This window comes from Rosa chinensis, unplaced genomic scaffold (assembly GCF_002994745.2).
Source record: "Rosa chinensis cultivar Old Blush unplaced genomic scaffold, RchiOBHm-V2 RchiOBHmChr0c13, whole genome shotgun sequence".
Lineage (NCBI taxonomy): Eukaryota > Viridiplantae > Streptophyta > Magnoliopsida > Rosales > Rosaceae > Rosa > Rosa chinensis.
In genome coordinates, this window is record NW_020126827.1 from 42 (window position 1) to 253,797 (window position 253,756).

A 253,756-nucleotide genomic window follows, 5' to 3' on the forward strand; every position below is an offset into this window, starting at 1 on the left:
CTTGGGCCTCGTTGCTTCATCTTCAAGCCTTCTCATTTTCCAACGCAAAACACATATTTTTCCATTTCTTTTTCATGGTTGCGTTGGAAACTTGCTAGGGAAGCCTTCCTCCATTTTGTAGGATTTCCTGGTTGGACTAGGAAAGCTTGTTTCTTCATTTCTGCTCAAATGTGTGGGCCATTTTCTCTCATGTTCGTTCGTCTTGATGTTCGCAAGCTCCTCTTTCCATTCGTGCGTTCATTTCCACTTTCTAGCTCGGAGGTCCTGAAAATAGAAACTATACTTAAAATAGAAACTTTCTAAAAAATGAAAATAGAAACTTACTAAAAATGAAAAATAGAAACTTTCCAGAAATGAGAAATGAAAAATGAGAAATGAGAAATGAGAAATGAAAAATGAAGACAAAAATGGAAACTTTCTACAATAAGGAACTTTCCCAATCAAAGAATGGAAACTTTCCCAAACAGGGATTTTTCAAGGAAATGGCGCAGAAAAGTGTAGGGAAATGCAGTTAAAACGTCGCATTAAAATGCTCCTATCAAATTCCCCCACACTTAGCTTTTGCTAGTCCCTTAGCAAAATCAAACTAAGACACACACTAAGACTCAACGAAAATTTAAAGACTTGACAAAAACAATGACTCTATTGCCCTTCAAACTATTTGTCTCAGCAATCTCTTACTTTCATAACACCAAGATTAGCACTTAACCAAAATTCAATGTTAGGCATTCGAGAGTTAATTAAAACACATAACTTACATATACACAAGTAGGACTTGGTTGAAACAATGGTGATGGTTTCTGTTAGCATGCTTCAAACAAGTATGATTCAAATCCTCACAAGTTATATCCACTCTTTCTTCTCTCAGATCATGGCAATGCTTAAAAGCTTATACACTCAAGTATATGTGAAAGATAGCAAGTATATCACATAATTCAAGAAACGAAGCACATGTATAATTTTCTTTAAAGATCTCATGAAGGATACCAACTACTTGCACAGATGGACCCAAGCCATAGGTTCAACTCTTGTAACTCATCTCCACATCAAGGGCTGTCCCATCTTAAGGATCAAGAAGGTCTTCTTAAAGGTTGTAATGGGGCCAAGGCTCAAGGTTTTAAGAAATGAAGGGTAAGGATTTATCAAAGTGTCTAAAACCTAGCAGAGCACATGTAAATGTAGAGACCACAAGAAATCCACCAAGGCATTGCAAAAACGTCACTTTCCCTAGAGGTAACATAAAAGGGGCCTAATGTCTTCATGTTGGGCCCAATCTTCATTGTAAACTTCCCTTGAACTATAGTGAATGGACAAGGCCAAATTTTTCTGTAGTGGGCCTTCAGTTCAACGTAAACTCCAAATCACCAAGTATGGGGGACTAAAAATCCATAAACATTTTTCTTTCTTTCTTTTTTAGCCGTATACATTTTTTCTTTTTTTTTTTTTTTTTTCGGCTTTTTCATATATTTTTCTTTTATGGACAAGTCTACCCCCACACTTTAACTTTCACTCTTCTCAATTTTCATCCTTAGCACAAACCACGAAGTATGTCTCAAAGATAGCTCCACTAAGTTCTTAGAACAAGGGTAGGGTTTAACTATACTAAGCTTCATGGTTAAGGTTTTAAGGGTGATGAATGAAAAGGCTCAATGTAGGCTCAATGGGGCTTATCTAGGGAGTCCCAGACGGGCACAATGGGACACAAGTTTATATGGCAATGGTGGTAATTCCTAGGATGCCTCTATCCCTTCCAGAATCAGGGCCATGTATTGACAAACGTCTCAACAAGCACAAGAGTGAATCTAGCATTCTCTAGTCCATCAAACTTAATCTATGGCAAGCAGTCAATCAAATGAAAGAATAATGAGATCATCAAAACATCGCCAGAAATTAAGAATATATATTTCATTTTTACTCCAAGAAAAAGGGACATGGCTCAATTATCTCACATGGGCTTATATGAATCAAACTCATCCTAACATGCTCATATTCTGTACCAAAGTTTTCGAATCCATATCCACTACAAGGCACACATTTTTCATATATCTCAATTAACCAAAGAATACCATGTTTAAAATCATCCAATCTTGTGATCCTCTTTTAGTCATGATTTTAGAGATATAGAATCATCCTAGACAGTTGAAAGGGCATCCTAAGACTCAAAACAAAAACAAAAGCAACGAAAATTTTTAAATTTTTGACATTTTTCAATTTTTTTTGTATTTTTCAATATGTGACTCAAGATAAAAGTGTAAATCCCTTCCCCACACTTAAATATTGCATTGTCCTCAATGTAATCAATAAAAAGCATGCAATGAAACACTTAAGCATATAGGGATGAAATTTACGAAAATGACTACCAACATAAAGAAAAATTGGAGGAGTAAAAGGGAGAGAGAAAACAAATCTGCGTTGATGATTCCTCCACAGCTACTTCAGAATTGGGTTGCCTCCCAAGCAGCGCTTAATGTTTATAGTCTTTCAGCCTAGACTTGTACCTCCATTTAATCCTCAGGGTTTGGAACGTTTTGGAGGGGTACATCCTCCACTTCATGTTCCACAAATGCCTCATAGTAAGGCTTCAAGCGATGGCCATTCACTTTGAACTCGTTGCTTGTATGTTCACTCTTTATCTGCACAGCTCCATGAGGAAACACATGAGTGATAACAAAAGGCCCAATCCAACGAGAACGAAGCTTACCTGGGAAGAGTTTGAGACGAGAATGGAAGAGAAGAACTTTTTGACCCACAACAAAAGTCTTTCTTCGAATCATTTTGTCATGGAATGCCTTAGTCTTATCCTTGTAAATTTTAGCACTTTCAAAGGCATCATTCCTTATCTCCTCTAACTCTTGCAATTGCAACTTCCTATGAAGCCCAGCTGCATCCATATCCATGTTGAACTGCTTCACAGCCCACCAAGCTTTGTGCTCCAACTCCACAGGTAAATGGCATGGTTTGCCATAGACAATTCGATATGGTGACATACCTATGGGAGTTTTGTATGCAGTTCTGTAGGCCCACAAAGCATCCTCTAGACGCAAGGACCAGTCCTTCCTGTTGGGGTTCACAGTCTTCTCCAATATCCCCTTAATCTGACGATTAGAGACCTCAGCCTGCCCACTAGTTTGTGGGTGATAAGGTGTAGAAACCTTATGTGTGACATCATATCTCTTCAAGAGAGCCTCAATCGTCCGATTGCAAAAATGGGATCCTCCATCACTAATGAGAACTCTAGGCATTCCAAACCTGCTAAAGATGTTAGACTTGATAAAATCTGCAACAACCTTAGAGTCATTAGTTCTAGTGGCCTTTGCTTCCACCCATTTGGAAACATAGTCCACTGCAAGTAAGATATAGAGAAACCCAAAAGATGAAGGGAAAGGTCCCATGAAATCTATACCCCAGACATCAAATATTTCAACAGTTACTATATTGGACAATGGCATTTGATCTCTAGGACCTAGATTTCCTGTTCTTTGGCACTTATCACAAGTTAAACAATAGGCATGTGCATCCCTAAATAATGTTGGCCAATAGAACCCAGACTCTAGCACCTTAAACGCAGTCTTCTTAGACCCAAAGTGTCCCCCACATGCTTTAGAGTGGCAAAAAGAAAGTATAGCATTATGTTCATGTTCAGGCACACATCTCCTAATCAATTGATCAGAGCAATACTTCCACAAATAAGGTTCATCCCAAACATATTGCTTAACAGTTTTCTTAAGCCTATCCCTATGAGCACGTGACATGGTATCAGGAATCTTCTAGACACAATATAATTCACAATGTCTGCATACCATGGTTCACTTACCTGAAGTCCAAAGAGTTGCTCGTCTGGAAATGTCTCCACCAGAGGGAGATAATCTTCTGCATGCACTAAGCGACTCAAGTGGTCAGCTACCACGTTCTCACTACCCTTCTTGTCCTTGATTTCCACGTCGAATTCTTGCAAGAGTAGGATCCATCTGATGAGCCTTGGTTTCGCCTCCTTCTTGGTCATCAAGTATTTCAAAGCTGCATGGTCAGTAAAGATAGTAACTTTGGTACCAAGTAAATAGGAGCGAAACTTCTCAAGGGCAAAGACAACTGCAAGGAGCTCTTTCTCTGTGGTGGAGTAGTTCATTTGTGCATCATTGAGAGTCCTTGAGGCGTAGTAGATGGCATAGGGCAGCTTTTCCTTCCTTTGTCCCAAAACGGCTCCAACTGCGTAGTCAGAGGCATCACACATTAATTCAAAGGGCAAGGACCAGTCTGGAGGTAACATGATGGGGGCAGATGTCAACAACTCCTTAAGCTTGTCAAAAGCTTCTTGACACTCCTTGTCAAAGTGGAAGGGCACATCCTTCTGGAGTAGTTGACATAAGGGTCTCGAAATTTTGGAGAAGTCCTTGATGAACCTCCTGTAAAAACCTGCATGACCAAGGAAAGAACGAATCTCTCTCACAGAAGTGGGAGAGGGTAAGTGACGCACAATATCAACCTTGGCTTTATCAACCTCTATACCCCTAGCAGAGACAATATGTCCTAGAACTATTCCTTGTTTAACCATAAAATGGCATTTTCCCAGTTTAAGACAAGGTTAGTTTCCATGCAACGTTTCAGAATTATCTCCAGATTATTAAGACAATCATCAAAATTCTTTCCAAAAACTGAAAAGTCATCCATGAATACCTCTATGATTTTCTCAATATAATCTGAAAAGATACTTACCATACACCTCTGAAAGGTACCTGGAGCGTTGCAAAGTCCGAAAGGCATACGTCTATAGGCAAACGTTCCAAAGGGGCAAGTGAAGGTTGTCTTCTCTTGATCTTCATTTGCAATTGCAATCTGGTTGTAACCAGAGTATCCATCCAGGAAGCAGTAGTAGTCATGTCCAGCTAGGCGCTCAAGCATCTGGTCAATGAATGGCAGAGGAAAGTGGTCTTTCCTTGTGGTTGCGTTGAGCCTCCTATAGTCAATGCATACTCTGTGGCCTGTTACTGTCCTTTGGGGCACCAGTTCGTTATCAGCATTCTTTACCACAGTGATCCCAGACTTCTTGGGCACGACCTGAACTGGAGAGACCCACTTGGAGTCAGAAATAGGGTAGATTACCCCACAATCAAGGAGTTTGATAACCTCCTTCTTCACTACTTCCATCATTGGAGGGTTGAGACGACGTTGAGCCTCTCTAGTGGGTTTAGACCCCTCCTCTAGAAGTATCCTGTGGACGCAAGTTGTAGGGCTGATTCCCTTGATATCCGCCAATGTCCATCCTATGGCGGTCTTGTGTTGCTTCAACATTTCCACCAACTTCTCTTCTTGTGGAGTTGTTAGTGCAGAGGACACAATCACTGGCAAGGTTTCCTTGTCCCCTAAGTAGACATACTTCAAATGGTCTGGAAGAGGTTTTAGCTCAAGTTCTGGGGCCTGGACCACTGAAGGTAAAGTCTTGTTAGTGGATAACTGAATGGACAATGGAGAAACAGACTTACCTATAAAGGGTGATGCCTCAAGGAAGGAGACGTTTTCAATGATTTTATCCTCACAAGTGTCTTTCAACTTGTCCTCTGAGATGGTGACGCCTTCCTTTGTATAGCCTACCCCACTCTCAAGGGTAGTGACTAGGGTATCCTCATGCATAACATCAAACATTTTCTGCGCAAGTTCATCCAAAATGTCAGCAGAAAAACAATCATTAACCTCTAGGGGATACCTCATGGCTTCAAAGATGTTAAAGCCAATAATGTCACCATCGAACTCCATTGTAAGAGAGCCTTCATACACATCAATCTTCGTCCTAGCTGTCCTTAAGAAAGGACGTCCCAAAAGCAATGGAGTGGAACTTACAGGGGAGTCCTCCATTTCCAATACATAAAAATCAGCTGGGAAGATAAGATGGTTAACCTGTACAAGCACATCCTCCAACAAACCTCTAGGGTATGCATTGGATCTGTCAGCTAACTGAATGATAACATTGTCAGATTTGAGTTCCCCTAGACCTAGGGTTTCATAAACAGAATAGGGCATAACATTAACAGATGCACCTAGGTCTAGCATGGCATTCTTAAATCTAGAGTTACCAATAGTACACGGAATAGTAAAGCTTCCAGGATCCTTACACTTTGGAGGAATCTTCCTCTGAATTAGGGCAGAGACATTCTCACTTACCTTTACCACCTCCTTTTCACGGTTTACTCTCCTAGTAGTGCAAAGCTCTTTGAGGAACTTGGCATACTTAGGGACTTGCTTGATGGCCTCTAGGAGGGGTAGGTTTACTTGCACCTTCTTGAAAGTTTCCAAGATGGCCTGGTCACTTTCATCCTTCTTAGATTGGGCAAACCTGCGTGGGAAGGGCATGCAAGAAGAAGAAGGGTTAGCAATAACCGAATTTGATAAGTTAGAATTATTACCTTTGATTTCCGGTTTTGCCTTTAAAGATGAGGATGCCTTGGTCTCTTCCTTTGACGTTGCAGGGTCCTTCTCAATACCCAACTTGGTGGGTTCTTGGTCTTCCTCAATTTCTATGCTCATTTGGACCTTCTTGGGTTGCTTGGGTGGATCCACAAATGGTCTCCCACTCCTCGTAGTCACAACTGATGCATTCTCCACATTACCCTTAGGGTTAGGTATTGTGCCACTAGGAAGCTTCCCAGTCTCATGAATCTTGCTTATGAAGTCCACGACTTGGCCCATCTGTTTCTTAAGATCTGCAATATCCTTAGTGTGGGTCTGTTGTCCTTGAATCAAAGCTTGAGTAGAGTTTGTCAAGGCCTGGGTGGAACTAGTCAAGGCTTCCAACGTTTTGTCATAGTGAGACATTGAAGGTCCTGAGTTCTGTTGAGGAGGGGGCATGTAGGGCCTTTGAAAAGATGATCCTTGGAATGAAGGCCCTTGAGGACGTTGGAAGTTCCCACCAAGAGGATTCTGAACGTTATCATTGTTAGTCCACTTGAAGTTGGGATGGTCCCTCCATCCTGGGTTGTACGTATTGGAGTAAGGGTCATGTCTAGGACGTTGAGGTCCTCCTTGGTATCCTCCTTGATATCCTCCAATAGCATTTGCAGATTCCCATCCTCCATTCTCATTAAGTTGAGGGCACTGATCTGTAACATGCCCTTGCATAGAGCATACCCCACAAGCTATTGTTGCACTTGGTCCTTTGGAACTTACCACTTGATTCATGAGTAGAGTAAGCTTATTCAGTTGGTCCTCAATTGCAGTATTCTTGCTCATCTCATGCACCCTACGAGTAGAGTGTCCTACTCCCTCATATTGTTGGGAGTTCAAAGCACGATTAGCTATAAGCTCCTTCCCAACTGTAGGGGACTTATCCACAAAAGCTCCTCCAGCTGCAGCATCCAACATTTGCCTTTCCAAGGGTAAGAGTCCTTCATAGAAACATGTGAGTAGGGTCTCATCCTTCATCTGATGTTGAGGACATTGTGCAAGTAGGGAATTGAACCTCTCATAGTAGGCAGCATAGGACTCATCATGGGCTTGCTCTATTCCACTGAGCTTCTTCCTGAGTGTGATGACCTTAGAAGCTGGGAAGTATTTCTCCAAGAAGGCCTTTCTCATTGTTTCCCATGAGGTGATACGTCCTGCAGGGAGTTCATATAGCCAATCCTTGGCTCTATCAGCTAGAGAGAATGGAAATGCTCTCATCTTAAGAAGGTTCTCATCTGCCCCTTGTGGTTGCATGTTTGCACAAACAGATTGAAATTCTCGAACATGCTTGTTAGCGTCCTCCATATTAAGTCCATGGAAGATAGGGAGCTTGTGCAACAAACCACTCTTTAGCTCAAACTCTGCTTGTCTTCCAGCTGCAGGGGGAGGGTATACTATGCCTGTAGGGGGTCCTCCTTCAACAGTTGCAGTGGAAAGTTCCCTAATAGATGCCATTCTCTCTTTTTCGACTTCTTCAGGTGGTGGTGAAGGTGGTGGTGTAGAGTTGGACGAAATCACAGGTGAAGGTGAACGTGAAGGAGGAGATGGACTTGGTGTAGGTGATGTAGACTCCTCAGAACAGTAGGTCCTCTTCCCTTGTTCGTTAAAGATGTACCCTCTGTGTGTCGAAGGGGAAGGGCTTGTCTGCTCAAGAAGTGAAGGACCCTTCAAGCGAGCGAGCCTTGCTTCAATTTCCTTTAGTGTAGAGGATCTAAAAGGCTCGGTCATTCATAGGAATCCTGAACATCATCAAAATTCAAAGAAGTTAGCAAAGTATAAAGTGAGTTAATTACAAATTAGTGATTTATACATCAACCTTACTATTCACGAGTCACTATTCACAAGTTACTATTCACGACTTTACTATTTATGATTTATACAAGTATAAAGAGAAGTATAAATTACAAACTATCCACAATCTTTTCACAAATAAACCACGTAAGAAGTTTATACAAGTATAAAATGTACAAAACAACACAATTTACAAGTGGAGGTTATGTTCAAGTATCTTATTATCTTTACAAAATAAAGTTAATATCTCAATTGATTACAAGTTGTAAGTCGAGCCCAATAGAAACCACTACTATTGGTGAGATACGATCTAGGGATAGTCGCCTAGACATAAGTCACTTCCCTTTGTTTCAGAAGGCTAGATGGCCAGATTAAGAGGTAAGTGAGAGGGAGGACTCATTTTGGTGACACTACGGAGGCTACTCCCTCATTGAGGTTTAGGCCCCTATTGGCTACTCCCACATTGTGGTTTACGCACGGTCTATAGTATCTCTGAGATCCAATTTGAACCCATCACCCAGGGTCTCAACCTAAGACACCACCTATATGCCCCTTACTCAGCTTGGAAAGGACTCATGTGTTAGACAGTTCTCCAAATGCTAATAAAAGCCGCCCTCAACCTCATAAGACCTTAGAAGGGCACTAATGAAGGGTTAAGGCCAATATTAACAAAAGGGCCCTTATCTACTCATACGATTTTACACACTTATAACAATCAAGAATTTAACAATATTTGCAATTAATTCTTTAAACTTCTTTTGTTTACAAGATTAGACACCATTTACACAAAACTTTCACACAAACAAACAAAACGTCACTATTCACATCTAATTATTATTATTATTATTTTTTTCTTTTCTTTTCTTTTTTTTTTTTTTTTTTTTTTTTTTTTTTTTTTTTTTTTTTTTACGAAATTAAGTAAAATTACTTCTATTCTTTCCTTTTCTTTACAATTATTTTCAACACTTAGGTACGGGAACAGGGAGTCTCGATGTGCAATGGGACTGAAACAGCAACCCTTTTCAAGACTATGTTTAATCCAATATACCTTAGGTGCATCACAACATTTTCTTTTGTTATAAATACCATTGATTTCGAATTAAATTCCAAGCGGTAAATCAAGTGGACGTGCGGCCCAAGTATAATCGTCAAGACACTAAGTCTCTCCTACATCCTTTGGGCAACCTTACTGAAATGGCCAGGTAGGGGAGGGCGACCACGAGAGGTAGAATCCATTTTGGCATGAGCTACTCCCACATTGTGGTTTAGGCTCATTTGCACGCACTTCTGGATTCAAGAACCAGTCATGAGCGTTGTCCCCTTCCTAGACACCATCCCACATAGGCTATACTTACTTGGATATAAAAGGTCCTAAGTGTGAAGACAGTTCAATGAATGTTAATAAAGGCCGCCCTCAACCTTAAGGGACCTGGACTAGGTACCAATAAGGGGTTTAGGCCAATATTAATAAACACGACTTCACCTATTCCTTCTTTAATTTACAACTCACAATTAAAATTCATATTCAACAATAAAAATAACAACCTAAGTAAGTAATTAACTAAATTTCGACAATTACAAAATAAACAAGTAAAATTTTTTTTTTTTTTTTCGGTCACAATATAAACAAAACACATATTCACAAAATGGCAAATGATTTTTCAATCCCCGGCAACGGCGCCAAAAATTGATGTCGCTTTTATCGAGCGACCAATTTAACCCTGAAATGTCATTAGTAGTATAAAGTAAATAGGGATCGTTCTATTCCGGGGATTGAGGGTACACCTGTCATTATCAAACAATTAAACAATTAAAATTAAAACAAAGTATAATATTTACAAAAATAAAACAAAATATATACATATTTACGAAAAAGGGGGGATTTTTGATTTTGGTTTTCTATTTTCGAAAATAAAAGCTAACTAAATAATTAAAAATGCAAAAACATAAAAATATAAATGGAATGTAAGAACAAAGATCAAAGTCGAAACTCATGATTAAAATTGATTCAAGTTCATCATAAAATTTCAGAAAACAATACTTGTTCATACATATGTGTCAACTAAGGCAAAACCAACGAAAATACAAAGCAAAGGTACAAGGAGAATCGGATTACACCGTGATGAAGATGAGATGAATGAAGTGATGATGTGGTCTCTTGAATTTCGAAAGCAATCTTCAAGGTGGAGGGTGGATGGTGTGCACGGCTTGTCTTCTTCTTCCTTGGCCTTGCTTGCACTTCGTGGTTGCCCTAGAGGATGGAGAAGAACACGGCTAGGCTAGAGAGATTTCTGAATTATTTTCTCAAAGTATAAACGCAAAAGTGTGGAATTCGGAACCTTTGACGTTGAGAAAGTGTAGGAATATATAGGGGACGGCCCCTAGGTGTCCAAGCCGTCCAAAACCCTAGAGATGTTCACGGCATGTGCTTGCTTCCTCCACATAATTTCCTCCAATGAATTCTTGCCACATAAGCCCTATGAGGTGGTGCAACCAATCACAAAATTCCAATATTAATTCCCTAAATAATTCTTGCCGAAATAAAGAGATAATTTCTGATTTTATGCTTCCAAATTCGGCCAAAACTCTTTAGGGAATGTAGGAATGTATCTAGACTTCTTTTGATCTTTCCTTGGTCTCCACCTTTTTCTCTTTCCTTAAAAATCTCTAGGGAATATCTTTGCCGTCCAAAACCCTAGGGTTTTGGCGTCCTCCCTTGTTTATCTCTTCCTTTTTCACGGCAAAACTTCTAGGGAATATCTCCAAGTATTTTCTTTCCATAAAAATAGCCCTAGAGAATCTCCCTAGAAAATCTCCACACATAATTCTGATTTTCACGCCACTTTCCTTGTTTTTCTCTTGCTTTGAACGGCAACACTCCCCTAGGGTTTATTCATGCGTCATAAACCCTAAATATATGGGCTTTGATGGGCCTTTATCCAATTTGCCGAAAATCCAAAGAGTTCTTGGGCCTCGTTGCTTCATCTTTAAGCCTTCTCATTTTCCAACGCAAAACACAATATTTTTCCATTTCTTTTTCATGGTTGCGTTGGAAACTTGCTAGGGAAGCCTTCCTCCATTTTGTAGGATTTCCTGGTTGGACTAGGAAAGCTTGTTTCTTCATTTCTGCTCAAATGTGTGGGCCATTTTCTCTCATGTTCGTTCGTCTTGATGTTCGCAAGCTCCTCTTTCCATTCGTGCGTTCATTTCCACTTTCTAGCTCGGAGGTCCTGAAAATAGAAACTATACTTAAAATAGAAACTTTCTAAAAAATGAAAATAGAAACTTACTAAAAATGAAAAATAGAAACTTTCCAGAAATGAGAAATGAAAAATGAGAAATGAGAAATGAGAAATGAAAAATGAAGACAAAAATGGAAACTTTCTACAATAAGGAACTTTCCCAATCAAAGAATGGAAACTTTCCCAAACAGGGATTTCTCAAGGAAATGGCGCAGAAAAGTGTAGGGAAATGCAGTTAAAACGTCGCATTAAAATGCTCCTATCAGTTTTTAGGACACTTTGATAAATCCTTACCTTTCATTTCCTTAAACCTTAAGCCCTAGCCCCATTACAACCTTTGAGAAGACCTTCTTGATCCTTAAGATGGGACAGCCCTTGATGTGGAGATGAGTTACAAGAGTTGAACCTATGGCTTGGGTCCATCTGTGCAAGTAGTTGGTATCCTTCATGAGATCTCTAAAGAAAATTATACATGTGCTTTCGTTTCTTACATGATGTGATATACTTGTTATCTTTCACATATACTTGAGTGTATAAGCTTTTAAGCATTGCCATGATCTGAGAGAAGAAAGAGGGATATAACTTGTGAGATTTGAATCAAACTTGTTTGAAACATGCTTAACAGAAACCATCACCATTGTTTCAACCAAGTCCTACTTGTGTATATGTGAGTTATGTGTTTTAATTAACTCTCGAATGCCTAACATTGAATTTTGGTTAAGTGCTAATCTTGGTGTTATGAAAGTAAGAGATTGCTGAGACAAATAGTTGAAGGGCAATAGAGTCATTGTTTTTGTCAAGTCTTTAAATTTTCGTTGAGTCTTAGTGTGTGTCTTAGTTTGATTTTGCTAAGGGACTAGCAAAAGCTAAGTGTGGGGGAATTTGATAGGAGCATTTTAATGCGACGTTTTAACTGCATTTCCCTACACTTTTCTGCGCCATTTCCTTGAAAAATCCCTGTTTGGGAAAGTTTCCATTCTTTGATTGGGAAAGTTCCTTATTGTAGAAAGTTTCCATTTTTGTCTTCATTTTTTCATTTCTCATTTCTCATTTCTCATTTTTCATTTCTCATTTCTGGAAAGTTTCTATTTTTCATTTTTAGTAAGTTTCTATTTTCATTTTTTAGAAAGTTTCTATTTTAAGTATAGTTTCTATTTTCAGGACCTCCGAGCTAGAAAGTGGAAATGAACGCACGAATGGAAAGAGGAGCTTGCGAACATCAAGACGAACGAACATGAGAGAAAATGGCCCACACATTTGAGCAGAAATGAAGAAACAAGCTTTCCTAGTCCAACCAGGAAATCCTACAAAATGGAGGAAGGCTTCCCTAGCAAGTTTCCAACGCAACCATGAAAAAGAAATGGAAAAATATTGTGTTTTGCGTTGGAAAATGAGAAGGCTTGAAGATGAAGCAACGAGGCCCAAGAACTCTTTGGATTTTCGGCAAATTGGATAAAGGCCCATCAAAGCCCATGACATTAGGGTTTGTGACGCAAACCCTAACCCTTAAGATTGTTGTTGCCGTGAATTTGTAAGAGAGAAACAAGGAGGTGGCGTCCAAGAAAATCAGAAATTAAAAGGAGATTTTCTAGGGTTATTTTTATGGAAATAAATCAAGAGATAAAACCCTAGAAGACCTAGCCGTCCAAGCCAAGAGGAAAACAAGGGGATGCCGTGCAAACCCTAGGGAATTCGGCAAAAGATAAGGAAGAGAAAAACTAGGGTTTTGCCGTGAGGAAAAATCAGAAAAAATAAAGAGATTTCGTGGAGATTTCTTAGGGAGCTTTTAAAGGAAAGAGAATATGTGTTGAACACAAAAAGCTCTCAAAGGAGTCTAGGTTCGTCCCCCTTTATTCTCTAAGTATATTGTTGCCGAAATTGGTGAAGGAAATCAGAAAATATCTATATATATTTCGGCAAGATTATTTAGGGAATTTATATTGGAATTTTGTGATTGGTTGCACCACCTCATAGGGCTTATGTGGCACGAAATCATTGGAGAAAATTATGTGGAGGAAGCAAGAGATTGCCGTGAGCTTTGCTAGGGTTGTGGACGGATTGAAGACCTAGAAGCCGTCCCCTATATATTCCTCTCTTCTCTCAACGTCAAGGGTTCCGAAAATTCCACACTTTTGCGTTTATACTTTGAGAAAATAATTCAGAAATCTCTCTAGCCTAGCCGTGTTCTTCTCCATCCTCTAGGGCAACCACGAAGTTCAAGCAAGGCCAAGGAAGAAGAAGACAAGCCGTGCACACCATCCACCCTCCACCTTGAAGATTGCTTTCGAAATTCAAGAGACCACATCATTACTTCATTCATCTCATCTTCATCACGGTGTAATCCGATTCTCCTTGTACCTTTGCTTTGTATTTTCGTTGGTTTTGCCTTAGTTGACACATATGTATGAACAAGTATTGTTTTCTGAAATTTTATGATGAATTGTTAATTTTCAGATTCATATATTGCGATTTATGGTTGCTTTTGTGTGAGTGTTTGATTAAATTTGCATGATAGAAATCTTTTGTATGATTATCTTGAATGGTTCGAAACATTTAGGGTTTTTATGTGAATGTTGCTACGAATTTGAGAACATGAATCAACTTTTTGGTTTTGTGTTCTTGAATCGATAAGTAGTAAAGGTTTTGTACAAAAACCGAATTTAATCAAAGAAGATTGCAATTAGGTGGACTTTTTCATACTAAGTTGCACATTTGAGTTGATAGCCTTTCTAGGTGTTTATTGCGTTAAACATGACATGATTGACTAGCTTTCTAGGGCTTGATTGCATGTTTGATAGAATTAATCTAGGTGCTTTCGCTTAGGTTAATTAGCATTGAAAGTAAAATATGGGAAATTGTTTGCTTTTGAACGTTTCACATGATCAACTCCTCTTGCATGACTATGATGAACAATGATGAACTTGAATTAATTTTAATCATGAGTTTCGACTTTGATCTTTGTTCTTGCATTCTATTTGTATTTTTATGTTTTTGCATTTTAATTATTTAGGTAACTTAGATTTTATTTTCGGAAATTAAAACCAAAAACCAAAAACTCCCCCCTTTTCGTAAATATGTCTATATTTTGTAAATATTATACTTTGTTTTAATTTTAATTGTTTAATTGTTTGACAATGACAGGTGTACCCTCAATCTCCGGAATAGAACGATCCCTATTTACTTTATACTACTAATGACATTTCAGGGTTAAATTGGTCGCTTCCCAAAAGCGATATCAAGGGATCACCCCAACTTCAAGTGGACAAACAATGAGAACACTCAGAATCCCCTTGGAGGTAGCTTTCAACGTCCTCAAGGGCCACCCTTTCAAGGACCACCATTTCAAAGGCCTTATATGCAGAACCAACATGTGATACGCTTAAAGCAAGTGCATAATTTAACCCTGAAATGTCATCGTTAGTATAGAATAAGTAGGGATCGTTCTAACCAGGGATTGAGGGTACACCTGTAATTGCAAAAACAACTAAAGAATTAAAACATGTACAAAGTATTATTTACAAAAATAAAACAAAGAAAGAAATATATACAAATAAACACAATTAGGGGGGTTTAGGATTATTAAATTAAACATTAAATAAATAAAATAAAGAAAATGTAAAAACATATATACAAGGGTGGAATGAGAGAACAAAGATCAAAACCGAAACTATGATCAAATTCGATTAAACCCTAATATTGTTCATCTAAGTCATGAGAAAGGAGTTGATCATGTGAAATATTCGAAAGCAAATAATTTCCCATTTTTTACTTTGCAATGCTAATTAACCTAAGTGAAAGCACAAAGATTAATCCTATCAAACATGTAATCAAGCCCTAGAAAGCTAGTCAATCATGACATGTTTAACGGATAAAACACATAGAAAGGCTATCAACTCAAGTGTGCAACTTAGTATGAAAAAGTCCACCTAATTGCAATCCTCTTTAATTAAATTCGGTTTTTGTCCAAAACCTTTACTACTTCGATTCAAGTTACACAAAACAAAAAGTTGATTTCATGTTCTTAAATCTAGCACCATTCATATCAAAACCCTAAGTGTTTCGAACCACATAAGATTAAAATACAAAAGATATCTATAAAGCAAATTTAATTAAACAAACTCACATAAGCAACTCTCGAATTACAATATAAGAGTCGAAATTCTCATTTAATCATAAAAATTCCAGAAATAATAATTTTGTTCAATCATGAATGTCAACTAAAACAAAACGAACCAAATTCAAAGCAAAGGTTACAAAGTAGAGGTCGAATTACACCGTGGATGGAAGATGAGGATGGGTGATTGACGTTGCGATCCTTGAAGCTTGAAAGCAAGTCTTCAATGGTGGATGGTGGAGGAAAAGGTCACGGCTCATTCTTCTCCCTTCGGCCTTGCTTGAACTCCGTGGCTTGCTTTAGAGGATGGAGAGAATTTTTCTGATGTTTATTTTCTAATGGAGAGAGGTGTGTTGTGGTGTGATGGTGTTGTTGTGTGATGGTCTGTTGGTGTTGCTCCTATTTATAGGAGGATGGCAACTTAGTCTCCAAGTCTTCAAGATTGATCCACACAGCATTAGCCAATCAGAGAACGCCACGTCAGCTATGTTGAGTCATCCAGCCAATCAAAAGCCTCCAATTTAACACCTTGATTTAGGGAGATTATTTTTGAATTAATTGCATGATTATTTTCTGATTTATCTCCTCAAATAACTATCCAATCATGCCACACAGCTTCGACCAATCACAGAATGCCATGTCAGCTCTGCCATGTCACTCAACCAATCAAAAAGCTCCAAAATCAATCCCTAATATTTTGTTGCTGATTTTCCCAAGATTTTATCTGATTTTTCTCTTAATTTTCGGCCAAAATACTCTTGAGTGAAAATAGGAATGAATCTGGACTTGTTTTGGACCTTTTCTCCCTTAAATCTCTCCATGGCATCATTATCCTTGATCATCTCTTGATTTTTGACATTAACTCCATGATTTTCACATTGTCTCCATGATTTCCCATGCAAAAATCAGATTTAATCTCCCACGTCATCATGTGGTCTCCTAATGCCTTCAGGTTTCCTAGCCTCATCAGGATTCCTGCGTTGACTGGGATTCCTAGTCGGACCAGGAAAACTCCATTTCTTCATGTCAGCTCATTTCTTCTCCATTTATTCCAATGTACCTAGAAAATAAAAATTATATTAAAATTTATTTATTTAAGGAAATAACTAAGTAAAATATGAGGAAATAATTATTAAAATGTCGCATTAAAATGCTCCTATCAAATTCCCCCACACTTAGCTTTTGCTAGTCCCTTAGCAAAATCCAAGCAAATAAACTAAAAACAAAGACTCAGACTCAACAAAATTGAAAGAAAGAAAGACTCAAACACACCAAACGAAAAAAATCTATTGCCCTTCAACTTTTTGTCTCAGAAATCTCTTACTTTCATAACATCAAAATTAGCTCTCAACTAAGAATCAATATTTAGATATTCGAGAGTTAATTTAAACACATAATCCACACATACACAAGTAGGACTTGGTTGTAACAATGGTGATGGGGTGGAGCTCAGCATGTTTCAGACAAGTATGATTCAAATCCTCACAAGGTATATCCACTCTTTCTTCTCTCAGAATTCAAGGCAATGCTTAAAAGCTTATAATCACTCAATTATATGTGAGAGAACATATTTTAAGGCAATCATATAGCTCACATATATAAGAAACGAAAAGCACTTTGTGAATATAATTTTTTCAAAAGATCTCATGAAAGATATCAACTACTTGCACGGATGGACCCAAGCCATAGGTTCAACTCTTGTAACTCATCTCCACAGATCAAAGGCTGTCCCATCTTAAGGATCAAGAAGGTCCTCTCAAAGGTTGTAATGGGGCCAAGGCTCAAGGTTTCAAGAAACGAAAGGGTAAGGAATTTAACAAAGTGTCCTAAAAACCTAGCAGAGCTCATGTTGATGTAGATAGACTTCTAGAAATCCACCAGGATATATCAAAACGTCACATCCCATAGAGGCAAACTAAAAGGGCTAAATATCTTCATGTTTGGCCTGAACTTCACTCTAAACTTCCCTTGAACTAGTGAATTGGACAAAGACCAAATTTTCCAATAGTGGGCCTTCAATTCAAAGTAAACTCTAAATCCACCAAGTATGGGGGACTAAAATCCATAAACATTTTTCTTTTTTCTTCTTCATTTTTTCAATCTTCTTCTTTTTTTTTTTTTTTTTTACAACTTTCACACAATTTTTTTTCATGGACAAGTCTACCCCCACACTTGAACTTTCACCTCTTCTCAATCTTCATCCTTAATGCCAAACCCATGTAAAGTCTCAAAATTAGCTCCACTAAGTTTCTAGAACAAAGGGTAAGATTGTAACTATACTAAGGTTCAGGGTTAAGGATTTTAAGGGTGATGAAAGAAAAGGCTTAATGTAGGCTCAAAGGGGTTTATCTAGGGGAGTCCCACGACGGGCACAAATAGGGTAACAGGCTTATATGACAATGGTGGTAATTCCTAGAGTGCCTCTATCCTTTCCAGAATCAGGGTCATGTATTGATAAAACGTCTCAACAAGCACAAGAGTGAATTCTAGCATTCTCTAGTCCATCAAACTTAATCTATGGCAAGCAATTGATACGTGCAAAGCATCGCCAATTTAAACCCTGAAAAATATCATCATTAGTATAGAGCAAATAGGGTATCGAACAAACCGGGGATTGAGGGTGCTAACATGTGAGAAACAAATTAAAGAATAGAATATACAATTCTACGAAAATTACAAATTTACAAGTACAAACATGCATAAATTTCGAACAACAAAAGAAACAACAAAGAGTTAGAGAGCAATCTTACATTCACACGAATTAGAAAACAAAGAATGAGAGAATACAAAAATATACAAGTATATATATAGGCATGGACGAAAATAAGAGAGAAAATAAGTTAGAAAAGGTTTAGAAATCCTACTCCTATTTATACACAATTTACAAGTCCATATCACATTGGGAATCCATATACAACAAGGATTTAGATTACTTAATTATTAAGAAAACAAATTATTTACCAAGTCAAACACAAAATACTAAGTCAAAACTAACTCTAACTACTTTCCCTAAAATTTAGGAGCTAATCCCTAAAAAATAGGAGCACATAACAAACACATAACAGACTCCTAAAAAAAACACTAAAACTAAAAACAAACACATATTTACTATTCACGGAGACACTATTCACGAAATTAAAAACATTTATTTTATTTTTTTTACTTATTATTTATATGAACATGCTACCTTAAAAATTCTAAGTTAATTTTAATTATTTACACAAACAAGAAAACATAAAGATGGGGGGTTTTTGAAGATTGAAATATAAATTTTCAGAAAACAATTAAAGAACAAAAACGTTTTATTTACAAAGGTGGGAAAAGAAGGATTTTTGGAAAACAATTCATCAAGAACAATTCAAGAACAACATATTCATGCATCCCTTAATCTTGTTAATTACCATGGAAAGATATCAACCAAGAAACAAAGTTACAAGCGCCCAATGTCCCTTATATGACTTCCCTTTACACAATTGATCGACGAAGCGCCAAACCAACATATTCCAAATGCAAGTATCACACAATCGAAGCGACTCATAATCTCATGCATTCAAATCATTAAGAGCAAGTGAAAGTTTAGTCAATAAACATGCAAATTCAAGTACTCGAAGCGAATCTTTTCATTACATGCATAATCTGATCTCGACCTTTGTCCAAAGCCTTTACTACTATATTGAATCAGGGTCACGAAGCGTTTAACCTAATTACTAGCTCCAATTACATGCAATCATCCTAAGTTGCGCACCAAAGAACAAGAACACATAAAAGTTATCTATAAAACAAAACCAGATTATCAATCCATATTTCGGCAATTAATCAAGATCAAGAACACACAAACACATCAATCATAGAAAAGAACATCCAAATCGCATCCAAAAATTAGAAAGTTATCTCATGGTTTCGGTTTTACACATAAGGAAATCAAAACAGAAAATACAAATACAAAAACACTAAACCGTGAAGAAAACATAGGGAAGATGGTATGAACAACCCTTGACTACGTCCCAAGGTCCAAAACAGATTCAAGGCAGCAACACAAGGTAGAATTCACGGTTAGGATGGAGGATGGCACGGCTAGGAACTTGTAGATGCAAAAACCTGAAACTCAAGAGCAAACCGGTGAGAAACGAAATTGTGGAGAATCTTCTGAACCTTGAAACGTCTAATACACAAGGTATATATAGTAGAACGTCTCAAGGCACTCCCAATTCGTTTCTACTTGGTTTCTCTTAGTTCGTGTTGATTTAGGACTTCTTTCTCACAAAACAGATTTCCGGCAGGATTGACCTTAGTCCACTAAAACGGCCATAACTTCCTCTATAAAATAGCTATTGACAAGCTGTAAAAATTTCTGGAAACTAGACATCTGTAGCTTTCCAACCATATAAAGATCATAATTTTCTGAGCTCTAAGCGATTTATGACACTCCGTTGAAGTTGACTGATCTGCACAGGCAGATTTCCGAATCTGTAATGGATTTGACTTTTAATGCACAAGTTGAGTCCAATTCGGTTTTCCCTTGCATCACATGCCTCTCACATGCCTTCCACGCCTATTCTGAAGTAGAAACGTCAAGAACTCCTTAGAACCTTCAAGAATCTCACGGCAATTCAATCCTTACTCAACAAGAAGTCCAAATTCCATATTGCTTTGTAATTCGAATTCTTTGAGACTTCCTCTTCCATGTGCATGGCATATGACCTTCTTGAGACTTCTAGATGCTTCATGAACGTTCCATAGCTCTCCTAGTATGAGTAGAACTCCATATGCAAGTAGGTTTCCTAGTTGAATACAAACTTCTTTTCTGCGATTCTTCTACACTCTTCCGGAACCTTCTTGAGTAATCCTTATCCAACAGGGACTCCTTATCACACTAGGATTCCTTATCTGAGTAGAATTGGGTTTCCCTGTCCAAGTAGAACTTCTAATTTCCGCGACTTAAGAGTTTGAATCCAAGTCAGCTTCTGATTCCTACTCCAACTAGGATTCCTTTTCCTAGTCGAACTGGGAGAACTTCCATTTCTTCATTTCTCTTCTCATTCCTGCGCCACTTGTGCCTTCCTTAGCCACTTTTGGACTTTGAGACTCCATTTACACCTGCAAAACACTAACTAAGTTAAATTGATCAAGATAAAGGAAATAACTTAGCAAAATATAGGGTTTAAACATTATAAACGTCGCATTTTATGCTCCTATCAAATTCCCCCACACTTAGCTTTTGCTAGTCCCTTAGCAAAATCAACATAACAAACCAAAAAGACTACAAAACAAAGCAAAGAAACTACGAAAATAAACTAAGTAAGGAAGACGAAAACGCTAAGACTCAAAGACTCAAAAACGTAAAATACAAAGAAGACTCAAAACGAAAACCAAAACCAAAAACAAAGACCAAGACGTTGACAAACACAATGACCTCTAAGCCCTTTAACATATTGTCTCAGAAATCTCATACTTTCAAGTCACCAAGATTAACACTTAACCAAGCATCACACCTTCAAGATATTCAAGAGCTAATTACAACATATAATCTACATATAAGCATGTAAGACTTGGGAGTAAACAATGGTGGTGGGTTCTTTAACATATTTCAAACAAGTCATGGTTCAAACCTCACATGGATAAATCACTCTTTCTTCTCTCAGATTCAAGGCTCATGCTTAAAAAGCTTATCACTCGAGTATATGTGAAAGAATAGCAAGTAAATCACATACATATAAGAAACGAAAGCACATTATATTATTTTTCAAAAGATCTCATGAAAGATATCAACTACCTGCACAGATGAACCCAAGCCATAATTTCAACAGTTATAACTCATCTCCACAGATCAAAGGCTGTCCCATCTTAAGGATCAAAGAGGTCTTACAATTAAGGTTGTAATGGGGCCAAGGCTAAAGGTTAAAAGAAACGAAGGGATAGGAAAATCACAAAGCATCCTAAAAACCTAGTAGAGCACTTGTAGATGTAGAGAGACCATATTTCGAATCCACCAAGCATAGCAAACGTCATGTCCTCCAAAGCTTTATAAAAGGGCCAAGTGCCATCATGTTGGGCCCATACTTCATTCTAACCTTCTTTCGAACAAGTGAATTGGACAAAGACCAAATTTTTCAACAATGGGCCTTCAATTCCAAGCAAACTCCAAATTCACCAAGTATAGGGGACTAAAATCCATAAATATATACAATACTTCATATTTTTTCTTTAAAATTGCCGAAATTTTCTTTTCTTTTTTTTTTACGATTTCATTCTTTTTTTTCTTTTTTTCTTTCGGCAATACATACAATATTTCTCTTATGGACAAGTCTACCCCCACACTTGAACTTCTTCATGTCTTCAAAAATCATCCTTGACGCCAAAACTCCAAGCAAAGTCTCAAAAATATGCTCCACTAAGTCTTTAGAACAAAGGGTAAGGATATAACTATACTAGGGTTAAGGTTTAAGGAATTTTGTAGGGTGATGAAAGAAAATGCTCAATGTAGGCTCAAAATGGTTAAACTAGGGGAGTCCCACGACAGGCACAATTATGGACACAAGCTTTATTTGGCTATGGTGGTAAAATCCTAAGTAAGTACCTTTATCCTTTCCAGAATCAGGGCCATATATTGATCATAAACGTCTCAATAAGCATAACAGTGAATTCTAGCATTCTCTAGTCCATCAAACTTAATCTATGGCAAGTAATCAATCAAGATGAAAGAATAATGAGATCAACAAAATCATCGCCAAGAAAATAAGAGTATAATCATTTTTCCATTAATCACTCAACAAAGAAAGGGCACAATGGCTCAAATTCTCACAAGGGTTTATCATAAATCATAACTTATCTTCCACATGTTCATATTCTGTTCCAAAGTTACGCATGCACCATATCTACTACACCTTCATATGCTTTTCATAAATCATAATTAACCAAAGAATATCATCAAACATTATCTCAATCTTGTGATCCTCTTTTAGCGTTAATTTTAGAGATATAAGTTCATCCTAGACAGTTAAAAGGGCATCCTAAGACTCGATCACAAAACAAAACAAAAACAAACACAAAATTTACGCAACAAACAAGCAAAAACGTTTTGGACTTAGGGTTATTTCCCTTCTCCTTTCGGTAACTCCTTTGGAACATGACCAGGTGAAGAGAGGAACGATTTTGGCGGAGCTCAGCTCACTTGATTGACAGGGGACGAGACCCTTTGTCAGCACTTCTCATATCCAAACTAGATCTTAGACATCATATCCCATTGGATGCGCCTACGATGAAGAAGATATTTACCCAAAATTCATTTTGACTCTAAAAATAAACAAACAAACAAAACATATAAGTATAAAACCAAAACATATAACACAAAACCTAAAACAAAAGTTAACGCAAATTTTTTTTTTATTTTCTGATTTTTTCGATTTTTTATTTTGTTTTCTTTTTATAACCACACAACTAGCTCCTAAAAACAAAGTGAAACGTTATACCCTTCCCCCACACTTAAATCATGCATTGTCCTCAATGTATAAACAAGTTTAAAGCATACAAAACATCAATCAAGCATGGCATAAGAGTTAACGCAGAGAAACTTAAAACAAAGACAAAGTTCTCGAAAATAAAAGAGAAGGGAAGAGTTCAAGAATGCAAATCTGCGTTGATGGCTCCTCCACAGCTACGGATGAAATGGGTTGCCTCTCATGCAGCGCTTAATGTTTAAAGTCTTTCAGCCTAGACTTGCACCTTCATTTAGTCCTCAGTTGGTGGCGCCTCCTGGAGGGGTACATCCTCCACATTGTGCTCCACAAATGCCTCATAATAAGGCTTAAGACGATGGCCATTTACCTTGAACTCACTTCCAGTTGCAGGGCTCCTTATCTGTATAGCACCATGAGAAAAAACGTTAGTAACTATAAAAGGACCAAACCATCTAGAACGTAATTTACCAGGAAAAAGCTTTAATCGAGAATGAAATAAAAGAACTTTTTGACCAACTACAAAAGCCTTTCCACGAATCATTTTATCATGAAAAGCCTTTGTCTTTTCCTTGTAAATCCATGCACTATCATAGGCATCATTCCGAATTTCCTCAAGCTCATTGAGTTGCAACTTCCTATGAAGTCCAGCTTCATCCAAGTCCATGTTGAACGTCCTAACTGCCCACCATGCTCTATGCTCCAATTCCACAGGTAAGTGGCACGCTTTTCCATACACCAACCGAAATGGAGACATCCCTATTGGCGTCTTAAAGGCTGTCCTATACGCCCACAATGCATCCTCCAAGCGTTGGCTCCAATCCTTCCTTGAAGGTCCCACGGTTTTCTCAAGTATCCGCTTTATCTCCCTATTTGAAACTTCTGCTTGTCCACTCGTTTGAGGATGATAAGGCGTGGAAACCTTATGAGTGACGTTGTACTTCCTGAGCAAAGCCTCAATGGTCTTGTTGCAAAAGTGAGAACCTCCGTCACTAATGATTGCTCTAGGCATGCCAAACCTACTAAAAATTGATGTCGCTTTTTGGGAAGCGACCAATTTAACCCTGAAATGTCATTAGTAGTATAAAGTAAATAGGGATCGTTCTATTCCGGGGATTGAGGGTACACCTGTCATTTTCAAACAATTAAACAATTAAAATTAAAACAAAGTATAATATTTACAAAAATATAACAAAATATATACATATTTACGAAAAAGGGGGGATTTTTGGTTTTTGATTTTGGTTTTCGAAAATTAAACTAAGTTAAGAAAATAATTAAAATGCAAAAACATAACAAATACAAATGGGATGTGAGAACAAAGATCAAAGTCGAAACTCATGATTAAAATTGATTCAAGTTCATCATTGTTCATCATAGTCATGCAAGAGGAGTTGATCATGTGAAACGTTCATAAGCAAACAATTTCCCATATTTTACTTTCAATGCTAATTAACCTAAGCGAAAGCACCTAGATTAATTCTATCAAACATGCAATCAAACCCTAGAAAGCTAGTCAATCATGTCATGTTTAATGCATTAAGCACCTAGAAAGGCTATCAACTCAAATGTGCAACTTAGTATGGAAAAGTCCACCTAATTGCAATCTTCTTTGATTAAATTCGGTTTTTGTACAAAACCTTTACTACTTATCGATTCAAGAACACAAAACCAAAAAGTTGATCCATGTTCTCAAATTCGTAGCAACATTCACATAAAAACCCTAAATGTTTCGAACCATTCAAGATTATCATACAAAAGATTTCTATCATGCAAATTTAATCAAACACTCACACAAAAGCAACCATAAATCGCAATATATGAATCTGAAAATTAACAATTAATCATAAAATTTCAGAAAACAATATTTGTTCAAACAATTGTGTCAACTAAGGCATAACCAACGAAAATTACAAAGCAAAGGTTACAAGGAGAATCGGATTACACCGTGATGAAGATGAGATGAATGAAGTGATGAATGGTCTCTTGAATTTCGAAAGCAATCTTCAAGGATGGTGATGGATGATGTGCACGGCTTGTCCTCTTCTTCCTTGGCCTTGCTTGAATTTCGTGGTTGCCCTAGAGGATGGAGATGAACACGGCTAGGCTAGGGAGAGTTTCTGATTTTTTTTCTCAAAGTGTAAACGCAAAAGTGTGGAACTCATTGACGTTGAGAAGAGGAGAGATTATATAGGGGACGGCCAACTTGGTCTCCAAGCCGTGTATTTCTTCTTTATTTTCCATGGAATTATTCTGAAAATGCCACATAGTTTCCTCCAATGATAGCTTGCCACATAAGCCCTATGAGGTGGTCCAACCAATCACAAAATTCCATTTAATTCCCTAACAATTTTGGCCGAAATTCCCTTGATAATATTCTGATTTTATACTTTAAATTCAGCCAAAATTCCTTTAGGGAATATAGGAATGTATCTAGACTTCTTTTGAGCTTTTCTTGGTCTCCACCTTTTTCTCTTTCCTTTTATTTCTCCCTTGAATATCTCCTTGCCGAATTCTCTAGGGTTTCTTCTTTAATTCACGGCAATTCCTTCTTTTCCTCTTGGAATTCCACGGCAATAATATCTCTAGGGTTTATCTCCAAGTATTTTCTTTCCATAAAAATAGCCCTAGAAAATCTCCCTAGAAAATCTCTTCTTATTTTCTGATTTTTAACGCCAACTTCCTTGTTTCTCTCTTGCTTTGGACGGCAAATTCTCCCCTAGGGTTTATTCATGTGTCATAAACCCTAAATGTATGGGCTTCATGGGCCTTTAATTCAATTTGCCGAAAATCCAATGAGTCTTGAGAGTTCATGGGCCTTGTTGCTTCAACTTCAAGCCTTGTCACCTTCCAACGTCATAACACTTCATTTTTCCATTTCTTTTTCATGATAACGTTGGAAACTTCATAGGTAAGCTTTCCTCCTTTTTGCAGGGTTTCCTGGTTGGACCAGGAAAACTTCTTTTCTTCATTTCTGCTCATTTCTGTGGCTCATTGTTCTTCATCTTTGCTCCCCTTGACTTTCGCAAGCTCCTCTTTCCATTTGTGAGTTCATTTCCACTTTTTAGCTCGGAGGTCTTGAAAATAGAAACTAATAAGAAAAATAGAAACTTTCCTAAACTGAAAATGGGAAACTTTCTAAAAAAAATGAAAAATAGAAACTACCGAAAATGGAAACTTACTAAAAATGATAAATAGAAACTACAAAAATAGAAACTTTCTACAAATAGGAACTTTCCCAATCAAAGAATGGAAACTTTCCTAAACAGGGATTTATTAAGGAAATAACGCAGAAAATGCAGGGAAAAACAAGTAAAACGTCGCATTAAAATGCTCCTATCAAATTCCCCCACACTTAGCTTTTGCTAGTCCCTTAGCAAAATCACACTAAGACTCAACAGAAATTAAAGACTCTAAACATACAAAGACTCTATAGCCCTTCAACTTTTTGTCTCAGCAATCTCTTACTTTCACAACACCAAGATTAGCACTTCACCAAGAATAAATGTTTAGGCATTCAAGAGTTAATTAAAACACATAAGTTACATATACACAAGTAGGACTTGGTTGGCACAATGGTGATGGTTTCTGTTAAGCATGCTTCAAACAAGTATGATTCAAATCCTCACAAGTTATATCCACTCTTTCTTCTCTCAGATCATGGCAATGCTTAAAAGCTTATACACTCAAGTATATGTGAAAGATAGCAAGTATATCACATAATTCAAGAAACAAAAGCACATGTATAATTTTCTTTTAAAGATCTCATGAAGGATACCAACTACTTGCACAGATGGACCCAAGCCATAGGTTCAACTCTTGTAACTCATCTCCACATCAAGGGCTGTCCCATCTTAAGGATCAAGAAGGTCTTCTCAAAGGTTGTAATGGGGTTAGGGTTCAAGGTTTAAAGAAATGAAAGGTAATGATTTATCAAAGTGTCCTAAAAACCTAGCAGAGCATATGTAGATGTAGAGACCTCAAGAAATCCACCAAGGCATTGCAAAAACGTCACTTTCCCTAGAGGTAACATAAAAGGGGGCCTAATGTCTTCATGTTGGACCCAATCTTCATTGTAAACTTCCCCTGAACTATAGTGAATGGACAAAGGCCAAATTTTTCTTTAGTGGGCCTTCGTTTCAAAGTAAACTCCAAAATCACTAAGTATGGGGGACTAAAATCCATAAATATTTCTTTCTTTTCTTTTCTTTTTATGCCGTACACTATTTTCTTTTCATTTTTCACGGCTTTCACATATTTTTTTCTTTATGGACAAGTCTACCCCCACACTTGAACTTTCACCTCTTCTCAATTTTCATCCTTAGCACCAAACCCATGTAGTATGTCTCAAAAGATAGCTCCACTAAGTTCTTAGAACAAAGGGTAGGGTTGTAACTATACTAAGCTTCATGGTTAAGGATTTTAAGGGTGATGAATGAACAGGCTTAGTGTAGGCTCAAAGGGGCTTATCTAGGGGAGTCCCACGACGGGCACATTTGGGGACACAAGTTTATATGGCAATGGTGGTAATTCATAGGGTGCCTCTATCCCTTCCAGAATCAGGGCCATGTATTGATATACGTCTCAACAAGCACAAGAGCGAATTCTAGCATTCTCTAGTCCATCAAACTTAATCTATGGCAAGTAATCAATCAAATGAAAGAATAATGAGATCATCAAAACATCGCCAAGAAAATAAGAATATATCTTTCATTTCACTCCAAGAAAAAGGGACATGGCTCAATTATCTCACATGGGCTTGTATGAATCAAAACTTATCTTAACATGCTCATATTTTCTGTACCAAAGTTTCGAAATCCATATCCACTACACATGCATATATTTTTCATATATCTCAATTAACCAAAGAATACCGTGTTTAAATCATCTCAATTTTGTGATCCTCTTTTAGTCATGATTTTAGAGATATAGAATCATCCTAGACAGTTGAAAGGGCATCCTAAGACTCAAAACAAAAGCAACGAAAATTTTTTTAAATTTTTGACATTTTTCGATTTTTTTTTTTTTTGTATTTTTCAATATATATGACTCAAGATAAAAGTATAAATCCCTTCCCCCACACTTAAATATTGCATTGTCCTCAATGTAATCAAGAAAAAGCATGCAATGAAATACTTAAGCATTTAGGGATGGAATTTACGAAAATAACTATAAAACAAAGAAGAATTTGAGAAGTAAAAGGGAAAGAGAAAGCAAATCTGCGTTGACGACTCCTCCACAGCTACTTCAGAATTGGGTTGCCTCCCAAGCAGCGCTTAATATTTATAGTCTTTCAGCCTAGACTTGTACCTCCATTTAATCCTCAGGGTTTGGAACGTTTTGGAGGGGTACATCCTCCACTTCATGTTCCACAAAGGCCTCATAGTAAGGCTTCAAGCGATGGCCATTCACTTTGAACTCGTTGCCTGTTTGTTCACTCTTTATCTGCACAGCTCCATGGGAGAACACATTAGTGATAACAAAAGGCCCAATCCAACGAGAACGAAGCTTACCTGGGAAGAGTTTGAGACGAGAATGGAAGAGAAGAACTTTTTGGCCCACAACAAAAGTCTTTCTTCGAATCATTTTATCATGGAATGCCTTAGTTTTATCCTTGTAAATCTTAGCACTTTCGAAGGCATCATTCCTAATCTCTTCTAACTCTTGCAGTTGCAATTTCCTATGAAGCCCAGCTTCATCAATATCCATGTTGAACTGCTTCACAGCCCACCAAGCTCTATGTTCCAACTCCACAGGTAAATGGCAAGGTTTGCCATAGACTATTCGATATGGGGACATACCTATGGGAGTTTTGTATGCAGTTCTGTAGGCCCACAAAGCATCCTCTAGACGCAAGGACCAGTCCTTCCTGTTGGGGTTCACAGTCTTCTCCAATATCCCCTTGATCTGACGATTAGAGACCTCAGCCTGCCCACTAGTTTGGGGGTGATAAGGTGTAGAAACCTTATGTGTCACATCATATCTCTTCAAAAGAGCCTCAATCGTCCGATTGCAAAAATGGGATCCACCATCACTAATGAGAACTCTAGGCATTCCAAACCTGCTAAAGATGTTAGACTTGATAAAATCTGCAACAACCTTAGAGTCATTAGTTCTAGTGGCCTTTGCTTCCACCCATTTGGAAACATAGTCCACTGCAAGTAAGATATATATAAACCCAAAAGATGATGGGAAAGGTCCCATGAAATCTATACCCCAAACATCAAAGATTTCAACAGTTATGATATTAGTCAAGGGCATTTGATCTCTAGAACCTAGGTTTCCTGTTCTTTGGCACTTATCACAAGTTAAACAATAGGCATGTGCATCCCTAAACAATGTTGGCCAATAGAACCCAGACTCTAACACTTTTAATGCAGTTTTCTTTGACCCAAAGTGACCCCCACATGCTTTAGAGTGGCAAAACGAAAGTATAGCATTATGTTCATGTTCAGGCACACATCTTCTAATCAGTTGATCAGAACAATATTTCCATAGATAAGGTTCATCCCAAACATATTGCTTAACAGTTTTCTTAAGCCTATCTCTATGAGCACGTGACATGGTATCAGGAATCTTCCTAGAAACAATGTAATTCACAATATCTGCATACCATGGTTCACTTACCTGAAGTCCAAAAAGTTGCTCATCTGGAAATGTCTCCACCAGAGGGAGATGATCTTCTGCATGCACCAAGCGACTCAAGTGGTCAGCTACCACGTTTTCACTACCCTTCTTGTCCTTGATTTCCACGTCAAATTCTTGCAAGAGTAGGATCCATCTGATGAGCCTTGGTTTCGCCTCCTTCTTGGTCATCAAGTATTTCAAAGCTGCATGGTCAGTAAAGATAGTAACTTTGGTACCAAGTAAGTAAGAGCGAAACTTCTCAAGGGCAAAGACAACTGCAAGGAGCTCTTTCTCCGTGGTTGAATAGTTCATCTGCGCATCATTGAGAGTCCTTGAGGCGTAGTAGATGGCATAGGGTAGCTTGTCCTTCCTTTGCCCCAAAACAGCTCCAACTGCATAGTCAGAGGCATCACACATCAACTCAAAGGGCAAGGACCAGTCTGGAGGTAACATGATGGGGGCAGATGTCAACAACTCCTTAAGCTTGTCAAAAGCTTCTTGACACTCCTTGTCAAAGTGAAATGGCACATCCTTCTGGAGTAGTTGACATAAGGGTCTCGAAATTTTGGAGAAGTCCTTGATGAACCTCCTGTAAAAACCTGCATGGCCAAGGAAAGAACGAATCTCTCTCACAGAAGTGGGAAAGGGTAAGTGACGCACAATATCAACCTTGGCTTTATCAACCTCTATACCCCTAGCAGAGACAATATGTCCTAGAACTATCCCTTGTTGAACCATAAAATGGCATTTTTCCCAATTAAGTACAAGGTTAGTTTCCATGCAACGTTTCAAAATTATCTCCAGATTATTAAGACAATCATCAAAATTCTTTCCAAAAACTGAAAAGTCATCCATGAATACCTCTATGATTTTCTCAATATAATCTGAAAAGATACTTACCATACATCTCTGAAAAGTACCTGGAGCGTTGCAAAGTCCGAAGGGCATACGTCTGTAGGCAAACGTTCCAAAGGGGCAAGTGAAGGTTGTCTTCTCTTGATCTTCATTTGCAATTGCAATCTGGTTGTAACCAGAGTATCCATCCAGAAAGCAGTAGTAGTCATGTCCAGCTAGGCGCTCAAGCATCTGATCAATGAATGGCAAAGGAAAGTGATCTTTCCTTGTAGTTGCGTTGAGCCTTCTATAGTCAATGCACACTCTGTGGCCTGTGACTGTCCTTTGAGGCACCAGTTCGTTATCAGCATTCTTCACTACAGTGATCCCAGACTTCTTGGGCACGACCTGAACTGGGGAGACCCACTTGGAGTCAGAAATAGGGTAGATTACCCCACAATCAAGGAGTTTGATAACCTCCTTCTTCACTACTTCCATCATTGGAGGGTTGAGACGACGTTGAGCCTCTCTAGTAGGCTTGGACCCCTCCTCCAGAAGTATCCTATGGACGCAAGTTGTAGGGCTGATTCCCTTGATGTCCGCCAATGTCCATCCTATGGCGGTCTTGTGTTGCTTCAACATTTCCACCAACTTCTCTTCTTGTGGAGTCGTCAGTGCAGAGGACACAATCACTGGTAAGGTCTCCTTGTCCCCTAAGTAGACATACTTCAAATGGTCTGGAAGAGGTTTTAGCTCAAGTTCTGGGGCCTGGACCACTGAAGGTAAAGTCTTGTTAGCAGATAACTGAATGGACAAAGGAGAGATAGACTTACCTATATAGGGTGATGCCTCAAGGAAAGAGACGTTTTCAATGATTTGCTCCTCACAAGTGTCTTTCAACTTGTCCTCTGAAATGGTGATTCCTTCCTTTGTATAGCCTGCCCCACTCTCAAGGGTAGTGACTAAGGTATCCTCATGCATAATGTCAAACATTTTCTGCGCAAGTTCATCCAAAATATCAGTAGAAAAACAATCATGAACCTCTAGGGGATACCTCATGGCTTCAAAAATGTTAAAGCCAATAATGTCACCATCGAACTCCATTGTAAGAGAACCTTCATACACATCAATCTTCGTCCTAGCTGTCCTTAAGAAAGGACGTCCCAAAAGCAATGGAGTTGAACTTACAGGGGAGTCCTCCATTTCCAACACATAGAAATCAGCTGGGAAGATAAGATGGTTAACCTGTACAAGCACATCCTCCAACAAACCTCTAGGGTATGCATTGGATCTGTCAGCTAATTGAATGATAACATTGTCAGATTTAAGTTCCCCTAGACCTAGGGTTTCATAAACAGAGTAGGGCATAACATTAACAGATGCACCTAGGTCTAGCATGGCATTCTTAAACCTGGAGTTACCAATAGTACAAGGAATAGTAAAGCTTCCAGGATCCTTACACTTGGGAGGAATCTTCCTCTGAATCAAGGCAGAGACGTTCTCACTTACCTTTGCCACCTCCTTTTCACGGTTTTCTCTCCTAGTAGTGCAAAGCTCTTTGAGAAACTTGGCATACTTAGGGACTTGCTTGATAGCCTCTAGGAGGGGTAAGTTGACTTGCACCTTCTTGAAAGTTTCCAAGATAGCTTGGTCACTTTCATCTTTCTTAGATTGGGCGAACCTGCGTGGGAAGGGCATGCAAGAAGAAGAAGGGTTAGCAATAACCGAATTTGATAAGTTAGAGTTACTACCTTGAATTTCCGGTTTTGCCTTTGATGGTGAGGACGCCTTGGTCTCTTCCTTGGACGTTGCAGGATCCTTCTCAAGACCCAACTTGGTGGGATCTTGGTCCTTCTCAATTTCTATGTTCACTTGGGCCTTCTTGGGTTGCTTTGGTTGATCCACAAATGGTCTTCCACTCCTTGTAGTCACAACTGATGCATTCTCCACATTAGGGTTAGGTATTGTATTACTAGGGAGCTTGCCAGTTTCGTGGATCTTGCTCATGAAATCCACAACTTGACCCATTTGCTTCTTGAGCTCTGCAATGTCCTTGGTGTGGGTCTGTTGTCCTTGAATCAAAGCCTGTGTAGAGTTTGTCAAGGCTTGGGTAGAACTAGTCAAGGCCTCCAACGTTTTGTCATAGTGAGCCATTGAGGGTCCTGAATTCTGTGGAGGAGGCATGTAAGGCCTTTGAAAAGATGACCCTTGGAATGAAGGCCCTTGTGGACGTTGGAAATTCCCTCCAAGAGGATTCTGAACGTTATCATTGTTGGTCCACTTGAAGTTGGGATGGTCCCTCCATCCTGGGTTGTAAGTATTGGAGTAAGGGTCATGTCTTGGACGTTGAGGTCCTCCTTGATATCCTCCTTGGTATCCTCCAATAGCATTAGCAGATTCCCATCCTCCATTTTCATTAAGTTGGGGGCACTGATCTGTAACATGCCCTTGCATAGAGCATACCCCACAAGCTATTGTTGCACTTGGTCCCTTGGAACTTACCACTTGGTTCATGAGGAGGGTCAGCTTATTCAGTTGATCTTCAATGGCAGTATTCTTGCTCATCTCATGCACCCTACGAGTAGAGTGTCCTACCCCCTCATATTGTTGAGAGTTTAGGGCACAATTAGCTATAAGTTCCTTCCCAACCGCAGGTGACTTATCCACAAAAGCTCCACCAGCTGCAGCATCCAACATTTGCCTTTCCAAGGGTAAGAGTCCTTCATAGAAACATGTAAGTAGGGTCTCATCCTTCATCTGATGTTGAGGACACTGTGCAAGTAGGGAGTTGAACCTCTCATAGTAGGCAGCATAGGACTCATCATGGGCTTGCTCTATTCCACTAAGCTTCTTCCTAAGTGTGATGACCTTTGAAGCTGGGAAGTATTTATCCAAGAAGGCCTTTCTCATTGTTTCCCAAGATGTGATACGTCCTGCAGGAAGTTCATATAGCCAATCCTTGGCTCTATCAGCTAGTGAGAATGGGAATGCTCTCATCTTAAGAAGGTTTTCATCCGCCCCTTGTGGTTGCATGTTTGCACAAACAGATTGGAATTCTCGTACGTGCTTGTTAGCATCCTCCATATTAAGTCCATGGAAGATAGGGAGCTTGTGCAACAATCCACTCTTAAGCTCGAACTCTGCCTGTCTTCCAGCTGCAGGGGCAGGGTATACTATGCCTGTAGGGGGTCCTCCTTCAACAGTTGCGGTGGAGAGTTCCCTAATAGATGCCATTCTCTCTTCTTCGACTTCTTCAGGTGGTGGTGAAGGTGGTGTAGAGTTGGACGAAACCACGGGTGAAGGTGAACGTGAAGGAGGAGATGGACTTGGTGTAGGTGATGTAGACTCCTCAGAAAAGTAAATCCGCTTCCCTTGCTCGTTAAATGTGTACTCTTTGTATGTTGAAGGAGAAGGGCTTGTGAACTCAAGGAGTGAAGGACCCTTCAAACGAGCGAGCCTTGCTTCAATTTCCTTTATTGTAGATGGTCTAAAAGGCTCGGTCATTCATAGGAATCCTGAACATCATCAAAATTCAAAGAAGTTAGCAAAGTATAAAGTAAACTAATTACAAATTAGTGATTTATACATCAACGTTACTATTCACGAGTCACTATTCACAAGTTACTATTCACGACTTTACTATTAATGATTTATACAAGTATAAAAAGAGTATAAATTACAAACTATCCACAATCTTTTCACAAATAAACCACGTTAGAAGTTTACACAAGTATAAAAAGTACAAAACACATAATTTACAAGTGGAGGTTATGTTCAAGTATCTTATTATCTTTACAGGATAAAGTTAATATCTCAATTGATTACAAGTTGTAAGTCGAGCCCAATAGAAACCACTACTATTGGTGAGATACGATCTAGGGATAGTCGCCTAGACATAAGTCGCTTTCCTTTGTTTCAGAAGGCTAGATGGCCAGATTAAGAGGTAAGTGAGAGGGAGGACTCATTTTGGTGACACTACGGAGGCTACTCCCTCATTGAGGTTTAGGCCCCTATTGGCTACTCCCACATTGTGGTTTACGCACAGTCTATAGTATCTCTGAGATCCAATTTGAACCCATCACCCAGGGTCTCAACCTAAGACACCACCTATATGCCCCTTACTCAGCTTGAAAAGAACTCATGTGTTAGACAGTTCTCCAAATACTAATAAAAGCCGCCCTCAACTTCAAAAGACCTTAGAAAGGCACTAATGAAGGGTTAAGGCCAATATTAACAAAAGGGCCCTTATCTACTCATACGATTTTACACACTTAAAATAATCAAGAATTTAACGATATATACAATTAATTCTCTGTTTTTTTTTTCTTTTGTTTAACAAGATTAGACACAATTTACACAAAACTTTCACACAAGACAACAAACGTCACACAAATTTTTTTTTCTTTTTCTTTTCTCTCTTTTTTTTTTTTTTTTTTTTTTTTTACGAAAATACTTACAAAATTTCTATTCTTTCCTTTTCTTTTACAATTATTTTCAATACTTAGGTACGGGAACAGGGAGTCTCGATGTGCAATGGGACTGAAACAGCTACCCTTTTCAAGACTATGTTTAATCCAATATACCTTAGTGAATCACAATATTTTCATTTGTTATATATATCATTGATTTCAAATTCAATTCCAAGCGGTAAATCAAGAGGACGTGCGGCCCAAGTATATTCGTCTAGACACAAAGTCCCTCCTACATCCTTTGGGCAACCTTACTGAAATGGCCAGGTAGGGGAGGGCGACCACGAGAGGTAGAATCCATTTTGGCATAAGCTACTCCCACATTGTGGTTTAGGCCCATTTGTAAGCACTTCTGGATTCAAGAACCTGTCATGAGCGTTGTCCCCTTCCTAGACACCATCCCACATAGGCTATACTTACTTGGATGAAAAAGGTCCTAAGTGTGAAGACAGTTCAATGAATGTTAATAAAGGCCGCCCTCAACCTTAAGGGACCTGGACTAGGTACCAATAAGGGGTTTAGGCCAATATTAATAAACACGACTTCACCTATTCCTTCTTTAATTTACAACTCACAATTAATCGTGACAATACAAATAACAACCTAACTAACAAATTTTCGACAATTACAAAATAATTAACAAGTAATTTATTTTTTTTTTTTTTTTCGGTCACAAAATAAACAAAACACAAATTATTCACAAAGTGACAAATGATTTTTCAATCCCCGGCAACGGCGCCAAAAATTGATGTCGCTTTTTGGGAAGCGACCAATTTAACCCTGAAATGTCATTAGTAGTATAAAGTAAATAGGGATCGTTCTATTCCGGGGATTGAGGGTACACCTGTCATTTTCAAACAATTAAACAATTAAAATTAAAACAAAGTATAATATTTACAAAAATATAACAAAATATATACATATTTACGAAAAAGGGGGGGATTTTTGGTTTTTGATTTTGGTTTTCGAAAATTAAACTAAGTTAAGAAAATAATTAAAATGCAAAAACATAACAAATACAAATGGGATGTGAGAACAAAGATCAAAGTCGAAACTCATGATTAAAATTGATTCAAGTTCATCATTGTTCATCATAGTCATGCAAGAGGAGTTGATCATGTGAAACGTTCATAAGCAAACAATTTCCCATATTTTACTTTCAATGCTAATTAACCTAAGCGAAAGCACCTAGATTAATTCTATCAAACATGCAATCAAACCCTAGAAAGCTAGTCAATCATGTCATGTTTAATGCATTAAGCACCTAGAAAGGCTATCAACTCAAATGTGCAACTTAGTATGGAAAAGTCCACCTAATTGCAATCTTCTTTGATTAAATTCGGTTTTTGTACAAAACCTTTACTACTTATCGATTCAAGAACACAAAACCAAAAAGTTGATCCATGTTCTCAAATTCGTAGCAACATTCACATAAAAACCCTAAATGTTTCGAACCATTCAAGATTATCATACAAAAGATTTCTATCATGCAAATTTAATCAAACACTCACACAAAAGCAACCATAAATCGCAATATATGAATCTGAAAATTAACAATTAATCATAAAATTTCAGAAAACAATATTTGTTCAAACAATTGTGTCAACTAAGGCATAACCAACGAAAATTACAAAGCAAAGGTTACAAGGAGAATCGGATTACACCGTGATGAAGATGAGATGAATGAAGTGATGAATGGTCTCTTGAATTTCGAAAGCAATCTTCAAGGATGGTGATGGATGATGTGCACGGCTTGTCCTCTTCTTCCTTGGCCTTGCTTGAATTTCGTGGTTGCCCTAGAGGATGGAGATGAACACGGCTAGGCTAGGGAGAGTTTCTGATTTTTTTTCTCAAAGTGTAAACGCAAAAGTGTGGAACTCATTGACGTTGAGAAGAGGAGAGATTATATAGGGGACGGCCAACTTGGTCTCCAAGCCGTGTATTTCTTCTTTATTTTCCATGGAATTATTCTGAAAATGCCACATAGTTTCCTCCAATGATAGCTTGCCACATAAGCCCTATGAGGTGGTCCAACCAATCACAAAATTCCATTTAATTCCCTAACAATTTTGGCCGAAATTCCCTTGATAATATTCTGATTTTATACTTTAAATTCAGCCAAAATTCCTTTAGGGAATATAGGAATGTATCTAGACTTCTTTTGAGCTTTTCTTGGTCTCCACCTTTTTCTCTTTCCTTTTATTTCTCCCTTGAATATCTCCTTGCCGAATTCTCTAGGGTTTCTTCTTTAATTCACGGCAATTCCTTCTTTTCCTCTTGGAATTCCACGGCAATAATATCTCTAGGGTTTATCTCCAAGTATTTTCTTTCCATAAAAATAGCCCTAGAAAATCTCCCTAGAAAATCTCTTCTTATTTTCTGATTTTTAACGCCAACTTCCTTGTTTCTCTCTTGCTTTGGACGGCAAATTCTCCCCTAGGGTTTATTCATGTGTCATAAACCCTAAATGTATGGGCTTCATGGACCTTTAATTCAATTTGCCGAAAATCCAATGAGTCTTGAGAGTTCATGGGCCTTGTTGCTTCAACTTCAAGCCTTGTCACCTTCCAACGTCATAACACTTCATTTTTCCATTTCTTTTTCATGATAACGTTGGAAACTTCATAGGTAAGCTTTCCTCCTTTTTGCAGGGTTTCCTGGTTGGACCAGGAAAACTTCTTTTCTTCATTTCTGCTCATTTCTGTGGCTCATTGTTCTTCATCTTTGCTCCCCTTGACTTTCGCAAGCTCCTCTTTCCATTTGTGAGTTCATTTCCACTTTTAGCTCGGAGGTCCTGAAAATAGAAACTAATAAGAAAAATAGAAACTTTCCTAAACTGAAAATGGGAAACTTTCTAAAAAAATGAAAAATAGAAACTACCGAAAATGGAAACTTACTAAAAATGATAAATAGAAACTACAAAAATAGAAACTTTCTACAAATAGGAACTTTCCCAATCAAAGAATGGAAACTTTCCTAAACAGGGTTTTATTAAGGAAATAACGCAGAAAATGCAGGGAAAAGCAAGTAAAACGTCGCATTAAAATGCTCCTATCAAAAATGTTAGACTTTATAAACTCTGCAACAACCTTAGAATCATTAGTTCTGGTGGCTTTCGCTTCCACCCATTTAGAAACATAATCAACAGCTAAGAGGATAAAGAGAAAGCCATTAGATGAAGGAAAAGGTCCCATAAAATCAATACCCCAAACATCAAAGATTTCGACAATTATCACAGGTTTTAAAGGCATTTGATCTTTAGGGCCTAAATTACCGGTTCTTTGGCATCTATCACATGTCATACAAAAATTATATGCATCTTTAAACAAAGTAGGCCAATAAAAACCACATTCCAACACCTTCCTAGTAGTTCTATCAGAGCCAAAGTGACCACCACATTGCTTAGCATGACTAAACTCAAGTATAGCTTTCTGTTCATTATTAGGCACACATCTCCTTATCAATTTATCAGGACAATATTTCCACAAGTAAGGATCATCCCAAACATATTGTCTAGCTAAAAACTTAAGTCTATCACGTTGAGCACTTTGCATATGACTAGGAAACGTTTTAGACACCAAATAATTAACAATATCTGCATACCAAGGCTCACTTACCTGGATTCCGAAGAGTTGTTCATCCGGAAACATCTCCACTAAGGGTATGGCGTCCTCCTCACTCACTAGCCTACTCAAGTGGTCTGCCACAACGTTGTCAGAGCCCTTCTTATCCTTGATCTCGACATCAAACTCTTGAAGCAAGAGTATCCAACGAATTAGCCTAGGTTTTGCCTCCTTCTTTGACATTAGGTACCTTAAAGCTGCATGATCAGAATAAATAATAACTTTAGTACCTAATAAATAAGATCGAAATTTTTCTAAGGCAAAAACAACAGCTAAGAGTTCTTTTTCAGTTGTAGAATAATTGAGTTGAGCATCATTGAGGGTTCTTGACGCATAGTATATGGCATAAGGCTTCTTGTCCTTCCTTTGGCCTAGCACGGCCCCAATGGCATAATCTGAGGCGTCACACATGATCTCAAAGGGAAGAGACCAATCTGGAGGAAGCATGATAGGAGCAGACGTCAGAAGCTCCTTTAAAGCATTGAATGCATCCTTGCAATCCTCCTTGAACTCAAACGCCACTTCCTTTTGAAGTAGACGACATAGGGGCCTAGAAATCTTGGAAAAGTCCTTGATAAAGCGCCTGTAGAAACCTGCATGTCCAAGAAAAGAACGGACCTCCCTCACACTTGTGGGGTATGGTAAGTATCTAACAAGATCTACTTTAGCTTTGTCTACTTCAATTCCACGTTTAGAGATAATATGCCCTAAAACTATTCCTTGTTTAACCATAAAGTGACATTTTTCCCAATTTAAAACAAGGTTAGTTTCTTCACAACGTTCAAGTATCAATTCTAAATTACTTAAGCAATTTTCGAAATCTTTACCAAAGACAGAAAAGTCATCCATAAAAACTTCAATAATTTTCTCAATAAAATCAGAGAAGATACTTACCATGCACCTTTGAAACGTACCTGGGGCGTTACATAGTCCGAATGGCATTCTTCTGTAGGCAAACGTTCCAAAAGGACAAGTGAAGGTCGTTTTCTCTTGATCCTCATGAGCAATGGCGATTTGATTGTAACCAGAATATCCATCCAAGAAGCAATAGAACTCGTGACCTGCTAACCTCTCAAGCATCTGATCAATGAATGGCAAAAGGAAGTGATCCTTCCTAGTAGTGGCGTTGAGCTTCCTATAGTCTATGCAAACTCGATGTCCAGTCACCGTTCTCTGAGGCACTAACTCATTCTCTGCATTCTTCACAACAGTTATCCCAGACTTCTTTGGCACAACCTGAACTGGTGAAACCCACTTAGAGTCCGAGATAGGGTATATGACGCCACAATCAAGGAGTTTGATAATCTCCTTCTTCACAACCTCCATCATGGGTGGATTCAAACGTCTTTGAGCCTCCCTTGTTGGCTTGGCTCCCTCCTCAAGCAAAATCCGATGCACACAAGTAGTAGGGCTAATTCCCCTGATATCCGCTAAGGTCCAACCAATCGCAGTCTTGTGTTTCTTAAGCATCTCCACAAGTCTATCCTCTTGAGTAGACGTCAATGATGAGGATATGATCACAGGTAACGTCTCTTTATCTCCCAAGTAAACATACTTCAAATGATCTGGCAATGGCTTAAGTTCTAGGGTAGGTGCCTGAATCACTGAAGGTAGAGGTTTATTAGTAGAGATGGGAAGTGAAAAAGAAGGATTTGACTTACCTACAAAGGACGTTGCCTCAAGAGAAGCAACGTTTTCTAGGTGGATGGATTCATAAGAATCCGTGAGGTCTTCCTTAGGTATGGTGGCACCATCTTCCATGAAACCAACACCACTTGCAATGGTTGAGACATGGTATCTCTCCATTATTTCATGAATTTGCGCAATATCAGTATATCATGATTGAAAGTCACTTAATGGATACCTCATGGCTTCGAAAATGTTGAAGCCAACAACTTCTCCATCAAATTCCATTGACAAGGTGCCAGAATACACATCAATTTTGGTCCTAGCCGTCCTCATGAATGGACGACCTAGCAAAAGTGGCGTTGACTTGGGAGAGGGTTCCTCCATCTCTAGGACGTAAAAATCAGCTGGGAATATTAGCTCACCCACCTGCACAAGTACATCTTCAACTAACCCCTTAGGGTATGTATTAGATCGATCTGCCAATTGAATAATAACATTATCATGTTTAAGTTCACCTAGACCTAGAGATGCATAAATAGAATATGGCATAACATTTATAGAAGCACCTAAGTCTAGCATGGCATTTTCGAATCTAGTGGTTCCAATAACACAAGGGATAGAAAAACTCCCTGGATCCTTACACTTTTCAGGCATTTTGCGTTGAAGCACAGCTGAGACATTCTCACTTACCTTCACCACTTCTTTCTCACGGTTCTGTCTCCTTGTGGTGCAAAGTTCCTTCAAAAATTTGGCATACTTAGGAATTTGCTTAATGGCCTCAAGGAGAGGAATGTTGATTTGCACTTTCTTAAAAGTTTCCAAGATGGCCTTTTCGGCCTCATCCTTCTTGGACTTAGCATATCTGCTTGGGAAAGGCAAAGGAGAAGAAGATGGATTAGTAATAACCGAATTGAAAGAGTTAGAAACTTGTCCTTTAGGTTTCGGTTCTGCAGTAGGAGGTGTCACATGAGCCTTAGACGTTGCAGGGTCATCCTCCTCCTCTAAAATGGACGTTGAGATCTTTTTGGGAGGCGTTGGAGGATCTACAAGGGTCTTACCACTCCTTGTAGTGACGACTTTGGCTTGCTCAAAGTGAGGATTTGGGATGGTACCACTTGGTAGCTTACCTTGCTCATGAAACTTACCCATAAACTCCACAACTTGACTCATTTGCTTCTTCATCTCATTCACATCCGTAGATATAGCATTGATTTGATTCCCATGATGAGTTTGACCTGCAATTAAAGCTTGAGTAGACTTAGTTAGAGTTCGGATTAATTCATCATTAGAAGAAGAAGAAGAAGCATTTGAATTAAAATTCGAATTGAAAGGAGTAGGGTTAGGAGGTTGAGGCTTTTGATAAAAGCCTTGAGGACGTGGTTGGAAGCCTTGAGGTGCACTTTGAACGTTCTCATTGTCCTTCCAACGAAAATTAGGGTGATCCCTCCATCCAGGATTGTAAGTATTCGAATATGGATCATTCCTAGGACGTTGGTACCCTTGTTCGAAACCTATGGCGTTGACACCTTCTTGTCCTCCTTCCTCCATGAGTTGAGGGCATTGGTTAGACACATGCCCTTGCATAGAACAAACTCCACACACCATGACTTGTCCATGTGATCCCTGGGACACAAGAGAAGTAAGTTTGTTAATTTTATCCTCCAGTTGAGCTAAAGTACTTACCTCATGGACCCTTTCACGTGTGGTGGTGGATTTGGGCCTAGAGCTTTCATATTGTTGTTGATTCAAGGCCCTATTTTCAATAAGGATCATTCCAGCCGCAGGCTCCTTGTCAACAAACGATCCACCAGAAGCTGCATCTAGCATGTCTCTTTCCAAGTTGGTGAGTCCATCATAAAAACAAGTGAGCAAGGTCTCATCCTTCATGCCATGTTGAGGGCATTGAGTGGTGAGAGACTTGAACCTTTCATAGTAATCTGCGTAGGACTCATCTTGCCCTTGTTGGATTCCACTTATCTTCTTCCTAAGCATGATGATGCGAGATGTAGGGAAATACTTCTCAAGAAACGCCTTCATCATATCAGCCCAAGATGTAATCCGTCCACTTGGCAACTCATAAAGCCATTGCTTTGCCTTGTCAGCCAACGAAAATGGGAAAGCCTTCAACTTCAAAATATGCTCATCAGCTCCTTGAGGCTTCATGCTAGTGCAGATGAACTGAAATTCCATCAAGTGGTTGTTGGGATCTTCCATAGAGAGTCCATGGAATGTAGGAAGACGATGAAGTAGCCCAGACTTCAATTCAAAATCAGCTGTTGCCCCCTCAGCTGCAGCAGGGTAGGTTATACAAGTTGGAACGCCACCAGGTGGGATCACAGATGTAGAGAGTTGCCTGATGGTGAGAGCCATTGGTGGTGGTGGTGGTTGAATGACTAAGAGTGCACGAGGTGATTGAGGTGGCGTTTGGTGAGGTGATGGAACAACTGAAGTGTCAGAAGCTTCTGATCCTCCCTCTACTCTATTCCCTTCACTATCTAATTGAAGCTCACGAAATTGAAGTGGAGTGGTAACTTGGATGTCAAAGAGATCCGAGTTTTTCTTAAGCTTTTCAATTCGTGCTTGAATGACGTGGAGGGGCGTTTTGGTGTACTTGGGTGGTTCAGACGATCCAGACATTCATTGATCTGTAGTAGAACAAAAGAATAATGTTAGTAAGGTATAAACATGACGTGGACCAAGGTACACACATTAAAACGTCACATATATGCAAATATACACATGGCCAACGAAAATTATATAGTGGTTAGTTACAATTTCTTACAACTTTCGAAATAATCAATTTTAATAAGAGAATTGTAAGTCAAAGTTTAGACGTGCGGCCCAGAGATTCTAATGTTAATACAAGTCTCCCCCCCTCTATCTTTTGGTAACTCTTTTCACACAGAGCCAAGTAGTAGAGGAACGATTTTGGCGGAGCTACTCCCACATAGTGGTTTTGGCCCTCTTGTAAGCACTTCTCGTATCCAATCAACCTAGACACCCTGTGTTACTAAGGTGCGCCGCAGAGATAAAAGGAGTTGCTTGACAAGTATTAATAAAAGAACTCTCACCTATTCCGTTATGACTCACATCCTTCTTACCAAAACCAATTCTTTCGAAAATTGTCTAAGTGTATGACTTCAATAAGACATAATGAACCATTGTTTTGGACGTGCGGCCCAAGTCCTTGCCTCTACACATATTTCTTCTCAAATCCTTTGGGCAACCTTACTGAAATGGCCAGTGCGGGGGAGGACGAACACGAGAGGTAGAAACCATTTTGGCACAAGCTACTCCCACATAGTGGTTTAGGCTCGTTTGATTGCACTTCTGGATTCAAAACCCATCATGGACGTTGTCCCCTTCCTAGTCACCATTTCACATAGGCTATACTTACTTAGATAAGAAAAGGCCTAAGTGCAAGACATTTTTCAAGTGTTAATAAAAGCCGCCCTCAACCTTAAAAGACCTGAATCAGGTGCTAAATAAGGGGTTAAGTGATGCAGCTAAAAGCAAGCGCACAATTTAACCCTGAAATGTCATTAGTAGTAAAAGTAAGTAGGGATCGTTCTATTCCGGGGATTGAGGGTACACCTGTCATTGTCAAACAATTAAACAATTAAAATTAAAACAAAGTATAATATTTACAAAGATATAACAAAATATATACATATTTACGAAAAGGGGGGATTTTGTTTTTGGTTTTTCGAAAATAAAACTAAGTTAACAAAACAATTAAAATGCAAAAACATAAAAATACAAATGGAATGAGAGAACAAAGATCAAAACCGAAACATATGATTAAAATTGACTCAAACCCTAATATTGTTCATCTAAGTCATGAGAAAGGAGTTGATCATGTGAAACATTCGAAAGCAAATGAATTCCCATTTTTTACTTTTCAATGCTAATTAACCTAAGCGAAAGCACCTAGATTAATCCTATCAAACATGCAATCAAACCCTAGAAAGCTAGTCAATCATGTCATGTTTAACGCATTACACAGAGAGAAAGGCTATCAACTCAAGTGTACAACTTAGTATGGAAAAGTCCACCTAATTGCAATCCTCGTTAATTAAATTCGATCTTTGTACAAAACCTTTACTACTTTGATTCAAGTTTACACAAAACGAAAAGTCGATTTCATGTTCTTAAACCTAGCACCAATTATATCGAAACCCTAAGTGTTTGCAACCACATAAGATTAAAATACAAAAGTTATCTATAACGCAAATTTAATTAAACAAACCCACATAAGCAACTCTCGAATCACAATAATATGAATCTGAAAATTCTCAATTAATCATAAAAATTCCAGAAATTAATATTTGTTCAAACACATATGTCAACTAGTTCATAACCAACGAAATTCAAAGCAAAGGTTACAAAGGAGAATCGGATTACACCGTGAGATGGGGATGGTGATGAACGATTGATGTGGTGGTCTCTTGAATCTCGAAAGCAATCTTCAAGGTTGGAGATGGATGATGGATGCTCACGGCTATGCTTCTTCTCCCTTGGCCTTGCTTGAACTCGTGGAGATGACTAGAGGATGGAGAAACTCACGGCTATGCTAAGAAGATTTTCTGATTTTTTTCTAAAGTGTAAATTGTATGGGGGAGAGGAACACTTGACGTTGAGAAAAGGGGAGAATATATAGGGGTACGGCTAGGGTTCTCCAGCAATCAGAATTTTCCACATAGCTTCAACCAATGATAATTCGCCAAGTAAGCTTGTGATGTGGTCCAACCAATCATAGAATGCCAAGTAAGCCTTGTGATGTGTTCCAACCAATAAGAAACCTCCAATTTAACACCTTGATTTAGGGAGATTATTTTTGAATTAATTGCATGATTATTTTCTGATTTATCTCCTCAAATAACTATCCAATCATGCCACACAGCTTCGACCAATCACAGAATGCCATGTCAGCTCTGTTGAGTCATCCAGCCAATCAGAAGCCTCCAAAATAAATCCCATAATCTTTCCAAATATATTATTGCTGATTTTCCCAAGATTTAATCTGATTTTTCTCTTAATTTTCGGCCAAAATACTCTTGAGTGAAAATAGGAATGAATCTGGACTTGTTTTGGACTTTTTCTCCCTTAAATCTCTCCATGGCATCATTATCCTTGATCCTCTCTTGATTTTTGACATTAACTCCATAATTTCCCATGGCAAAATCAGCTTTAATTCCCCATAATATCTCCCACGTCATCATGTGGTCTCCTAATGCCTTCAGGTTTCCTAGTCTCATCAGGATTCCTGCGTTGACTGGGATTCCTAGTCGGACCAGGAAAACTCCATTTCTTCATTTCAGCTCCATTTATTCCAAGGTACCTAGAAAATAAAAATTATATTAAAATTTAATTATTTAAGGAAATAACTAAGTAAAATATGAGGAAATAATTATTAAAATGTTGCATAAAAAGGCTCCTATCAAATTCCCCCACACTTAGCTTTTGCTAGTCCCTTAGCAAAATCACACAAAGACTCAACTAAGACTCAACAAAAATTTAAAGACTCTACACAAACAATGACTCTATTGCCTTTCAACATTTTGTCTCAGAAATCTCTTACTTTCACAACATCAAGATTAGCACTCAACCAAGAATCAATGTTTAAGCATTCGAGAGTTAATTAAAACATATAATCCACACATACACAAGTAGGACTTGGTTGTAACAATGGTGATGGGGTGGAGCTCAGCATGCTTCAGACAAGTATGATTCATATCCTCACAAGGTATATCCACTCTTTCTTCTCTCAGAATTCAAGGCAATGCTTAAAAGCTTATAATCACTCAATTATATGTGAGAGAAAATATTTTGAGGCAATCAAATAGCTCACATATATAAGAAACGAAAAGCACTTTATGAATATAATAATTTTTTTTTCAAAAGATCTCATGAAAGATATCAACTACTTGCACAGATAGACCCAAGCCATATGTTCAACTCTTGTAACTCATCTCCACATCAAAGGCTGTCCCATCTTAAGGATCAAGAAGGTCTTCTCAAAGGTTGTAATGGGGCTAAGGCTAAAGGTTTTAAGAAATGAAAGGTAAGGATTTTAACAAAGTGTCCTAAAAACCTAGCAGAGCTCATGTAACTGTAGAGACTTCTAGAAATCCACCAAGATATATCAAAACGTCCCATCCCATAGAGGTAATGTAAAGAGGCCAAATGTCTTCATTTTGGGCCCTAACTTCACTCTAAACTTCCTTTGAACTCTAGTGAATTGGACAAAGGCCAAATTTTTCTGTAATGGGCCTTCAGTTCAAAGTAAACTCCAAAATCACTAAGTATGGAGGACTAAAATCCATAAACATTTTTCTTTCTTTTAGCCGTACACATTTTTTCTTTTTCACTTTCTTTTCCTCGGCTTTTTCACACATTTTTTTTTTCTTTATGGATAAGTCTACCCCCACACTTGAACTTTCACCTCTTCTCAATTTTCATCCTTAGCACCAAACCCACGTAGTATGTCTCAAAAGATAGCTCCACTAAGTTCTTAGAAAAAAGGGTAGGGTTGTAACTATACTAAGCTTCATGGTTAAGGATTTTCAAGGTGATGAAAGAAAAGGCTTAATGTAGGCTCAAAGGGGTTTATCTAGGGGGTCCCACGACGGGCACAATTAAGGACACAGGTTTATTTGGCAATGATGGTAATTCTTAGGGTGCCTCTATCCTTTCCAGAATCAGGGCCATGTATTGATATAACGTTTCAACAAGCACAAGAGTGAATTCTAGCATTCTCTAGTCCATCAAACTTAATCTATGGCAAGTAGTCAATCAAGATGAAAGAATAATGAGATCATCAAAACATCGCCAAGAAAATAAGAATATATATTTTCGATTCACTCCAAGAAAAAGGGACATGGGCTCAATTATCTCACATGGGTTTATATGAATCAAAACTCATCTTAACATGCTCATATTCTGTACCAAAGTCACGAAATCCATATCCACTACACATGCATACATTTTTCATATATCTCAATTAACCAAAGAATACCATTTTAGAAATCATCTCAATTTTGTGATCCTCTTTTAATCATGATTTCAGAGATATAGAATCATCCTAGACAGTTGAAAGGGCATCCTAAGACTCAAAACAAAAACAAAAGCAACGAAAATTTTTAAATTTTTGACATTTTTCACTTTTTTTGTATTTTTCAATATATGACTCAAGATAAAAGTGTAAATCCCTTCCCCCACACTTAAATATTGCATTGTCCTCAATGTAATCAATCATAAGCATGCAATGAAACAATTAAGCATATGGGAATGGAATTTACGAAAAGACTACAAAAATAAAGGAGAAAATTATAAAGTAAAAGAAATAGCGAAAGAGAAAGCAAATCTGTGTTATTGAAGACTCCTTCACAGCTGCTTCTGAATTGGGTTGCCTCCCAAGCAGCGCTTGAATTTAACGTCTTTCAGCCAGATGGTACCTCCATTAAATAAAGTTAGTGACTATAATTAACAAAGAAATACAAAAAAAAATTATATATATATAAACAAGTATAACAAGTTAGTGAATTACAAACTACATGTAATATTAACAAGTTAAGTACACAAGTTAACAAGTCAGTACATAAGACACAAGTTAAGTACACAAGTGAGTAAAAAAAAAAAAACACGAAAAATATTTACACAAGTGTTTTTTTTTTTTTTTCTTTTCTTTCTTTGTACGAAAATACTTACAAATATTTACATTCTTTCCTTTCCTTTACAATTATTTTCAACACTTAGGTACGGGAACAGGGAGTCTCGATGTGCAATGGGACTGAAACAGCTACCCTTTTCAAGACTATGTTTAATCCAATATACCTTAGTGAATCACAATATTTTCGTTTGTTATATATATCATTGATATCAAATTAAATTCCAAGCGGTAAATCAAGAGGACGTGCGGCCCAAGTATAGTCGTCTAGACACCAAGTCTCTCCTACATCCTTTGGGCAACCTTACTGAAATGGCCAGGTAGGGGAGGGCGACCACGAGAGGTAGAATCCATTTTGGCATGAGCTACTCCCACATTGTGGTTTAGGCCCATTTGTAAGCACTTCTGGATTCAAGAACCAGTCATGAGCGTTGTCCCCTTCCTAGACACCATCCCACATAGGCTATACTTACTTGGATGAAAAAGATCCTAAGTGTGAAGACAGTTCAATGAATGTTAATAAAGGCCGCCCTCAACCTTAAGGGACCTGGACTAGGTACTAATAAGGGGTTTAGGCCAATATTAATAAACACGACTTCACCTATTCCTTCTTTAATTTACAACTCACAATTAAAATTCGTATTCAATAATATAAATAACAACCTAAGTAATTAATTCACTAATTAACTAATTAACTAACAAATTAGAGAATTACAAACAATTAACAAGAGATTTTTTTTTCTTTTTTTTTTTTTTTTTTTTTTCGAAGACAACATATAAACAAAACAAATATTCACATATTTAACAAGTGATTTTTCAATCCCCGGCAACGGCGCCAAAAATTGATGCGCCTGAAACCAAGCGCATAATTTAACCCTAAAAATATCATAGTAGTATAAGCAAGTAGGGATCGTTCTATTCCGGGGATTGAGGGTACACCTGTCATTGTCAAACAATTAAACAATTAAAATTAAAACAAAGTATAATATTTACAAAGATATAACAAAATATATACATATTTACGAAAAGGGGGGATTTTGTTTTTGGTTTTTCGAAAATAAAACTAAGTTAACAAAACAATTAAAATGCAAAAACATAAAAATACAAATGGAATGAGAGAACAAAGATCAAAACCGAAACATATGATTAAAATTGACTCAAACCCTAATATTGTTCATCTAAGTCATGAGAAAGGAGTTGATCATGTGAAACATTCGAAAGCAAATGAATTCCCATTTTTTACTTTTCAATGCTAATTAACCTAAGCGAAAGCACCTAGATTAATCCTATCAAACATGCAATCAAACCCTAGAAAGCTAGTCAATCATGTCATGTTTAACGCATTACACAGAGAGAAAGGCTATCAACTCAAGTGTACAACTTAGTATGGAAAAGTCCACCTAATTGCAATCCTCGTTAATTAAATTCGATCTTTGTACAAAACCTTTACTACTTTGATTCAAGTTTACACAAAACGAAAAGTCGATTTCATGTTCTTAAACCTAGCACCAATTATATCGAAACCCTAAGTGTTTGCAACCACATAAGATTAAAATACAAAAGTTATCTATAACGCAAATTTAATTAAACAAACCCACATAAGCAACTCTCGAATCACAATAATATGAATCTGAAAATTCTCAATTAATCATAAAAATTCCAGAAATTAATATTTGTTCAAACACATATGTCAACTAGTTCATAACCAACGAAATTCAAAGCAAAGGTTACAAAGGAGAATCGGATTACACCGTGAGATGGGGATGGTGATGAACGATTGATGTGGTGGTCTCTTGAATCTCGAAAGCAATCTTCAAGGTTGGAGATGGATGATGGATGCTCACGGCTATGCTTCTTCTCCCTTGGCCTTGCTTGAACTCGTGGAGATGACTAGAGGATGGAGAAACTCACGGCTATGCTAAGAAGATTTTCTGATTTTTTTCTAAAGTGTAAATTGTATGGGGGAGAGGAACACTTGACGTTGAGAAAAGGGGAGAATATATAGGGGTACGGCTAGGGTTCTCCAGCAATCAGAATTTTCCACATAGCTTCAACCAATGATAATTCGCCAAGTAAGCTTGTGATGTGGTCCAACCAATCATAGAATGCCAAGTAAGCCTTGTGATGTGTTCCAACCAATAAGAAACCTCCAATTTAACACCTTGATTTAGGGAGATTATTTTTGAATTAATTGCATGATTATTTTCTGATTTATCTCCTCAAATAACTATCCAATCATGCCACACAGCTTCGACCAATCACAGAATGCCATGTCAGCTCTGTTGAGTCATCCAGCCAATCAGAAGCCTCCAAAATAAATCCCATAATCTTTCCAAATATATTATTGCTGATTTTCCCAAGATTTAATCTGATTTTTCTCTTAATTTTCGGCCAAAATACTCTTGAGTGAAAATAGGAATGAATCTGGACTTGTTTTGGACTTTTTCTCCCTTAAATCTCTCCATGGCATCATTATCCTTGATCCTCTCTTGATTTTTGACATTAACTCCATAATTTCCCATGGCAAAATCAGCTTTAATTCCCCATAATATCTCCCACGTCATCATGTGGTCTCCTAATGCCTTCAGGTTTCCTAGTCTCATCAGGATTCCTGCGTTGACTGGGATTCCTAGTCGGACCAGGAAAACTCCATTTCTTCATTTCAGCTCCATTTATTCCAAGGTACCTAGAAAATAAAAATTATATTAAAATTTAATTATTTAAGGAAATAACTAAGTAAAATATGAGGAAATAATTATTAAAATGTTGCATAAAAAGGCTCCTATCATTAAGGCTAGTATCAACAAACGAGACTTCACCTATTCCATAATAGTTCAAAATCCCTTACCAAAATCATACCTTAGTGGCGTTTTTCATCACATGAAGACTTTTCAATCCCCGGCAACGGCGCCAAAAATTGATACGTGCAAAGCATCGCCAATTTAAACCCTGAAAAATATCATCATTAGTATAGAGCAAATAGGGTATCGAACAAACCGGGGATTGAGGGTGCTAACATGTGAGAAACAAATTAAAGAATAGAATATACAATTCTACGAAAATTACAAATTTACAAGTACAAACATGCATAAATTTCGAACAACAAAAGAAACAACAAAGAGTTAGAGAGCAATCTTACATTCACACGAATTAGAAAACAAAGAATGAGAGAATACAAAAATATACAAGTATATATATAGGCATGGACGAAAATAAGAGAGAAAATAAGTTAGAAAAGGTTTAGAAATCCTACTCCTATTTATACACAATTTACAAGTCCATATCACATTGGGAATCCATATACAACAAGGATTTAGATTACTTAATTATTAAGAAAACAAATTATTTACCCAGTCAAACACAAAATACTAAGTCAAAACTAACTCTAACTACTTTCCCTAAAATTTAGGAGCTAATCCCTAAAAAATAGGAGCACATAACAAACACATAACAAACTCCTAAAAAAAACACTAAAACTAAAAACAAACACATATTTACTATTCACGGAGACACTATTCACGAAATTAAAAACATTTATTTTTTTTTTATTTATTATTTATATGAACATGCTACCTTAAAAATTCTAAGTTAATTTTAATTATTTACACAAACAAGAAAACATAAAGATGGGGGGTTTTTGAAGATTGAAATATAAATTTTCAGAAAACAATTAAAGAACAAAAACGTTTTATTTACAAAGGTGGGAAAAGAAGGATTTTTGGAAAACAATTCATCAAGAACAATTCAAGAACAACATATTCATGCATCCCTTAATCTTGTTAATTACCATGGAAAGATATCAACCAAGAAACAAAGTTACAAGCGCCCAATGTCCCTTATATGACTTCCCTTTACACAATTGATCGACGAAGCGCCAAACCAACATATTCCAAATGCAAGTATCACACAATCGAAGCGACTCATAATCTCATGCATTCAAATCATTAAGAGCAAGTGAAAGTTTAGTCAATAAACATGCAAATTCAAGTACTCGAAGCGAATCTTTTCATTACATGCATAATCTGATCTCGACCTTTGTCCAAAGCCTTTACTACTATATTGAATCAGGGTCACGAAGCGTTTAACCTAATTACTAGCTCCAATTACATGCAATCATCCTAAGTTGCTCACCAAAGAACAAGAACACATAAAAGTTATCTATAAAACAAAACCAGATTATCAATCCATATTTCGGCAATTAATCAAGATCAAGAACACACAAACACATCAATCATAGAAAAGAACATCCAAATCGCATCCAAAAATCAGAAAGTTATCTCATGGTTTCGGTTTTACACATAAGGAAATCAAAACAGAAAATACAAATACAAAAACACTAAACCGTGAAGAAAACATAGGGAAGATGGTATGAACAACCCTTGACTACGTCCCAAGGTCCAAAACAGATCCAAGGCAGCAACACAAGGTAGAATTCACGGTTAGGATGGAGGATGGCACGGCTAGGAACTTGTAGATGCAAAAACCTGAAACTCAAGAGCAAACCGGTGAGAAACGAAATTGTGGAGAATCTTCTGAACCTTGAAACGCCTAATACACAAGGTATATATAGTAGAACGTCTCAAGGCACTCCCAATTCGTTTCTACTTGGTTTCTCTTAGTTCGTGTTGATTTAGGACTTCTTTCTCACAAAACAGATTTCCGGCAGGATTGACCTTAGTCCACTAAAACGGCCATAACTTCCTCTAGAAAATAGCTATTGACAAGCTGTAAAAAGTTCTGGAAACTAGACATCTGTAGCTTTCCAACCATATAAAGATCATAATTTTCTGAGCTCTGAGAGATTTATGACACTCCGTTGAAGTTGACTGATCTGCACAGGCAGATTTCCGAATCTGTAATGGATTTGACTTTTAATGCACAAGTTGAGTCCAATTCGGTTTTCCCTTGCATCACATGCCTCTCACATGCCTTCCACGCCTATTCTGAAGTAGAAACGTCAAGAACTCCTTAGAACCTTCAAGAATCTCACGGCAATTCAATCCTTACTCAACAAGAAGTCCAAATTCCATATTGCTTTGTAATTCGAATTCTTTGAGACTTCCTCTTCCATGTGCACGGCATATGACCTTCTTGAGACTTCTAGATGCTTCATGAACGTTCCATAGCTCTCCTAGTATGAGTAGAACTCCATATGCAAGTAGGTTTCCTAGTTGAATACAAACTTCTTTTCTGCGATTCTTCTACACTCTTCCGGAACCTTCTTGAGTAATCCTTATCCAACAGGGACTCCTTATCACACTAGGATTCCTTATCTGAGTAGAATTGGGTTTCCCTGTCCAAGTAGAACTTCTAATTTCCGCGACTTAAGAGTTTGAATCCAAGTCAGCTTCTGATTCCTACTCCAACTAGGATTCCTTTTCCTAGTCGAACTGGGAGAACTTCCATTTCTTCATTTCTCTTCTCATTCCTGCGCCACTTGTGCCTTCCTTAGCCACTTTTGGACTTTGAGACTCCATTTACACCTGCAAAACACTAACTAAGTTAAATTGATCAAGATAAAGGAAATAACTTAGCAAAATATAGGGTTTAAACATTATAAACGTCGCATTTTATGCTCCTATCAGCAATCAATCAAATGAAAGAATAATGAGATCATCAAAACATCGCCAAGAAAGTAGGAATATATTTTTCATTTATCACTCCAAGAAAAAGGGACATGGGCTCAAATATCTCACATGGGCTTTTATGAATCAACACTCATCCTAACATGCTCATATTCTGTACCAAGGTCACGAGATCCATATCCACTACACATGCATACATTTTTCATATATCCCAATTAACCAAAGAATACCATTTAAAATCATCTCAATCTTGTGATCCTCTTTTAGCTATAATTTCAGAGATATAGAATCATCCTAGACAGTTGAAAGGGCATCCTATGACTTAAGAACTCCAAGGAGGCTCAAGTGGTTATTGAAGTTGAGGAAGAACAAGAAGCGTCCAAATTGAACCTTGAGAAGGACCCTGCAACGTCCAAAGAAGAAGCAAGGACGTCCTCACCTCCTAAAGCAAATCCGAAACCTAGAGGTAACAACTCTAACTTGTCAAATTCGGTTATTGCTAATCCTTCTTCTTCTTGTATGCCTTTTCCACGCAGATTTGCTAAATCTAAGAAGGATGAGAGTGACCAAGCTATCTTGGAAACTTTCAAGAAGGTGCAAGTGAACCTACCCCTCCTTGAGGCCATCAAGCAAGTGCCTAGATATGCTAAGTTCTTGAAAGAGCTTTGTACCACAAGGAGGATTAATCGTGAGAAAGAGGTGGTGAAGGTAAGTGAGAATGTATCTGCCTTGATTCAGAGGAAACTACCTCACAAATGCAAGGATCGTGGAAGTTTCACTATTCCATGCACTGTTGGTAACTCTAGGTTTAAGAATGCCATGTTAGACTTAGGGGCATCTGTGAACGTCATGCCCTATTCTGTCTATGAAACCCTAGTCTAGGTGAACTTAAATCTGATAATGTTATCATTCAGTTATCTGACAGGTCCAATGCATACCCTAGAGGTTTGTTGGAAGATGTTCTTATGCAGGTTAATCATCTTTTCTTTCTAGCTGACTTCTATGTGTTGGAGATGGAGGACTCTCCAGTGAGTTCAACACCATTACTATTGGGTCGCCCTTTCTTAAGGACGGCTAGAACAAAGATTGATGTGTATGCTGGCTCTCTCACCATGGAATTCGATGGTGATGTTATTGGCTTCAACATATTTGAAGCCATGAGGTATCCTCTTGATGTTCATGACTGTTTTTCTATTGATATTCTGGACAATCTTGCGTAGAAAATGTTTGATATTATGAATGAGGATACTTTGGTTACCACACTCGAGCAAGGAGTGGGCTACACCAAAGATGGCGTCACAATCCAAGAAGATGTGCTCAAGGAAACTTGTGAGGACAAAATCATTGCAAATGTGTCCTTCCTTGAGGCATCACCCTTCGTAGGTAAGTCTACTCCACCCTTGTCCATTCAATTATCTGCTAACAAAACTCTACCTTCAGTGGTCCAGGCACCAGAACTTGAACTTAAACCCCTCCCAAACCCATTGAAGTATGTCTACTTAGGGGACAAGGAGACCTTACCAGTGATTGTGTCTTTCTCACTTACGTCTTCACAAGAGGAGAAATTGGTGGAGATGCTAAAGCAACACAAGACCGCCAGAGGATGGACATTGGCGGATATCAAGGGAATAAGCCCTACTACTTGCGTCCATAGGATACTTCTTGAGGATGGGACAAAACCTACTAGAGAGGCTCAACGTCGTGTCAACCCTCCAATGATGGAAGTTGTGAAGAAGGAGGTTATCAAATGATAGGAGCCAAAAAAGTGTGACGATATTATTGAATATGTACTTCATTTTAGCCATATTTCTCCCTTAGTTTAGTGTTTTGAGTCATTAAGTCATTTTGAGAGTCTTGTTGAGTGTTCGGAGTGAAATAGGCGGAAAAAGTAAAATTCATGAAAAATCCTAGCTGGATCAGGATTCCTCACTATCGACTGTTTTTGCGGTCTTTACATTTTAATTCCCTTTATTTTCTCTAGAAAATTATGATATTCTCCTGCTTGTTGTAGGAAACCTTGCCTGGTGGAACTCTTGAAAACAGCAATGATGGAGTCATAAAATAAAGCATTTAAGATATTTGACCAAGCAATGAAGAAGGGAAATAAAGGAGAAAGGCGTTTTCAGTTGAGGAATAAAAGAGAAAGATGTTTCAACTGGAAAATAAATAAGAGAAAGATGTTTCAGCTTGGAAATTAAAGGAATTGCCCATTATGAGAGGAGTTAAGGCTTTAAATGAGATGTTTCAGTTGGAAAATTAAAGGAATTATGATGCAATCTCATCCATCCAATGATGAAGGGTATGATCGACAAAAGCCAACCAATGCTCCCCTATAAATAGGCAACGTCCAGAACAGAATTAGCATCACTTCCCAGCCAAGATAATTCATTGCCTATCACTTCCCAGCCAAGATCACTTCCTGGCCAAAAACGTTTCCGAGACTCTGCCCAATTCACTCCTTAAACTTCCATCACCTACAAGACCGTGACACCAAACATCCATCAATCTACAAAGCTCTAAGGCGCTGAGTCAAGGACGCTCCACCACCATAGCAGAGACGAGTTCATCACCTTGTTGCCAAGCCGCTGAGGAAAGCTTCAAAGTGTAACTATGACTCTACATATAATTTTTATTCGGTTTTGTGTGTTTCAATTTGTGAGTTGTGTAATTGGAGACATGAAATTTTCAGAATATTTTTATTAATATTTTTGAGATTTTCAGTTTATTATTGAGTTGATTTCGAGAATTCTTTTATGATGCATGTTACAATCTTGTGCCCTTTTACGTGTTTAGGTAATTTTTAGAGTTAGGTTCATAAGTTTGCATGCTAGAATAACGGTGAGAGTTCTTGTGTGTTTGCTTAAATTGCCAAGAGTAATTATTATTTGTTAAGGCGCTGAGTTAAACAAGTAGCAATTAGTTCTAAAAAGTGGTAAAAACTATGTTCAATGGTTAAACGATTATGGAAATTACGTGTTAAATTCTATGTCTAATGGTTAATTTGCACGTGTGAGTTGATTCGAGGGTTAGATAATACTACTAGTTAAGATAACTACGCTGAGTGTTTTCAAAAATTAGTAGTATTAGGCTTGGTAAGGACTTTTCCGATCTAAGCCTACATTAGAATGAATCAGATAAATAGATTGATCTGCTGAGGCTTTTCATTTGGGCTCTTACCTAGGCATTTAAGATGGGCATATTTTTGTAGCATGTTGAAATGAATTTTCTGTTTTTACACTTAGTAATTTCCGAGTGATATTGGTCTAGGTTAGGGAAGTTGATCACTGTATATAGTTTTATTTGTTTTGTTTTTATTTTAGGGTTATTATCATAAATGGTACCTGAACTTATCCTCTATTTTATCGATGGTACCTGAACTTTAATTTTGATCACAACCAGTACCTGAACTTTTCGATTTCATTTTAAATGGTACCTAAGGCCACCTTCGATCACTATTCTGGCCAAAGAAGCCAAATCTAAAAAAAAACAAAAAACAAAAAAACAAGTTCAAGGCAAGTCTATTACCAAAAAATCATCACTATATATGATCGCAACCCTCGAAATCATCAAAAATCATCACTATGATCGCCTCCCATGCCGTTTTTAGTCCGAATAGTGATCGGATGTGGCTCTAGGTACCATTTAAAATGAAATTGAAAAGTTCGGGTACTGGTTGTGATCAAAATTGAAGTTCAGGTACCATCGATAAGATTGAGGTAAAGTGTCATCGATTTTGTTGTATATAGAATGCATGCTAAGTTTTGTTCTACACTTGTGGAATGGTGACGAATTGCAATTTTTGTTAGGCCAAGCTTTAATTGTGATTTAGTTTAAGTTTTATGAGTGTTACGAAATTAAGCATGTCTTTTATCATTGTTGTACAATTTGTAGAAGTTGTTTTTTTAACCATATTGTAAATAGAATGTGTTTCACTTAGATTTTTTTTCCAGCATGTTGTAAATTGTATATTGTAAATTGTAGAATGAGTTTTTTTTTTTTTAGCATGTTGTAAATTGTTTGTGTTTCACTTAGATTAATATACTTAGGTTATGAATTTAGCTAAATACTTAATTTTTGTAAGTGTGTAAAATCGTATGAGTAGACAAGGGTACTTTTGTTAATATTGGCCTAAACCCTTCATTAGTGCCTTGCTCAGGTCTCTTGAGGTTGAGGGCGGCCTTTATTAGCACTTGGAGAACAGTCTAACACATAAGTTAATTTCCCAGCTGAGTAAGGGGCATATGAATGGTGTCTCAGATTGGGACTCTAGGTGATGGGTTCAATTGGATCTCAGAGATACTATAGAATGAGCCTAAACCACTATGTGGGAGTAGCCGATAGGGGCCTAAACCTCAATGAGGGAGTAGCCTCCGTAGTATCACTAAAATGAGTCCTCCCTCTCACTTACCTCTTAATCTGGCCATTCAGCCTTCTGAAACAAAGGAAAGAGACTTATGTCTGGGCGACTATCCCTCTATCGTATCTCACCAATAGTAGTGGTTTCTATTGGGCTCGACTTACAACTCGGAATCAATTGAGATATTAACTATGTTGATAAAAAAAAAAATTTGATCTGTGACCTGCTTAAGGTATATTGGATTAAACATGACTTTGTCGAGGGTAGCTGTTCTATAGTCCCATTGCCAACCGAGGTCCTCTGTTCCAGTACCTAAGTATGTAATTGTAAAAGTAACTCAGAATGTTAAGGAAAGACACACTGTTTGTATCCAAACCTTGTATATGTTACTAACACTTGACCCAAGGAATGAGCATGTGTGAACAAGGAGAAGAGTCTAGGCTGCAGGACTATAAATATTAAGCGCTGCATGGGAAGCAACCCATTTCAACCGAAGCTGTGGAGGAGCCATCAACGAGAGTTTGACATTTCTATCCCTTCACTTGCTTAGGTTGAATTGTACTTGTGTCTTTGTTTGTTTATTTTACCCTTCTCTTATTTTCGTAGCCCCCCATATTTAGAGTCTATATACCATATTTTTTTGCCTACATTAAGGACAATGTAGATTCTAAGTGTGGGGTGGGTTTACACCTTTATTTTTAGAATTTTTTCAGTTTAAAAAAAGAAAATTGTTGGTTTTAGAGTCTTTTTGTTTGTTTGAGTCTTAGGATGCTCCTAACGTCTAGGATGAACATGTCTCTAAATTCATGGTTGAAGGTTTTCACGATCGAAATAGTACTTATTTGAATTCTGTGGTTAATCGACGTTGTGATACTTGTATGAAGATTTGAGATAGGATTGTAACTTGGTTCATTAAGCATGCTAGGATTAAGTCTAATTCATTTGACCCTAAGTGAGCTGTTGAGCTAAAATACTTTCTTTTCTAGTGCTTATTGATAAATTCATAATTTCATGGCTGTATTTGCAAAACCTCATCATTCTTTGAAAATCCAATGATCATGTGCCATAGATTTTAATGGACTAGAGAGTACTAGAACTCGACTGTTGTGACTGTCAAAACTTGTATGCCATAATATGCCCTGATCCTGGATAGGATAGAAGGCACCATAGCCAAACAAGCATGTGTCCCCAATTGTGCCCGTCGTGGGACTCCTTAGAATGAACCCCTTTGAGCCTACGTTTAAAACCTTTGTTTCATCACCCTCACTACCCTACCATGAGCTTAGTACAGGATATCTCTACCCTTGTCTTAGGGACTTAGTAGAGTATGACATAGTGTGTAGGGGTGACGATTGATAGGAGCATAAAATGCGACGTTTATAATGTTTAAACCCTATATTTTGCTAAGTTATTTCCTTTATCTTGATCAATTTAACTTAGTTAGTGTTTTTCAGGTGAAAATGGAGTTTTAAGGTCCGAAAATGGCTAAGGAAGCATAAGTGGCGCATAAATGGAAAGAAATGAAGAAATGGAAGTTCTCCCAGTTTGACTAGGAAAAGGAATCCTAGTTGGAGTAGGAATCAGAAGCTGACTTGGATTCAAACTCTTAAGTCGCGGAAATTAGAAGTTCTACTTGAACAGGGAAACCCAATTCTACTCAGATAAGGAATCCTAGTGTGATAAGGAGTCCCTGTTGGATAAGGATTACTCAAGAAGGTTCCGGAAGAGTGTGGAAGCATCTCAGAAAAGGAAGCAGTATTCAACTAGGAAACCTCCTTGCATATGGAGTTCTACTCATACTAGGAGAGCTTGGGAACGTTCATGAAGTATCTAGAAGTCTCAAGAAGATCATATGCCGTGCACATGGAAGAGGAAGCAACAAGGAATTCGAATTACAAAGCAATATGGAATTTGGACTTCTTGTTGAGTAAGGATTGGAATTGCCGTGAGATTCTTGAAGGTTCTAGGGAGTTCTTGACGTTTCTACTTCATAATAGGCGTGGAAGACATGTGGGAGGCATGTGATGCAAAGGGAAATCGAATTGGACTCAACTTGTGCATTAAAAGTCAAATCCATTACAGATTCGGAAATCTGCCTGTGCAGATCAGTCAACTTCAACGGAGTGTCAAAAATCGCTCAGAGCTCAGAAAATTATGATCTTTATATGGTTGGAAAGCTACAGATGTCTAGTTTCCAGAGATTTTTACAGCTCATCAATAGCTATTTTCTAGAGGAAGTTATGGCCGTTTTAGTGGACTGAGGTCAATCCTGCCGGAAATCTGTTTCGTGAGAAAGAAGTCCTAAATCAACATAAACTAAGAGAAACCAAGTAGAAACGAATTGGGAGTGCCTTGAGACGTTCTCCTATATATACCTTGTGTATTAGACGTTTCAAGGTTCAGAATTTTCTCCACAATTTCGTATTCTCACTTGTTCTCTCTAGTTTTCAGGTTTTCGCAATCTTCAAGGAGCAAGGCCGTAACCATCCATCTTCCTAGCCGTGATCATCACTTGTGCATCATCTTGGATCTGCTTTGGACCTTGGGACGTGATCAAGGGTTGTCCACACCATCATCTTTTCATGTATTTTTACGGTTTTGGCTTTCTTGTAGTTAGAATTTCTGCTTTGGAATTTCTGTTGTTTAAACCGAAACTATGATGTGACAAACTGATTTTTTGATGCAATTTAGATGGTTCTTTTCATGATTGATGTGTTTATGTGTTCTTGATCTTGCTTAGTTGCCGAATTGAAAGAATAATAATCTGGTTTTATGCTTCATTACATGTTAACGATTCTCTAAGTCTGACAAACAATTAGGATGACTTGCATGTAACTTGCTAGTAATTAGGGTTGATGCTTTGTGAACCTTAATTCGAAATAAGTAGTAAAGGCTTGCTTTGAGTCGAAATCAGATTATGCATGTGATGATAAGTTTTGACTTGCTTTGAGTGCTTGGATTTGTATGTTCATCAATTCTTTCTTGAACTTAATGATTTGAAAACGAATTTTCAACGTATGTGTGTATTCGGGTTTTCAAAATAAATTGACTTAGTGCTTTGCTATTTCGATTCACATAAGAAAGAAAGTTTAAAGGGACATTGGTTGCTTTGATCTTTGTGTCTTGATTGATGGTGTTCTTGGCAATTAATAAAGATTAAGGGATGCATGAATATGTTGTTCTTGATTGTTCTTGATGAATTGTTTTCCAAAAATCCTTCTTTTCCCACCTTTGTAAATAAAATGTTTTTGTTCTTTAATTGTTTTCTGAAAATTTATATTTCAATCTTCAAAAACCCCCCTATCTTTACTTTTTCTTGTTTGTGTAAATAATTAAAATTAACTTAGAATTTTTAGGTAGCATGTTCATATAAATAATAAATATTAAATAAAAAAATAAATGTTTTTAAATTCGTGAATAGTGAGTCCGTGAATAGTAAATATGTGTTAGTGTTTTCTAGGAATTATTTTGGTGGTTTTTAGGGATTTGTTTTGTGTTTTTTTAGGAGTTCCTAAATTTTAGGGATTCTTGATAGGAGCATTTTAATGCGACGTTTTAACTGCATTTCCCTACACTTTTCTGCGCCATTTCCTTGAAAAATCCCTGTTTGGGAAAGTTTCCATTCTTTGATTGGGAAAGTTCCTTATTGTAGAAAGTTTCCATTTTTGTCTTCATTTCTCATTTCTCATTTCTCATTTTTCATTTCTCATTTCTGGAAAGTTTCTATTTTTCATTTTTAGTAAGTTTCTATTTTCATTTTTTAGAAAGTTTCTATTTTAAGTATAGTTTCTATTTTCAGGACCTCCGAGCTAGAAAGTGGAAATGAACGCACGAATGGAAAGAGGAGCTTGCGAACATCAAGACGAACGAACATGAGAGAAAATGGCCCACACATTTGAGCAGAAATGAAGAAATAAGCTTTCCTAGTCCAACCAGGAAATCCTACGAAATGGAGGAAGGCTTCCCTAGCAAGTTTCCAACGCAACCATGAAAAAGAAATGGAAAAATAATGTGTTTTGCGTTGGAAAATGAGAAGGCTTGAAGATGAAGCAACGAGGCCCAAGAACTCTTTGGATTTTCGGCAAATTGGATAATGGCCCATCAAAGCCCATGACACTAGGGTTTGTGACGCAAACCCTAGCCCTAAAGATATGTTTGCCGTGAAATTGCATGAGAGAAACAAGGAAGAGGCGTCCAAAAATCAGAAAATAAAGAAGATTTTCTATGGAGATTTTCTAGGGCTATTTTTATGGAAATAAATCAAAAGATAAACCCTAGAAGACTCCTAGCCGTCCAAGCCAAGAGGAAAAGAAGGAATGAGCCGTGCAAAGTAAAGATAAACCCTAGAGAATTCGGCAAAGATATTATCTAGAGAGTTTTAAGGAAAGAAAATATGTGTGGAGACCAAGAAAAGCTCAAAAGAAGTCTAGATACATTCCTATATTCCCTAAAGAGTTTTGGCCGAAATAAAAGAGAAAAATCAGAATATTATTAAGGGAATTTCGGCAAGAATTATTTAGGGAATTAAATGGAATTTTGTGATTGGTTGCACCACCTCATAGGGCTTATGTGGCAAGCTATCATTGGAGGAAACTATGTGGCATTTTCAGATTAATTCCATGGGAAATAAAGAAGAAATTCACGGCATGGAGACCTAGGAGGACGTCCCCTATATAATCTCCCCTCTTCTCAACGTTTTGGAGTTCGAAGTTCCATTCTTTACGTTTACACTTTGAGAAAATAATTCAGAAAACTCTTTAGACTAGCCGTGCTCCTCTCCATCCTCTAGGGCAACCACGAAGTGCAAGCAAGGCCAAGGAAGAAGAAGACAAGCCGTGCACACCATCCACCCTCCACCTTGAAGATTGCTTTCGAAATTCAAGAGACCACATCATCACTTCATTCATCTCATCTTCATCACGGTGTAATCCGATTCTCCTTGTACCTTTGCTTTGTATTTTCGTTGGTTTTGCCTTAGTTGACACATATGTATGAACAAGTATTGTTTTCTGAAATTTTATGATGAATTGTTAATTTTCAGATTCATATATTGCGAATTATGGTTGCTTTTGTGTGAGTGTTTGATCAAATTTGCATGATAGAAATCTTTTGTATGATTATCTTGAATGGTTCGAAACATTTAGGGTTCTTATGTGATTGTTGCTACGAATTTGAGAACATGAATCAACTTTTTGGTTTTGTGTTCTTGAATCGATAAGTAGTAAAGGTTTTGTACAAAAATCGAATTTAATCAAAGAAGATTGCAATTAGGTGGACTTTTTCATACTAAGTTGCACATTTGAGTTGATAGCCTTTCTAGGTGTTTATTGCGTTAAACATGACATGATTGACTAGCTTTCTAGGGCTTGATTGCATGTTTGATAGAATTAATCTAGGTGCTTTCACTTAGGTTAATTAGCATTGAAAGTAAAATATGGGAAATTGTTTGCTTTTGAACGTTTCACATGATCAACTCCTCTTGCATGACTATGATGAACAATGATGAACTTGAATTAATTTTAATCATGAGTTTCGACTTTGATCTTTGTTCTTGCATTCCATTTGTATTTTTATGTTTTTCGCATTTTAATTATTTAGGTAACTTAGATTTTATTTTCGGAAATTAAAACCAAAAACCAAAAACTCCCCTTTTTTTTCATAAACATGTCTATATTTTGTAAATATTATACTTTGTTTTAATTTTAATTGTTTAATTGTTTGACAATGACAGGTGTACCCTCAATCCCCGGAATAGAACGATCCCTATTTACTTTATACTACTAATGACATTTCAGGGTTAAATTGGTCGCTCGATAAAAGCGACACCAATTTTTGGCGCCGTTGCCGGGGATTGAAAAATCATTTGCCATATTGTGAATATTTGTTTTGTATATTTTGACCGAAAAAAAAAAAAAAAAAAAAAAAATTTCTTGTTAATTATTTGTAATTGTCGAAAATTAGTTAATTTATTACTTAGGTTGTTATTTATATTGTTGAATACGAATTTTTATTGTAAGTTGTAAATTAAAGAAGGAATAGGTGAAGTCGTGTTTATTAATATTGGCCTAAACCCCTTATTGGTACCTAGTCCAGGTCCCTTAAGGTTGAGGGCGGCCTTTATTAACATTCATTGAACTGTCTTCACACTTAGGACCTTTTATATCCAAGTAAGTATAGCCTATGTGGGATGGTGTCTAGGAAGGGGACAACGCTCATGACTGGTTCTTGAATCCAGAAGTGCGTGCAAATGAGCCTAAACCACAATGTGGGAGTAGCTCATGCCAAAATGGATTCTACCTCTCGTGGTCGCCCTCCCCTACCTGGCCATTTCAGTAAGGTTGCCCAAAGGATGTAGGAGAGACTTAGTGTCTTGACGATTATACTTGGGCCGCACGTCCTCTTGATTTACCGCTTAGAATTGAATTTGAAATCAATGATGTATATAACAAATGAAAATATTGTGATTCACTAAGGTATATTGGATTAAACATAGTCTTGAAAAGGGTAGCTGTTTCAGTCCCATTGCACATCGAGACTCCCTGTTCCCGTACCTAAGTGTTGAAAATAATTGTAAAGAAAAGGAAAGAATAGAAGTAATTTTACTTAATTTCATAAAAAAAAAAAAAAAAAGAAAAAAAAAAAAAAAAAAAAAAAGAAAAAAAGAAGAAGATAATTAGATGTGAATAGTGACGTTTTGTTTGTTTGTGTGAAAGTTTTGTGTAAATGGTGTCTAATCTTGTTAAACAAAGGAAATGTAAAGAATTAATTATAAATATTGTTAAATTCTTGATTTATTATAAGTGTGTAAAATCGTATGAGTAGATAAGGGCCCTTTTGTTAATATTGGCCTTAACCCTTCATTAGTGCCTTTCTAAGGTCTTATGAAGTTGAGGGCGGCTTTTATTAACATTTGGAGGACTGTCTAACACATGAGTTCTTTTCAAGCTGAGTAAGGGGCATATAGGTGGTGTCTTAGGTTGAGACCCTGGGTGATGGGTTCAATTGGATCTCAGAGATACTATAGACTGTGCGTAAACCACAATGTGGGAGTAGCCAATAGGGGCCTAAACCTCAATGAGGGAGTAGCCTCCGTAGTGTCACCAAAATGAGTCCTCCCTCTCACTTATCTCTTAATCTGGCCATCTAGCCTTCTGAAACAAAGGAAAGTGACTTATGTCTAGGCGACTATCCCTAGATCGTAGCTCACCAATAGTAGTGGTTTCTATTGGGCTCGACTTACAACTTGTAATCAATTGAGATATTAACTTTATTTTGTAAAGATAATAAGATACTTGAACATAACCTCTACTTGTAAATTGTGTTGTTTTGGACATTTTATACTTGTATAAACTTCTTACGTGGTTTATTTGTGAAAAGATTGTGGATAGTTTTTAATTTATATTTCTCTTTATACGTGTATAAATCATAAATAGTAAAGTCGTGAATAGTAACTTGTGAATAGTGAATCGTGAATAGTAAGGTTGATGTATAAATCACTAATTTGTAATTAACTCACTTTATACTTTGCTAACTTCTTTGAATTTTGATGATGTTCAGGATTCCTATGAATGACCGAGCCTTTTAGATCCTCTACACTAAAGGAAATTGAAGCAAGGCTCGCTCGCTTGAAGGGTCCTTCACTTCTTGAGCAGACAAGCCCTTCCCCTTCGACACACAGAGGGTACATCTTTAACGAACAAGGGAAGAGGACCTACTGTTCTGAGGAGTCTACATCACCTACACCAAGTCCATCTCCTCCTTCACGTTCACCTTCACCTGTGATTTCGTCCAACTCTACACCACCACCTTCACCACCACCTGAAGAAGTCGAAGAAGAGAGAATGGCATCTATTAGGGAACTTTCCACTGCAACTGTTGAAGGAGGACCCCCTACAGGCATAGTATACCCTCCCCCTGCAGCTGGAAGGCAAGCAGAGTTTGAGCTAAAGAGTGGTTTGTTGCACAAGCTCCCTATCTTCCATGGACTTAATATGGAGGACGCTAACAAGCATGTTCGAGAATTTCAATCTGTTTGTGCAAACATGCAACCACAAGGGGCAGATGAGAACCTTCTTAAGATGAGAGCATTTCCATTCTCCTTAGCTGACAGAGCCAAAGATTGGCTATATGAGCTTCCTGCAGGACGTATCACCTCATGGGAAACAATGCGAAAGGCCTTCTTGGAAAAATACTTCCCAGCTTCTAAGGTCATCACACTTAGAAAGAAGCTCAGTGGAATAGAGCAAGCCCATGATGAGTCCTATGCTGCTTACTATGAGAGGTTCAATTCCTTACTTGCACAATGTCCTCAACATCAGATGAAGGATGAGACCCTACTCACATGTTTCTATGAAGGACTCTTACCCTTGGAAAGGCAAATGTTGGATGCTGCAGCTGGAGGAGCTTTTGTGGATAAGTCCCCTACAGTTGGGAAGGAGCTGATAGCTAATCGTGCCTTGAACTCTCAACAATATGAGGGGGTAGGACACTCTACTCGTAGGGTGCATGAGATGAGCAAGAATACTGCAATTGAGGACCAACTGAATAAGCTTACTCTACTCATGAATCAAGTGGTAAGTTCCAAGGGACCAAGTGCAACAATAGCTTGTGGGGTATGCTCTATGCAAGGGCATGTTACAGATCAGTGCCCTCAACTTAATGAGAATGGAGGATGGGAATCTGCAAATGCTATTGGAGGATATCAAGGAGGATACCAAGGAGGACCTCAACGTCCTAGACATGATCCTTACTCCAATACGTACAACCCAGGATGGAGGGACCATCCCAACTTCAAGTGGACCAACAATGATAACGTTCAGAATCCTCTTGGTGGGAACTTCCAACGTCCTCAAGGGCCTTCATTCCAAGGATCATCTTTTCAAAGGCCCTACATGCCTCCGCCTCAACAGAACTCAGGACCTTCAATGTCTCACTATGACAAAACGTTGGAAGCCTTGACTAGTTCCACCCAGGCCTTGACAAACTCTACTCAAGCTTTGATTCAAGGACAACAGACCCACACTAAGGATATTGCAGATCTTAAGAAACAGATGGGCCAAGTTGTGGACTTCATGAGCAAGATTCATGAGACTGGGAAGCTTCCTAGTGGCACAATACCTAACCCTAAGGGTAATGTGGAGAATGCATCAGTTGTGACTACGAGGAGTGGGAGACCATTTGTGGATCCACCCAAGCAACCCAAGAAGGTCCAAATGAGCATAGAAATTGAGGAAGACCAAGAACCCACCAAGTTGGGTATTGAGAAGGACCCTGCAACGTCAAAGGAAGAGACCAAGGCATCCTCATCTTTAAAGGCAAAACCGGAAATCAAAGGTAATAATTCTAACTTATCAAATTCGGTTATTGCTAACCCTTCTTCTTCTTGCATGCCCTTCCCACGCAGGTTTGCCCAATCTAAGAAGGATGAAAGTGACCAAGCTATCTTGGAAACTTTCAAGAAGGTGCAAGTAAACCTACCCCTCCTAGAGGCCATCAAGCAAGTCCCTAAGTATGCCAAGTTCCTCAAAGAGCTTTGCACTACTAGGAGAGTAAACCGTGAAAAGGAGGTGGTAAAGGTAAGTGAGAATGTCTCTGCCCTAATTCAGAGGAAGATCCCTCCAAAGTGTAAGGATCCTGGAAGCTTTACCATTCCTTGTACTATTGGTAACTCTAGATTTAAGAATGCCATGCTAGACCTAGGTGCATCTGTTAATGTTATGCCCTACTCTGTTTATGAAACCCTAGGTCTAGGGGAACTTAAATCTGACAATGTTATCATTCAATTAGCTGACAGATCCAATGCATACCCTAGAGGTTTGTTGGAGGATGTGCTCGTACAGGTTAACCATCTTATCTTCCCAGCTGATTTTTATGTATTGGAAATGGAGGACTCCCCTGTAAGTTCCACTCCATTGCTTTTGGGACGTCCTTTCTTAAGGACAGCTAGGACGAAGATTGATGTGTATGAAGGCTCTCTTACAATGGAGTTCGATGGTGACATTATTGGCTTTAACATCTTTGAAGCCATGAGGTATCCCCTAGAGGTTAATGATTGTTTTTCTGCTGACATTTTAGATGAACTTGCGCAGAAAATGTTTGATGTTATGCATGAGGATACCCTAGTCACTACCCTTGAGAGTGGGGTAGGCTATACAAAGGAAGGCGTCACCATCTCAGAGGACAAGTTGAAAGACACTTGTGAGGATAAAATCATTGAAAACGTCTCCTTCCTTGAGGCATCACCCTTTATAGGTAAGTCTGTTTCTCCTTTGTCCATTCAGTTATCCACTAACAAGACATTACCTTCAGTGGTCCAGGCCCCAGAACTTGAGCTAAAACCTCTTCCAGACCATTTGAAGTATGTCTACTTAGGGGACAAGGAAACCTTGCCAGTGATTGTGTCCTCTGCACTAACAACTCCACAAGAAGAGAAGTTGGTGGAAATGTTGAAGCAACACAAGACCGCCATAGGATGGACATTGGCGGAAATCAAGGGAATCAGCCCTACAACTTGCGTCCACAGGATACTTCTAGAGGAGGGGTCTAAACCCACTAGAGAGGCTCAACGTCGTCTCAACCCTCCAATGATGGAAGTAGTGAAGAAGGAGGTTATCAAACTCCTTGATTGTGGGGTAATCTACCCTATTTCTGACTCAAAGTGGGTCTCTCCAGTTCAGGTCGTACCCAAGAAGTCTGGGATCACTGTGGTAAAGAATGCTGATAACGAACTGGTGCCCCAAAGGACAGTAACAGGCCACAGAGTATGCATTGACTATAGGAGGCTCAACGCAACCACAAGGAAAGACCACTTTCCTCTGCCATTCATTGACCAGATGCTTGAGCGCCTAGCTGGACATGACTATTACTGCTTCCTGGATGGATACTCTGGTTACAACCAGATTGCAATTGCAAATGAAGATCAAGAGAAGACAACCTTCACTTGCCCCTTTGGAACGTTTGCCTATAGACGTATGCCTTTCGGACTTTGCAACGCTCCAGGTACCTTTCAGAGGTGTATGGTAAGTATCTTTTCAGATTATATTGAGAAAATCATAGAGGTATTCATGGATGACTTTTCAGTTTTTGGAAAGAATTTTGATGATTGTCTTAATAATCTGGAGATAATTCTGAAACGTTGCATGGAAACTAACCTTGTCTTAAACTGGGAAAAATGCCATTTTATGGTTAAACAAGGAATAGTTCTAGGACATATTGTCTCTGCTAGGGGTATAGAGGTTGATAAAGCCAAGGTTGATATTGTGCGTCACTTACCCTCTCCCACTTCTGTGAGAGAGATTCGTTCTTTCCTTGGCCATGCAGGTTTTTATAGGAGGTTCATCAAGGACTTCTCCAAAATTTCGAGACCCTTATGTCAACTACTCCAGAAGGATGTGCCATTTCACTTTGACAAGGAGTGTCAAGAAGCTTTTGACAAGCTTAAGGAGTTGTTGACATCTGCCCCTATCATGTTACCTCCAGACTGGTCCTTGCCCTTTGAGTTGATGTGTGATGCCTCTGACTATGCAGTTGGAGCTGTTTTAGGGCAAAGGAAGGACAAGCTACCCTATGCCATCTACTATGCCTCAAGGACTCTCAATGATGCACAAATGAACTACTCCACCACAGAGAAAGAGCTCCTTGCAGTTGTCTTTGCCCTTGAGAAGTTTCGCTCTTATTTACTGGGTACCAAAGTTACTATCTTTACTGACCATGCAGCTTTGAAATACTTGATGACCAAGAAGGAGGCGAAACCAAGGCTCATCAGATGGATCCTACTCTTGCAAGAATTCGACGTGGAAATCAAGGACAAGAAGGGTAGTGAGAACGTGGTAGCTGACCACTTGAGTCGCTTAGTGCATGCAGAAGATTATCTCCCTCTGGTGGAGACGTTTCCAGATGAACAACTCTTTGGAATCCAGGTAAGTGAACCATGGTATGCAGACATTGTGAATTATATTGTGTCTAGAAAGATTCCTGATACCATGTCACGTGCTCATAGGGATAGGCTTAAGAAAACTGTTAAGCAATATGTTTGGGATGAACCTTATTTGTGGAAGTATTGCTCTGATCAATTGATTAGGAGATGTGTGCCTGAACATGAACATAATGCTATACTTTCTTTTTGCCACTCTAAAGCATGTGGGGGACACTTTGGGTCTAAGAAGACTGCGTTTAAGGTGCTAGAGTCTGGGTTCTATTGGCCAACATTATTTAGGGATGCACATGCCTATTGTTTAACTTGTGATAAGTGCCAAAGAACAGGAAATCTAGGTCCTAGAGATCAAATGCCATTGTCCAATATAATAACTGTTGAAATATTTGATGTCTGGGGTATAGATTTCATGGGACCTTTCCCTTCATCTTTTGGGTTTCTCTATATCTTACTTGCAGTGGACTATGTTTCCAAATGGGTGGAAGCAAAGGCCACTAGAACTAATGACTCTAAGGTTGTTGCAGATTTTATCAAGTCTAACATCTTTAGCAGGTTTGGAATGCCTAGAGTTCTCATTAGTGATGGAGGATCCCATTTTTGCAATCGGACGATTGAGGCTCTCTTGAAGAGATATGATGTCACACATAAGGTTTCTACACCTTATCACCCACAAACTAGTGGGCAGGCTGAGGTCTCTAATCGTCAGATTAAGGGGATATTGGAGAAGACTGTGAACCCCAACAGGAAGGACTGGTCTTTGCGTCTAGAGGATGCTTTGTGGGCCTACAGAACTGCATACAAAACTCCCATAGGTATGTCACCATATCGAATTGTCTATGGCAAACCATGCCATTTACCTGTGGAATTGGAGCACAAAGCTTGGTGGGCTGTGAAGCAGTTCAACATGGATATGGATGCAGCTGGGCTTCATAGGAAGTTGCAATTGCAAGAGTTAGAGGAGATAAGGAATGATGCCTTTGAAAGTGCTAAAATTTACAAGGATAAGACTAAGGCATTCCATGACAAAATGATTCGAAGAAAGACTTTTGTTGTGGGTCAAAAAGTTCTTCTCTTCCATTCTCGTCTCAAACTCTTCCCAGGTAAGCTTCGTTCTCGTTGGATTGGGCCTTTTGTTATCACTCATGTATTTTCTCATGGAGCTGTGCAGATAAAGAGTGAACAAACAGGTAATGAGTTCAAAGTGAATGGGCATCGCTTGAAGCCTTACTATGAGGCATTTGTGGAACATGAAGTGGAGGATGTACCCCTCCAAAACGTTCCCAACCCTGAGGATTAAATGGAGGTACAAGTCTAGGCTGAAAGACTATAAACATTAAGCGCTGCTTGGGAGGCAACCCAATTCTGAAGTAGCTGTGGAGGAGTCATCAACGCAGATTTGTTTTATCTCTCCCTTTTACTTCTCCAATTTTTCTTTATGTTGGTAGTCATTTTCGTAAATTTCATCCCTATATGCTTAAGTGTTCCATTGCATGCTTTTTATTGATTACATTGAGGACAATGCAATATTTAAGTGTGGGGGAAGGGATTTACACTTTTATCTTGAGTCATATATTGAAAAATACAAAAAAAAAAAATTGAAAAATGTCAAAAATTTAAAAATTTTCGTTGCTTTTGTTTTTGTTTTGAGTCTTAGGATGCCCTTTCAACTGTCTAGGATGATTCTATATCTCTAAAATCATGACTAAAAGAGGATCACAAGATTGAGATGATTTTTAAACATGGTATTCTTTGGTTAATTGAGATATATGAAAAATGTGTGCCTTGTAGTGGATATGGATTCGAAAACTTTGGTACAGAATATGAGCATGTTAGGATGAGTTTTGATTCATATAAGCCCATGTGAGATAATTGAGCCATGTCCCTTTTTCTTGGAGTGAAAGGAAAAATATATTCTTAATTTCTTGGCGATATTTTGATGATCTCATTATTCTTTCATTTGATTGACTACTTGCCATAGATTAAGTTTGATGGACTAGAGAATGCTAGAATTCACTCTTGTGCTTGTTGAAACGTATATCAATACATGGCCCTGATTCTGGAAGGGATAGAGGCACCCTAGGAATTTCCACCATTGCCATATAAACTTGTGTCCCCATTTGTGCCCGTCGTGGGACTCCCCTAGATAAGCCCCTTTGAGCCTACATTAAGCCTTTTCGTTCATCACCCTAAAATCCTTAACCATGAAGCTTAGTATAGTAACAACCCTACCCTTTGTTCTAAGAACTTAGTGGAGCTATCTTTTGAGACATACTACATGGGTTTGGTGCTAAGGATGGAAATTGAGAAGAGGTTAAAGTTCAAGTGTGGGGGTAGACTTGTCCATAAAGAAAAAAATATGTGAAAGCCGTGAAAAATGAAAAGAAAAGAAAAAAAATGTATGGCTAGAAAAGAAAAGAAAGAAATATTTATGGATTTTAGTCCCCATACTTAGTGATTTTGGAGTTTACTTTGAAATGAAGGCCTATTAAAGAAAAATTTGACCTTTGTCCATTCACTATAGTTCAGGGGAAGTTTACAATGAAGATTGGGCCCAACATGAAGACATTAGGCCCCTTTTATGTTACCTCTAGGGAAAGTGACGTTTTTGCAATGCCTTGGTGGATTTCTTATGGTCTCTACATTTACATGTGCTCTGCTAGGTTTTTAGGACACTTTGATAAATCCTTACCCTTCATTTCTTAAAACCTTGAGCCTTGGCCCCATTACAACCTTTAAGAAGACCTTCTTGATCCTTAAGATGGGACAGCCCTTGATGTGGAGATGAGTTACAAGAGTTGAACCTATGGCTTGGGTCCATCTGTGCAAGTAGTTGGTATCCTTCATGAGATCTCTAAAGAAAATTATACATGTGCTTTCGTTTCTTGAATTATGTGATATACTTGCTATCTTTCACATATACTTGAGTGTATAAGCTTTTAATCATTGCCATGATCTGAGAGAAGAAAGAGTGGATATAACTTGTGAGGAGTTGAATCATACTTGTTTGAAACATGCTTAACAGAAACCATCACCATTGTTTCAACCAAGTCCTACTTGTGTATATGTAAGTTATGTGTTTTAATTAACTCTCGAATGCCTAACATTGAATTTTGGTTAAGTGCTAATCTTGGTGTTATGAAAGTAAGAGATTGCTGAGACAAATAGTTGAAGGGCAATAGAGTCATTGTTTTTGTCAAGTCTTTAAATTTTCGTTGAGTCTTAGTGTGTGTCTTAGTTTGATTTTGCTAAGGGACTAGCAAAAGCTAAGTGTGGGGGAATTTGATAGGAGCATTTTAATGCGACGTTTTAACTGCATTTCCCTACACTTTTCTGCGCCATTTCCTTGAAAAATCCCTGTTTGGGAAAGTTTCCATTCTTTGATTGGGAAAGTTCCTTATTGTAGAAAGTTTCCATTTTTGTCTTCATTTCTCATTTCTCATTTCTCATTTTTCATTTCTCATTTCTGGAAAGTTTCTATTTTTCATTTTTAGTAAGTTTCTATTTTCATTTTTAGAAAGTTTCTATTTTAAGTATAGTTTCTATTTTCAGGACCTCCGAGCTAGAAAGTGGAAATGAACGCACGAATGGAAAGAGGAGCTTGCGAACATCAAGACGAACGAACATGAGAGAAAATGGCCCACACATTTGAGCAGAAATGAAGAAATAAGCTTTCCTAGTCCAACCAGGAAATCCTACGAAATGGAGGAAGGCTTCCCTAGCAAGTTTCCAACGCAACCATGAAAAAGAAATGGAAAAATAATGTGTTTTGCGTTGGAAAATGAGAAGGCTTGAAGATGAAGCAACGAGGCCCAAGAACTCTTTGGATTTTCGGCAAATTGGATAATGGCCCATCAAAGCCCATGACACTAGGGTTTGTGACGCAAACCCTAGCCCTAAAGATATGTTTGCCGTGAAATTGCATGAGAGAAACAAGGAAGAGGCGTCCAAAAATCAGAAAATAAAGAAGATTTTCTATGGAGATTTTCTAGGGCTATTTTTATGGAAATAAATCAAAAGATAAACCCTAGAAGACTCCTAGCCGTCCAAGCCAAGAGGAAAAGAAGGAATGAGCCGTGCAAAGTAAAGATAAACCCTAGAGAATTCGGCAAAGATATTATCTAGAGAGTTTTAAGGAAAGAAAATATGTGTGGAGACCAAGAAAAGCTCAAAAGAAGTCTAGATACATTCCTATATTCCCTAAAGAGTTTTGGCCGAAATAAAGAGAAAAATCAGAATATTATTAAGGGAATTTCGGCAAGAATTATTTAGGGAATTAAATGGAATTTTGTGATTGGTTGCACCACCTCATAGGGCTTATGTGGCAAGCTATCATTGGAGGAAACTATGTGGCATTTTCAGATTAATTCCATGGGAAATAAAGAAGAAATTCACGGCATGGAGACCTAGGAGGACGTCCCCTATATAATCTCCCCTCTTCTCAACGTTTTGGAGTTCGAAGTTCCATTCTTTACGTTTACACTTTGAGAAAATAATTCAGAAAACTCTTTAGACTAGCCGTGCTCCTCTCCATCCTCTAGGGCAACCACGAAGTGCAAGCAAGGCCAAGGAAGAAGAAGACAAGCCGTGCACACCATCCACCCTCCACCTTGAAGATTGCTTTCGAAATTCAAGAGACCACATCATCACTTCATTCATCTCATCTTCATCACGGTGTAATCCGATTCTCCTTGTACCTTTGCTTTGTATTTTCGTTGGTTTTGCCTTAGTTGACACATATGTATGAACAAGTATTGTTTTCTGAAATTTTATGATGAATTGTTAATTTTCAGATTCATATATTGCGAATTATGGTTGCTTTTGTGTGAGTGTTTGATCAAATTTGCATGATAGAAATCTTTTGTATGATTATCTTGAATGGTTCGAAACATTTAGGGTTCTTATGTGATTGTTGCTACGAATTTGAGAACATGAATCAACTTTTTGGTTTTGTGTTCTTGAATCGATAAGTAGTGGTGCGGCTGAAATAGCCTCACAATTTAACCCTGCAAAATGTAGTTGTCAGTATAGGATAAGCAGGGATCGTTCAGTCCGGGGATTGTAGGGTACACCTACACAAAAAGGTCAATTAACAAATAAAAGAATAAAATGGGGGTTTTGGAATTTGGTTTCTAATCTACTAAAAATAAAAACAAAGCAAATAAAACTATATACAATGATCGACTTCCCTAACCTAGACCAATACCACTCGGAAATTACTAAGTGTAAAAACAGAAAATTCATTTCAACATGCTACAAAAATGTGCCCACCTTAAATGCCTAGATAAGAGCCAAAATGAAAAGCCTCAGCGGATCAATCCATTTATCTGATTCGTTCTAATGTAGGTTTGGATCGGAAAAGTCCTTACCAAGCCTAATACTACTAAATTTCGAAAACACTCGGCATAATTCTCTTAACTAGTAGTATTATCTAACCCTCGAATCAACTCACACGTGCAAATTAACCATTACACATAGAATTTAACACGTAATTTCCAGAATCATTTAATCATTAAAGCATGATTTTTACCACTTTTTAGAACTAATTGCTACTTGTTTAACTCAGCGTCTTAACAAATAACAATTACTCTTGGCAAATTAAGCAAACACACAAAAACTCTTACCGTTATTCTAGCATGCAAACTTATGAACCTAACTCTGAAAATTACCAAAACACATAAAAGGGCACAAGATTGTAACATGCATCATAAAAGAATTCTCAAAATTAACTCAATAATAAACTGAAAATCTCAAAAATATTAATAAAAATATTCTGAAAATTTCATGTCTCCAATTACACAACTCACAAATTGAAACACACAAAACCGAAACAAAAATTATAAGTAGAGTCATAGTTACACTTTGAAGCTTTCCTCAGCGGCTTAGCAACACGGTGATGAACTCGTCTCTGCGATGGTGGTGGAGCGTCCTTGACTCAGCGCCTTAGAGCTTTGTAGATTGATGGATGGATGGTGTCACGGTCTTGTAGGTGATGGAAGTTTAAGGAGTGAATTGGGCAGTCTTGGAATGGTTTTTGGCCAGGAAGTGATAGGCAATGAATTATCTTGGCTGGGAAGTGATCTTGGCTGGGAAGTGATGCCAATTCAGTTCTGGACGTTGCCTATTTATAGGGGAGCATTGGTTGGCTTTCCCAACTGAAACGTCTTCTTTATGGCCTTAACTCCTCTCATAATGGGGCAATTCCTTTAATTTCCAAGCTGAAACGTCTTTCTCTTATTTATTTTTCCAGCTGAAACATCTTTTTCTTTTATTCCTCAACTGAAAACATCTTTTCTCCTTTATTCCCCAACTGAAAACGTCTTTCTCTTATTTATTTTCCAGCTGAAACGTCTTTCTCTTTTATTCCTCAACTGAAAACATCTTTTCTCCTTTATTTCCCTTCTTCATTGCTTGGTCAAATATCTTAATGCTTTATTTTATGACTCCATCATTGCTGTTTCCAAGAGTTCAACCAGGCAACGTTTCCTACAACAAGCAAGAGAATATCAGAATTTTCTAGAGAAAATAAAGGGAAATTAAAATGTAAAGACCGCAAAAATAGTTGACAGTTAGGAATCCTGATCCAGCTAGGATTTTTCATGAATTTTACTTTTTCCGCCTATTTCACTCCAAACACTCAACAAGACTTTCAAAATGACTTAATGACTCAAAACACTAAACTAAGGGAGAAATAAGGCTAAAATGAGGCACATAATTAATAATATTGTCACACTTTTTTGCTCCTATCAACTACCCCACACTTAGCTTTTGCTAGTCCCTTAGCAAAACAAAAATACAAAACAAAACAACGACTCAACAAAAAAAACAAGTAAATGACTCTACTTCCCCTAACTGTTGTCTCAGAGACTCCAAACTCATGGCTTTCACGTTAAACACTTAATCAAAATTGCATTGATAATTCCATGGTTAATAAACCTGTGACATTCATATGACTAAGCAAGATATGGAGAACTTAAGTTATACAGTGAATGATAGCATGTTTCGAACAAGTCCAATCCAAACTCACAAGGCATACTCTCGATTTTTCTCTCAGAAATGGCTATGCTTAAAAGCTTCACTCTCAAGTATATGCAAGAGAATAAATTGTAAGGCAACAAACAGCTTGCATATTTCATCAATAAACGCATTTTGTGAAGAATTTTTAAAGACCTCATGAAATGACTAAGTGCACAAATGGACCTAAACCATAAGCTCGACTGCGTACCTAACTCCACTAACCAAAGACTGCCCATCTCAAGGATCAAGTCAGCACTTAAAACAGGTTGTAATGGGGCTAAGCTAGGGTTTTCGAAATGAATATTAAGGATACAAAAATCCTAAGGACCTAGCAGAGCATATAAGGACCACCTTATGTCATCATTTTTGTTGACCAAATATCATTGTTTTGGGCCAAACCTTCACTCTAACCAACATGGGAATGGACAAAGGCCTAATTTTCAACTTTGAGCCTTCTACAAATTTGAAAGTCCAAAACCACACTTCAACAATTTCCCAAGAGTTTTCTTTTCAATTTTTCTTCTATTTTGCCGCTTTTCTTTCTTTCTTTTTCATTTTCATTTTCTTTCATTTTTTTTTTACGGCAAATTTTTTTTTCTCTTCTTTTTTTCTTGGATTTTCCCCATCCCACACTTGTCTTTCATCGTCACCCCTACATACTATGTCATGCTCTACTAAGTCCCTAAGACAAGGGTAGAGATATCCTATACTAAGCACATGGTAGGGTAGTGAGGGTGATGAAACAAAGGTTTTCAACGTAGGCTCAAAGGGGTTCATTCTAAGGAGTCCCACGACGGGCACAGTTGGGGACACATGCTTGTTTGGCTATGGTGGTTACCCTAATGCCTTCTATCCTATCCAGGATCAGTGCATATTATGGCATACAAGTTTTGACAGTCACAACAGCCGAGTTCTAGTACTCTCTAGTCCATTAAAATCTATGGCACATGATCATTGGATTTTCAAAGAATGATGAGGTTTTGCAAATACAGCCATGAAATTTTGAATTTATCAATAAGCACTCGAAAAGAAAGTATTTTAGCTCAACAGCTCACTTAGGGTAAAATGAATCAGACTTAATCCTAGCATGCTTAATGAACCAAGTTACAATCCTATCTTAAATCTTCATACAAGCATTACAATGTCGATTAACCACAGAATTCAATTAAGTCCTATTTCGATTGTGAAAACCTTCAGCCATGAATTCAGAGACATGTTCATCCTAGACGTTAGGGGCATCCTAAGACTCAAACACACAAAAAGACTCTAAAACCAATTTTTTTTTTTTCTAAACTAAAATAAACTACACTAAAATAAAGGTGTAAACCCACCCCACACTTAGAATCTACATGGTTCTCAATGTAGGCAAAAAATATGGTATATAGACCCTAAATATGGGGGGCTACGAAAATAAGGGAAATGTAAAATAAACAAACAAACAAAGACACAAGTACAATTCAACCTAAGCAAGTGAAGGGATAGAAATGTCAAACTCTCGTTGATGGCTCCTCCACAGCTTCGGTTGAAATGGGTTGCCTCCCATGTAGCGCTTAATATTTATAGTCCTTCAGCCTGGACTCTTCTCCTTGTTCACACGTTCTCATTCCTCGAGTGCCTCCTGGAGGGGTATCTCTTCCAATGTGTGCCCCACCAAGGACTCATAGTAGGGCTTGAGACGATGCCCATTTACCTTGAACTCCTTCCCCGTCTTCTCACTCTTGATCTCTACAGCACCATGAGCAAACACATTTGTAACTATAAATGGGCCAACCCAACGAGAATGAAGTTTACCTGGGAATAGCTTAAGTCTGGAATGGAATAACAGAACTTTCTGGCCCACTTGGAAGCTTTTTCCGCGAATCATTTTGTCATGGTAGGCCTTTGTCTTCTCCTTGTAGATCCATGAAGCATCGTAGGCCTCATTCCTTATCTCCTCAAGCTCATTTAGCTGTAGCTTCCTATGTAGGCCCGCTTCATCATAATCCATGTTGAACTTCTGGACAGCCCACCAAGCCTTGTGCTCTAGCTCCACTGGAAGGTGGCATGCCTTTCCGTAGGCCAACCTAAAGGGAGACATCCCAATAGGCGTCTTGTAGGCCGTTCTGTAGGCCCACAACGCATCATCCAATCTCTGGCTCCAATCCTTCCTTGTCAGGCCCACTGCCTTCTCGAGTATCCTCTTGATCTCCCTGTTGGATACCTCTGCTTGGCCACTGGTCTGAGGGTGGTAGGGCGTGGACACCTTATGGGTTACCCCATACTTCTTCAGCAAAGCCTCGATTGTACGGTTGCAAAAGTGAGAACCTCCATCACTGATTAGCACACGTGGCACTCCAAACCTGGAAAATATGTTAGTTTTCAAGAAACCTGCAACCACTTTTGAATCGTTAGTCCTGGTGGCTTTTGCTTCCACCCACTTTGATACATAGTCCACAGCCAATAGTATATATAAACAACCATTAGACGAGGGAAATGGGCCCATAAAGTCAATGCCCCAAACATCAAAAATTTCTACATTTATTATTGGGCTCATGGGCATTTGATCTTTTGGGCCAAGATTACCAGTCCGTTGGCACCTATCACAAGAAATACAAAACAAGTTTGCATCCTTGAAGATAGTGGGCCAATAAAATCCACAATCTAAGACCTTCAAGGCTGTTCTACGAGGCCCAAAGTGGCCTCCACAAGCCTCACTATGGCAAAATGACAGAATTGACCTATGCTCAGACTCTGGGACACATCTCCTAATGACTTGGTCACTACAATGTTTCCATAAATAGGGCTCATCCCAAATAAAGTGCCTAGCCATTTTCTTCAATTTATCCTTACTAGCTTTGGAAAGTGTGTCAGGAAATGTCCTAGTGACTAAATAGTTAACTATATCCGCATACCAGGGCACACTAACCTCTATCCCAAAGAGCTGCTCATCTGGGAAAGTTTCATGTAGGGGCTGGACGTCCTCCTCATGTATTATCCTGCTCAAATGGTCCGCCACCACATTCTCGCTGCCCTTCTTGTCCTTGATCTCTAGGTCAAATTCCTGAAGCAACAGGATCCATCGAATCAATCTGGGCTTGGCCTCCTTCTTGATCATCAGATATCTCAAGGCTGGTGCATTGCATAAGCCGAAGGGCATGCGCCTATAAGCAAAGGTCCCAAAGGGGCATGTGAAGGTCGTCTTCTCCTGATCCTCGTGGGCTATGCAGATCTGGTTGTACCCACTATATCCGTCCAAGAAGCAATAGTAGGAATGGCCCGCTAAGCGCTCCAACATCTGGTCAATAAAAGGCAAGGGCATATGATCCTTCCTCGTTGTGGCATTCAGCTTCCGGTAGTCGATACATACCCTATGACCAGTGACTAATCTCTGGGGCACTAGCTCATTATCCTCGTTCTTCACCACTGTTACCCCAGACTTCTTGGGCACCACTTGCACTGGAGAGACCCACTTACTATCAGAAATGGGGTAGATCACCCCACAATCTAGCAACTTGATCACCTCGTCTTGGACCACCTTCATCATGGGCGGATGTAGACGTCTTTGGGCTTCTCTTGTGGGCTTGGCGCCATCTTCTAACAGGATCCGGTGGACACACGTGGTTGGGCTGATCCCCTTGATATCTGCTAGAGTCCAACCAATGGCAGTCTTGTGCTTCTTCAACACGTCCACCAACTTTCTTTCTTGCTCTACCTCCAGCGTTGATGATATGATCACTGGGAGGGTCTCCTTTTCTCCTAGGTACGTGTACTTCAAATGCTCAGGGAGTGCCTTCAATTCCAACTTGGGTGCCTGAACAATAGAGGGTTGCATTTTATTAGTAGAAACCGGAATTGACAAATAGGAAATTGACCTCTTTATAGGCTGAGCCTCCAGTGAGGCCATAGTCTTGATCACTCTAGGCTCCTCAACGTCCCACTCAACCTTGGGGATAGGTTCCCCATTTGCATCATATCCGACCCCGTCCTCTAGGATCAGAGCCAATTCATCCTCAACCATTGCTTCAGAGAAAACCTGCGCGAGTGAATCAACTACATCAATAGCAAAGCAAGGTTTCAAATCAGAAACAGGGTACCTCATGGCTTCAAGAATGTTGAAGCGTATAACATCACCATCAAACTCCATGGTGAGAGTCCCTTTGTACACGTCGATTTTAGTTCTTGCAGTCCTCATAAAGGGACGCCCTAAAAGTAATGGAGTGGTATTTAGGGGTGATTCCTCCATGTCCAATACGTAGAAATCCGCAGGGAATATCAGATGGTTTACCTGCACAAGAACATCCTCAACATACCCTTGAGGGTATTTGTTAGACCTATCAGCAAGTTGAATAACAACATTATCCCTCTTAAGAGGGCCTAGACCTAGGGACACATACAAATTATAAGGCATAACATTTATGGATGCCCCTAAGTCTAACATCACATTTTCAAACCTGGTGTCACCAATGATACAGGGAACAGAAAAACTCCCTGGGTCCTTCAACTTTGGGGGTAGCTTCCTCTGGATAACGGCTGATACTGTCTCGCTCATTTTCACCACCTCCTTCTCTCTTGTCTGCCTCCTTGTGGTGCATAGCTCCTTCAAGAACTTGGCGTATTTAGGCACCTGTTTGATGCACTCGATCAAGGGCATGTTCACTTGAACCTTCTTGAAGATTTCCAAGATCTCTTGATCAGATTTATCTTTCTTCGTCTTGGCAAACCTGCTTGGGAAAGGTATAGAAACAACTGGGTTAGTCTTAACTAAACCACTAGAGTTAGGAATTGTACCTTTGGGTGCCTCAGCTTGGGGAAAGTCAACTTCCACCCTTGATGTAGCTGGGTCCTTCTCAACATCCTTCTTAGACACCTCCACAACGTCTTCTTCTTCATTATGGGCCGCTTGGGCCTTCTTGTGGGCTCTGGGAGGGTCAACTAGTACGCGCCCACTCCTAGTGATGATGGCTTGGGCGTGCTCATTCCTTGGGTTAGGCACTGTGTTGCTTGGAAGTTTCCCTGTTTCAGCAATCCGGCCCATGAAATCCACCACTTGGCCCATTTGATTCTTGAGCTCTGCAATATACTTTGAATGGGTCGCCTGTCCTACAACCAAAGCTTGAGTAGCCGTGTTAAGTTGTTGTTGCCCCGCAGCAAGGGACTTCAACAGTTCATCATAATTAGGGGCACTCAAAGTATTAGAACTAGGAGGTGGAGGGACAAAATTGGGAATACCAAAAGTTTGAGGTACCTGAGGCCTCAAAAACAAACCTGGTGGGCGCTGAGAATTCTGACCTGGGCCTTGAGGTGGTCTCAAGGTGTTATCATTGTTGGCCCAACGAAAGTTGGGGTGGTCTCTGAGCCCAGGATTGTAAGTATTGGAGTAAGGGTTGTACCTCGGGCCTCCTTGACCTCCTTGATACCCTAGGGCATTAACAGATTCCCATCCTTCTGGAGAGGCAAGCTGGGGACATTTATCTGTGGGGTGCCCTTGAGTCGAGCACATCCCACACACTTGAGTCATTGCTCCTCCTCCATTAACGTTTAAGACTTGAGACAGCAGAGTAGACATCTTGTTGACCTTGTCTTCAAGAGCAGAGTTAGTGGACACCTCATGTACCCTCCGTTGAGAGGAAAGCACCCCCTCATATTGTTGATAGTTTAGTGCACGATTAGTAAGTAGCACCTTGGCATCAGCAGGTGTCTTATCCATAAAAGATCCTCCAGCAGCAGCATCTAACAGACCACGCTCATTAGCGGTGATTCCTTCATAAAAATAGGTTAGGAGGGACCCCTCACTCATTCCATGGTTAGGGCATGATGCTACAAGGCTCTTAAATCTATCCCAATAATTGCAGAAATTCTCCTCATGTCCTTGCGTGATTCCACTAATCTGCTTCCTCAAAACAGTGACCTTTGAGGCAGGAAAGTACTTCGTAAGGAACTCGCCCTTCATCCTATCCCAAGTGTTGATAGTCCCAGCAGGCAGCTCAAATAGCCAAGTCTTGGCCTTGTCCTCCAAAGTAAAGGGAAATGCCTTCATCTTCAAGATATTGATATCAGCTCCTTTAGGGCACATACTCCCACAGACAAACTCGAACTCCTTGAGATGCTTGTTGGTGTCTTCACTACTCATCCCATGAAACTTGGGTAGGTGATGCAGAAACCCACTCTTTAACTCAAAATCATCATTAAGCCCCTCTCCTGGTTCTGGATAGGCAATGCATAAGGGCGCAGCACCCCCACCTGTAGGATTGGATAGTTGCCTAATAGTCTCAGCCATTGGTGCCTGTACTTGCTCAACACGGGCGTGCTCTTCCGCTTCTTCCTCTTCTGTGTCTGCAACGTCCTCTTCTTCCTCTTCCAAGACTTGTTCTTCTCCTTCTTCAGAATGGTCAGGTTTGTTGACCTCCTCGGTTGATCTAGTTGAGGAGTTATAACCTGAATAGCTAGAGTCCTGAGAATCCCTCCTTTCTAGAGGAGGGCGGTCTGAAAAAGTGAGTTCTGCCCTTTGCTTAGCACGTTCCAATTTTTCGAACAGCTCCTTAGTCTTATCTGAGATAGTGGACATTCATGGACCTTTAAGACCAAATCAAGTGTTAGTAACATATACAAGGTTCGAAATACAAACATTATGTCTTTCCTTAACTTTCTAAGTTACTTTTACATTTACATACTTAGGTACTGGAACAGAGGACCTCGTTTGTGCAATGGGACTATAGAACAGCTACCCTCGACAAAGTCATGTTTAATCCAATATACCTTAAGCAGGTCACACATCAATTTTTTTTATTTTTTTTATTTTTTTTTTTATAAACATAGTTAATATCTCAATTGATTCCAAGTTGTAAGTCGAGCCCAACAGAAACCACTACTATTGGTGAGATACGATATAGGGATAGTCGCCTAGACATAAGTCTCTTTCCTTTGTTTCAGAAGGCCGGATGGCCAGATTACGAGTTAAGTGAGAGGGAGGACTCATTTTGGTGATACTACGGAGGCTACTCCCTCATTGAGGTTTAGGCCCCTATCGGCTACTCCCACATAGTGGTTTAGGCTCATTCTATAGTATCTCTGAGATCCAATTGAACCCATCACCCAGGGTCTCAACCTAAGACACCATCCGTATGCGCCCCTTACTCAGCTGGGAAATTAACTAATGTGTTAGACCGTTCTCCAAGTGCTAATAAAGGCCGCCCTCAACCTCAAGAGACCTGAGTAAGGTACTAATGAAGGGTTTAGGCCTATATTAACAAAAGGGCCCTTGTCTACTCATACGATTTTACACACTTACAACAATTAAGTATTTAGCTAAATTCATAACCTAAGTATATTAATCTAAGTGAAACACATACAATTTACAACATGCTAAAAAAAACTCATTCTACAATTTTACAATATACAATTTACAACATGCTGAAAAAAAAAAATCTAAGTGAAACACATACAATTTACAATATGCTTCAAAAAAAAAAAAAACATCTACAAATTGTACAACAATTATAAAAGACTCATTTAAAACAATTTAAAACTCGTAACACTCATAAAACTTAAACTAAATCACAATTAAAGCTTGGCCTAACAAAAATTTGTCACCATTCCACAAGTGTAGTACAAAAAATTAGCAGGCATTCTATTTACAACAAAATCTATGACACTTTAAGTGCAAGAGATTTTAACAATCCCCGGCAACGGCGCCAAAAATTGGTGCGGCTGAAATAGCCTCACAATTTAACCCTGCAAAATGTAGTTGTCAGTATAGGATAAGCAGGGATCGTTCAGTCCGGGGATTGTAGGGTACACCTACACAAAAAGGTCAATTAACAAATAAAAGAATAAAATGGGGGTTTTGGAATTTGGTTTCTAATCTACTAAAATAAAAACAAAGCAAATAAAACTATATACAATGATCGACTTCCCTAACCTAGACCAATACCACTCGGAAATTACTAAGTGTAAAAACAGAAAATTCATTTCAACATGCTACAAAAATGTGCCCACCTTAAATGCCTAGATAAGAGCCAAAATGAAAAGCCTCAGCGGATCAATCCATTTATCTGATTCGTTCTAATGTAGGTTTGGATTGGAAAAGTCCTTACCAAGCCTAATACTACTAAATTTCGAAAACACTCGGCATAATTCTCTTAACTAGTAGTATTATCTAACCCTCGAATCAACTCACACGTGCAAATTAACCATTACACATAGAATTTAACACGTAATTTCCAGAATCATTTAATCATTAAAGCATGATTTTTACCACTTTTTAGAACTAATTGCTACTTGTTTAACTCAGCGTCTTAACAAATAACAATTACTCTTGGCAAATTAAGCAAACACACAAAAACTCTTACCGTTATTCTAGCATGCAAACTTATGAACCTAACTCTGAAAATTACCAAAACACATAAAAGGGCACAAGATTGTAACATGCATCATAAAAGAATTCTCAAAATTAACTCAATAATAAACTGAAAATCTCAAAATATTAATAAAAATATTCTGAAAATTTCATGTCTCCAATTACACAACTCACAAATTGAAACACACAAAACCGAAACAAAAATTATAAGTAGAGTCATAGTTACACTTTGAAGCTTTCCTCAGCGGCTTAGCAACACGGTGATGAACTCGTCTCTGCGATGGTGGTGGAGCGTCCTTGACTCAGCGCCTTAGAGCTTTGTAGATTGATGGATGGATGGTGTCACGGTCTTGTAGGTGATGGAAGTTTAAGGAGTGAATTGGGCAGTCTTGGAATGGTTTTTGGCCAGGAAGTGATAGGCAATGAATTATCTTGGCTGGGAAGTGATCTTGGCTGGGAAGTGATGCCAATTCAGTTCTGGACGTTGCCTATTTATAGGGGAGCATTGGTTGGCTTTCCCAACTGAAACGTCTTCTTTATGGCCTTAACTCCTTGCATAATGGGGCAATAACGGTAAGAGTTTTTGTGTGTTTGCTTAATTTGCCAAGAGTAATTGTTATGGGAAGACGTCTTCTCTCTTGTTCATTGCCCCATTATGAGAGGAGTTAAGGCCATAAAGAAGACGTTTCAGTTGGGAAAGCCAACCAATGCTCCCCTATAAATAGGCAACGTCCAGAACTGAATTTGCATCACTTCCCAGCCAAGATCACTTCCCAGCCAAGATAATTCATTGCCTATCACTTCCTGGCCAAAAACTTTTCCGAGACTCTGCCCAATTCACTTCTTAAACCTCCATATCTTACAAGACCGTGACCACCATCCATCCATCAATCTACAAAGCTCTAAGGCGCTGAGTCAAGGACGCTCCACCACCATAGTAGAGACAAGTTCATCACCTTGTTGCTAAGCCGCTGAGGAAAGCTTCAAAGTGTAACTATGACTCTACTTATATTTTTTGTTTCGGTTTTGTGCGTTTCAATTTGCAAGTTGTGTAATTGGAGACATGAGATTTTCAGAATATTTTTATTAATATTTTTGAGATTTTCAGTTTATTATTGAGTTAAATTCGAGAATTCTTTTATGATGCATGTTATAATCTTGTGCCCTTTTATGTGTTTAGGTCATTTTCAGAGTTAGGTTCATAAGTTTGCATGCTAGAATAACGGTGAGAGTTCTTGTGTGTTTGCTTTATTTGCCAAGAGCAATTGTTATTTGTTAAGACGCTGAGTTAAACAAGTAGTAATTGGTTCTAACGGGTGGTAAAAATCATGCTTTAATGATTAAATGATTCTGGAAATTACGTGTTAAATTCTATGTGTAATGGTTAATTTGCACGTGTGAGTTGATTCGAGGGTTAGATAATACTACTAGTTAAGAGAATTACGCTGAGTGTTTTCGAAAATTAGTAGTATTAGGCTTGGTAAGGACTTTTCCGATCCATGCCTACATTAGAACGAATCAGATAAATGGATTGATCCGCTGAGGCTTTTCATTTGAGCTCTTATCTAGGCATTTAAGATGGGCACATTTTTGTTGCATGTTGAAATGAATTTTCTGTTTTTACACTTAGTAATTTCTGAGTGGTATTGGTCTAGGTTAGGGAAGTCGATCATTGTATATAGTTTTATTTGTTTTGTTTTTATTTTAAGTAGAATAGGAATCAAATTTGAAAACCCCCCATTTTATTCTTTTATTTGTTAATTGACCTTTTTGTGTAGGTGTACCCTACAATCCCCGGACTGAACGATCCCTGCTTATCCTATACTAACAACTACATTTTGCAGGGTTAAATTGTGAGGCTATTTCAGCCGCATCAATTTTTGGCGCCGTTGCCGGGGATTGTTAAAATCCCTTGCACTTAAAGTGTCATCGATTTTGTTGTATATAGAATGCATGCTAATTTTTGTACTACACTTGTGGAATGGTGACAAATTGCAATTTCGGTTAGGCCAAGCTTTAATTGTGATTTAGTTTAAGTTTTATGGGTGTTGCGAAATTAAGCATGTCTTTTCTAATTGTTGTACAATTTGTAGAAGTTTTTTTTTTTTAGCATGTTATAAATTGTATGTGTTTCACTTAGATTAATATACTTAGGATATGAATTTAGCTAAATACTTAATTGTTGTAAGTGTGTAAAATCGTATGAGTAGACAAGGGCCCTTTTGTTAATATTGGCCTAAACCCTTCATTAGTACCTTGCTTAGGTCTCTTGAGGTTGAGGGCGGCCTTTATTAACACTTGGAGAACTGTCTAACACATAAGTTAATTTCCCAGCTGAGTAAGGGGCGCATACGGATGGTGTCTTAGGTTGAGACCCTGGGTGATGGGTTCAATTGGATCTCAGAGATACTATAGAATGAGCCTAAACCACTATGTGGGAGTAGCCGATAGGGGCCTAAACCTCAATGAGGGAGTAGCCTCCGTAGTATCACTAAAATGAGTCCTCCCTCTCACTTACCTCTTAATCTGGCCATTCGGCCTTCTGAAACAAAGGAAAGAGACTTATGTCTAGGCGACTATCCCTATATCGTATCTCACCAATAGTAGTGGTTTCTATTGGGCTCGACTTACAACTTGGAATCAATTGAGATATTAACTATGTTTATAATAATAAAAAATAATAAGAAAAAAAAAGAAAAAAAAAATGATGTGTGACCTGCTTAAGGTATATTGGATTAAACATGACTTTATCGAGGGTAGCTGTTCTATAGTCCCTTTGCACACCGAGGTCCTCTGTTCCAGTACCTAAGTATGTAAATGTAAAGGTAACTTAGAAAGTAGGAAAGGCATACTGTTTGTATCCGGACCTTGTATATGTTACTAACACTTGACCGAGGAATGAGCACGTGTGAACAAGGAGAAAAGTCCAGGCTGAAGGACTATAAATATTAAGCGCTGCATGGGAGGCAACCCATTTCAACCGAAGCTGTGAAGGAGCCATCAACGAGAGTTTGAAATTTCTATCCCTTCACTTGCTTAGGTTGAATTGTACTTGTGTCTTTGTTTATTGTTTGTTTATTTTACCCTTCCCTAAAAAAAAAAAAAAAAAAAAAAAAAAAATTCTATGTTTTTTTTAGTGTCTTTTTTTTTGTTTTGTTTGCTTGAGTCTTAGGATGCCCCTAACGTCTAGGATGAACATGTCTCTGAATTCATGGCTGAAGGTTTTCACAATCGAAATAGGACTTAATTGAATTCTGTGGTTAATCGACATTGTAATGCTTGTATGAAGATTTAAGATAGGATTGTAACTTGGTTCATTAAGCATGCTAGGATTAAGTCTGATTCATTTTACCCTAAGTGAGCTGTTGAGCTAAAATACTTTCTTTTCGAGTGCTTATTGATAAATTCAAAATTTCATGGCTGTATTTGCAAAACCTCATCATTCTTTGAAAATCCAATGATCATGTGCCATAGATTTTAATGGACTAGAGAGTACTAGAACTCGGCTGTTGTGACTGTCAAAACTTGTATGCCATAATATGCACTGATCCTGGATAGGATAGAAGGCATTAGGGTAACCACCATAGCCAAACAAGCATGTGTCCCCAACTGTGCCCGTCGTGGGACTCCTTAGAATGAACCCCTTTGAGCCTACGTTGAAAACCTTTGTTTCATCACCCTCACTACCCTACCATGTGCTTAGTATAGGATATCTCTACCCTTGTCTTAGGGACTTAGTAGAGCATGACATAGTATGTAGGGGTGACGATGAAAGACAAGTGTGGGATGGGGAAAATCCAAGAAAAAAAGAAGAGAAAAAAAAATTTGCCGTAAAAAAAAATGAAAGAAAATGAAAATGAAAAAGAAAGAAAGAAAAGCGGCAAAATAGAAGAAAAATTGAAAAGAAAACTCTTGGGAAATTGTTGAAGTGTGGTTTTGGACTTTCAAATTTGTAGAAGGCTCAAAGTTGAAAATTAGGCCTTTGTCCATTCCCATGTTGGTTAGAGTGAAGGTTTGGCCCAAAACAATGATATTTGGTCAACAAAAATGATGACATAAGGTGGTCCTTATATGCTCTGCTAGGTCCTTAGGATTTTTGTATCCTTAATATTCATTTCGAAAACCCTAGCTTAGCCCCATTACAACCAGTTTTAAGTGCTTACTTGATCCTTGAGATGGGCAGTCTTTGGTTAGTGGAGTCAGGTACGCAGTCGAGCTTATGGTTTAGGTCCATTTGTGCACTTAGTCATTTCATGAGGTCTTTAAAAATTCTTCACAAAATGCGTTTATTGATGAAATATGCAAGCTGTTTGTTGCCTTACAATTTATTCTCTTGCATATACTTGAGAGTGAAGCTTTTAAGCATAGCCATTTCTGAGAGAAAAATCGAGAGTATGCCCTGTGAGTTTGGATTGGACTTGTTCGAAACATGCTATCATTCACTGTATAACTTAAGTTCTCCATATCTTGCTTAGTCATATGAATGTCACAGGTTTATTAACCATGGAATTATCTATGCAATTTTGATTAAGTGTTTAACGTGAAAGCCATGAGTTTGGAGTCTCTGAGACAACAGTTAGGGGAAGTAGAGTCATTTACTTGTTTTTTTTTTGTTGAGTCGTTGTTTTGTTTTGTATTTTTGTTTTGCTAAGGGACTAGCAAAAGCTAAGTGTGGGGTAGTTGATAGGAGCAAAAAAATGTGACGATATTATTAATTATGTGCCTCATTTGAGCCTTGTTTCTCCCTTAAGTTTTGTGTTTTTAGTCATTAAGTCATTTTGAAAGTCTTGTTGAGTGTTTGGAGTGAAATAGGCGGAAAAAGTAAAATTCATGAAAAATCCTAGCTGGATCAGGATTCCTCATAAGTTTGCATGCTAGAATAACGGTAAGAGTTTTTGTGTGTTTGCTTAATTTGCCAAGAGTAATTGTTATTTGTTAAGACGCTGAGTTAAACAAGTAGCAATTAGTTCTAAAAAGTGGTAAAAATCATGCTTTAATGATTAAATGATTCTGGAAATTACGTGTTAAATTCTATGTCTAATGGTTAATTTGCACGTGTGAGTTGATTCGAGGGTTAGATAATACTACTAGTTAAGAGAATAACGCTGAGTGTTTTCGAAATTTAGTAGTATTAGGCTTGGTAAGGACTTTTCCGATCCAAACCTACATTAGAACGAATCAGATAAATGGATTGATCCGCTGAGGCTTTTCATTTTGGCTCTTATCTAGGCATTTAAGGTGGGCACATTTTTGTAGCATGTTGAAATGAATTTTCTGTTTTTACACTTAGTAATTTCCGAGTGGTATTGGTCTAGGTTAGGGAAGTCGATCATTGTATATAGTTTTATTTGTTTTGTTTTTATTTTAAGTAGATTAGGAACCAAATTTCAAAACCCCCCATTTTATTCTTTTATTTGTTAATTGACCTTTTTGTGTAGGTGTACCCTACAATCCCCGGACTGAACGATCCCTGCTTATCCTATACTGACAACTACATTTTGCAGGGTTAAATTGTGAGGCTATTTCAGCCGCATCAATTTTTGGCGCCGTTGCCGGGGATTGTTAAAATCTCTTGCACTTAAAGTGTCATCGATTTTGTTGTATATAGAATGCATGCTAATTTTTGTACTGCACTTGTGGAATGGTGACAAATTGCTATTTATGTTCGGCCAACATATAATTGTGATTTAGTTTAAGTTTTATGAGTGTTACGAAATTAAGCATGTCTTTTATCATTGTTGTACAATTTGTAGAAGTTTTTTTTTTTTTAACCATATTGTAAATTGAATGTGTTTCACTTAAATTTTTTTTTTTTTTCAGCATGTTGTAAATTGTATATTGTAAATTGTAGAATGAGTTTCTTTTTAGCATGTTGTAAATTGTTTGTGTTTTACTTAGATTAATATTCTGAGGTTATGAATTTAGCTAAATACTTAATTGTTGTAAGTGTGTAAAATCGTATGAGTAGACAAGGGCCCTTTTGTTAATATTGGCCTAAACCCTTCATTAGTACCGTGCTCAGGTCTCTTGAGGTTGAGGGCGGCCTTTATTAGCACTTGGAGAACGGTCTAACACATAAGTTAATTTCCCAGCTGAGTAAGGGGCGCATACGGATGGTGTCTTAGGTTGAGACCCTGGGTGATGGGTTCAATTGGATCTCAGAGATACTATAGAATGAGCCTAAACCACTATGTGGGAGTAGCCGATAGGGGCCTAAACCTCAATGAGGGAGTAGCCTCCGTAGTATCACCAAAATGAGTCCTCCCTCTCACTTACCTCTTAATCTGGCCATCCGGCCTTCTGAAACAAAGGAAAGAGACTTATGTCTGGGCGACTATCCCTATATCGTATCTCACCAATAGTAGTGGTTTCTATTGGGCTCGACTTACAACTTGGAATCAATTGAGATTGAGATATTAACTATGTTTATAAAAAAAAAAAAAAAAAAAATTGATGTGTGACCTGCTTAAGGTATATTGGATTAAACATGACTTTGTCGAGGGTAGCTGTTCTATAGTCCCATTGCACAAACGAGGTCCTCTGTTCCAGTACCTAAGTATGTAAATGTAAAAGTAACTTAGAAAGTTAAGGAAAGACATAATGTTTGTATTTCGAACCTTGTACATGTTATTAACACTTGATTTGGTCTTAAAGGTCCATGAATGTCCACTGTCTCTGATAAGACTAAGGAGCTGTTTGAAAAATTGGAACGTGCTAAGCAAAGGGCAGAACTCACTTTTTCAGACCGCCCTCCTCTAGAAAGGAGGTATTCTCAGGACTCTAGCTATTCAGGTTATAACTCCTCAACTAGATCAACCGAGGAGATCAACAAACCTGACCATTCTGAAGAAGGAGAAGAACAAGTCTTGGAAGAGGAAGAAGAGGAGGTCACTGAAGAGGAAGAAGAGGAAGAGCACGCCCGTGTTGAGCAAGTACAGGCACCAATGGCTGAGACTATTAGGCAACTGTCTAATCCTACAGGTGGGGGTGCTGCGCCCTTATGCATTGCCTATCCAGAACCAGGAGAGGGGCTTAATGATGATTTTCAGTTAAAGAGTGGGTTTCTGCATCACCTACCCAAGTTTCACGGGATGAGTAGTGAAGACACCAACAAGCATCTCAAGGAGTTCGAGTTTGTCTGTGGGAGTATGTGCCCTAAAGGAGCTGATATCAATATCTTGAAGATGAAGGCATTTCCCTTTACTTTGGAGGACAAGGCCAAGACTTGGCTATTTGAGCTGCCTGCTGGCACTATCAACACTTGGGATAGGATGAAGGGCGAGTTCCTTACGAAGTACTTTCCTGCCTCAAAGGTCACTGTTTTGAGGAAGCAGATTAGTGGAATTACGCAAGGACATGAGGAGAATTTCTGCAATTATTGGGACAGGTTTAAGAGCCTTGTAGCATCATGCCCTAACCATGGGATGAGTGAGGGGTCCCTCCTTACCTATTTTTATGAAGGACTCACCGCTAATGAGCGTGGTCTGTTAGATGCTGCTGCTGGAGGATCCTTTATGGATAAGACACCTGCTGATGCCAAGGTGCTACTTACTAATCGTGCACTAAACTATCAACAATATGAGGGGGTGCTTTCCTCTCAACGGAGGGTACATGAGGTGTCCACTAACTCTGCTCTTGAAGACAAGGTCAACAAGATGTCTACTTTGCTGTCTCAAGTCTTAAACGTTAATGGAGGAGGAGCAATGGCTCAAGTGTGTGGGATGTGCTCGACTCAAGGGCACCCCACAGATAAATGTCCCCAACTTGCCTCTCCAGAAGAATGGGAATCTGTTAACGCCCTAGGGTATCAAGGAGGTCAAGGAGGCCCGAGGTACAACCCTTACTCAAATACTTACAATCCGGGGCTCAGAGACCACCCCAACTTTCGTTGGGCCAACAATGATAACACCTTGCGACCACCTCAAGGCCCAGGTCAGAATTCTCAGCGCCCACCAGGTTTGTTTTTGAGGCCTCAGGTACCTCAAGCTTTTGGTATTCCCAATTCTGTCCCTCCACCTCCTGTTTCTAATACTTTGAATGCCCCTAATTATGATGAACTGTTGAAGTCCCTTGCTACGGGGCAACAACAACTTAACACGGCTACTCAAGCTTTGGTTGTAGGACAGGCAACCCATTCAAAGGATATTGCAGAGCTCAAGAATCAAATGGGCCAAGTGGTGGATTTCATGGGCCGGATTGCTGAAACAGGGAAACTTCCAAGCAACACAGTGCCTAACCCAAGGAATGAGCACGCCCAAGCCATCATCACTAGGAGTGGGCGCGTACTAGTTGACCCTCCCAAATCCCACAAGAAGGCCCAAGCGGCCCATAATGAAGAAGAAGACGTTGTGGAGGTGTCTAAGAAGGATGTTGAGAAGGACCCAGCTACAACAAGGGTGGAAGTTGACTTGCCCCAAGCTGAGGCACCCAAAGGTACAATTCCTAACTCTAGTGGTTTAGTTAAGACTAACCCAGTTGTTTCTATACCTTTCCCAAGCAGGTTTTCCAAGACGAAGAAAGATAAATCTGATCAAGAGATCTTGGAAATCTTCAAGAAGGTTCAAGTGAACATGCCCTTGATTGAGTGCATCAAACAGGTGCCTAAATACGCCAAGTTCTTGAAGGAGCTATGCACCACAAGGAGGCAGACAAGAGAGAAGGAGGTGGTGAAAATGAGCGAAACAGTATCAGCCGTTATCCAGAGGAAGCTACCCCCAAAGTTGAAGGACCCAGGGAGTTTTTCTGTTCCCTGTATCATTGGTGACACCAGGTTTGAAAATGTGATGTTAGACTTAGGGGCATCCATAAATGTTATGCCTTATAATTTGTATGTGTCCTTAGGTCTAGGCCCTCTTAAGAGGGATAATGTTGTCATTCAACTTGCTGATAGGTCTAACAAATACCCTCAAGGGTATGTTGAGGATGTTCTTGTGCAGGTAAACCATCTGATATTCCCTGCGGATTTCTACGTATTGGACATGGAGGAATCGCCCCTAAATACCACTCCATTACTTTTAGGGCGTCCCTTTATGAGGACTGCAAGAACTAAAATCGACGTGTACAAAGGGACTCTCACCATGGAGTTTGATGGTGATGTTATACGCTTCAACATTCTTGAAGCCATGAGGTACCCTGTTTCTGATTTGAAACCTTGCTTTGCTATTGATGTAGTTGATTCACTCGCGCAGGTTTTCTCTGAAGCAATGGTTGAGGATGAATTGGCTCTGACCCTAGAGGAGGGGGTCAGATATGATGAAAATGGGGAACCTATCCCCAAGGTTGAGTGGGATGTTGAGGAGCCTAGAGTGATCAAGACTGTGGCCTCACTGGAGGCTCAACCTATAAAGAGGTCAATTTCCTATTTGTCAATTCCGGTTTCTACTAATAAAATGCTACCCTCTATTGTTCAGGCACCCAAGTTGGAATTGAAGGTACTCCCTGAGCATTTGAAATACGCGTACCTAGGAGAAAATGAGACCCTCCCAGTGATCATATCATCAACGCTGGAGGTAGAGCAAGAAAGAAAGTTGGTGGACGTGTTGAAGAAGCACAAGACTGCCATTGGGTGGACTCTGGCAGATATCAAGGGGATCAGCCCAACCACGTGTGTCCACCGGATCCTATTAGAAGATGGTGCCAAGCCCACAAGAGAAGCCCAAAGACGTCTACATCCGCCCATGATGAAGGTGGTTCAAGACGAGGTGATCAAGTTGCTAGATTGTGGGGTGATCTACCCCATTTCTGATAGTAAGTGGGTCTCTCCTGTGCAAGTGGTGCCCAAGAAGTCTGGGGTGATAGTGGTGAAGAACGAGGAGAATGAGCTAGTGCCCCAGAGATTAGTCACTGGTCACAGGGTATGTATCGACTACCGGAAGCTGAATGCCACAACAAGGAAGGATCATATGCCCTTGCCTTTTATTGACCAGATGTTGGAGCGCTTAGCGGGCCATTCCTACTATTGCTTCTTGGACGGATATAGTGGGTACAACCAGATCTGCATAGCCCACGAGGATCAGGAGAAGACGACCTTCACATGCCCCTTTGGGACCTTTGCTTATAGGCGCATGCCCTTCGGCTTATGCAACGCACCAGGTACTTTCCAAAGATGTATGCTTTCCATTTTCTCAGAATACATTGAAAATATTATTGAAGTCTTTATGGACGACTTTAGTGTCTTTGGTAAAGATTTTGATACTTGTTTAGAGAATCTAGGATTGATACTTGAGAGGTGTGTAGAAACTAACCTTGTGCTGAATTGGGAGAAGTGTCACTTCATGGTGACACAAGGAATAGTGTTAGGACACATAATATCTAATAGGGGCATTGAGGTAGATAAGGCTAAGGTTGATCTTGTACGTCACTTACCCTCCCCCACAACTGTGAGGGAGGTACGCTCTTTTCTTGGCCATGCAGGATTTTATAGGCGGTTCATCAAAGACTTCTCCAAGGTGGCGAGACCTATGTGTGCCCTATTGCAAAAGGACGTGCCCTTTGTGTTCAATGAGGATTGCAAGAAGGCGTTTGAAAAGCTCAAGGAGTTGTTGACCACGGCCCCCATCATATGCCCTCCGGATTGGAGTCTACCCTTCGAGCTTATGTGTGATGCATCAGACTATGCTGTTGGAGCTGTGTTGGGCCAGAGGAAGGATAAAAAGCCCTATGCTATTTACTATGCTTCTCGGACCCTCAACGACGCCCAGCTCAACTACTCCACCACTGAAAAAGAACTCTTGGCTGTAGTCTTTGCTTTAGATAAGTTTCGTTCTTATTTATTGCACTCTAAAGTAATTGTTTACTCTGACCATGCAGCCTTGAGATATCTGATGATCAAGAAGGAGGCCAAGCCCAGATTAATTCGATGGATCCTGTTGCTTCAGGAATTTGACTTAGAGATCAAGGACAAGAAGGGCAGCGAGAATGTGGTGGCGGACCATTTGAGCAGGATAGTACACGAGGAGGACGTCCAGCCCCTACAGGAAACTTTCCCAGATGAGCAGCTCTTTGGGATAGAGGTTAGTGTGCCCTGGTATGCGGATATAGTTAACTATTTAGTCACTAGGACATTTCCTGACACACTTTCCAAAGCTAGTAAGGATAAATTGAAGAAAATGGCTAGGCACTTTATTTGGGATGAGCCCTATTTATGGAAACATTGTAGTGACCAAGTCATTAGGAGATGTGTCCCAGAGTCTGAGCATAGGTCAATTCTATCATTTTGCCATAGTGAGGCTTGTGGAGGCCACTTTGGGCCTCGTAGAACAGCCTTGAAGGTCTTAGATTGTGGATTTTATTGGCCCACTATCTTCAAGGATGCAAACTTGTTTTGTATTTCTTGTGATAGGTGCCAACGGACTGGTAATCTTGGCCCAAAAGATCAAATGCCCATGAGCCCAATAATAAATGTAGAAATTTTTGATGTTTGGGGCATTGACTTTATGGGCCCATTTCCCTCGTCTAATGGTTGTTTATATATACTATTGGCTGTGGACTATGTATCAAAGTGGGTGGAAGCAAAAGCCACCAGGACTAACGATTCAAAAGTGGTTGCAGGTTTCTTGAAAACTAACATATTTTCCAGGTTTGGAGTGCCACGTGTGCTAATCAGTGATGGAGGTTCTCACTTTTGTAACCGTACAATCGAGGCTTTGCTGAAGAAGTATGGGGTAACCCATAAGGTGTCCACGCCCTACCACCCTCAGACCAGTGGCCAAGCAGAGGTATCCAACAGGGAGATCAAGAGGATACTTGAGAAGACAGTGGGCCCGACAAGGAAGGATTGGAGCCAGAGATTGGATGATGCGTTGTGGGCCTACAGAACGGCCTACAAGACGCCTATTGGGATGTCTCCCTTTAGGTTGGCCTACGGAAAGGCATGCCACCTTCCAGTGGAGCTAGAGCACAAGGCTTGGTGGGCTGTCCAGAAGTTCAACATGGATTATGATGAAGCGGGCCTACATAGGAAGCTACAGCTAAATGAGCTTGAGGAGATAAGGAATGAGGCCTACGATGCTTCATGGATCTACAAGGAGAAGACAAAGGCCTACCATGACAAAATGATTCGCGGAAAAAGCTTCCAAGTGGGCCAGAAAGTTCTGTTATTCCATTCCAGACTTAAGCTATTCCCGGGTAAACTTCGTTCTCGTTGGGTTGGTCCATTTATAGTTACAAATGTGTTTACTCATGGTGCTGTAGAGATCAAGAGTGAGAAGACGGGGAAGGAGTTCAAGGTAAATGGGCATCGTCTCAAGCCCTACTATGAGTCCTTGGTGGGGCACACATTGGAAGAGATACCCCTCCAGGAGGCACCCCATGACGTGTGAACAAGGAGAAGAGTCCAGGCTGAAGGACTATAAATATTAAGCGCTACATGGGAGGCAACCCATTTCAATCGAAGCTGTGGAGGAGCCATCAACGAGAGTTTGAAATTTCTATCCCTTCACTTGCTTCGGTTGAATTGTACTTGTGTCTTTATTTGTTTGTTTATTTTACCCTTCTCTTATTTTCGTAGCCCCCCATATTTAGGTGATGCGGCTGAAATAGCCTCACAATTTAACCCTGCAAAATGTAGTTGTCAGTATAGGATAAGCAGGGATCGTTCAGTCCGGGGATTGTAGGGTACACCTACACAAAAAGGTCAATTAACAAATAAAAGAATAAAATGGGGGGTTTTGAAATTTGGTTCCTAATCTACTTAAAATAAAAACAAAACAAATAAAACTATATACAATGATCGACTTCCCTAACCTAGACCAATACCACTCGGAAATTACTAAGTGTAAAAACAGAAAATTCATTTCAACATGCTACAAAAATGTGCCCACCTTAAATGCCTAGATAAGAGCCAAAATGAAAAGCCTCAGCGGATCAATCCATTTATCTGATTCGTTCTAATGTAGGTTTGGATCGGAAAAGTCCTTACCAAGCCTAATACTACTAAATTTCGAAAACACTCAGCGTTATTCTCTTAACTAGTAGTATTATCTAACCCTCGAATCAACTCACACGTGCAAATTAACCATTAGACATAGAATTTAACACGTAATTTCCAGAATCGTTTAACCATTGAACATAGTTTTTACCACTTTTTAGAACTAATTGCTACTTGTTTAACTCAGCGCCTTAACAAATAACAATTACTCTTGGCAAATTAAGAAAACACACAAGAACTCTCACCATTATTCTAGCATGCAAACTTATTAACCTAACTCTGAAAATTACCTAAACACGTAAAAGGGCACAAGATTGTAACATGCATCATAAAAGAATTCTCGAAATTAACTCAATAATAAACTGAAAATCTCAAAAATATTAATAAAAATATTCTGAAAATTTCATGTCTCCAATTACACAACTCACAAATTGAAACACACAAAACCGAAACAAAAATTATAAGTAGAGTCATAGTTACACTTTGAAGCTTTCCTCAGCGGCTTAGCAACAAGGTGATGAACTTGTCTCTGCTTTGGTGGTGGAGCGTCCTTGACTCAGCGCCTAAGAGCTTTGTAGATTGATGGATGGATGGTGTCACGGTCTTGTAGGATATGGAGGTTTGAGGAGTGAATTGGGTAGTCTTGGAATGATCTTGGCTGGGAAGTGATCTTGGCTGGGAAGTGATCTTTGGTTGGGAAGTGATCTTTGGTTGGGAAGTGATGCAAATTCAGTTCTGGACGTTGCCTATTTATAGGGGAGCATTGGTTGGCTTTCCCAACTGAAACGTCTTCTTTATGGCCTTAACTCCTCTCATAATGGGGCAATTCCTTTAATTTCCAAGCTGAAACATCTTTCTCTTATTTATTTTTCCAGCTGAAACATCTTTTTCTTTTATTCCTCAACTGAAAACGTCTTTTCTCCTTTATTCCCCAACTGAAAACGTTTTTCTCTTATTTATTTTCCAGCGGAAACATCTTTTCTTTTATTCCTCAACTGAAAACATCTTTTCTCCTTTATTTCCCTTCTTCATTGCTTGGTCAAATATCTTAATGCTTTATTTTATGACTCCATCATTGCTGTTTCCAAGAGTTCAACCAGGCAACGTTTCCTACAACAAGCAGGAGAATATCAGAATTTTCTAGAGAAAATAAAGGGAAATTAAAATGTAAAGACCGCAAAAATAGTTGACAGTTAGGAATCCTGATCCAGCTAGGATTTTTCATGAATTTTACTTTTTTCGCCTATTTCACTCCAAACACTCAACAAGACTTTCAAAATGACTTAATGACTCAAAACACTAAACTAAGGGAGAAATAAGGCTAAAATGAGGCACATAATTAATAATATCGTCACACTTTTTTGCTCCTATCATTAGGGTCTATATACCATATTTTTTGCTGTTTTCAGTTGAGGAATAAAAGAAAAAGATGTTTCAGCTGGAAAAATAAATAAGAGAAAGATGTTTCAGCTTGGAAATTAAAGGAATTGCCCCATTATGAGAGGAGTTAAGGCCATAAAGAAGACGTTTCAGTTGGGAAAGCCAACCAATGCTCCCCTATAAATAGGCAACGTCCAGAACTGAATTTGCATCACTTCCCAACCAAAGATCACTTCCCAACCAAAGATCACTTCCCAGCCAAGATCACTTCCCAGCCAAGATCATTCCAAGACTACCCAATTCACTCCTCAAACCTCCATATCCTACAAGACCGTGACACCATCCATCCATCAATCTACAAAGCTCTTAGGCGCTGAGTCAAGGACGCTCCACCACCAAAGCAGAGACAAGTTCATCACCTTGTTGCTAAGCCGCTGAGGAAAGCTTCAAAGTGTAACTATGACTCTACTTATAATTTTTGTTTCGGTTTTGTGTGTTTCAATTTGTGAGTTGTGTAATTGGAGACATGAAATTTTCAGAATATTTTTATTAATATTTTTGAGATTTTCAGTTTATTATTGAGTTAATTTCGAGAATTCTTTTATGATGCATGTTACAATCTTGTGCCCTTTTACGTGTTTAGGTAATTTTCAGAGTTAGGTTAATAAGTTTGCATGCTAGAATAACATGCATCAAACAGGTGCCTAAATAAACGTCTTCTCTCTTGTTCTTTTATTTGCACGTGTGTGTTTGCTTTTTATTCTTTTAAATGAATTCTCAAAATTAACTCAATATTAAACTGAAAATCTCAAAAATATTAATAAAAATATTCTGAAAATTTCATGTCTCCAATTACACAACTCTCAAATTGAAACACACAAAACCGAAACAAAAATTATAAGTAGAGTCATAGTTACACTTTGAAGCTTTCCTCAGCGGCTTAGCAACACGGTGATGAACTCGTCTCTGCGATGGTGGTGGAGCGTCCTTGACTCAGCGCCTTAGAGCTTTGTAGATTGATGGATGGATGGTGTCACGGTCTTGTAGGTGATGGAAGTTTAAGGAGTGAATTGGGCAGTCTTGGAATGGTTTTTGGCCAGGAAGTGATAGGCAATGAATTATCTTGGCTGGGAAGTGATCTTGGCTGGGAAGTGATGCCAATTCAGTTCTGGACGTTGCCTATTTATAGGGGAGCATTGGTTGGCTTTCCCAACTGAAACGTCTTCTTTATGGCCTTAACTCCTCTCATAATGGGGCAATTCCTTTAATTTCCAAGCTGAAACGTCTTTCTCTTATTTATTTTTCCAGCTGAAACATCTTTTTCTTTTATTCCTCAACTGAAAACATCTTTTCTCCTTTATTCCCCAACTGAAAACGTCTTTCTCTTATTTATTTTCTAGCTGAAACGTCTTTCTCTTTTATTCCTCAACTGAAAACATCTTTTCTCCTTTATTTCCCTTCTTCATTGCTTGGTCAAATATCTTAATGCTTTATTTTATGACTCCATCATTGCTGTTTCCAAGAGTTCAACCAGGCAACGTTTCCTACAACAAGCAAGAGAATATCAGAATTTTCTAGAGAAAATAAAGGGAAATTAAAATGTAAAGACCGCAAAAATAGTTGACAGTTAGGAATCCTGATCCAGCTAGGATTTTTCATGAATTTTACTTTTTCCGCCTATTTCACTCCAAACACTCAACAAGACTTTCAAAATGACTTAATGACTCAAAACACTAAACTAAGGGAGAAATAAGGCTAAAATGAGGCACATAATTAATAATATTGTCACACTTTTTTGCTCCTATCAAGTAGTAAAGGTTTTGTACAAAAATCGAATTTAATCAAAGAAGATTGCAATTAGGTGGACTTTTTCATACTAAGTTGCACATTTGAGTTGATAGCCTTTCTAGGTGTTTATTGCGTTAAACATGACATGATTGACTAGCTTTCTAGGGCTTGATTGCATGTTTGATAGAATTAATCTAGGTGCTTTCACTTAGGTTAATTAGCATTGAAAGTAAAATATGGGAAATTGTTTGCTTTTGAACGTTTCACATGATCAACTCCTCTTGCATGACTATGATGAACAATGATGAACTTGAATTAATTTTAATCATGAGTTTCGACTTTGATCTTTGTTCTTGCATTCCATTTGTATTTTTATGTTTTTCGCATTTTAATTATTTAGGTAACTTAGATTTTATTTTCGGAAATTAAAACCAAAAACCAAAAACTCCCCTTTTTTTTCATAAACATGTCTATATTTTGTAAATATTATACTTTGTTTTAATTTTAATTGTTTAATTGTTTGACAATGACAGGTGTACCCTCAATCCCCGGAATAGAACGATCCCTATTTACTTTATACTACTAATGACATTTCAGGGTTAAATTGGTCGCTCGATAAAAGCGACACCAATTCTTTGGTGTTTTTTTAGGGAAAGTAGTTAGAGTTAGTTTTGACTTAGTATTTTATATTTGACTTGGTCAATAATTTGTTTTCTTAGTAATTAAGTAATCCTAATTAGTATATAACTAGGAATCCTTGTTGTATATGGTTTTCTAATGTGATATGGATTTGTAAATTGTGTATAAATAGGAGTAGGATTCCCAAAACCTTTTCTAACTCAAATTCTCTCTTTCTTTCGAAATCTATGTCTATATATACTTGTATATTTTGTTATTCTCTCATTCCTTACTCTCTAATTCGTGACACATGTATGTGTGCTCTCTAATTCTTTGTTGTTCCTTTGTTGTTTCGAAAATCTATGCATGCTTGTACTTGTAAAAATTCTAATTTTCGTGAAACTTGTAAATTTGTATATTCTTGTCTTTAATTTGTTTCTCACATGTTAGCACCCTCAATCCCCGGCTTGAACGATCCCTGCTTATTCTATACTAACAACTACATTTTTCAGGGTTTAAATTGGCGATGCTTTGCACGTATCAACGATGAACGACAAGTGTGGGGTGGGGAAAAACCAAGAAAAAGAAAGAAGATTGCCGTGAAAAATGAATGAAAGAAAATGAAAAAAAAAAGAAAAAAAAAAACGAAAGAAAGAAAAACGGCAAAAGAGGAGACAAATTGAAAAGAAAACTCTTGGGAAATTGTTGAAGTGTGGTTTTGGACTTTCAAATTTGTAGAAGGCTCAAATATGAAAATTATGCCTTTGTCCATTCCCATGTTGGTTAGAGTGAAGGTTCGGCCCAAAACAATGATATTTGGCGTACAGAAATGATGACATAAGGTGGTCCTTATATGCTCTGCTAGGTCCTTAGGATTTTTGTATCCTTAATCTTCATTTTGAAAACCCTAGCTTAGCCCCATTACAACCTGTTTTAAGTGCTTACTTGATCCTTGAGATGGGCAGCCTTTGGTTAGTGGAGTCAGTTACGCAGTCGAGCTTATGGTTTTGGTCCATTTGTGCACTTAGTCATTTCATGAGGTCTTTAAAAATTCTTCACAAAATGCGTTTATTGATGAAATATGCAAGCTATTTGTTGCCTTACAATTTGTTCTCTTGCATATACTTGAGTGTGAAGCTTTTAAGCATAGCCATTTCTGAGAGAAAAATCGAGAGTATGCCCTGTGAGTGATACGCTCAAAGCAAGCATATAATTTAACCCTAGAAATATCATTAGTAGTATAAGCAAGTAGGGATCGTTCTATTCCGGGGATTGAGGGTACACCTGTCAATGTAAGACAATTTAAACAATTAAAATAAAAACAAAGTATACTATTCACATATAAACACTATTCACGAATTTAGGGGGGTTTTAGGTTTTTGGTTTTTCGAAAATTAAAAACAAGAATTAAAACTAAGTATAAACAAAAACACAAATACAAGAATGAAATGTAAGAAACAAAGATTAAAACCAAGTTCATGATTAAATTCGAATTAACCTTACATTGTTCTTCCAAGTCATGTGAAAGGAGTTGATCATGTGAAACATTAGAAAGCAAACGATTTCCCATATTTTACTTTCAACGCTAATTAATCTAAGTGAAAGCACAAAGACTAATCCTATCAAACATGTAATCAAGCCCTAGAAAGCTAGTCAATCATACACATTCAACGCAAGAAACACAAAGAAAGGCTATCAACTCAAGTGCACAACTTAGTATGAATAAGTTCACCTAATTGCAATTTTTTTCAATTGAATTCGATTTTTGTCCAAAACCTTTACTACTTTCGATTTAAGTTACACAAAACAAAAAGTTGATTTCATGTGCTTAAATCTAGCACCATTCATATCAAAACCCTAAGTGTTTCGAACCACATAAGATTAAAATACTAAAGAAATCTATAAAGCAAATTCAATCGAACAATCACACATAAGCAACTTTAGAATCACAACATAGAATTCGAAATCCTTTATTCAATCATAAAATTTCAGATTATAAACCTTGTTCAAACATAAACGTTAACTAGAACAACTTCCAACGAAATCAAACAAGAAGAATCAAAAGTGATTACAAGAAAGAAGGTTGAATTACACCGTGAATGGAGATATGGACGAATAACTTGAATGATGAACGAATGAAACTTGAAAGCAAGCTTCAAAGTGCACGGCTTCAAGGTGGAATGGTGGAGATGCTCACGGCCTAGTCCTTGCTTCTTCCTTCCTTGCTTGAAAACGCCAAAGGTTGAACTAGAGAATGGAGAGAGCTTTCGCGTGTAGAGAGAATTTTCTGAATTGTAAAAGTGATTCTTTGAGACGTCTAGGGTGTAGTGTATATATAGGGGACGGCATGTCTTGGTCTCCAAGCCGTGTGTTTTCTGATTTATTTTCCAAGGAATTAAATTAATAATTCCACATGCCTTTGATAGGAGCATTTTAATGCGACGTTTTAACTGTTATTTCCCTATATTTTCTGCGTTATTTCCTTAATAAAACTCTGTTTAGGAAAGTTTCCATTCTTCGAATGGGAAAGTTCCTAATTGTAGAAAGTTTCTGTTTTGTAATTTCTATTTTCCATTTTTAGAAAGTTTCCATTTTAGTTTAAGAAAGTTTCCATTTCTTATTTTAGAAAGCTTCTATTTTCAGGTTTTTGGAATAAATAAGCTGAATTGAGTTCATAAATGGAACGAGAAGCTTCATGAAGATGACATGGTAAGGAGAGAATCAAGGAAGAGTTTTTTTTTTTAAAAAGGAAAATATATTTTCCTTGGGGATTAAATTTGCCGTGTAATACTTAAGGAAAAACAAGGTGACAACGTGGGAATTAAAGATGATTGATTGAGGATTCAAAGGAGATATTTTTGGGAGACTTTTAAGGAAGAAATATTGTTGGAGGAATAATTTGGTGTGATTGCCAACGTGAAAAATCAGAAATAATCAAGAAGGTGACGCCAAGAGAGATTCAAGGGAAATTCTTAAGGAAAGAAAATATGTGTGCAGCAAGAAAAGGTCTCAAAGGCGTCTAGATTCATCCCTAAATTCCCTAAAGGAATGTTAGCCGAAATTCATGAAGAAAATCAGAATAATTTCAAGGAAATTCGGCAATTAAATATTAGGGAGGTATTTTAGAGAATTTTGATTGGTTGGAACACATCACAAGGCTTACTTGGCATTCTATGATTGGTTGGACCACATCACAAGCTTACTTGGCGAATTCTCATTGGTGGAAGCTATGTAGAAATTTCTGATTGCTTTGTGAACCCTAGCCGTGCTCCTATATATACTCCCCTCTTTGATGTTGAGAGGGGTTCCACACACCTTAGAAAAATTCAGAAAAATTATATTGTTGCCGTGAGCTTCTCCCATCTTCTCTCCATCCTCTAAAGCAAGCCACGGAGTTCAAGCAAGGCCGAAGGGAGAAGAAGGAGCCGTGACCTATTCCTCCACCATCCACCATTGAAGACTTGCTTTCAAGCTTCAAGGATCACAACAAAAATCATCCATCCTCATCTTCTATCCACGGTGTAATTCAACCTCTACTTTGTAACCTTTGTTTGAATTTCGTTGGTTTTGTTTTAGTTGACATTCATGATTGAACAAAGTTATTATTTCTGGAATTTTTATGATTAAATGAGAATTTCGACTCTTATATTGTAATTCGAGAGTTGCTTATGTGAGTTTGTTTAATTAAATTTGCTTTATAGATATCTTTTGTATTTTAATCTTATGTGGTTCGAAACACTTAGGGTTTTGATATGAATGGTGCTAGATTTAAGAACATGAAATCAACTTTTTGTTTTGTGTAACTTGAATCGAAGTAGTAAAGGTTTTGGACAAAAATCGAATTTAATTAAAGAGGATTGCAATTAGGTGGACTTTTTCATACTAAGTTGCACACTTGAGTTGATAGCCTTTCTATGTGTGTAATGCGTTAAACATGTCATGATTGACTAGCTTTCTAGGGCTTGATTACATGTTTGATAGGATTAATCTTTGTGCTTTCACTTAGGTTAATTAGCATTGAAAAGTAAAAAATGGGAAATTATTTGCTTTCGAATATTTCACATGATCAACTCCTTTCTCATGACTTAGATGAACAATATTAGGGTTTAATCGAATTTTAATCATATGTTTCAGTTTTGATCTTTGTTCTCTCATTCCATCTTTGTATTTATGTTTTTGCATTTTAATTCTTTTGTTTACTTAATTTATTTTCGAAAACCCAAAAACAAAATCTCCCCCCTTTTCGTAAATAATGTTTATACTTGTGAATATTATACTTTGTTTTAATTTTAATTGTTTGTTTGTCCTACATTGACAGGTGTACCCTCAATCCCCGGAATAGAACGGTCCCTATTTGCTTATACTACTAACGATATTTTCAGGGTTAAATTATGCGCTCGCTTTTGGGCACATCAATTTTTTGCGCCGTTGCCGGGGATTGAAAAATCATTTGTCACTTTGTGAATATGTGTTTTGTTTATATTGTGACCGAAAAAAAAAAAAAAAATTTACTTGTTAATTATTTTGTAATTGTCGAAATTTAGTTACTTAATTAATTAGGATGTTATTTATATTGTTGAACACGAGTTTAATTGTGAGTTGTAAATTAAAGAAGGAATAGGTGAAGTCGTGTTTATTAATATTGGCCTAAACCCCTTATTGGTACCTAGTTCAGGTCCCTTAAGGTTGAGGGCGGCCTTTATTAACATTCATTGAACTGTCTTCACACTTAGGACCTTTTACATCCAAGTAAGTATAGCCTATGTGAGATGGTGTCTAGGAAGGGGACAACGTTCATAACGGGTTCTGGATTCAGAAGTGCTTACAAATGGGCGTAAACCACTATGTGGGAGTAGCCTATGCCAAAATGGATCCTACTTCTTGTGTTCGCCCTCCCCTACCTGGCCATTTCAGTAAGGTTGCCCAAAGGGTGTAGGAGGGACTTTGTGTCTAGGCGACTATACTTGGGCCGCACGTCCACTTGATTTACCACTTAGAATTAGATTTGATATCAATGATATTTATAATAAAAGAAAATGTTGTGACACATTAAGGTATATTGGATAAAACATAGTCTTGAAAAAGGGTAGCTGTTTCAGTCCCATTGCACATCGAGACTCCCTGTTCCCGTACCTAAGTGTTGAAAATAATTGAAAAAAAAAAAAAGAGAAAAGAAATACTTGTGAATATGTTACTTGTACAAATTGTTGAATAATAATGGTTGATAAGAGTGAGAGTTTTATTATGAGTTTTTAACCATAACGGAATAGGTGAAGGACTTTGTCTTTAACGTTAGTCATGTGACTAGTGTTAAGGATCGAGCCCTTGGGCCGCACGTCTAAACATTGGTTAAGGGCTTATAATAAGATTCAAGCTTTTGTTAATTATTTGGACTCACCCCTTATACTTGTAAAGATTGTGAAGTTTTGTACTTGTATCTTTGTGTAAAATCCTGTACATTTATACTTCTAATTATACTTGTTAAAAAAAAAATTAAAAAAAATAATAATAAAAAATGAATAGTGACGTTTTATTGTATAAAAACATTAATTTGTATTTCTTTGTTAATTATAGTCACTAACTTTATTTAATGGAGGTACCGTCTGGCTGAAAGACGTTAAACTCAAGCGCTGCTTGGGAGGCAACCCAATTCAGAAGTAGCTGTGGAGGAGTCTTCAACCCAGATTTGCTTTTTCCTCCCTACTTCTTTATTTTGTATCTTTTGTTTTTCTTTGAACTTTATTTTCGTAAATTCCATCTCTATATGCTTAAGTGTTTCATTGCATGCTTATACTTGATTACATTGAGGACAATGCAATAATTAAGTGTGTGGGAAGGGATTTATATTTCATCTTGAGTCATATATTGAAAAATACAAAAAAATCGAAAAATGTCAAAAAATAAATAAATAAATAAATAAATTCGTTGCATTTGTTTTTGTTTTAAGTCATAGGATGCCTTTCAACTGTCTTGGATGATTCTATATCTCTGAAATTATGGCTAAAAGAGGATCACAATATTGAGATGATTTTAACATGGTATTCTTTGGTTAATTGAGATATATGAAAAATGTATGCATGTGTAGTGGATATGGATCTCGTGACCTTGGTACAGAATATGAGCATGTTAAGATGAGTTTTGATTTATAAAGCCAATGTGAGATATTTGAGCCATGTTCTTTTTTTTTTTTTTTTTTTCTTGGAGTGAAAATGAAAAATATATTCTTAATTTCTTGGCGATGTTTTGATGATCTCATTATTCTTTCATCTTGATTAATTGCTTGCCATAGATTAAGTTTAATGGACTAGAGAATGCTAGAATTCGCTCTTGTGCTTGTTGAGACGTGATATCAATACATGGCCCTGATTCTGGAAGGGATAGAGGCACCCTAGGAATTACCACCATTGCCATATAAACTTGTGTCCCTATTTGTGCCCGTCGTGGGACCCCTCTAGATAAGCCCCTTTGAGCCTACATTAAGCCTTTTCGTTCATCACCCTTAAAATCCTTAACCATGAAGCTTAGTATAGTTACAACCCTACCCTTTGTTCTAAGAACTTAGTGGAGCTATCTTTTGAGACATACTACATGGGTTTGGTGCTAAGGATGAAAATTGAGAAGAGGTGAAAGTTCAAGTGTGGGGGTAGACTTGTCCATAAAGAAAAAATATGTGAAAGCCGTGAAAAATGAAAAGAAAAGAAAAAAATTGTGTACGGCTAGAAAAGAAAAGAAAGAAATATTTATAGATTTTAGTCCCCCATACTTAGTGATTTTGGAGTCTGCTTTGAAATGAAGGCCCACTATAGAAAAATTTGGCCTTTGTCCATTTCACTAGAGTTCAAGGGAAGTTTACATTGAAGATTGGGTCCAACATGAAGACATTAGGCCCTTTTATGATCACCCCTAGGGAAAGTGACGTTTTTACAATGCCTTGCTGGAATTTCTTGAGGTCTCTACATTTACATGTGCTCTGCTATGTTCTTCCACCAATGAGAAATTGCCAAATAAGCCCTAGTGTGTCATCCAACCAATCACAAAACTCCAAGAAGATTCCCTAATATATTCTTGCCGAAATTCCTTGATTATTTTCTGATTTTCTTCTTGTATTTTCGGCCAAAATATATTTAGGGTTTCTAGGAATGAATCTAGACGCCATTTGGTTCTTTTCTTGATTTCTTTCCATAAACTTCACCCTAGAAAATCTCTTGCGTAATCTTTTATTCTCCCTTGATATTTCACGCCACTTTTCTCTCCTCTCTTTGGTTTTCACGGCAAAGCATCCTTAGGGTTAGGGTTTTGCGTCACAAACCCTAATGTCATGGGCTTTGATGGGCCTTGATCCATTTTGCCGAAAATCCATAGAGTTCTTGGGCTTCGTTGCTTCAACTTCAAGCTTTGTCTCTTTCCAAAGTCAAAACACATCATTTTTCCATTTCTTTTTCATGGTTGCGTTGAAAACTTGCTTGAGAAGCCTTCCTCCATTTCGCAGGGTTTCCTAGTTGGATTAGGAAAGCTTGTTTCTTCATTTCTGCTCATTTCTGTGACCCTTTTCGTCTCATATTTGTTCGCCTTAATGTTCGCAAGCTCCTCTTTCCATTCGTGCGTTCATTTCCACTTTTTAGCTCGGAGGTCCTGAAAATAGAAACTATACTGAAAATAGAAACTTTCTAAAAATGAAAAATAGAAACTTACTAAAAATGAAAAATAGAAACTTTCCTAAACTGAAATGGAAACTTGCCAGAAATGAGAAATGAAAACTACAGAAATGGAAACTTTCTACAATAAGGAACTTTCCCAATCAAAGAATGGAAACTTTCCAAAACAGGGATTTTTCAAGGAAATGGCGCAGAAAAATGTAGGGAAATGCAGTTAAAACGTCGCATTAAAATGCGCCTATCAAATTCCCCCACACTTAACTTTTGCTAGTCCCTTAGCAAAATCACAACACAGACACGACTACGACTCAACGAAAATTAAAGACTCGACACATAACAAACTCTATTGCCCTTCAACTATTTGTCTCGGTAATCTCTTACTTTCACAACACCAAGATTAGCACTTCACCAAGAATCAATGTTTAGGCATTCGAGAGTTATTTAAAACACATAATTCACATATACACAAGTAGGACTTGGTTGGAACAATGGTGATGGTTTCTGTTAAGCATGTTTCAAACAAGTATGATTCAAATCCTCACAAGGTATATCCACTCTTTCTTTTTTCAGATTATGGCAATGCTTAAAAGCTTATACACTCGAGTATATGTGAAAGATAGCAAGTGTATCACATAATGCAAGAAACAAAAGCACAAGTATAAAGATCTCATGAAGGATACCAGCTACTTGCACAGATGGACCCAAGCCATAGGTTCAACTCTTGTAACTCATCTCCACATCAAGGGCTGTCCCATCTTAAGGATCAAGAAGGTCTTATCAAGGGTTGTAATGGGGCCATGGCTCAAGGTTTTAAAGAAACAAAGGGTAAGGAATTCAACAAAGTGTTCTAAAAACCTAGTAGAGCTCATGTAATGTAGAGAGACTTCTAGAAACCCACCAAGTATGCAAAAACGTCACTATCCCATGGGGGCGTTATAAAGGGGCCTAATGTCTTCATGTTGGGCCCAAACTTCACTCTAAACTTCCTTTGATCTCTAGTGAGTTAGACAAAGGCCAAATTTTTCTGTAGTGGGCCTTCGATTCAAGGTAAACTCCAAACTCACCTAGTATGGGGGACTAAAATCCATAGACATATTTTTCTTTTTTCTTTTTCTTAGCCGTACACATATTTTCATTTTTCTTTTTCTTTTTCCACGGCTTTTTCATACATTTTTCTTTCATGGACATGTCTACCCCCACACTTAAACTTTCGCCTCTTCTCATCCTTCGTTGTTGACGCCTAAATCTTCAAGTAAGTCTCAGTTTAGCTTCACTAAGTTCTTAGAACAAAGGGTAGGGTTATAGCTATACTAAGTTTTAGGTTAAAGATTTTAAGGGTGATGAAAGAAAAGGCTTAATGTAGGCTCAAAGGGGTTTATCTAGGGAAGTCCCACGACGGGCACAATTAGGGACACAAGTTTATATGGCAATGGTGGTAGTTCCTAGGGTGCCTCTATCCTTTCCAGAATCAGGGCCATGTATTGATAAAACGTCTCAACAAGCACAAGAGTGAATTCTAGCATTCTCTAGTCCATCAAACTTAATCTATGGCAAGCAATCAATCAAATGAAAGAATAATGAGATCATCAAAACATCGCCAAGAAAATATGAGTATATTTTTCATTTCACTCCAAGAAAAAGGGACATGGGCTCAATTATCTCATATGGGTTGTTATGAATCAAAACTCATCCTAACATGCTCATATTTTCTGTACCAAAGTCACGAAATCCATATCCACTACAAGGCACATATTTTTCATATATCTCAATTAACCAAAGAATACCATTTTAAAGTCATCTCAATTTTGTGATCCTCTTTTAATCATGATTTCAGAGATATAGAATCATCCTAGACAGTTGAAAGGGCATTCTATGACTCAAAACAAAATGACTCAAAGGGCAAAGACTCAATAAAAGCAACGAAATTTTTGTATTTTTGACATTTTTCGATTTTTTTTGTATTTTTCAATATATATGACTCAAAAAAGGTATAAATCCCTTCCCCCACACTTAAATATTGCATTGTCCTCAATGTAATCAATTATAAGCATGCAATGAAACACTTAAGCATATAGGGTAGAAATTTACGAAAAGACCAAATAAATTCAAAGAGAAAATATGAAAAGAAAGAGAAATAGGGAAGGAAAAATCAAATCTGCGTGTGTAGACTCCTTCTTAGCTACTTCTGAATTGGGTTGCCTCCCAAGCAGCGCTTAATGTTTATAGTCTTTTAGCCTAGACTTGTACCTCCATTTAATCTTCAGGTTGTGGAGCGTTTTGGAGGGGTACATCCTCCACATCATGCTCCATAAACGTCTCATAGTATGGCTTGAGGCGATGGCCATTCTCTTTGAACTCGTTACCTGTTTGTTCACTCTTTATCTGCACAGCTCCATGAGGAAATACATGAGTAATAACAAAAGGTCCAATCCAACGAGATCGAAGTTTACCTGGAAAGAGTTTAAGACAAGAATGGAATAAGAGGACTTTTTGTCCCACAACAAAAGTCTTCCTACGAATCATCTTATCATGGAATGCCTTAGTCTTTTCTTTGTAAATCTTGGCACTCTCAAAGGCGTCATTCCTAATCTCTTCCAACTCTTGCAATTTCAATTTTCTATGAAGCCCAACCTCATCTAGATCCATGTTAAATTGCTTCACAGCCCACCAAGCTTTGTGCTCTAACTCCATAGGTAAATGGCAAGGTTTGCCATAGACAATTCGATATGGGGACATACCTATGGGAGTTTTATACGCAGTTCTGTAGGCCCACAAAGCATCCTCCAAACGCAAGGACCAATCCTTTCTGTTAGGATTCACAGTCTTCTCTAATATCCCCTTGATTTCACGATTATAGACCTCAGCTTGCCCACTTGTTTGGGGATGATAAGGTGTAGAAACCTTATGTGTCACATCATACTTCTTCAAGAGAGCCTCAATCGTTCGATTGCAAAAGTGGGAACCACCATCACTAATCAGAACTCTAGGCATGCCAAACCTGCTAAAGATGTTAGACTTGATAAAATCTGCAACAACCTTAGAGTCATTAGTTCGAGTGGCTTTAGCCTCCACCCATTTCGACACATAATCCACAGCAAGCAAGATATAGAGAAATCCAAAAGATGAAGGAAAAGGTCCCATGAAATCTATACCCCAGACATCAAATATTTCAACAGTTATGATATTAGATAAAGGCATTTGATCTCTAGAGCTTAGATTTCTTGTTCTTTGGCATCTATCACAAGTCAAACAATATGCATAAGCATCCTTAAATAACGTTGGCCAAAAGAACCCAGACTCTAACACCTTAAACGCGGTCTTCTTAGACCCAAAGTGACCCCCACATGCTTTAGAATGGCAAAACGAAAGTATGGCATTATGTTCATGTTCAGGCACACATCTCCTAATCAATTGATCAGAACAATATTTCCACAGATAAGGTTCATCCCAAACATATTGCTTAACAGTTTTCTTAAGCCTATCTTTATGAGCACGTGACATGGTATCAGGAATTTTCCTAGAAACAATGTAATTCACAATATCCGCATACCATGGTTCACTTACCTGGATTCCAAAGAGTTGTTCATCTGGAAACGTCTCCACCAAAGGGAGAGGGTCTTCTGCGTGCACCAAACGACTCAAGTGGTCAGCTACCACGTTCTCACTACCCTTCTTGTCCTTGATTTCAACGTCAAACTCTTGCAAGAGTAGGAAGAGTAGGATCCATCTAAAGAGCCTTGGTTTCGCCTCCTTCTTGGTCATCAAGTACTTCAAAGCTGCATGGTCAGTATAAATAATAACCTTGGTACCATGTAAGTAGGAACGAAACTTCTCAAGGGCAAAAACAACTGCAAGGAGCTCTTTCTCTGTGGTGGAGTAGTTCAGTTGTGCATCATTCAGAGTCTTTGAGGCGTAGTAGATGGCATAAGGTCGTTTGTCCTTCCTTTGTCCCAAAACAGCTCCAACTGCGTAGTCAGAGGCGTCACACATCAACTCAAAGGGCAAAGACCAATCTGGAGGTAGCATGATAGGGGCTGACGTCAATAGTTCCTTGAGCTTGTCAAAAGCCTCTTGACACTCCTTGTCAAACACAAACGCCACATCCTTTTGAAGTAGTTGTGATAGGAGCATTTTAATGCGACGTTTTAACTGCATTTCCCTACACTTTTCTGCGCCATTTCCTTGAAAAATCCCTGTTTGGGAAAGTTTCCATTCTTTGATTGGGAAAGTTCCTTATTGTAGAAAGTTTCCATTTTTGTCTTCATTTCTCATTTCTCATTTCTCATTTCTCATTTCTCATTTCTCATTTCTGGAAAGTTTCTATTTTTCATTTTTAGTAAGTTTCTATTTTCTCATTTTTAGAAACTTTCCATTTCTCAATTTTAGAAAGTTTCTATTTTTCAAATTAGGTAAGTTTCCATTTTTCATATTAGTTTCTATTTTCAGGACCTCCGAGCTAGAAAGTGGAAATGAACGCACAAATGGAAAGAGGAGCTTGCGAACATCAAGACGAACGAACATGAGAGAAAATGGCCCACACATTTGAGCAGAAATGAAGAAACAAGCTTTCCTAGTCCAACCAGGAAATCCTACAAAATGGAGGAAGGCTTCCCTAGCAAGTTTCCAACGCAACCATGAAAAAGAAATGGAAAAATAATGTGTTTTGCGTTGGAAAATGAGAAGGCTTGAAGATGAAGCAACGAGGCCCAAGAACTCTTTGGATTTTCGGCAAATTGGATAAAGGCCCATCAAAGCCCATGACATTAGGGTTTGTGACGCAAACCCTAGCACTAAAGTTGTTGTTGCCGTGAAATCCTAGAGAGAAACAAGGAAGATGACGTGGAAAATCAGAAAATAATAAGAAGATTTCGGTGGAGATTTTCTAGGGTTATTTTTATGGAAATAAATCAAGAGATAAAACCCTAGAAGACCTAGCCGTCCAAGCCAAGAGGAAAACAAGGGGATGCCGTGCAAACCCTAGGGAATTCGGCAAAAGATAATGAAGAGAAAAACAAGGGTTTTGCCGTGAGGAAAAATCAGAAAAAAATAAAGAGATTTCGTGGAGATTTCTTAGGGAGCTTTTAAAGGAAAGAGAATATGTGTTGAACACAAAAAGCTCTCAAAGGAGTCTAGGTTCGTCCCCCTTTATTCTCTAAGTATATTGTTGCCGAAATTGGTGAAGGAAATCAGAAAATATCTATATATATTTCGGCAAGATTATTTAGGGAATTTATATTGGAATTTTGTGATTGGTTGCACCACCTCATAGGGCTTATGTGGCACGAAATCATTGGAGAAAATTATGTGGAGGAAGCAAGAGATTGCCGTGAGCTTTGCTAGGGTTGTGGACGGATTGAAGACCTAGAAGCCGTCCCCTATATATTCCTCTCTTCTCTCAACGTCAAGGGTTCCGAATTTTCCACACTTTTGCGTTTATACTTTGAGAAAATAATTCAGAAATCTCTCTAGCCTAGCCGTGTTCTTCTCCATCCTCTAGGGCAACCACGAAGTGCAAGCAAGGCCAAGGAAGAAGAAGACAAGCCGTGCACACCATCCACCCTCCACCTTGAAGATTGCTTTCGAAATTCAAGAGACCACATCATCACTTCATTCATCTCATCTTCATCACGGTGTAATCCGATTCTCCTTGTACCTTTGCTTTGTATTTTCGTTGGTTTTGCCTTAGTTGACACATATGTATGAACAAGTATTGTTTTCTGAAATTTTATGATGAATTGTTAATTTTCAGATTCATATATTGCAATTTATGGTTGCTTTTGTGTGAGTGTTTGATTAAATTTGCATGATAGAAATCTTTTGTATGATTATCTTGAATGGTTCGAAACATTTAGGGTTCTTATGTGATTGTTGCTACGAATTTGAGAACATGAATCAACTTTTTGGTTTTGTGTTCTTGAATCGATAAGTAGTAAAGGTTTTGTACAAAAACCGAATTTAATCAAAGAAGATTGCAATTAGGTGGACTTTTTCATACTAAGTTGCACATTTGAGTTGATAGCCTTTCTAGGTGTTTATTGCGTTAAACATGACATGATTGACTAGCTTTCTAGGGCTTGATTGCATGTTTGATAGAATTAATCTAGGTGCTTTCACTTAGGTTAATTAGCATTGAAAGTAAATATGGGAAATTGTTTGCTTTTGAACGTTTCACATGATCAACTCCTCTTGCATGACTATGATGAACAATGATGAACTTGAATTAATTTTAATCATGAGTTTCGACTTTGATCTTTGTTCTTGCATTCCATTTGTATTTTTATGTTTTTGCATTTTAATTATTTAGGTAACTTAGATTTTATTTTTGGAAATTAAAACCAAAAACCAAAAACTCCCCCCTTTTCGTAAATATGTCTATATTTTGTAAATATTATACTTTGTTTTAATTTTAATTGTTTAATTGTTTGACAATGACAGGTGTACCCTCAATCCCCGGAATAGAACGATCCCTATTTATTACGTACTACTAATGACATTTCAGGGTTAAATTGGTCGCTCGATAAAAGCGACATCAATTTTTGGCGCCGTTGCCGGGGATTGAAAAATCATTTGCCATATTGTGAATATTTGTTTTGTATATTGTGACCGAAAAAAAAAAAAAAAATTTTACTTGTTAATTATTTTGTAATTGTCGAAAATTAGTAGATTAATTACTTAGGTTGTTATTTATATTGTTGAATACGAATTTTAATTATAGGTTGTAAATTAAAGATGGAATAGGTGAAGTCGTGTTTATTAATATTGGCCTAAACCCCTTATTGGTACCTAGTTCAGGTCCCTTAAGGTTGAGGGCGGCCTTTATTAACATTCATTGAACTGTCTTCACACTTAGGACCTTTTATATCCAAGTAAGTATAGCCTATGTGGGATGGTGTCTAGGAAGGGGACAACGTTCATAACGGGTTCTTGGATTCAGAAGTGCGTGCAAATGAGCCTAAACCACAATGTGGGAGTAGCTCATGCCAAAATGGATCCTACCTCTTGTGTTCGTCCTCCCCTACCTGGCCATTTCAGTAAGGTTGCCCAAAGGATGTAGGAGGGACTTTGTGTCTAGACGACTATACTTGGGCCGCACGTCCTCTTGATTTACCGCTTGGAATTGAATTCGAAATCAATGGTATTTATAACAAAAGAAAATGTTGTGATTCACTAAGGTATATTGGATTAAACATAGTCTTGAAAAGGGTAACTGTTTCAGTCCCATTGCACATCGAGACTCCCTGTTCCCGTACCTAAGTGTTGAAAATAATTGTAAAGAAAAGGAAAGAATAGAAGTAATTTTACTTAATTTCGTGAAAAAAAAAAAAAAAAAAAAAAAAAAAAAAAGAAAAAAAAAGAAAAAGAAGATAATTAGATGTGAATAGTGACGTTTTGTTTGTTTGTGTGAAAGTTTTGTGTAAATGGTGTCTAATCTTGTTAAACAAAGGAAATGTAAAGAATTAATTATAAATATTGTTAAATTCTTGATTTATTATAAGTGTGTAAATGCGTATGAGTAGATAAGGGCCCTTTTGTTAATATTGGCCTTAACCCTTCATTAGTGCCTTTCTAAGGTCTTTTGGAGTTGAGGGCGGTTTTTATTAACATTTGGAGAACTGTCTAACACATGAGTTCTTTTCAAGCTGAGTAAGGGGCATATAGGTGGTGTCTTAGGTTGAGACCCTGGGTGATGGGTTCAAATTGGATCTCAGAGATACTATAGACCGTGCGTAAACCACAATGTGGGAGTAGCCAATAGGGGCCTAAACCTCAATGAGGGAGTAGCCTCCGTAGTGTCACCAAAATGAGTCCTCCCTCTCACTTACCTCTTAATCTGGCCATCTAGCCTTCTGAAACAAAGGGAAGTGACTTATGTCTAGGCGACTATCCCTAGATCGTATCTCACCAATAGTAGTGGTTTCTATTGGGCTCGACTTACAACTTGTAATCAATTGAGATATTAACTTTATTTTGTAAAGATAATAAGATACTTGAACATAACCTCCACTTGTAAATTGTGTTGTTTTGTACATTTTATATTTGTATAAACTTCTTACGTGGTTTATTTGTGAAAAGATTGTGGATAGTTTGTAATTTGTACTTCTCTTTATACTTGTATAAATCATAAATAGTAAAGTCGTGAATAGTAACTTGTGAATAGTGACTCGTGAATAGTAAGGTTGATGTATAAATCACTAATTTGTAATTAACTCACTTTATACTTTGCTAACTTCTTTGAATTTTGATGATGTTCAGGATTCCTATGAATGACCGAGCCTTTTAGATCCTCTACACTAAAGGAAATTGAAGCAAGGCTCGCTCGCTTGAAGGGTCCTTCACTTCTTGAACAGACAAGCCCTTCCCCTTCGACACACAGAGGGTACATCTTTAACGAACAAGGGAAGAGGACCTACTGTTCTGAGGAGTCTACATCACCTACACCAAGTCCATCTCCTCCTTCACGTTCACCTTCACCTGTGATTTCGTCCAACTCTACACCACCACCTTCACCGCCACCTGAAGAAGTCGAAGAAGAGAGAATGGCATCTATTAGGGAACTTTCCACTGCAACTGTTGAAGGAGGACCCCCTACAGGCATAGTATACCCTCCCCCTGCAGCTGGAAGACAAGCAGAGTTTGAGCTAAAGAGTGGTTTGTTGCACAAGCTCCCTATCTTCCATGGACTTAATATGGAGGACGCTAACAAGCATGTTCGAGAATTTCAATCTGTTTGTGCAAACATGCAACCACAAGGGGCAGATGAGAACCTTCTTAAGATGAGAGCATTTCCATTCTCTCTAGCTGATAGAGCCAAGGATTGGCTATATGAACTCCCTGCAGGACGTATCACCTCATGGGAAACAATGAGAAAGGCCTTCTTGGAAAAATACTTCCCAGCTTCTAAGGTCATCACACTTAGAAAGAAGCTCAGTGGAATAGAGCAAGCCCATGATGAGTCCTATGCTGCCTACTATGAGAGGTTCAATTCCCTACTTGCACAATGTCCTCAACATCAGATGAAGGATGAGACCCTACTCACATGTTTCTATGAAGGACTCTTACCCTTGGAAAGGCAAATGTTGGATGCTGCAGCTGGAGGAGCTTTTGTGGATAAGTCCCCTACAGTTGGGAAGGAGCTGATAGCTAATCGTGCCTTGAACTCTCAACAATATGAGGGGGTAGGACACTCTACTCGTAGGGTGCATGAGATGAGCAAGAATACTGCAATTGAGGACCAACTGAATAAGCTTACTCTACTCATGAACCAAGTGGTAAGTTCCAAGGGACCAAGTGCAACAATAGCTTGTGGGGTATGCTCTATGCAAGGGCATGTTACAGATCAGTGCCCTCAACTTAATGAGAATGGAGGATGGGAATCTGCAAATGCTATTGGAGGATATCAAGGAGGATACCAAGGAGGACCTCAACGTCCTAGACATGATCCTTACTCCAATACGTACAACCCAGGATGGAGGGACCATCCCAACTTCAAGTGGACTAACAATGATAACGTTCAGAATCCTCTTGGTGGGAACTTCCAACGTCCTCAAGGGCCTTCATTCCAAGGATCATCTTTTCAAAGGCCCTACATGCCCCCGCCTCAACAGAACTCAGGACCTTCAATGTCTCACTATGACAAAACGTTGGAAGCCTTGACTAGTTCCACCCAGGCCTTGACAAACTCTACTCAAGCTTTGATTCAAGGACAACAGACCCACACTAAGGATATTGCAGATCTTAAGAAACAGATGGGCCAAGTTGTGGACTTCATGAGCAAGATTCATGAGACTGGGAAGCTTCCTAGTGGCACAATACCTAACCCTAAGGGTAATGTGGAGAATGCATCAGTTGTGACTACGAGGAGTGGGAGACCATTTGTGGATCCACCCAAGCAACCCAAGAAGGTCCAAATGAGCATAGAAATTGAGGAAGACCAAGAACCCACCAAGTTGGGTATTGAGAAGGACCCTGCAACGTCAAAGGAAGAGACCAAGGCATCCTCATCTTTAAAGGCAAAACCGGAAATCAAAGGTAATAATTCTAACTTATCAAATTCGGTTATTGCTAACCCTTCTTCTTCTTGCATGCCCTTCCCACGCAGGTTTGCCCAATCTAAGAAGGATGAAAGTGACCAAGCTATCTTGGAAACTTTCAAGAAGGTGCAAGTAAACCTACCCCTCCTAGAGGCCATCAAGCAAGTCCCTAAGTATGCCAAGTTCCTCAAAGAGCTTTGCACTACTAGGAGAGTAAACCGTGAAAAGGAGGTGGTAAAGGTAAGTGAGAATGTCTCTGCCCTAATTCAGAGGAAGATCCCTCCAAAGTGTAAGGATCCTGGAAGCTTTACCATTCCTTGTACTATTGGTAACTCTAGATTTAAGAATGCCATGCTAGACCTAGGTGCATCTGTTAATGTTATGCCCTACTCTGTTTATGAAACCCTAGGTCTAGGGGAACTTAAATCTGACAATGTTATCATTCAGTTAGCTGACAGATCCAATGCATACCCTAGAGGTTTGTTGGAGGATGTGCTTGTACAGGTTAACCATCTTATCTTCCCAGCTGATTTTTATGTATTGGAAATGGAGGACTCCCCTGTAAGTTCCACTCCATTGCTTTTGGGACGTCCTTTCTTAAGGACAGCTAGGACGAAGATTGATGTGTATGAAGGCTCTCTTACAATGGAGTTCGATGGTGACATTATTGGCTTTAACATCTTTGAGGCCATGAGGTATCCCCTAGAGGTTAATGATTGTTTTTCTGCTGACATTTTAGATGAACTTGCGCAGAAAATGTTTGATGTTATGCATGAGGATACCCTAGTCACTACCCTTGAGAGTGGGGTAGGCTATACAAAGGAAGGCGTCACCATCTCAGAGGACAAGTTGAAAGACACTTGTGAGGATAAAATCATTGAAAACGTCTCCTTCCTTGAGGCATCACCCTTTATAGGTAAGTCTGTTTCTCCATTGTCCATTCAGTTATCCACTAACAAGACTTTACCTTCAGTGGTCCAGGCCCCAGAACTTGAGCTAAAACCTCTTCCAGACCATTTGAAGTATGTCTACTTAGGGGACAAGGAGACCTTACCAGTGATTGTGTCATCTGCACTAACGACTCCACAAGAAGAGAAGTTGGTGGAAATGTTGAAGCAACACAAGACCGCCATAGGATGGACATTGGCGGACATCAAGGGAATCAGCCCTACAACTTGCGTCCATAGGATACTTCTGGAGGAGGGGTCTAAACCTACTAGAGAGGCTCAACGTCGTCTCAACCCTCCAATGATGGAAGTAGTGAAGAAGGAGGTTATCAAACTCCTTGATTGTGGGGTGATCTACCCTATTTCAGACTCCAAGTGGGTCTCCCCAGTTCAGGTCGTGCCCAAGAAGTCTGGGATCACTGTGGTAAAGAATGCTGATAACGAACTGGTGCCCCAAAGGACAGTAACAGGCCACAGAGTATGCATTGACTATAGGAGGCTCAACGCAACCACAAGGAAAGACCACTTTCCTCTGCCATTCATTGACCAGATGCTTGAGCGCCTAGCTGGACATGACTACTACTGCTTCCTGGATGGATACTCTGGTTACAACCAGATTGCAATTGCAAATGAAGATCAAGAGAAGACAACCTTCACTTGCCCCTTTGGAACGTTTGCCTATAGACGTATGCCTTTCGGACTTTGCAACGCTCCAGGTACCTTTCAGAGGTGTATGGTAAGTATCTTTTCAGATTATATTGAGAAAATCATAGAGGTATTCATGGATGACTTTTCAGTTTTTGGAAAGAATTTTGATGATTGTCTTAATAATCTGGAGATAATTCTGAAACGTTGCATGGAAACTAACCTTGTCTTAAACTGGGAAAAATGCCATTTTATGGTTAAACAAGGAATAGTTCTAGGACATATTGTCTCTGCTAGGGGTATAGAGGTTGATAAAGCCAAGGTTGATATTGTGCGTCACTTACCCTCTCCCACTTCTGTGAGAGAGATTCGTTCTTTCCTTGGTCATGCAGGTTTTTACAGGAGGTTCATCAAGGACTTCTCCAAAATTTCGAGACCCTTATGTCAACTACTCCAGAAGGATGTGCCCTTCCACTTTGACAAGGAGTGTCAAGAAGCTTTTGACAAGCTTAAGGAGTTGTTGACATCTGCCCCCATCATGTTACCTCCAGACTGGTCCTTGCCCTTTGAATTAATGTGTGATGCCTCTGACTACGCAGTTGGAGCCGTTTTGGGACAAAGGAAGGAAAAGCTGCCCTATGCCATCTACTACGCCTCAAGGACTCTCAATGATGCACAAATGAACTACTCCACCACAGAGAAAGAGCTCCTTGCAGTTGTCTTTGCCCTTGAGAAGTTTCGCTCCTATTTACTTGGTACCAAAGTTACTATCTTTACTGACCATGCAGCTTTGAAATACTTGATGACCAAGAAGGAGGCGAAACCAAGGCTCATCAGATGGATCCTACTCTTGCAAGAATTCGACGTGGAAATCAAGGACAAGAAGGGTAGTGAGAACGTGGTAGCTGACCACTTGAGTCGCTTAGTGCATGCAGAAGATTATCTCCCTCTGGTGGAGACATTTCCAGACGAGCAACTCTTTGGACTTCAGGTAAGTGAACCATGGTATGCAGACATTGTGAATTATATTGTATCTAGAAAGATTCCTGATACCATGTCACGTGCTCATAGGGATAGGCTTAAGAAAACTGTTAAGCAATATGTTTGGGATGAACCTTATTTGTGGAAGTATTGCTCTGATCAATTGATTAGGAGATGTGTGCCTGAACATGAACATAATGCTATACTTTCTTTTTGCCACTCTAAAGCATGTGGGGGACACTTTGGGTCTAAGAAGACTGCGTTTAAGGTGCTAGAGTCTGGGTTCTATTGGCCAACATTATTTAGGGATGCACATGCCTATTGTTTAACTTGTGATAAGTGCCAAAGAACAGGAAATCTAGGTCCTAGAGATCAAATGCCATTGTCCAATATAATAACTGTTGAAATATTTGATGTCTGGGGTATAGATTTCATGGGACCTTTCCCTTCATCTTTTGGGTTTCTCTATATCTTACTTGCAGTGGACTATGTTTCCAAATGGGTGGAAGCAAAGGCCACTAGAACTAATGACTCTAAGGTTGTTGCAGATTTTATCAAGTCTAACATCTTTAGCAGGTTTGGAATGCCTAGAGTTCTCATTAGTGATGGAGGATCCCATTTTTGCAATCGGACGATTGAGGCTCTCTTGAAGAGATATGATGTCACACATAAGGTTTCTACACCTTATCACCCACAAACTAGTGGGCAGGCTGAGGTCTCTAATCGTCAGATTAAGGGGATATTGGAGAAGACTGTGAACCCCAACAGGAAGGACTGGTCCTTGCGTCTAGAGGATGCTTTGTGGGCCTACAGAACTGCATACAAAACTCCCATAGGTATGTCACCATATCGAATTGTCTATGGCAAACCATGCCATTTACCTGTGGAGTTGGAGCACAAAGCTTGGTGGGCTGTGAAGCAGTTCAACATGGATATGGATGCAGCTGGGCTTCATAGGAAGTTGCAATTGCAAGAGTTAGAGGAGATAAGGAATGATGCCTTTGAAAGTGCTAAAATTTACAAGGATAAGACTAAGGCATTCCATGACAAAATGATTCGAAGAAAGACTTTTGTTGTGGGTCAAAAAGTTCTTCTTTTCCATTCTCGTCTCAAACTCTTCCCAGGTAAGCTTCGTTCTCGTTGGATTGGACCTTTTGTTATCACTCATGTGTTTCCTCATGGAGCTGTGCAGATAAAGAGTGAACATACAAGCAACGAGTTCAAAGTGAATGGCCATCGCTTGAAGCCTTACTATGAGGCATTTGTGGAACATGAAGTGGAGGATGTACCCCTCAAAAACGTTCCAAACCCTGAGGATTAAATGGAGGTACAAGTCTAGGCTGAAAGACTATAAACATTAAGCGCTGCTTGGGAGGCAACCCAATTCTGAAGTAGCTGTGGAGGAGTCATCAACGCAGATTTGTTTTATCTCTCCCTTTTACTTCTCCAATTTTTCTTTATTTTGGTAGTCATTTTCGTAAATTTCATCCCTATATGCTTAAGTGTTTTATTGCATGCTTTTTATTGATTACATTGAGGACAATGCAATATTTAAGTGTGGGGGAAGGGATTTACACTTTTATCTTGAGTCATATATTGAAAAATACAAAAAAAAATTGAAAAATGTCAAAAATTTAAAAAATTTTCGTTGCTTTTGTTTTTGTTTTGAGTCTTAGGATGCCCTTTCAACTGTCTAGGATGATTCTATATCTCTAAAATCATGACTAAAAGAGGATCACAAGATTGAGATGATTTTTAAACATGGTATTCTTTGGTTAATTGAGATATATGAAAAATGTGTGCCTTGTAGTGGATATGGATTCGAAAACTTTGGTACAGAATATGAGCATGTTAGGATGAGTTTTGATTCATATAAGCCATGTGAGATAATTGAGCCATGTTCCTTTTTCTTGGAGTGAAATGAAAAATATATTCTTATTTTCTTGGCGATATTTTGATGATCTCATTATTCTTCATTTGATTGATTGCTTGCCATAGATTAAGTTTGATGGACTAGAGAATGCTAGAATTCACTCTTGTGCTTGTTGAGACGTTTGTCAATACATGGCCCTGATTCTGGAAGGGATAGAGGTACCCTAGGAATTTCCACCATTGCCAAATAAACCTGTGTCCCTAATTGTGCCCGTCGTGGGACTCCCCTAGATAAGCCCCTTTGAGCCTACATTGAGCCTTTTCATTCATCACCCTTAAAACCCTTAACCATGAAGCTTAGTATAGTTAAAACCCTACCCTTTGTTCTAAGAACTTAGTGGAGCTATCTTTTGAGACATACTTCGTGGGTTTGGTGCTAAGGATGAAAATTGAGAAGAGGTGAAAGTTAAAGTGTGGGGGTAGACTTGTCCATAAAAGAAAAATATATGAAAAAGCCGAGAAAAAGAAAACAAAAAAAGAAAAAAAAATGTATACGGCTAAAAAGAAAAGAAAGAAAAATGTTTATGGATTTTAGTCCCCCATACTTGGTGATTTTGGAGTTTACGTTGAACTGAAGGCCCACTACAGAAAAATTTGGCCTTTGTCCATTCACTATAGTTCAAGGGAAGTTTACAATGAAGATTGGGCCCAACATGAAGACATTAGGCCCCTTTTATGTTACCTCTAGGGAAAGTGACGTTTTTGCAATGCCTTGGTGGATTTCTTGAGGTCTCTACATCTACATGTGCTCTGCTAGGTTTTTAGGACACTTTGATAAATCCTTACCCTTCATTTCTTAAAACCTTGAGCCTTGGCCCCATTACAACCTTTAAGAAGACCTTCTTGATCCTTAAGATGGGACAGCCCTTGATGTGGAGATGAGTTACAAGAGTTGAACCTATGGCTTAGGTCCATCTGTGCAAGTAGTTGGTGTCCTTCATGAGATCTTTAAAGAAAATTATACATGTGCTTTCGTTTCTTGAATTATGTGATATACTTGCTATCTTTCACATATACTTGAGTGTATAAGCTTTTAAGCATTGCCATGATCTGAGAGAAGAAAGAGTGGATATAACTTGTGAGGAGTTGAATCATACTTGTTTGAAACATGCTTAACAGAAACCATCACCATTGTTTCAACCAAGTCCTACTTGTGTATATGTAAGTTATGTGTTTTAATTAACTCTCGAATGCCTAACATTGAATTTTGGTTAAGTGCTAATCTTGGTGTTATGAAAGTAAGAGATTGCTGAGACAAATAGTTGAAGGGCAATAGAATCATTGTTTTTGTCAAGTCTTTAAATTTTCGTTGAGTCTTAGTGTGTGTCTTAGTTTGATTTTGCTAAGGGACTAGCAAAAGCTAAGTGTGGGGGAAATTGATAGGAGCATTTTAATGCGACGTTTTAACTGCATTTCCCTACACTTTTCTGCGCCATTTCCTTGAAAAATCCCTGTTTGGGAAAGTTTCCATTCTTTGATTGGGAAAGTTCCTTATTGTAGAAAGTTTCCATTTTTGTCTTCATTTCTCATTTCTCATTTCTCATTTCTCATTTCTCATTTCTCATTTCTGGAAAGTTTCTATTTTTCATTTTTAGTAAGTTTCTATTTTCTCATTTTTAGAAACTTTCCATTTCTCAATTTTAGAAAGTTTCTATTTTTCAAATTAGGTAAGTTTCCATTTTCATATTAGTTTCTATTTTCAGGACCTCCGAGCTAGAAAGTGGAAATGAACGCACAAATGGAAAGAGGAGCTTGCGAACATCAAGACGAACGAACATGAGAGAAAATGGCCCACACATTTGAGCAGAAATGAAGAAACAAGCTTTCCTAGTCCAACCAGGAAATCCTACAAAATGGAGGAAGGCTTCCCTAGCAAGTTTCCAACGCAACCATGAAAAAGAAATGGAAAAATAATGTGTTTTGCGTTGGAAAATGAGAAGGCTTGAAGATGAAGCAACGAGGCCCAAGAACTCTTTGGATTTTCGGCAAATTGGATAAAGGCCCATCAAAGCCCATGACATTAGGGTTTGTGACGCAAACCCTAGCACTAAAGTTGTTGTTGCCGTGAAATCCTAGAGAGAAACAAGGAAGATGACGTGGAAAATCAGAAAATAATAAGAAGATTTCGGTGGAGATTTTCTAGGGTTATTTTTATGGAAATAAATCAAGAGATAAAACCCTAGAAGACCTAGCCGTCCAAGCCAAGAGGAAAACAAGGGGATGCCGTGCAAACCCTAGGGAATTCGGCAAAAGATAATGAAGAGAAAAACAAGGGTTTTGCCGTGAGGAAAAATCAGAAAAAAATAAAGAGATTTCGTGGAGATTTCTTAGGGAGCTTTTAAAGGAAAGAGAATATGTGTTGAACACAAAAAGCTCTCAAAGGAGTCTAGGTTCGTCCCCCTTTATTCTCTAAGTATATTGTTGCCGAAATTGGTGAAGGAAATCAGAAAATATCTATATATATTTCGGCAAGATTATTTAGGGAATTTATATTGGAATTTTGTGATTGGTTGCACCACCTCATAGGGCTTATGTGGCACGAAATCATTGGAGAAAATTATGTGGAGGAAGCAAGAGATTGCCGTGAGCTTTGCTAGGGTTGTGGACGGATTGAAGACCTAGAAGCCGTCCCCTATATATTCCTCTCTTCTCTCAACGTCAAGGGTTCCGAATTTTCCACACTTTTGCGTTTATACTTTGAGAAAATAATTCAGAAATCTCTCTAGCCTAGCCGTGTTCTTCTCCATCCTCTAGGGCAACCACGAAGTGCAAGCAAGGCCAAGGAAGAAGAAGACAAGCCGTGCACACCATCCACCCTCCACCTTGAAGATTGCTTTCGAAATTCAAGAGACCACATCATCACTTCATTCATCTCATCTTCATCACGGTGTAATCCGATTCTCCTTGTACCTTTGCTTTGTATTTTCGTTGGTTTTGCCTTAGTTGACACATATGTATGAACAAGTATTGTTTTCTGAAATTTTATGATGAATTGTTAATTTTCAGATTCATATATTGCAATTTATGGTTGCTTTTGTGTGAGTGTTTGATTAAATTTGCATGATAGAAATCTTTTGTATGATTATCTTGAATGGTTCGAAACATTTAGGGTTCTTATGTGATTGTTGCTACGAATTTGAGAACATGAATCAACTTTTTGGTTTTGTGTTCTTGAATCGATAAGTAGTAAAGGTTTTGTACAAAAACCGAATTTAATCAAAGAAGATTGCAATTAGGTGGACTTTTTCATACTAAGTTGCACATTTGAGTTGATAGCCTTTCTAGGTGTTTATTGCGTTAAACATGACATGATTGACTAGCTTTCTAGGGCTTGATTGCATGTTTGATAGAATTAATCTAGGTGCTTTCACTTAGGTTAATTAGCATTGAAAGTAAATATGGGAAATTGTTTGCTTTTGAACGTTTCACATGATCAACTCCTCTTGCATGACTATGATGAACAATGATGAACTTGAATTAATTTTAATCATGAGTTTCGACTTTGATCTTTGTTCTTGCATTCCATTTGTATTTTTATGTTTTTGCATTTTAATTATTTAGGTAACTTAGATTTTATTTTTGGAAATTAAAACAAAAAACCAAAAACTCCCCCCTTTTCGTAAATATGTCTATATTTTGTAAATATTATACTTTGTTTTAATTTTAATTGTTTAATTGTTTGACAATGACAGGTGTACCCTCAATCCCCGGAATAGAACGATCCCTATTTATTACGTACTACTAATGACATTTCAGGGTTAAATTGGTCGCTCGATAAAAGCGACATCAAGTTGGCATAGAGGTCTCGAAATTTTGGAGAAATCCTTGATAAATCTCCTGTAAAACCCTGCATGGCCAAGAAAAGATCGAACCTCTCTCACAGAAGTGGGAGAGGGTAAGTAACGCACAAGGTCTACTTTTGCTTTATCAACCTCAATTCCCCTAGAAGAGACAATATGCCCTAGAACTATACCTTGTCTAACCATAAAATGGCATTTCTCCCAATTTAACACAAGGTTAGTTTCTACACAACGTTTTAAGATAATTTCAAGATTATTAAGGCAATCATCAAAGCTTTTTCCAAAAACAGAAAAGTCATCCATGAATACCTCTATGATTTTCTCAATATAATCTGAAAAGATACTTACCATACACCTTTGAAAGGTACCTGGGGCGTTGCATAGTCCAAAAGGCATACGACGATAAGCAAATGTTCCAAAGGGGCAAGTGAATGTCGTCTTCTCTTGGTCTTCATTGGCTATGACAATCTGATTGTAGCCTGAGTAGCCATCCAAGAAGCAGTAGTAATCATGTCCAGCTAGTCGCTCAAGCATCTGATCAATGAATGGAAGAGGAAAGTGATCTTTCCTTGTTGTTGCGTTGAGCTTCCTGTAGTCAATGCAAACTCTGTGGCCAGTAACTGTCCTTTGGGGCACCAGTTCGTTCTCTGCATTCTTCACAACAGTCACTCCTGACTTCTTAGGTACAACTTGAACTGGGGACACCCATTTGGAGTCTGAAATGGGGTATATAACGCCACAATCTAGGAGTTTGATGACCTCCTTCTTCACAACTTCCATCATAGGAGGGTTGAGACGACGTTGAGCCTCTCTAGTGGGTTTTGTCCCCTCCTCAAGAAGTATCCTATGGACGCAAGTAGTAGGGCTTATTCCCTTGATATCCGCTAATGTCCATCCTATGGCGGTCTTGTGTTGCTTTAACATCTTCACCAGTCTCTCCTCTTGGGAAGAAGTAAGAGAGGAAGACACAATCACTGGTAAAGTCTCCTTGTCTCCTAAGTAGACATACTTCAAGTGGTCTGGTAGAGGTTTAAGTTCAAGTTCTGGTGCCTTTACCACTGAAGGTAAAGTCTTATTAGCAGATAACTGAATGGACAAGGGTGGAGGAGACTTACCTACAAAGGATGATGCTTCAAGGAAGGACACATTAGCAATGATTTCGTCCCCACAAGTTTCCTTGAGCACATCCTAATGGAGTGTGACGCCATCTTTGGTGTAGCCCACTCCTTGTTCAAGTGTGGTGGCCAAGGTATCCTCGTTCATGATCTCAAATACTTCCTGTGCAAGATTATCAAGAATATCAATAGAAAAACAATCATGCACATCAAGAGGATACCTCATGGCTTCAAATATGTTGAAGCCAATGACATCACCATCAAATTCCATGGTGAGAGAGCCATCATATACATCAATCTTGGTCCTGGCCGTCCTTAAGAAAGGGTGACCCAATAGCAATGGCGTTGAACTCACTGGGGATTCCTCCATCTCCAACACATAGAAGTCAGCTGGAAAGAAAAGATGATTAACCTGCACAAGAACATCTTCCAACAAACCTCTAGGGTATGCATTAGACCTGTCAGCTAACTGAATGATGACATTATTAGATTTAAGCTCACCTAGACCTAGGGTTTCATAAACAGAATAGGGCATGACGTTCACAGATGCCCTTAAGTCTAACATAGCATTCTCAAACCTAGAGTTACCAATAGTGCATGGAATAGTAAAACTTCCAGGATCCTTGCATTTGTGGGGTAGTTTCCTCTGAATTAAGGCAGATACGTTCTCACTTACCTTCACTACCTCCTTCTCACCTTTACTCCTCCTTGAGGTGCAAAGCTCTTTCAAGAACTTAGCATATCTAGGTACTTGCTTGATAGCCTCAAGGAGGGGTAGATTCACTTGCACCTTCTTGAAAGTTTCCAAGATAGCTTGGTCACTTTCATCCTTCTTCGATTTAGCAAATCTGCGTGGAAAAGGCATACAAGACGAAGAAGGGTTAGCAATAACCGAATTAGACAAGTTAGAATCATTACCTTTAGGTTTCGGAATTGCTTTGGAAGGTGAGGACGTCCTAGTCTCTTCCTTGGACGTTGCAGGGTCCTTTTCAATGCTCAACTTGGTAGTTTCTTGTTCCTCCTCAACTTCAATGACCACTTGAGCTTCCTTGGCTTTCTTAGGGTGATCCACTAACTCCTTTCCACTCCTAGTAGTCACCACAGATGCATTCTCCACATTACCCTTTGGATTTCGTATGGTGTTACTTGGGAGCTTCCCAGTTTCATGAATCTTGCTCATAAAGTCCACAACTTGGCCCATTTGTGTCTTAAGGTCTGCAATATCCTTAGTATGGGTCTGTTGTCCTTGAACCAAAGCCTGAGTTGAATTGGTGAGAGCTTCAAACATCTTATCATTATTGAGGCTTTGATTGGAACTCCCTGAAGCATGTTGGTTTTGCATGTAAGGCCTTTGGAATGGCGGTCCTTGAGGTCCTTGAAATGATGGCCCTAAAGGACGTTGGAAATTACCTCCAAGGGGATTCTGAGTGTTCTCATTGTTTGACCATTTGAAGTTGGGGTGGTCCCTCCATCCAGGGTTGTAAGTATTCGAGTAAGGATCATATCTTGGACGTGGGGGACCCCCATGATTCCCTTGGTAGCCCCTAATGGCATTCAATGATTCCCATCCTCCATTGTCTATCAACTGAGGGCATTGATCAGTCACATGCCCTTGCATCGAACATACTCCACAAGCCTGCAATATTCCCTTTGCACTCACAACTTGATCCATGAGAAGGGTGAGTTTATTCAATCTATCCTCAATGACCGAAGTACCTATCTCACTCACCTTTCTAGTTGTAAGACCTACACCCTCATACTGTTGGTCATTCTTTGCTCTATTTTCAATCATAGCTCGCCCTTCAGTAGGTGACTTATCTACAAAGGCTCCCCCAGCTGCAGCATCTAACATGTCACGTTCCAAGGGTAGGAGACCTTCATAGAAACAAGTGAGCAAGGTTTCTTCCTTCATCTGATGTTGAGGACATTGGGCAATCAAGGATGAAAACCTCTCTGTTTGGACTTGATTTTAGCAACTCCCATGTGTTTTGACTTGACGGTTGATTAGGGAGGCATCGAGTCGTTCGACCGGAATAAAAGTAGTGTTCGGCTATTCAGCCGAGATTAGAAGTTTTCGAGATGTATGGTTGAGATGGATGCATCGATGGAGGTTTGGGATTTTGGGTCACATGACCCAAAATATGAAGAAACACGGATCTCATAAACATAAAGTTAGACGGCCCAAGTCCACATGAGTAACTATATAAATGGGCTGCGAGGCAAGGTGGAGTAGTTCAGCCGAACCCAAGTAGTAACGTCGGCCGAAGAGTTCACTCAAGAAAGGAATCCTTGCAAGGAAGGAGTTCAAATCAATTATGGATTTTGATTGTGAAGATTTCATATATCAGCCAAGTCAGAATTTTATGAGACGAATCAATCCTAGAAGGAAGGAGAATCCTACTTAAATTCCACGTCTTGAAGGACAAGTTAGCTAGGGTTTTTGACTTGTATATATAGCACATTGTAAATCATTGTAAGGGGTCCTGCACCACACAAACAAATCAATATACAACTTTTACTCAAACCTTTCTCTTACTCTTTCATAGGTACTTTGCCTTCTATTCAACTTTCATAACTTGTTTTCATTTTTAGTTTCTTACTTTTATTTCAGTCGTTACATTCAAGCACTTTACTTTCTTGTTCTTTATTTTATATGTACTTTACTTTTCGCACTTAGGAGTAGTTCGTAACATAGAATTATCATCCATTAATCTCTTTCGGCCAGTCCGGACTGGATTGATGCGATTCGCCGTTCACACATATCATCTCACAACGTTTTGACAACCTAGTCCACTTCACCTTCGTCTTCACCGTGATTTGCGAGTACCTTCACCCAATAGATCTCTCGCTTGTCACCCGAACCTTTGAGTTTACCCAAGAAGTGAACGTGATAGAAGATCCCGGTCAGCATTGACGCCTAACCAAAGTCCTTGCAATAGAGGCATTAGAACCTAACGGCCGAGAGGGTTCCTTCCTCGGCCTACAATCATTTGAAAGAAGTCAGATCACGCACCATTCAAATCATAAACCTCACTTGGCTATTCGGCCGCGAGTTGGCACGCCCGCGCAATTTTAGAAGGACAATTCAACCACAAGTCCCTCAGCCCTCATTCGGCCGAGACGATTTTGAGGCAAACATCTTTTGGCACGCCCAGTGGGACGAAACACTAAGGCGTCATTTTTGGATGCACCCCAATCCATACTTAAAATACCGGGGAAATACTTGTCTTAAGTGTAACGAAGTCGGCCATACCTCGGCCGAGTGTCCGAAGCGAAAGTATACAAGAACAACTTCAGCCATGAGTAGTGGACCAGGGACGTCAGGTAGTGTGACACCATCACGTACCTCAACCCCGGTCACGGCTGGTCATGGAACTACGGCCGCAACCCAGGCCGTCCTAGGGGCTACCAACACCTCAACCATAGGAATGTCAAGTATGGCCATGATCGTACCAAGCATTCAGACCGAATCTACGTCTGTGACACCATTTGGAATGCCTTCCGGACAAATGGCTCTTTCACATCAAAACTCATCACAGTCTGGACAAAACCAATGGGGGATTTATCTAAATTTCAACCCTTCAGCCGAGGAGATAACTCGAATGATGGCTGACGAGTCTAGGAGAACTGTCCATGAGTTGAGGCTCTCAGTAGATGGTTTGGGTCGAGACTTGGCAGCAAGCATCAACAGTAACACTAGTACCCAAATGGGAAATCTCAATAACACCCTGCTCCTCATCTACCAACAATTGTTGGCTAACGGGAATAATGGAGCGCACGAAATCGTGGGACATCAGCATAACATACAAGCTCAAATCCAACCCAACCAAGTCAACATGGCTGCTCCAAACCAGATGAATATGCAACAGCAGCCAAGGATGCCGTATCCGCTTTATGGCATGCCACCTGAAATGGGATTCGGCCAAGGATTCATCCCTCAGCCAAACCAAGTAAACAACAATGTGGCTCAAAACCATCAGCAGAACAATCATCAAGGAGGAGGTCGAGACCGACCGGTTCGGCTCAATGAGTTTCAAAATTTAGTTTAAGATCTTATGGGAGTCTTACCAAGACGGGTGGAGAGACCAAGTTATGCTAAACCGTATCCTGCATATATTGATACCATCCCGTACCCAGCAGGATATCGCATTCCCTCATTCACATTGTTCTCTGGAGATGCATATCAATCCACTGTAGAACACATTGGCCGATTCACGGCCCAGTGCGGAGAGGCTAGCTCTGACGACAACAAGCTAAGGCTATTCGTCCACTCCCTCACGGGACTAGCCTTCACTTGGTTCATCAATCTCCCGCCCAACTCAGTCAATAATTGGAGGGAAATGGAACGAGCTTTCCATGACCAATATTATCGAGCGCAACAAGAGATTAGGTTGGCTGACCTGGCCAAGACGTCGCAGATGAGTCATGAGACTGCACAAGAATACTTAAGCCGCTTCAAACTAGCTAGAGCACGATGCCGAGTAAGATTGCCTGAATCAGAGTTCGTAGATATGGCTGTAGCTGGCTTGAGCTTCAAATTCAGAGAACATTTTGAGGGTGTTACCTTCAATGACCTATTCGAGCTCGAGACAAGGATCGATCGGTATGATGCCATTTTGAGGGATGAAGCTCAAAAGCGGGCAGCATCAAAGGGTACGTATTACAAGAATCAGGCCGTTAATGCGGTTGACAGATTTGGAGTGGATTTAAACGAGGACTCGGTTGAAGTGGATTCGGCCGAAATGGTGATTAAGCAACCCCGTGTGTGCAAAGCTTTGGAACGGGTTGACCCAAAACAAACCAAACCACCACCAGCCCAAAGCACAAGCACAACAAAAACTAATGCACGTACTTACACTTTCAATATAGCTAAAGCCGATTTGATCTTTGATCAACTCTTGGCCGAGAAGATGATTCAACTTTCTTTCGGCCATATACTCCCCAAGGCCGAAGAAATCAAAGGGAATACTTTTTGCAAGTATCATAATTCATGGAAGCATGCAACTAACAATTGTGTTATTTGTCGTGATATGATACAGGATCTCATTGACGCAGGAACTCTCAAGTTCCCTGAAAGTAAGCCAGCAATGAAGGTTGACACCTGATACGCTCAAAGCAAGCGCATAATTTAACCCTAGAAATATCATTAGTAGTATAAGCAAGTAGGGATCGTTCTATTCCGGGGATTGAGGGTACACCTGTCAATGTAAGACAATATAAACAATTAAAATAAAACAAAGTATAATATTTACACATATACACTATTCACGAATTTAGGGGGGTTTTAGGTTTTGGTTTTCGAAAATTAAAAGAAAGAATAAAACTAAGTATAAACAAAAACACAAATACAAGAATGAAATGTAAGAAACAAAGATCAAAACTAAGTTCATGATTGAATTCGAATAAACCCTACATTGTTCTTCCAAGTCATGAGAAAGGAGTTGATCATGTGAAACGTTAGAAAGCAAACGATTTCCCATATTTTACTTTTCAATGCTAATTAATCTAAGTGAAAGCACATAGACTAATCCTATCAAACATGTAATCAAGCCCTAGAAAGCTAGTCAATCATGACATGTTCAACGCATGAAACACATAGAAAGGCTATCAACTCAAGTGCACAACCTAGTATGAAAAAGTTCATCCATTTGCAATCCTCATCAATTGAATTCGATTCTTGTCCAAAACCTTTACTACTTTTGATTCAAGTTACACAAAGCAAAAAGTTGATTCATGTTCTTAAACCTAGCACCAATTACATGCATATATCCTAAGTTGGCCACCAAAGAACATAAACATATAAAAGTTTTCTGTAAAGCAAATTCAATCGAACAAACTCACATAAGCAACTATGGAATCACAACATAGAATTCGAAATCTTCATTCAATCATAAAATTTCAGAATTAAAACCTTGTTCAAACATCAATGTCAACTAGAACAATTTCAACGAAATCAAACAAGATTACAAAGAAAGAGGTTGAATTACACCGTGAGATGGAGATGGGGATGAAAGGTAAAACGTATGGAGTCTTGAATCTCGAAAGCAAGCTTCAAGGTGGAGAATGGATGATGATGCTCACGGCTTGGTTCTTCTTCTTCTTCTTCCTTGCTTGAAACGTTGAATGCACTAGAGGATGGAGAGAGCTTCCGCGCGTAGAGAGAATTTTCTGAATTATGGGGTGGTGGTAGACGTCTAGGGTTGTGGAGTTTATATAGGGGACGGCTATGCTTGGTCTCCAAGCCGTGATTTTCTGTTTAGTTTCTCAAGGAATTAAATTAATAATTCCACATGCCTTCCACCAATGAGAAATTGCCAAATAAGCCCTAGTGTGTCATCCAACCAATCACAAAACTCCAAGAAGATTCCCTAATATATTCTTGCCGAAATTCCTTGAATATTTTCTGATTTTCTTCTTGTATTTTCGTCCAAAATATACTTAGGGTTTCTAGGAATGAATCTAGACTCCATTTGGTGCTTTTCTTGATTTCTTTCCTTAAACTTCACCCTAGAAAATCTCTTGGCGTAATCTTTTATTTTCTTCTTGATTTTCACGCCACTTTTCTCTCCTCCCTTTGGTTTTCACGGCAACACATCCCTAGGGTTAGGGTTTTGCGTCACAAACCCTAATGTCATGGGCTTTGATGGGCCTTGATCCATTTTGCCGAAAATCCAAAGAGTTCTTGGGCCTCGTTGCTTCTTCTTCAAGCCTTCTCATCCTCCAACGTCAAAACACATTATTTTTCCATTTCTTTTTCATGGTTGCGTTGAAAACTTGCTTGGGAAGCCTTCCTTCATTTCGCAGGGTTTCCTAATTGGATTAGGAAAGCTTGTTTCTTCATTTCTGCTCAATTGTGTGGCCCTTTTCTTCTCATATTTGTTCGTCTTAACGTTCGCAAGCTCCTCTTTCCATTCGTGCGTTCATTTCCACTTTTTAGCTCGGAGGTCCTGAAAATAGAAACTATACTAAAAATAGAAACTTTCTAAAAATGAAAAATAGAAACTTACTAAAAATGAAAAATAGAAATTTTCCTAAACTGAAAATGGAAACTTGCCAGAAATGAGAAATGAAAACTACAGAAATGGAAACTTTCTACAATAAGGAACTTTCCCAATCAAAGAATGGAAACTTTCCCAAACAGGGATTTTTCAAGGAAATGGCGCAGAAAAATGTAGGGAAATGCAGTTTAAACGTCGCATTAAAATGCTCCTATCACGTTACCACCTTCCAATGCTAAACTGATACACTCGAAAGCAAGCGCATAATTTAACCCTGAAATGTCATTAGTAGTATAAAGTAAATAGGGATCGTTCTATTCAGGGGATTGAGGGTACACCTGTCATTGTCAAACAATTAAACAATTAAAATTAAAACAAAGTATAATATTTACAAAAATATAACAAAATATATACATATTTACGAAAAAAGGGGGGATTTTTGGTTTTTGGTTTTCTAGTTCGAAAATAAAATCTAAGTAAAGAATAATTAAAATGCAAAAAACATAAAAAATACAAATGGGATGTGAGAACAAAGATCAAAGTCGAAACTCATGATTAAAATTGATTCAAGTTCATCATTGTTCATCATAGTCATGCAAGAGGAGTTGATCATGTGAAACGTTCAAAAGCAAACAATTTCCCATATTTTACTTTCAATGCTAATTAACCTAAGCGAAAGCACCTAGACTAATCCTATCAAACATGCAATCAAACCCTAGAAAGCTAGTCAATCATGTCATGTTTAACGCATTAAGCACCTAGAAAGGCTATCAACTCGAATGTGCAACTTAGTATGAAAAAGTCCACCTAATTGCAATCTTCTTTAATTAAATTCGGTTTTTGTACAAAACCTTTACTACTTATCGATTCAAGAACACAAAACCAAAAAGTTGATCCATGTTCTCAAATTCGTAGCAACATTCACATAAAAACCCTAAATGTTTCGAACCATTCAAGATTATCATACAAAAGATTTCTATCATGCAAATTTAATCAAACACTCACACAAAAGCAACCATAAATCACAATATATGAATCTGAAAATTAACAATTAATCATAAAATTTCAGAAATCAATATTTGTTCAAACAATTATGTCAACTAAGGCATAACCAACGAAAATTACAAAGCAAAGGTTACAAGGAGAATCGGATTACACCGTGATGAAGATGAGATGAGTGAAGTGATGAATGGTCTCTTGAATTTCGAAAGCAATCTTCAAGGATGGTGATGGATGATGTGCACGGCTTGTCTTCTTCTTCCTTGGCCTTGCTTGAACTTCGTGGTTGCCCTAGAGGATGGAGATGAACACGGCTAGGCTAGAGAGAGTTTTCTGATTTTTCTTCAAAGTGTAAAACGTAAAAGTGGGAGGAACCCCTGACGTTGAGAAAAGTGGAGAATATATAGGGGCACGGCTAGGGTTCTCCAAGCAATCAGAAATTTCCACATCACTTCAACCAATGGTATGATGCCAAGTAAGCCTTGTGATGTGGTCCAACCAATCGTAGAATGCCAAGTAAGCCTTGGTGTGTCATCTAACCAATCAAAACTCTCCAAATTAATTCCCTAAATTCCTTTAATATATATCCTTGCCGAAATTATATAAGGATTTTCTGATTTTCTTCATTAATTTCGGCCAAGAATATCTTAGGAGAGAGTAATTGCCGAAATTCCATAAATAAATTCTGATTTGCTTCACCAATTTCGGCCACAAATATCCTTGGGAAAGTAATTGCCGAAATTCCATAAATTAATGCTGATTTGCTTCATCATTTTCGGCCAAAAATCACATTTAAATCTTCCAAGAATATCTCTTTGCCCTTAAAAATCTCCCTTGAATTACTCCAATCAAAATCTTCAATTATATTTTCAGATTTTCATGTTGCCTCCTCCTTTTCCTCTTTGTATTTTACGGCAAACACATATATATTCTCCAAAAATATCTCTCATGTGTCACAATCCCTAATTTCCATGGGCCTTTATCCATTTGCCGAAATCCATAACCTCTTGAGAGTTCTTGGGCCTTTGTGCGTCACCTTCAAGGCATGTCATCTTCTAATGTCTTCAAGAAGCTTCTTTCAATGCCATGACACTTCATTTTTCTGCTTTCCTTTCTTGGTTGACTCAAGAGTCTTGTTTTGGCAGGGTTTCCTCTTCTGGACAAGGTTTCCTGGTTGAAACAGGATTTCCTGGTTGAACCAGGAAAACTTCATTTCTTCTTTTCAGCTTATTTATGCAGCCCTTTGTATCTCATTTTGTCTCCTTCCAACATTGGCGAGCTCCTCTTTCCATTTGTGAGTTCATTTCCACTTTTTAGCTCCGAGGTCCTGAAAATAGAAACTAGTAAGAAAAATAGAAACTTTCCTAAAATGAAAAATAGAAAGTACAAAAATAGAAACTTTCTACTGATAGGAGCATTTTAATGCGACGTTTTAACTGCATTTTCCTACATTTTCTGCGTTATTTCCTTAATAAAACTCTGTTTAGGAAAGTTTCCGTTCTTCGAATGGGAAAGTTCCCAATTGTAGAAAGTTTCCGTTTTGTAGTTTCTATTTTCCATTTTTAGAAAGTTTCCATTTCTTATTTTAGAAAGCTTCTATTTTCAGGTTTTTGGAATAAATAAGTTGAATTGAGTTCATAAATGGAACGAGAAGCTTCATGAAGATGACATGGAAAAACAAGGTGACAATGTGGGAATTAAAGATGATTGATTGAGGATTTCAAGGAGAGATTTTCTTGGGAGACTTTTATGGAAAGAAATATTGTTGGATGAATAATTTGGTGTGATTGCCAACGTGAAAATCAGAAATAATCAAGGAGATGACGCCAAGAGAGATTCAAGGGAGATATTTATGGAAGGAAAATATGTGTGCACCAAGGAAAAGCTAAAAAGGCGTCTAGATTCATCCCTAAATTCCCTAAAGGAATGTTAGCCGAAATTCATGAAGAAAATCAGAATAATTTCAAGGAAATTCGGAAATTAAATATTAGGGAGTTATTTTAGAGAATTTTGATTGGTTGGAACACATCACAAGGCTTACTTGGCATTCTATGATTGGTTGGACCACATCACAAGCTTACTTGGCGAATTATCATTGGTTGAAGCTATGTGGAAAATTCTGATTGCTTTGTGAACCCTAGCCGTGCTCCTATATATACCCACCTCTTTGACGTTGAGAAGGGTTCCTCTCCCCCATACAATTTACACTTTAGAAAAAAATCAGAAAATCTTCTTAGCATAGCCGTGAGTTTCTCCATCCTCTAGTCATCTCCACGAGTTCAAGCAAGGCCAAGGGAGAAGAAGAATTGTCGTGAGCATCATCATCCACCACCATCCTTGAAGCTTGCTTTCGAGATTCAAGAGACCACCATATCAATCGTTCATCACCATCCCCATCTCACGGTGTAATCCGATTCTCCTTTGTAACCTTTGCTTTGAATTTCGTTGGTTATGAACTAGTTGACATATGTGTTTGAACAAATATTAATTTCTGGAATTTTTATGATTAATTGAGAATTTTCAGATTCATATTATTGTGATTCGAGAGTTGCTTATGTGGGTTTGTTTAATTAAATTTGCGTTATAGATAACTTTTGTATTTTAATCTTATGTGGTTGCAAACACTTAGGGTTTCGATATAATTGGTGCTAGGTTTAAGAACATGAAATCGACTTTTCGTTTTGTGTAAACTTGAATCAAAGTAGTAAAGGTTTTGTACAAAGATCGAATTTAATTAACGAGGATTGCAATTAGGTGGACTTTTCCATACTAAGTTGTACACTTGAGTTGATAGCCTTTCTCTATGTGTAATGCGTTAAATATGACATGATTGACTTGCTTTCTAGGGTTTGATTGCATGTTTGATAGGATTAATCTAGGTGTTTTCGCTTAGGTTAATTAGCATTGAAAAGTAAAAAAATGGGAATTCATTTGCTTTCAAATGTTTCACATGATCAACTCCTTTCTCATGACTTAGATGAACAATATTAGGGTTTGAGTCAATTTTAATCATATGTTTTGATTTTGATCTTTGTTCTCTCATTCCATTCGTATTTTTATGTTTTTGCATTTTAATTGTTTTGTTAACTTAGTTTTATTTTCGAAAAACCAAAAACAAAATCCCCCCTTTTCGTGTACAATGTTTATAGTTGTGAATATCTTTGTGAATATTATACTTTGTTTTAATTTTAATTGTTTAATTGTTTGACAATGACAGGTGTACCCTCAATCCCCGGAATAGAATGATCCCTATTTATTACGTACTACTAATGACATTTCAGGGTTAAATTGTGCGCTTTCTTTTAGCAGCATCAATTTTTGGCGCCGTTGCCGGGGATTGAAAAATCACTTGTTAAATTGTGAATATTTGTTGTATATAATTTGTTCGAAACATAGATTAATTAATATACTTAGGTTGTTTTTTATATTGTTGAATACGAGTTTTAATTGTAAGTTGTAAATTGAATGGAATAGGTGAAGTCTCTTTTGTTAATATTGACCTTAACCCCTTATTGGTACCTAGTTCAGGTCCCTTAAGGTTGAGGGCGGCCTTTATTAACACTTGTTGAACTGTCTTCACACTTAGGACCTTTTTCATCTTAGTAAGTATAGCCTATGTGGAATGGTGTCTAGGAAGGGGACAACGTTCATGACGGGTTTTTGAATCCAGAAGTGCTTACAAATGAGCCTAAACCACAATGTGGGAGTAGCTCATGCCAAAATAGATTTTTCCTCTCGTGTTCGTCCTCCCCTACCTGGCCATTTCAGTAAGGTTGCCCAAAGGATGAGAAAGGGAGTTTGTGTCTAGGCGACTATACTTGGGCCGCATGTCCAACTTGATTTATGATGTCGCTTTTGGGAAGCGACCAATTTAACCCTGAAATGTCATTAGTAGTATAAAGTAAATAGGGATCGTTCTATTCCGGGGATTGAGGGTACACCTGTCATTGTCAAACAATTAAACAATTAAAATTAAAACAAAGTATAATATTTACAAAAATATAACAAAATATAAACATATTTACAAAAAGGGGGGATTATTTTGGTTTTTGGTTTTCTAGTTCGAAAATAAAATCTAAGTAAAGAAAAATTAAAATGCAAAAACATAAAAATACAAATGGGATGTAGGAACAAAGATCAAAGTCGAAACTCATGATTAAAATTGATTCAAGTTCATCATTGTTCATCATAGTCATGCAAGAGGAGTTGATCATGTGAAACGTTCAAAAGCAAACAATTTCCCATATTTTACTTTCAATGCTAATTACCCTAAGCGAAAGCACCTAGATTAATTCTATCAAACATGCAATCAAACCCTAGAAAGCTAGTCAATCATGTCATGTTTAATGCATTAAGCACCTAGAAAGGCTATCAACTCAAATATGCAACTTAGTATGAATAAGTCCACCTAATTGCAATCTTCTTTGATTAAATTCGGTTTTTGTACAAAACCTTTACTACTTATCGATTCAAGAACACAAGACCAAAAAGTTGATCCATATTCTCAAATTCGTAGCAACAATCACATAAAAACCCTAAATGTTTCGAACCATTCAAGATTATCATACAAAAGATTTCTATCATGCAAATTTAATCAAACACTTACACAAAAGCAACCATAAATCACAACATATGAATCTGAAAATTAACAATTAATCATAAAATTCCAGAAATAAATACTTGTTCAAACAATTGTGTCAACTAAGGTATAACCAACGAAAATTACAAAGCAAAGGTTACAAGGAGAATCGGATTACACCGTGATGAAGATGAGATGAATGAAGTGATGAATGGTCTCTTGAATTTCGAAAGCAATCTTCAAGGATGGTGATGGATGATGTGCACGGCTTGTCCTCTTCTTCCTTGGCCTTGCTTGAACTTCGTGGTTGCCCTAGAGGATGGAGAAGAGCACGGCTAGCTAGAGAGAGTTTTTCTGATTTTTTTCAAAGTGTAAACGTAAAAGTGGGGAACCTCAACGTTGAGAAGAATGGAGAATATATAGGAGCACGGCCTCCTTGGTCTTCAAGTCGTCCTCTTTTCTGAATTTCTCACGGAATTAATGTAGTCATTCCACATACTTTCCTCCAATGCAAGCTTGCCACATAAGCCCTATGAGGTGGTGCAACCAATCACAAAATTCCAATATTAATTCCCTAAATAATCTTGCCGAAATTCCCTTGATATAATTCTGATTTTTGTAGTTCAATTCGGCCAAACTTCCTTTAGGGAATTAAGGAATGTATCTAGACTTCTTTTGAGCTTTTCTTGGTCTCCACCTTTTTCTCTTTCCTTTTATTTCTCCCTTGAATATCTCCTTGCCGAATTCTCTAGGGTTTTCTTTTAATTCACACGGCAACTTCCTTCTTTTCCTCTTGGCTTGGACGGCAAAAGATATTCTAGGGTTTATCTCTTGATGAATTTCCATAAAAATAGCCCTAGAAAATCTCCCTAGAAAATCTCCTTTTAATTTCTGATTTTTGGGCGCCACTTCCTTGTTTCTCTCTTCATCTTGGATGGCAAAACTCCCCTAGGGTTTATTCATGCGTCATAAACCCTAAATGTATGGGCTTCATGGGCCTTTGATCCAATTTGCCGAAAATCCAATGAGTCTTGAGAGTTCTTGGGCCTTGTTGCTTCAACTTCAAGCCTTGTCACCTTCCAACGTCACAATACTTTATTTTTCCATTCCTTTTTCATAGTAACGTTGGAGACTTCATAGGTGGGCTTTCCTTCTTTCCGCAGGGTTTCCTGGTTGGACCAGGAAAACTTCTTTTCTTCATTTCTGCTCATTTCTGTGGCTCATTGTTTCTCATCTTTGCTCCCCTTGACTTTCGCAAGCTCCTCTTTCCATTTGTGAGTTCATTTCCACTTTTTAGCTCGGAGGTCCTGAAAATAGAAACTAATAAGAAAAATAGAAACTTTCCTAAAATGAAAAATGGCAACTTTCCTAAACTGAAAATGGGAAACTTTCTAAAAAATGAAAAATAGAAACTACCGAAAATGGAAACTTACTAAAAATGATAAATAGAAACTACAAAAATAGAAACTTTCTACAAATAGGAACTTTCCCAGTCGAAGAATGGAAACTTTCCTAAACAGAGTTTTATTAAGGAAATAACGCAGAAAATGTAGGGAAATGCAGTTAAAACGTCGCATTAAAATGCTCCTATCAAATTCCCCCACACTTAGCTTTTGCTAGTCCCTTAGCAAAATCACACCAAGACTCACACTAAGATTAAAGACTTGACACGAAACAGACTCTATAGCCCTTCAACTTTTTGTCTCAGCAATCTCTTACTTTCACAACACTAAGATTAGCACTTCACCAAGAATAAATGTTTAGGCATTCGAGAGTTAATTGACACACATAATCTTCACATACACAAGTAGGACTTGGTTGTAACAATGGTGATGGGTTCTGTTAAGCATGTTTCAAACAAGTTTGATTCAAATCCTCACAAGGTATATCCACTCTTTCTTCTCTCAGAATTCAAGGCAATGCTTAAAAGCTTGTACACTCAAGTATATGTGAAAGATAGCAAGTATATCACATAATGTAAGAAACGAAAGCACATGTATAATTTTCTTTAAAGATCTCATGAAGGATACCAACTACTTGCACAGATGGACCCAAGCCATAGGTTCAACTCTTGTAACTCATCTCCACATCAAGGGCTGTCCCATCTTAAGGATCAAGAAGGTCTTTTCAAAGGTTGTAACGGGGCCAAGGCTCAAGGTTTTAAGAAATGAAGGGTAAGGATTTATCAAAGTGTCCTAAAAACCTAGTAGAGCATATGTAGATGTAGAGACTTTAAGAAATCCACCAAGGCATTGCAAAAACGTCACTTTCCCTAGAGGTAACATAAAAGGGGCCTAATGTCTTCATGTTGGGCCCAATCTTCATTGTAAACTTCCCCTGAACTATAGTGAATGGACAAAGGCCAAATTTTTCTTTAGTGGGCCTTCATTTCAAAGTAAACTCCAAAATCACTAAGTATGGGGGACTAAAATCCATAAATATTTCTTTCTTTTCTAGCCGTACACAATTTTCTTTTCTTTTCATTTTTCACGGCTTTCACATATATTTTTTTTCTTTATGGACAAGTCTACCCCCACACTTGAACTTTCACCTCTTCTCAATTTTCATCCTTAGCACCAAACCCACGTAGTATGTCTCAAAAGATAGCTCCACTAAGTTCTTAGAACAAAGGGTAGGGTTGTAACTATACTAAGCTTCATGGTTAAGGATTTTAAGGGTGATGAATGAAAAGGCTTAATGTAGGCTCAAAGGGGCTTATCTAGGGGAGTCCCACGACGGGCACAATTGGGGACACAAGTTTATATGGCAATGGTGGTAATTCCTAGGGTGCCTCTATCCCTTCCAGAATCAGGGCCATGTATTGATATAACGTCTCAACAAGCACAAGAGCGAATTCTAGCATTCTCTAGTCCATCAAACTTAATCTATGGCAAGCAATCAATCAAATGAAGAATAATGAGATCATCAAAATATCGCCAAGAAATTAAGAACGTATTTCATTTATCACTCCAAGAAAAAGGGACATGGCTCAATTATCTCACATGGGCTTGTATGAATCAAAACTTATCTTAACATGCTCATATTTTCTGTACCAAATTTTCGAAATCCATATCCACTACACATGCATACATTTCTCATATATCTCAATTAACCAAACAATACCATTTTAAAGTCATCTCAATTTTGTGATCCTCTTTTAGTCATGATTTCAGAGATATAGAATCATCCTAGACAGTTGAAAGGGCATCCTAAGACTCAAAACAAAAACAAAAGCAACGAAAATTTTTAAATTTTTGACATTTTTCAATTTTTTTTGTATATTTTTTCAATATATGACTCAAGATAAAAGTGTAAATCCCTTCCCCCACACTTAAATATTGCATTGTCCTCAATGTAATCAAGAATAAGCATGCAATGAAACAAATAAGCATATAGGGTAGAGAATTACGAAAATAATACTAAATTCAAAAAGCAAAAACGAAAAATAAAAGAAAAGGATAAAGAAAGCAAATCTGATTTGCTTGGGTTGCCTCCCAAGTAGCGCTTGGTTTTAACGTCTTCTCAGCCTAGACGTGGTTTCCTCTTCTCCTCAGTTGGTGGAACCTTCAAAGCCTCCCTTTGGGTTTGGAATTGTGTTGCTCGGAAGCTTACCACTCTCATGAAACTTGGTCATGAAGTCCACCACTTGTCCCATTTGCTTCTTGAGCTCTGCAATGTCCTTGGCATTGGTCTGTTGTCCTTGAAGCAAAGTCTGTGTGGCACTAGTCAATGCCTGAGTAGAATTAGTCAATGCCTCTATCGTCTTATCATAGTGAGAATTGGGATTCCCTACATTGTGTTGAGGAGGCATGTAAGGTCTTTGATAGGGAGGTCCTTGAGGACGGTGGAAACTGCCACCAAGAGGGTTCTGAACATTTTCATTGTTGGTCCACTTGAAGTTGGGGTGGTCCCTCCATCCAGGGTTATAGGTATTTGAATATGGATCATACCTTGGACGTTGGGGACCCCCTTGGTTCCCTTGATATCCTCCTATGGCATTCACAGACTCCCAACCACCATTCTCACTTAGTTGAGGACATTGATCCGTAGGATGTCCTTGGGTAAAGCATACCCCACAAGCAGAAGGTCCTCCATGGCTTTGAGTAGTAGCCACCTTGTTCACAAGAAGGGTGAGTTTGCTCAATTGATCCGCAATGGCAGGACTAGTGCTCACCTCATTTACCCTACGAGTGGGTTGTCTCACACCCTCATACTGTTGGGAGTTTAGGGCGCGATTAGCTATAAGTTCCTTCCCAACCGCAGGTGACTTATCCACAAAAGCTCCACCAGCTGCAGCATCCAACATTTGCCTTTCCAAGGGTAAGAGTCCTTCGTAAAAGCATGTAAGTAAGGTCTCATCCTTCATCTGATGTTGAGGGCATTGTGCAAGTAGGGAATTGAACCTCTCGTAGTAGGCAGCATAGGACTCATCATGGGCCTGCTCTATTCCACTAAGCTTCTTCCTGAGTGTGATGACCTTTGAAGCTGGGAAGTATTTCTCCAGGAAGGCTTTCCTCATTGTTTCCCATGATGTGATACGACCAGCAGGAAGCTCATATAGCCAATCTTTGGCTCTGTCAGCTAAGGAGAACGGAAATGCCTTCATCTTCAAAATGTTTTCATCTGCTTCTAGTGGTTGCATGTTAGCACACACAGATTGAAACTCTCTGATATGCTTGTTGGCGTCCTCCATATTGAGGCCATGGAACATAGGGAGCTTGTGCAACAGTCCACTCTTAAGCTCAAACTCTGCTTGTCTTCCTGCTGCAGGGGCAGGGTATACTATGCCTGAAGGAGGTCCTCCTTCAACAGTTGCGGTGGAGAGTTCCCTAATAGAAGCCATTCTCTCTTCCTTGAATTCTTCAGGTGGTGGTGAAGGTGGTGGTGTAGAGTTGGACGAAACCATAGGTGAAGGTGAACGTGAAGGCGGAGATGGACTTGGTGTAGGTGATGTAGACTCCTCAGAACAGTAGGTCCTCTTCCCTTGCTCGTTAAATGTGTACTCTTTGTATGTTGAAGGAGAAGGGCTTGTGAACTCAAGGAGTGAAGGACCCTTCAAACGAGCGAGCCTTGCTTCAATTTCCTTTAGTGTAGAGGGTCTAAAAGGCTCGGTCATTCATAGGAATCCTGAACATCATCAAAATTCAAAGAAGTTAGCAAAGTATAAAGTGAGTTAATTACAAATTAGTGATTTATACATCAACTTTACTATTCACGAGTCACTATTCACAAGTTACTATTCATGATTTTACTATTTATGATTTATACAAGTATAAAGAGAAGTATAAATTACAAACTATCCACAATCTTTTCACAAATAAACCACGTAAGAAGTTTATACAAGTATAAAATGTACAAAACAACAGAATTTACAAGTGGAGGTTATGTTCAAGTATCTTATTATCTTTACAAAATAAAATTAATATCTCAATTGATTACAAGTTGTAAGTCGAGCCCAATAGAAACCACTACTATTGGTGAGATACGATCTAAGGATAGTCGCCTAGACATAAGTCACTTTCCTTTGTTTCAGAAGGCTAGATGACCAGATTAAGAGGTAAGTGAGAGGGAGGACTCATTTTGGTGACACTACGGACGCTACTCCCTCATTGAGGTTTAGGCCCCTATTGGCTACTCCCACAATGTGGTTTACGCACAGTCTATAGTATCTCTGAGATCCAATTTGAACCCATCACCCAGGGTCTCAACCTAGACACCACCTATATGCCCCTTACTCAGCTTGAAAAGAACTCATGTGTTAGACAGTTCTCCAAATGTTAATAAAAGCCGCCCACAACCTCATAAGACCTTAGAAAGGCACTGATGAAGGGTTAAGGCCAATATTAACAAAAGGGCCCTTATCTACTCATACGATTTTACACACTTATAACAATCAAGAATTTAACGATATTTACAATTAATTCTTTTCTTTTGTATAACAAAATTAGACACATTTTACACAAAACTTTCAAACAAGATTACAAACAAACGTCACATTTTTTATTTTTATTTTTTTTTTACGAAATTAAGTAAAATTACTTCTATTCTTTCCTTTTCTTTACAATTATTTTCAACACTTAGGTACGGAACAGGGAGTCTCGATGTGCAATGGGACTGAAACAGCTACCCTTTTCAAGACTATGTTTAATCCAATATACCTTAGGTGCATCACAACATTTTCTTTTGTTATAAATACCATTGATTTCGAATTAAATTCCAAGCGGTAAATCAAGAGGACGTGCGGCCCAAGTATAGTCGTCAAGACACTAAGTCCCTCCTACATCCTTTGGGCAACCTTACTGAAATGGCCAGGTAGGGGAGGGCGACCACGAGAGGTAGAATCCATTTTGGCATGAGGTACTCCCACAATGTGGTTTAGGCTCATTTGCATGCACTTCTGGATTCAAGAACCAGTCATGAGCGTTGTCCCCTTTCCTAGACACCATCCCACATAGGCTATACTTACTTGGATATAAAAGGTCCTAAGTGTGAAGACAGTTCAATGAATGTTAATAAAGGCCGCCCTCAACCTTAAGGGACCTGGACTAGGTACCAATAAGGGGTTTAGGTCAATATTAATAAACACGACTTCACCTATTCCTTCTTTAATTTACAACCTACAATTAAACTCGTGTTCAACAATAAAAATAACAACCTATGTAATTAACTAATTAAATTTCGAACAAATTAACAAGTAAAAATTTTTTTTTTTTTTTTTTTCGGTCACAATATAAACAAAACATATAATATTCACAAAGTGACAAATGATTTTTCAATCCCCGGCAACGGCGCCAAAAATTGATGTCGCTTTTGGGAAGCGACCAATTTAACCCTGAAATGTCATTAGTAGTAAAAGTAAGTAGGGATCGTTCTATTCCGGGGATTGAGGGTACACCTGTCATTGTCAAACAATTAAACAATTAAAATTAAAACAAAGTATAATATTTACAAAAATATAACAAAATATAAACATATTTACGAAAAGGGGGGATTATTTTGGTTTTTGGTTTTCTAGTTCGAAAATAAAATCTAAGTAAAGAATAATTAAAATGCAAAAACATAAAAATACAAATGGGATGTAGGAACAAAGATCAAAGTCGAAACTCATGATTAAAATTGATTCAAGTTCATCATTGTTCATCATAGTCATGCAAGAGGAGTTGATCATGTGAAACGTTCAAAAGCAAACAATTTCCCATATTTTACTTTCAATGCTAATTACCCTAAGCGAAAGCACCTAGATTAATTCTATCAAACATGCAATCAAACCCTAGAAAGCTAGTCAATCATGTCATGTTTAATGCATTAAGCACCTAGAAAGGCTATCAACTCAAATATGCAACTTAGTATGAATAAGTCCACCTAATTGCAATCTTCTTTGATTAAATTCGGTTTTTGTACAAAACCTTTACTACTTATCGATTCAAGAACACAAGACCAAAAAGTTGATCCATATTCTCAAATTCGTAGCAACAATCACATAAAAACCCTAAATGTTTCGAACCATTCAAGATTATCATACAAAAGATTTCTATCATGCAAATTTAATCAAACACTCACACAAAAGCAACCATAAATCACAACATATGAATCTGAAAATTAACAATTAATCATAAAATTCCAGAAATAAATACTTGTTCAAATAATTGTGTCAACTAAGGTATAACCAACGAAAATTACAAAGCAAAGGTTACAAGGAGAATCGGATTACACCGTGATGAAGATGAGATGAATGAAGTGATGAATGGTCTCTTGAATTTCGAAAGCAATCTTCAAGGATGGTGATGGATGATGTGCACGGCTTGTCCTCTTCTTCCTTGGCCTTGCTTGAACTTCGTGGTTGCCCTAGAGGATGGAGAAGAGCACGGCTAGCTAGAGAGAGTTTTTCTGATTTTTTTCAAAGTGTAAACGTAAAAGTGGGGAACCTCAACGTTGAGAAGAATGGAGAATATATAGGAGCACGGCCTCCTTGGTCTTCAAGTCGTCCTCTTTTCTGAATTTCTCACGGAATTAATGTAGTCATTCCACATACTTTCCTCCAATGCAAGCTTGCCACATAAGCCCTATGAGGTGGTGCAACCAATCACAAAATTCCAATATTAATTCCCTAAATAATCTTGCCGAAATTCCCTTGATATAATTCTGATTTTTGTAGTTCAATTCGGCCAAACTTCCTTTAGGGAATTAAGGAATGTATCTAGACTTCTTTTGAGCTTTTCTTGGTCTCCACCTTTTTCTCTTTCCTTTTATTTCTCCCTTGAATATCTCCTTGCCGAATTCTCTAGGGTTTTCTTTTAATTCACACGGCAACTTCCTTCTTTTCCTCTTGGCTTGGACGGCAAAAGATATTCTAGGGTTTATCTCTTGATGAATTTCCATAAAAATAGCCCTAGAAAATCTCCCTAGAAAATCTCCTTTTAATTTCTGATTTTTGGGCGCCACTTCCTTGTTTCTCTCTTCATCTTGGATGGCAAAACTCCCCTAGGGTTTATTCATGCGTCATAAACCCTAAATGTATGGGCTTCATGGGCCTTTGATCCAATTTGCCGAAAATCCAATGAGTCTTGAGAGTTCTTGGGCCTTGTTGCTTCAACTTCAAGCCTTGTCACCTTCCAACGTCACAATACTTTATTTTTCCATTCCTTTTTCATAGTAACGTTGGAGACTTCATAGGTGGGCTTTCCTTCTTTCCGCAGGGTTTCCTGGTTGGACCAGGAAAACTTCTTTTCTTCATTTCTGCTCATTTCTGTGGCTCATTGTTTCTCATCTTTGCTCCCCTTGACTTTCGCAAGCTCCTCTTTCCATTTGTGAGTTCATTTCCACTTTTTAGCTCGGAGGTCCTGAAAATAGAAACTAATAAGAAAAATAGAAACTTTCCTAAAATGAAAAATGGCAACTTTCCTAAACTGAAAATGGGAAACTTTCTAAAAAATGAAAAATAGAAACTACCGAAAATGGAAACTTACTAAAAATGATAAATAGAAACTACAAAAATAGAAACTTTCTACAAATAGGAACTTTCCCAGTCGAAGAATGGAAACTTTCCTAAACAGAGTTTTATTAAGGAAATAACGCAGAAAATGTAGGGAAATGCAGTTAAAACGTAGCATTAAAATGCTCCTATCAATTTACCGCTTGGAATTAGATTTGATATCAATAATATTTATGACAAAAGAAAATGTAACAAAATGTTGTGATACACTAAGGTAAAAAAAAAAACATTTGTGTAAATATTTTTCATTTTTTTTTTTTTACTCACTTGTGTACCTAACTTGTGTCTTGTGTACAATGTACTTGTTAATTATATTTGTAGTTTGTAATTCTTTGTTACTTGTTTATATTTTTTTTGTATTTCTTTGTTAATTATAGTTAGTAACTTTTTAATATCTATTCCGTCTGGCTGAAAGACGTTAAATTCAAGCGCTGCTTGGGAGGCAACCCAATTCAGAAGCAGCTGTGAAGGAGTCAACAACACAGATTTGCTTTCTCTCTCCCTATTTCTTTTTATTTTTTTTCTCTTTTGTTTTAGGATTTGTTTTCGTAAATGCCTTCTATCTATGCTTATTTGTTTCATTGCATGTTTATAATTGATTACATTGAGGACAATGCAATATTTAAGTGTGGGGGAAGGGATTTATACTTTTATTTTGAGTCATATATATTGAAAAATACAAAAAAAAAATCGAAAAAAATGTCCAAAAAAAAAAAAAAAATTTCGTTGCTTTTATTTATTGAGTCTTAGTCTTTTATTTTTATTTTTGAGTCATAGGATGCCTTTCAACTGTCTAGGACGAGCTTATATCTCTGAAATTATGGCTAAAAGAGGATCACAAGATTGAGATGATTTTAATGGTATTCTTTGGTTAATTGAGATTTATGAAAAATGTATGCATGTGTAGTGGATATGGATCTCGTGGCCTTGGTACAGAATATGAGCATGTTAAGATAAGTTTTGATTCATAAAGCCATGTGAGATATTTCAGCCATGTCCCTTTTTCTTGGAGAGAAATGAAAAATATATTCTTATTTTCTTGGCGATGTTTTGATGATCTCATTATTCTTTCATGTTGATTGACTGCTTGCCATAGATTAAGTTTGATGGACTAGAGAATGCTAGAATTCGCTCTTGTGCTTGTTGAGACGTTTATCAATACATGGCCCTGATTCTGGAAGGGATAGAGGCAACCTAGGAATTACCACCATTGCCAAACAAACCTGTGTCCTTAATTGTGCCCGTCGTGGGACTCCCCTAGATAAACCTTTTGAGCCTACATTAAGCTTTTTCTTTCATCACCCTTAAAATCCTTAACCCTGAACCTTAGTATAGCTACACTCTTACCCTTTGTTCTAAAAACTTAGTGGAGCTATCTTTTGGGACTTTACTTAAGGATTTGGCACTGAGAATGAAGATTGAGAAGAGGTGAAAGTTCAAGTGTGGGGGTAGACTTGTCCATAAAAAAAATGTATGTGAAAGCCGTGAAAAAGAAATGAAAAAAAAAAATTTGTACACTGTTAGAAAGAAAGAAAGATAAATGTTTATGGATTTTAGTCCCCCATACTTGGTGAGTTTGGAGATTGTTTTGAATTGAAGGCCCACTAATGAAAAATTTGGCCTTTGTCCAACTCCTTAGTGACCAAAGGAAGTTTAGAGTGAAGTTTGGGCCCAACATGAAGACATTAGGCCCCTTTATAACACCCCCATGGGAAAGTGACGTTTTTGCATACTTGGTGGATTTCTAGAAGTCTCTCTACACCAACATGAGCTCTACTAGGTTTTTAGGACACTTTGTTAAAATTCTTACCCTTCGTTTCTTTAAACCTTGAGCCATGGCCCCATTACAACCCTTGATAAGACCTTCTTGATCCTTAAGATGGGACAACCCTTGATGTGGAGATGAGTTACAAGAGTTGAACATATGGCTTGGGTCCATCTGTGCAAGTAGTTGGTACCTTTCATGAAATCTTTAAAAGAAAAATGTATGCATGTGCTTTCGTTTCATATAATATGTGATATACTTGCTATCTTTCACATATACTTGAGTGTATAAGCTTTTAAGCATTGCCTTGAATTCTTAGAGAAGAAAGAGTGGATATGCCTTGTGAGGATTGAATCAAACTTGTTTGAAACATGCTTGACAGAACCCATCACCATTGTTACAACCAAGTCCTACTTGTGTAAGTGAAGATTATGTGTTTCAATTAACTCTCAAATGCTTAAACATTGATTCTTGGTCGAGTGCTAATCTTGGTGTTATGAAAGTAAGAGATTGCTGAGACAAAAAAATTGAAGGGCAGTAGAGTCATTGTTTGTGTAGAGTCTTTAAATTTTCGTTCAGTCTTAGTTGAGTCTTTGTGTGATTTTGCTAAGGGACTAGCAAAAGCTAAGTGTGGGGGAATTTGATAGGAGCATTTTAATGCGACGTTTTAACTGCATTTTCCTACATTTTCTGCGTTATTTCCTTAATAAAACTCTGTTTAGGAAAGTTTCCGTTCTTCGAATGGGAAAGTTCCCAATTGTAGAAAGTTTCCGTTTTGTAGTTTCTATTTTCCATTTTTAGAAAGTTTCCATTTCTTATTTTAGAAAGCTTCTATTTTCAGGTTTTTGGAATAAATAAGTTGAATTGAGTTCATAAATGGAACGAGAAGCTTCATGAAGATGACATGGAAAAACAAGGTGACAATGTGGGAATTAAAGATGATTGATTGAGGATTTCAAGGAGAGATTTTCTTGGGAGACTTTTATGGAAAGAAATATTGTTGGATGAATAATTTGGTGTGATTGCCAACGTGAAAATCAGAAATAATCAAGGAGATGACGCCAAGAGAGATTCAAGGGAGATATTTATGGAAGGAAAATATGTGTGCACCAAGGAAAAGCTAAAAAGGCGTCTAGATTCATCCCTAAATTCCCTAAAGGAATGTTAGCCGAAATTCATGAAGAAAATCAGAATAATTTCAAGGAAATTCGGAAATTAAATATTAGGGAGTTATTTTAGAGAATTTTGATTGGTTGGAACACATCACAAGGCTTACTTGGCATTCTATGATTGGTTGGACCACATCACAAGCTTACTTGGCGAATTATCATTGGTTGAAGCTATGTGGAAAATTCTGATTGCTTTGTGAACCCTAGCCGTGCTCCTATATATACCCACCTCTTTGACGTTGAGAAGGGTTCCTCTCCCCCATACAATTTACACTTTAGAAAAAAATCAGAAAATCTTCTTAGCATAGCCGTGAGTTTCTCCATCCTCTAGTCATCTCCACGAGTTCAAGCAAGGCCAAGGGAGAAGAAGAATTGCCGTGAGCATCATCATCCACCACCATCCTTGAAGCTTGCTTTCGAGATTCAAGAGACCACCATATCAATCGTTCATCACCATCCCCATCTCACGGTGTAATCCGATTCTCCTTTGTAACCTTTGCTTTGAATTTCGTTGGTTATGAACTAGCTGACATATGTGTTTGAACAAATATTAATTTCTGGAATTTTTATGATTAATTGAGAATTTTCAGATTCATATTATTGTGATTCGAGAGTTGCTTATGTGGGTTTGTTTAATTAAATTTGCGTTATAGATAACTTTTGTATTTTAATCTTATGTGGTTGCAAACACTTAGGGTTTCGATATAATTGGTGCTAGGTTTAAGAACATGAAATCGACTTTTCGTTTTGTGTAAACTTGAATCAAAGTAGTAAAGGTTTGTACAAAGATCGAATTTAATTAACGAGGATTGCAATTAGGTGGACTTTTCCATACTAAGTTGTACACTTGAGTTGATAGCCTTTCTCTATGTGTAATGCGTTAAATATGACATGATTGACTAGCTTTCTAGGGTTTGATTGCATGTTTGATAAGATTAATCTAGGTGCTTTCGCTTAGGTTAATTAGCATTGAAAAGTAAAAAAATGGGAATTCATTTGCTTTCGAATGTTTCACATGATCAACTCCTTTCTCATGACTTAGATGAACAATATTAGGGTTTGAGTCAATTTTAATCATATGTTTTGATTTTGATCTTTGTTCTCTCATTCCATTCGTATTTTTATGTTTTTGCATTTTAATTGTTTTGTTAACTTAGTTTTATTTTCGAAAAACCAAAAACAAAATCCCCCCTTTTCGTGTACAATGTTTATAGTTGTGAATATCTTTGTGAATATTATACTTTGTTTTAATTTTAATTGTTTAATTGTTTGACAATGACAGGTGTACCCTCAATCCCCGGAATAGAACGATCCCTATTTATTACGTACTACTAATGACATTTCAGGGTTAAATTATGCGCTTGCTTTTAGGCGAATCATCTACAAATAGGAACTTTCCCAATCGAAAAATGGAAACTTTCCTAAACAGAGTTTTATTAAGGAAATAACGCAGAAAATGTAGGGAAATGCAGTTAAAACGTCGCATTAAAATGCTCCTATCAAATTCCCCCACACTTAGCTTTTGCTAGTCCCTTAGCAAAATCACACAAAGACACACACTAAGACTCAACGAAATTTTAAAGACTCAACCAAACGAAAATTCTATTGCCCTTCAACTTTTTGTCTCAGCAATCTCTTACTTTCACAACACCAAGATTAGCACTTAACCAAGAGTCAATGTTTAAGCATTCGAGAGTTAATTGAAACACATAATTTACACATACACAAGTAGGACTTGGTTGTAACAATGGTGATGGGTTCTGTCAAGCATGTTTCAAACAAGTTTGATTCAATCCTCACAAGGCATATCCACTCTTTCTTCTCTCAGAATTCAAGGCAATGCTTAAAAGCTTATACACTCAAGTATATGTGAAAGATAGCAAGTATATCACATATTATATGAAACGAAAGCACATGCATACATTTTTCTTTTAAAGATCTCATGAAAGGTACCAACTACTTGCACAGATGGACCCAAGCCATATGTTCAACTCTTGTAACTCATCTCCACATCAAGGGCTGTCCCATCTTAAGGATCAAGAAGGTCTTCTCAAGGGTTGTAATGGGGCTAAGGCTCAAGGTTTAAAGAAACGAAAGGTAAGGATTTATCAAAGTGTCCTAAAAACCTAGCAGAGCTCATGTAACTGTAGAGACTTCTAAAAATCTACCAAGGCATATAAAACGTCATAATCCCATAGAAGTAAAGGGCCATATGTCTTCATGTTGGGCCCTAACTTCACTCTAAACTTCCTTTGAACTCTAGTGAATTGGACAAAGGCCAAATTTTTCTGTAATGGGCCTTCAATTTAAAACAAACTCCAAACTCACCAAGTATGGGGAACTAAAATCCATAGACATTTTTCTTTCTTTCTTTTTCTTTCTAGCCGTGTACAATTTTTTTTTTTTTTTTCATTTCTTTTTCACGGCTTTCACATACATTTTTTTTTTTATGGACAAGTCTACACCCACACTTGAACTTTCACCTCTTCTCAATTTTCATTCTCAATGCCAAATCCTTAAGTAAAGTCCCCAAAAGATAGCTCCACTAAGTTTTTAGAACAAAGGGTAGGAGTGTAGCTATACTAAGGTTCAAGGTTAAGGATTTTAAGGGTGATGAAAGAAAAGGCTTAATGTAGGCTCAAAGGGGTTTATCTAGGGGAGTCCCACGACGGGCACAAATGGGGACACAGGCTTATTTGGCAATGGTGATAATTCCTAGGGTGCCTCTATCCTTTCCAGAATCAGGGCCATATATTGACAAACGTCTCAACAAGTACAAGAGTGAATTCTAGCATTCTCTAGTCCATCAAACTTAATCTATGGCAAGTAATCAATCAAATGAAAGAATAATGAGATCATCAAAATATCGCCAAGAAAATAAGAATATATTTTTCATTTATCACTCCAAGAAAAAGGGACATGGGCTCAAATATCTCACATGGGCTTTTATGAATCAAAACTCATCTTAACATGCTCATATTTTCTGTACCAAAGTCACAAAATCCATATCCACTACACATGCATACATTTTATATATCTCAATTAACCAAAGAATACCATTTAAAATCATCTCAATATTGTGATCCTCTTTTAGCCATAATTTCAGAGATATAGAATCATCCTAGACAGTTGAAAGACATCCTATGACCCAAAAATAAAAACAAAACAAATGAAAAATTTTTTTTTTTTTTTTTGACATTTTTCGATTTTTTTTGTATTTTTCAATATATATGACTCAAGACAAAAGTATAACTAAGACTCAATAAATAAAAGCAACAAATTTTTTTTTTTTTTTTTGACATTTTTTTGTATTTTTCAATATATATGACTCAAAACACAAGTATAAGTCCCTTCCCCCACACTTAAGTATTGCATTGTCCTCAATGTAACCAATCATAAGCATGCAATGAAACAATTAAGCATATATAGAAGACATTTATGAAAATAAATCATAAAATAAAAGAGAAAAATTGAAAAATAAAAGAAATAGGGAAAGAGAAAGCAAATCTGTGTTATTGACTCCTTCACAGCTGCTTCTGAATTGGGTTGCCTCCCAAGCAGCGCTTGAGTTTAACGTCTTTCAGCCAGACGGAATAGAAATTAAAAAGTTAGTAACTATAATTAACAAAGATTTAGAAAATATATAAACGAGTAACTATAAATTACAAAATACAAGTATAATTAACAAGTACATTGTACATACGACACAAGTTAGGTACACAAGTGAGTAAAAAAAAAAAACATGAAAAATATTTACACAAATGTTTTTTTTTTTTACCTTCGTGTATCACAACATTTTGTTTTGTTATAAATATTATTGATATCGAATCTAATTCCAAGCGGTAAATCAAGTGGACATGCGGCCCAAGTATAGTCGTCTAGACACAAAGTCCCACTTACATCCTTTGGGCAACCTTACTGAAATGGCCAGGTGGGGGAGGACGAACACGAGAGGAAAAATCCATTTTGGCATGAGCTACTCCCACATTGTGGTTTAGGCCCATTTGTAAGCACTTCTGGATTCAAAAACCCGTCATGAACGTTGTCCCCTTCCTAGACACCATTCCACATAGGCTATACTTACTAAGATGACAAAGTTCATAAGTGTGAAGACAGTTCAACAAGTGTTAATAAAGGCCGCCCTCAACCTTAAGGGACCTGAACTAGATACCAATAAGGGGTTTAGGCCAATATTAACAAAAGAGACTTCACCTATTCCTCTCAATTTACAACTTACAATTAAAACTCATATTCAACAATATAAAAAAAACAATCTAGTTAATTTATACAAAGTTTCAAACAGTTTATATACAACAATTATAAACAAAAACAAGTGATTTTTCAATCCCCGGCAACGGCGCCAAAAATTGGCGCAGCTAAAAGCAAGCGCATAATTTAACCCTGAAATGTCATTAGTAGTATAAAGTAAATAGGGATCGTTCTATTCCGGGGATAGAGGGTACACCTGTCATTGTCAAACAATTAAACAATTAAAATTAGAACAAAGTATAATATTTACAAAAATATAACAAAATATATACATATTTACGAAAAAAGGGGGGATTTTTGGTTTTTGGTTTTCTAGTTCGAAAATAAAATCTAAGTAAAGAATAATTAAAATGCAAAAAACATAAAAAATACAAATGGGATGTGAGAACAAAGATCAAAGTCGAAACTCATGATTAAAATTGATTCAAGTTCATCATTGTTCATCATAGTCATGCAAGAGGAGTTGATCATGTGAAACGTTCAAAAGCAAACAATTTCCCATATTTTACTTTCAATGCTAATTAACCTAAGCGAAAGCACCTAGACTAATCCTATCAAACATGCAATCAAACCCTAGAAAGCTAGTCAATCATGTCATGTTTAACGCATTAAGCACCTAGAAAAGCTATCAACTCGAATGTGCAACTTAGTATGAAAAAGTCCACCTAATTGCAATCTTCTTTAATTAAATTCGGTTTTTGTACAAAACCTTTACTACTTATCGATTCAAGAACACAAAACCAAAAAGTTGATCCATGTTCTCAAATTCGTAGCAACATTCACATAAAAACCCTAAATGTTTCGAACCATTCAAGATTATCATACAAAAGATTTCTATCATGCAAATTTAATCAAACACTCACACAAAAGCAACCATAAATCACAATATATGAATCTGAAAATTAACAATTAATCATAAAATTTCAGAAATCAATATTTGTTCAAACAATTATGTCAACTAAGGCATAACCAACGAAAATTACAAAGCAAAGGTTACAAGGAGAATCGGATTACACCGTGATGAAGATGAGATGAGTGAAGTGATGAATGGTCTCTTGAATTTCGAAAGCAATCTTCAAGGATGGTGATGGATGATGTGCACGGCTTGTCTTCTTCTTCCTTGGCCTTGCTTGAACTTCGTGGTTGCCCTAGAGGATGGAGATGAACACGGCTAGGCTAGAGAGAGTTTTCTGATTTTTCTTCAAAGTGTAAAACGTAAAAGTGGGAGGAACCCCTGACGTTGAGAAAAGGGGAGAATATATAGGGGCACGGCTAGGGTTCTCCAAGCAATCAGAAATTTCCACATCACTTCAACCAATGGTATGATGCCAAGTAAGCCTTGTGATGTGGTCCAACCAATCGTAGAATGCCAAGTAAGCCTTGGTGTGTCATCTAACCAATCAAAACTCTCCAAATTAATTTCCTAAATTCCTTTAATATATATCCTTGCCGAAATTATATAAGGATTTTCTGATTTTCTTCATTAATTTCGGCCAAGAATATCTTAGGAGAGAGTAATTGCCGAAATTCCATAAATAAATTCTGATTTGCTTCACCAATTTCGGCCACAAATATCATTGGGAAAGTAATTGCCGAAATTCCATAAATTAATGCTGATTTGCTTCATCATTTTCAGCCAAAAATCACATTTAAATCTTCCAAGAATATCTCTTTGCCCTTAAAAATCTCCCTTGAATTACTCCAATCAAAATCTTCAATTATATTTTCAGATTTTCATGTTGCCTCCTCCTTTTCCTCTTTGTATTTTACGGCAAACACATATATATTCTCCAAAAATATCTCTCATGTGTCACAAACCTTAATTTCCATGGGCCTTTATCCATTTGCCGAAATCCATAACCTCTTGAGAGTTCTTGGGCCTTTGTGCGTCACCTTCAAGCCATGTCATCTTCTAATGTCTTCAAGAAGCTTCTTTCAATGCCATGACACTTCATTTTTCTGCTTTCCTTTCTTGGTTGACTCAAGAGTCTTGTTTTGGCAGGGTTTCCTCTTCTGGACAAGGTTTCCTGGTTGAAACAGGATTTCCTGGTTGAACCAGGAAAACTTCATTTCTTCTTTTCAGCTTATTTATGCAGCCCTTTGTATCTCATTTTGTCTCCTTCCAACATTGGCGAGCTCCTCTTTCCATTTGTGAGTTCATTTCCACTTTTTAGCTTCGAGGTCCTGAAAATAGAAACTAGTAAGAAAAATAGAAACTTTCCTAAAATGAAAAATAGAAAGTACAAAAATAGAAACTTTCTACAAATAGGAACTTTCCCAATCGAAGAATGGAAACTTTCCTAAACAGAGTTTTATTAAGGAAATAACGCAGAAAATGTAGGGAAATGCAGTTAAAACGTCGCATTAAAATGCTCCTATCATAAACCGAATCCTCAAGGTAATGCTTCTAACTCTTTCAATTCGGTTTTGGCTAATCCTTCTTCTTCTCCCTTGCCTTTCCCAAGCAGATTTACTAGATCCAAGAAGGATGAGGCTGAAAAGGCCATCTTGGAGACCTTCAAGAAAGTGCAAATCAATATCCCTCTCCTTGAGGCCATAAAGCAGATTCCTAAGTACGCCAAATTCTTGAAGGAACTTTGCACCACAAGGAGACAGAACCGTGAGAGAGAAGTGGTGAAGGTAAGTGAGAACGTCTCAGCTGTGCTTCAACGCAAAATGCCTGAAAAGTGTAAGGATCCAGGAAGTTTTTCTATCCCTTGTGTTATTGGAACCACTAGATTCGAAAATGCCATGCTAGACTTAGGTGCTTCTATAAATGTTATGCCATATTCTGTTTATGCATCTCTAGGTCTAGGTGAACTTAAACATGATAATGTTATTATTCAATTGGTAGATCGATCTAATGCATACCCTAAGGGGTTAGTTGAGGATGTACTTGTGCAGGTGGGTGAGCTAATCTTCCTAGCTGATTTTTACGTCCTAGAGATGGAGGAGCCCTCTCCCAAGTCAACGCCACTTTTGCTAGGTCGTCCCTTCATGAAGACGGCTAGGACCAAAATTGATGTGTATTCAGGCACCTTGTCAATGGAATTTGATGGAGAAGTTGTTGGCTTCAACATTTTCGAAGCCATGAGGTATCCCTTAAGTGACTTTCAATCATGTTTTTCTATTGATATACTTGATGATCTTGCACAGAAATTCATGGAAATAATGGAGGAGCATACCATGGCTTCAACCATTGCAAGTGGTGTTGGTTTCGTGGAAGATGGTGCCACCATACCTAAGGAAGATCTCACGAAGTTCTATGATACCATCCACCTTGAAAACGTTGCTTCTCTTAAGGCAACGTCCTTTGTAGGTAGGTCATCTCCTTCTTTTTCACTCCCCATCTCTACTAATAAACCTTTGCCTTCAGTGATTCAGGCACCTACCTTAGAGCTTAAGCAATTGCCGGATCATTTGAAGTATGTCTATTTTGGGGAAAAGGAGACGTTACCTGTCATCATCTCTTCATCATTAACGTTAACTCAAGAGGACAAGTTAGTGGAGATGCTTAAGAGACACAAGACTGCAATTGGTTGGACTTTAGCAGATATCAAGGGAATTAGCCCTACCACTTGTGTCCATAGGATTTTGCTTGAGGAAGGAGCCAAGCCAACTAGGGAGGCTCAAAGACGTCTGAATCCACCTATGATGGAAGTTGTGAAGAAAGATGATACGCTCGAAAGGAGTTGCCAATTTAAACCCTGAAAATATCGAGCGTTAGTATAGGATAAGCTGGGATCGTTCTAAACCGGGGATTGAGGGTGCTAACATGTGAGACAAAAATTAAGAGAAGAATATACAATTTACAAAATTATAAGAACACTTAACAAGTTACACGAAAGTTAGAAGTTTACAAGTTACAAGCATGCATAAAATTAGAAACAACAAAAGTTAGAGAGCATACATACATTCACACGAAATTAGAAGACAAAGAATGAAGAAACTACAAAATATACAAGTATATATATATACATAGATTTTGAAAGAAACAAAGAATTTGAGTTAGAAAAGGTTTTAGAAATCCTACTCCTATTTATACACATTTTACAAGTCATAGTTATATTAGAAATCCATATACAACAAGGAATACTAGTCATACACTAATTAGGATTACTTAATTATTAAGGAAACAAATTATTGACTGATAGGAGCATTTTTATGCAACATTTCAATAATTATTTCCTCATATTTTACTTAGTTATTTTCTTAAATAAATAAATTTTAATTTAGTTTTTATTTTCTAGGTACATTGGAATAAATAGAGAAGAAATGAGCTGAAATGAAAACACATGGCGAAAAGAGAGGAGTCCTGATGAGGCTAGGAAACCTGAAGGCATTAGGAGATCACATGATGACGTGGGAGATATTTTGGGAGATTAAATATGATTTTTGCATGGGAAATCAAGGAGATTACGTTGAGAATATCAAGGGAGAATTTCAAGGAGGAAAAGGTTCAAAACAAGTCCAGATTCGTTCCTCAATTCCCTCAAGATATGTTGGCTGAAATTAGAGAATAAAATCTGCAATTTTAATGTGAAAATCAAGAGAAAATCAAGGGGAGGACATTAAGGATAAAGCCATGGCCATTTAAGGGAGAAAAGGTCCAAAATGAGTCCGAATACATTGTCTAGGTTCATGCCTAGATATTTGGCAGAAAATGGTGAATAAAATCAGATTAAATCTTGGGAAAATCAGCAATAATATATTTGGAAAGATTATGGATTTATTTTGGAGCTTTTTAATTGGTTGAGTGACATGGCAGAGCTGACGTGGCATTAATTCATTGGTTGGAGTTGTGTGGTGCAACTAGAAAATTCCTTAGAAATTAAATTCATGAAGCCTTGCCTTCCCCTATATAAACCCCCCTATACCACAACACCATCACACAACCACCAAAACACCACAACACACCTCTTCATTCAGAAAATACTCTCCATAACGTCAAGCTTTCTCTCCATCCTCTAGTTTCAAGTCTCTGCGTCTTCAAGCAAAGAGAAGAAGAGAAGAAGAAGCCATGAAGCCTCCTAGCCGCCATCATCCACCTTGTGTCATGAAACTTTGGAGCCTTGCTTTCAAGATCCAAGACTAACGTCTCAAGCTTTCCACCATTCATCCTTCATGGTGTAATTCTATCTTATTCCTTGTAACCTTTTTGGTTTTCTGTATTTTGATTTCGTATGAACTTGATTTCTAGTTGACATAAACGTTAAGGGCAAAGTTTAAAGCCCATTTATATGTTTTGAAATAAAGTAGTGATTTTTATATGTTGATTTAAATGTTGCTTATGTGAGATTGCTTGATTGATTTTGGATTACAGAAAACTTTTGCATGTTTGTGTTCTTTGGTGGCCATCTGATAGGAGCATTTTAATGCGACGTTTTAACTGTTATTTCCCTATATTTTCTGCGTTATTTCCTTAATAAAACTCTGTTTAGGAAAGTTTCAGATTCATATTATTGTTATGATTATTGTTTCTGCGTTATTAATTTCTGGAATTTTTATGATTAATTGAGAATTTTCAGATTCATATTATTGTTCTTCGAGAGTTGCTTATGTGGGTTTGTTTAATTAAATTTGCGTTATAGATAACTTTTGTATTTTAATCTTATGTGGTTGCAAACACTTAGGGTTTCGATATAATTGGTGCTAGGTTTAAGAACATGAAATCGACTTTTCGTTTTGTGTAAACTTGAATCAAAGTAGTAAAGGTTTTGTACAAAGATCGAATTTAATTAAAGAGAATTGCAATTAGGTGGACTTTTCCATACTAAGTTGTACACTTGAGTTGATAGCCTTTCTCTATGTGTAATGCGTTAAACATGACATGATTGACTAGCTTTCTAGGGTTTGATTGCATGTTTGATAGGATTAATCTAGGTGCTTTCGCTTAGGCTAATTAGCATTGAAAAGTAAAAAATGGGAATTCATTTGCTTTCGAATGTTTCACATGATCAACTCCTTTCTCATGACTTAGATGAACAATATTAGGGTTTGAGTCAATTTTAATCATATGTTTCGGTTTTGATCTTTGTTCTCTCATTCCATATTTGTATTTATGTTTTTTCATTTTAATTGTTTTGTTTACTTAGTTTTATTTTCGAAAAACCAAAAATAAAATCCCCCCTTTTCGTAAATAATGTTTATACTTGTGAATATCTTTGTGAATATTATACTTTGTTTTAATTTTAATTGTTTAATTGTTTGACAATGACAGGTGTACCCTCAATCCCCGGAATAGAACGATCCCTACTTACTTATACTACTAACGATATTTTCAGGGTTAAATTATGCGCTTGCTATCGGGCGCATCACCATCTTAGGATATATGCATGTAATTGGAGCTAATTTAAGTAGTAAAGGCTTTAGACAAAAGTCGAAATCAATTAAGGAGGATTGCAAATAGGTGAACTTATTCATAACTAGGTTGTGCACTTTGGTTGACATCCTTTCTTTGTTCTTAATGCGTTGAATGTGTTCTTGATTAGCTAGCTTTCTAGACTATGATTGCATGTTCAATAGGTTTAATTTAGGTGCTTTCACTTAGATTAAATATTGAAGGAAAGTAAAAAATGGGAAATCGTTTGCTTTCTAACGTTTCACATGGTCAACTTCTTTCTCATGACATAGAAGATCAACTATAGGAATTGTGATTGGATTTCATTCATATGATTGTGGATTTGATCTTTGTTCCTTGCGTTCCACCCTTGTATATATGTTTTTATGTTGTCTTTATTTTATTTTTTTAACTTTTGATTTTATAATTCTTAAACCCCCATTTTATTTCGTTATTTGTATATATTCTTTTTGTAAATTAATTTATACTTTTATTAATTCTTTATTTAGTTGTTTCTAGGGCTTATTTGGCTTTAAAGGGCCACACAATTGAGCAGAAATGAAGAAATAAGCTTTCCTATTCCAACTAGGAAACCCTGCGAAATGGAGGAGAGCTTACCAAGCAAGTTTCCAACGCAACCATGAAAAAGAAATTGAAAAATAATGTGTCTAGACGTTGGAGGATGAAAAGGCTTGAAGTTGAAGCAACGAGGCCCAAGAACTTTATGAATTTGAGTTGGATTTTCGGCAAAATGGATCAAGGCCCATAAAAGCCCATGGAATTAGGGTTTTGTGACGTAATGGAGATATTTTTGGGAATTAAATCTGATTTTGCCATGGGAAATCATGAAGATAATGTGAAAAATCGAGAAGAAATCAAGGAAAAAACGTTGGAAATATTATATAGGGAGAGTTTCAAGGGATTGTGCAACAAGAAAAAGCTCAACACAAGTCCAGATTCGTTCCTAAAGCCCCTCAATATATTTTGGACGAAAATAAGGAATAAAATCTGCATTTTGTCATGAAAATCAAGAGAAAATCAAGGGATGACGTTAAAGGTAGTCCATGGAGAGATTTAAGGAAGAAAAGGTTCAAAAACAAGTCCAGATGCATTCCTAGAAACCCTAAAGGTATTTTGGCCGAATTATATGATAAAAATCAGAATATATTCAAGGAATTTTGGCAAGAATATATTAGGGAATCATCTTGGAGTTTTTTTGATTGGTTGGATGACACAGCAGGGCTTACATGGCACTACGTGATTGGCAAAGCTATGCAGAATTATTAAATAATTCTTTGGGAAAATAATAGAAGATTCATGAAGACTTGGAGACCAAGGCCAACGTCCCCTATATATACTCCCTCATTCTTGACATTTTACACACACCCCATAATTCAGAAAATTCTCTCTACGCGAAAGCTCTCTCCATCCTCTAGTGCATTCAACGTTTCAAGCAAGGAAGAAGAAGAAGAAGAAGAAGAAGGAGCCGTGAGCATCATCATCCATCCTCCACCTTGAAGCTTGCTTTCGAGATTCAAGAATCCATAGCGTTTTATCCTTCATCCCCATCTCATCTCACGGTGTAATTCAACCTCTTTCTTTGTAATCTTGTTTGATTTCGTTGGAATTGTTCTAGTTGACATTGATGTTTGAACAAGGTTTTAATTCTGAAATTTTATGATTGAATGAAGATTTCGAATTCTATGTTGTGATTCCATAGTTGCTTATGTGAGTTTGTTCGATTGAATTTGCTTTACAGAAAACTTTTATATGTTTATGTTCTTTGGTGGCCAACTTAGGATATATGCATGTAATTGGTGCTAGATTTAAGAACATGAAATCAACTTTTTGTTTTGTGTAACTTGAATCAAAAGTAGTAAAGGTTTTGGACAAGAATCGAATTCAATTGATGAGGATTGCAAATAGATGAACTTTTTCATACTAGGTTGTGCACTTGAGTTGATAGTCTTTCTATGTGTTTCATGCGTTGAACATGTCATGATTGACTAGCTTTCTAGGGCTTGATTACATGTTTGATAGGATTAGTCTGTGTGCTTTCACTTAGATTAATTAGCATTGAAAAGTAAAATATGGGAAATCGTTTGCTTTCTAACGTTTCACATGATCAACTCCTTTCTCATGACTTGGAAGAATAATGTAGGGTTTATTCGAATTCAATCATGAACTTGGTTTTAATCTTTGTTTCTTACATTTCATTCTTGTATTTGTGTTTTTGTTTATACTTAGTTTTAATTCTTTTAATTTTCGAAAAACCAAAAACCTAAAACCCCCCTAATTTCGTGAATAGTGTTTATATGTGTAAATATTATACTTTGTTTTTATTTTAATTGTTTATATTGTCTTACATTGACAGGTGTACCCTCAATCCCCGGAATAGAACGATCCCTACTTGCTTATACTACTAATGATATTTCTAGGGTTAAATTATAGGGGAAATGATCATTTACCCGATTTTAGGCTAAAAATTGCCCACTTGCTCCACCAACTGTTTTTTAACCCTATTTACCCAAAACACTCTAAGGGATTATTTCCCCTTTACCCAATTAATTCTTTTTTCTTTTTTTTTGAGACTTTTTTGCCCTCTCCTTCTTTCTCACTTAGAGAGAGAAGTCACCTTCCACCTTGCTGTGCTCCGGTGACCAGTGGTCGGCGCGGTCTCCGGCGACCGGACTCCGGAATCCGGCTATTATTGCCCCCCAGTAATCATATTACTGCCCCCCAGTAATTATATTATTGCCTCCCAAAAATCATATTATTGCCGTCCAGTGAATTGTATGAACTCCAAAAACCAAAATGAATACACTACAGGAACAATTGATCAATTTATAATCATATTACTGCCCTCCAGTAATCATATTATTGCCCCCTAATACAAAGTCCAATGTTTCTACTGCCTCCCAATAGACCACCAAAAATGCACATTTTTGTAGGATTCAAGATAATTTGACTTTAATACACAGAAAACAACAGTTAACTTATTAAAACACCACACTATAGTGATCCCTGTCCCTCATATAAAAGTCTAGTGGGGGCCAATAATGTGTCTACTGCTCCAGTAGACCGTCAAACAAACCCCACAGTTACATTGCAATTCCTTCCTCATTCTCGGGGTTCACAGTGTACAAAAAAAAAAAAGTGCTATGGGCACCCAAAAATTGCTCTGGGCACCCAAAAGTGTGAAGCCGGTCCCTCCTCCTCCTCCGCCGGACGACGTGATAGGAGCATTTTTATGCGACGTGTTAACGTTAGAGATTGAGCGGGATCTCTAGTTAGCTTTAGAGAGAGAGAGAGAGAGAGATTGACACAAGATGTATAGTGGTTCGTCTCCGCATGAGCGGGAGACTACATCCACTTGAATGTTTAACTATGTGTGTTGAGCCTTGCGGCCTCACATGATTACAAAGTGTGTTGTCATGGTGTGAATGGATCGTGTTTAAGTGGGAGGAGGCATTCCTTTTATAGGTGAAGGAATGCTTCTCCTTTACATTCTCTTAGATGTGGGATGACTAAAATCACTATTCTAGTCTAGAAAGCCTATTTGTGAGGGCAACTTGGTAAGGCCGGAAAGGTGGCTTCCCGGTGTCGGATTTGTGACTTCCGGATACCGTAGCGTAGCTTGAACATAGGGCTACAAGATGCATGTCTCGGTTGGGCCTCACCATGGCTTGTGGGTGTCTCAAAGAGGGTGTTACTTATGCTTGGTGATGTAGTAAATACTCCATATTGTTGGAGGTATGTACAAGTCCCCGAAGTCCCCGAGTAAGAGGAGCTTCTTGATTGGGGAGTTATAACCACGAAGTCATCAAGCATAAGTAACCGGGCGGCACGGAGCCCCCACAAGTCCCCGAACTCCGTAAGCAAGAAGGGACTCGTGAACCTGCACAACAAAGACAAAAAACAGGCATATGTAGAATGCTCGTTGCATTGGGCAACAAATGTGAGTTGCAATGATATGCGTTGGCATATATGAACGTATGGGGTGCGTGATACATGTTGATGTATACATGCGAATGGCGCCGAGTACGATCAAATATGACGTACAAACTCGAGAGCGCGTATGGTCATGTGAGCGTGAATGACGAATACGTGAACGCTTAAGTTTGTTTGGTTGTCGCTCGTGTTAATGGAACGCGAAAAGAATTCAATTTGTCACGGGCGACAGATGGTAGAAGAATTCAATGTTCCATTAACGTGTTGTGTGTCGAGTAGACATGAGTGTAAAGCTCGAGGATTGCCGGGCAGGCATGAGCGGAAAGCTCGTGAGCGGAAGCTCAAGGGTTGCCGGGAAGGCATGAGCGGAAGCTCGGGGTGTCGGGAAGGCATGAGCGGGAGCTCGTGGGTGCCGGGAAGGCATGAGCGGAAGCTCGGGGTGCCAGGAAGGCATGAGCGGAAGCTCGGGGTGCCGGGAAGGCATGAGCGGAAGCTCGGGGTGCCGGGAAGGCATGAGCGGAAAGCTCGTGAGCGGAAGCTCGTGGGTGCCGGGAAGGCATGAGCGGAAGCTCGGGGTGCCGAGAAGGCATGAGCGGAAAGCTCGTGAGCGGAAGCTCGTGGGTGCCGGGAAGGCATGAGCGGAAGCTCGGGGTGCCGGGAAGGCATGAGCGGAAGCTCGGGGTGCCGGGAAGGCATGAGCGGAAAGCTCGTGAGCGGAAGCTCGTGGGTGCCGGGAAGGCATGAGCGGAAGCTCGGGGTGCCGGGAAGGCATGAGCGGAAGCTCGGCGGTGCCGCTGAGGCACTAACGGGTAGCTCGATGGTGATGCCCTGAGGCATGAGCGTTGCCGTTGCTAATTATGCTGGGCTGTATGTACAAGTCCCCGAAATCCCCAGTCAAGGAGGGTGTTCTAGCGGGTTGATACCAAAGCGTAGCTTTGTGCCGTATATCAAGCATAATTAGTGCGAGTGCGTCGTCCATCTAGAATTGGTTGGAGCGAACGCTTTTGCCCTTTCGGGTGGGCCCCTGCTGATAGGAGTATTTTAATGCGACGTTTTACTTGCTTTTCCCTACATTTTCTGCGTTATTTCCTTAATAAAACCCTGTTTAGGAAAGTTTCCATTCTTTGATTGGGAAAGTTCCTATTTGTAGAAAGTTTCTATTTTTGTAGTTTTTATTTATCATTTTTAGTAAGTTTCCATTTTTAGTAGTTTCTATTTTTCATTTTTAGAAAGTTTCCCACTTTTCATTTTAGGAAAGTTTCTATTTTTCTTACTAGTTTCTATTTTCAGGTCCTTGTCACAAATGAGCTGAAACGAGCTCACAAATGGAGAGAGAAGCTAGCCAACGTTGGAGGGAGACAAGATGAAGTACAAAGGGAAGCACAAATGAGCAGAAATGAAGAAATGAAGCTTTCCTGGTCCAACCAGGAAACCCTGTCCAGAAAAGGAAAGCTTGCCAAAACAAGACTCTTGAGCCAACCATGAATGGAGATCGAATTAATGAAGTGACATGGCATGAGAGAAGCTTCTTGAAGACTCTAGATGATGACATGGCACAAAGGTGGCGCATGGAGGCCCAAGAACTCTCAAGACTTGTTGGATTTTCGGCAAATGGATCAAAAGCCCACAAAGCCCATGCAATTAGGGTTTGTGACGCAATGAAGAAACCCTAGAGATGTTTGCCGTCCAAAATGAAGAGAGAAACAAGGAAAATGACGTGGAAAATCAGAAATTAAAAGGAGATTTTCTAGGGAGATTTTCTAGGGCTATTTTTATGGAAATTCATCAAGAGATAAACCCTAGAATATCTTTTGCCGTCCAAGCCAAGAGGAAAAGAAGGAAGTTGCCGTGTGAATTAAAAGAAAACCCTAGAGAATTCGGCAAGGAGATATTCAAGGGAGAAATAAAAGGAAAGAGAAAAAGGTGGAGACCAAGAAAAGCTCAAAAGAAGTCTAGATACATTCCTTAATTCCCTAAAGGAAGTTTGGCCGAATTGAACTACAAAAATCAGAATTATATCAAGGGAATTTCGGCAAGATTATTTAGGGAATTAAATGGAATTTTGTGATTGGTTGAACCACCTCATAGGGCTTATTGATGTCGCTTTTATCGAGCAACCAATTTAACCCTGAAATGTCATTAGTAGTACGTAATAAATAGGGATCGTTCTATTCCGGGGATTGAGGGTACACCTGTCATTGTCAAACAATTAAACAATTAAAATTAAAACAAAGTATAATATTTACAAAATATAGACATATTTACGAAAAGGGGGGAGTTTTTGGTTTTTGGTTTTAATTTCCGAAAATAAAATCTAAGTTACCTAAATAATTAAAATGCAAAAACATAAAAATACAAATGGAATGCAAGAACAAAGATCAAAGTCGAAACTCATGATTAAAATTAATTCAAGTTCATCATTTGTTCATCATAGTCATGCAAGAGGAGTTGATCATGTGAAACGTTCAAAAGCAAACAATTTCCCATATTTACTTTCAATGCTAATTAACCTAAGTGAAAGCACCTAGATTAATTCTATCAAACATGCAATCAAGCCCTAGAAAGCTAGTCAATCATGTCATGTTTAACGCAATAAACACCTAGAAAGGCTATCAACTCAAATGTGCAACTTAGTATGAAAAAGTCCACCTAATTGCAATCTTCTTTGATTAAATTCGGTTTTTGTACAAAACCTTTACTACTTATCGATTCAAGAACACAAAACCAAAAAGTTGATTCATGTTCTCAAATTCGTAGCAACATTCATATAAAAACCTTAAATGTTTCGAACCATTCAAGATAAACATACAAAAGATTTCTATCATGCAAATTTAATCAAACACTCACACAAAAGCAACCATAAATCGCAATATATGAATCTGAAAATTAACAATTCATCATAAAATTTCAGAAAACAATACTTGTTCATACATATGTGTCAACTAAGGCAAAACCAACGAAAATACAAAGCAAAGGTACAAGAAGAATCGGATTACACCGTGATGAAGATGAGATGAATGAAGTGATGATGTGGTCTCTTGAATTTCGAAAGCAATCTTCAAGGTGGAGGGTGGATGGTGTGCACGGCTTGTCTTCTTCTTCCTTGGCCTTGCTTGCACTTCGTGGTTGCCCTAGAGGATGGAGAAGAACACGGCTAGGCTAGAGAGATTTCTGAATTATTTTCTCAAAGTATAAACGCAAAAGTGTGGAAAATTCGGAACCCTTGACGTTGAGAGAAGAGAGGAATATATAGGGGACGGCTTCTAGGTCTTCAATCCGTCCACAACCCTAGCAAAGCTCACGGCAATCTCTTGCTTCCTCCACATAATTTTCTCCAATGATTTCGTGCCACATAAGCCCTATGAGGTGGTGCAACCAATCACAAAATTCCAATATAAATTCCCTAAATAATCTTGCCGAAATATATATAGATATTTTCTGATTTCCTTCACCAATTTCGGCAACAATATACTTAGAGAATAAAGGGGGACGAACCTAGACTCCTTTGAGAGCTTTTTGTGTTCAACACATATTCTCTTTCCTTTAAAAGCTCCCTAAGAAATCTCCACGAAATCTCTTTATTTTTTTCTGATTTTTCCTCACGGCAAAACCCTTGTTTTTTCTCTTCATTATCTTTTGCCGAATTCCCTAGGGTTTGCACGGCATCCCCTTGTTTTCCTCTTGGCTTGGACGGCTAGGTCTTCTAGGGTTTTATCTCTTGATTTATTTCCATAAAAATAACCCTAGAAAATCTCCACCGAAATCTTCTTATTATTTTCTGATTTTCCACGTCATCTTCCTTGTTTCTCTCTAGGATTTCACGGCAACAACAACTTTAGTGCTAGGGTTTGCGTCACAAACCCTAATGTCATGGGCTTTGATGGGCCTTTATCCAATTTGCCGAAAATCCAAAGAGTTCTTGGGCCTCGTTGCTTCATCTTCAAGCCTTCTCATTTTCCAACGCAAAACACATTATTTTTCCATTTCTTTTTCATGGTTGCGTTGGAAACTTGCTAGGGAAGCCTTCCTCCATTTTGTAGGATTTCCTGGTTGGACTAGGAAAGCTTGTTTCTTCATTTCTGCTCAAATGTGTGGGCCATTTTCTCTCATGTTCGTTCGTCTTGATGTTCGCAAGCTCCTCTTTCCATTTGTGCGTTCATTTCCACTTTCTAGCTCGGAGGTCCTGAAAATAGAAACTAATATGAAAAATGGAAACTTACCTAATTTGAAAAATAGAAACTTTCTAAAATTGAGAAATGGAAAGTTTCTAAAAATGAGAAAATAGAAACTTACTAAAAATGAAAAATAGAAACTTTCCAGAAATGAGAAATGAGAAATGAGAAATGAGAAATGAGAAATGAGAAATGAAGACAAAATGGAAACTTTCTACAATAAGGAACTTTCCCAATCAAAGAATGGAAACTTTCCCAAACAGGGATTTTTCAAGGAAATGGCGCAGAAAAGTGTAGGGAAATGCAGTTAAAACGTCGCATTAAAATGCTCCTATCAATTTCCCCCACACTTAGCTTTTGCTAGTCCCTTAGCAAAATCAAACTAAGACACACACTAAGACTCAACGAAAATTTAAAGACTTGACAAAAACAATGATTCTATTGCCCTTCAACTATTTGTCTCAGCAATCTCTTACTTTCATAACACCAAGATTAGCACTTAACCAAAATTCAATGTTAGGCATTCGAGAGTTAATTAAAACACATAACTTACATATACACAAGTAGGACTTGGTTGAAACAATGGTGATGGTTTCTGTTAAGCATGTTTCAAACAAGTATGATTCAACTCCTCACAAGTTATATCCACTCTTTCTTCTCTCAGATCATGGCAATGCTTAAAAGCTTATACACTCAAGTATATGTGAAAGATAGCAAGTATATCACATAATTCAAGAAACGAAAGCACATGTATAATTTTCTTTAAAGATCTCATGAAGGACACCAACTACTTGCACAGATGGACCTAAGCCATAGGTTCAACTCTTGTAACTCATCTCTACATCAAGGGCTGTCCCATCTTAAGGATCAAGAAGGTCTTCTTAAAGGTTGTAATGGGGCCAAGGCTCAAGGTTTTAAGAAATGAAGGGTAAGGATTTATCAAAGTGTCCTAAAAACCTAGCAGAGCACATGTAGATGTAGAGACCTCAAGAAATCCACCAAGGCATTGCAAAAACGTCACTTTCCCTAGAGGTAACATAAAAGGGGCCTAATGTCTTCATGTTGGGCCCAATCTTCATTGTAAACTTCCCTTGAACTATAGTGAATGGACAAAGGCCAAATTTTTCTGTAGTGGGCCTTCAGTTCAACGTAAACTCCAAAATCACCAAGTATGGGGGACTAAAATCCATAAACATTTTTCTTTCTTTTCTTTTTAGCCGTATACATTTTTTTTTCTTTTTTTTGTTTTCTTTTTCTCGGCTTTTTCATATATTTTTCTTTTATGGACAAGTCTACCCCCACACTTTAACTTTCACCTCTTCTCAATTTTCATCCTTAGCACCAAACCCACGAAGTATGTCTCAAAAGATAGCTCCACTAAGTTCTTAGAACAAAGGGTAGGGTTTTAACTATACTAAGCTTCATGGTTAAGGGTTTTAAGGGTGATGAATGAAAAGGCTCAATGTAGGCTCAAAGGGGCTTATCTAGGGGAGTCCCACGACGGGCACAATTAGGGACACAGGTTTATTTGGCAATGGTGGAAATTCCTAGGGTACCTCTATCCCTTCCAGAATCAGGGCCATGTATTGACAAACGTCTCAACAAGCACAAGAGTGAATTCTAGCATTCTCTAGTCCATCAAACTTAATCTATGGCAAGCAATCAATCAAATGAAGAATAATGAGATCATCAAAATATCGCCAAGAAAATAAGAATATATTTTTCATTTCACTCCAAGAAAAAGGAACATGGCTCAATTATCTCACATGGCTTATATGAATCAAAACTCATCCTAACATGCTCATATTCTGTACCAAAGTTTTCGAATCCATATCCACTACAAGGCACACATTTTTCAAATATCTCAATTAACCAAAGAATACCATGTTTAAAAATCATCTCAATCTTGTGATCCTCTTTTAGTCATGATTTTAGAGATATAGAATCATCCTAGACAGTTGAAAGGGCATCCTAAGACTCAAAACAAAAACAAAAGCAACGAAAATTTTTTTAAATTTTTGACATTTTTCAATTTTTTTTTTTTTTTATTTTTCAATATATGACTCAAGATAAAAGTGTAAATCCCTTCCCCCACACTTAAATATTGCATTGTCCTCAATGTAATCAATAAAAAGCATGCAATAAAACACTTAAGCATATAGGGATGAAATTTACGAAAATGACTACCAAAATAAAGAAAAATTGGAGAAGTAAAAGGGAGAGATAAAACAAATCTGCGTTGATGACTCCTCCACAGCTACTTCAGAATTGGGTTGCCTCCCAAGCAGCGCTTAATGTTTATAGTCTTTCAGCCTAGACTTGTACCTCCATTTAATCCTCAGGGTTTGGAACGTTTTGGAGGGGTACATCCTCCACTTCATGTTCCACAAATGCCTCATAGTAAGGCTTCAAGCGATGGCCATTCACTTTGAACTCGTTGCTTGTATGTTCACTCTTTATCTGCACAGCTCCATGAGGAAACACATGAGTGATAACAAAAGGTCCAATCCAACGAGAACGAAGCTTACCTGGGAAGAGTTTGAGACGAGAATGGAAAAGAAGAACTTTTTGACCCACAACAAAAGTCTTTCTTCGAATCATTTTGTCATGGAATGCCTTAGTCTTATCCTTGTAAATTTTAGCACTTTCAAAGGCATCATTCCTTATCTCCTCTAACTCTTGCAATTGCAACTTCCTATGAAGCCCAGCTGCATCCATATCCATGTTGAACTGCTTCACAGCCCACCAAGCTTTGTGCTCCAACTCCACAGGTAAATGGCATGGTTTGCCATAGACAATTCGATATGGTGACATACCTATGGGAGTTTTGTATGCAGTTCTGTAGGCCCACAAAGCATCCTCTAGACGCAAGGACCAGTCCTTCCTGTTGGGGTTCACAGTCTTCTCCAATATCCCCTTAATCTGACGATTAGAGACCTCAGCCTGCCCACTAGTTTGTGGGTGATAAGGTGTAGAAACCTTATGTGTGACATCATATCTCTTCAAGAGAGCCTCAATCGTCCGATTGCAAAAATGGGATCCTCCATCACTAATGAGAACTCTAGGCATCCCAAACCTGCTAAAGATGTTAGACTTGATAAAATCTGCAACAACCTTAGAGTCATTAGTTCTAGTGGCCTTTGCTTCCACCCATTTGGAAACATAGTCCACTGCAAGTAAGATATAGAGAAACCCAAAAGATGAAGGGAAAGGTCCCATGAAATCTATACCCCAGACATCAAATATTTCAACAGTTATTATATTGGACAATGGCATTTGATCTCTAGGACCTAGATTTCCTGTTCTTTGGCACTTATCACAAGTTAAACAATAGGCATGTGCATCCCTAAATAATGTTGGCCAATAGAACCCAGACTCTAGCACCTTAAACGCAGTCTTCTTAGACCCAAAGTGTCCCCCACATGCTTTAGAGTGGCAAAAAGAAAGTATAGCATTATGTTCATGTTCAGGCACACATCTCCTAATCAATTGATCAGAGCAATACTTCCACAAATAAGGTTCATCCCAAACATATTGCTTAACAGTTTTCTTAAGCCTATCCCTATGAGCACGTGACATGGTATCAGGAATCTTTCTAGATACAATATAATTCACAATGTCTGCATACCATGGTTCACTTACCTGAAGTCCAAAGAGTTGCTCGTCTGGAAATGTCTCCACCAGAGGGAGATAATCTTCTGCATGCACTAAGCGACTCAAGTGGTCAGCTACCACGTTCTCACTACCCTTCTTGTCCTTGATTTCCACGTCGAATTCTTGCAAGAGTAGGATCCATCTGATGAGCCTTGGTTTCGCCTCCTTCTTGGTCATCAAGTATTTCAAAGCTGCATGGTCAGTAAAGATAGTAACTTTGGTACCAAGTAAATAGGAGCGAAACTTCTCAAGGGCAAAGACAACTGCAAGGAGCTCTTTCTCTGTGGTGGAGTAGTTCATTTGTGCATCATTGAGAGTCCTTGAGGCGTAGTAGATGGCATAGGGCAGCTTTTCCTTCCTTTGTCCCAAAACGGCTCCAACTGCGTAGTCAGAGGCATCACACATTAATTCAAAGGGCAAGGACCAGTCTGGAGGTAACATGATGGGGGCAGATGTCAACAACTCCTTAAGCTTGTCAAAAGCTTCTTGACACTCCTTGTCAAAGTGGAAGGGCACATCCTTCTGGAGTAGTTGACATAAGGGTCTCGAAATTTTGGAGAAGTCCTTGATGAACCTCCTGTAAAAACCTGCATGACCAAGGAAAGAACGAATCTCTCTCACAGAAGTGGGAGAGGGTAAGTGACGCACAATATCAACCTTGGCTTTATCAACCTCTATACCCCTAGCAGAGACAATATGTCCTAGAACTATTCCTTGTTTAACCATAAAATGGCATTTTTCCCAGTTTAAGACAAGGTTAGTTTCCATGCAACGTTTCAGAATTATCTCCAGATTATTAAGACAATCATCAAAATTCTTTCCAAAAACTGAAAAGTCATCCATGAATACCTCTATGATTTTCTCAATATAATCTGAAAAGATACTTACCATACACCTCTGAAAGGTACCTGGAGCGTTGCAAAGTCCGAAAGGCATACGTCTATAGGCAAACGTTCCAAAGGGGCAAGTGAAGGTTGTCTTCTCTTGATCTTCATTTGCAATTGCAATCTGGTTGTAACCAGAGTATCCATCCAGGAAGCAGTAGTAGTCATGTCCAGCTAGGCGCTCAAGCATCTGGTCAATGAATGGCAGAGGAAAGTGGTCTTTCCTTGTGGTTGCGTTGAGCCTCCTATAGTCAATGCATACTCTGTGGCCTGTTACTGTCCTTTGGGGCACCAGTTCGTTATCAGCATTCTTTACCACAGTGATCCCAGACTTCTTGGGAACGACCTGAACTGGGGAGACCCACTTGGAGTCTGAAATAGGGTAGATCACCCCACAATCAAGGAGTTTGATAACCTCCTTCTTCACTACTTCCATCATTGGAGGGTTGAGACGACGTTGAGCCTCTCTAGTAGGTTTAGACCCCTCCTCCAGAAGTATCCTATGGACGCAAGTTGTAGGGCTGATTCCCTTGATGTCCGCCAATGTCCATCCTATGGCGGTCTTGTGTTGCTTCAACATTTCCACCAACTTCTCTTCTTGTGGAGTCGTTAGTGCAGATGACACAATCACTGGTAAGGTCTCCTTGTCCCCTAAGTAGACATACTTCAAATGGTCTGGAAGAGGTTTTAGCTCAAGTTCTGGGGCCTGGACCACTGAAGGTAAAGTCTTGTTAGTGGATAACTGAATGGACAATGGAGAAACAGACTTACCTATAAAGGGTGATGCCTCAAGGAAGGAGACGTTTTCAATGATTTTATCCTCACAAGTGTCTTTCAACTTGTCCTCTGAGATGGTGACGCCTTCCTTTGTATAGCCTACCCCACTCTCAAGGGTAGTGACTAGGGTATCCTCATGCATAACATCAAACATTTTCTGCGCAAGTTCATCTAAAATGTCAGCAGAAAAACAATCATTAACCTCTAGGGGATACCTCATGGCCTCAAAGATGTTAAAGCCAATAATGTCACCATCGAACTCCATTGTAAGAGAGCCTTCATACACATCAATCTTCGTCCTAGCTGTCCTTAAGAAAGGACGTCCCAAAAGCAATGGAGTGGAACTTACAGGGGAGTCCTCCATTTCCAATACATAAAAATCAGCTGGGAAGATAAGATGGTTAACCTGTACAAGCACATCCTCCAACAAACCTCTAGGGTATGCATTGGATCTGTCAGCTAACTGAATGATAACATTGTCAGATTTAAGTTCCCCTAGACCTAGGGTTTCATAAACAGAGTAGGGCATAACATTAACAGATGCACCTAGGTCTAGCATGGCATTCTTAAATCTAGAGTTACCAATAGTACAAGGAATGGTAAAGCTTCCAGGATCCTTACACTTTGGAGGGATCTTCCTCTGAATTAGGGCAGAGACATTCTCACTTACCTTTACCACCTCCTTTTCACGGTTTACTCTCCTAGTAGTGCAAAGCTCTTTGAGGAACTTGGCATACTTAGGGACTTGCTTGATGGCCTCTAGGAGGGGTAGGTTTACTTGCACCTTCTTGAAAGTTTCCAAGATAGCTTGGTCACTTTCATCCTTCTTAGATTGGGCAAACCTGCGTGGGAAGGGCATGCAAGAAGAAGAAGGGTTAGCAATAACCGAATTTGATAAGTTAGAATTATTACCTTTGATTTCCGGTTTTGCCTTTAAAGATGAGGATGCCTTGGTCTCTTCCTTTGACGTTGCAGGGTCCTTCTCAATACCCAACTTGGTGGGTTCTTGGTCTTCCTCAATTTCTATGCTCATTTGGACCTTCTTGGGTTGCTTGGGTGGATCCACAAATGGTCTCCCACTCCTCGTAGTCACAACTGATGCATTCTCCACATTACCCTTAGGGTTAGGTATTGTGCCACTAGGAAGCTTCCCAGTCTCATGAATCTTGCTCATGAAGTCCACAACTTGGCCCATCTGTTTCTTAAGATCTGCAATATCCTTAGTGTGGGTCTGTTGTCCTTGAATCAAAGCTTGAGTAGAGTTTGTCAAGGCCTGGGTGGAACTAGTCAAGGCTTCCAACGTTTTGTCATAGTGAGACATTGAAGGTCCTGAGTTCTGTTGAGGCGGGGGCATGTAGGGCCTTTGAAAAGATGATCCTTGGAATGAAGGCCCTTGAGGACGTTGGAAGTTCCCACCAAGAGGATTCTGAACGTTATCATTGTTAGTCCACTTGAAGTTGGGATGGTCCCTCCATCCTGGGTTGTACGTATTGGAGTAAGGATCATGTCTAGGACGTTGAGGTCCTCCTTGGTATCCTCCTTGATATCCTCCAATAGCATTTGCAGATTCCCATCCTCCATTCTCATTAAGTTGAGGGCACTGATCTGTAACATGCCCTTGCATAGAGCATACCCCACAAGCTATTGTTGCACTTGGTCCCTTGGAACTTACCACTTGGTTCATGAGTAGAGTAAGCTTATTCAGTTGGTCCTCAATTGCAGTATTCTTGCTCATCTCATGCACCCTACGAGTAGAGTGTCCTACCCCCTCATATTGTTGAGAGTTCAAGGCACGATTAGCTATCAGCTCCTTCCCAACTGTAGGGGACTTATCCACAAAAGCTCCTCCAGCTGCAGCATCCAACATTTGCCTTTCCAAGGGTAAGAGTCCTTCATAGAAACATGTGAGTAGGGTCTCATCCTTCATCTGATGTTGAGGACATTGTGCAAGTAGGGAATTGAACCTCTCATAGTAGGCAGCATAGGACTCATCATGGGCTTGCTCTATTCCACTGAGCTTCTTTCTAAGTGTGATGACCTTAGAAGCTGGGAAGTATTTTTCCAAGAAGGCCTTTCTCATTGTTTCCCATGAGGTGATACGTCCTGCAGGGAGTTCATATAGCCAATCCTTGGCTCTATCAGCTAGAGAGAATGGAAATGCTCTCATCTTAAGAAGGTTCTCATCTGCCCCTTGTGGTTGCATGTTTGCACAAACAGATTGAAATTCTCGAACATGCTTGTTAGCGTCCTCCATATTAAGTCCATGGAAGATAGGGAGCTTGTGCAACAAACCACTCTTTAGCTCAAACTCTGCTTGTCTTCCAGCTGCAGGGGGAGGGTATACTATGCCTGTAGGGGGTCCTCCTTCAACAGTTGCAGTGGAAAGTTCCCTAATAGATGCCATTCTCTCTTTTCGACTTCTTCAGGTGGTGGTGAAGGTGGTGGTGTAGAGTTGGACGAAATCACAGGTGAAGGTGAACGTGAAGGAGGAGATGGACTTGGTGTAGGTGATGTAGACTCCTCAGAACAGTAGGTCCTCTTCCCTTGTTCGTTAAAGATGTACCCTCTGTGTGTCGAAGGGGAAGGGCTTGTCTGCTCAAGAAGTGAAGGACCCTTCAAGCGAGCGAGCCTTGCTTCAATTTCCTTTAGTGTAGAGGATCTAAAAGGCTCGGTCATTCATAGGAATCCTGAACATCATCAAAATTCAAAGAAGTTAGCAAAGTATAAAGTGAGTTAATTACAAATTAGTGATTTAATACATCAACCTTACTATTCACGAGTCACTATTCACAAGTTACTATTCACGACTTTACTATTTATGATTTATACAAGTATAAAGAGAAGTACAAATTACAAACTATCCACAATCTTTTCACAAATAAACCACGTAAGAAGTTTATACAAATATACAAAACAACACAATTTACAAGTGGAGGTTATGTTCAAGTATCTTATTATCTTTACAAAATAAAGTTAATATCTCAATTGATTACAAGTTGTAAGTCGAGCCCAATAGAAACCACTACTATTGGTGAGATACGATCTAGGGATAGTCGCCTAGACATAAGTCACTTCCCTTTGTTTCAGAAGGCTAGATGGCCAGATTAAGAGGTAAGTGAGAGGGAGGACTCATTTTGGTGACACTACGGAGGCTACTCCCTCATTGAGGTTTAGGCCCCTATTGGCTACTCCCACATTGTGGTTTACGCACGGTCTATAGTATCTCTGAGATCCAATTTGAACCCATCACCCAGGGTCTCAACCTAAGACACCACCTATATGCCCCTTACTCAGCTTGAAAAGAACTCATGTGTTAGACAGTTCTCCAAATGTTAATAAAAACCGCCCTCAACTCCAAAAGACCTTAGAAAGGCACTAATGAAGGGTTAAGGCCAATATTAACAAAAGGGCCCTTATCTACTCATACGCATTTACACACTTATAATAAATCAAGAATTTAACAATATTTATAATTAATTCTTTACATTTCCTTTGTTTAACAAGATTAGACACTATTTACACAAAACTTTCACACAAACAAACAAAATGTCACTATTCACATCTAATTATCTTTTTTTTTTTTTTTTTTTTTTTTTTTTTTTTTTTTTTTTTTTTTTTTTTTTTTTTTTTTTTTTTCACGAAATTAAGTAAAATTACTTCTATTCTTTCCTTTTCTTTACAATTATTTTCAACACTTAGGTACGGGAACAGGGAGTCTCGATGTGCAATGGGACTGAAACAGTTACCCTTTTCAAGACTATGTTTAATCCAATATACCTTAGTGAATCACAACATTTTCTTTTGTTATAAATACCATTGATTTCGAATTAAATTCCAAGCGGTAAATCAAGTGGACGTGCGGCCCAAGTATAATCGTCAAGACACTAAGTCTCTCCTACATCCTTTGGGCAACCTTACTGAAATGGCCAGGTAGGGGAGGGCGACCACGAGAGGTAGAATCCATTTTGGCATGAGCTACTCCCACATTGTGGTTTAGGCTCATTTGCACGCACTTCTGAATCCAAGAACCCGTTATGAACGTTGTCCCCTTCCTAGACACCATCCCACATAGGCTATACTTACTTGGATATAAAAGGTCCTAAGTGTGAAGACAGTTCAATGAATGTTAATAAAGGCCGCCCTCAACCTTAAGGGACCTGAACTAGGTACCAATAAGGGGTTTAGGCCAATATTAATAAACACGACTTCACCTATTCCATCTTTAATTTACAACCTATAATTAAAATTCGTATTCAACAATATAAATAACAACCTAAGTAATTAATCTACTAATTTTCGACAATTACAAAATAATTAACAAGTAAAATTTTTTTTTTTTTTTTCGGTCACAATATACAAAACAAATATTCACAATATGGCAAATGATTTTTCAATCCCCGGCAACGGCGCCAAAAATTGATACGCTCAAAGCAAGCGCATAATTTAACCCTGAAATGTCATTAGTAGTACGTAATAAATAGGGATCGTTCTATTCCGGGGATTGAGGGTACACCTGTCATTGTCAAACAATTAAACAATTAAAATTAAAACAAAGTATAATATTTACAAAATATAGACATATTTACGAAAAGGGGGGAGTTTTTGGTTTTTGGTTTTAATTTCCGAAAATAAAATCTAAGTTACCTAAATAATTAAAATGCAAAAACATAAAAATACAAATGGAATGCAAGAACAAAGATCAAAGTCGAAACTCATGATTAAAATTAATTCAAGTTCATCATTTGTTCATCATAGTCATGCAAGAGGAGTTGATCATGTGAAACGTTCAAAAGCAAACAATTTCCCATATTTACTTTCAATGCTAATTAACCTAAGTGAAAGCACCTAGATTAATTCTATCAAACATGCAATCAAGCCCTAGAAAGCTAGTCAATCATGTCATGTTTAACGCAATAAACACCTAGAAAGGCTATCAACTCAAATGTGCAACTTAGTATGAAAAAGTCCACCTAATTGCAATCTTCTTTGATTAAATTCGGTTTTTGTACAAAACCTTTACTACTTATCGATTCAAGAACACAAAACCAAAAAGTTGATTCATGTTCTCAAATTCGTAGCAACATTCATATAAAAACCTTAAATGTTTCGAACCATTCAAGATAAACATACAAAAGATTTCTATCATGCAAATTTAATCAAACACTCACACAAAAGCAACCATAAATCGCAATATATGAATCTGAAAATTAACAATTCATCATAAAATTTCAGAAAACAATACTTGTTCATACATATGTGTCAACTAAGGCAAAACCAACGAAAATACAAAGCAAAGGTACAAGAAGAATCGGATTACACCGTGATGAAGATGAGATGAATGAAGTGATGATGTGGTCTCTTGAATTTCGAAAGCAATCTTCAAGGTGGAGGGTGGATGGTGTGCACGGCTTGTCTTCTTCTTCCTTGGCCTTGCTTGCACTTCGTGGTTGCCCTAGAGGATGGAGAAGAACACGGCTAGGCTAGAGAGATTTCTGAATTATTTTCTCAAAGTATAAACGCAAAAGTGTGGAAAATTCGGAACCCTTGACGTTGAGAGAAGAGAGGAATATATAGGGGACGGCTTCTAGGTCTTCAATCCGTCCACAACCCTAGCAAAGCTCACGGCAATCTCTTGCTTCCTCCACATAATTTTCTCCAATGATTTCGTGCCACATAAGCCCTATGAGGTGGTGCAACCAATCACAAAATTCCAATATAAATTCCCTAAATAATCTTGCCGAAATATATATAGATATTTTCTGATTTCCTTCACCAATTTCGGCAACAATATACTTAGAGAATAAAGGGGGACGAACCTAGACTCCTTTGAGAGCTTTTTGTGTTCAACACATATTCTCTTTCCTTTAAAAGCTCCCTAAGAAATCTCCACGAAATCTCTTTATTTTTTTCTGATTTTTCCTCACGGCAAAACCCTTGTTTTTCTCTTCATTATCTTTTGCCGAATTCCCTAGGGTTTGCACGGCATCCCCTTGTTTTCCTCTTGGCTTGGACGGCTAGGTCTTCTAGGGTTTTATCTCTTGATTTATTTCCATAAAAATAACCCTAGAAAATCTCCACCGAAATCTTCTTATTATTTTCTGATTTTCCACGTCATCTTCCTTGTTTCTCTCTAGGATTTCACGGCAACAACAACTTTAGTGCTAGGGTTTGCGTCACAAACCCTAATGTCATGGGCTTTGATGGGCCTTTATCCAATTTGCCGAAAATCCAAAGAGTTCTTGGGCCTCGTTGCTTCATCTTCAAGCCTTCTCATTTTCCAACGCAAAACACATTATTTTTCCATTTCTTTTTCATGGTTGCGTTGGAAACTTGCTAGGGAAGCCTTCCTCCATTTTGTAGGATTTCCTGGTTGGACTAGGAAAGCTTGTTTCTTCATTTCTGCTCAAATGTGTGGGCCATTTTCTCTCATGTTCGTTCGTCTTGATGTTCGCAAGCTCCTCTTTCCATTTGTGCGTTCATTTCCACTTTCTAGCTCGGAGGTCCTGAAAATAGAAACTAATATGAAAAATGGAAACTTACCTAATTTGAAAAATAGAAACTTTCTAAAATTGAGAAATGGAAAGTTTCTAAAAATGAGAAAATAGAAACTTACTAAAAATGAAAAATAGAAACTTTCCAGAAATGAGAAATGAGAAATGAGAAATGAGAAATGAAGACAAAAATGGAAACTTTCTACAATAAGGAACTTTCCCAATCAAAGAATGGAAACTTTCCCAAACAGGGATTTTTCAAGGAAATGGCGCAGAAAAGTGTAGGGAAATGCAGTTAAAACGTCGCATTAAAATGCTCCTATCACTTATTTGGCAAGATATTATTGGAGGAAATTATGTGGAATTTTCAGATTAATTCCATAAGGTTTACACGGCTTGGAGAGCAAGTTGGCCGTCCCCTATATAATCTCCCATCTTCTCAACGTTTTGGGGTTCCTAGGCCTCCTCCTTTACAATTTACACTTTAGAAAAATCAGAAATTTTGCTCTTGTTGCCGTGAGGTTTTCCTCTCCTTTCTCCATCCTCTAGTCATCTCCACGAGTTCAAGCAAGGCCAAGGGAGAAGAAGCATAGCCGTGAGCATTCATCCATCACCATCCTTGAAGATTGCTTTTGAGATTCAAGAGACCACATCATCAATTCGTTCATCCCATCTTCATCCACGGTGTAATCCGATTCTCCTTTGTAACCTTTGCTTAGAATTTCGTTGGTTATGAACTAGTTGACATATGTGTTTGAATAAATATTAATTTCTGGAATTTTTATGATTAATTGAGAATTTTCAGATTCATATTATTGTTCTTCGAGAGTTGCTTATGTGAGTTTGTTTAATTAAATTTGCGTTATAGATATCCTTTGTGTATTAATCTTATTTGGGTCGACACTTATAGGGTTTATGCATAATTGTTGCTAGGTTTAAGAACATGAAATCGACTTTTCGTTTTGTGTAAACTTGAATCAAAGTAGTAAAGGTTTTGGACAAAGACCGAATTTAATTAAAGAGGATTGCAATTAGGTGGACTTTTCCATACTAAGTTGTACACTTGAGTTGATAGCCTTTCCCTATGTGTAATGCATTAAACATGACATGATTGACTAGCTTTCTAGGGCTTGAATGCATGTTTAATAGGATTAGTCTTTGTGCTTTCACTTAGATTAATTAGCGTTGAAAAGTAAAATATGGGAAATTGTTTGCTTTTAACGTTTCACATGATCAATTCCTTTCTCATGACTTAGATGAACAATATTAGGGTTTGAATCAATTTTAATCATATGTTTCGGTTTTTGATCTTTGTTCTCTCATTCCATTTGTATTTTTATGTTTTTCCATTTTAATTGTTTTCTTAACTTAGTTTAATTTTCGAAAAACCAAAAACAAAAATCCCCTTTTTCGTAAATAATGTTCATACTTGTGAATATCTTTGTGAATATTATACTTTGTTGTAATTTTAATTGTTTAACTGTTTGACAATGACAGGTGTACCCTCAATCCCCGGAATAGAACGATCCCTATTTATTACGTACTACTAATGACATTTCAGGGTTAAATTGGTCGCTCGATAAAAGCGACATCAATTTTTGGCGCCGTTGCCGGGGATTGAAAAATCACTTGTTAAATATGTGAATATTTGTTTTGTTTATATATTGTGTTCGAAAAAAAAAAAAAAAAAAAATTTACTTGTTAATTGTTCTTAATTTGTTAGTTAATTAGTTAATTAATTACTTAGGTTGTTATTTATATTATTGAATACGAATTTTAATTGTGAGTTGTAAATTAAAGAAGGAATAGGTGAAGTCGTGTTTATTAATATTGGCCTAAACCCCTTATTGGTACCTAGTCCAGGTCCCTTAAGGTTGAGGGCGGCCTTTATTAACATTCATTGAACTGTCTTCACACTTAGAATCTTTTTCATCCAAGTAAGTATAGCCTATGTGGGATGGTGTCTAGGAAGGGGACAACGCTCATGATTGGTTCTTGAATCCAGAAGTGCTTACAAATGGGCCTAAACCACAATGTGGGAGTAGCTCATGCCAAAATGGATTCTACCTCTCGTGGTCGCCCTCCCCTACCTGGCCATTTCAGTAAGGTTGCCCAAAGGATGTAGGAGAGACTTGGTGTCTAGACGACTATACTTGGGCCGCACGTCCTCTTGATTTACCGCTTGGAATTTAATTTGATATCAATGATATATATAACAAACGAAAATATTGTGATTCACTAAGGTATATTGGATTAAACATAGTCTTGAAAAGGGTAGCTGTTTCAGTCCCATTGCACATCGAGACTCCCTGTTCCCGTACCTAAGTGTTGAAAATAATTGTAAAGGAAAGGAAAGAATGTAAATATTTGTAAGTATTTTCGTACAAAGAAAGAAAAGAAAAAAAAAAAAAAAAAAACACTTGTGTAAATATTTTTCGTGTTTTTTTTTTTTTTTTTTTTTACTCACTTGTGTACTTAACTTGTGTCTTATGTACTGACTTGTTAACTTGTGTACTTAACTTGTTAATATTACATGTAGTTTGTAATTCACTAACTTGTTATACTTGTTTATATATATATATATTTTTTTTGTATTTCTTTGTTAATTATAGTTACTAACTTTTTAATATCTATTCCGTCTGGCTGAAAGACGTTAAACTCAAGCGCTGCTTGGGAGGCAACCCAATTCAGAAGCAGCTGTGAAGGAGTCAACAACACAGATTTGCTTTCTCTCTCCCTATTTCTTTTTATTTTTATTTTTTTTTTTTTTTCTCTCTTTTGTTTTAGGATTTGTTTTCGTAAATGCCTTCTATCTATGCTTATTTGTTTCATTGCATGTTTATAATTGATTACATTGAGGACAATGCAATATTTAAGTGTGGGGGAAGGGATTTACACTTTTATTTTGAGTCATATATTGAAAAATACAAAAAAAATTGAAAAATGTCAAAAATTTAAAAAAAAATTTCGTTGCTTTTGTTTTTGTTTGAGTCTTAGGATGACCTTTCAACTGTCTAGGATGATTCTATATCTCTGAAATCATGATTAAAAGAGGATCACAAAATTGAGATGATTTCTAAAATGGTATTCTTTGGTTAATTGAGATATATGAAAAATATATGCCTTGTAGTGGATATGGATTTCGAGACTTTGGTACAGAATATGATGCATGTTAAGATGAGTTTTGATTCATATAAACCCATGTGAGATATTTGAACCCATGTCCCTTTTTCTTGGAATGAAATGAAAAATATATTCTTATTTTCCTGGCGACGTTTTGATGATCTCATTATTCTTTCATCTTGATTGACTACTTGCCATAGATTAAGTTTGATGGACTAGAGAATGCTAGAATTCACTCTTGTGCTTGTTGAGACATTTTATCAATACATGGCCCTGATTCTGGAAAGGATAGAGGCACCCTAGGAATTACCACCATTGCCATATAAACCTGTGTCCCTATTTGTGCCTGTCGTGGGACTCCCCTAGATAAACCCCTTTGAGCCTACATTAAGCCTTTTCTTTCATCACCCTTACAATCTTTAACCTAAACCTTAGTATAGCTATAACCCTACCCTTTGTTCTAAGAACTTAGTGGAGCTAAATTGAGACTTTACTTGAAGATTTTTGGCTTCAATAATGAAGAATAAGAAGAGGTTAAAGTTCAAGTGTGGGGGTAGACTTGTCCATAAAGAAAAAAATATGTGAAAGCCGTGAAAAATGAAAAGAAAAAAAAAATGTACGGCTAGAAAAGAAAAGAAAGAAATATTTATGGATTTTAGTCCCCCATACTTAGTGATTTTGGAGTTTACTTGGAAATGAAGGCCTATTAAAGAAAAATTTGACCTTTGTCCATTCACTATAGTTCAGGGGAAGTTTACAATGAAGATTGGGCCCAACATGAAGACACTAGGCCCCTTTTATGTTACCTCTAGGGGAAGTGACGTTTTTGCAATGCATTGGTGGATTTCTTGTGGTCTCTACATTTACATGTGCTCTGCTAGGTTTTTAGGACACTTTGATAAATCCTTACCCTTCATTTCTTAAAACCTTGAGCCTTAACCCATTACAACCCTTGAAAAGACCTTCTTGATCCTTAAGATGGGACAGCCCTTGATGTGGAGATGAGTTACAAGAGTTGAACCTATGGCTTGGGTCCATCTGTGCAAGTAGTTGGTATCCTTCATGAGATCTTTAAAGGAAATTATACATGTGCTTTCGTTTCTTACATTATGTGATATACTTGCTATCTTTCACATATACTTGAGTGTATAAGCTTTTAAGCATTGCCTTGAATTCTGAGAAGAAGAAAGAGTGGATATGCCTTGTGAGGATTGAATCATACTTGTCTGAAACATGCTTAACAGAACCCATCACCATTGTTACAACCAAGTCCTACTTGTGTATGTGAAGATTATGTGTTTTAATTAACTCTCGAATGCCTAAACATTTATTCTTGGTGAAGTGCTAATCTTGGTGTTGTGAAAGTAAGAGATTGCTGAGACAAAAAGTTGAAGGGCTATAGAGTCTGTTTCGTGTCAAGTCTTTAATTTTCGTTGAGTCTTAGTGTGTGTCTTAGTGTGATTTTGCTAAGGGACTAGCAAAAGCTAAGTGTGGGGGAATTTGATAGGAGTATTTTAATGCGACGTTTTACTTGCTTTTCCCTACATTTTCTGCGTTATTTCCTTAATAAAACCCTGTTTAGGAAAGTTTCCATTCTTTGATTGGGAAAGTTCCTATTTGTAGAAAGTTTCTATTTTTGTAGTTTTTATTTATCATTTTTAGTAAGTTTCCATTTTTAGTAGTTTCTATTTTTCATTTTTAGAAAGTTTCCCACTTTTCATTTTAGGAAAGTTTCTATTTTTCTTACTAGTTTCTATTTTCAGGTCCTTGTCACAAATGAGCTGAAACGAGCTCACAAATGGAGAGAGAAGCTAGCCAACGTTGGAGGGAGACAAGATGAAGTACAAAGGGAAGCACAAATGAGCAGAAATGAAGAAATGAAGCTTTCCTGGTCCAACCAGGAAACCCTGTCCAGAAAAGGAAAGCTTGCCAAAACAAGACTCTTGAGCCAACCATGAATGGAGATCGAATTAATGAAGTGACATGGCATGAGAGAAGCTTCTTGAAGACTCTAGATGATGACATGGCACAAAGGTGGCGCATGGAGGCCCAAGAACTCTCAAGACTTGTTGGATTTTCGGCAAATGGATCAAAAGCCCACAAAGCCCATGCAATTAGGGTTTGTGACGCAATGAAGAAACCCTAGAGATGTTTGCCGTCCAAAATGAAGAGAGAAACAAGGAAAATGACGTGGAAAATCAGAAATTAAAAGGAGATTTTCTAGGGAGATTTTCTAGGGCTATTTTTATGGAAATTCATCAAGAGATAAACCCTAGAATATCTTTTGCCGTCCAAGCCAAGAGGAAAAGAAGGAAGTTGCCGTGTGAATTAAAAGAAAACCCTAGAGAATTCGGCAAGGAGATATTCAAGGGAGAAATAAAAGGAAAGAGAAAAAGGTGGAGACCAAGAAAAGCTCAAAAGAAGTCTAGATACATTCCTTAATTCCCTAAAGGAAGTTTGGCCGAATTGAACTACAAAAATCAGAATTATATCAAGGGAATTTCGGCAAGATTATTTAGGGAATTAAATGGAATTTTGTGATTGGTTGAACCACCTCATAGGGCTTATTTGGCAAGATATTATTGGAGGAAATTATGTGGAATTTTCAGATTAATTCCATAAGGTTTACACGGCTTGGAGAGCAAGTTGGCCGTCCCCTATATAATCTCCCATCTTCTCAACGTTTTGGGGTTCCTAGGCCTCCTCCTTTACAATTTACACTTTAGAAAAATCAGAAATTTTGCTCTTGTTGCCGTGAGGTTTTCCTCTCCTTTCTCCATCCTCTAGTCATCTCCACGAGTTCAAGCAAGGCCAAGGGAGAAGAAGCATAGCCGTGAGCATTCATCCATCACCATCCTTGAAGATTGCTTTTGAGATTCAAGAGACCACATCATCAATTCGTTCATCCCATCTTCATCCACGGTGTAATCCGATTCTCCTTTGTAACCTTTGCTTAGAATTTCGTTGGTTATGAACTAGTTGACATATGTGTTTGAATAAATATTAATTTCTGGAATTTTTATGATTAATTGAGAATTTTCAGATTCATATTATTGTTCTTCGAGAGTTGCTTATGTGAGTTTGTTTAATTAAATTTGCGTTATAGATATCCTTTGTGTATTAATCTTATTTGGGTCGACACTTATAGGGTTTATGCATAATTGTTGCTAGGTTTAAGAACATGAAATCGACTTTTCGTTTTGTGTAAACTTGAATCAAAGTAGTAAAGGTTTTGGACAAAGACCGAATTTAATTAAAGAGGATTGCAATTAGGTGGACTTTTCCATACTAAGTTGTACACTTGAGTTGATAGCCTTTCCCTATGTGTAATGCATTAAACATGACATGATTGACTAGCTTTCTAGGGCTTGAATGCATGTTTAATAGGATTAGTCTTTGTGCTTTCACTTAGATTAATTAGCGTTGAAAAGTAAAATATGGGAAATTGTTTGCTTTTAACGTTTCACATGATCAATTCCTTTCTCATGACTTAGATGAACAATATTAGGGTTTGAATCAATTTTAATCATATGTTTCGGTTTTTGATCTTTGTTCTCTCATTCCATTTGTATTTTTATGTTTTTCCATTTTAATTGTTTTCTTAACTTAGTTTAATTTTCGAAAAACCAAAAACAAAAATCCCCCTTTTTCGTAAATAATGTTCATACTTGTGAATATCTTTGTGAATATTATACTTTGTTGTAATTTTAATTGTTTAACTGTTTGACAATGACAGGTGTACCCTCAATCCCCGGAATAGAACGATCCCTATTTATTACGTACTACTAATGACATTTCAGGGTTAAATTGGTCGCTCGATAAAAGCGACATCACCTGCTAGGCCCTGCGAGGAGTCCCCCACTCCTGGCTATAGACCTCCGGATGGTCGGAAAATTGTTTGATGAGGGGAGCTGCGCGGAGCAGAGGGTGTTGGGTAGCGAGCCCAATCTTAGATACCCAAGCGTCGGGGTTAACTGCCGGATCAATGGCTGCCGTGGGCTGTGTTAACTAGTCCCTAGCTGTTTTCTCAAATGAGAAACTTGACTGCAATGCCGCGTAGCGGTCATTGTCATTATGAGGCGTAGCCTTACCGCTTGGCGGTTGGTTGAAAAATGATAAACACATAGAGCAAGTAATAAAATTTTGTTTGAGTTTTCCATACTTATTTAATTTTGCAATTAAAATAGAAGCATGGCATATGTGTATAGCATTTACTTGTAATGTGGATGGTAATATCATTTTTTTTTTTTTTTTTTTTTTTTTTTGTAGATATGCTAAAGGATCACTGAGATCGGTATGTGAAACATGGCATATCTAGTATGTGAGATCTAGAAAGTGTTGCCAAATCTACGAAATGTTGTAGGCATGCTTAAAAGTTATGGAAGCATGTAAAGATATATCAAGTGTGATATTCTATAAGCATGCTTAGAAGTAGTAAAAGCATGGTATTGGCATGGCGGTAGCTCAAATTGAAAGAGCGTAAAATGTAAGATAAAGTTACTTATCTTATGCCGATTTGGAGTGAGTTAGAGTTGGCATTGATATGAGTACCCAAATCATGTTGGAGTTGTCCAAGCATGACGCTTCATTGCTTTGGCGGATAAAGTGTTCCAATAATGTACGTCAACTTGTAGTTGCGGTTGGATGCTTGATAGAAATAATTGAATTTCCTTGCAACAAAATAGATGATTAATATGTAGATTTGTAAAATCGACATCAATAGCTTGCATATGTACTTCGATAAAATTGTAAGAAAAAGTGTATAAGCAAGGTAGTATTTGATGACAAACGATTTGCATGCATGTCTATTTGAGTGTTGAATTTGTGGGGAACGAAACCCATTATGTGCGGTGATGGAACATGTGTGTGTGTGTACACACATTTGAGTTTAGCTAAAGAAGCTACACATGTTGCAATATTTAGAGCTATGTGTGTTGTGCGCCTGTCCATTAACTACATGTGATGGTGCATGTGACCAATGAACATAGTCTTAGTATAGCAATGAATATATATTTACATGTTCATGGCTAGTTGTAAAAAATCACAATACACCGAGATGAATACGTGTGTAGTATGTGTGTGATCATGCCCTTTCGTAAGACTAAGTGGCTTTTAATAAGAGGAAAATATGGTGGACCTGCTGCTAAATCATGGAGCATATACATGCATGCATGAGTATATACAAGTCTGCCAAGGTATTTGATAGATAGCTTATATATAGGATCATGGTTATGTGTAGCTTGTAATATAAAGCACATGTCACCAAAGCAAGGGTTATGCTATCTTCAGATAGTAGTTCAGTTGTGTAAAATAGAAGCATGTGGCATTCACCGTTTCATGTATATCTCACAAAGCATGGGTAAGTCTGAACATGCTTTGCTCGAAACTTTGAATAAAGCAGCTAGTCGGTCAAAATTGACTAGTAACAGTAATAGAGTACTCGTGTAATCAATGCTATCTCAGAGTATAGATATGTTAGGAGAATAGTAACTAGAGAGATATTCAAAGCATTGAGCTGTTATTAACGGGAGGCAGACATGAACCGAAGACACTTATCTGGGTTTGGAGATTGCCTGGTAGCAGTCATGTGGGTTCCCTGATCTGAGTAAGCTGCTCAGTAGCAGGATGTTTCAGCTGGTGGAAGTGGAGAGGAAAGGTTGCTTTGTGTTGAGATCAACTCCAAGGGTGTCCAGATCAAACGAGAGGGAGCTGATCGAAGATAAAGCTTGGGTTTCCAAAGTAAATCAGCACCCAGAGACCCATGGCTTTGGTAAGCATCCAGAAACTCATGATTGAGTTGAACTCCATTGATAATGCTGGCGGAGCTGGTGATGATCGGAGAGAGGTGAGAGGTCCTGATCTTGCAAAAATTTAAGTGTTAAAATCAGATTTGGACTGGCGCTGTTGTTAGCTAGCGGCGGAAGCTTGGTGATGCCGCCGATGGATCCTAGCGGAAGAAGTTTCCCGCTGACGAAGCTTAGCGGAGGAAGTTCGTCGTTGGTTGCTAGCGGTGTACGACTAGCGGAAGAGGCTTTGGTGTGCTAGAGGTGTACGACTAGCGGAAGAGGTTTTGGTCAGCGGTAGCTTTGTCCATGGCCGGCGGAACTCGGAGCTCAGCGGAGGTTTTGAGTTCGGCGGAGGTTTTGAGTTCGGCGGAACTCGGAGCTCAGCGGAGGTTTTGCTTAGCGGTGATCGACCGCCGGAGATGCTGAGGCGGGGAGAGCGGGTCTGGAGCTTGGCGGATGATCAAAGTGCAGTGGAGACGCCGAGTTAAGCGGAGCACCTGGCCAGCGGAGGTGTTCGCCGGCGAAGGAGGTTGGGCGATGGTTCCCCAGCGGAGGAAGTTGGGCGGTGGTGCCCCAGCGGAGGAAGTTGGGCGGTGGTGCCCCAGTGAGCTGGAGAAGAGTTTGGCCAGTGGATTGCGGCTGGCGGAGGTTTTGCCGCTGGTGTATCTTAGCGGTGACTGCCGGTTGGCGGAGCGGAGTGTGGCGGAAACTCGGAGCTCAGGGAAGAGCTCGGTGCCCAGCGGTGGTTTTTTTCAGTAAAGGGAGTCGGGTGATCCAGGCTAGCGGATGTTACCAGCGGCGGAGCTCCGCCAATGTCCTAGCGGAGGCTCTGATGATCGAAGATATCCCATAGATGCCTGCAGAGGCCTGTAGCTTAGCAGAGATGGAGTTTTACCAGCGAAGGAGGGCCGCTGACGGACATTGGCGGAAGGAGTAGCCGCTGGGCGCGCTAGTTGACGACGCTGCCACTGGAATTTCTGGCGGAGCTCTGGGCACTGGGCCTTGGCTGACTAACCATGGCAGAAGCTGTTGTGCCAGCTGAGGAGCAAGCGCAGAGGCTCAGCGGAGCGGAGGTGATGCTAGAAGATGGAATGGTGTCCAGAGCAATTTGGCACCTGCAATTTTTTTTTTTTTTGAAGGTTCAGCGTTGACCAACCTTGTCAGCGTTGACCGGACCCGCCGGGCGTTGACCGACTCCGCTGGGCGTTGACCGGACCCGCCGGGCGTTGACCGGACCCCTTTTGATGTTGAATGAGCGTCGACTCGACATTTTCGGGTCAAAGTTCGTGGTAGGTGACGAAGCCTTTGTGTTGGCTTCCCACAGACGGCGCCAATGTTAACGTTAGAGATTGAGCGGGATCTCTAGTTAGCTTTAGAGAGAGAGAGAGAGAGAGATTGACACAAGATGTATAGTGGTTCGTCTCCGCATGAGCGGGAGACTACATCCACTTGAATGTTTAACTATGTGTGTTGAGCCTTGCGGCCTCACATGATTACAAAGTGTGTTGTCATGGTGTGAATGGATCGTGTTTAAGTGGGAGGAGGCATTCCTTTTATAGGTGAAGGAATGCTTCTCCTTTACATTCTCTTAGATGTGGGATGACTAAAATCACTATTCTAGTCTAGAAAGCCTATTTGTGAGGGCAACTTGGTAAGGCCGGAAAGGTGGCTTCCCGGTGTCGGATTTGTGACTTCCGGATACCGTAGCGTAGCTTGAACATAGGGCTACAAGATGCATGTCTCGGTTGGGCCTCACCATGGCTTGTGGGTGTCTCAAAGAGGGTGTTACTTATGCTTGGTGATGTAGTAAATACTCCATATTGTTGGAGGTATGTACACGACGTTTTAATAATTATTTCCTCATATTTTTCTTAGTTATTTCCTTTATTTAATCATTTTTAATTTAGTTTTTATTTTATAGGTACATTGAAATAAATGGAGAAGAAATGAGCTAAAATGAAGAAATGGAGTTTTCCTGGTCCAACTAGGAATCCCAGTCAACGCAGGAATCCTGATGAGGCTAGGAAACCTGAAGGCATTAGGAGACCACATGATGACGTGGGAGATATTATGGGGAATTAAAGCTGATTTTGCCATGGGAAATTATGGAGTTAATGTCAAAAATCAAGAGATGATCAAGGATAATGATGCCATGGAGAGATTTAAGGGAGAAAAAGTCCAAAACAAGTCCAGATTCATTCATATTTTCACTCAAGAGTATTTTGGCCTAAAATTAAGAGAAAAATCAGATTAAATCTTGGGAAAATCAGCAACAATATATTTGGAAAGATTATGGATTTATTTTGGAGCTTTTTGATTGGTTGAGTGACATGGCAGAGCTGACATGGCATTCTGTGATTGGTCGAAGCTGTGTGGCATGATTGGATAGTTATTTGAGGAGATAAATCAGAAAATAATCATGCAATTAATTCAAAAATAATCTCCCTAAATCAAGGTGTTAAATTGGAGGTTTCTTATTGGTTGGATGACATAGCAGAGCTGACGTGGCGTTCTCTGATTGGCTAATACTGTGTGGATAAATCTTGAAGACTTGGAGACTAAGTTGCCATCCTCCTATAAATAGGAGCATTCTCTACACACACCATCACACCATCACACAACAACACCATAACACCAACACACCATCAAACAGAAGAACAACACCACAACACCTCTTCAATCAGAAAAATTCTCTCCATTCTCTAGTTGCAAAGCTCTGCGTTTTCAAGCAAGGAGAGGAAGAAGAAGAATGAGCCGTGAAGATCATATCCTCCATCATCCACCTTGAAGGCTTGCTTCCAAGATTTAAGATTCAACCATCTAGCTCTCCATCTCCATCTCCACTCACGGTGTAATTCGTTCCTTTTCCTTGTAACCTTTTTGGTTTCTTTGTTTGATTTCGTATGAACTTGTTTCTAGTTAACAATAACGTTTAGGGCAAAGTTTAAGCCCAATTTCTATGTTTAAATAAAGTTTTCAAATTCTATAATTGAGATTCTAAGTTGCTTATGTGAGTTTGTTCGATTAAATTTGCTTTACAGAAAACTTTTATATGTTTATCTTATTTGGGTCGACACTTATAGGATTTGCATGTAATTGGTGCTAGGTTTAAGAACATGAATCAACTTTTTGCTTTGTGTCACTTGAATAAAAAGTAGTAAAGGTTCTGGACAAGAATCGAATTTAATTGAAGAGGATTGCAATTAGGTGGACTTTTCCATAACTAAGTTGTACACTTGAGTTGATAGCCTTTCTCTATGTGTAATGCGTTAAACATGTTATGATTAACTAGCTTTCTAGTGCTTGAATGCATGTTTGATAGGATTGATCTAGGTGCTTTCGCTTAGGTTAATTAGCATTGAAAAGTAAAATATGGGAAATCATTTGCTTTCGAATGTTTCACATGATCAACTCCTTCCTCATGACTTAGATGAACAATTATAGGGTTTGAATCGAATTTGATTACATGGAATTGGTTTTGATCTTTGTTCCTTGCGTTCCACCCTTGTATATATGTTTTTTACATTTTCTTTATTTTATTTATTTTAGTTTTAATTTAATAATCCTAAAACCCCCTTTTGTGTTCATTTGTATATATTTTTATTCTTTGTTTTATTTTTGTAAATAATACTTTTTACTTTTATTAATTTTTGCAATTACAGGTGTACCCTCAATCCCCGGAATAGAACGATCCCTATTTACTATATACTAACGATGACATTTCAGGGTTAAATTATGCGCTTGCTTTTAGCGTATCACGACGACGACGAGCGCGCCAAGAAGAAGCACAAGCTCATCCTCGAAATCAAACACCAACAGCCAAATCGCAAACCTGGGATTGTTTGCAGCCATCCCTACCACCGGCGTAAAATTCCTGCTCTCCCTCGATTTTGACGACGAGCGCGCCAAGAAGAAGCACAAGCTCATCCTCGAAATCAAACACCAACAGCCAAATCGCAAACCTGGGATTGTTTGCAACCATCCCTACCACCGATGTAAAATTCCTCCGTCACCGCCTAGGAATACCTCCATTAAATTTCGCTCCAGCAGACCCTCCGCCATTGGCGACTCGACTTGATCTCCTCCACCGTCGTGGAACTGGAATGCGACTGCTTGATTTAGGATTTGAAGCCGTACTGAACCAGACCGAGCGAGAAAAGCAGCAAGCATAGGAAAAACCCTCGCCGCCGATCTGCTTGGCTCTCCCTCGATTTTGACAAACCGAACCCATTTTTCGATCTGCAGACATGGAGAGAGAGAGAGAGAGACTGAGACTGAGACTAAGACAAGTTAAGAGAGAGAGGCTGTGACTGAGACGAGTTGAGAGAGAGAGACTGAGACTGAAATCGGTGAAGGTGGAGGAAAGTGAAATAGATCGAAGACGGAGGGGGAGGAGAGAGAGTATGAAAGGAGAGAGTTGTTTAATAGGGGCAAAACTGTAAGTAGATGTTAGATTGGGTAAATGGGGTTAAAAATCTCTTAGTGGAGTAAGTGGGCAATTTTTAAGCTAAAATTGGGTAAGTGGTCACGGCCCCTAAATTATATGCTTGCTTTGAGCGTATCAATTTTTGGCGCCGTTGCCAGGGATTGAAAAATCACTTGTTGAAGTGTGAATAATTGTTGGATATATTGTTGTTTTCGTAAATACTATATATTGGTTCATATTGTGTTCGAAAATTGTTAGTTAAATACTTAGGTTGTTATTTATGTTATTGAATACGAGTTTTATTGAGAGTTGTAAATTAAAGAGGAATAGGTGAGGTCGTGTTTATTAATATTGACCTAAACCCCTTATTGGTACCTAGTTCAGGTCCCTTAAGGTTGAGGGCCGTCTTTATTAACATTCATTGAACTGTCCTGATAGGAGCATTTTAATGCGACGTTTTAACTGCATTTCCCTACATTTTTCCGCGCCATTTCCTTGAAAAATCCCTGTTTTGGAAAGTTTCCATTCTTTGATTGGGAAAGTTCCTTATTGTAGAAAGTTTCCATTTCTGTAGTTTTCATTTCTCATTTCCGGAAAGTTTCCATTTTCAGTTTAGGAAAGTTTCTATTTTTCATTTTTAGGAAAGTTGCCATTTTTCATTTTAGGAAAGTTTCTATTTTTCTTATTAGTTTCTATTTTCAGGACCTCCGAGCTAAAAAGTGGAAATGAACGCACGAATGGAAAGAGGAGCTTGCTAACATCAAGACGAACGAATATGAGAGAAATCGGGCCACAGAAATGAGCAGAAATGAAGAAATAAGCTTTCCTAGTCCAACCAGGAAATCCTGCAAAATGAAGGAAGGCTTCCCTAGCAAGTTTCCAACGCAACCATGAAAAAGAAATGGAAAAATAATGAGCTTTGCATTGGAAAATGAGAAGGCTTGAAGATGAAGCAACGAAGCCCAAGAACTCTATGGATTTTAGGCAAATGGATCAAAGGCCCACAAAAGCCCATACAATTAGGGTTTGTGACGCAAGTGAAACCCTAGGGATGTTGTTGCCGTCCAAAGCAAAGAGAGAAACTAGGGTTTTTGCCGTGAAAGAAAATCAGAAAATAAAAGAGATTTCGATGGAGATTTCTTAGGGAGCTTTTAAAGGAAAGAGAATATGTGTTGAACACAAAAAGCTCTAAAAGGAGTCTAGATTCATCCCCTTATATTCTCTAAATATATTATTGCCGAAATTGGTGAAGAAAATCAGAAATTATCTCTATATTTCGGCAAGAATTATTTAGGGATTTAATATTGGAATTTTGTGATTGGTTGGACCACTTCATAAGGCTTATGTGGCAAGAAATCATTGGAGGAAATTATGTGGAGGAAGCAAGCACATGCCGTGAGTTTCTCTAGGGTTTTGGACGGCTTGGAGACCTAGGGGCCGTCCCCTATATAATCTCCCCTCTTCTCAACGTCGAGGGTTCCCACTTTTTACGTTTTACACTTTGAAGAAAAAAAAATCAGAAAACTCTCTCTAGCCTAGCCGTGTTCATCTCCATCCTCTAGGGCAACCACGAAGTTCAAGCAAGGCCAAGGAAGAAGAAGACAAGCCGTGCACATCATCCATCACCATCCTTGAAGATTGCTTCCGAAATTCAAGAGACCATTCATCACTTCATTCACCTCATCCTCATCACGGTGTAATCCGATTCTCCTTGTAACCTTTGCTTTGTAATTTTCGTTGGTTATGCCTTAGTTGACACAATTGTTTGAACAAGTATTGATTTCTGAAATTTTATGATTAATTGTTAATTTTCAGATTCATATATTGTGATTTATGGTTGCTTTTGTGTGAGTGTTTGATTAAATTTGCATGATAGAAATCTTTTGTATGATAATCTTGAATGGTTCGAAACATTTAGAGTTTTTATGTGAATGTTGCTACGAATTTGAGAACATGGATCAACTTTTTGGTTTTGTGTTCTTGAATCAATAAGTAGTAAAGGTTTTGTACAAAAACCGAATTTAATCAAAGAAGATTGCAATTAGGTGGACTTTTCCATACTAATTTGCACATTTGAGTTGATAGCCTTTCTAGGTGCTTAATGCATTAAACATGACATGATTGACTAGCTTTCTAGGGTTTGATTGCATGTTTGATAGGAGTAATCTAGGTGCTTTCACTTAGGTTAATCAGCATTGAAAGTAAAATATGGGAAATTGTTTGCTTTTGAACGTTTCACATGATCAACTCCTCTTGCATGCTATGATGAACAATGATGAACTTGAATTGATTTTAATTATATATTTCGGTTTGATCTTGGTTCTTGCATTTCATTTGTATTTTTATGTTTTTGCATTTTAATTATTTTGTTAGCTTAGCTTTTATTTTCGAAAAAGAAAACCAAAAACAAGAATTTCCCCTTTTTTCGTAAATATGTATATATTTTGTTATATTTTTGTAAATATTATACTTTGTTTTAATTTTAATTGTTTAATTGTTTGATAATGACAGGTGTACCCTCAATCCCCGGAATAGAACGATCCCTATTTACTTTATACTACTAATGACATTTCAGAGTTAAATTATGCGCTTGCTATGAGGCGCATCAATTTTTGGCGCCGTTGCCGGGGATTGAAAAATCATTTGTCATATTGTGAATATTTGTTTTGTTTATATTGTGACCGAAAAAAAAAAATTACTTGTAATTATTTTGTAATTGTCGAAAATTAGTTAATTAATTACTTAGGTTGTTATTTATATTATTGAATACGAATTTTAATTGTGAGTTGTGAATTAAAGAAGGAATAGGTGAAGTCGTGTTTATTAATATTGGCCTAAACCCCTTATTGGTACCTAGTCCAGGTCCCTTAAGGTTGAGGGCGGCTTTTATTAACATTCATTGAACTGTCTTCACACTTAGAATCTTTTTCATCCAAGTAAGTATAGCCTATGTGGGATGGTGTCTAGGAAAGGGGACAACGCTCATGACTGGTTCTTGAATTCAGAAGTGCGTGCAAATGTGCCTAAACCACAATGTGGGAGTAGCTCATGCCAAAATGGATTCTACCTCTCGTGGTCGCCCTCCCCTACCTAGCCATTTCAGTAAGGTTGCCCAAAGGATGTAGGAGGGACTTTGTGTCTAGACGACTATACTTGGGCCGCACGTCCTCTTGATTTACCGCTTGGAATTTAATTCGAAATCAATGATATATATAACAAACGAAAATGTTGTGATACACTAAGGTATATTGGATTAAACATAGTCTTGAAAAGGGTAGCTGTTTCAGTCCCATTGCACATCAAGACTCCCTGTTCCCGTACCTAAGTGTTGAAAATAATTGTAAAGAAAAGGAAAGAAAAACAAATATTTGTAAGTATTTTCGAAAAAAAAAAAAAAAAAAAAAAAGAAAGAAAGAAAAAAAAAGTGTGTGTACAAAATGTGACGTTTGTTTGTAATCTTGTTTGAAAGTTTGTGTAAATTGTGTCTAATCTTGAAAAGATTTAATTGTGAATATAGTTAAATTCTTGATTGTTATAAGTGTGTAAAATCGTATGAGTAGATAAGGGCCCTTTTGTTAATATTGGCCTTAACCCTTCATTAGTACCTTTCTAAGGTCTTATGAGGTTGAGGGCGGCTTTTATTAGCATTTGGAGAACTGTCTAACACATGAGTTATTTCCAAGCTGAGTAAGGGGCATATAGGTGGTGTCTTAGGTTGAGACCCTGGGTGATGGGTTCATATTGGATCTCAGAGATACTATAGACTGTGCCTAAACCACAATGTGGGAGTAGCCAATAGGGGCCTAAACCTCAATGAGGGAGTAGCCTCCGTAGTGTCACCAAAATGAGTCCTCCCTCTCACTTACCTCTTAATCTGGCCATCTAGCCTTCTGAAACAAAGGAAAGTAACTTATGTCTAGGCGACTATCCCTAGATCGTATCTCACCAATAGTAGTGGTTTCTATTGGGCTCGACTTACAACTTGTAATCAATTGAGATATTAACTTTATTTTGTAAAGATAATAAGATACTTGAACATAACCTCCACTTGTAAATTGTGTTGTTTTGTACATTTTATACTTGTATAAACTTCTAACGTGGTTTATTTGTGAAAAGATTGTGGATAGTTTGTAATTTATACTCTATTTATACTTGTATAAATCATAAATAGTAAATTCGTGAATAGGAACTTGTGAATAGTGACTCGTGAATAGTAAAGTTGATGTATAAATCACTAATTTGTAATTAACTCACTTTATACTTTGCTAACTTCTTTGAATTTTGATGATGTTCAGGATTCCTATGAATGACCGAGCCTTTTAGACCCTCTACACTAAAGGAAATTGAAGCAAGGCTCGCTCGTTTGAAGGGTCCTTCACTCCTTGAGTTCACAAGCCCTTCTCCTTCAACATACAAAGAGTACACATTTAACGAGCAAGGGAAGAGGACCTACTGTTCCGAGGAGTCTACATCACCTACACCAAGTCCATCTCCGCCTTCACGTTCACCTTCACCTGTGGTTTCGTCCAACTCTACACCACCACCTTCACCACCACCTGAAGAAGTCAAGGAAGAGAGAATGACATCTATTAGGAAACTCTCCACAGCAACTGTTGAAGGAGGACCTCCTTCAGGCATAGTATACCCTGCCCCTGCAGCAGGAAGACAAGCAGAGTTTGAGCTTAAGAGTGGACTGTTGCACAAGCTCCCTATGTTCCATGGCCTCAATATGGAGGACGCCAACAAGCATATCAAAGAGTTTCAATCTGTGTGTGCTAACATGCAACCACAAGGAGTAGATGAAAACATTTTGAAGATGAAGGCATTTCCGTTCTCTTTAGCTGACAGAGCCAAAGATTGGCTATATGAGCTTCCTGCTGGTCGTATCACATCATGGGAAACAATGAGGAAGGCCTTCTTGGAAAAATACTTCCCAGCTTCCAAGGTCATCACACTCAGGAAGAAGCTTAGTGGAATAGAGCAGGCCCATGATGAGTGTTGGAGACATCATTGAGTATGAAAGTGTGTGCAAATTTGTGTATGATGTTCCTTACTTCCAAGTGTAGAAGGTCAAGTTTTAGTTAGGGAAAGTGTAGAGTATCGTACCCAAGGGATTGAGGGAAACTCCACCCTAGCTAGATTACCGCAAGAAAGCCTAGAAAAATTATGCAATCTACCTTTTTACAAAGTCACAACCTTAGCCCTTTGGAAGCTAAAGATCATGAGGATGGTATTAACAATTATGGTAGTGAACGGCTTGATTGATTTTAATTTTTATGCGAATAAATTAAAAGTACACAAAAATAAAGTATGCAAATAAAAATAGAGATTTTGATATAAGAGAGAAATAGAGGCTTAGGCATCACACCTAGCCTTACTCATGCACACAATGTAACCCAAATTTAATGTAACAACATGTTTTGATAAATTCCCCCTTAGTGCTTTGATGAAGCTACCAAGAAACCAACTAGTCATGCAATTTAACAATCTCTTCCAAAGCAAAGCTAAATTACACAACCTTTATACCATTCAAATCTTCCGGATTATAAATGGCCTATGGTGCCATGAGCCTAAATTCTTCCGAAACCTAAACTCACAACATCATGCTTTAATTTCAAGGTAAGAAATTCAAGCAACTTAGTTCTTCCCGTAGGAATAAGCTAAGTCACCACCTATTTAGTTACATATGCTCACGGAATCAAGAGTTTATCAAGTTCATGTTTCCGATTCATTAACTTCCTAAAGCATGCTTCTAGGTGATAAATCTATGAACACACTTAGGACACATTAAAGTATAGTAGCCAAAAGATTCAAAACATGCATAAACATCAAATAGCATAAAGATTACATTGTTTTGTGCACAAGTTTGGCTAAGGCTATGCCCTAGCCCCAAATTAAACTACTCACAACTCATATTTACACAACTACAAGCCATGAACATCATAAATAACAAATAAAAGAGAGCAAAGAGTGGAGAACAAGTGATATACCCACGGGTTTGACTCTTTTTGGAGCCAAACCAAAAGCACAAGATGGCTCCCTTGTCTCCTAGATGCTATATGAGAAGAGAAATACTTCAAAGTATAGGGATTTCGGTTTCTAGAACCCAAATCACTATACAATTCCACAAAATCTCAAGAACAAGGTAAGAACAAGGCTTGAATGTGTGAGAATCAAGAGAAGTGATTGATCAAAGTGTGTAGAAACTTCGGTTTTGGTGAAACCCAAGTGGCTACACACCTCTCTCTTACACAAAATCAAAGAACTATGAACTAGCTATGAAAAACTAGAGAGAAACTATGCTAGAACTAGAGAAAAGAGAGATTTTGATGTTGCAAAGTGAGAGAGTAAAAGGGTGAACGGTTTTGGGGAGAGAGAATGGGCTATTTAAAGGCCAAGGCAATTCAAATCAAGGGTGGAGATCAAAAGGAATCAATGGTGAGATGTGATTGACAAATGTGTAAGCACAAAATGTGGATCTAATTTTTGACTCTACATAGAAATGACCTAGAAAGCCCATAGATATTTTGGTGGAGAAGAAAAAGTAAGGGTAGAAGCGTAATTGTGTGAGGGAACAAGGTAATAAATATGAGACAAAGGTGTAAGGTGTAAGAATGAGATCATTTGTCATCTTGCAAATTTTGAATTTCAAAATAACCTAAACCTAAAGTCTTCCCACCCAAAGTTTCTAGCCCTAGTCAGCTCTTCCTTGTCCTCCACAACTGTTCTTGGTCGGACAACTCGGCCGGAAATGTCCGGAATCCGGCGTTGACCACCGTTGACCCATTTTTTGTCCGTTTGCGCACTTTCGTCTCCTTTCTTCCTTCAATTGAATCTCCACCGAGAGTTCGGAATTGGCCTTTGACTTCTTCATACAAAATGTTCGTCCATGAGTCTAGATCATCCAGGTAAAATTTCAGAGCTTAGTTCGCCATGGTTTGACCGGAAATGCTGACGGAATCCGTACAGGTCCGGTTTTGCAGTTTTTGTCTTTTAGTTGGAAAATTGTGCCGATCTTTTGAAGGCTTTCCACTCCGAACTAGCTCTTGAACTCTTCATAAGAAATGATCCTTAGGATGTCTAGAATAGATCTGGAAAGTTTCAACTCATTTGAAGTTCATTTGGTCAGTCTTCCACTTCTCCTTCTTTGCCTAGCTCGGTTTCTCCTACCCGGAGTAGGAAAATGTGCTAAAGTTGACTTTTTAGTGCATTTCCAAGCTTCTCCATCATTTCCTAGCATGACAAGGAAAATATAATAAATATATATAAATAAACACAAAGGTTAAGCAAAAGTGCAAGATTAGGGGAATAATTAGTAGGTAATTATGGACCTAACAAAATACCTCACACTTACACTTTGCTTGTCCTCAAGCAAAAACATAAATTAAACTAGCATGAACAAACTATAAGGCTCACTTGCATCCTTAATGAGTTTAACCATTTTCCCTCAGAGAACCATGACTTAGTGATTTGACTTTCAATTAAGCAAGCTTAGAACTAAATTTTCGAAATGCAAAGCTAATAATTGGATTTGGAAAGTCATGCTCAACAAAGTATATGCATATGCCATGTGTGCCACCGTAAATGATTCATGTGGGATTAATATGAACCGCATTTGTCTAACCATCAAACTCACATGGATATCACTCATTTTCACTCAAGTGTTTTATGGTTAGTGTTTGCACTCAAAAACAATTCGATTGACATGGTTTCCATATGCTTGCTCTTCCATCTTTTCTCCACATGATCATTGCATGAGTTCTCTTAGATCACAAGGTCTTTTATTTAGGTTGTAATGGGGCTTAGGTGAGGGGTTAAAGAAATGAAGGGAAAGGTAAGTACAAATTCTAAGCCTCCTAGTAAGCAATTCTCTTGTTGAGTCCCTTTTTCTTTTGGCTCTAAGTGCTTTGTAAAACCTCCTTTTCTTTTCCACAAACCCAAAAACTACAAAAAAAAAAAAAACTATTATTCCCCTTTGTACCACCCAAACTCTTTTTATGTTTTTTTTTCTTTTCACTCACACTATTTTTGCATAACACTTTTTTCTATTTTTTTCTTTCATTTTCTATTTTCTTTTCTTTGGTGACCCTAGTGCATATTGACTTTGAATAATTATTATTATTATTATTTTTTTAACATGCTTCTAGGGTCACCCTTTTCTTTTCTTGGCTACAACCTGTAGCTCACGCACACAATACTCTATCCACCTCACACTTATTCTTTTGCACACTTCTCAAACCCATTTACAAGCACCAAACTAACAATAGGACTCACATTGCTTACCACTTGACTTAGAAAGGGTAGGAAAAGTGTTTAAGATTTTAAAAGGTAGACATTTGTGGTGGTGGAGAAATGAAATGGCTAACACATATTATATAGGCTCAAATTGGCTTACTAATGGATTTTCATTTTAAGGACAAAAGCTATTTGGCCGTGGTGGATTCCTAATGCTTTGGTCTTCCCCAATAACAACTCATGCTTTTGATATAAAGTCTTGAAAGATTTGGAGCAAGTTCTAGATTACATGCACAATGAATTGATCACACAACGAAAGATTTAGTGCATTTGAAACTTGTACGCACTCTCTTAGGCTCAAAATCTCACATAATTAGGCATAGATAGTTTTAACAAATTTAGTCCTTATCTTTTCCCACATGAGTGCATCTAAAATGACATAGGCAATATGAGTTTAAATGCATGTGAGCACAAAATGCCAAATCCATTTATTAAATAAGCATTGATCTTCAATCACTAAACATGCTAAAAATCACTCAAACCAATTAGACATAAGTTCGGTTTCATCATCGGGGGTTGTTTCATCTTTGGACCACGTAAGCAAGCAAACACACATTTTTTTGAATTTTTCGAATTTTTTTTAATTTTTATGGATTTTTCAATAAGAAAATAAAAAGAAAACAAAGGATTAGGAATGAAATTACTTAGCCTTACACCTCACACTTAAATCACACATTGTCCTCAATGTGCCGTTATGAACAATTGTGAAACATGTGCGAAGCTTAGGACCAAATAAAAACTTCCTAATGCTAGTAAACACAATTTATTAACAATTAACAATGGCCAAACAAGCACCTCACACTTAAAACATCATATAGTCCTTAATGTATAATGAAGCTATTAAGATCCTATCAACATTTTGGGGAGCATGCATCATTAATGGCCAAGACTAGCATTAAACCAATTAAAACAATGGAAAGAGAATAAGGGTATCCACCTCACACTTGAACTTTGGATAATCCTTTCAATAAAAGATAAATCTTTTGTGTCTTATCCATGGACCAAGGGTGAAATAACTATCCAAAATTCTCAAAACCACAACATACTAACACTAAAACAACTAAACAAACAATTCATGCTAGGAAAGATAAAAGTGAGAGATTAGAAAGCGCAAACTCTTTGAAGATCCCCATTTAGCTCCATAATGCACATTTCCGATGGTGATAACCTTACAAGGCCCCATTGGGCACTTGCCATCCGTTAAGCTCCATGCATCAAGAACCGAATGAACCTCTCACTTAAGCTTTGAACAAAGCAACCCATGACTACTTTACACCTTTCAAATCTCAAGCTCTAACTTCCTCATTATTTCTCCATTCTTTTGGAATCCTCCAAGATGGGTTTAAGGTTAAGGACATTAACAAGGTCCATAGTGCTTCCTCAAATGGATGGAGGATCGACAAAGAACTTAACCTCCTCATGAGTATCCTTAGGTGCACCGATGCCCATTCACCTTAAAGGTATCACCATTCCTCAAGTTTTTCAAAGTCACCGCTCCATGTGGGAATACTTCAATGAGCTCAAATGGTCCAATCCATCTTGATCTTAGCTTGCCCGGAAACCATTTCAATCTTGAGTTGTAGAGAAGAACTAATTGACCAGCTTCCAAGTGCTTAGTCTTGAGTTTTTGGTCATGGAAAGCTTTTGTTCTTTCTTTGTACAACTTTGCATTCTCATAAGCCTCCATTCTAATCTCATCTAGCTCACAAAGATCAAGCTTTCTCTTCTCACCACACTTATTCATCTCAAAATTCAAAAACTTGATAGCCCAATATGCCTTGTGCTCTAATTCAACCGGTAAATGACATGCTTTCCCATAAACAAGACGGTAAGGAGACATACCAATGGGAGTCTTGAAAGCGGTCCGATAGGCCCACAAGGTGTCATCCAATTTGTTAGCCCAATCCTTCCTTGTTGTGGACACTACTTTCTCTAGAATGCCCTTTATCTCGCGGTTAGAGATCTCAACCTGACCGCTTGTTTGAGGGTGGTAAGGAGTGGATATTTTGTGCTTGACCCCATACTTCTTCAATAGTACCGCAAAGGGTTTGTTCACAAAATGAGTGCCTCCATCGCTAATGATAGCTCTAGGTGTGCCAAATCTTGTGAAGATGTGCTCCTTAAGGAATTTTAACACCACCTTGTGATCGTTAGTTCTTGTGGCTTCGGCCTCCACCCATTTGCTAACATAATCCACCGCCACTAGAATGTATGAGTTGCCATAGGAGCTAGTGATAGGAGCATAAAATGCGACGTTTATAATGATTAAACCCTATATTTTGCTAAGTTATTTCCTTTATCTTGATCAATTTAACTTAGTTATTATTTTGCAGGTGAAAATGGAGTCTCAAGGTCCAAAAATGGCTAAGGAGGCACAAGTGGCGCAGAAATGAGAAGAAATGAAGAAATGGAAGTTCTCCCAGTTTGACTAGGAAAAGGAATCCTAGTTGGAGTAGGAATCAGAAGCTGACTTGGATTCAAACTCTTAAGTCGCGGAAATTAGAAGTTCTACTTGAACAGGGAAACCCAATTCTACTCAGATAAGGAATCCTTGTTTGACAAGGAGTCCCTGGTGGATAAGGATTACTGAAGAAGGTTCCGGAAGAGTGTGGAAGCATCTCGGAAAAGGAAGCAGTATTCAACTAGGAAACCTACTTGCATATGGAGTTCTACTCATACTAGGAGAGCTTGGGAACGATCATGAAGAATCTAGAAGACTCAAGAAGATCATATGCCGTGCACATGGAATAGGTAGCAACAAGAGATTCGAATTACAAAGCAATGTGGAGTTTGGACTTCTTGTTGAGTAAGGATTGGAATTTCGTGAGATTCTTGAGGGTTCTTGAAGGTTCTTTACGTTTCTACTTCAGAATAGGCGTGGAAGGCATGTGAGAGGCATGTAATATAAAGGAAAATCGAATTGGACTCAACTTGTGCATTAAAAGTCAAATCCATTACATATTCGGAAATCTGCCTGTGCAGATCAGTCAACTTCAACGGAGTGTCATAAATCGATCGGAGCTCAGAAAATTATGATCTTTATATGGTTGGAAAGCTACGGATGTCTAGTTTCCAGAGCTTTTTACGGTTCGTCAATAGATATTTTCTAGAGGAAGTTATGGCCGTTTTAGTGGACTGAGTTCAAATCTACCGGAAATCTGTTTTGTGAGAAAGAAGTCCTAAATCAACACGAACTAAGAGAAACCAAGTAGAAACGAATTGGGAGTGCCTTGGGACGTTCTACTATATATATCTTGGGTATTAGACGTTCAGGGGGAACAATTTTCTCCACAATTTCGATTTCTCACTTGTTTGCTCTCTAGTTTCAGGTTTTCACAATCTTCAAGGAGCTTTGCCGTGCCATCTTCCTCCATTGCCGTGTTCATCACTTGTTGCGACACCTTGGAGCTACTTTGGGTCTTTGGGACATAATTAAGGGTTGTACATATGCTTTACCATACATTTACTCACGGTTTGGTGTAATTGTTAGATAGAATTTCTGCTTTGGATTTTCTATGTGTGAACCTAAACTTTTGAGTATGCAATCTTATTTTTGGATGCAATTTTGATGTTCTTTTCTATGTTTGATATGTTTATGTGTTCTTTGTCTTGATTAATTGCCGAATATGGAATGATAATCTGATTTTTATGCTTCATTACATGTTAACGATTTTCTAAGTCTGACAAACAATTAGGATGACTTGCATGTAACTTGCTAGTAATTAGGTTTGATGCTTGGTGAAACCTAATTCAAATAAGTAGTAAAGGCTTGCTTTGAGTCGAAAATCTGATTATGCATGTGATGATAAGTTTTGACACGCTTAAATTTGCATGTCTATTGATTCTTTCTTGAACTTAATGATTTGAAAACGGGATTTTTCAACACAGTTGCTTGGAGTGTGTGATATCGAACTTTTCAAAATAGAATTGATTTGGTGTTTTGCTATTTCGATTTGACTTAAGAAAGAAAGTTAAAAGGGGACAATGGTTGCTTTGATCTTTGTGTTCTTGGTTGATAGCTTTCCATGGTAATTAAAAGAAAGATTAAGGGATGCATGAAACATTGATTCTTGAATGGTTCTTGATAAGTTGTTCTTCGAAAATTCTTCTTTTCCCATCTTTGTATAGAAACAATTTTAATCTTGATTATTTTCTGGAAATTTTCTGTTTTCAATCTTTAAAAACCCCCCATCTTTCTATTTTCTTGTTTGTGTAAATAAATAAAATTAACTTAGAATTTTTAGGTAGCATGTTAACTTAGATAAATAGTTAAATAAAAATAAAATAAAATAAATAAATGTTTTAAATTCGTGAATAGTGAGTCCGTGAATAGTAAGTCCGTGAATAGTAAATATGTGTTTGTTTTAGTTTTAGTGTTTTTTAGGGATTGGTTCCTAAATTTTAGGGAAAGTAGTTAGAGTTAGTTTTGACTTAGTATTTCTTGTTTGACTTGGTCAATAATTTGTTTTCTTAATAATTAAGTAATCCTAATTAGTATATAACTAGTAATCCTTATTGTATGTGGATTTCTAATATAACTATGACTTGTAAAATGTATTCTAGTAGGAGTAGGATTCCTAATCTAATTATAACTTGGATTCTTTGTAAATTTTGAATTGTTGTAAATATATACTTCTATTTTCGTTTGTCTTGTAAATTCTTCTCCTTAAATTTGCTTCTCACATGTTAGCACCCTCAATCCCCGGCTTGAACGATCCCTGCTTATTCTATACTAACAACTACATTTTTCAGGGTTTAAATTGGCGAATGCTTTTGCACGTATCAGCTAGGAAATGGACCCATGAAGTCAATGCCCCAAACATCAAACAACTCAACTTCAAAGATATTGTTCAAAGGCATTTGGTCCCTTGATGAGAGATTCCCGACTCGTTGACATCGATCACACAAAGACACATACTCATGAGCATCTTTAAATAGGGAAGGCCACCAAAATCCACAAGTGAGCACCTTTTGAGCCGTCCTTTTACCTCCATGATGGCCACCACATCTATGGCAAAAAGAAAGAACACTTTGAACTTCATCCTTCGGAATGCATCTCCTCACAAGTTGGTCTTTACATTGCTTGAAAAGGTAAGGATCTTCCCAATAGTAGTGTCTTGCTTCCTTTTGTAGTCTCTTTTTTGCATGAAAATCAAAGTTCCAAGGAATTGACTTTCCACCACTAGCTAAATAATTCATAATAGGTGCATACCAAGGAAGCTCTTTTGCTTGAATGGAAAGTAGTTGCTCATCCGGAAAAGACTCAACTAAAGGTACCTCATTGCCACTTCACAAGTAAGTCTAGAGAGATGATCCGCAACCAAATTCACCTTGCCGGGCTTGTCCACAATCTCCAAGTCAAACTCTTGAAGAAGTAGAATCCACCTTATAAGCCGAGGCTTTGCATCATTCTTGGACAACAAGTATTTCAAAGCACTATGGTCCGTGTGCACGATCACTTTAGAACCGAGTAAGTAGCTCCTAAATTTCTCCAACGCAAACACAATAGCCAACAACTCCTTCTCGGTAGTAGTATAATTCACTTGAGCATCATTAAGAGTGCGGCTTGCATAATAAATGGCATGAAGAAGCTTGTCTCTTCTTTGACCCAAAACGGCGCCCAAAGCAAAATCACTAGCATCACACATAAGCTCAAATGGAAGTGACCAATCCGGTACACAAATGATTGGTGCATTAGTGAGCAACTCTTTGATCTTCTCGAAGGCAATAAGGCAAGCATCATCAAATAGCAAAGGAGCATCCTTAGCAAGAAGGTCACATAGAGGCTTACTTATCTTGGAGAAGTCTTTGATGAACCTCCTATAGAAACCGGCATGGCCTAGGAAGCTTCTCATGGCTTTGACACATGTAGGTGGAGGCAATTTCTCAATAATCTCAACTTTGGCTTTGTCCACTTCAATCCCTCTAGAAGAAATCACATGACCGAGTATTTGTTATGACATTAAACATGACATGATTGACTAGCTTTCTAGGGTTTGATTGCATGTTTGATAGAATTAATCTAGGTGCTTTCGCTTAGGTTAATTAGCATTGAAAGTAAAATATGGGAAATTGTTTGCTTATGAACGTTTCACATGATCAACTCCTCTTGCATGACTATGATGAACAATGATGAACTTGAATCAATTTTAATTATGAGTTTCGACTTTGATCTTTGTTTTCACATCCCATTTGTATTTGTTATGTTTTTGCATTTTAATTATTTTCTTAACTTAGTTTAATTTTCGAAAACCAAAATCAAAAACCAAAAATCCCCCCTTTTTCGTAAATATGTATATATTTTGTTATATTTTTGTAAATATTATACTTTGTTTTAATTTTAATTGTTTAATTGTTTGAAAATGACAGGTGTACCCTCAATCCCCGGAATAGAACGATCCCTATTTACTTTATACTACTAATGACATTTCAGGGTTAAATTGGTCGCTTCCCAAAAGCGACACCAAATTCCCATTTTTTACTTTTCAATGCTAATTAACCTAAGCGAAAGAACCTAGATTAATCCTATCAAACATGCAATCAAACCCTAGAAAGCTAGTCAATCATGTCATGTTTAACGCATTACACATAGAGAAAGGCTATCAACTCAAGTGTACAACTTAGTATGGAAAAGTCCACCTAATTGCAATCCTCGTTAATTAAATTCGATCTTTGTACAAAACCTTTACTACTTTGATTCAAGTTTACACAAAACGAAAAGTCTATTTCATGTTCTTAAACCTAGCACCAATTATATCGAAACCCTAAGTGTTTGCAACCACATAAGATTAAAATACAAAAGTTATCTATAACGCAAATTTAATTAAACAAACCCACATAAGCAACTCTCGAAGAACAATAATATGAATCTGAAAGTCTTCAATGTTATCCCCTACTTCAATAGAATAGACTTTTTGCAACCTCATAGGCTTCCTCAATTCATCAAAGATCTTAAACCCAATAGTGGTGTCATACACGGTCATGGTGAGTAAGCCCAATTTGACATCAATCTTTGTCCCCGCCGTGGCCATAAAAGCTCTACCAAAGATGATAGGGAGATCATCTTGGTAGACTTCCTCCATGTCAAGAATAACGAAATCAGCCGGTATGACCAATTCGTCCACTTGCACTAGCACATCCTCCACGACTCCTCTCGGATACACCACACTTCTATCGGCTAGTTGGAGAGAAATTTGGATAGGCTTGATGTCGCTTAACCCAAGCTCCTTGTAAACTCCGTAAGGCATCAAATTTATACTTGCCCCTAAATCCATAAGTGCCTTCTCAAATGGCTTCTCACCAATCTTGCAAGGAATAGTAAAGGATCCCGGATCCTTGAGCTTGGGAGGTAACCTCCTTTGAAGTACGGCACTAATTCTCTCGTTCAAGCATACTTTGTCATCCTTCATCAACTTGCTCTTGTATCTCTTGTGTGTGCACAAATCTTTGAGAAACTTGGCATAAGTAGGAATAGTCTTGATTGCATCAAGAAGAGGAATATTGACCTCCACCTTCTTGAAAACATCAAAACACTCCATGGACTTCTTCTCCTTTTTGCTCAAGGCTTGATGCGCTCGAAAGCAAGCGCATAATTTAACCCTGAAATGTCATTAGTAGTATAAAATAAATAGGGATCGTTCTATTCCGGGGATTGAGGGTACACCTGTCATTGTCAAACAGTTAAACAATTAAAATTAAAACAAAGTATAATATTCACAAATATATTCACAACTATAAACATTTTACACGAAAAAAGGGGGGATTTTGTTTTTGGTTTTTCGAAAATAAAACTAAGTTAACAAAACAATTAAAATGCAAAAACATAAAAATACGAATGGAATGAGAGAAAAAAGATCAAAATCGAAACATATGATTAAAATTGACTCAAACCCTAATATTGTTCATCTAAGTCATGAGAAAGGAGTTGATCATGTGAAACATTCGAAAGCAAATGATTTCCCATATTTTACTTTTCAATGCTAATTAACCTAAGTGAAAGCACCTAGATCAATCCTATCAAACATGCAATCAAACCCTAGAAAGCTAGTCAATCATGTCATGTTTAACGCATTACACATAGAGAAAGGCTATCAACTCAAGTGTACAACTTAGTATGGAAAAGTCCACCTAATTGCAATCCTCGTTAATTAAATTCGATCTTTGTACAAAACCTTTACTACTTTGATTCAAGTTTACACAAAACGAAAAGTCGATTTCATGCTCTTAAACCTAGCATCATTCATATCAAAACCCTAAGTGTTTGCAACCACATAAGATTAAAATACAAAAGTTATCTATAACGCAAATTTAATTAAACAAACCCACACATAAGCAACTCTCGAAGAACAATAATATGAATCTGAAAATTCTCAATTAATCATAAAAATTCCAGAAATTAATATTTGTTCAAACACATATGTCAACTAGTTCATAACCAACGAAATTCAAAGCAAAGGTTACAAAAGAGAATCGGATTACACCGTGAGATGGAGATGGTGATGAACGATTGATGTAGTGGTCTCTTGAATCTCGAAAGCAAGCTTCAAGGATGGTGGTGGATGATGATGCTCACGGCAATTCTTCTTCTCCCTTGGCCTTGCTTGAACTCGTGGAGATGACTAGAGGATGGAGAAACTCACGGCTATGCTAAGAAGATTTTCTGATTTTTTTCTAAAGTGTAAATTGTATGGGGGAGAGGAACCCTTGACGTTGAGAAAGGGGGAGTTTTATATAGGAGCATGGCTAGGGTTCACAAAGCAATCAGAATTTTCCACATAGCTTCAACCAATGATATTCGCCAAGTAAGCTTGTGATGTGGTCCAACCAATCATAGAATGCCAAGTAAGCCTTGTGATGTGTTCCAACCAATCATAATTCTCTAAAATACCTCCCTAATATTTAATTGCCGAATTTCCTTGAAATTATTCTGATTTTCTTCATGAATTTCGGCCAACATTCCTTTAGGGAATTTAGGGATGAATCTAGACGCCTTTTTAGCTTTTCCTTGGTGCACACATATTTTCCTTCCATAAATATCTCCCTTGAATCTCTCTTGGCGTCATCTCCTTGATTATTTCTGATTTTCACGTTGGCAATCACAACAAATTATTCCTCCAACAATATTTCTTTCCATAAAAGTCTCCCAAGAAAATCTCTCCTTGAAATCCTCAATCAATCATCTTTAATTCCACGTTGTCACCTTATTTTTCCTTAGGTATGACACGGCAAATTTAATTCCCAAGGAAAATATATTTTCCTTTTTAAAAACTCTTCCTTGATTTCCTCCTTGCCATGTCATCTTCATGAAGCTTCTCGTTCCATTTATGAACTCAATTCAGCTTATTTATTCCGAAGACCTGAAAATAGAAGATTTCTAAAATAAGAAATGGAAACTTTCCTAAACTAAAATGGAAACTTTCTAAAAATGGAAAATAGAAACTACAAAACGGAAACTTTCTACAATTAGGAACTTTCCCAATCAAAGAATGGAAACTTTCCTAAACAGAGTTTTATTAAGGAAATAACGCATAAAATATAGGGAAATAACAGTTAAAACGTCGCATTAAAATGCTCCTATCAAGGCTTTCTCTTGATACACCGCTTGTGGAAAAGGAAGTGACACTTCGTCTTGCATGTCCTCAACACTTGGCTTAGACCCACTTACTCCCACATCATTATTCACGGTCTTGGTCTTGTCTTTGTTCTTCAAATATTCATCACTATCCCCCAAAATCGTCCCATTATCCCCCAAATTATCCTTCATGCCTTTAGACTTCTTATCAAACCCGGGAGGTACTCTTGGAACTTTAGGAGTTAACAAAGGTTCCCTTGGGGCATCCATCTCCACATCATCATCATTAAGAGTAACCTTGTTGTCATATGCCTTCCCACTTCTCAAAGTTGTGATTGCCTTGGCTTGGTTGACTCGTGGGTTCTTTTCGGTCATGGAAGGCAACTCTCCTTGCTTCCTTTCTCTCATCTCACTAGCCAATTGCCCTACTTGTGCTTCAAGCTTATGCAAACCTTGGGTAGTGGAGTCGAACACTTTGAATGATCTCATTTTGATTTGCTAGCACTTTGGCAAGCATCTCCTCTAGGCTAGACTTTGGTGCTTCCCCTTGAGGTGGAGGAATAGGTGCTTGAACTTGAGGAATAGGAGCTTGGAAGTGAGGCCTCGCTTGATAAGGTGGCCTAGGATAACCACCACCACCAAGTACACCCTTATTGCCTTGAAATCCTTGGCTTCCACTAGCCCCTCCATCACCTACTCCTTGTGTGCCTCCTTGATTGCCACCTTGATTGCCACCCCATGAAAAGTTAGGGTGGTTTCTCCACCCGACATTATATGTGTTGGAGTATGGATCATTCTTAGGCCTTTGGTACCCCATTTGTTTGCACTCTTCGATAATCTCCGGGAAACAATCTCCATGTGGACAAGAGAGAGTATCATGGTTCACCCCCTCACAAATCAAGCATACTTGTGGCCCTTGAACCTCATTGACTTGCTCACGGACCCCTTGCTTGCCTTGCTTCAAAAGTATATCAAACTTCTTATTAAGACTATCTTCCAACCTCTTGAACTCATGATGTACATCCAAGCTTGATGCCTTGATTTCATACATGCCACCGGTTTTTGGTTGAGTCGCTTCCCTTAGAGACACATGTGAGGTAGAAGGCTTGCGACCTTGTGGGTTATTGTCCCACAATTGAGATCTTTCGGCTAGTTTCTCCAACACTTGATGTGCTTCTCTTGAGGTCATATCCATGAAGTCACCGCCACTTGCATTATCAACCTTCCTTCTAGTTTCCGAAGACAACCCTTGATAGAAAAGGCTCATCAACATGTCTTGACTTTGACCATGGTTAGGGCAACCAAGCTCAAGGTCCTTGAACCTCTCCCATGCTTCATGAAATAACTCATCTTGATCTTCTCTAAAAGTCATCAAAGCGGTCCTCCTTTCATTTGCTTTTCCGGGTGGAAAGTACTTAGTTATAAACTTCCTTTGCATTTCTTCCCAAGAGTGGATACTATTAGAAGGTAACTTGTTGAGCCACATCTTTGCTTTCTCCTTCAAGGAACATGGAAACAACCGAAGCTTCAAAGCATCCTCCGTCATTCCATTGAGCTTAATGTTTGCACAAGCCTCCTCAAACTCTAGTAGATGGTGATATGGATCATTGTTTGGCAATCCATAAAAGGTTGGAAGCGTTTGCAAGAAGCTTGGCTTTATCTCAAATGAAGAGGCACATGGTGGCAAGACAATGCATCTTGAATGTGTGGACAATGATGGTAAGGCACAATCCCTTATTGGCCTTTGCTCTCCCCTTTCTTCTCTTTCCTCTTCGCCGGCCATCACAATATGATACTTTCTCGGTCCAAGACTTGGATTTGCAACCCTTGCTTCTTGGTCTAGCTTGAATAATCTATCCAAGGTGGCTAGATTATTAACAACTAGAACCGGACTTCCTTTCTCCAAATTATCACTTGAACTACTTGAAACTTCCTCGGATGATTGAACCAACGGATTAGAATAGATAGTAGATGAAGAAGGGCCCGTGAGCTTAAGTGATTTCCCTTGCGGTGTCTCTTGATCGTTAGGCTCTAGAACGGTGTGTAAACCACTTCCAAATTGAGGGGACAAAGTCATATACACCTATGAATCACACAAGTCAAAAGCATTAGTAAATAAGAATACAAGAAACTATACAAATTAGCACACTTAAAAAGAGTAATCGCACAAATCTTTCTAACTTTTGCAAATTGCAATTGTTAGAGCTTGCTTAACTATTTACGCTTTTTACCCAAATATGTGCAATTAGCTCAAAGACTTGTTTATTTTCAACCTCCCTTCCTTTATCAATAGAACTTTAATAGCACTTCTAAGAGGATAAGAATTTAGCAAGAACTTGTAAGTAGAAAAGCAAATGGAAGAAGGATTTCAAATTTGGCGTAGTTCCAAATTAGGTGCAACGAGCTTGGCGTAGTTCCAAGCTAAGTGCAACGCTTGGCGTAGTTCCAAACTTAAGCGCAAAGTTCGACACTTCAACCTTCGGTAACACTTATCGAAGTACGACCAGGTAAGAGTAGGTGCGGCTTTGGTAGAGCGAGGCTCACTTAGTACACGGCACAACACCCGGGATAAATCCCTAGCCTCTTACCTAGACATCACCTTCTTAAGGTGAGCCGAGTGGTGAAAAGTGATGAACCAATCCGTTACTATGCTGAAATCCCGATCCAATTTACTTAAAAGGGGAATAGGAATCCATCTTTGGGTGTTGTCTAACACTCAACTTTTCGGTAACTCCTCATGAATTAATTCAATCGGATGAGCCTACTTGTGAAGAGTGAATAAACTCGACGGTACAAAGATAAAATCCAACTCCACAAGTTCTAATTAAATTCAAACCTTAAAGAAGTGAAATTAAAATACCTTGACAAATTCAAAGAAATTTTAAACTTACAAGCTAAAAGCGAAATTGGTACAAGTTTTAAGTAAAAAGAATGAGTAATTAAGGCTAACTTTCACAAGTACAATATGCTCCAATTAGTCCAATTTTACCGCAATTACAACTTTTTACTTTCAACAACCAATTTAAACATACTAAAAGGTGAACTTGCAATAAGTAATAAGCAAATAGTAAATAGGCAAGACTATTTATATATATATTTTTTAATTTGATATGCTCAATTTAGTCTTTCTTACCACAATTTACCATCTACTTACCCAAAGTACTTACACAAATTCGAAAATAAGAAAACTACCACAAAACCGAACAAAATAAAGTAAAGATAAACTACACAAATTCTCTAGTCCCACGACAACCAATTAGCTAGGGATTGAGTTTTACCTCAATCCCCGGCAACGGCGCCAAAAACTTGTTGGAGACATCATTGAGTATGAAAGTGTGTGCAAATTTGTGTATGATGTTCCTTACTTCCAAGTGTAGAAGGTCAAGTTTTAGTTAGGGAAAGTGTAGAGTATCGTACCCAAGGGATTGAGGGAAACTCCACCCTAGCTAGATTGCCGCAAGAAAGCCTAGAAAAATTATGCAATCTACCTTTTTACAAAGTCACAACCTTAGTCCTTTGGAAGCTAAAGATCATGAGGATGGTATTAACAATTATGGTAGTGAACGGCTTGATTGATTTTAATTTTTATGCGAATAAATTAAAAGTACACAAAAATAAAGTATGCAAATAAAAATAGAGATTTTGATATAAGAGAGAAATAGAGGCTTAGGCATCACACCTAGCCTTACTCATGCACACAATGTAACCCAAATTTAATGTAACAACATGTTTTGATAAATTCCCCCTTAGTGCTTTGATGAAGCTACCAAGAAACCAACTAGTCATGCAATTTAACAATCTCTTCCAAAGCAAAGCTAAATTACACAACCTTTATACCATTCAAATCTTCCGGATTATAAATGGCCTATGGTGCCATGAGCTTAAATTCTTCCGAAACCTAAACTCACAACATCATGCTTTAATTTCAAGGTAAGAAATTCAAGCAACTTAGTTCTTCCCGTAGGAATAAGCTAAGTCACCACCTATTTAGTTACATATGCTCACGGAATCAAGAGTTTATCAAGTTCATGTTTCCGATTCATTAACTTCCTAAAGCATGCTTCTAGGTGATAAATCTATGAACACATTTAGGACACATTAAAGTATAGTAGCCAAAAGATTCAAAACATGCATAAACATCAAATAGCATAAAGATTACATTGTTTTGTGCACAAGTTTGGCTAAGGCTATGCCCTAGCCCCAAATTAAACTACTCACAACTCATATTTACACAACTACAAGCCATGAACATCATAAATAACAAATAAAAGAGAGCAAAGAGTGGAGAACAAGTGATATATGATGTCGCTTTTGGGAAGCGACCAATTTAACCCTGAAATATCATTAGTAGTATAAGCAATTAGGGATCGTTCTATTCCGGGGATTGAGGGTACACCTGTCAATGTAAGACAATATAAACAATTAAAATAAAACAAAGTATAATATTTACACATATAAACACTATTCACGAAATTAGTGGGGTTTTTAGGTTTTTGGTTTTTCGAAAATTAAAGAGAATTAAAACTAAGTATAAACAAAAACACAAATACAAGAATGATATGTAAGAAACAAAGATTAAAACCAAGTTCATGATTGAATTCGAATTAACTTCATATTGTTCTTCCAAGTCATGTGAAAGGAGTTGATCATGTGAATCATTCGAAAGCAAACGATTTCCCATATTTTACTTTTCAACGCTAATTAATCTAAATGAAAGCACATAGATTAATCCTATCAAACATGTAATCAAACCCTAGAAAGCTAGTCAATCATACATGTTCAACGCAAGAAGTTCAAGGAAAGGCTATCAACTCAAGTGTACAACTTAGTATGAATAAGTTCACCTAATTGCAATCCTCTTCAATTGAATTCGATTTTTGTCCAAAACCTTTACTACTTTGATTCAAGTTTACACAAAACGAAAAGTCGATTTCATGTTCTTAAACCTAGCACCAATTATATCAAAACCCTAAGTGTTTGCAACCACATAAGATTAAAATACAAAAGTTATCTATAAAGCAAATTCAATCGAACAATCACACATAAGCAACTATGGAATCACAACATAGAAATCGAAAATCCTTTATTCAATCATAAAATTTCAGATTATAAACCTTGTTCAAACATCAATGTCAACTAGAAACAATTCTCACGAAACAAAGCAAGATTACAAAGAAAGAGGTTGAATTACACCGTGAGATGGAGATGGGGATGAAGGATGAAACGTTATGGATTCTTGAATCTCGAAAGCAAGCTTCAAGGTGGAGGATGGATGATGATGCTCACGGCTCCTTCTTCTTCTTCTTCTCCCTTGCTTGAAACGTTGAATGCACTAGAGGATGGAGAGAGCTTTCGCGTAGAGAGAATTTTCTGAATTATGGGGTGTGTAGACGTCTAGGGTTGTGGAGTTTATATAGGGGACGGCTATGCTTGGTCTCCAAGCCGTGAATTTCTGATTTTCTTCCAAGGAATTAAATTAATAATTCCACATAGCTTCCACCAATGAGAAATTGCCAAGTAAGCCCTAGTGTGTCATCCAACCAATCATAAAACTCCAAGAAGATTCCCTAATATATTCTTGCCGAAATACCTTGAATATTTTCTGATTTTCTTCTTGTATTTTCGTCCAAAATATACTTAGGGTTTCTAGGAATGAATCTAGACGCCATTTGGTGCTTTTCTTGATTTCTTTCCTTAAACTTCACCCTAGAAAATCTCTTGGCGTAATCTTTTATTTTCTTCTTGATTTTCACGCCACTTTTCTCTCCTCCCTTTGGTTTTCACGGCAACACATCCCTAGGGTTTACTTCTTGCGTCACAAACCCTAATTTCATGGGCTTTGATGGGCCTTGATCCATTTTGCCGAAAATCCAAAGAGTTCTTGGGTCTCGTTGCTTCTTCTTTAAGTCTTCTCATCTTCCAACGCAAAACACATTATATTTCCGTTTCTTTTTCATGGTTGCGTTGGAAACTTGCTAAGGAAGCCTTCCTCCATTTCGTAGGATTTCCTGGTTGGACTAGGAAAGCTTATTTCTTCATTTCTGCTCAATTGTGTGACCCGATTTCTCTCATATTCGTTCGTCTTGATGTTCGCAAGCTCCTCTTTCCATTCATGCGTTCATTTCCACTTTTTAGCTCGGAGGTCCTGAAAATAGAAACTATACTGAAAATAGAAACTTTCTAAAAAATGAAAAATAGAAACTTACTAAAAATGAAAAATAGAAACTTTCCTAAACTGAAAATGGAAACTTGCCAGAAATGAGAAATGGAAACTACAAAAATGGAAACTTTCTACAAAAAGGAACTTTCCCAATCAAAGAATGGAAACTTTCCCAAACAGGGATTTTTCAAGGAAATGGCGCAGAAAAATGTAGGAAAATGCAGTTAAAACGTCGCATTAAAATGCTCCTATCAATATACCCACGGGTTTGACTCTTTTTGGAGCCAAACCAAAAGCACAAGATGGCTCCCTTGTCTCCTAGATGCTATATGAGAAGAGAAATGCTTCAAAGTATAGGGATTTCGGTTTCTAGAACCCAAATCACTATACAATTCCACAAAATCTCAAGAACAAGGTAAGAACAAGGCTTGAATGTGTAGAATCAAGAGAAGTGATTGATCAAAGTGTGTAGAAACTTCGGTTTTGGTGAAACCCAAGTGGCTACACACCTCTCTCTTACACAAAATCAAAGAACTATGAACTAGCTATGAAAAACTAGAGAGAAACTATGCTAGAACTAGAGAAAAGAGAGATTTTGATGTTGCAAAGTGAGAGAGTAAAAGGGTGAACGGTTTTGGGGAGAGAGAATGGGCTATTTAAAGGCCAAGGCAATTCAAATCAAGGGTGGAGATCAAAAGGAATCAATGGTGAGATGTGATTGACAAATGTGTAAGCACAAAATGTGGATCTAATTTTTGACTCTACATAGAAATGACCTAGAAAGCCCATAGATATTTTGGTGGAGAAGAAAAAGTAAGGGTAGAAGCGTAATTGTGTGAGGGAACAAGGTAATAAATATGAGACAAAGGTGTAAGGTGTAAGAATGAGATCATTTGTCATCTTGCAAATTTTGAATTTCAAAATAACCTAAACCTAAAGTCTTCCCACCCAAAGTTTCTAGCCCTAGTCAGCTCTTCCTTGTCCTCCACAACTGTTCTTGGTCGGACAACTCGGCCGGAAATGTCCGGAATCCGGCGTTGACCACCGTTGACCCATTTTTTGTCCGTTTGCGCACTTTCGTCTCCTTTCTTCCTTCAATTGAATCTCCACCGAGAGTTCGGAATTGGCCTTTGACTTCTTCATACAAAATGTTCGTCCATGAGTCTAGATCATCCAGGTAAAATTTCAGAGCTTAGTTCGCCATGGTTTGACCGGAAATGCTGACGGAATCCGTACAGGTCCGGTTTTGCAGTTTTTGTCTTTTAGTTGGAAAATTGTGCCGATCTTTTGAAGGCTTTCCACTCCGAACTAGCTCTTGAACTCTTCATAAGAAATGATCCTTAGGATGTCTAGAATAGATCTGGAAAGTTTCAACTCATTTGAAGTTCATTTGGTCAGTCTGCCACTTCTCCTTCTTTGCCTAGCTCGGTTTCTCCTACCCGGAGTAGGAAAATGTGCTAAAGTTGACTTTTTAGTGCATTTCCAAGCTTCTCCATCATTTCCTAGCATGACAAGGAAAACATAATAAATATATATAAATAAACACAAAGGTTAAGCAAAAGTGCAAGATTAGGGGAGTAATTAGTAGGTAATTATGGACCTAACAATGAGTCCTATGCTGCCTACTACGAGAGGTTCAATTCCTTACTTGCACAATGTCCTCAACATCAGATGAAGGATGAGACCCTACTTACATGCTTCTACGAAGGACTCTTACCCTTTGAAAGGCAAATGCTGGATGCTGCAGCTGGAGGAGCTTTTGTGGATAAGTCACCTGCAGTTGGGAAGGAACTTATAGCTAATCGTGCCTTGAACTCCCAACAATATGAGGGGGTAGGACACTCTACTCGTAGGGTGCATGAGATGAGCAAGAATACTGCCATTGAAGACCAACTGAATAAGCTTACCCTCCTCATGAACTAAGTGGTAAGTTCCAAGGGACCAAGTGCAACAATGGCTTGTGGGGTATGCTCTATGCAAGGGCATGTTACAGATCAGTGCCCTCAACTTAATGAAAATGGAGGTTGGGAATCTGCAAATGCTATTGGAGGATATCAAGGAGGATATCAAGGGGGACCTCAACGTCCTAGACATGACCCTTACTCCAATACTTACAACCCAGGATGGAGGGACCATCCCAACTTCAAGTGGACCAACAATGATAACGTTCAGAATCCTCTTGGTGGGAATTTCCAACGTCCACAAGGGCCTTCATTTCAAGGATCATCTTTTCAAAGGCCTTACATGCCTCCTCCTCCACAGAACTCAGGACCTTCAATGGCTCACTATGATAAAACGTTGGAAGCCTTGACTAGTTCTACCCAAGCCTTGACAAACTCTACACAGGCTTTGATTCAAGGACAACATACCCACACCAAGGACATTGCAGAGCTCAAGAAGCAGATGGGTCAAGTTGTGGATTTCATGAGCAAGATCCACGAAACTGGAAAGCTCCCTAGTAACACAATACCTAACCCTAATGTGGAGAATGCATCAGTTGTTACTACAAGGAGTGGGAGAGTGTTCATGGATCAACCAAAGGGACCAAAGAAGGCCCAAGTGAGCATAGAAATTGAGGAAGACCAAGAACCCACCAAGTTGGGTATTGAGAAGGACCCTGCAACGTCCAAGGAAGAGACCAAGGCGTCCTCATCATTAAAGGCAAAACCGGAAGTATCAGGTAGTAATTCTAACTTATCAAATTCGGTTATTGCTAACCCTTCTTCTTCTTGCATGCCCTTCCCACGCAGGTTCGCCCAATCTAAGAAGGATGAAAGTGACCAAGCTATCTTGGAAACTTTCAAGAAGGTGCAAGTAAACTTACCCCTCCTAGAGGCCATCAAGCAAGTCCCTAAGTATGCCAAGTTCCTCAAAGAGCTTTGCACTACTAGGAGAGTAAACCGTGAAAAGGAGGTGGTAAAGGTAAGTGAGAATGTCTCTGCCTTGATTCAGAGGAAAATTCCTCCAAAGTGTAAGGATCCTGGAAGCTTTACTATCCCTTGTACTATTGGTAACTCTAGATTTAAGAATGCCATGCTAGACTTAGGTGCATCTGTTAATGTTATGCCCTACTCTGTTTATGAAACCCTAGGTCTAGGGGAACTTAAATCTGACAACGTTATCATTCAGTTAGCTGACAGATCCAATGCATACCCTAGAGGTTTGTTGGAGGATGTTCTTGTACAGGTTAACCATCTTATCTTCCCAGCTGATTTCTATGTGTTGGAGATGGAGGACTCCCCTGTAAGTTCCACTCCATTGCTTTTGGGACGTCCTTTCTTAAGGACAGCTAGGACGAAGATTGATGTGTACGCAGGCTCCCTCACAATGGAGTTTGATGGTGATGTTATAGGCTTCAACATTTTTGAAGCCATGAGGTATCCTCTTGATGAAAGTGATTGCTTTTCTATTGACATTCTGGATGATCTTGCACAGAAAATGTTTGATGTCATGAATGAGGATACCCTAGCCACGACACTCGCACAAGGAATAGGTTACACAACAAGTGGCGTCACCATCTCAGAGGACAAGTTGAAAGACACTTGTGAGGAGCAAATCATTGAAAACGTCTCTTTCCTTGAGGCATCACCCTATATAGGTAAGTCTATCTCTCCTTTGTCCATTCAGTTATCTGCTAACAAGACTTTACCTTCAGTGGTCCAGGCACCAGAACTTGAGCTCAAACCTCTTCCAGATCATTTGAAGTATGTCTACCTAGGGGACAAGGAGACCTTACCAGTGATTGTGTCCTCTGCACTGACAAGTTCACAAGAAGAGAAGTTGGTGGAAATGCTGAAGCAACACAAGACCGCCATAGGATGGACATTGGCGGATATTAAGGGAATCAGCCCTACAACTTGTGTCCACAGAATACTTCTAGAGGAGGGGTCTAAACCCACTAGAGAGGCTCAACGTCGTCTCAACCCTCCAATGATGGAAGTAGTGAAGAAGGAGGTTATCAAACTCCTTGATTGTGGGGTAATCTACCCCATTTCAGACTCCAAGTGGGTCTCCCCAGTTCAGGTCGTGCCCAAGAAATCTGGGATCACTGTGGTGAAGAATGCTGAGAACGAACTGGTGCCCCAAAGGACAGTCACAGGCCACAGAGTGTGCATTGACTATAGGAGGCTCAACGCAACCACAAGGAAAGACCACTTTCCTCTGCCATTCATTGATCAGATGCTTGAGCGCCTAGCTGGACATGACTACTACTGCTTCCTGGATGGATACTCTGGTTACAACCAGATCGCAATTGCAAATGAAGATCAAGAGAAGACAACCTTCACTTGCCCCTTTGGAACGTTTGCTTATAGACGTATGCCCTTCGGACTTTGCAACGCTCCAGGTACTTTTCAGAGATGTATGGTAAGTATCTTTTCAGATTATATTGAGAAAATCATAGAGGTATTCATGGATGACTTTTCAGTTTTTGGAAAGAATTTTGATGATTGTCTTAGTAATCTGGAGATAATTCTGAAACGTTGCATGGAAACTAACCTTGTACTTAATTGGGAAAAATGCCATTTTATGGTTAAGCAAGGAATAGTTCTAGGACATATTGTCTCTACTAGGGGTATAGAGGTTGATAAAGCCAAGGTTGATATTGTGCGTCACTTACCCTCTCCCACTTCTGTGAGAGAGATTCGTTCTTTCCTTGGCCATGCAGGTTTTTACAGGAGGTTCATCAAGGACTTCTCCAAGATTTCGAGACCCTTATGTCAACTACTCCAGAAGGATGTGCCATTTAACTTTGACAAGGAGTGTCAAGAAGCTTTTGACAAGCTTAAGGAGTTGTTGACATCTGCCCCCATCATGTTACCTCCAGACTGGTCCTTGCCCTTTGAGTTGATGTGTGATGCCTCTGACTATGCAGTTGGAGCTGTTTTGGGGCAAAGGAAGGACAAGCTACCCTATGTCATCTACTACGCCTCAAGGACTCTCAATGATGCGCAGATGAACTATTCAACCACAGAGAAAGAGCTCCTGGCAGTTGTCTTTGCCCTTGAGAAGTTTCTCTCTTACTTACTTGGTACCAAAGTTAATATCTTTACTGACCATGCAGCTTTAAAATACTTGATGACCAAGAAGTAGGCGAAACCAAGGCTCATCAGATGGATCCTACTCTTGCAAGAATTTGACGTGGAAATCAAGGATAAGAAGGGTAGTGAAAACGTGGTAGCTGACCACTTGAGTCGCTTGGTGCATGCAGAAGATCATCTCCCTCTGGTGGAGACATTTCCAGATGAGCAACTCTTTGGACTTCAGGTAAGTGAACCATGGTATGCAGATATTGTGAATTACATTGTTTCTAGGAAGATTCCTGATACCATGTCACGTGCTCATAGAGATAGGCTTAAGAAAACTATTAAGCAATATGTTTGGGATGAACCTTATCTTTGGAAATATTGTTCTGATCAATTGATTAGAAGATGTGTGCCTGAACATGAACATAATGCTATACTTTCGTTTTGCCACTCTAAAGCATGTGGGGGTCACTTTGGGTCAAAGAAAACTGCATTAAAAGTGTTAGAGTCTGGGTTCTATTGGCCAACATTGTTTAGGGATGCACATGCCTATTGTTTAACTTGTGATAAGTGCCAAAGAACAGGAAACCTAGGTCCTAGAGATCAAATGCCCTTGACTAATATCATAACTGTTGAAATCTTTGATGTCTGGGGTATAGATTTCATGGGGCCTTTCCCATCATCTTGTGGGTTTCTCTATATCTTACTTGCAGTGGACTATGTTTCCAAATGGGTGGAAGCAAAGGCCACTAGAACTAATGACTCTAAGGTTGTTGCAGATTTTATCAAGTCTAATATCTTTAGCAGGTTTGGAATGCCTAGAGTTCTCATTAGTGATGGTGGATCCCATTTTTGTAATCGGACGATTGAGGCTCTCTTGAAGAGATATGATGTGACACATAAGGTTTCTACACCTTATCACCCCCAAACTAGTGGGCAAGCTGAGGTCTCTAACCGTCAGATTAAAGGGATATTGGAGAAGACTGTGAACCCTAACAGGAAGGACTGGTCTTTGCGTCTAGAGGATGCTCTTTGGGCCTACAGAACTGCATACAAAACTCCCATAGGTATGTCACCATATCGAACTGTCTATGGCAAACCTTGCCATTTACCTGTGGAGTTAGAGCATAGAGCTTGGTGGGCTGTGAAGCAGTTCAACATGGATATTGATGCAGCTGGGCTTCATAGGAAGTTGCAATTGCAAGAGTTAGAGGAGATTAGGAATGATGCCTTCGAAAGTGCTAAGATTTACAAGGATAAGACTAAGGCATTCCATGATAAAATGATTCGAAGAAAGACTTTTGTCGTGGGCCAAAAAGTTCTTCTCTTCCATTCTCGTCTAAAACTCTTCCCAGGTAAGCTTCGTTCTCGTTGGATTGGGCCTTTTGTTATCACTCATGTGTTTCCTCATGGAGCTGTGCAGATAAAGAGTGAACAAACAGGTAATGAGTTCAAGGTGAATGGGCATCGCTTGAAGCCTTACTATGAGGCATTTGTGGAACATGAAGTGGAGGTTGTACCCCTCCAAAACATTCCAAACCCTGAGGATTAAATGGAGGTACAAGTCTAGGCTGAAAGACTATAAACATTAAGCGCTGCTTGGGAGGCAACCCAATTCAGAAGTAGCTGTGGAGGAGTCATCAACGAAGATTTGTTTTATCTCTCCCTTTTACTTCTCCAATTTTTCTTTATTTTGGTAGTCATTTTCGTAATTCTCTACCCTATATGCTTAAGTGTTTCATTGCATGCTTATTCTTGATTACATTGAGGACAATGCAATATTTAAGTGTGGGGGAAGGGATTTACACTTTTGTTTTGAGTCATATATATTGAAAAATACAAAAAAAAAAAAAAGGTGAAAAATGTCAAAAAAATTTAAAAATTTTCGTTGCTTTTGTTTTTGTTTTGAGTCTTAGGATGCCCTTTCAACTGTCTAGGATGATTCTATATCTCTGAAATCATGACTAAAAGAGGATCACAAAATTGAGATGATTTAAACACGGTATTCTTTGGTTAATTGAGATATATGAAAAATATGTGCCTTGTAGTGGATATGGATTTTGAAACTTTGGTACAAAATATGAGCATGTTAAGATGAGTTTTGATTCATAAAGCACCTGTGAGATAATTGAGCCATGTCCCTTTTTCTTGGAGTGAAATGAAAAATATATTCTTATTTTCTTGGCGATGTTTTGATGATCTCATTATTCTTCCATCTTGATTGACTACTTGCCATAGATTAAGTTTGATAGACTAGAGAATGCTAGAATTCACTCTTGTGCTTGTTGAGACGTATATCAATACATGGCCCTGATTCTGGAAAGGATAGAGGCACCCTAGGAATTACCACCATTGCCAAATGAACTTGTGTCCCCAATTGTGCCCGTCGTGGGACCCCCCTAGATAAGCCCCTTTGAGCCTACATTAAGCCTTTTCATTCATCACCCTTAAAATCCTTAACCATGAAGCTTAGTATAGTTACAACCCTACCCTTTGTTCTAAGAACTTAGTGCAGCTATCTTTTGAGACATACTACGTGGGTTTGGTGCTAAGGATGAAAATTGAGAAGAGGTGAAAGTTCAAGTGTGGGGGTAGACTTGTCCATAAAGAAAAAAAAAATATGTGAAAGCCGTGAAAAATGAAAAGAAAAGAAAATTGTGTACGGCATAAAAAGAAAAGAAAGAAATATTTATGGATTTTAGTCCCCCATATGATGTCGCTTTTGTCGAGCGACCAATTTAACCCTGAAATGTCATTAGTAGTATAAAGTAAATAGGGATCGTTCTATTCCGGGGATTGAGGGTACACCTGTCATTGTCAAACAATTAAACAATTAAAATTAAAACAAAGTATAATATTTACAAAATATAGACATATTTACGAAAAGGGGGGAGTTTTTGGTTTTTGGTTTTAATTTCCGAAAATAAAATCTAAATCTAAGTTACCTAAATAATTAAAATGCAAAAACATAAAAATACAAATGGAATGCAAGAACAAAGATCAAAGTCGAAATTCATGATTAAAATTAATTCAAGTTCATCATTGTTCATCATAGTCATGCAAGAGGAGTTGATCATGTGAAACGTTCAAAAGCAAACAATTTCCCATATTTTACTTTCAATGCTAATTAACCTAAGCGAAAGCACCTAGATTAATTCTATCAAACATGCAATCAAACCCTAGAAAGCTAGTCAATCATGTCATGTTTAACGCATTAAACACCTAGAAAGGCTATCAACTCAAATGTGCAACTTAGTATGAAAAAGTCCACCTAATTGCAATCTTCTTTGATTAAATTCGGTTTTTGTACAAAACCTTTACTACTTATCGATTCAAGAACACAAAACCAAAAAGTTGATTCATGTTCTCAAATTCGTAGCAACATTCACATAAAAACCCTTAAATGTTTCGAACCATTCAAGATAATCATACAAAAGATTTCTATCATGCTGATACGCTCAAAGCAAGCATATAATTTAACCCTTTAAACATCATTAGTAGTATAAGCAAATAGGGATCGTTCTATTCCGGGGATTGAGGGTACACCTGTCAATGTAGGACAATATAAACAATTAAAATAAAACAAAGTATAATATTTACATAATATAAACACAATTTACGATTTAGGGGAGGTTTTAGGTTTTGGTTTTCGAAAATTAAAAGAAAGAATAAAACTAAGTATAAACAAAAACACAAATACAAGAATGATATGTAAGAAACAAAGATTAAAACCGATTTCATGATTAAATTCGAATACAAACCTACATTGTTCTTCCAAGTCATGTGAAAGGAGTTGATCATGTGAAACATTCGAAAGCAAACGATTTCCCATATTTTACTTTTCAACGCTAATTAATCTAAATGAAAGCACATAGATTAATCCTATCAAACATGTAATCAAACCCTAGAAAGCTAGTCAATCATACATGTTCAACGCAAGAAGTTCAAGGAAAGGCTATCAACTCAAGTGTACAACTTAGTATGAATAAGTTCACCTAATTGCAATCCTCTTCAATTGAATTCGATTTTTGTCCAAAACCTTTACTACTTTGATTCAAGTTTACACAAAACGAAAAGTCGATTTCATGTTCTTAAACCTAGCACCAATTATATCAAAACCCTAAGTGTTTCGAACCACATAAGATTAAAATACAAAAGTTATCTATAAAGCAAACTCAATCGAACAATCACACATAAGCAACTTTGGAATCACAACATAGAAATCGAAAATCCTTAATCAATCATAAATTTTCAGAATATAAACCTTGTTCAAACATAAACGTTAACTAGAACAACATCCAACGAAATCAAACAAGGAGAATCAAAAGTGATTACAAGAAAGAAGGTTGAATTACACCGTGAATGGAGAGATGGATGAATAACTCGAATGATGAACTAATGAAACTCGAAAGCAAGCTTCAAAGTACACGGCTTCAAGGTGGAATGGATGATGATGCTCACGGCCTAAGCTTGCTTCTTCCTTCCTTGCTTGAAAACGCCAAAAATTGCACTAGAGAATGGAGAGAGCTTCCGCGCGTAGAGAGAATTTTCTGAATTGTAAAGTGGTTCTTTGAAACGTCTAGGGTGAGTGTATATATAGGGAACGGCATGTCTTGGCTTCCAAGCCGTGAGTTTTCTGATTTATTTACCAAGGAATTAAATTAATAATTCCACATGCCTTCCACCAATGAGAAATTGCCAAGTAAGCCCTAGTGTGTCATCCAACCAATCATAAAACTCCAAGGAGATACCCTAATATATTCTTGCCGAAATTCCTTGAATATTTTCTGATTTTCTTCTTGATATTTCGGCCAAAACATGCTTAGGGTTTCTAGGAATGAACCTAGACGCAATTTGGTCTCTTTCTTGATTTCTTTCCTTAAACTCCACCCTAGAAAATCTCTTGCGTAATCTTTGATTCTTCCCTTGATTTTTCACGCCACTTTTGCCTCCTCCTTTTGATTTTCACGGCAATGCAACCCTAGGGTTTCCTCCATGCGTCACAAACCCTAATTCCATGGGCTTTTGATGGGCCTTGATCCATTTTGCCGAAAATCCATAGAGTTCTTGGGCCTCGTTGCTTCAACTTCAAGTCTTCTCATCTTCCAACGCAAAACTCATTATTTTTCCATTTCTTTTTCATGGTTGCGTTGGAAACTTGCTCGGAAAGCCTTCCTCCATTTCGCAGGGTTTCCTAGTTGGATTAGGAAAGCTTGTTTCTTCATTTCTGCTCAAATGTGTGGCCCAATTCTTCTCATATTCGTTCGTCTTGATGTTCGCAAGCTCCTCTTTCCATTCGTGCATTCATTTCCACTTTTTAGCTCGGAGGTCCTGAAAATAGAAACTAATATGAAAAATGGAAACTTACCTAATTTGAAAAATAGAAACTTTCTAAAATTGAGAAATGGAAAGTTTCTAAAAATGAAAAATAGAAACTTACTAAAAATGAAAAATAGAAACTTTCTAGAAATGAGAAATGAGAAATGAGAAATGAGAAATGAGAAATGAAGACAAAAATGGAAACTTTCTACAATAAGGAACTTTCCCAATCAAAGAATGGAAACTTTCCTAAACAGGGATTTTTCAAGGAAATGGCGCAGAAAAATGTAGGGAAATGCAGTTAAAACGTCGCATTAAAATGCTCCTATCAAATTCCCCCACACTTAGCTTTTGCTAGTCCCTTAGCAAAATCACAACACAGACACGACTACGACTCAACGAAAATTTAAAGACTTGACACATGACAGACTCTATTGCCCTTTAACTTTTTGTCTCAGCAATCTCCTACTTTCATAACACCAAGATTAGCACTTCACCAAGAATCAATGTTTAGGCATTCGAGAGTTAATTAAAACACATAAGTTACATATACACAAGTAGGACTTGGTTGGAACAATGGTGATGGTTTCTGTTAAGCATGTTTCAAACAAGTATGATTCAAATCCTCACAAAGTATATCCACTCTTTCTTCTCTCAGATTATGGCAATGCTTAAAAGCTTATACACTCAAGTATATGTGAAAGATAGCAAGTGTATCACATATTGCAAGAAACGAAAGCACATGTATAAATTTCTTTTAAAGATCTCATGAAGGACATCAACTACTTGCACAGATGGACCCAAGCCATAGGCTCAACTCTTGTAACTCATCTCCACATCAAGGGCTGTCCCATCTTAAGGATCAAGAAGGTCTTATTAAGGGTTGTAATGGGGCCATGGCTCAAGGTTTAAAGAAACGAAGGGTAAGGAATTTAACAAAGTGTCCTAAAAACCTAGCGGAGCTCATGCAAATGTAGAGAGACTCTTAGAAATTCACCAAGTATGCAAAAACGTCACTTTCCCATGGGGGCGTTATAAAGGGGCCTAATGTCTTCATGTTGGGCCCAAACTTCACTCTAAACTTCCTTTGGTTACTAATGAGTTGGACAAAGGCCAAATTTTTCTGTAATGGGCCTTCAAATCAAAGTAAACTCCAAACTCACCAAGTATGGGGGACTAAAATCCATAGATATTTCATCTTTTTCTTTCTTTTTGTTTTCTAGCCGTACACTTTTTCTTTTTCACTTTCTTTTTCTCGGCTTTTTCATACATTTTTCTCTTATGGACAAGTCTACCCCCACACTTGAGCTTTCACCTCTTCTTATTCTTCATTATGGACGCCAAAAATCTTCAAGTAAAGTCTCAGTTTAGCTCCACTAAGTTCTTAGAACAAAGGGTAGGGTTATAGCTATACTAAGTTTTAGGTTAAAGATTTTTAAGGGTGATGAAAGAAAAGGCTTAACGTAGGCTCAAAGGGGTTTATCTAAGGGAGTCCCACGACGGGCACAAATATGGACACAGGTTTATATGGCAATGGTGGTAGTTCCTAGGTTGCCTCTATCCTTTCCAGAATCAGGGCCATGTATTGATATAACGTCTCAACAAGCACAAGAGTGAATTCTAGCATTCTCTAGTCCATCAAACTTAATCTATGGCAAGTAGTCAATCAAATGAAAGAATAATGAGATTATCAAAACATCGCCAAGAAAATAAGAATATATTTTTCATTTCACTCCAAGAAAAAGGGACATGGCTCAAATATCTCACATGGGTTTTTATGAATCAAAACTCATCTTAACATGCTCATGTTCTGTACCAAAGTCACGAAATCCATATCCACTACAAGGCACACATTTTTCATATATCTCAATTAACCAAAGAATACCATTTAAAATCATCGCAATCTTGTGATCCTCTTTTAGCCGTAATTTCAGAGATATAGAATCATCCTAGACAGTTGAAAGGGCATCCTAAGACTCAAAACAAAATAACACAAGATAAAGACTCAATAGACGTTAACTAAGGACTAGGGTTATTTCCTTTCTCCTTTCGGTAACTCCTTTGGGATGTGACCAGGTAAGGAAGGGAACGATTTTGGCGGAGCTCAGCTCACTTGTTTAGCGAGGGACGAGACCCTTTGCTAGCACTTCTCGTATCCAAACCAAACCTAGACATCACACCTTAATAGATGCGCCTACGATGAAGAAATTATTTCACCCAAAACATGACTCAATGACTCCATAAAGCAACGAAATTTTGTTGATTTTTGACATTTTTCGATTTTTTTGTATTTTTCAATATATATGACTCAAGACAAAAGTGTAAATCCCTTCCCCCACACTTAAATATTGCATTGTCCTCAATGTAATCAATCATAAGCATGCAATGAACAAATAAGCATAAAGGATAGAGATTTACGAAAATGTCTACTAAGTTCAAAAAGAAAACATGAAAAGAAAGAGAAATAGGGAAGGAGGAATCAAATCTGCGTGTGTAGACTCCTTCACAGCTACTTCTGAATTGGGTTGCCTCCCAAGCAGCGCTTAATGTTTATAGTCTTTCAGCCTAGACTTGTACCTCCATTTAATCCTCATGTGGTGGAGCGTTTTGGAGGGGTACATCCTCCACTTCATCCTCCACAAATGTCTCATAGTATGGCTTGAGGCGATGGCCATTCACTTTGAACTCGTTACCTGTTTGTTCACTCTTTATCTGCACAGCTCCATGAGGAAACACATGAGTAATAACAAAAGGTCCAATCCAACGAGAACGAAGTTTACCTGGAAAGAGTTTAAGACGAGAATGGAATAAAAGAACTTTCTGTCCCACAACAAAAATCTTCCTACGAATCATCTTATCATGGAAGGCCTTAGTCTTGTCCTTGTAGATCTTGGCACTTTCGAAAGCATCATTCCTAATCTCCTCTAACTCTTGCAATTGTAGCTTCCTATGAAGCCCAGCCTCATCTAGATCCATGTTAAACTGCTTCACAGCCCACCAAGCTTTGTGCTCTAACTCCACAGGTAAATGGCACGGTTTGCCATAGACAATTCGATATGGGGACATACCTATGGGAGTTTTGTATGCAGTTCTGTAGGCCCACAAAGCATCCTCCAAACGCAAGGACCAATCCTTTCTGTTAGGGTTCACAGTCTTCTCCAATATTCCCTTGATTTGACGATTTGAGACTTCAGCTTGTCCACTTGTTTGGGGTGATAAGGTGTAGAAACCTTATGTGTTACATCATACTTCTTCAAGAGAGCCTCAATCGTTCGATTGCAAAAGTGGGAACCACCATCACTAATAAGAACTCTAGGCATGCCAAACCTGCTAAAGATGTTAGACTTGATGAAATCTGCAACAACCTTAGAGTCATTAGTTCGAGTGGCTTTTGCTTCCACCCATTTCGACACATAATCCACAGCAAGCAAGATATAGAGAAATCCAAAAGATGAAGGAAAAGGTCCCATGAAATCTATACCCCAGACATCAAATATTTCAACAGTTATGATATTGGATAAAGGCATTTGATCTCTAGAGCTTAGATTTCCTGTTCTTTGGCATCTATCACAAGTTAAACAATATGCATATGCATCCTTAAATAAGGTTGGCCAAAAGAACCCAGATTCCAACACTTTAAACGCAGTTTTCTTAGACCCAAAGTGACCTCCACATGCTTTAGAATGGCAAAAAGAAAGTATGGCATTATGTTCATGTTCAGGCACACATCTCCTAATCAATTGATCAGAGCAATATTTCCACAGATAAGGTTCATCCCAAACATATTGCTTAACAGTTTTCTTAAGCCTATCTCTATGAGCACGTGACATGGTATCAGGAATCTTCCTAGAAACAATGTAATTCACAATATCCGCATACCATGGTTCACTTACCTGGATTCCAAAGAGTTGTTCATCTGGAAACGTCTCCACCAAAGGGAGAGGGTCTTCTGCGTGCACCAAACGACTCAAGTGGTCAGCTACCACGTTCTCACTACCCTTCTTGTCCTTGATTTCAACGTCAAACTCTTGCAAGAGTAGGATCCATCTAATGAGCCTTGGTTTCGCCTCCTTCTTGGTCATCAAGTACTTCAAAGCTGCATGGTCAGTATAAATAATCACCTTGGTACCAAGTAAGTAGGAACGAAACTTCTCAAGGGCAAAAACAACTGCAAGGAGCTCTTTCTCTGTAGTTGAGTAGTTCAGTTGTGCATCATTCAGAGTCCTTGAGGCGTAGTAGATGGCATACGGTCGTTTGTCCTTCCTTTGCCCCAAAACAGCTCCAACTGCATAGTCAGAGGCGTCACACATCAACTCAAAGGGCAAGGACCAATCTGGAGGTAGCATGATAGGGGCAGACGTCAATAGCTCCTTGAGCTTGTCAAAGGCCTCTTGACACTCCTTGTCAAACACAAACGACACATCCTTTTGGAGTAGTTGGCATAGAGGTCTCGAAATCTTGGAGAAATCCTTGATAAATCTCCTGTAAAACCCTGCATGGCCAAGAAAAGAACGAATCTCTCTCACAGAAGTGGGAGAGGGTAAGTAACGCACAAGGTCCACCTTAGCTTTATCAACCTCAATTCCCCTAGAAGAGACAATATGTCCAGAACTATACCTTGTCTAACCATAAAATGACACTTTTCCCAATTTAGCACAAGGTTAGTTTCCACACAACGCTTTAAAATAATTTCCAGATTATTAAGACAATCATCAAAGCTTTTTCCAAAAACAGAAAAGTCATCCATGAATACCTCTATGATTTTCTCAATATAATCCGAAAATATACTTACCATACACCTTTGAAAGGTACCTGGGGCGTTGCATAGTCCAAAAGGCATACGACGATAAGCAAATGTTCCAAAGGGACAAGTGAATGTCGTCTTCTCTTGGTCTTCATTGGCTATGGCAATCTGATTGTACCCTGAGTAGCCATCCAAGAAGCAGTAGTAATCATGTCCAGCCAAACGCTCAAGCATCTGATCAATGAATGGAAGAGGAAAGTGATCTTTCCTTGTTGTTGCGTTGAGCTTCCTGTAGTCAATGCAAACTCTGTGGCCAGTAACTGTCCTTTGGGGTACCAATTCGTTTTCTGCATTCTTCACAACAGTCACTCCTGACTTCTTAGGTACAACTTGAACTGGGGACACCCATTTGGAGTCTGAAATGGGGTATATGACGCCACAATCTAGGAGTTTGATGACCTCCTTCTTCACAACTTCCATCATAGGAGGGTTGAGACGACGTTGAGCCTCTCTAGTGGGTTTTGTCCCCTCCTCAAGAAGTATCCTATGGACGCAAGTAGTAGGGCTTATTCCCTTGATATCCGCCAATGTCCATCCTATGGCGGTCTTGTGTTGCTTTAACATCTCCACCAATCTCTCCTCTTGAGACGAAGTAAGAGAGGAGGATACAATCACTGGTAAAGTCTCCTTGTCTCCTAAGTAGACATACTTCAAGTGGTCTGGTAAAGGTTTAAGTTCAAGTTCTGGTGCCTGGATCACTGAAGGTAAAGTCTTATTAGCAGATAACTGAATGGACAAGGGTGGAGGAGACTTACCTACAAAGGATGATGCCTCAAGGAAGGACACATTAGCAATGATTTCGTCCTCACATGTTTCCTTGAGCACATCTTCATGGAGTGTGACGCCATCTTTGGTGTATCCCACTCCTTGCTCCAGTGTGGTGACCAAAGTATCCTCATTCATGATATCAAACATTTCCTGTGCAAGGTTGTCCAGAATATCAATAGAAAAACAATCATGAACATCAAGAGGATACCTCATAGCTTCAAATATGTTGAAGCCAATAACGTCACCATCAAATTCCATGGTGAGAGAGCCATCATACACATCTATCTTGGTCCTGGCCGTCCTTAGGAAAGGGCGACCCAATAGCAATGGCGTTGAACTCACTGGGGAGTCTTCCATCTCCAACACATAGAAGTCAGCTGGAAAGAAAAGATGATTAACCTGCACAAGGACATCTTCCAACAAACCTCTAGGGTATGCATTAGACCTGTCAGCTAATGAATGATAACATTATTAGATTTAAGCTCACCTAGACCTAGGGTTTCATAAACAGAATAGGGCATGACGTTCACAGAAGCCCCTAAGTCTAACATAGCGTTCTCAAACCTAGAAGTACCAATAGTGCATGGAATAGTAAAACTTCCAGGGTCTTTGCATTTATGGGGTAGTTTCCTCTGAATCAAGGCAGAACATTTTCACTTACCTTTACTACCTCTTTCTCACCTTTTCTCCTCCTTGAGGTACAAAGCTCTTTCAAAAACTTAGCATACCTAGGCACTTGCTTGATAGCCTCAAGGAGGGGTAAATTTACTTGCACTTTCTTGAAAGTTTCCAAGATAGCTTGGTCACTTTCATCCTTCTTCGATATAGCAAATCTGCGTGGAAAGGGCATACAAGACGAAGAAGGGTTAGCAATAACCGAAGTATTCAAGTTAGAATCATTACCTTTTGGTTTCGGTTTTGCTCTAGAAGGTGAAGACGTCCTAGTCTCTTCCTTGGACGTTGCAGGGTCTTTTTCAAGGCTCATCTTGGTAGCTTCTTGTTCCTCCTCAACTTCAATGTTCACTTGAGCCTCTTTGGCTTTTTAGGTTGATCCACAAATACCCTTCCACTCCTAGTAGTCACCAAAGATGCATTCTCCACATTACCCTTTGGATTTCGTATGGTGTTACTAGGAGCTTCCCAGTCTCATGAATCTTGCTCATAAAATCCACAACTTGGCCCATTTGGTTCTTGAGATCCGCAATGTCTTTGGTGTGGGTCTGTTGTCCTTGAACCAAAGCTTGAGTAGAACTAGTGAGAGCTTCAAACATCTTATCATAGTTAACGCTCTGATTTGAACTCCCTGAAGCATGTTGATTTTGCATGTAGGGCCTTTGGAATGGTGGTCCTTGAGGTCCTTGAAAAGATTGTCCTTGAAATGGTGGCCCTTGAGGACGTTGGAAATTTCCTCCAAGGGGATTCTGAGTGTTTTCATTGTTTGTCCACTTGAAGTTGGGGTGGTCCCTCCATCCAGGATTGTAAGTGTTTGAGTAAGGATCATATCTTGGACGTTGAGGGCCCCCATGATTTCCTTGGTAACCTCCAATGGCGTTCAATGATTCCCATCCTCCACTCTCTGATAACTGAGGGCATTGATCAGTTACATGCCCTTGCATCGAACATACTCCACAAGCTTGCAATATTCCCTTGGCACTCACAACTTGATCCATGAGAAGGGTGAGTTTATTCAATCTATCCTCAATAACCGAAGTGCCTATCTCACCCACCTTTCTAGTTGTGAGGCCCACACCCTCGTATTGTTGGGCGTTCTTTGCTCTGTTCTCTATCATAGCTCGCCCTTCAGTAGGTGACTTGTCTACAAAGGCTCCCCCAGCTGCAGCATCTAGCATATCACATTCTAAGGGTAGGAGACCTTCATAGAAACAAGTTAGCAAGGTTTCTTCCTTCATCTGATGTTGAGGACATTGTGCAATCAAGGATGAAAACCTCTCATAATAAGCGGAATAAGATTCATCTTGAGCCTGCTTAATTCCACTTATCTTCTTCCGGAGTGTGATGATCTTTGAAGCTGGAAAGTACTTCTCTAAGAATGCCTTCATCATAGTGTTCCATGAAGTAATTCGTCCAGAAGGCAGTTCATAGAGCCAATCTTTTGCACGGTCAGCTAGAGAGAAGGGAAATGCCTTCATCTTAAGGATATTCTCATCCGCTCCTTGTGGTAACATGTTGATACACACGGATTGAAACTCCCTAAGATGCTTGTTGGCATCCTCCATATTGAGGCCATGGAACGTTGGAAGCCTATGAAGCAATCCACTTCTTAACTCAAAGTCAGCCGTCTTCCCTGGAGCAGGTGCAGGGTACACAATACTTGTAGGAAGTCCTTCTTGAACCACAGATGAAGAGAGTTCTCTAATGGAAGCCATTCTAACGTTTTCTTCAGGAGGTGGTGAACCAGGTGGTGAATTCTGAGGTGTAAGTGAGTTGGACGAAACACTAGGGGATACTGACCCTTCTGAAGGAAACAGCCTCCTCCCTTGATCGTTAACTGTGTATTCCTTGTATGTTGGAGAAGAGGGCTGTTTGTACTCAAGGAGTGAAGAATTCTTCAAACGAGCGATCCTTGCTTCAATTTCTTTAACTGTAGAAGGTCTAGAAGGCTCGGTCTGATAGGAGCATTTTAATGCGACGTTTTAACTGCATTTCCCTACACTTTTCTGCGCCATTTCCTTGAAAAATCCATGTTTGGGAAAGTTTCCATTCTTTGATTGGGAAAGTTCCTTATTGTAGAAAGTTTCCATTTTTGTCTTCATTTTTTCATTTCTCATTTCTCATTTCTCATTTTTCATTTCTCATTTCTGGAAAGTTTCTATTTTTCATTTTTAGTAAGTTTCTATTTTCATTTTTTAGAAAGTTTCTATTTTAAGTATAGTTTCTATTTTCAGGACCTCCGAGCTAGAAAGTGGAAATGAACGCACGAATGGAAAGAGGAGCTTGCGAACATCAAGACGAACGAACATGAGAGAAAATGGCCCACACATTTGAGCAGAAATGAAGAAACAAGCTTTCCTAGTCCAACCAGGAAATCCTACGAAATGGAGGAAGGCTTCCCTAGCAAGTTTCCAACGCAACCATGAAAAAGAAATGGAAAAATAATGTGTTTTGCGTTGGAAAATGAGAAGGCTTGAAGATGAAGCAACGAGGCCCAAGAACTCTTTGGATTTTCGGCAAATTGGATAATGGCCCATCAAAGCCCATGACACTAGGGTTTGTGACGCAAACCCTAGCCCTAAAGATATGTTTGCCGTGAAATTGCATGAGAGAAACAAGGAAGAGGCGTCCAAAAATCAGAAATAAAGAAGATTTTCTATGGAGATTTTCTAGGGTTATTTTTATGGAAATAAATCAAGAGATAAAACCCTAGAAGACCTAGCCGTCCAAGCCAAGAGGAAAACAAGGGGATGCCGTGCAAACCCTAGGGAATTCGGCAAGAGATAATGAAGAGAAAATAGGGTTTTGCCGTGAGGAAAAATCAGAAAAATAAAGAGATTTCGTGGAGATTTCTTAGGGAGCTTTTAAAGGAAAGAGAATATGTGTTGAACACAAAAAGCTCTCAAAGGAGTCTAGGTCATCCCCTTTATTCTCTAATATATTGTTGCCGAAATTGGTGTATAAAATCAGAAATTATCTACATATTTCGGCAAGAATTATTTAGGGAATTAATATTGGAATTTTGTGATTGGTTGCACCACCTCATAGGGCTTATGTGGCAAGAATTCATTGGAGGAAATTATGTGGAGGAAGCAAGCACATGCCGTGAACATCTCTAGGGTTTGGACGGCTTGGACACCTAGGGGCCGTCCCCTATATATTCCTACACTTTCTCAACGTCAAGGGTTCCGAATTTTCCACACTTTTGCGTTTATACTTTGAGAAAATAATTCAGAAATCTCTCTAGCCTAGCCGTGTTCTTCTCCATCCTCTAGGGCAACCACGAAGTTCAAGCAAGGCCAAGGAAGAAGAAGACAAGCCGTGCACACCATCCACCCTCCACCTTGAAGATTGCTTTCGAAATTCAAGAGACCACATCATCACTTCATTCATCTCATCTTCATCACGGTGTAATCCGATTCTCCTTGTACCTTTGCTTTGTATTTTCGTTGGTTTTGCCTTAGTTGACACATATGTATGAACAAGTATTGTTTTCTGAAATTTTATGATGAATTGTTAATTTTCAGATTCATATATTGCGATTTATGGTTGCTTTTGTGTGAGTGTTTGATTAAATTTGCATGATAGAAATCTTTTGTATGATTATCTTGAATGGTTCGAAACATTTAGGGTTCTTATGTGATTGTTGCTACGAATTTGAGAACATGAATCAACTTTTTGGTTTTGTGTTCTTGAATCGATAAGTAGTAAAGGTTTTGTACAAAAACCGAATTTAATCAAAGAAGATTGCAATTAGGTGGACTTTTTCATACTAAGTTGCACATTTGAGTTGATAGCCTTTCTAGGTGTTTATTGCGTTAAACATGACATGATTGACTAGCTTTCTAGGGCTTGATGCATGTTTGATAGAATTAATCTAGGTGCTTTCACTTAGGTTAATTAGCATTGAAAGTAAAATATGGGAAATTGTCTGCTTTTGAACGTTTCACATGATCAACTCCTCTTGCATGACTATGATGAACAATGATGAACTTGAATTAATTTTAATCATGAGTTTCGACTTTGATCTTTGTTCTTGCATTCCATTTGTATTTTTATGTTTTTGCATTTTAATTATTTAGGTAACTTAGATTTTATTTTCGGAAATTAAAACCAAAAACCAAAAACTCCCCCTTTTTCGTAAATATGTCTATATTTTGTAAATATTATACTTTGTTTTAATTTTAATTGTTTAATTGTTTGACAATGACAGGTGTACCCTCAATCCCCGGAATAGAACGATCCCTATTTACTTTATACTACTAATGACATTTCAGGGTTAAATTGGTCGCTCCAAAAGCGACATCAATTTTTGGCGCCGTTGCCGGGGATTGAAAAATCATTGCATATTGTGAATATTTGTTTGTATATTGTGACCGAAAAAAAAAAAAAAAAATTTACTTGTTAATTATTTTGTAATTGTCGAAAATTAGTAATTAATTACTTAGGTTGTATTTATATTGTTGAATACGAATTTTATTATAGGTTGTAAATTAAAGATGGAATAGGTGAAGTCGTGTTTATTAATATTGGCCTAAACCCCTTATTGGTACCTAGTCAGGTCCCTTAAGGTTGAGGGCGGCCTTTATTAACATTCATTGAACTGTCTTCACACTTAGGACCTTTTTATCCAAGTAAGTATAGCCTATGTGGGATGGTGTCTAGGAAGGGGACAACGTCATACGGTTCTTGATCAGAAGTGCGTGCAAATGAGCCTAAACCACAATGTGGGAGTAGCTCATGCCAAAATGGATTCTACCTCTGTGGTCGCCTCCCCTACCTGGCCATTTCAGTAAGGTTGCCCAAAGGATGTAGGAGGGACTTTGTGTCTAGACGACTATACTTGGGCCGCACGTCCTCTTGATTTACCGCTTGGAATTGAATTCGAAATCAATGGTATTTATAACAAAAGAAAATGTTGTGATTCACTAAGGTATATTGGATTAAACATAGTCTTGAAAAGGGTACTGTTTCAGTCCCATTGCACATCGAGACTCCCTGTTCCCGTACCTAAGTGTTGAAAATAATTGTAAAGAAAAGGAAAGAATAGAAGTAATTTTACTTAATTTCGTAAAAAAAAAAAAAAAAAAAAAAAAAAAAAAAAAAAAAAAAAAAAAAAAAAAAAAAAAAAAAATAATTAGATGTGAATAGTGACGTTTGTTTGTTTGTGTGAAAGTTTGTGTAAATGTGTCTAATCTTGTTAAACAAAGAAATGTAAAGAATTAATTATAAATATTGTTAATTCTTGATTATTATAAGTGTGTAAAATCGTATGAGTAGATAAGGGCCCTTTTGTTAATATTGGCCTTAACCCTTCATTAGTGCCTTTCTAAGGTCTTATGAGTTGAGGGCGGCTTTTATTAACATTTGGAGACTGTCTAACACATGAGTTCTTTTCAAGCTGAGTAAGGGGCATATAGGTGGTGTCTTAGGTTGAGACCCTGGGTGATGGGTTCAATTGGATCTCAGAGATACTATAGACCGTGCGTAAACCACAATGTGGGAGTAGCCAATAGGGGCCTAAACCTCAATGAGGGAGTAGCCTCCGTAGTGTCACCAAAATGAGTCCTCCCTCTCACTTACCTCTTAATCTGGCCATCTAGCCTTCTGAAACAAAGGGAAGTGACTTATGTCTAGGCGACTATCCCTAGATCGTATCTCACCAATAGTAGTGGTTTCTATTGGGCTCGACTTACAACTTGTAATCAATTGAGATATTAACTTTATTTTGTAAAGATAATAAGATACTTGAACATAACCTCCACTTGTAAATTGTGTTGTTTTGTACATTTTATAAACTTCTTACGTGGTTTATTTGTGAAAAGATTGTGGATAGTTTGTAATTTTACTTCTCTTTATACTTGTATAAATCATAAATAGTAAAGTCGTGAATAGTAACTTGTGAATAGTGACTCGTGAATAGTAAGGTTGATGTATAAATCACTAATTTGTAATTAACTCACTTTATACTTTGCTAACTTCTTTGAATTTTGATGATGTTCAGGATTCCTATGAATGACCGAGCCTTTTAGATCCTCTACACTAAAGGAAATTGAAGCAAGGCTCGCTCGCTTGAAGGGTCCTTCACTTCTTGAGCAGACAAGCCCTTCCCCTTCGACACACAGAGGGTACATCTTTAACGAACAAGGGAAGAGGACCTACTGTTCTGAGGAGTCTACATCACCTACACCAAGTCCATCTCCTCCTTCACGTTCACCTTCACCTGTGATTTCGTCCAACTCTACACCACCACCTTCACCACCACCTGAAGAAGTCGAAGAAGAGAGAATGGCATCTATTAGGGAACTTTCCACTGCAACTGTTGAAGGAGGACCCCCTACAGGCATAGTATACCCTCCCCCTGCAGCTGGAAGACAAGCAGAGTTTGAGCTAAAGAGTGGTTTGTTGCACAAGCTCCCTATCTTCCATGGACTTAATATGGAGGACGCTAACAAGCATGTTCGAGAATTTCAATCTGTTTGTGCAAACATGCAACCACAAGGGGCAGATGAGAACCTTCTTAAGATGAGAGCATTTCCATTCTCTCTAGCTGATAGAGCCAAGGATTGGCTATATGAACTCCCTGCAGGACGTATCACTTCATGGGAGACAATGAGAAAGGCCTTCTTGGAGAAATACTTCCCAGCTTCTAAGGTCATCACACTTAGAAAGAAGCTCAGTGGAATAGAGCAAGCCCATGATGAGTCCTATGCTGCTTACTATGAGAGGTTCAATTCCTTACTTGCACAATGTCCTCAACATCAGATGAAGGATGAGACCCTACTCACATGTTTCTATGAAGGACTCTTACCCTTGGAAAGGCAAATGTTGGATGCTGCAGCTGGAGGAGCTTTTGTGGATAAGTCCCCTACAGTTGGGAAGGAGCTGATAGCTAATCGTGCCTTGAACTCTCAACAATATGAGGGGTAGGACACTCTACTCGTAGGGTGCATGAGATGAGCAAGAATACTGCAATTGAGGACCAACTGAATAAGCTTACTCTACTCATGAACCAAGTGGTAAGTTCCAAGGGACCAAGTGCAACAATAGCTTGTGGGGTATGCTCTATGCAAGGGCATGTTACAGATCAGTGCCCTCAACTTAATGAGAATGGAGGATGGGAATCTGCAAATGCTATTGGAGGATATCAAGGAGGATACCAAGGAGGACCTCAACGTCCTAGACATGACCTTACTCCAATACGTACAACCCAGGATGGAGGGACCATCCCAACTTCAAGTGGACAACAATGATAACGTTCAGAATCCTCTTGGTGGGAACTTCCAACGTCCTCAAGGGCCTTCATTCCAAGGATCATCTTTTCAAAGGCCCTACATGCCCCTCCTCAACAGAACTCAGGACCTTCAATGTCTCACTATGACAAAACGTTGGAAGCCTTGACTAGTTCCACCCAGGCCTTGACAAACTCTACTCAAGCTTTGATTCAAGGACAACAGACCCACACTAAGGATATTGCAGATCTTAAGAAACAGATGGGCCAAGTTGTGGACTTCATGAGCAAGATTCATGAGACTGGGAAGCTTCCTAGTGGCACAATACCTAACCCTAAGGGTAATGTGGAGAATGCATCAGTTGTGACTACGAGGAGTGGGAGACCATTTGTGGATCCACCCAAGCAACCCAAGAAGGTCCAAATGAGCATAGAAATTGAGGAAGACCAAGAACCCACCAAGTTGGGTATTGAGAAGGACCCTGCAACGTCAAAGGAAGAGACCAAGGCATCCTCATCTTTAAAGGCAAAACCGGAAATCAAAGGTAATAATTCTAACTTATCAATTCGGTTATTGCTAACCCTTCTTCTTCTTGCATGCCCTTCCCACGCAGGTTTGCCCAATCTAAGAAGGATGAAAGTGACCAAGCTATCTTGGAAACTTTCAAGAAGGTGCAAGTAAACCTACCCCTCCTAGAGGCCATCAAGCAAGTCCCTAAGTATGCCAAGTTCCTCAAAGAGCTTTGCACTACTAGGAGAGTAAACCGTGAAAAGGAGGTGGTAAAGGTAAGTGAGAATGTCTCTGCCCTAATTCAGAGGAAGATCCCTCCAAAGTGTAAGGATCCTGGAAGCTTTACCATTCCTTGTACTATTGGTAACTCTAGATTTAAGAATGCCATGCTAGACCTAGGTGCATCTGTTAATGTTATGCCCTACTCTGTTTATGAAACCCTAGGTCTAGGGGAACTTAAATCTGACAATGTTATCATTCAGTTAGCTGACAGATCCAATGCATACCCTAGAGGTTTGTTGGAGGATGTGCTTGTACAGGTTAACCATCTTATCTTCCCAGCTGATTTTTATGTATTGGAAATGGAGGACTCCCCTGTAAGTTCCACTCCATTGCTTTTGGGACGTCCTTTCTTAAGGACAGCTAGGACGAAGATTGATGTGTATGAAGGCTCTCTTACAATGGAGTTCGATGGTGACATTATTGGCTTTAACATCTTTGAAGCCATGAGGTATCCCCTAGAGGTTAATGATTGTTTTTCTGCTGACATTTTGGATGAACTTGCGCAGAAAATGTTTGATGTTATGCATGAGGATACCCTAGTCACTACCCTTGAGAGTGGGGTAGGCTATACAAAGGAAGGCGTCACCATCTCAGAGGACAAGTTGAAAGACACTTGTGAGGATAAAATCATTGAAAACGTCTCCTTCCTTGAGGCATCACCCTTTATAGGTAAGTCTGTTTCTCCTTGTCCATTCAGTTATCCACTAACAAGACTTACCTTCAGTGGTCCAGGCCCCAGAACTTGAGCTAAAACCTCTTCCAGACCATTTGAAGTATGTCTACTTAGGGGACAAGGAAACCTTGCCAGTGATTGTGTCCTCTGCACTAACAACTCCACAAGAAGAGAAGTTGGTGGAAATGTTGAAGCAACACAAGACCGCCATAGGATGGACATTGGCGGATATCAAGGGAATCAGCCCTACAACTTGCGTCCACAGGATACTTCTAGAGGAGGGGTCTAAACCCACTAGAGAGGCTCAACGTCGTCTCAACCCTCCAATGATGGAAGTAGTGAAGAAGGAGGTTATCAAACTCCTTGATTGTGGGGTAATCTACCCTATTTCTGACTCCAAGTGGGTCTCTCCAGTTCAGGTCGTGCCCAAGAAGTCTGGATCACTGTGGTAAAGAATGCTGATAACGAACTGGTGCCCCAAAGGACAGTAACAGGCCACAGAGTATGCATTGACTATAGGAGGCTCAACGCAACTACAAGGAAAGACCACTTTCCTCTGCCATTCATTGATCAGATGCTTGAGCGCCTAGCTGGACATGACTACTATGTTTCTGGATGGATACTCTGGTTACAACCAGATTGCAATTGCAAATGAAGATCAAGAGAAGACAACCTTCACTTGCCCCTTTGGAACGTTTGCCTATAGACGTATGCCTTCGGACTTTGCAACGCTCCAGGTACCTTTCAGAGGTGTATGGTAAGTATCTTTTCAGATTATATTGAGAAAATCATAGAGGTATTCATGGATGACTTTTCAGTTTTTGGAAAGAATTTTGATGATTGTCTTAATAATCTGGAGATAATTCTGAAACGTTGCATGGAAACTAACCTTGTCTTAAACTGGGAAAAATGCCATTTTATGGTTAAACAAGGAATAGTTCTAGGACATATTGTCTCTGCTAGGGGTATAGAGGTTGATAAAGCCAAGGTTGATATTGTGCGTCACTTACCCTCTCCCACTTCTGTGAGAGAGATTCGTTCTTTCCTTGGTCATGCAGGTTTTTACAGGAGGTTCATCAAGGACTTCTCCAAATTTCGAGACCCTTATGTCAACTACTCCAGAAGGATGTGCCCTTCCACTTTGACAAGGAGTGTCAAGAAGCTTTTGACAAGCTTAAGGAGTTGTTGACATCTGCCCCCATCATGTTACCTCCAGACTGGTCCTTGCCCTTTGATTGATGTGTGATGCCTCTGACTACGCAGTTGGAGCCGTTTTGGGACAAAGGAAGGAAAAGCTGCCCTATGCCATCTACTACGCCTCAAGGACTCTCAATGATGCACAAATGAACTACTCCACCACAGAGAAAGAGCTCCTTGCAGTTGTCTTTGCCCTTGAGAAGTTTCGCTCTATTTACTTGGTACCAAAGTTACTATCTTTACTGACCATGCAGCTTTGAAATACTTGATGACCAAGAAGGAGGCGAAACCAAGGCTCATCAGATGGATCCTACTCTTGCAAGAATTCGACGTGGAAATCAAGGACAAGAAGGGTAGTGAGAACGTGGTAGCTGACCACTTGAGTCGCTTAGTGCATGCAGAAGATTATCTCCCTCTGGTGGAGACATTTCCAGACGAGCAACTCTTTGGACTTCAGGTAAGTGAACCATGGTATGCAGACATTGTGAATTATATTGTGTCTAGAAAGATTCCTGATACCATGTCACGTGCTCATAGGATAGGCTTAAGAAAACTGTTAAGCAATATGTTTGGGATGAACCTTATTTGTGGAAGTATTGCTCTGATCAATTGATTAGGAGATGTGTGCCTGAACATGAACATAATGCTATACTTTCTTTTTGCCACTCTAAAGCATGTGGGGGACACTTTGGGTCTAAGAAGACTGCGTTTAAGGTGCTAGAGTCTGGGTTCTATTGGCCAACATTATTTAGGGATGCACATGCCTATTGTTTAACTTGTGATAAGTGCCAAAGAACAGGAAATCTAGGTCCTAGAGATCAAATGCCATTGTCCAATATAATAACTGTTGAAATATTTGATGTCTGGGGTATAGATTTCATGGGACCTTTCCCTTCATCTTTTGGGTTTCTCTATATCTTACTTGCAGTGGACTATGTTTCCAAATGGGTGGAAGCAAAGGCCACTAGAACTAATGACTCTAAGGTTGTTGCAGATTTTATCAAGTCTAACATCTTTAGCAGGTTTGGAATGCCTAGAGTTCTCATTAGTGATGGAGGATCCCATTTTTGCAATCGGACGATTGAGGCTCTCTTGAAGAGATATGATGTCACACATAAGGTTTCTACACCTTATCACCCACAAACTAGTGGGCAGGCTGAGGTCTCTAATCGTCAGATTAAGGGGATATTGGAGAAGACTGTGAACCCCAACAGGAAGGACTGGTCCTTGCGTCTAGAGGATGCTTTGTGGGCCTACAGAACTGCATACAAAACTCCCATAGGTATGTCACCATATCGAATTGTCTATGGCAAACCATGCCATTTACCTGTGGAGTTGGAGCACAAAGCTTGGTGGGCTGTGAAGCAGTTCAACATGGATATGGATGCAGCTGGGCTTCATAGGAAGTTGCAATTGCAAGAGTTAGAGGAGATAAGGAATGATGCCTTTGAAAGTGCTAAAATTTACAAGGATAAGACTAAGGCATTCCATGACAAAATGATTCGAAGAAGACTTTTGTTGTGGGTCAAAAAGTTCTTCTTTCCATTCTCGTCTCAAACTCTTCCCAGGTAAGCTTCGTTCTCGTTGGATTGGCCTTTTGTTATCACTCATGTGTTTCCTCATGGAGCTGTGCAGATAAAGAGTGAACATACAACAACGAGTTCAAGGTGAATGGCCATCGCTTGAAGCCTTACTATGAGGCATTTGTGGAACATGAAGTGGAGGATGTACCCCTCCAAAACGTTCCAAACCCTGAGATTAAATGGAGGTACAAGTCTAGGCTGAAAGACTATAAACATTAAGCGCTGCTTGGGAGGCAACCCAATTCTGAAGTAGCTGTGGAGGAGTCATCAACGCAGATTTGTTTTATCTCTCCCTTTTACTTCCCAATTTTCTTTATGTTGGTAGTCATTTTCGTAAATTTCATCCCTATATGCTTAAGTGTTCCATTGCATGCTTTTTATTGATTACATTGAGGACAATGCAATATTTAAGTGTGGGGGAAGGGATTTACACTTTTATCTTGAGTCATATATTGAAAAATACAAAAAAATTGAAAAATGTCAAAAATTTAAAAATTTTCGTTGCTTTTGTTTTTGTTTTGAGTCTTAGGATGCCCTTTCAACTGTCTAGGATGATTCTATATCTCTAAAATCATGACTAAAAGAGGATCACAAGATTGAGATGATTTTTAAACATGGTATTCTTTGGTTAATTGAGATATATGAAAATGTGTCCTTGTAGTGGATATGGATTCGAAACTTTGGTACAGAATATGAGCATGTTAGGATGAGTTTTGATTCATATAAGCCCATGTGAGATAATTGAGCCATGTCCCTTTTTCTTGGAGTGAAATGAAAATATATTCTTATTTTCTTGGCGATATTTTGATGATCTCATTATTCTTCATTTGATTGATTGCTTGCCATAGATTAAGTTTGATGGACTAGAGAATGCTAGAATTCACTCTTGTGCTTGTTGAGACGTTTGTCAATACATGGCCCTGATTCTGGAAGGGATAGAGGACCCTAGGAATTCCACCATTGCCAAATAAACCTGTGTCCCTATTGTGCCCGTCGTGGGACTCCCCTAGATAAGCCCCTTTGAGCCTACATTGAGCCTTTTCATTCATCACCCTAAAACCTTAACCATGAAGCTTAGTATAGTTAAAACCCTACCCTTTGTTCTAAGAACTTAGTGGAGCTATCTTTTGAGACATACTTCGTGGGTTTGGTGCTAAGGATGAAATTGAGAAGAGGTGAAAGTTAAAGTGTGGGGGTAGACTTGTCCATAAAGAAAAATATATGAAAAGCCGAGAAAAAGAAAAAAAAAAAAAGAAAAAATGTATACGGCTAAAAGAAAAGAAAGAAAATTTTATGGATTTTAGTCCCCCATACTTGTGATTTTGGAGTTTACTTGAACTGAAGGCCACTACAGAAAAATTTGGCCTTTGTCCATTCACTATAGTTCAAGGGAAGTTTACAATGAAGATTGGGCCCAACATGAAGACATTAGGCCCTTTTATGTTACCTCTAGGGAAAGTGACGTTTTTGCAATACCTTGGTGGATTTCTTGAGGTCTCTACATCTACATATGCTCTGCTAGGTTTTTAGGACACTTTGATAAATCCTTACCTTTCATTTCCTTAAACCTTAGCCTAGCCCCATTACAACCTTGAAAGACCTTCTTGATCCTTAAGATGGGACAGCCCTTGATGTGGAGATGAGTTACAAGAGTTGAACTTATGGCTTGGGTCCATCTGTGCAAGTAGTTGGTGTCCTTCATGAGATCTTTAAAGAAAATTATACATGTGCTTTCGTTCTTGAATTATGTGATATACTTGCTATCTTTCACATATACTTGAGTGTATAAGCTTTTAAGCATTGCCATGATCTGAGAGAAGAAAGAGTGGATATAACTTGTGAGGAGTTGAATCATACTTGTTTGAAACATGTTAACAGAAACCATCACCATTGTTTCAACCAAGTCCTACTTGTGTATATGTAAGTTATGTGTTTTAATTAACTCTCGAATGCCTAACATTGAATTTTGGTTAAGTGCTAATCTTGGTGTTATGAAAGTAAGAGATTGCTGAGACAAATAGTTGAAGGGCAATAGAGTCATTGTTTTTGTCAAGTCTTTAAATTTTCGTTGAGTCTTAGTGTGTGTCTTAGTTTGATTTTGCTAAGGGACTAGCAAAAGCTAAGTGTGGGGGAATTTGATAGGAGCATTTTAATGCGACGTTTTAACTGCATTTCCCTACACTTTTCTGCGCCATTTCCTTGAAAAATCCTGTTTGGGAAAGTTCCATTCTTTGATTGGGAAAGTTCCTTATTGTAGAAAGTTTCCATTTTGTCTTCATTTTTCATTTCTCATTTCTCATTTCTCATTTTTCATTTCTCATTTCTGGAAAGTTTCTATTTTTCATTTTTAGTAAGTTTCTATTTTCATTTTTTAGAAGTTCTATTTTAAGTATAGTTTCTATTTTCAGGACCTCCGAGCTAGAAAGTGGAAATGAACGCACGAATGGAAAGAGGAGCTTGCGAACATCAAGACGAACGAACATGAGAGAAATGGCCCACACATTTGCAGAAAATGAAGAAACAGCTTTCCTAGTCCAACCAGGAAATCCTACAAATGGAGGAAGGCTTCCTAGCAAGTTTCCAACGCAACCATGAAAAAGAAATGGAAAAATATGTGTTTTGCGTTGGAAAATGAAGGCTGAAGATGAAGCAACGAGGCCCAAGAACTCTTTGGATTTTCGGCAAATTGGATAATGGCCCATCAAGCCCATGACACTAGGGTTGTGACGCAAACCTACCCTAAGATATGTTTGCCGTGAAATTGCATGAGAGAAACAAGGAAGGGCGTCCAAATCAGAAAATAAAGAAGATTTTCTATGGAGATTTCTAGGGTTATTTTATGGAAATAAATCAAGAGATAAACCCTAGAAGACCTAGCCGTCAAGCCAAGAGGAAAACAAGGGATGCGTGCAAACCCTAGGGAATTCGGCAAGAGATAATGAAGAGAAAAGGTTTTGCCGTGAGGAAAAATCAGAAAATAAAGAGATTCGTGGAGATTTCTTAGGACTTTAAAGGAAGAGAATAGTGTTGAACAAAAAGCTTCAAAGAGTCTAGGTTCATCCCCTTTATTCTCTAAATATATTGTTGCCGAAATTGTGTATAAAATCAGAAATTATCTCATATTTCGGCAAGAATTATTTAGGGAATTAATTTGGAATTTTGTGATGGTTGCACCACCTCATAGGGCTTATGTGGCAAGAATTCATGGAGAAATTATGTGGGAGCAAGCACATGCCGTGAACATCTCTAGGGTTTTGGACGGCTTGGACACCTAGGGCCGTCCCTAATATTCCTACCTTTCTCAACGTCAAGGTCCGAATTTTCCACCTTTTGCGTTTAACTTGAGAAAATAATCAGAATTCTCTAGCTAGCCGTGTTCTTCTCCATCCTCTAGGGCAACCACGAAGTTCAAGCAAGGCCAAGGAAGAAGAAGACAAGCGTGCACACCATCCACCCTCCACCTTGAAGATTGCTTTCGAAATTCAAGAGACCAATCATCCTTCATTCATCTCATCTTCATCACGGTGTAATCCGATTCTCCTTGTACCTTGCTTTGTATTTTCGTGGTTTTGCCTTAGTGACACATATGTATGAACAAGTATTGTTTTCTGAAATTTTATGATGAATTGTTATTTTCAGATTCATATATTGCGATTTATGGTTGCTTTGTGTGAGTGTTTGATTAAATTTGCATGATAGAAATCTTTTGTATGATTATCTTGAATGGTTCGAAACATTTAGGGTTCTTATGTGATTGTTGCTACGAATTTGAGAACATGAATCAACTTTTTGGTTTTGTGTTCTTGAATCGATAAGTAGTAAAGGTTTTGTACAAAAACCGAATTTAATCAAAGAAGATTGCAATTAGGTGGACTTTTTCATACTAAGTTGCACATTTGAGTTGATAGCCTTTCTAGGTGTTTATTGCGTTAAACATGACATGATTGACTAGCTTTCTAGGGCTTGATTGCATGTTTGATAGAATTAATCTAGGTGCTTTCACTTAGGTTAATTAGCATTGAAAGTAAATATGGGAAATTGTTTGCTTTTGAACGTTTCACATGATCAACTCCTCTTGCATGACTATGATGAACAATGATGAACTTGAATTAATTTTAATCATGAGTTTCGACTTTGATCTTTGTTCTTGCATTCCATTTGTATTTTTATGTTTTTGCATTTTAATTATTTAGGTAACTTAGATTTTATTTTCGGAAATTAAAACCAAAACCAAAAACTCCCCCTTTTCGTAAATATGTCTATATTTTGTAAATATTATACTTTGTTTTAATTTTAATTGTTTAATTGTTTGACAATGACAGGTGTACCCTCAATCCCCGGAATAGAACGATCCCTATTTA

The 253,756-nt window shown here is 38.3% G+C and overlaps 1 non-coding gene and 1 pseudogene across 1 annotated transcript; one reads left to right on the plus strand and one right to left on the minus strand.

Moving 5' to 3' along the window:
• Window positions 1-42,103: 42,103 nt before the first annotated feature.
• LOC112181242 lies at window positions 42,104-42,210 on the plus strand. The gene has a single exon (XR_002928733.1). It is a non-coding gene; the product is annotated as a small nucleolar RNA R71 (small nucleolar RNA).
• Window positions 42,211-113,232: 71,022 nt separating this feature from the next.
• LOC112181241 lies at window positions 113,233-235,090 on the minus strand (annotated as a pseudogene).
• Between the last annotated feature and the right edge of the window lie 18,666 nt (window positions 235,091-253,756).